At 45.9% G+C, this 256,745-nt stretch overlaps 2 protein-coding genes and 1 long non-coding RNA gene across 5 annotated transcripts; 2 read left to right on the top strand and 1 right to left on the bottom strand.

The window, feature by feature from the left end:
- Window positions 1–27,066: 27,066 nt before the first annotated feature.
- ZC3H12D (zinc finger CCCH-type containing 12D) lies at window positions 27,067–53,055 on the top strand. Its single transcript, XM_062187760.1, has 6 exons — window positions 27,067–27,371; window positions 38,391–38,530; window positions 47,730–47,964; window positions 50,067–50,173; window positions 52,253–52,589; window positions 52,644–53,055. Exons 1-6 carry the CDS (start codon window positions 27,067–27,069, stop codon window positions 53,053–53,055), a joined length of 1,536 nt encoding a protein of 511 aa, XP_062043744.1.
- Window positions 53,056–78,756: 25,701 nt separating this feature from the next.
- On the bottom strand, window positions 78,757–179,481 carry TAB2 (TGF-beta activated kinase 1 (MAP3K7) binding protein 2). 3 transcript variants are annotated; one of them, XM_062186901.1, is made up of 8 exons: window positions 179,403–179,435; window positions 146,128–146,276; window positions 120,830–121,020; window positions 112,790–114,290; window positions 90,532–90,692; window positions 90,228–90,321; window positions 88,864–88,944; window positions 78,757–80,492 (listed from the first exon to the last, which is right to left on the bottom strand). In XM_062186901.1, exons 3-8 carry the CDS (start codon window positions 120,929–120,931, stop codon window positions 80,350–80,352), a joined length of 2,082 nt encoding a protein of 693 aa, XP_062042885.1. In that variant the 5' UTR covers window positions 120,932–121,020; window positions 146,128–146,276; window positions 179,403–179,435; the 3' UTR covers window positions 78,757–80,349. The 3 variants fall into 3 exon arrangements, with proteins under 3 accessions (XP_062042885.1, XP_062042886.1, XP_062042887.1); XM_062186902.1 differs by lacking the exon at window positions 146,128–146,276 and having other exon boundaries at window positions 179,403–179,481; XM_062186903.1 differs by lacking the exon at window positions 90,228–90,321 and having other exon boundaries at window positions 80,404–80,492; window positions 179,403–179,438.
- Window positions 179,482–220,023: 40,542 nt separating this feature from the next.
- LOC133757150 (uncharacterized) lies at window positions 220,024–250,324 on the top strand. Its single transcript, XR_009865571.1, has 4 exons — window positions 220,024–220,255; window positions 239,005–239,182; window positions 246,270–246,319; window positions 249,705–250,324. It is a non-coding gene; the product is annotated as an uncharacterized LOC133757150 (long non-coding RNA).
- The last annotated feature ends 6,421 nt before the right edge of the window (window positions 250,325–256,745 follow it).

Here is a 256,745-nt window from a genome sequence, read left to right as displayed (position 1 = left end):
GGATTAGCCTAGTGAGCCGCGGCGCCGGCCATCCGATTAATTAATTTTTAAAAAGTCATTGTCATATACTGGCTATTGTCCGGTGTCTGAAAATTTTGTTGTATACATATTGTACAGGTTTTTACTTGCTTAAGATGGCAAAGTTAATTATTTGATGGCGTCTTCATCATATTCGCTAGTTTATTTCCTGCCAATTGGAAGTTAGTTCTGCTTGTTTGATTAGAATTAGGTTTTACATTTTAGGCAGAAAATTAAGTTTAATCATAAACTTACTAGCCTTTCTCACTGTATTTTATGCTTTTTGTATTTTAAGAAATCCTTACCTATCCTGAGCTAATAAAAATATTCTATATCCTAAAAGTTATAAAGCTTTTTTTACATTTAAGTCTTTAATTGTGTATGTTTGTGTGTATTATATATATATATATATATATATATATATATAGTCTCTCTGTGTGTAGATAGGTAGGTAGATAGGTAGGTAGGTAGATAGATAGGTAGATCCAAAATCATTTTTTAGCTTTTGTGTTTTTTTTTTTTTTAACATATGGATATAACCAGTAGTCCAAAATGTATTATTGAATGGTTCATAAATTCTCCATTGGTCAAAGTTCTACCTCTGTCATGTTTTTCTCTTTTTCCCTGAGCACCCCTTCATGGGCTCTCTATCCTGTTGGTTTTTATCTATCCCAGAACCAATACCAATTATACATACTACTTTTGGCCTTATGGAAAGTCTCAGTATTTTCTTTCTTAAAGATTTATTTTTTTTTATTTGAAAGAGTTAAAGAGAGAGGTAGAGACAGAGAGGTCTTCCATCTGCTGGTTCACTCCCCAGATGGGTGAAAGGCCGGACCTGAGCCAATCCAAAGTCAGGAGCCAGGAGCTTCTTCCAGGTCTCCCACGTGAGTGCAGGGGCCCAAGGACTTGGATCATCTTCTGCTTTCCCAGGCCATAGCAGGGAGCTGGATGGGAAGAAGAGCAGCTGGGACTAGAACTGGCGCTTCAGGCCAGAGCGTTAACACACTGTGCCACAGCACCAGCCCCAAAAGTCTCAGTATTTAAACACATCTTTCCACTTGTTTCTTCATCATAAATTCCTTGGCTCTTTGTTCTTTGCAACTTTGGAACCCATTTGTTAGGTTTCCCAAAGAATTCTGTTGATATTTTAATTGCATTTTCATTGAAATAGTAGATCATTTTCAGAAAAAGAAAACACTTCATACTATTGAATCTTCTATTTATAAAGATAAAATATATATTCCATCTGTGTATGTATATATATGTATACCTTCATCTTTTTTTCTCCACATCCTTATGTATCAGTATGTTTTTTTCTAGCCATTTGGAGAGGTACTTAGTGGCATCTTATTTTGCTTCTAATTCCTATTTCCATAATTGCTAGTGATGTTGAACATCTTTTTATGGATTCATGTTGCTGTCTTCATATCCAGTGAAATTTCACTTCATGTCCAAAGGGATTTTTTTCCTTTTTTTACATTTTAAAATTATTTACTTGAAAGGTGTGCGCGTGTGCACACACACACACACGGATCCTCCATCTGCTGGTTCACTCCCCAAATGCCTGCAGCAGCCGGGGCTGGGCCAGGTTAAAGCCAGTAGCCCTGACCTCAGTCTGGATGCACATGTTGGTGGCAGGGGCCCAAGTACTTGAGTCACCATCTGCTGCCTCCCAAGGTGCACATTTGCAGAAACTTGACTCAGAAGTAGAGCTGAGACTTGAACTCAGGCCTCCAGTATGGGATGGAGGCATCTCACATGGCATGGTAACTGCTGTGCCAAACACTTGCTCCTTCTTTTACTTTTGAGTTTTAAGAGTTTTTAATGTATTCTAGATACTTGTTCAATGTCAGAAATGTTTGCAAAAATGTTCACTCTGTGTAGCTTGACTTTTCATCTTTTGCAAAGCAATATTTAAATATTCTGAAATTCTATTGGTTTTCCTTTCATGGAGAGTGATTTTTATGTCAGAGCTGGGTTTTTTTTCCAAAAATAAATTTTATAGTTTTTACATTTAAGTCTGTGGTCCATTTTGAGTTAAATTTTTTTTTTTATCTTTATAGACATCTACTTAACACCATTTGTTGATATGGCTCTGACGCTTCTAAGTTTTTTCTTTGGTATTTTAGCATTTTGTTGTAATATGTCTATAGATATGGATTTCCTTAACTTTGTTTTTATATCAAAGATTTATTTATTTGAAAAGTAGAGTGACAGAGTGGAAGGGAGAAGGTAGAGAGAGAGAAAATCTTTTTCTGGTTCACTCCCTAAATGGCCCCGACAGCCAGGTCTGGCCAGGCCCAGCAAAGCAAAATCCTGGAATTCCATGCTGGTTTCTCACATGGTTGGCAGGAGCTCAAGTACTTAGGCCATTTTCTGCTGCCTTCCCAGGCTCATTAGCAGGACGCTGGATTAAGCGGGGCAGCACTCAGCACATGGGATGTTGAGGTTAGAACAGGCAGCTTGGCCCTGCGCACCACAGCGCTGGCCCCTACCCCAGTCAGTTTTACGTTAGACTTCCTCAGTCTGTTCTTTGTGTCCTGTCCTGTTTTCCTGTGGAGCATTCTGACTAATTTCTTCAGGTCTATATTCCAGATACCCATTCTTTCTTCATATAAACCCAGTCTGCTATTTTAAACCATTCACTGAAGTTTTAATTTTAGTAATTCATTTTTAGAAGTTCTCTTTGATTCTTTTTTTCTTTCAATCTGCCTAGTTCCTTACTCATTTATTTCCACTCTATTTATGTGGCTAGTGTAAATTGTTTTTGTTCATTCCAATACCTTAATTTCTTGAGAATTAAGTCCCTTTTGCCCTTGATGACTCTTGTCATAATGGTTTCTTTTTACTTTTTTTCCCCTTCAATTGGGAGTGTACACTCGGGGACTTTTAAGTTCCCTCAGTTGAGGATGTTCTGCTTCAGGAAGATTCACCTTTGCCTTGTAGGCCTGCCTGGGGCGATCTTCCATGTGATTCCATAGCCCAGAGCAGTACCCTCCCGGTCTGCCATCCACACCCCATGACTGCTGGGCAGGGGAAGAGGTGTGCCCGTGTTTTCTTCCTCATCTAGCCTTTGATAGTGAGTAATGAGCTCTATGTAAAGACACCAGATCTAGCCTTGCCTTTTTTTTTTTTTTTTTTTCACCCTAGGCTTGGTTTATGCTTTGTAATTTTATTTCTTTTACAGATCTGTTTGTTTATAAGAGTTACAGAGAGAGGGCCAGAGAGACAGATCTTCCATCTGCTGGTTGACTCTCCTGATGGGGGCAACAGCCAGGACTGGGCCAGGCTGAAGCCATGAGCCCGGAGTTCTGTCCATATCTCCCACATGGATGACAGGGGTCCAGACATTGGGCCATCCTCTGCTGCTTTTCCAAGCACATCAGCAGAGAGCTGGATTAGAAGAGGACCAGCCAGCACTTGAACCAGCGCTCGTATGGGATGCCAGTACTGCAGGCAGTGGTTTTACCCATTGCACCACGGCACCGGCCCCAGAGTCTTGTACTGAGCAAGTCTTATCACTGCGACTGGAGCCCTTGGTGCCAGCTCTCCATGCACGGCTGCCTGGCTGCTGGTCTGCTGGCCATTCTGTGAAAACAGTTCTGGGTACTGAGGAATTTCCGTCTTGCCATCTTACCATCACTTTTAAGAGGACACTTGCTGTCATTAATTTGGCCCACATATATTTTATAGGGGAGAAGGTAGATGTGCTCACAATAAGAGCAGGTGTCTTTCCACTGTTGTGCATAATTTCTAGCTATCAATCATTTGGGGGCTGCCATCGTGGTGTAGTAGGTGAAGCTACCACCTGCAATGCAGGTGTGCTGTATGGCCGCTGGTTTGTGTCCCGGCTGCTCTCTGCTAATGGCCTACAAAAAGCAGTGGAGATGGGCCCTAGTGTTTGGGCCCCTGCTACCCGTGTGGGAGACCCAGATAAAGCTCCTCCTCCTCCTTTTTTTTTTTTTTGCCAGGCAGAGTGGATAGAGAGAGAGAGAGACAGAGAGAAAGGTCTTCCTTTTTGCTGTTGGTTCACCCTCCAGTGGCCGCTGCGGCCGGCGCACTGCGCTGATCCGAAGCCAGGAGCCAGGTGCTTCTCCTGGTCTCCCATGGGGTGCAGGGCCCAAGCACTTGGGCCATCCTCCACTGCCTTCCCGGGCCATAGCAGAGAGCTGGACTGGAAGAGGGGCCACTGGGATAGAATCCAGCACCCCAACCGGGACTAGAACCTGGTGTGCCGGCGCCGCTAGGCGGAGGATTAGCCTGTTAAGCCACGGCACCGGCTGCTCCTCCTTCTTAGCTTTAGCCTGGCCCAGCCCCAGCTGTTGGCTCCTTGTCTCATCCCCTTCCCCCTCTAACTCTGCCTTTCAAATAAATCTTTTTAAAAAATAGAAAAACACTTTAATTACATAATGAAGTATCACCTTGACTATAGGGAACTGTTATCCAAACAGAAGATGCTAAAATGTGGTCTGAAAGAAGAATGAATGAGCAACAGAGAAATGTTGGCTGAACGTAGGAGGCAGTGAGGAATAGCCTGACAACAGAAACCTGGGCAGGTTCAGTGGGGACGAAGGAAGTAGTAAACATTTCTGGAGATAGTATTTCAAGGAAACACTGTCCATAACTGTAAATGCTGAGATACGAGGAACTGGTTTTAACATGCATAGAAACAGTGACTTCCGTCAGAATATGGTTCTGCTGGTGACAGCCTCTGATGTCCATCAAGTATCCTTGGCGAGGTACCCGACAGGCCTGACTCCCTTACGCCTGCTGATGTCTCGGGTAAAGTGACCGCTTTCCCCTTCATTTTTGCTTCTCTAGATTTTAAATAAACCTTTTTAAAAAAGATTTTATTATTTGAAAGGCAGAGGGGCCAGCGCTGTGGCACCGCGGTTTGACGCTGTGGCGCAGCGGGTTAACGCCCTGGCCTGAAGCGCCGGCATCCCATGTGGGTGCTGGTTCGAGACCCAGCTGCTCCACTTCTGATCTAGCTCTCTGCTGTGGCCTGGGAATGCAGCAGAAGATGGCCCAAATCCTTGGGCCCCTGCACACATGTGGGACACCCAGAAGAAGCTCCTGGCTTCGGATTGGCGCAGCTCCAGCCGTTGCGGCCAGTTGGGGAGTGAACCATCGGATGGAAGATCTCTCTCTCTCTGCCTCTCCTCTGTGTAACTCTGACTTTCAAATAAATAAATCTTTAAAAAAAAAAAAAAAAAAGAGTTAGTGATTTAGGAAGAGACAGATCTTCCATCAGCTGATTCACTCCCCGAATGACTGCAGTGAATGGGGCTAGGCCAGGCTGAAGCCAGGAGCCTGGAGCTCCATGCAGATCTCCCATGTGGGTGCAGTGGCCCAAGAACTTAGGCTGTCTTCTGCTGCTTTTCCAGGCACATTGGCAGGGAGCTGGATTGGAAGCGGAACAACCAGGACTTGAACCTATGCTCATGTGGGATACTGAAGTTGCAAGCATTAACATTGCTGGCCTTTACATAAACTCATAAAAGCAAGCTCCAGGGGCTGGTGCTGCGGCGAAGCGGGTGAAGCCACCACGTGCAGTGCTGGCATCCCATGTGGGTACCAGTTCAAGTCCTGGCTGCTCCACTTCCAATCCAGCTCTCTGCTATGGCCTGGGAAAGCAGTAGAGGAAGGCCAAGACCTTGGTCCCTTGCACCTGCGTGGGAGACCCGGAAGAAGCTGGCAGAGAGAGAGGTCTTCCATCCTCTGGTTCACTCCCCGACTGGCTGCAACGGCTGGAGCTGCACCAATCTGAAGCCAGGAGCCAGGAGCTTCCTCCAGGTCTCCCATGCGGGTGCAGGGGCCCAAGGACTTGGGTCATCTTCTATTGCTTTCCCAGGCCATAGCAGAAAGCTGTATTGGAAGTAGAGCAGCTGGGATTTGAATCAATGACCATATGGGATGCTGGCAATGCAGGTGGTAGCTTTACCCACTACGGCACAGCACTGGCCCCAGAAAAACCTTTCTCTCTCTCCTCCTCTCTATATAACTCTACCTCTCAGGTAAATAAATAAAAATATTTATTAAAAAATCATTGTTTTGAGTTAAAATTGCCCATTAATTATAACTTATATAATTATATAATTATAACATAATTATAACAAAAAGTTTGGCTTAATTTTCTTACTATTTCAATTTTCATGGATTTTGATCAGAACTATTAAAGGCTAAATGAGAAAATGTAAATGAGCTCAGCAATCATACTCTCATTAGCTCATTTAATAAATTGGTTGCTTTTGGTTACTAAAGATGTATCTCATCTTTATTTTCCACTCATAAGAAAATTCAACTCAAATTTGTCACCTATCTAGACTGAGTCACAAAGAAAGCATAATAGATAGTAAAATCGAAATCACAGAAGCCTTACCTTTCGGTGCCTGTTGCTAGGAAACCATGTTTTGATGGGAAATTTTAGAGCAGCTGTGTTTCCTGTTGTTCAATGAGAGAATGTGGAGATCCCCTTAATTTTCAAAATTGTCTCTCTTAAGCAAGAAATCTCAATTATTCTTGCTAGTGGAACTGTCTTTGTTTACACACCATTTTCCTCATCCAGGACTATTGCTTGGTTTAATTAATTGTGTTAAGAACACTGCCAAGAATTAGCAATTTTATGTTTTGCCTCCTCTCCTATTCCTTGTTTATTGAATAAGTAGATGGGCAGGTGTTTTGAGTGATGTTTGAAGTGCAATTAGAACGCTGAATTGCTGCTATTTACTTAGCCTCAACATTAGGAAACAACACATAAAAGGATTGCAAAGATGGTAACACGCCAGCAAGAGAGTTTGTATAAAAAAAAGAAGTTAGCAAAAGGCTGCCCTGTTGCCGTGATTCTAGAACAAGACCATAGTCTCTTAGATTCATAGACTCACAGATCTCATAGATCTTTGGTTCCTGAAAACAGGGAGCAATTTTGTTTTGTTTCTGTGGTGTGGTGGAGAGAGCTTGGGATTCCAAGTCAGAAAATTTGAATCAAGAGCAAAGACCATGAAGGTGACAGCGAGCCAGGTGCAGAGGGGGCAGCTTGACCACACTGTGAAGAATGTTGAGGAGTGGGCCACGCATTGTGGAGCAGTGGTTTAGCTGCTGCTTAGGACCCCCACATCCCATATCGGAGTGACTGGATTTGGGTCCCAGATCCTCTGCTTACGACGCACGTCCTGGGAGGCAGCAGGTGACGGCTCAGGTACTTGGGCCCTTGCCAACCATATGGGAGACCTGGATGGAGTTCTAGGCTTCTTGCCGCCGCCTGGCCCAGCCTGGCTGTTGAGGGCATTTGGGGAGTGAGCCAGCGGATGGGCGATCTCTCTCAAATAAAAGGAAAATAAATACTAAATTAAAAAAAAAAAAAGTTAAGAGGGTCAAAAAGGGGAGCCACTTAATGAAAAATCAAAAAGCTTGGATTTGATTCGTGACAGGAGAAGATGCGTGTGTGTACCTAGGGCAAGGAGTGGCACAGAGGCTGTTGAGCAAAGTTCCTCGGGGGCTGAATGTGAGGTCTCCCAGGACTCCCGGGACCAGGACTCCCACCAGACCCAGGTCGCAGTGCACATGATGAAGTCCGTGTCTATTCCACCCGTAACCCCAATCCAGATTTACATCAATGGCTCCAAGCTGGTGCAGTGCTAGCACTTAGACTGTGCATCCCGACAGGACAAACCCTAAACAGTCATACACACAGTCATTACCATAGCATTATAGAAAATAATTCGAATGTCTTTGGAATGGGCAGGCTTTCAATAAAAGTTTTTTAAAGATTTTTTAAAAAGATTTATTTATTTGAAAGAGTTACACAGAGAAAGAAAGGCAGAGAGAGAGAGAGAGGTCCTCCATCTGCTGGTTCACTCCTCAGTTGGCTGCAATGGCCGGAGCTGTGCTGATCCGAAGCCAGGACCCAGGGGCCTCCCACGGGTCTCCCATGCGGGTGCAGGGGCCCAAGGCCCTGGGCCATCTTCTGCTGCTCTCCCAGGATGTGGTGGAATGAGAAGGCCATGCCAAGATGGCCTCTGGCAACAGAAACTGCCTGGCAACAGGCTGTGATTGGATGGCTTCGGAAACTGCCTGGCAACAAGCTGTGATTGGTTAGGGCATAGACCATCCCTTGACTGGATTGGCTGCCTTGGCTATATAAGCTGCTGAGCAACTGAAATAAATGAGTCTGCAGGCTGCTTGCTTCAGGCCTGCTTTCACCTGACTCCTGGGGCATGTGTAGTGACTCTGCCTCTTGCCCCCACCACGCTCTTCCTCTCAGAACAAATCCACAGCAACACCAGGACACAACAGAGAGCTGGATTGAAAGTGGAGCAGCCAGGACTCAAACTGGCGACCACACGGGATGCCGGCATCACAAGCGGCGGCTTTACCTGCCACGCCACAACGCCGGCCCCTGAAGATTTATTTTTATTTATATGAAAGAGTTACAGAGGGAGAGAGCGGGAGAGACAGAGGGAGAAATCTTCCATCCACTGATTCACTCCTCAATAGCTGTAGCTGGGCCAGGCCGAAACCAGGAGCCAGGAGCTTCCTCTGGGTCTCCCATGTGGGTGCGTGAGCCCAGGCACTGGGGCCATCTTCTGCTGCTTTTCCCAGGTGTATTAGCAGGGAGTTCCATCGGAAGTGGAGCAGCTGAGACTGGTGCCCATATGCAATGCTGGCACTGTAGGGGGTGGCTTACCCTGCTACACCACTGCGCCAGCCCCAGTAAAACTTCTTCGATATGGTAGAAGCAGGGCCAGTGGGGTAGACCTGGATGACAGTGGTCTATGCTGCCGTGGTGGGATGAGCGGCAGGGGGCCAGGCTGGAAGTGTCTGGAGGACGGCCACTCGGTGGGAGTCACTGCTGCACAGCTGCTGCTGATCATGTGCCACAGCAAACTGGCCTCAGGAATACTTGGCTCTCTGCGGGGGATGGCATGCGTTTTCTTTAAAAAATTTATTTATTTGAAAGTGAGAGTTACACAGAGCGAGAAGGAGAGGCGGGGGGTAGGGGGTGGGGGTGGGGAGGAGAAGTCTTCCATCTGCTGGTTCACTCCAATTGGCCAAAACGGCCAGAGCTGTGCCAGTGTGAATCCAGAAGCCAGGAGTTTCTACTGGGTCTCCCAAGTGGGTGCAGGGGCCCAAGGACTTGGGCCATCTTCTACTGCTTTCCCAGGCCATAGCAGAGAGCTGGATTGGTAATGGAGCAGCCGGGACTAGAACCAGCACCCATATGGGATGCTGGCACCGAAGGTGGCAGCTTTACCCACTGCGCCATAGCACAGGCCCCGGCACGCATTCTTAACTTCATCATAGCTGGGGTTTTGTACACTGATCATTCCTTCTCTGAGAACACGGCCAAAACACACAGCCGGGCCTTACCCCCTAGCATGTGCTTATGGGAAATAAGATGACAGGCTTCCTCACAAAACTGGCTTCATTTTTAGGTCTTTGATGTCCCTCTGAGTGCACAGCCACTGGCAGGTGCAGGCGGCCCTGCCTCCGTGCAGACAGCGGCTCCCGGGCGTGCTCAGCAGCCGTTCAGGCTCGCTGGTTCTCTCCACAGCTCTTCCCCTGGTCTTCTCACTGTACAGAGTGGGCGTGCTGAGCTGTGAGTGAATGCGGCCCGAGAGAAAGTGCTCTGGGGGTGGAGGGTGGTTTCCTGGGGCTGTCATGACCAATGACCACTCATGGGGGAGACTGAGAAACAGGAGAACCGTGCTGTCTCTGCACTCTGCAGCTGGAGGGCTGCAGCCAGTCATCCCGGGGCCACGCTTCCTCCGAAGGTTCTGGGAGGCTCCTCCCTGGCTCTCCCTGCTCCTGCTGCTGCTGCTGCTTGGCTTCTGCCTGCTGCACGCCAGTTTTGGCCTCTGCCAGCCACTGCACGGCTTCCTCGAGTCTCCCCTGCGTTTCTGTACCGAAACTTCTCTTTCCTTCCTCCCAGGAAAGCACTAGTCATCGCTTTCGGGCCCACCCGAATTCAGCGTAACCGTAACTAAACTTCATTGCCTCTGCAAAGGTTTTTGTTTCTCAAGAAAGCCACACGCACAGACATCGGGGGTTAGAACCTGAGCATGTCTTTGGGGGAGCACAGGTCACCCACGCCAGGGGCAACGTGTTTGCAGAACTCAAGAAAAGCCTCTGCGGCCTTTGGCCAGAGCCCAGAGAGATGCTGAGTAGAAAACCACATGGGGCCTCGAAGCCCTGGTTGCTAAGCACAGGCACACTGCCCTAGTGCACACGGGACCATGGACAAGCCTAGGCCATTAGCTAGGAGCAGGGGCTTCGTCACCACTCTTTTAAACTTTTTTTTTTTTTTTTTAATTTATTTGACAGGTAGAGTTATAGACAGAGAGAGAGACAGAAAGGTCTTCCTTCCGTTGGTTCACCCCCCAAATGGCTGCTACGGCCAGAGCCACGCTGATCCGAAGCCAGGAGCCAGGTGCTTCTTCCTGGTCTCCCATGCGGGTGCAGGGACCCAAGCACTTGGGCCATCCTCCACTGCCCTCCCAGGCCACAGCAGAGAGTTGGTCTGGAAGAGGAGCAACCGGGACTAGAACCTGGCGTCCATATGGGATGCCGGCACCGCAGGTGGAGGATTAACCAAGTGAGCCACGGCACCAGCTCAATCACCACTCTTTATTTCCTGTCGGAGCCCTGGACTCCTCTCTCCATTTCCCGTGCTCCTCTCGTCCTTTCAGCCAGAGGCTGTCTTCCAAGCTATGGGGGGAGTCAGCTGCAGACCTTCCCACATCTCCCTTGCGGCTGTCTGGGGAATTTTAGGGTCCAGCAAAGGCACGTCCTCAGAGTCAAGTGCAAACCCCAGGAGCTGTGCACTGAGCAGCTCGTGGGAGGTCCTGCAGATGCGGCCACTGAGGTTATGGACACAATTTCATCATCTAAGTAGCGAATGCCTCCAGGAGCCCTGGGGAACCCAGACACAAAACAGTGGGGCCATGAATTCTGCTGCTGAGGCTGGAGAGAGAACAGAGGAAGACGAGAGTGTCTGGGAAAACCATTCCTTTCTTCCTGCTGGTCCACAGGCCTGGGTCCTCCCCAGGGTGGACAATCATTAGAGGCCCAGGCCCTGCCCTTGAGCCGGGCTGTGAGTGTGAGGAGACTCAGTGTTCCCAACCACGGCACCATGCAGAAGGAAACTTTCTGTTGGGAAACCTTGAGCACACAACCGCATGTGAAGGAACATGGTAATTAATGATTTGATCATTTTACTTTTAAGACAAAATCCTTTTTTAAAAAAAAGATTTATATATCTTACTGAAAGTCCAAGTCACACAGAGAGAGAGAGAGGGAGAGAGAGGATCTTCCATCTGCTGGCTCAGCCCCCAAATAGCTGCAGTGGCTGGGGCTGGGCCAGGCTGAAGCCAGGATCCAGGAGCTTCCTTCAAGTTTCCCACGTGGGTAGCAGGGACCCAAGCACTTAGGCCATCTTGTGCTGTTTGCCAGGCACATTAGGGAGCTGCATTGGAAGTGGAGCCGCTGGGACATGAACCAGCATCTGCACCCACACAGGATGCTGGTGCCACAGGCAGGGGTTTCACCAGCTATGCCACAACTCTGGCCCTGAAAGTGCTTTTTAAGAAACACATTTTTAGGGGCTGGTGCTGTGGCATAGCAGGTAAAAGCTGCTGCCTGCAGTGCCAGGATCCCATATAGGCGCTGGTTCGAGTCCCGGTTGCTCCACTTCCAATCCAGCTCTCTGCTATGGCCTGGGAAAGTAGTAGAAAATGGCCCAAGTCCTTGGGCCCCTGCACTCACGTGGGAGTCCTGGAAGAAGCTCCTGGCTCCTGACTTCAGATCAGCACAGCTCCGGCTGTTGCAGCCAACTGGGGAGTGAACCAGAGGATGGAAGACCTCTCTCTCTCTCTCTCTCTCTCTCTCTCCCCCCCCCCGCCTCTCCTTCTCTCTCTGTGTAACTCTGACTTTCAAATAAATAACTAAATAATTTTTTTAAAAAAAAACGGATTTTACATTTTTTCTCAGCCAAGTTCCTTTATCACAAGCTTTAGCCCCAGCTACCTGAACCCTGTCCTACTTCCTTGTGCTCTGGGAATGTCCACAGCCCCAGGTGAAGATCTGGACCATTCCAACTCATCCTTTAAAGGCAACTGGGCTTTCGCTTCCTCCACAAGGCCTCCCCTGTCTCTTCACATGGATTCAGAGACTTCCTCTTCAATAGTACTTTTAAATTTTTTTAAATTTACAGAGAAAGCACCCAAACACTGGTTCACCCCCTAAATGCCTACAACAGCCAGGGCCGAGCCAGTCCGGGAGCCAAGAACCCAATCCCAGTCTCCCACATGGACAGCAGGAGCCCAGTCACTTGCAACAACACCACTGCCTGCCAGGGTCCACATTCGCAAGAAGCTGGAGTCAGGCGCCGGAGCCAGTGATCAAGCCCAGGCACTGTGATGGGGATGTAGGCGTCTTAACTGCTAGGCTCCGTGCCCACCCCTAGGTGGGGCTTTTGCACCTGACAGGCCTCCAGTCCAGCGGTTCTCAACTGGGCTGGTGTCCCCCGTGGCACACTTGACAATATGGGGGCCACTTTCAGCTGTGACAGTGGAGAAGGCAGTCAGTGATCGACCAGGGATGCCACCGAACACCCAGCGAAGTCCAGGAAGTTATCCAGCTCCAAACGTCAGGCGGGCTGAAGCTGAGGACCCTTGCTTTGGCCTAACATTTACCACATCACTACTTGGGTACAGTCGTGTCTGTATCCCATCTCCACTCACTCAAGGGCAGAGGCTCTGTTCAGCTGGTGATTATATCCTATCTATCTGTCTGCCTCTCTCTCAAACAGTAAAATGAATAAAAAGAGTTTATAACCTAGAGAAAATACTGGAGAGCAAGGAGTGTCCCTAGTGCTGCCAACCTGCCCCTCGCCATGCCGTCACTGCAAGGAGCTGTACTGTTTCAGCTCATTGAGAAAACGGATCAGGCGGCCACAGCCTGATCATGTATCCACTAATGCTGCACAGAGAGGAGGCAGCCATGCTGGGGGGTTCTCGGCCTGGCCCATCATGGGCTTCCTGGGCATCATGGCCGAGGCATCTTTTGGCATCTCTGTGCCTTGCTGGGAGCGAGGCTCTGGGTCCATGCACTCCCATTCACCATCTGGGCACCCCTGGAGCTTCCTAAAGCACAGAACTCAGTCTCCCTGCACGGGCCAGAGTGGGCAGAAGTAGCCTGAGGCAGATCGAGCGCCACATGCAAGCAGGGCAGAAGTGGGGAGTGGTCTGAGCTGCTACCTGCTCTCTTCTCAGGACTCCAATACCCTTAGGAGATGTGTGGACAGCTGTCCGACCACCCACATGAGGCTGCCACCTCCTCATCTCTCCGAGGCAGAACCTAGTTGTCAGTCAGTGACATCCTAACTAAAATCCTTACTTCTGGCTTTGTTTCTTGTTCAGGTGAGCAGTAGCTATCTGAACATTGACTGATGTCTTGGCTTCTTAAGAGTCACGGCAGCTGAGTCTCCACATCAGATTCTGTAAGGGGACCGCATGGTGGTTCTTTACTTAATGGTGACAACTAATTTTGTTTTTGGTCCAAATAATGTCTAAATGTTTTAAGACACAGAATTTTTGGGGCCTCCACTAGATACTTATCTGATAGTTGAGAAGATTCTTTATGTTTTGTGTTATGTGCTCTTTCTAAAAACATTTTATTTACTTTTTATTATTTATTTGAAAGAGAGAGAGGGAAGGAGAGAGAGAGAGAGGAAGAGAGAGAGAATTGATCTTCCATTCACTGGTTTACTTGCCAAATGCCTACAACAGCCAGGACTGGGCCAGGCCAAAGCTAGGAAGGAGCCTGGAACTCAGTGCTGGTCTCCTTCATGGGAAGCAGGGATCCAAGCACTTGAACCACCACCTGCTGCCTCCCGGGGCATGCATTAGCAGGAGGCTGGAATCTGGAGCAGAGCTGAACTTGACCCCAGGCGCTCTGACATGGGAGGCAGGTGACCCAAGTGGCATCCTAACTGCTGCACCAAATGCCTGCCCTCCCTACCCTCTGTGTCTTTTTGGGGAATAGGTTGGTACTGCCCGCTGTGGCCCTGGCCTCTGTGAATGTGCTAGTCACCTGAGGCTGAGTGGCAGCTAGAACTCTCAAATTTCATGGCTCGGGCCCTCTTCTGTTAGGTGTACGGCGCAGTGGCGGTTGGCAGGCTCCTCAGAGTTTCTACTTTGATTGGTTGCTGTCTCATGCTTTAACAAATGTGCCTGAGTCATCTGGTGCTTGAAAAGGACCAATCAAGGGGTCCATTGCAATACGCGTCTTTAAGTTCTGTGGCCTTGTTGGGTTAGCCAATCAGAGAACGTGAGCTCATTTTCCTGCAGGCGTGCCTTCCCTGAGCTGAGGTTTAAGGGTATACCCTCGGCTATTTTTTAAAAAATATTTATTTATTTGAAAGTCAGAGTTACACAGAGATAAGGAGAGGAAGAGAGAAAGAGAGAGAGAGGTCTTCCATCTGATGGTTCACTCCCCAAAAGGCTGCAACTGCATAACTGCACTCCCCAAAAGGCCAGAGTTGTGCTGATCTGAAGCCAGGAGCCAGGAGCTTCTTCTGGGTCTCCCATGCGGAAGCAGGGGCCCAAAGACTTGAGCCATTTTCTACTGCCTTCCCAGGCCACAGCAGAGAGCTGGACTGAAAGTGGAGCAGCAGGGACTTGAACCGGTGCCCATATGGGATGCCTGCACTGCAGGCAGTGGCTTTACCTACTGTGCCACAGTGCTGGCCCCTACCCTTGGCTTTTGCTGGGGCTTCTATCAACAACGGGCACTTGAACATCAACTTGGTGTCTTCGGGAAGACCTTTTCTGATGTGTTATCAACATCAGGATTTAAGTTTCTCCAAAATTGAATACCAGGAGAATATTTAATACTCTTGAAAAACTTTGCATTTTTGGTTAGGAATTTGAGAAGCAACACATGGTTGCATTAAAAGCATGTTTTGCGGCTCAATAGGCTAATCCTCTGCCTTGCGGCGCCGGCACACCAGGTTCTAGTCCCGGTTGGGGCGCTGGATTCTGTCCCGGTTGCCCCTCTTCCAGGCCAGCTCTCTGCTGTGGCCTGGGAGTGCAGTGGAGGATGGCCCAAGTGCTTGGGCCCTGCACCCCATGGGAGACCAGGAGAAGCACCTGGCTCCTGCCATCGGATCAGCACGGTGCACCGGCTGCAGCGGCCATTGGAGGGTGAACCAACGGCAAAGGAAGACCTTTCTCTCTGTCTCTCTCTCTCACTGTCCACTCTGCCTGTCAAAAAAATAAAAATAAAAAAAAAAGCATGTTTTATGGGGCTGGTGTTGCAACCAAGGAGGTTAAACCGCCACTTGTGACATCAGCAACCCATATCAGAGTGCTGGTTTGCGTCCTGGCTACTCCACTTCCAATCCAGCTCCCTGCTAATGTGCCTGCAAAAGCAATAGGTAAAGGCCCAAGTACATAGGCACCTGCCACCCACGTGGGAAACCAGTGCTTGGCTCCTGGTTTTGGCTTGGCCCAACCTGGCTGTCATGGCCATTTGGGAAGTGAACCAGCAGATCAAAGATGTCTTTCTCTGTAATTCTGCCTTTCAAATAGATCAATCAATTTTTTAAAGCATATTTGGGGACCTAATACCTGGGTTTCAATCCTGATTCAACCTTATTGAACAAAGTTAGGCTGTGTAATTACCATTTTTTTCAACCACAGTGACCTCATCCAAAGGGGGAATAATTATTCCCATCTTATAGAGCTGTGGTGGGGAATATGAGAATTTGATGTAAAGTACCAGATATTTTGTAGATGCTAAATAAAGGTAGTTTTTATTAGAAAATGTTTTGGGCCAGAAAATTCAAGCTGGAATTAGGGTTCCAATGCAGCGGCTATTGCAATCTAGCTTTCTATTAGAATGTTATTTTTTCTTCTAATGATTTCATTTTGCACTTTTTTTTTTAAAAATTCTATTTTATTTATTGGAAAGGGAGAGAGTCCAAGAGCAAGAGAAAAACTCCCATCTCCTGGTTCACTACCCAAATGCCTACAATAGCTGGGGCTGGGCCAAGCCAAAGCTTGGAGCTGGAAACTCACTCCAGGCCTCCTACATTGGTGGCACACACCCAACCCTCACCTGTCTCTTGAGCCATCACCTGTCGCTTCCCAGGTCCTCATTAGCAGGAAGCCAGACTGGGAGCAGAGCCGGGTTAACCTAGACACTCTGATACCGGATATGGGCATCTCAAGCGACATCTTAACTGTAGTGCCAAATGCCTTTCCCTGCATTTTTATTTCAATTATTCCATTCTACATGTGTTTTTAGAAAGATTTGTTTATTTACGAGACAGAGCAAGAGAGAAATCTTCCATCATTGGTTTACTCCCCAAATGGCTGCAACAGCCAAGGCTGGGCCAGGCTGAAGTCAGGAGCCAGGAACTCCACTGAGATAGGCGGGCACGAACCCACCGTGTGCGATCATCTGCTCCCTCCCGTGTGCATTAGCAGGAAGCCGGATCAGAAGTGGAGGATGAGGACTTGAACAGGCTGGGAGGTGGGCCGCTGATCCTGATGGTTGCTGATGAGCATCTCCAAGTTCAGGAAATAAACATAGAGTTCTGGGTCTATTGCCTGTCTCAGCTGAATCTGTCAGTGAGACGGGCTGTCCAATGCTGTGGTCTGATGGGGCCGTGGCTCCACCCCCCTGCACTTGGCCCAGTGAGGGAGAAGCAGCTGTCCATGCCCTGCAGGCCAGCCACAGGGTCACAGAATTCCTGAGCCTGAGCCCCCTGTCCAAAGGACTCCATGGCTCACTTGGACTCCTGCTTTTTGTGAAGGAAGAGATAGAGCCTTCCTTGCACACAGCCCCTTACCCGGAGCCCTCTGTGTTCCTCTCTTGCCCGTCGCTCTTCCCTCCTGCGCGGTGTCTTTGTTGGGTAGTGCGTGGTGCTTTTCTCCTCTAGCGGCACCTGGGATCCCGTGTTCTTCCAGCTGGAGGCAGGAGCTGGAATGAGAAACAAAAGTTCTCCCTTCAGACTCTTAGGCCTTTTTTTCTCTTGGACTCTCCCGTGGCTAGCACACTGCCCTGCGAGTTCATTTTGCATGTGGTTGTTGAACTTGGAGTCGGTGACTCATGCTGGGGCGCACACTTCAAGTCCCCCTCCCTCACCGACTGCTTTCTTCCTTTCCTTTTTATTTAAAACCCCAAGCACAACCACCTTTGCAGATGAAGGTTCCTCTGGCGTGCAGGAAGTGGCGCACTGGCATGAAGAGGCTCCCAGTGGTGGCGTGGTCCCTGATTCCAGGGACATCACGCTAGCCCAGGCCTCTTGCTGGCAGGAGGGTCAGTGTGAAGGCTGCAGGCAGCGGGGCCAGTGTCCACTGTGAAGACAGCGGGACTCATCCTGCTGGTGAGTGCCAGTCCTGGGCAGGCTTCTGTCTGGGTTGGGAGGTGGGGAGGAGGGGCAGGAGGCGGGAGACTGGCCGGGGGTGCGGGAGGGAGAGCAGCCATGGGAGCAAGACCGAGTGAGCAGCATCCTGAAATATCCGATTGCTCAAACCTGCAACTGTTTTAAATGCTCAAGATTAAAAAAAAAAAAAATCAGGTGAGCATCTTCAGTTTCCTTTAGGTGAAATCCTTGCTCATTTGAGCAAAATAGTATTTAATTTTCGGGCGGTTAATGTGAGATTAAGCAGAGGAAGTGCTTCGGTGTAAGTGAAACCTCCTGCTGCGGTCTCTGCACATGGTTACTCTTAGGAAATGAGAAGGAGTGGAACTGACTCTCCTGGTCTCCGAGCCCAGATGTGGTTGGTTTGCGCGTGTCCGGCTGGAGGCTGAATGCGGGTCAGGGGCTTTGGGCGTTATCTCTTGCAGACGAGAGCTCTGTGGGCTTCCAGAAGGCTGAAGAGGAAACTGGGCTAAATCTTAATCTGATGGCCGTGAAACCCATTTTGGTGAATTCCCTGACCCATTAGAAACTTCAGCTTTGCCCTGTCCCCCAGCCCCCACCCAAGATCCTGACGTCTTTTCCCAGTTGAGCCCAGAGTGCCAACGGCTCACATGGCTAGGTCGGGAGGTAGGGTAGAGCTGCTCTGGAGTAGGGGGCAGGCCTGCAAATACTAATGTGTGCCCACTGACTCCCCCCACCCCCGGCCAACCTCCCAGGATAACCTACAGCCATAGGAAAAGCCAGAGACAGGTTCGAGGAGAAAACCATGGCCAGTGTGCCTTAGCAGCTTTGCTGTCAGTCCGAGGGGGACGCCCCCAAACTGGGGGTTTGCTCATGCACGCAGGTGTTGGACCTCTCAGTTGTAGAGATGCCCACTTGCTCGAGAGGACGCCCAAAAATCCAGACTCCAGACCAGTTGATGCAAAAAGCATGAGGTATTTATTGTACGTTTGCGCAAACGGGCCCCCACCTAAGGCGGTGAGGAGCCCTGAGCGGCAGTTTCACACAGGTTATATAGTCAACAAATTAGCATATGGGATTGGCCGGTTCGGAGGGACAATTAGCATACCGGAAAGTGCTGAGGAGAGTGCTGAGGGAATCAGCTGAGGAGAATACTGAGGAGAGTGCTGAGGGAACCAGCTGAAGAGAATGCTGAGGAGAGTGCTGAGGGAACCAGCTGAGGAGAATGCTGAGGAGAGTACTGAGACTCTCCGAAGGGGAGTGGCAGCTCTGCTCTGGGCATGCCTAGAGGTTCTCTAAAGGGGATAGACTTTTTCTTCCCAGAGAACGTGCCCGCTGGACCCTGGGGAACATCTAACCTCTTAAGAAGCCCCTGATATCTGCCCAGGCCTAGTTTCTTGTCCCTCTCCCCCATAAGGGTCCTTCACAGGAAAGGACCAGCACAAGGTGGGATCCACACAGCACGGGTGCTACGCAGCCTCCAAAGGAAGCCATGAACCTGAAGGCCATCGTGCTGAGAGAAGTTACTCACACAGGTGACTGATTTCACTCCCAGGAGGCCCCTGGCGCGGTGGCACAGGAATGAGACTTCGGAAAGTAGAATGGTGCTTGCCAGGGGCCTGGGGATAGATGGGAAGGGCAGTTACTGTTGAATGGGCAGCGAGTTTCAGTTTTGCAGAGTGAAGAGAGATCCGGAGGTGGATGGTGATGAGGGTTGTGTAGCAGTGTGACTGTACTTCACGCTACTGAACTGTACATGTCAAGGGGCTAAAATTGTAACTTCTATGTGACGTCTATTTTTCCACAAACATTTTTTAAAAATTACGAAGTCCCTTAAATAAAAAAGACGCCAGACCAAACAAATGCGAGTCCTGTGGGCTGAAGTCTGTCTGTGACTTCCTCAAAACGGAACTGACAGCTCCCACTGGGCACCTCAAGCTCCCAGCCGCACCAGAAACTTCTGCTTGGGCGCCATCGGGAAGCTGGGGCAGGCCAGCCTTGTCCTCCTCAGGGTGCCCTGTGGAGCCGGGAATGACATGTGGGAAGGGACTTGGGAGCAGGGGTCAGGGTTCAGTGTGTGTGTGGGGGGGGGGGGGGGGGAGCAGCGGGCGGCCGCTAGGGGGCGCCCTCAGGCCCGGGCACCGGGAGTGGCCGCCGTGGGAGCCTGGTCTTCCCAGGTAGGAGCTGTGGGGTCCTCGGAGCCCCTCTTTCCGGCAGTGTCCTCAGCTGCAGCTTTCCCTTTCCTGTGTCTCCCTTCTTCTCCTCCTCGGGCTTCTCCTGGCAGCGGTCACAGGCCTTTGGCCGGGGGCCCTCAGTCGGGATGGTCTAATTCCAGGGCAAAGGGGTCTGATCGCCCCTCCCTGGCCTTGGACCCCACCCTGGTGGCCTTGATGCCGAGGGCCCGTCCCAGAGCTCGCCTCTAGTTTGGGAGCCAACATCTTCGCAACCGACGGGTCATCAAAACGTTGGCGGGAAAGGCCAGTGCGGAACAGCCTCTGGCCACGTGACCGCGGTCGCCGCAAGCGCTCACGGGACGGCCCGAAGGTTTTCACAGATTACGAACGGGACGCGCTGTGGGTGACTTCCAGTCAGGGGCCGAGGAGGAAAACCGAGATGAAGCTGTTCATGCTTTCAGGTCTTAAAAATAGAAAGGAAAAAGCAGCAGCTGGCAGGGTGGCCGCGCGGAGAGCTGACGTGACCCCGCGGCCCCCGGGGAGGCGGCTGAGCGCCCGTGCCCGCCCCCGGCTTCGCCCCTTTGAAAACGTGTTTAAAGGAAACGAAGTTAATTTTAAAGTCTCAAGGGGGTAAAGATGCCCGTGCACAGCGCCCCCGCCTCACACGGTGGCGCTTTCCTGGCTGGCGACCTGCTGGGCTCTGCGGAAAGCGACACCGTGGCCAAGGGACCCCTGGGGGCCACGTGCCCTGCCCCCACCCAGGTGGGAGCCCCGAGTCTTTTCATCCTGGAGATGTTCGTGTGTCTGTCACACCACAGTGCCAGGTGACAAAAGGAACCCGGACTCTCCTCCTAGCTGCCGCTTTGTGACCAAAGAGAAGGCACCTGACCCATTTTTCCACTTCCTCAATTAGCAAGACGACATCTCCTTCCTGAACACAGCTTGAATGGCGAGTTACTGATGGCGCCGTAGGACCGGTACTGGGTGCCCCCCTGCGCCTTCGTGTCCTCACCTGTGAAGAGGTGTATCTGCCCTGTCTTCCCTCCAGGGACAGTGGGAAGTTCAAATAGGGATCTAAGGTGAAGGCAGCGTGAAGAGCATGAAGGCCCACACAACCGCCAACTTTGGTCTTCCCATCTTTTCTCTCCCCCCTTCCCAATTAAAATGAACACGGCACACACATAAAGAGCAAGGGTGGAGTAGGAGTGAGGAGGAAGCCATTAGGACTGGGAAGGCTTCATGGAGGGTGTGCCGGGGGCTAGCCTGGGTGCGCGATGGGGCTAGCCTGCTGGAGGGAGCAGGTGTTCTAGGGCAGAGGAAAGAGCCTGAATGGGGTGAGGCCATCTTCCAGGCAGGGTGAGTGTCCTCTTCCTCGATGGATTTCGGACCACAGCTGGACCCCAGGCCCCAGGGACAGTGACCCTGAGAGAGGACTGCTCACTGATCACAGAGAAGGGGAAGCTGGACCAACGTTATGTGGCCAAGAGGCTGGTGGGTAGCTCGGCCCAAGGGTGGGGGCCTTCCCGCTCTTGCTGGGGACCTTTGCCATTTTCCCCCATGCAGGACAGAGGCACATGGGCGGTTTGGGGGAGACGTGGGAGTCTTCAACCAGTGGACTGACATGATTAGAGCTGTTGGGGGTGTGTGTGGCAAGAGTATTGGAGATGGGACATCATGGTGCGGAAAGGAGTCCATGGGGAGTGAGGCCACCCTTTTATGGCCTGCGGCAGTCTGTGCTCTTCCTTCATTGTCCAGTTCTGTGAGGGTCTTTCCGGCCTTTCCTCGCCCTCAGAAGAAGACAAGTCATTCCTCTCCTGGATTGTGAAAGTGCAGTTTTCTAATAGAAGTTTTGTACTTTTGTTTATGGTTCATAGCTTCTTGCTTCCATTTGCCATCTGTTTTCCTGGACAGATGGTGCACGAGTTGAAACTGGATTGGGTATCATTTTGCTTTTACAGAGCTGGGACCCAGACCAGTAGGTGATTCTCAAGGGTTTGTCCCATGAAGGATCGGATGGACCAGGGCAGTGGGGTGCGAGTGCCCTGTGGACCGTGGTTATGGAAAATGGCACAGGAAACAGGACTCATGATCATTGTATGTAGAAGTGAGGGGAAGAGAGGAGTGAAGGTGACTTTGAGATGTCTTCCTTGGACCTCAGGGGGCTGCCATTCAAGGTGATTGGAAGCATAAGGAAAAAAAAATATTCGAGGCAAGAAGTTAACCCCGTCTTTGGACACTTATTAAACAGGAGTATATCCGAACTCCTGAGATACATTGCTGGTGATTCTGAGCGATTCACAGCGTTTCTTGAGGAATTGACAGATGACAATCCAGCATGTGCTAACAGAGGGTGTGTGTGTGCCCAACCTGTGCATTCCGCTGAGTGACGTGTGGCCTGAATCTTCAAGTTGACTGAGCCAAAAAGAGCCTTCCCACAGGGGCAGCAGCACAGCAGTGAGAAGGTGCTGGAATGCTTAGGGAGCAGGGAGAGGATGGTTCCAGAGAAGGGGTCAGTGGGCCAGTGGTGAGGTGGCTGGGTGCGGGTGGAGCTGCATCATCAGGCAGCCGTCAGCCTGCTCGGGACCTGCTGTCCTTCTTGTAGTCCACCGGGGAGCAGAAGGTATTTCTGAGCAGGGGGTGATGTGGGCCGACGTGAAGTAGGATGCTGGCTGCACGCCTAGGGGCCTGAGGTGAGAGAGGCCACTCTGCCCCTGTGGGGTGAAGAGGCAGGACTGTGGCTCTGTGGGCAGCTGAGCAGTAGGGTGTGGGTCTGAGGGGGGCACACTGAGTCGGGGAAAGACACTGGGTAAGAAAAAAAGGCACTGAGAAAGACAGAGGGAATGTGATGTGTCTATAGGACCAGGTACATAAAAATAACTGTTGGGACAGTTGTGGATTCAAGGAGAAGCTTTTTGGTTTTAGAACCTTATACTCTTAAAAATTATTAAGAGCCTCAAAGAGATTTTATTTATATAGCTTATATCTATTGATATGTGCTTTGTTATAAACTAAAAAATACATTTATTTTTAAATAACAAACCAATTACATGAACATAAATGACATCTTTATAAAAACGACTTTACTTTCCAAAACAAAACAATTTACTAAGAAGACTAGCACTGAATTAGAGTTTTGCAAATTAGTGTTAATAGAGGATAGCTGGATTTTTCTTTAAAATATTTATTTATTTGAAAGGCAGAGTTACAGAGAGGCAGAGGGAGAGAGAGAGAGAGAGAGAGAGAGAGAGGTCTTTCAGCTGCTGGTTCACTCCCCTGATGGCCACAACAGCTGTTCTGAAGCCAGGAGCCAAGAGCTTCTTCCAGGTCTCCTACGCAGGTGCAGGAGCCCAGGACTTGGGCCGTCTTCTGCTTTCCCAGGACATAGCAGAGAGCTGGATCGGAAGTGGAGCAGCCAGGACTTGAACCAGTGCCCGTATGGGATGCCGGAACTGCAGGCGCCGGCCTTACCTGCTATGCCACAGTGCTGGCCCCTGATATCTGGATTCTTACATCTGTTTCTGAGTTCAAACTATTGAAATGTCCTGACATGAAGTTTCTAGAATAATTCTCTTATGTGCTTGTGAGAGGATGAGAAGTGGCATAATCAAATTAAATCTATTATTATTATTTTATTTTTTTGACAGGCAAAGTTAGACAGTGAGAGAGAGACACAGAGAGAAAGGTCTTCCTTCCGTTGGTTCACCCTCCAAATGACTGCTATAGCCGGAGCTGTGCCGATCCGAAGCCAGGAGCCAGGAGCTTCCTCCTGGTTTCCCATGTGGGTGTAGGGCCCAAGCACTTGGGCCATGCTTCACTGCCTTCCCGGGCCACAGCAGAGAGCTGGACTGGAAGAGGAGCAACTGGGACAGAATCCGGTGCCACAACCGGGACTAGAACCTGGGGTGCTGGCGCCGCAGGTGGAGGGTTAGCCAAGTGAGCTGCGGTGCCGGCCCAAATCTTACTATTATTAAGAACCATTGGAAATAGAGATTTAGAAAATGTTGAATGACAATGTTCTGAGTACGTGTAGCACTTTATTTTAGTAGCTTGCCTGGTATTTATCTCATGGATTTGTAACTTGTGTGCCTAGTACTGCAGACATGCAGCTTGGGCCCCTTGGAATATAGTGGCTGATCCTAACATTGAAGAAGTGAGCAGAGAGGAGAGAGCTGTAAAGATGTAGGAAGAGAATCAGGCCAAGTGACGTAACCTGAGAGAGTCCCATAAAGGGTTATCCTTAGAGCAGGTGTTTAGCCTTGGAGTACTTTGGTTCTATTCCCAGTGCTGGCCCTTGACTCTGGGAGGCAGAAGGCAAAGCAATTAGGTCCTTGCCACCAATATGGGAGACCTGCATGGAGTTCCCAGCTTCTGGTTTTATTCTGGCCCAACCTTTGTTATTGTGGGCATTTGTGGAGTGAACCAGAGGATGGGAGTTTTCTCTGTGTTCTCTCTCTCAAATGAATTTTATAAAAGAACCCAGTATTAAAGGAAATGTTTCATTCTCATAAAAAAAAAAAAAAAGGAAAGAAAGTGGTCGGGAAGTTGTATAAGGCAAAGATGTGCAGACGCTGTCGGACGTGGAACGTGCAAGGTGCAGGTGACTTGGGGGCAGTGGGCAGTGTCAGTGGTCAGTGGTGGCTCCTGCTGTCAGTGGGCCAAGGTGGAGTGGGAGGTGAGCCAGAGGGGCTGCAGCATATGCCTCTCTCTGTGTGGGATGCTGGCCAGCTCCTGCACTCTCGGGGGACACTGTGAGAGAAAGCGAAGCCAGGGAAGGAACCTGGTGGAGAGGTGTGAGTGCAGCGAAGTGCTCAGATAGGGGTGAGAGTGGAAGGTGATGGACTGTGACCCTGAGAAAAGGAGGGGGGAAGACAGATGTGCAAGAATGTTCACAGAGCAGGATTTGTAACAGCAGACAGTGGAACACTACCTAAAGTCCACTGTTTGGCACGTGGTTTAACACCAGAGAGCTCCATCCGTCCACCCACAAATAGGATTGAGATTCAACTGTGCCAGGCTCTGTACTAAATTCTGAGGATATAGAGGGTAAATTGACATGTAAAATTCCCAAGATGTACTTTTTATTTATTTATTTGAGTGAGAGAGAGGTGTCTCTCCTGTTTCACTCCCCGAAAGCCCACAATGGCTAGGGCTGGCCAGGCTGAAGTCAGGAACTGGAACTCAGCCAAAGTCTCCCACATGCCTGGCAGAAACCCACCTGCATCTGTTGTCTCCCAGGGTGCACACTGGTAGAAAGCTGGAATTGGGACTGGGGCTGGGACTCCAACCCAGGTACTCTGATATGGGATGCAGCCCTCCCAAACAGTGCCTCAACCATCAGGCCAAGTACCTCCCCCGTCCCAAAAGCATTTTCTGAGTAAGAAAATCAAGTAATATGGGCCGGCACCGTGGCTCAACAGGCTAATCTTCCGCCTAGCGGTGCCAGCACACTGGGTTCTAGTCCCGGTTGGGGCGCCGGATTCTGTCCCGGTTGCCCCTCTTCCAGGCCAGGTCTCTGCTGTGGCCAGGGAGTGCAGTGGAGGATGGCCCAAGTGGTTGGGTCCTGTACCCCATGGAAGACCAGGATAAGCAACTGGCTCCTGCCTTCAGAACAGCGCGGTGCGCCGGCCCTAGCGCGCCAGCTGCGGCGGCCATTGGAGGGTGAACCAATGGAAAAGGAAGACCTTTCTCTCTGTCTCTCTCTCTCTCTGCTGCTGTCCCATATGGGCTCCAGTTCTAGTCCCAGCTGCTCTCTCTCTCTCTCTCTCTCTCTCTCACTGTCCACTCTGCCTGTCAAAAAGTTAAAAAAAATCAAGTAATATGGGTAGTATGACACTACTGATGTAAAGCAAAACAACCCTGAAACAATATTTGTGTATATCTATGAGATATGCAAGCAAGTCATAGCTAAAAGGCTGAGAACAGCAGGGGAGGCAAGTGGAGCTGGGGATGCATGCAAGACTTCTTTTTACTCTTTATCCTTCTGCCTTGTTCGAATTTTTCATGATTATGTCTATATTTTAAAATGTTTTTGAAAGATCTTTGAGGGTAGAAAAGAGAGAGGCGGGGCCTGTGCTGTGGAGTAGCTGGAAAAACCGCCTCCTGCAGTGCTGCTGTCCCATATGGGCTCCAGTTCTAGTCCCAGCTGCTCCACTTCTGATCCAGCTCTCTGCTGTGGCCTGAGAAAGCAGTAGAAGATGGCCCAAGTCCTTGGGCCCCTGCACCCACGTGGGAGACCTGGAAGAAGCTCCTGACTCCTGGCTTTGCATCAACCCAACTCCAGCCATTGTGGCCATTTGAGGAATGAACTAGCACATGGAAGACTCTCTCTCTCTCTCTCTCTCTGCCTCTGCCTCTCTGTAACTTGACTTTTAAATAAATAAATACAATATTTTCTTTCTTTCCTTTTTTTCCCTCCCTCCCTTCCTCCCTCCCTTCCTTCCTTCCTTCCTTCCTTCCTGCCGTCTGTCTGTCTGTCTGTCTGTCTGACTTTTTTAAAAAAAGGCCTGGTCTTTCCTGAGAGTTCCTGTTGGCTTGGTCATCGCCTTTCTTTTGGGACTGTCTGGAAGGCTGCAGCCCCCTTCGCTGCCACCCCACAGTTGTACACCAAGCAATGATGCCTGGATGGAAAGGGTCACATTTGCATTAGGAACTTCTATTTTCCAGGGTCAGTGTGGTTTGAACTAACTGGCAGGGCCATCTGTGCCAGTGCACAGAGTTGAATTTGGAAACCCTGCCTTCCTGGGAGTAGAATTGGCCAGGGGGCATTCCCCTGTATGACTCAAGGGGCCAGTGTTAGTATGCCTGGGCTGCCATAAGGAAGCAGCACATGGATGGCTGCACACTTCTGGAGGCTGGAGGTCAAGGTGTTGGCATGGTTGATTGCATCTGAGGCCTCTCTCCTGGGCTTGTCTCTGGTTGCCCGTCTCTGCTTATTGATGTTATCATCCTCTGTGTGTCTGTGTCCAAATTTCCTCTTCCTACAAGGACACTGGTCCTATCAGATTGAGACTACTCTACTGACCTCATTTGAAAGGCCTCATCTCCAAATTAGTCACACTGTTAGGTACTGGGGCTTAGGGCATCAGGTAAACACCATTCAGCCCTTTACAGAGCCTCGGAAGCATTTCTTGGGCCTGTCCGGGTTGCTGAGTGCCCTGCTCAGACCCTGCCACCCTGGTATCTGGCGGGTGTTCCCTGTGGGGATGTGGTGTGGGGTGAAAGCCCCAGTGAGTGCAAAAGCAGTGTGATTGCACCTGCAGCTCCCCACCCACACTGAGACTGAAAATCCCCAAGGGGCCCAGACTGACATGATTTCCTGATAGATACGACTGGGAGGGCGGGAGGACACATGGCACCGCCCTCAGGAACCCGTGCCCAGAAGATACCTGATGGATGCTTTTTCTCTTTAGTGCATGCCTGCGGGGCTCCACGAGGAAGAAGCTGGGGGCAGGACCCCCTCCAGGTGCCGGCTGGCTTAGCATGGAGCACCCGAGCAAGATGGAGTTCTTCCAGAAGCTGGGCTACAGCCAGGAGGACGTGGCCAGGGTGCTGGGCAAGCTGGGTGATGGCGCTCTGGTCAACGACGTGCTGCAGGAGCTGATCCGGACGGGCAGCCGCCCTGGGGCCCAGGAGAGCCAGTCTGTGCCCCTGCTTGTCCCCCGGGGCTCCTGTGGGGCCCCAGACTCTGCTCAGTGGGGCCTAGGGCCAGCTCCGGAAGAGAACTGTGGAGACCCCGCCAGTTCCCTGCGTCCCATCGTGATTGATGGCAGCAACGTGGCGATGAGGTAGCTTTCCTTCAACCCGTGGTTGGGAGTGGTGGGGAGGGAGTGTTTGTTCTCAGGAAGCCAGAGAACTGTCCCTCTTCTCTGTGTTTGGCCCAAAGAGCTTTGGGACCGATGGATGGGGTTTGGAGTCTCTGTTCTGGCTCTTAGTAGCTGAATGGTCATAAGCCAGCCCCTTAACCTCTTTGAGCCTCATTTTCTCTGTGGGTGATGTTGGGCTAGAACTTCCCTAGAGGGTGGATGTGAGAACTGGAGCAGCATGGGACCTGCCACAGAGTAAGTGTCCAGCACGTGGGTGCTGTTTTTACATTAATCCAGTCTTCTTCTGGGAGAGCAGGGGTTGGTAGATGTGGCTGCTCGTCTGGAACATGGCCCTACCAGCTGTGTGACTGACAAAGCCGTGTAATACTTGTTTCTTGAGGCCAACAGAGTCTCTTCTACTCTCCTCTGGGTCATGAGAATCCGATGGGAAGATGTACTTGGTTGCATTGGTTGCCGGGGAGGTGGGGTTGCGGTTTTCTTGCTCGGTTTGAGATGTGTTTGTGGTCTCCTAAGCTGCCGATACAACTGTGTGAATACTCGTGTCTTGGGATCTTCATGTGTCCTGGGACTGTGAGCATTGTGCCTGCATGGTTATCCTTCCTGGCTTGGCTAAACTCTGCTGTGACAGCCTCTGCAGCTGCCCCACGCTCCCTGCTGGGTCAGGAGGGGTGTGGCTCAGACAAGTGCATCGTTCTCCCTCTTGGCTTAGTTACAGCTGGGCAAAGGGCAGAGCCATAGGAAATTGTTCACTCACAGCTTTAACTGTATGTGCTTCCTTTTTCTAAAGCTGAATTGGGAATCCAGTCAAGCAGTTCTTGGCAGCGTTGAAGGTGTCAACAGTGCATCCGGGAGTTTTCCCTGGGGTTTGGGCTCACTCTGAATTTGGCATTGTGTAGGCACAAGTTTGAAGTGGTTCACCCAAGATGACCCAACCTTGGGGGCTGTCCCTACATGCTCTGTGTGCTGTGTACTCAGAGTGTTTGTTCAATTTTTAGTTTATTATTTATTTGCAAGGCAGATACACACACACACACACAGATCTGCCATGTGTTGGTTCACTCCTCAAATGCCTACAAGAGTTAGAGTTGGGCCAGGACAAAAATAGGAACCAGGAACTCTATCTGGGTCTCCCACATGGGTGGCAAGGGCCCAAGGACTTGAGCCATCATCTGCTGCCTCCCGAGGTGTGCAGTAGCAGGGAGCTGGATTGGAAGTGCAGCTGGGACCCCAACTCAGGCACTAGGATATGATATGCTTTGCCACAACATCAGCACATTCGATTTAATTTGAAAGGCAGAGAGAGGCAGAAAGAGACAGGGAGATACACAGAGAGGTTACAGAGATGATAGAAATCTTCCATCTACTGGTTAGCTCCCTAAATGCCCACAATAGAAAGGACTGGGCCAGGCTGAAGCTAGGGGCCTGAAACTCAATCCAGTGTCCCACATGGGCAGGCAGTATCCAATTACTTGAGCCCACACCTGCTGCCTCCCACTATGTATATTAGCAAGAAGCTGGAGTTGGGAGTAGAGCAGGGACTTGAATGGAGGCACTCCAGTAGAATCGGGCAGTCTGAGAGTGGTGTCTTAATCACTGCGCCAAATGCCTGGCCCTGCTTGCTCAATTTTTAACCATCAATGGATCCTCCTCTTCTCTTGGGACTTAGGAGCTTGGCTCACAAGATCATCGTTACAGGCTTGCCTGTGTTCCCTGAAGGCACTAGATGGGTGAGTTCATAATCTCTTGCTTGAGCAAGAGCTTTGGAAACTTCAAGGGACTTTCGAGAAGCTATTAGGTTCTCAGAGTCCTGGAAAGTCTGACAGAGGTGTGGAAGGGAACCTAGCTTTGCTGTGCTCTGGATAAAGCACCTCTCTCTAGGCTTTAATAGAAAGTGGGATTTGAGTGTGAGACGATTATCACCTAAACCAATGAACTCCCCAGCCCTGACATTACGTGAGTCTGAGGTTACAAATTGAAACAGAAGAATGGGTGCGGGGTAAAAAGCCTTCTTTAGGGCCTCCAGGAAAGTGTCAGGGCTCTCTTTGGGGTCCAGAGAGTTTAGGAATTATTAGGACAGAGTGGCCTGCAAAAGTTTTCTTTTGATGACAGCCTCTGTTACTAGTTGGAATTCAAGCATAAACCACATCCTCTGTTTTCACATGACTGTCATATGTTCTGAGTAAGCCCATTTAGCCTCACCTCCTACACCCTTACCTCCCCCCCATTGTAATCATTTTAATCCATTCATGCTCAATCTGGGGGGTTCCAAGTAGAAGTCACCACTGAGACTTACTATGAAGAAGGAATGTGTCAGTGCATAAACACGTTCATCCACTTGTACCAACATAACACAGCTCACCAGAACATGTCTATCTGTGTGTTATTTGCATGCACTGACATACACAAATGTACATATGTCTGGACACACACACACACACACACACTTTCCCCCTGTTCCTCGTGTCCCAGTAGGAAAAATGGACAGATTGCACAGCGGCCACCTGATCATGGGACTTAATTTGTTCCTTTCCAAGACAGGTTCTGGGAGAGAGTAGGATTCAAGGTTGGGCTCCATCTGCTGCCCCTTCTCCTACAGTGCCCTCTGCTGTGTCCTCCCATGGGTGCTTGAACAGCCACTGGTCCCTCCAGGTTTGTGTGATCCTCAGTGAGGAAGAGAGACCCCAGTGGAGCTCACCCTTTACAGGGAATGTGTGGTTTAAACTCACAATTATTATCCATAACCTCAACATCCATTAGCCTCAGAAACATGGTTCCTGGACGCTCTCCTCACCGAGGGTTTGCAGTGTTGCAGGCGCTGTTCTTGGTTTTGAAGGGGGTAACTGCAGGGCCCTGGAGGGCTGGGGAGGAGCTTGAAGAGTGGTTGGGACACGCCTCCTTCCTAGCCTCATTGGATGAGGTGGGCGTCTCCTGTTGTTGGCAGCGTATCCTCCAGGGAGTGTGGTGCCCTGTGCCTCTGTTCCCTGGGGCCCGTGGTAGCCTGTGCCTTTGCTCACAAGGGACAGCTTTTCTTCTCGTTGTCTTTGGGAAGTCCTGTTTTAGTGAACCCTTGCAGACCAGCAAGGCCAATTGCCACTCGGGGACTAAAAACACAGGTGTATTCTCTTCTAGGTCTGGCAGCCAGAAGTCTGACCCAGGTCTCCTGGGTTCAAATCAGGGCGTCAGCAGAACTCACTCATTTCTGGAATCTGGAGGGGAGATCTGTTTTCTCATCTTCAGATTCTAGAAGCCTTCCCCTTTCTTTCTCTCATAGCTCCGCCCATCTTCCAAGCCAGTAATGGCCCAAACTGACAGACACAGTGTGGTCTGTGTGCAGCCATGTATGTGTTTTCTGGGGGAAGAAGAGCTGTAGCTTTCAACGGACATTTAAGGGGTCCGTGACCCCCAGATTGTTAGGAACCTCTGTTGGAGAATGAGAAATTATAGATAATGTCATCTTCGCAGCCAGGAATTTCTTTTTCCTCTCCCTCTTGGGAGGCAGCCAGCCACTGTCCAGTTGGCACAGGGAATGTTAGAGTGGCCTATCAAGTCTTATATCTGACCCTCTCAGTTGCACAATAAAGGCCTTGATGGACTTGGCCAAGGTCCACACTGCCTTGAGTCAGACCTTGACCTCTGTAGATGGTTTCCCTGATCATGCCACCACCTATAGATGTTTCTGTGGCCTTCTCTCCCCTGTGCTGCACGATTTTTTTTTTTAAAGATTTATTTGTTTGAAAGAGTTACACAGGGAGAGGAGAGGCAGAGGCAGAGAGAGAGATCCTTCATCCAATGGTTCACTCCCCAGTTGGCTACAATGGCTGGAGCTGCACCGATCTGAAGCCAGGAGCCAGGAGCTTCTTCTGGGTCTCCCACGTGAGTGCAGGGGCCCAAGGACTTGGGCCCTCTTCCACTGCTTTTCCAGGCCATAGCAGAGAGCTGGATCAGAAGTGGAGCAGCCAGGACTAGAACCGGTGCCCAGATGGAATGCTGGCACTATAGGTGGCAGCTTTACCCTCTATGCCATGGCGTGCACAATGTTTAGCCTAGGGCTGTTCATCCTGGCAGAACCAAGAAGGCCTGGGCTGACTTTCCTGGAGGTTGACAGAATGAGTCATGTTGTATCAGTGAACTGTTTGTCAACACAATGAAATACCCGACAGGCTACCTAGGAAGGAAAGGGCTGGTGGGGCGATCAGGTGGCACCATTGGCTCTGCCACTGCCTAAGGCCTTCCTGCTGGCAGTCCCGAGGTGGCGCAGAGCACGTCTGTCCGTGTCTGTGTGGTCTCTTTTGAAACCATGAGGATTTAATCGGTGGCTCCATGCTAATGATGCAATTCAACCCCATCCCTTCTCAAAGGTCCTGGCTTCAGACACCATTAACATAAGACTTTGGGGACCAAACCTTTAAGAGCTGGGCCTCTGGGGGACATTGAGCAGTCAGTCTAATATCCAAGCCATTGCACAGGTCAAGCACGTTGTACAAGAAATGGGAGGGTACTTGCTCAGAGCACACGCGAGTTGTCTGCTTCATGAAACACATCCTGTCCTTGAATCATTTAAATAAAAGAGAACTGTGTATATAGAACTAACACTCAAATGACCTAAAAAAACCTTCTATTTCCTCACTACAAAACAGAAAGTCCATTGGGCTCGTCTTAGCAGAAGTGCTGGCTTCATTAATCATTTCAGAAGTAGTGGGTCAACTTTCATGAGAATTCTAAGGGCAATGTGGGAGGAGCATCAAACCAGGGCCTGGGAAGCCGGGCCTTGCACTTGCCACACAGTCTTGCAGAATCTCTGTGTCCCATACGGGAAACCAGGGAGGTCAGAGGCAGAGGAGGGACATGGGCTAGTGCCTGTACGTCTGAGCTCTGACATCCAGCCCTGGACTGCCCAAGACAACTCCATGAGATGATGGAAAGTTCCAGACCTGCACTGTCTTTTATAGTAACCACTTGCCCAGTGTGATGGTCGAGCACTTGAAATGTGGCTAGTGCAACTGAGGAACTGAATTTAAAATTTTATTTCCTTTGAGTGAGTTTGAGTTTAAACTGAAGTAGCCACATGCAGCCACATGGGTTTTTCAGCCCACCAGCTGTGTGGCCTCTTTAGAGTCTTGTTTACACAATTCAGAAGCTGAATTAAACAACTTTAAATGACGTTCTCATCTCTGACATGCTAAGATGCAAGGTGATTATTTTATGAATGCTTGAAGGAAACACATGCATTTTCAGGGCCAGCACTGTGGCATGGCAGGTAAAGCCGCTGCCTGCAGTGCCGGCATCCCATATGGGCACCGGTTCTACTCCTGGCTGCTCCTCTTCCAAACCAGCTCTCTGCCATGGCCTGGAAAAGCAGCAGAAGATGGTTCAAGTCCTTGGGTCCCTGCACCCATGTGGGAGACCTGGAAGAAGCTCCTGGCTCCTGGCTTCAGATCAGCCCAGCTCCGGCCATTGTGGCCATTTGTGGGAATGAACCAGCGGTTGGATACTCTCTCTCTCTCTTTCTCTCTCTCTCGGCCTGTGCCTCTCTGGAACTCTGCCTTTCAAATAAATAAATACATCTTAAAAAAAAAAAAGAAAAAACATGCATTTTCCTCCTGAAGGAATTTCTCGTGTTCTTTGGAGTTTGGAGCAAGGGGGAGCCAACCAGGGGTCATAGAGCAGTTTGTGGTGCTCTGCACTCTGGCTTTTCCTAATGCCTTCTGATTTCCACACCTGCAGCTCTTCTTCTCTGGCCTGGACAGGGCTGCACAGTGGGGTCAGAGCCAATCTGTGCTGACTGGAGTCCTCCCCAGGCAGGGTGAGCCCTGGACCTACTTGCTATAGCCCCTCTGCAGGGCTGGAACCCTCCTGCTGTCCCCCCAACCGCGGGGGGGCGGGGAGTGGGGTATGGGGCCCCCAAGCATTGATTGTGCATTGAATGATAGCTCTGATAAACTAGCAAGATAGAGATCCATTTCCAAGTACATCCTCATGCCTCCACGGTGTGTGTGTGTGTGTGTGTGTGTGTGACTGTGAGTGTTTGCATGGAGAGATCTCAGCTTGGATCTCTCAGTTGAATACATAGTCCTTAGACCCTTGGCCTGAAGACAAGTCCCTCAACTTTTTAAAAAGATGGTGGCTTGCGTTGTAGGCCTGCTATTAGCTGCGTCACGGTATTGGAGAGCTTGAATTCTCCCAAGCCAAATGTTGCAGCATTTGCTTGCCGGGGCCCGCGACCTCCCCAGGGCCCAGTCGGCTTTACCATCTGCAGGCAAATCTAGAAAAGTGGGAGGGAGGCAAAGAGCCTCAGCGTGGGAGGAAACCACCTGACAATTTCACATCCTCTTGCTGCTGGGTGGAGGCTTGCATCTGACATGTCCTCATCTGGGGAGGCAGAGGACTCTTTGTTTTGGTCGTTGTGTAAGTTTTTAAACTCTTAGGAAAGGCCTCTGGCTGCCCCTGGAGGAAGGTGTCATTCAATGAGGGAGTTCAGGCTTGAAATCATGCTCCTCTCTTTTCATCATATCCCTCTCGGGGCTACAGTAGTGAGTATGAGATGGGGGAGGGCCCCTCAGTGCTGGCCCCTCAGCCTGGGGTTCTGAGCCTGCCCTGGCTGTCTAGTCTGCTCCCGTTGGTCTCTGTACAAGGTGAAGGCACTCTCAGAGCCGCTGCTCACTCCCTCTCTTCCTGGCCTTGAGCTGGGGAGAGGCTCCTGGGGAGTAGGTTCGGTGTTCGCAGTTCAACCCCAAGTAAGACACAGGCGTGAACCTGCGCTGGGACTCTGGTGTCTCAGCCCCTGAGGAATCGGCTCTGCCTTTCCTCCCAGGCCACAGCCACTGCGTTGTCCCACACAGGGCTGTTTTGTGGGTCTCTAACTCCTGCAGGGACTTCCTGGGCAGTAGTCAGGTCACAGCGGTGTGCGGTGTGCCCTGGGCTGTTTGCTGACTAATCGGTCTGCCAGTTGTGGCTGCCCCAGGCGCAATTGCCAGGTAGGCAGACTTTGCCCCAGGTACCAATCCATCTCTTTCCAGCCTTCAGCCCTTCACAGTTCTGCTCTTGCTTCCTTTCCCAGTTTCCTTTCGCAGGGCCTGGGCCCTGCTCGCTGGTTCCTAGGGCCCCTTCATGACCACATGAGGGTTTTTCCCCAAGCAGGGATATTTTAACCACAGGTGACTCATTGCTCCAAAGGAGCTGCCATCCCAGTCATCGCAGGGACCCATGGGGACGGGGGAGAGTATGAGTCTGTAGCCCAATAGATGTCCGTACATGGCTGTGAGTCCAGGAAGGGAAGCACAGGTGTGCGTGTCCCTCTGTGTGCTGGGCAGTGGACTGCAGGGTGACCGTGCGTGTCAGGGATCAGTTTCCCTCACTGTCCCTTACCACTCACTGCTCCCCGCCCTCAACTGTGCACCTGTCCAAGGTGTCGGGATGGAAAAGTTGGCTTTTGCATGATTGAAGACATACAGGACAAGCCCTAGAAAAGGACAGTTAAGAAGCACTTTAAAAAAAATTTTTTTTTAATTTGTTTGACAGGTAGAGTTATAGACAGTGAGAGAGAGACAGAAAGGTCTTCCTCCCATTGGTTCACTCCCCAAATGGCCGCTATAGCCGGCGCTGCGCCAATCCGAAGCCAGGAGCCAGGTGCTTCTCCTGGTCTCCCATGCGGGTGCAGGGCCCAAGCACTTGGGCCATCCTCCACTGCCCTCCCAGGCCACAGCAGAGAGCTGGCCTGGAGGAGGAGCTACTGGGACTAGAACTGGCACCCATATGGGATGCTGGTGCCGCAGGTGGAGGATTAACCAAGTGAGCCCCAAGAAGCACTTTTTGAAAGGGTCGTGAGGCGACTTGGCTGCAGCGTGGAGTGACCGTGCATGGTGTGGACAAGGGGTCTCTGGGTTCGCTTGCCTGCTTCGAGGTGCAGAGAAAGCACAATGCATAAGCTGTGCCAGATGCTCTGCTATAAAGGTGACTGGGCAGGCCTGGCCTCTGGCACAGTGACTGTAGGGTGTCACCAGTTGCATTTGGCCTCTGGAAGCCGTACCCTTCCCACGCACCTGTTTGTCCACCCCGGGGTCTCGGATGGTCTCCCAGGCCCGACACACCCAAGGGAGCCTTGTGTTGTTCCAGGCCCTCCTCAGTCCTGGCAGAAGCCAGGCTGTCCCAGGGGGCTGGCAGCCTGTCTGTACAAGGCTGGGGGTTCCTACATCTCCCCTCCTCAGGGCTCTGTTGGGGGAGCTCAGCTGGGAACAGCTGGTGTGGGGCATTGGGGGAGGCCCTGGTGAGGGACCGCCTCACTCTGCCTCTCCTCTCCTCTCCTTTCTTTCCTTCCACTGGGATGAAGGATAGGCGTCTGCCTCCTCTTCTCTTTGACCGCAGACATTGTGGCCAAGGACCTATTTCCTTTATCTTGAAGAAACCCAGATCCAGGCATCCAGGCCTGGCTCCCCTCTGGCTACTGATCTAAAGGACTACGAGAACAGTTTCTGCATGCCCACGAAGCCTGGCTTCTTCATACTGTGGATGAGGGAGGAGGGGAGGGAACTGGGCCTAGAGGGAAGGAAACAGCTGGTGCAAAGGCCCTAGGGTAGGAGTGGAGGAAGGAGCATGGCCAAGACAAAGGACTGAAAGAGGAGAGAGGGAAGGGTGATCTAATATTGAGACCAGCCTCGCTCTCGTCCATGGCGAAATCCAGTTGATTTTGCCTTCTCGGTATCTCAAATATGTCTGCTTGTGTACCTCGCCAGCCAAACACCACTGACCCCCCACTTATAAGTCTGAGCGAGTCTTCCGGCTCCCCAGTCCCAGTCACTTGCAGCAGCCTTCAGCAGCCTCTACCGTGGCTTCCCGGATGCAGCACCCGGACTTCTCCAGTAGATCCTTTATATTTTGTGAGGTTGCCCCCTCTACCCACCGCCAGCCATGACTTGCCAGTGTTCCCCCAGGCCCAGCCCTAGGCCTCTCACTTTCTCTCCAGGCAATCAGGCAACTAGTGGCTCCTGCTGTGGCTGAAACGGGGACATCCAACAGCTTATATCTGAGCCCTGGATACTTGCTTAACATTTCCACTTAGGGACCACAAAGTCTCCTGCAACTCAATGTGTGTCCAAAACCACATTCATGATCTTTCCATCTAAACCCTGACCCCTTCCAGAATCCCCAATGTCAATGAATACCCCAGCATCCAGTTACACAGGCAGAGAGATCTGGAAGCTCCCTTGAGGCCTTCTTCTCTATCACCCACATATCCAACCCATCGCTGAGTCCTGGAGACTTCACATTCCACATCTCTCTCAAGTTCACCTGCACCAGCTCAGTCCAAGTCACCATTAGTTTTTCCTTGGATGACTGCAATGGCTTCTGAGTTGGTACCCACAAGTGCCCTTGCTCCTTTCCAACTTCGTATCCTCCATGCTGCAGATTACAATTTTTGAAGTATGCATTGGATCATGGCATATCACATCATGTCGCAGAAACCTCCCATCTTTTTTTTTTTTTTTTTTTTTTTGACAGGCAGAGTGGATAGTGAGAGAGAGAGACAGAGACAAAGGTCTTCCTTTTTGCCATTGGTTCACCCTCCAATGGCCGCTGTGGCCGGCGCATCACGCTGATCCAAAGCCAGGAGCCAGGTGCTTCTCCTGGTCTCCCATGCGGGTGCAGGGCCCAAGGACATGGGCCATCCTCCACTGCACTCCCGGGCCATAGCAGAGAGCTGGCCTGGAAGAGGGGCAACCGGGATAGAATCCGGCACCCCGACCGGGACTAGAACCCGCTGTGCCGGCGCCGCAAGGCAGAAACCTCCCATCTTAAAACCCTTCCACGGCTTTTCCTCCCTCTCAGGTAAAAGGACAGACATCTTCAGTGTGGCCCACAAGGCCCTGCCTGTTCACACACCACTCTGTCCTTGCCGCCTCCAGTGATGTCTCCAGTGGAGTTGGGGCATTGGCCTCCTTGCTTGGTCTTGGGAAACCCAGTAATGTGCTTACAGCCTTCTCTCAGGGTGACAGTAATTCTACAGATGGCCAATCTCATCAGTGTTTTAAAATTTATTTTTTATTGATTTAAGAGGCAGAGAAATAGACACACACAGGCACACACACACACAGAACAAACTCTCCTGTTGGTCTGCTCCACAAACGCCCACAATAGCCACAACTGGGCCAGGCTGAAGCCAAGAGCTAGGACCCGAATCTGGATCTCCCATGTGGATGGCAGGAATCCAACTGCTTGGGCCATTACCTGCTGCTTCCCAGCTTGGACTCTGGTGGGAAGCTGGACTCACGAGCGGAGCCAGGACTGGAAACCAGGTACTCTGATATGAGACGCAGACATCCCAAGCAGCGTCTTTTTTTTTTTTTTTTTTTTTACAGGCAGAGTGGACAGTGAGAGAGAGAGAGACAGAGAGAAAGGTCTTCCTTTTCCGTTGGTTCACCTCCCAATGGCTGCTGCAGCCGGCACACCACGCTGATCCAAAGCCAGAAGCCAGGTGCTTCTCTTGGTCTCCCATCTGGGTGCAGGGCCCAAGCACTTGGGCCATCCTCCACTGCCTTCCCGGGCCACAGCAGAGAGCTGGCCTGGAAGAGGAGCAACCGGGACAGAATCCGGCACCCTGACAGGGACTAGAACCCTGTGTGCCGGCGCCTCAGGCGGAGGATTAGCCTATTGAGCCGTGGCGCCGGCCCCAAGCAGCGTCTTAACTGCTGAGCCAGACCAGTTCCTTGTACTCGTCCACTTTATGTCAGCCTCATTAGCTTCAGTTAAGGAGACGATCTTGTCTAAAATCCTTGGAATGTTTCCCCATTAGAGATTGAGAGCCTCTGTATTTCTTTCACAAGCTGTGTGTCTCTTATTAAGGGATATTCTCCTAGTTCAAAGTATCTTTCAAATGCAGGTTTCCTGGTTTCCTCTTGCTTGTGTGACATCTAAGCATTCTTAGAGGACATCACTCTTAGGAAGCCTTTCTGTGTCTCTACAGATTTCTTTGTTTTCCCGTTGTAGCCACGGAAATAAAGAAGTCTTCTCTTGCCGGGGAATCCAGCTGGCTGTGGACTGGTTCAGGGACAGAGGACACACCTTCATCAAGGTTTTTGTCCCCTCCTGGAGGAAAGAGCCATCAAGATCAGATACCCCCATCAGAGGTACGCTGCACAGATGCTTGCTTAAGGGCCCTGTGTGCACTTTTCCTTGGTAGTTCTCACAATAATAGTGGGTCGTCTGTTATTTGGTTAAGCATATGCGCTTCACCGCACGGTAAGCCCCGCGAAGGCACTGCTTGTGAATGTGCGCTGCTCTAGCCTACCCCCCAGCACCTAGCATAGCACTCAGCAGGCAATAGGAGCTCAATACATCCTTGTTGGCTAGCTGAATGACCGAATCACTGTCTTTTAGTGTGAGTAAGTTCCAGAAGTAACTGCATCTTACAGATTTTAACACTCTGAAGGAAGGCTGCATCGGCGTTCACTCCTAATAGTACACTGGACCTGAAAAAGACTTCCAGTTATTTACTGAGTGCCTGGTCCGTTCTCTTCATTAAAACAAACAAACAAACAAAGCAGCAGAAGGAAATCGAGACCCAGGGGATTCTTTATTTTTTTTAAAAAAATTACTTATTTGTTTATTTAAAAGGCAGAGAGAGAGAGAAAGAATATATGTTCCTTCCACTGGTTCACTCCCCAACTCCTCAACAGCTGGAGCAGGACCAGGCTTAAGCCAAGATTCTGGAACTCAATCCAAATTTCGCACATGGTAGCAGGAACCCAACTACTTGAGCCATCACCTGCTGCATACCAGGTGTGCATTAGCAGGAAGCTGGAGTTGGAAGTGGGGCTGGGACTGGAACCCAGTGCTCTGATGTGGGATGCACACGTCCAGAGCAATGGCTTAGCCTCTGTGCCAGAGGCCCACCCTGAAGTCTTTGTTTTTGATTCTGAGAGCAGCTAAGAATATTTAAACTATTTATATCTATAATATTAGAACAGTGTGGTTTAAATAGAGTTTTTGTTTGCTTGGCTTTCCTATAACAAGACATCAGATGCTAAGGCATTACTGGCATTATTTCAGTCATGGCAGTAGCCGTAGGGCCAACCTCCTGGTGATTCTGGGAGGTCTCCATAACTTTAATTCCAGCCTTTTTGCCCAAGCTTTTGCTTTGGGTTTATTTTTAATTCTATCAATGGTTGCCAGTTGCTGCTGCTTCTCTCACCATTACCCTTAAAAAAAAAAAACAGCTTTTAATGATTTATTTAATTTTTACCTGTTTGAGAGGCAGAGAGACAAACAGAGGAAGGAGAGATAGACACAGTGAAAGAATTCCCATCTACCAGTTCATTCCTCAGGTACCCACAACAGCCAGAATTGAGCTGGGGCTGAAACTGGGAGCTGGGAACCCGATCCAGGTCTCCCATGTGGGTGGCAGGGAGCCCATTACTTGAGCCATCACCACTGCCTCCCAGGGTCTTCATTAGCAGGACGCTGGAGTCAGGAGCTGGAGCCAGGCATCAGATCCAGGCCCTCTAATGTGGGATGTGGACATCTTAACTGCTGGGCCAAACATCTGCCCCACTTTATTGTTTTTCTTGTCTTGTAGATGCAGTATCTTCTGGAATATGAGGGCACTTCAAACGTTTGTGGAAAACAGAATTAAAATTAAGTTTCTTTAGGTGCAAATATTATTTTGAAATTCATGTGTAGTTTTTTTATGAGATATAAAAGCAAGATTTATTTTTTTTTGACAGGCAGAGTGGATAGTGAGAGAGAGAGACAGAGACAAAGGTCTTCCTTTGCCGTTGGTTCACCCCCCAATGGCCGCTACGGCCGGCGCATCTCGCTGATCCAAAGCCAGGAGCCAGGTGCTTCTCCTGGTCTCCCATGCGGGTACAGGGCCCAAGCACTTGGGCCATCGTCCACTGCCTTCCCGGGCCATAGCAGAGAGCTGGCCTGGAAGAGGGGCAACTGGGATAGAATCCGGCGCCCCAACCGGGACTAGAACCCGGTGTGCTGGCGCCGCAAGGCGGAGGATTAGCCTGTTAAGCCACGGCGCCGGCCATAAAAGCAAGATTTATTGGAGTCAGTGACCTCCAGGCAGAGTGGCATGGGGGTGGGGGGCTCTACCAAGAGAGGCAAAACCCAAAGGGGCCTTGTGGTAGTGGGGTTTTTAAGCACAATTTGGGAGAAGAAAACAAACTTATCAGCTTGACATTCAGTTACAAGATGGGGATGAAACCCATCAAAAGACCTGATTTGCAGTCTTTGACCTTATCTGGCTTGCTCATGATAAAACAAAAAGAGGGGCTGGCACTGTGGCATAGTGGACCACCTGCAGTGCCGGCATCCCATATGGGTTGGAGTCCCAGCTGCTCCACTTCCGATTTAACTCTCTGCTGTGGCCTAGGAAAGCAGCAGAGCATGGCCCAAGTCCTTGGGCCCCTGTACCTGCATGGGGGACCCGGAGGAAGCTCCTGGCTCCTGCCTTCAGATCAGCACAGTTCCAGTCATTGCGGCCATCTAAGGAGTGAACCAGCTGATGGAGGACCTCTCTCTCTGTCTCTCTCTCTCTGCCTCTCTGTAAATATGCCTTTCAAATAAATAAATAAATCTTAAAAAAAAAAAAAACAACAAAAGAGCCATCAGAAGGGTGGGATACCTAATTTGCTTTACAGGAAACTGGGAGCTCAGAGGAATCACCACTGCTTTGTTATTCTCATAATATTGGAGATTCCTAACGAGGTAGGGCAGGTACTTCTGATATTGCTAAAGATAACTTTTGGGGGAAGCAAGCATTTAGCACCCTGAATTTCCACTGGGACCAACCTGACTGCCTATTAACCCGTCTGACTCCTCACATACCCTCCCCCAGAGGAATGGACCCTAACTTCTGTTAGGGGAACTGGGCGATGACTGCTCTGGCTGCTTCATGCTGAAAAGGGGCAGCATTAGGAATGGCAGTTGAGACAGGGTTCCAGCAGGAGGTGGCTTCTTGAGCCAGTGACAATGCCAGCTTGCAGAAGCTGCTTCCATCCATATGCTTGGCCATCTAGAATTTCACTGTTTCAAGTCTGGAGAAAATGAATCTAACAAGCAGATTAAACTCACAGGGTCTCAAACCAAGGACAGAGTCATTATTAGAAGACCTAAGAAAGGTGCTGTTTAAACCACAAGCAAGTTTTCCCATTGAGAGGCAAATAGGAAGTGCCAGAAGGGGCTTGGTAATAATCTGGTGGGCTTTAAGGCCAGGCCAGGTCTGAGGCTCAGACCTATCTATCTCTTCACATGGGGTGCTGGAAGAGGCATCACAAGGGAGGCGTGACCCTCCTTAGGGAAGGCCCCCTGTTGACTTCCATTACCCAGCTTGCCTGGGAGGAGAGCTGGCCTGAATAGAAGGCAGATGGCATCTCTAAAAGAGAATTTACAGTTCTGCCTACAAATGTTACTGACCCTATTTAATCGTCCCCTCAATGGTGGTGATTACTTTGGAAGCTGGGCTGAGTGAAGGGCTTTTCAGCTCAGAGCCAACAGGGTCTGTGTCTCTCCTGGGAGTCCTTCCAGGGCAGTTCCATTTCCAGTGGCCCAGTTTTTGGCTGGCAGAGCTGCTAGGGCTCTTCAAGAGCTGACTTCTGTATCCATCCAAAGCCCTGGCTTTCCACATCACAAACCAATGCTATTTGGCGGTGGACTGGCCTATTGGGTCTCCTTGATGGCAGATTACCATGTAAAGCAGCCGTTAATTAGCCTGCCATCTGCCTTTTTTTTTTTTTTTAAGATTTATTTATTTATTTGAAAGGCAGAGCTACAGAGAGGCAAGGGGAGAGAGAGAGGGAGAGGGAGAGAGAGAGAGAGAGAGAAGTCTTCCATCTGCTGGTTCGCTCCCCAGATGGCTGCAATGGCTGCAGCTGAGCTGATCCAGGAGCTAGGAGCTTCCTCCAGGTCTCCCATGCAGGTGCAGGGGCCCAAGGACTTGGGCCATCTTTTATTGCCTTCCCAGGCCACAGCAGAGAGCTGGATCCAAAGTGGAGCAGCTGGGACTTGAACCGGCACCCATATGGGATGCTGGCACTGCAGGCAGAAGCTTTGCCCACTATGCTACAATGCTGGCTCCAACCTGCCACCTATCTTTACATTGCTTCTGCTGCCTAGCTTGCTCCTCTTTCTCTTGGTTTCTGGTAAAGTAGACTGGATGAAACCTTTAAGAGGATGCAAGTCAAGGGGGTGCTCAGTCCCATTCCTAATCTTTGGTGGCCTAAGCTAGAAGTCTGGCATCACAGGCATGTTCTGATTGTCGTTTTTCTGTGAGGTGGGGTTGACAGTGCCCATGAGGAAAGCTGTGTCCTCGCTTTAACATCAAACACGATGACCACCTTATCTATAAAATTTGAAGTCATTAGTAAAACTTTCTCTCACTGTGTTTGGTTTGAAAAGGGAGGTTTAGCTTGTTTACTGTGCCTATGGCAAAGTAAATCTAGCTGTGGAATCATAATTTAAGCTCTCATTTTGGCTATCTTATTATTATGGAAAAATGTTAGCCATCCCTTTTATAATGTCTAAAGATCAAACTGTACATCCTGGAGAGTCCTTCAGAATAGAATCAGTTTCCTATCTTGAAGAGAATAGAGAAATGAGGGAACAAGTCAGCCTTCCCAGATCACTTACTGTCAATAACTTAATATCAAATGAAAACTTAGCAAGCAATTTTAACTGTAAATAACAACTTATGAAAACATTTACCGGAAGGTCCAATGCCTTCTATAAATTTCAAGACAAGAGTAAATGTATTTGGAAACATCACTTAGTTATCTAACACTATTATAAAAATCTGGGGTGGGAAAACTCCCTCCATTCAACAGGCACCAGAGACAGTGGAGGATCCAGCAGTTTATTACACCAGCAGGCTCAGTTGGTATCATTTCCCGAGAACTGAGCAACAATCCCAAGTTTCTTACAATATTTATAGATCCATCAGTGTCATACCTTAGCTGTTACAGCATTGGTGGGTTCAAATTGCAGCCTACGTGACTTAGGACCACACTTGCAATGGTTGGTGGACCTGGTATGTTTGTAAGAGAGATACCGGGATAGATTTATTAGGACAGATTTATGGCTAGGGTTTATAGAAGCAGAACTTAGGACATCTCCTCTCCTCAGACAAGGTAACAGTGGGCAGCTGCTTCACTAGTTAATTGCAAGCAGCCACTTTTCAAGGTGTGTGCTAGAAGGAGGGGTCCGCTTTTCTTCCTTTGTCTCTAGTTGTGGCCATATTTCCTGTACAACACAGCATAGTTTTTTCATAATATGCATTTCCACAAGCTTTAGAAGACTCTTCATGTGCATGGATTTCCAAACTTTTTGAAAGAGTTACAGAGAGAGAGGGAGAGGCAGAGATCTTCCATCTGCTGGTTCACTCCCTAGATAGCCACAACAGCCAGGGCTGGGCCAACTCAAAGCCAGGAGCCAGGAGCTCTTTCCAGGTCTCTCAGGTGGGTTCAGAGGCCCAAGCACTTGGGCCATCTTTCTGCTGCTTTCCCAGGCCATTGCAGAGAGATGGATGGGAAGTGGAGCGGCTGGGACTGGAACCAGTGCCCATAAGGGATGCCAGCACTGCAGGAGGCAGCTTTACCCACTACACAACAGTGCTGGCCAGCTAATACAATTTTTTTTAACGTTCTCTTTATTTTTTCTGGGGTCAGTTTTCTTTCTTTCTTTCTTTGTTTTAGTCTTTCTCCTTCATTCTTTTTAGGTTTACTTCTCAAAAAGTCTGGGGAATCTTTGTCAGTTTTTTTTTTAAAGATTTTATGTATGTATGTATGTATTTGAGAGGTAGTATTATAGACAGAGAGAGGGAGAGACAGAAAGAAAGGTCTTCCATCCACTGGTTCACTCCCCCAAATGGCTGTAATAGCCAGAGCTGGGCTGATCCGAAGGCAGGAGCCAGGAGCTTCTTCCAGGTCTCCCATGTGGGTGCAGGAGCCCAAGCACTTGGGCCATCTTCTACTGCTTTCCCAGGCCACAGCAGAGAGCTGGATGGAAGAGGAGCAGCCAGGACTAGAACTGGCATCCGTATTGGATGTCAGCTCCGCAGGCGGAGACTTAGCCTACTACACCACAGCACTGGCCCCTCTTTGTCAGTTTTTATTGTGACTAAAGAATGCCATTGGTTAAGTATCTATCTGTGCAATTAATTGCTCTGGGTTTTCCCTCTCAGGATGCAGACCTTCCCCTGACTGGCAGAGCCCACCTCTGTGTTGTCTGACAGTTTTCCCTTCAGCACATGCTGGTGGGGCAGGCAGGCTGCCAGTACCTCGGCCCACTGGGTAATCCAGGGCCAAAATGCTGATTGCTTTACTCTGGAAGGCCAACAGCCACGTGGGAGGCTCCCTCCCTCCTGCTGTGGCTTCACTTTCCTGACTGCACCAGGGAGAAGAAGCAAGTGGAGGCCCATACCCTTAGGTGCAGCAGCCCTGGGAGCAGCCGGTCCAGCCTGGCTCTGCCTGGCTTCCACTCCCTCTCCGCTGCCTGGACTGCCTTGGGGCTTTGCAGGTTTGAAAATGGCTCCCACCTCTGATTTGGCTCCTGTACACATTCTGGGCAGCGGCTCCCTCCACACTATAGGACCTATGTGTTCCTCTTCTCCCCTCCCCTCCCCTGCCCTCTTTTCCCCTCCCCTCCTTCCTCTGCCCTCTTTCCCCCTCCCCTCCCCTCTCCTTCCCTTCCCTCATCCTTTTTCTTTCGTTGTCTTTTGATTGACTGACTTATTTGAAAGGCAGAATGAGACAGATGGAGAGACAAAGAGAAAGAGATCTTCCATCCGCTTGTTCACTCAACAACCAGGGATGGGCCAGGCTGAAGGCAGGAGCCAGGGACCCCATCCTGTCTCCCATGTGGGTGGCAGGCCCAAGTACTTGGGCCATCTTCTGCTGCTTCCCGTGCATTAGCAGGGGGCTGTGGTCCTGTTTTCTGCCTTCCTAAAATTCCTCAAAATCCTGGCTTAGCTGCTGCCCCCAAGCTCCCCTTTAACCTTTAAGGATCCCTCTTTTGTCATCTCATCTTAGTGAGAGTGTGAGAAGGCAGACAGATAAATGCTTGTGTTAAGTCTCCATCATAAACCAGTTACCCCAAATAGCACCTTTATGTTTTGGGCACGGAGATGGGTGGCTTTCCACCGTTCAGTTGTGTAACTTTAAATATAATATGAGCAAAGCATAGGAAAATTGGGGGGGGGAGGTGAAGGAAGGAAGGGAGTAGGGTAGAAAATTTTAAACAAGTGCAAACCTGTGAGAGAAAGATGATAAATCTGAGCACATTAGAATAAAAGCTTCTGTTCATTAACAAATACCACAAAACTTAGAAAAATGTAAAAATAAGTCTCCAACTGGCACAGGCTAAGCATCAAGAATTACTGAAAAAGGATTGCTGTCCAAAATATGGAGGACGTCTCCAGGTTAATGAGACCAGGGCAATGTGCCAATAGAAAGATGAGCTCAAGATTGAGCAGGCCTTTCACAGAGAGAAAGTGTAAACGCCAGTAAACAGAGATGCTCAATCTCATTAGTAACCGGCAAGATGCAAAATCGACCCACCATCAGAGGCCATTTTATACCTGCCAGACTGGCAACAATCCAAAGGCCAGAAAATGTCTTCTGGGAGGGTGCCATGGTGGGTATGCAGCTTGGTCGGACCGCCTTGGCAAATGGGTCTGCACTACCTTATAAAGTGCCTTTCCCCACGATGCAGCCACATTCCCCGTTAGAGATACGCGCTTAGACTCCGAGCCCGGGACTTACGCGCAGAACTAACAGCAATGGACACAGCAGCACAGCCACGCCTCACAGACAGCGGTAAACACATGCAGCGGTTGCATAAGGATGCGCATCAAGGGATTTCAATTGTGTTGAGTCCAATGCGAAGCCACAGTGAAAGTGGTCCTCCTATCTCTGTATCCTTAAAAAGGAGAGCAACACAGTTATAAGCACAAGGTTCTAAAATGCAGGCCATCTTTTTTTTTTTTTTTAAAGATTTATTTATTTTATTTGAAAGAATTACACAGAGAGAGGAGAGGCGGGGGTGGGGGTGGGTCTTCCATCCATTGGTTCACTCCCCAAATGGCCACAACAGCCAGAGCTTCACTGATCCGAAGCCAGGAGCCAGGAGCTAGGAGCTTCTCCTGGGTCTCCCACATGGGTGCAGGGGCCCAAGGACCTGGGCCATCTTCCACTGCTTCCCTAGGCCATAGCAGAGAGCTGGATTGGAAGTAGAGCATCTGGGTCTCGAACCGGCATCCATATGGGATGCTGGCACCTCAGGACAGGGCCACGCAGGCCATCTTAAGGGGAACAGAGAGGCCTGGGAACTGGGAGAGGAAGAGGGACTTCCAAAGCCTGGGCTACCTTCTGTTCTCAAAGTGGCTGCTGCGTACAGAGCTTTTGTTTGTGTGTTTTGCTTTACTACGCTTTATTCTTAGATGCATTAGGCACCTTTTAAAAGCCTGGGAGCCATATCATGTGCGAAAGGAGTTGAACTTGAGGGAAGAAGCAATGTATGAAGAGTGTGCTAATCTTCCAAGTTTTGTGTAACTAAAATGTGCAGAAGGGATTTGCTCCTGCTCATCTCCCAATGATCAGACATTGGGTCTTCCTGGGATACAGGCTTTAGAAAGGCCTCATAATGTTTGTACCGCCTGCTACATGTTCACCTCCTTGCTGGTTTTTGCCGAAGCTCTCACAGGCCTGGGCTTGTTCAATCTATGCACAAAGACTGAGGAAGGGAAAGGAGGTGTCGCTGTATTTATTTTAGAAATTCAAAACAGGGTGAAGTCCCCCAGAACTGGGGCTTAGCTCCTTAGTCCTGGTTTCTCCCTGCTGCAATCTTGCATCCCTGGAGGAGTCGTTAGGGGCTGCTCCAGCCTACAGGGGTCCCAAGCAGGTTCCTGAACGTGGAGGGGCGGCGGACTCCTGGTTCCCAGCTGAGGGCCCAGCAGGCGCCTTCCTAGGTAGAAGAGGAAGGTCTTCCTCCAGAGGAAGGCCCCTGTGTCTGCTATGGTCGGGGCACTGTGGCAGGTAACCCTCCACAGGATGGGCTGAAATCTCCCTTCCCAAGTGACTTCCTTGTTGGGTACCAGCCTCTGGGTGCCTGGGACTGCAGGCTGCAGGCAAGTTCAGGAAAATTTAGCGACAGAAGTGACATTATGGTGGGAGAAGTGGGTGATTTGCCTCCCCTGTCACAACCTCCCTGCTCCTCGTCCACATGGCTAGGGAGTGGGGTGGGGAGGCAGCCATGGCTTGGAGGACCCCTGGGCCTTGCTTGGGGGATGGTCCTCAGGCCCTGACTGTGGCTCACTCCGCGGCCCAGAGCAGCACGTGCTGGAGCAGCTGGAGCGGCAGGCCGTGCTGGTCTACACCCCGTCACGCAAGGTGCACGGCAAGCGGGTGGTCTGCTACGATGACCGCTACATCGTGAAGGTGGCCTACGAGCAGGACGGTGTCATCGTCTCCAACGACAACTACCGCGACCTGCAGAGTGAGAACCCGGAGTGGAAGTGGTTCATTGAGCAACGGCTGCTCATGTTCTCCTTCGTCAATGACCGGTACGGGGCCCTGGGGTCTACGGGGGGTGGAGGGGCAGTGAGGCAGGAAGCCGCTCCCACGCCTAGGCAGCTGGGATTAGGGTCACAGGCACACCCAGACCTGTGGCCGACTCGGCTCCCCTGGCTGCCCGGTCATCACTGTCCTGGGTCTCTTCTGTGCCTGACCAGCTTTCCCCAAAATGTTCTCATGGCCACAACCAACAGGCGGGCCAAGCCTGTGCTCAGGGCACCATTGACTTTTTATTTATTTATTTTTTTAAAGAATGCAATACTTCAACTAAGAGCCCGGAAATAGTCACCCTGGGACAGATCCAAACTTTGTATATTTCCTTTCACTTATTTCAGGTTTTTTTTTTTTTTCCAAATAATTTTCAATTACATATGGGAGTGGGCAACAGAATCTTTTCTTTGGGTTGAATCTGCCCGGAAATGACTGTCTGTATGGCTCTTGGTTGAAACACTCGAGGGAACCTGGCTGGTTCATCTAGTCTTGGGGTGGGGAACCTGGACATTGATACCATCACTCACTGGCCACACACAGTCATCAGCTGAAACATTAGCCTGCTATAGCTTTACTGGATTGAGTCTCAGACCAAGTGATGCCACAGGCCTTGTATGGCCTGCAGAATGGATGTTGGCCTGCTGGGGAAAGTCTACCCCTGATGAAGCAGGAGCAGCTGGTGGAGGGAAGACATCAAACTGGCCAGCAGGGGCTGAGAGCCTGCGGCCCAAGCTAAGGCAGGGAGGAAAGGGCACTTAGGCACTACGCACTGGTTAGACCCCTGAGGGCTGACACAGGAGGTCTGGCATAGTAGGTAGGGGTCTTCAGACTGGAATAGTGTGAGACAGGTGGGGATGGCACAGCAAGCTGCGATGTTACTCTCAATTCAGTTTCTGTTCCAGGCTACGATAGCTTGGGCCTCGTTCTGGGCCCTCTGGAACAAGGTCTGTGACAAGTTTCCCCTCTGGGAGGGCAGAGACTGTGTCTGTCTTGAGTGCCATGTCCCCAGCATGCCTGGCACCTACTAGGCATGCAGTGACGAGTGGTGGGGGGACGAAGGCCCTGGGAGGGGGAGGATGCCTGCCTGCCTGTGAGCAGGGGCACCACTGGGACACCCCAGGCACAGCCACAGGGCCCTCTTGGCACAGCTCTGTTCCCAAGAGAGCATGAAGCGAAGTCTTGGGGAACTTTTAATAACCGCAGTAGACGGCTCCCTGGATTCTTGGTCAGGGCCCAACCCTGAGAGGCCGGCTGTGTAGCTGGGAGCCGAGCCAGGAAGCTCAGCCGGGGATGGCTCATTGCTCTGCGGGGTGGGACCTCAGTGTGGCTCTTTGAGAGAACAGCAGCCATAAAGCAAGGAGGGAGCTTTGTGGGACCCGTGAGTGTCCCTGGGGACAGCTGTCCTTCCCCTGGGGAGTTCTGGCACAGAATCCACTTTTCCTTGGGATTCTGGAGCACCAGAGCATACAGGGAGCAGGGCCAGAGAAGCTGAGCCCTTGAGGCGGAGCCGGGCTGGGAGCTCCCGGGTTTGCAGGAAAGGCCGTCACGTCTACTTGGGGACTCTGTGTGCACTCAGCACCTGCGACCACGTCACAGATTCAGCCCCTGGATTCGCTCGGAGCTGTGTTTGGCACAGGGCGAGACGCAGGAGAAAAGGGGCCTGTGCCTCAGGACCTCATGCAGCTCCAGCACCTGCTAGCAGTTGGAAGATTTGACCTCTTCTGGAGGACCAGAGGGAAGCCAGGAAGCCTGAGCAATTATGCTTCAGTTCTCCTGGACAAAAATCACCCGGGAAGCTGTTAAAAATGCAGATTCCTGAGCAACACCGGATTCTGATTAAGCGGGTCTGGTGCGCAGCCCGGTGTATTTTTAACAAGCTGCGGGCTGATCCGGACGTGGCTGGCTGGCTGGAAGCTCCGCAGAAGCACCTGGAAGAGGCCGGGCTGGGCTGTGCTCTGCGTGGTTCTTTGTGCAGGGAGGGTTCTGGTGCTTGCTGGGGGCTTGGATCTGCTCTCCCCGCAGCCGCGCGCACAGGTGTCCGGGACAAGTCCCAGCTGGCCTTGTAGTCACCCCTCCCCAACCCCCATGCTTGTTTTTGCAGGTTCATGCCTCCTGATGACCCTCTGGGCCGCCACGGACCCACCCTGAGCAATTTCCTGAGCAGGAAGCCCAGGCCCCCAGAACCATCCTGGCAGCACTGCCCCTACGGTGGGTCGCACACAGGGCCTCATGGGCCCTATTTGGGGCAGCACTGGGTACAGTCAAACATGCTGGCAGCCAGCAGTCGGGGTTCCAATGCAAGTTCTGCCCTTCACCAGCTGTGTGACCCTGGAGGGGTGTCTTAACCTCTCTGGACAGCTGTGGTGAGGAAGAACTGGCACCCCGGGCAGCTGGCATATGTGGCTGTCGGTGAAGGTGCTATGCAGGGGTCACACAGGACACAGAGTGTCTGAGAACAGGGAGGCTGTGTGCCTCCCCCCACCTCCTAGTTCCTGTTCTTAGCCCCTTCACCTGGCCCCTGGCACCTCCTGTCCTCATCCTGGCTCCCTCCCCAGCTCCTAGGGACTTTGGTCAGTGCTGGCCATTAGGAATTAAGGGTTTACCCAGAGGGTCCCCTCCACCCCCCATGCCGGCCTGCCCACAAGCTCTTTGTTTTTCTTTTTCTTTTTTAGAAAGCTTTTATTTAATGAATACAAATTTCATAGGTACAGCTTTAGGAATACAGTGGTTCTTTCCCCTGTACCTGCCCTCCCACCCCCCCTCCCGTCCTACCACCTACTCCCTTTCCTATCCCATTCATTAAGATTCATTTTTAATTATTTTTACATACAGAAGACCAACTCTATACTAAGTAAAGATTTCAACAGTTTGCACCCACACAGGCATACAAAGTATAAAGTACTGTTTGAAGACAAGTTTTTACTGTTAATTCTCATAGTACAACTCATTAGGGACAGAGGGCCTACATTGGGAGTAAGTACACAGTGACTGTTTTGATTTAACAACTGGCCGGCGCCGTGGTTTAACAGGCTAATCCTCCACCTTGCGGCACCGGCACACCGGGTTCTAGTCCCGGTTGGGGCGCCGGACTCTATCCTGGTTGCCCCTCTTCCAGGCCAGCTCTCTGCTATGGCCCGGGAAGGCAGTGGAGGATGGCCCAAGTCCTTGGGCCCTGCACCCGCATGGGAGACCAGGAGAAGCACCTGGCTCCTGGCTTCGGATCGTGATGCGCCGTCCGCAGTGGCCATTGGAGGGTGAACCAACGGCAAAAAGGAAGACCTTTCTCTCTGTCTCTCCCTCTCACTATCCACTCTGCCTGTCCAAAAAAAAAAAAAAAAAAAAGAGTTTGATTTAACAATTGACTCTTATGTATGACATCAGTAATCACCTGAGGCTATTGTCATCAGCTGCCAAGGCTATGGAAACCTCTTGAGTTCACAAACTCTGTACTTAGGGCCATAAGCAAAGTGGAAGTTCTCTCCTCCCTTCAGAGAAAAGTACCTCCTTCTTTGATGGCCCCTTCTTTCCACTGGGGTCTCACTCATGGAGATCCTTTGTGTAGATCATTTTTTGCCACAGTGTCTTGGCTTTCCATGCCTGAAATGCCCTCAAGGGCTTTTTAGCCAGATCCGAATGCCTTAAGGGCTGATTCTGAGGTCAGAGTGCTGTTGCTGCCCACAAGCTCTTTCAGTGACTTGCTTTGGCAACTTAGCTAACTCCTCCAAGTCTTGGTTTTGGTTTATAGAAGTTCAATCCATCCTCGAGTGACACTCAGAAGTCACTTACTGTTACAGTGAAGGAGTCCCCACACACATTTAGGCAGGCCTATTCTGCCTGCTTTCACTCTCAAAAGTGCCCAGGTTTGGACGATCACTTACTTCTTTGACCGTTTGTTTGGTCACTTCTGTCAGAACAGTGTGTAGGAAGATGGCAATGGTTCGTCCAAGAGATGTGGACAGCGGGGAAAGCGAGGCACGAGCACTACTCCCCACTGCTCCATCCCCTAGGTGGTCCTCATCCACCAGGTGGGGAAGGTGGAGGCTGGAGGTCATTGAATCCTTGGGATTTGGTCTCAGTCCCTGGTCACAGGGAGTCTGGGAGCCAACACTCTGCCGGCTTGGGATGTGGCCCATCCAGCCCGCGCCCAGATCCTGTGCCTTTTAGGGGCGCCAAGGCTGCAGGAGTCCCCACGGAGAGAGGCCGGCTGAGGGCCCTGCCCATTCCTCACGGGGACCGCACAGTCCTGCGCTACAGGTCTCACCCCGCGCCCTCTCTGCTCTCTTCCAGGCAAGAAATGCACCTACGGCATCAAGTGCAAGTTCTACCATCCCGAAAGGTCGCACCACGCGCAGCTGGCGGTGGCTGACGAGCTCCGGTCCAAGACCAGGGCCTGGCCGGGCGGGGGCGCGCCGGAGCGGCGGCCGTCGAGCGCCCGGGGTGGCCCCGCAGCGGCCGCACTGGCTCTGCGCGAGCCCGGCGCGCACAGCCTCCAGCCTGCGCGGCTGCCCGCGGACCTGGCCGCCCTGCAAGGGAGCTTCTCGCTCCTGACCATCGGCGATGGCCAGGGGCCCCTGGGGCCGCGCCCCCCGGGATCCGCGCCTCGGCTGCGCAGGCCCGACTGGGTGCCCATGGGCAGCCGGGCACCTTCTGGGGCTTCGCCAACCCCGCGCGCGGGCAGCACTGCCGTCCCACGGCCGCCCTGCCTCGGGGCGCGGGTACCGGCCCTGCCCGGCCTTCCGAGCCCGCAGGGCGCGTTCGCGCTGGGAGACCTCCCGCCCCGGCCCGGGCCGCAGCTCCAGCCGCGGGGCGGGCTCTGCGCCAGGGACCTGCCCGGCGACCCGTGGACTCGCCAGCCCAGCTCCGACCGCTTCCCGGGCCTTTCGGCCTGGGCGGAGCCGGCCTGGGGCGACCGCACCTGTGACTGCGAGGAGCACACGCGCGCTCGGGCGCGCCCCGCGCTCTGCTCCGTCTTCCCACCAGACCAGGTGGACAGCGCCATGGCTGCGTTCCCCGCCCTCTCCGACCCCGCCGGCCTCTTCCTGCTCCTGCAGAGATCTCAGAGGGCGGGCGCGCAGCCGGGAACGCCCTGAGCGGCCGGTGCAGCCACCGCAAGCAAGGCCCGGGCGTTGCTTTGCAGCTGGGGCGGTGGGCCCCTGGTTGCCTGCCTGAATCCGGGTCAGCGGCAGCCGCGAGGCCTCCCGTCTAAGGACGGGTCACCTCCGCGTTGGCTGCGGGTGCCCCGTGGCGGGATGGGCGACCTCACTGAGACCAGGGCCTGCTGCGCGGAGGGAGAGATTTCAGACGTTTGCAGGTTGCAAGTCCCAGTCCACCCCAAGGGTGTGTCCAGCGTCAAGCGGCATCCGCAGGGGGGGTGGGGGGGTGTCACAGAATCCACTAGGGGGTCCCCAGCACAAACCCAACGGAATAGGAAGTGTCAGAGCCCACGCCACTCGGCCTAATCCCGTGGACTCCGCTGGTGGCTTTGACACTGTGTGCCTGTGCTGGGCTGTGAGGTCGGGCAGGGCACTTGGTCCAGAGAGTCTGCTCCCCTACCCCGCCACCTTGGCACACACAAACCAAACAACACAAATATATCCTAGCACATACCTACCTACACGCACCAGACATCTCGCGGCTCCTGGCTCAGCCTGTGCGTTTTTTTCCCAACCATCCCTCACGGGAGTTTCTAGAATAGGCCTTCCATTGACCACACCTTCTAAGCCTCCGTGGTAGCCAACCTGGGCCCAGTGAGTGCAGACTGGGGAGATCCCCCCACCCCATTTGCAAGGGACAGGAAATGAGCCAGCGTGGCCACAGCTGTCCTGCCCCATGGGGGGTGGGCAGCATCCACCCAGTCCAGTGACAATGGTAGTCGTCCAGGGATGGCTCATTTCTTCCTCTGGGGATGCAGTAAGGGATGTGAGACACCTCCCAGGGGGAAACCCATTCCCAGTGCCCACAAGCTTCCTGAGGTGCCGCCAGTGCCTGTGGCTGCTGGGCTGCCCGAGTTGACTGCACAGTCGCGGTGCATCTCAGGAAGCAGGTGCGCCTCTCTGTCACTTGCGGCAGGTGCCGCCCCTGGAGACGCGGGGACGCTAGGGCTTGCAGGGACTCCTTTCCTGCTTTGAAACCAGATGCTCCTGGTGACTGGAGGCCAATCTGGTGCTCGCCCCCTCCCCCCCCACCCCCAGGACACTGCAGCCAGTTTCGCCTTCTCCCCTGGGGGCCTTGGTCCCCATGAGGGCCCTTGCTTCCTAGAGAGATTGGGTGTGTGCATGTGTGGGGTTTCTCCTTTCGACAGGGCAAGCTTTCTGTTAGAGTGGCTTTTTGTGTCTCTGGTTCTGTCTCCTGATGTGGAATCATTGCGTTGCTGACTGATGGCTGGAAATGTTTAAACTGCTTCCTCTGAGGTCAAGTTTGAGCTTGAGTAAGCTGTAAAGCTGTTTTATTTGGTTTGCTGTGATTAAGACACACACACACACACACACCAAGTGGGACTGGTGTAGTGAGTAAAACTGGGATGCCGGCATCCCATATAGAGGCTGGATTGTCTCCTGGCTGCTCCACTTCCTATCCAGCTCCCTGCTAATGGCCTGGGAAAGCAGTGGAAGATGGCCCAAGTGTCTGGGCCCCATCACACACAGGGGAGTCCTGGATGAAACTCCGGGCTCCTGCCTTTGGCCTGGCCAAGTTATGGCCACCGCGGCCAAGTGAACCAGCAGGTGGAAGATCTTTTTCTCAGTCTCTCCTTCTTTCTCTCTCTGTAACTCTGACTTTTGGATAAATAAATCTTTTTAAAATATGAAGAAACAGCACCTGTCAAGTGTAATCCCCTTTGGAATTTTTCCAAAGTCTTAGTATGTCTTTGTGACACAAAACCATGCATGGGGTGGGTAAGTGAAATGCTCCTAGTTGCGTAGCTGTTGCTTGCTCCAAAAATAAAGCCCTTTGACCATGCCTGGACTCTTTTTTGGTCAAATTGTGCATCAATGTCCCCCACTGGCTTTTGTTCCCTAGACTGGTTTTTTGCATTGTCTCTTGCAGGTGAACTGCTGGCTCGTTTCAGCTGCTGCATTCAGTGTGATCCCACTGTTGGTGGGGGGTGGGCGTGAGCGGCTGGAACCTAGCTTTTCCAGGAGAAGCAGCGAGGCCCACAGCACGGGGGCACCCGCCCTTGCCACTTAGCAGGCTGCTTGCTTCCCAGGCGTTTCAGCACTCAGCTCAGGCTGTCTTGTTCAGACCTGTGGCAGATTCCCCACGCTCAAGCCAGAGGAGCCAGTGCCGCCCTGTGCGTGCCCCCACGCAGCTCTCCCAGGGGCCTCTCTCTGGAAGGTGGCCTGCGGCTGGATTGCAGAATGTTGAGGGCCAAGGGGAGCAGCAGGGGTAGCTGCTCATGCTGGCATTGTGCCAAGGAAATCACTCCCAGCTCTGGCTGTACGTGGAATTCAGATAGGAAGCCATGAGCCAGCCGCTTGGATGAGGCCGCTGGAGAGAAGTCCATCTGGGGAGGGGCGTGAGGAATAAGGAAGATCCAGGATGAGGCCAACGGGAGAGGGGTTCTGGGAATGGGAGCCTGGCGTTGGAACTGCAAACCCTACCATGAGGGGAGGCATGGAGCCAGGAGCAGCTACATCCTTTGTGGGGCCCTGTGCAGGAAGAAACAGGGCCTCCGTCCGAAAGGATGAAGAATTTCCGGAGGGTGACAGCAGGGCGTTAAACGAAGCACAAGGACCTCTCGGTGCAGGGCCCTGAACAACCACACAGGTCCCACTTGTCCCACATGTCCGTACACCTGAGGTCGCAGGGGGATTCCCGTGGCTGTGCCTGGCTGCCCAGGAAGAGCCACCGGCTGCGTTGTCCATTTCCATGCGGGTAAAGATATCCACAATGGGCAGCGATTAAGCAGTGCTCTTTGGCTCTAAGCATGGCTCACAAAAACCGAGCGGCAGAAGGCCCCAGGCATGTGGGATGAGAAAGTCTCCATTTCTTTCTCCTTCCAAGGTTTTTCCTGAGCCGTGAGAGGTATTCGGCTGGTAGACTTATGTACATCTCCTTCCAATGGATCGTGACTGTCAGCCCCTGCCTAAGCCTCCGTGGTACGTGGAGATGGGGTGGAGGCAGGGGTGTGTTGGGGCTGAGGGGCGGGGAGAAGCAGTCCCCTCAACAGGCAGTACATTGGTAAGGCAGTCAGACCTGGGCACTGGGCCAAGCTCGGGATGGCCCCATGCTCCTCCACCCTCAGCTCTGGCTCTGTTTGAGCAAGGAGTGACTGACGCACTAGGAAAACCCCCGTGTGTGCCCCTGAATGGCCACCACAGCCTGGTGGAGGAGGAAGGCCGGGGCACGCCTCCGTGGAGGGGAGGGATTCCGCCCTAACTTCATCTCTCCAGCAGCCCTGAGTTTGCTCAGTCGGCACAAGCAAGGTTACGCCACAGAAGCACGGTGCCAAGTCCCAGCCGGTCAGACCACAGGGTGCATGTCCTGTTCGTGTTTCACGTCCATTGCCAGGTGCCTGGGGCTGGACAAGTGGAGACTCCAGAAATTTACTAAAAGGTCACCAGCATATGTGTGGGAGCTGGGATTGCGACAATACGTGACCCTCTCCCCATTTCCAACTCCATATTTTTCCACATCTTCTATAGTTAGTAAATTTGGTAATGTGAAAAAGTCTTCCTAAACAAAAGTGCATTAAAAAAAGATTTATTAATTTATTCAAAAGAATTACAGAAAGAGAGAGAGATTCCATTTTCTGGTTCACTTCCCCAAATGGCTGCAATGGCCGGGGCTGGAGCAGGTTGGCTGACACCAGGAGCCAAGAGCATCTTCTGGGTGTCCCACATGGGTGCAGGGGCCCAAGCACTTGAGCCATCCTCTGCTTTCCCAGGTGCATCAGTAGGGCGCTGAATTGGAAGTGGAGCAGCCGGGACATGAACCAGTGCCCAAATGGGATGCTGGCATTGCAGGCATTTAACCCTTTATGCCACAATGCCAGCCCCACAAAACTGCCTTTCTTAAAGAAAAAATAATAAAATGCATCTACATTATTCAGAAAACTCAGGCATTTTCCATTGATATGTGACGACAGGAAAGTGTAGCTCCTTCTACACTTCTTTCCATACATTTACACATGCATGCTTATTTGAAAGAAAATCCTCATGGGCCCAGTTACTGGTTGCTGTAGGGCTGGTTGGAGCTCAAACCTGTCTGTGTGCACCGGCCATGTTCCACCACTGGTGAACCCAGGGTAGATCCTGGTTGCTGGGAGGGTTGAAGGGTCTTGGGAGGCCCCCTTTGGGGGTTATGTTCTCAGTGGCTGTGGTGGGGTTTCCTGGGAAGAGTATTGGCCCTGTGACCTCCAAGGTCACAAACATTGCCCTGGGCTGTGCATTTGGGCTTAACACACTGGCAAGTGCAAACAGGCAGCCCTCGCTGTGGATGCTTGGCCCCCGGGCCTCACAGCCTGGCCTCTAGGGAGAGTACAAGGAAGAAGACGGGCTTTTCCCACCCCTCTGTTTGCGCTGTTGGAGTGGATCCCTCTCCAGGGAATCTTTTCTGGCCATGTCGTTTGCAAAATAACTCTTCCTGATGTGTTTGGTCCGAATGCGGCTGATTTATGGCCCGGCTGACCTTTGAGTCGCTGGTAAGGGCTGCCCAGGGCCCCGCGGAGCTTTTCCGTCGCCTGTTTACCCAGACTGATTTAGGAGCCGCAGTGGCCAGAGTTCGGAGTTCTCTATTTTTTCTGCCCCGTGACCTGACCGCGTAGTCCCTTCCCTCGGGGCTCACATCCTGGTTGGGGTTGCTCAGCCTCGGGGTTTTATGGAAGCTGGCCTGGACCCTGACACTTCAGCCTCAACCCTTTCAAGAGTCTGCCAGGGAGGCTGCCCAGAGCTCTGTGCCCCGCGGCCCGGCTTCTTCCCACTCCGCCCCTGTTGCTATTGTGATGGGGCCTGGGGCGCTGTGGACAGGAGGTGGAAGAGTGAGTTGGAGGAACCCCAGACCTCCTTCTGTGGGACAGTGGGGAGGGCTGTGTGCTTCAGTGAGCGACTTTGTCCCTTCATGTGAAACGTAGATGACCCGAGGGTGTGCTTGTCTACGCAGGCCCGGCCACTTGCTCCAGGCACAGGAAATAACAGAAAAGTGCACAGCCTGCATTTCTTCACCTCTCCAGCGCACGTCTCACGGCCCTGCTGTGTGCGGGAGGTTGTGCCAGGCTGGGGAAAATCCTGCCCTCATCAAAGTTACTTCTCCAAAACAGAGCTGATGTGCTTGGTGCGCGTTCCTCCTCCTCCTCCTTCCTTTCCCCCTCCTCCCCCCAACCCCCGCCCTGCCAGGCCGAAGCCTGTAGCCAGGAGCTTCTTCTGGGTCTCCCACGTGGGTACAGGGGCCTCTGCTGCTTTCCCAGGCCATTAGCAGGGAGCTGGATTGGAAACAGAACAGCTGGGACCCCAGCAGGCGCTCCGATGTGGGACTTGGGGGACAGCTTAACTCGCTATTCCACAATGCCAGCCACTTGTTAATTATCTTAAGCATGCAAAATGACTGTGTATTTTTAAAATTATTTATTGGTTTAAGAGGCAGAGAGAGAGGGAGCTCCCATCTGCTGATTAACTTTCCAGTGGCCTGCAGCACTGGGGGCTGGGCTGGGGCGGGAGCTGGTAGCCAGGAATGCAATCCAGGTCTCCCATGTGGTTGCAGGAACCCAGTTACTTGAGCCACACCTGCTGCTGCCCAGGGTCTCATTAGTAAGAGCCGGAATCAGGAGCTAGGGTCAGGTATCAAACTCAGGTACCCTGATATGGGATACAGGCATCATAACAACCAGCCTAAATGCTCGCTAAGGCAACCACTCTTATTCAAAAGAGGACTAGACGGAGCAAGCCTCAGGCCTGCGGCCCGATCTGTAAGTCATTCTTTGGTTCCTTCTTCTGCTGCGGGCACCTAGAGCAGGCCGGGAAATGAGAGGAGCTGGAGGTTTCTGGGCTGGCTCTGAGCTTCTGCTGTGGCCTCTCCCAGACCTCCCCACCAACCTCAGCAACCCAACCCAACCCAATCAAATCCCAGTTTTGCCTCTTTCTCAACTCCCTCTCCCCACGGCAACACATACGAGGTCCCCACTGCTCACGGAAGCGACTTGAAAAGCAGCCTGGGACAAACTGCAGAGTGCGCACACAGGGGGCGGTGTCGTGAGCACGCCACTCTGCCACGGTGCCCACACTGCCTCTGTCTGTCTGTTACTGAGAATGGGTGGAAGGTTTGACCCCCTTGCCCATTGCTCTCCAGCCACTCTGTCAGCCTCTGTTGGAGCTGGTGAGGGGACGCAAAAAGTCAAAAAACTCAAAGAAGGATAAATGTGGATTACCCTGTTTTGATTAATGCACACTGTATACATGTATTGAAATATCACACTGTAGCCAACAAATGCATATAATTACTATAAATAAAAAATAAAATAGATTGCAAAACAATATTAACATAAAATTATACATGTTTATGGAGTACCACGTGATGTTTTGATACCTGTATACATCGTATGGCCAATTGGTAAAAATACATCTATCTCCTTGAACATTTAACATTTCTTTACGGTATTCTCTCTTTTTTAACATTTCCTATCATCACCTCACTGTGCAATTCCAGAACTTCTTATTCCTATAGAGCTACTACTTAACATTTGTTAATAAATTTTTCCTCATTCCTAACCCTTCTTCTCTCCCCAGCCTCTGGTAACCACCATTTTATTTATTTGAGAGATAAAGTGAGAGAGAGAGAGAGAATATCTTCCATCATTGGTTCACTCTCCAAATGACTGCAATGGCCAGAGCGGGCCGAAGCCAGGAGCCAGGATCTTCTTCTAGGTCTCCCATGTAGGTGCAGGGGCTCAAGCACTTGGGCCATCCTTGAATGTTTTCCCAGGACATTAGCAGGGAGCTGGAACAGAAGTGGAGCAGCTGGGACTTGAACCAGCATCCGTATGGGATGCTGGCATAGCAGGCAGTGGCTTTACCTGCAATGTCACAGCACTGGCCCCAGCATTTACTTTTAATTTCTAGGAGATCATCTTTTTTTTTTTAATTTTTTCTTTTCTTTTTTTTTAATACTCCACATATGAGTGAGATCATGTGACACTTATTTTTCTGTGCTTGGCTTATTTAATTTAATATAGTAATTTTCAATTCCATTCATTTTGTTGCACATGACAAATTTCATTTATGGCTGAATAGTATTCCATTGTGTATATGTACCACATTTTTTTTTTCCATTCATTAGTAGATGGTCACTAGGTTGTTTCCATTTCTTGGCTATTTTGAATAGTGTTGAAAAAATTTCTTAGATACAACACCAAGAGCATGATCCATAAAAGAACAAATTAACAAATTAGAGGGCTCTTTGAAAGACATTGTAGGGGCTGGCGCTGTGGTGTAGTGGGTAAAGGTGCTGACTGCAGTGTCGGCATCCCATATGGGCACCGGTTCAAGTCCGGGCTGCTTCACTTCCGATCAAGCTCTCTGCTATGGGAAAGCAGTAGAAGATGACCCAAGTGCTTGGGCCCCTATACTGCTGTGGAGGACCTGGAAGAAGCTCTTGGCTCCTGGCTCCGGATCAGTACAGCTCCAGCCGTTTCGGACAATTGGGGAGTGAACCAGCAGATGGAAGACCTCTCTCTCTGCCTCTCCTTCTCTCTGTGTAACTCTGACTTTCAAATAAATAAACAAATACATATGTTTTTTAAAAAAAGACATTGCAAACAGAATGAAAAGACAAGCCACAGACTAGGAGAAAATATTTGCAAAGCATGTATTTGCTAAAAGACACATACAAACATGTTGACATCGGAATTGAAGGTCCACGTCTAGAACTACAGATAAAACCACAACAACAGGACTTACGTGGACTCACGTGTGCATATCTTGATAAGATTGGAAAACAACATACAACCTGAGAAAAACAACCTAAGAAAAGTATAAACAAAGAGGACCAGCCTTGGACAACAATGTGAAGGTCTCTGCCTTCCGTCTTAAGAAGCCATGTGTGGTTCAACGGCCTGGATACTGCAGCGAAAGCACCTTGATTTTCTGCATTGGAGGCCAAACCACAGTGCTGTGAACCCTGGAAGAAGACAAGAAAGCAAGGCTGTCTGGGGCTGAAGGGAACCCAGAGCCACCTCCCTGGCCCAGCCCTCTGCTTTGAACTGGTTTGTTAACTTCTCACTATGCTGTGACTCCTCAATCCGCCAGCTGTCCTGGATACCATTACAATAGATGGTTAACTCAGAATGTTTCACCTGCTGCCCAAGACAACTTGTGAATTGAGTTATTGCTCGGCTGCTCGGGTTAGCTGGTCAACCTAGCCTACTGGATTAACAGTGGAGCAGGACTTTGGCATTTTCCTGGCATAAATCTGCCCTGTTTGCTTACCAGGAGGCACAGTCACCACCGGGTCCCTGAGGTCCTGCAGGTCTCTGATTCCTGTTGCTATTTGATTGCAGTGATCAATAAAGCACAAAACGAATGCGAGTTGGGTAATCAATTAAGGTCTCTGTAGCTCACAGTACCCATGGGAAAAGTGCATGGGCTCACGAGTGGCAGTGGACTCAGCCACTGGGTCACATCTTGTGGGCCCACGGCTGCTGCTGTTCCTAAGTGGAGGGAGACACAGAACCAGAGGCACCGAAGCCACTCAAGCAAGGGAAAGATCCCCCCAAAGTCCCACCCCGATTCCTCAAAAGCCAGGGACCCCTGAAGATCAAGGCCAAGGCCAAGGCCAGGCTGAAACTTCTGGGTTGCGACAGGAACCTGGTGGAGAAATACCATCTATGTATTCAGCAATGGGCAGTGGGTCTGCTTATTTATTTTTTTAAAGTTTGAGAAAACGATTGACTCAATGGAAAACACAGGAAGTAAACACCCAAGTCTTACCGGTTAGTCCCAAGCCCAGCGTCACTCCAAGTGGCTCAGAAAATAAAAACCAGAGTGAAAACTGTTTTTAACGTTATAGTTGATAGAAATGAGTCAAGATGACCTGACTTTTTACATGATCACAGCGTGCCCACAAGCATTTCATAAGACCATATGCCTGCATGCAAACCTTCAGAAGTTTTCTGAGTAAAGGTAATCATTGCTAAGAAGCAGCTTCCCAAAGCGGTTAACTAAAAGCAGAAGGAAAATACACAAGACAGACACCTTGCATCTGTGTAGCACGTTGACATTCAGCACCCGAGTTGTTGTCTTTTTTTTTTTAAGATTTCTTTATTTAGGGGCTGGTGTTGTGGTGTAGCAGGTAAAGCCACCGCCTATGATGCTGGCATCCTGTATGAGTGCTGGTTTGAGTCCCTGCTGCTCCACTTCTAATCCAGCTCTCTGCTATGGCCTGGGAAAGCAGTAGAAGATGGCCCAAGTCCTTGAGCCCCTGTACCCATGTGGGAGACCTGGAAGAAGCTCCTAGCTGCTGGCTTTGGACGGCCCAACTCCAGCTGTTGCGGCCATCTGGGGAGTGAACCAGTGGAAGGAAGACTTCTCTCTCTCTCTGCCTCTCTGTAACTCTGCCTTCCAAATACATAAATAAATCTTAAAAAGATTATCTGTTTGAAATGTGGAGTTACAGAGAGAGGGGGGGAGGATCCTCCATCCACTGGTTCACTCCCCAAATGGCCATGATGGCTGGGGCTGGGCTGGGCCAGGAGCAGGAGCCAGAAGCTTCATCTCTATCTCCCACGTGGGTGCAGGCAGGGGCCAAGCACTTGGGCCACCTTCCCCTGCTTTCCCAGGCCATTAGCAGGGAGCTGGATCAGAAGCGGAGCAGCTGGGACTCAAACTGGCACTCATATGGGATGCCAACTCTGTGGACAGTGGCTTAACCTGCTATACCACAGCACCGGACCCCAGGAACCAAGTCTTCATGTACCTTTTAACATAGTCTTGTATCAGTTCATGACATTGTGAGACAGGAGCCCCATTTTACAGTGTCAGAGGCGCAGCTGGTAAAAGTGTTGAGCTCCAGCTGGGTAGGACAGGACCAATCTGCTGCTTTTTCCATTAACTAGCGAGGGACTTCTTTGCTGCCTGCTGCTTTTTGATTCAATGACCTTGGCCTCAGGTAGCGAAGGTCCAAGTCTCAGTTCTATCTCCTGTGTGTCCTGAGGATGTTAGCTTCTCTGACCCTCAATGCTCGCAGTAAAATGGGCACAAAGAGTATCTGACATACTGGACCATTAAGATTAAATGGGATGCTCTTAACAGAGCCCCGGGGTAGTACTTGACTACTACTGGGCAGAATGTGGGCAATTATCACATTGCTAAACAACTAACTCATTAAAGGCACTCACTGGTGAACACTCTGTGGCCAAGCTTTGCGCACAACTGGTGCTCCCCAAAGATGTTGATTTCCATGATTTTGATAGCAAACTACTCAAGTTGTTGAACATTTTTAAAAAAATACTTTTATTTTCCTATTTCACTTGAGACAGATGTGGAGAGCTCTCTCATCTGCTGGTTCACTCTCCAAGTGCCTGCAACAGCCAGGACTTAGGCCAGGCTGAAGCCAGGAGCCTGGAGCTCCATCCAGGTCTCCCATGCGGGTGGCAGGGACCCAAGCCCTCGAGCCATCTTCTGCCTTCTCCTAGAGAACACCCCAGCACGAAGTGGAGGAGCTGAGATTCAGACTAAGCATTTGGATGTGGAACGTGAACTTCTAATTTGGTTCAGGCCTTCTTGGGCCAACCGAGAGAGGAGGTGATCAACCGTAATTCTTCTGTCTCTCCTGCTCTCTGCAGCAGCCTCCACAGGAGCAGGCTGCCCAACACAGCTGGGAACCTGAGTGGGGAAGGGGGGGTTGCTCCCAGTCCTTCAGAACCGAGAGCTCACTGTGAGTCCCTATGATGACCACTAGGTGTCACTGTTGCAGCACAGCACGTATTGACCTGGCTCTGGATAATTTCGACAAAGCTCGTTTAACTACCATTAAAGTCGTTTAACTACCAAAAGTCGTTTAACTATCATTGGCTTTCTACATCATCGTTCGGTTCCCACAAGTCAATAAGGGCTGAGCCTGAGGCCAGTAACTAACTAGGAACCCATTGATGGTGATTATAAAGTACAAGGGAACCACATAACACCTGCACTGTGGCAGCCACAGCTGTTTGTGATGGGAGAGTAAGAGTTGTGGGTGGCCCTGGTTACGAAAGGCAAATCACAGCTGGTTTACTCCTACCAGTCTTCAATAGCTGGGGCTGGGCCAGGCTGAAGCCAGGAGCCCAGAGCTCCATCCAGGTCTCCCATGTGGGTGACAGGGACCCAAGTCCAGCAGGCTCTGTATTGGGAAGAATCTGGAATGGGCAGCTGAGCCAGGACTCATCCCAGGCACTCTGATACGAGACTCAGGCATTTTAACTGACAGGCCACGTGCCCGCCCCGTGGTGTAGTTCCTTCTGATATGCGTTTCATGTGTAAGTTTTGTTACTTTCAATGTATGCTTGAGATCATTTGGCTAAGTACCTGCCCCAGGGTGTATTTTCTTCTAATATGATTTTCATATGTTCGGTTTTGTGTTATTTTCAAAAACATGGCTGCAATAATTCTGCAGATAAAATAAAAAATCCTGTTTTCTTATAATACTAGAACACGATCCTGTCCTCATTATGAACGCTGTAAACATGATCTATTCGAACTATAGTTTTCCCAGTGGAAAGACTTTACTTCATTTATTGGATGTTATTTCTCTCTTCTCGCTATCAAAAATATAAATTATATAACTTTGTCCTAAGTCTTTTTCACCTTTCTAGAATTCACCCAAAGTGGAATTATCAGATGCAAAGTAAGTGATATGTTAAAGACTGTGATGCTTACTACAAATTGGTTTCCAAAAAGGTGTGCGAATCCATACCGTCAGCAGTAATGCAATTCCTCACCCCCTCCCAGCCAGAAGTCCTTGGGAACAAAATCCCAAACCACTACCATTAGCATTATCCCAGCACTTTGATGGGTGAGAAGTCTAAATTCCCCGTCTTTGGTTAACTACCCACCCCCAAGTGTCAGCACATTTGTGTCCTTTTTGGTGAACTGCCTGTTAAAAAAAAGCATTTTACCTACCCGGTTACCATAATCTGAGTGCTTTTCATGTATTGATTGTTGGAACACTACACCCATTAAAAATAGTGCTCTTTTGTCTGTTTTATTTGTTGTATCCAATTTGCTGTGTTTGCTTTTTCAAATTTGACTGAATGTTCCGATATATCGCATTTCCAACTGCTCCGCGGCGGCTGTCCCGGGCTCTGCGGCTCGGAGGGCTGGGAGGGCTGTCCCTTGCTCTCCTGCCCCTTCCCTGGGCCAGCTTACCCTGCCTCTGCCCCCAGATTCCAAGGCCCCTGGCGCCCTGGACTCCCAGAGTTCAGCCTGAAGCTACGCCCCGCGCCCACCACGCCTTCTGGGTTCTCTGTCTCCCTAAACAGCCTAGCTCCTGCCCGCCTGCCCGCCCCCATCCCCTGTCCACTCACTCCAGTCTCCTGCCCCCTTCGCCATCCCAGGCCGTGACTCCCCTGGAGTACCTGATTCGTCCCTTTGCCTTTCTCAATAAACTTATAAAAACATAGAAAAGTACAGAAAATATCCTAACCTAAGCCTGTGCATCTCCTCCTCAGACTTTATACATGCTCACATTAGCCATTGAAACAGCGATTTTTTTAAAGCATTTTAGGTACCATAAAACTCTTTCCAGCGGTCGGAATATTGCTGCCTGTTCTCTCTCAGAGCAAGATAAAGCTGGCGGGTATCTTCCGATCTATTTTTTTTTTTCATGTTCTTCTGCATACGTACAGGTCTGAAAATACACAGTATTCTGCATGAAGTGGTACTAAATGCCATACCAGGGTACTTCAAAAAGCTTATGGGAAATACAATTAAATAAGTTTATTTGGGTGAAAAAAATTCTAAAACCCACGCATCATTTTTTCATAATACTCATTTTCCATGAACTCGCTGAAGCCTCGAAAGTCTGGATTTCAAAATTTTTTTGTATCAAAAATAAATGAATCTTTTTATTCCACTCACCGTGAACTTTCTGAAGTCTCCATGTATATTGAGGGCTAGCTCTATTGGTACAGGTGGCTCCAGTTTATTTTAATTGCTGTGTAGATTCCACGGTATTAACTTACCCAAGTCACACACCTGCCTCCCTCTTGGTGGACATTTAGGTTATTCCTTTTTTTTTTCTTTTTTTTGCATTCCCGCTACGCTTTCACAAGTATTGCTGTACCCATCTCCTTCGGCCGTGGGGCTCATGCTCACACTTTCCTCCCTGAAATTGCAGAGTGGACGCGCCTTCGGCGCCACCGGACTCAGCTACATTGTCTTCCTCCGCCGTCTGAGAGCTCGCGTTCCCACTTCCTCACCAAAAAGGCATCGATAGCTTTTCCACTGTTGCTAACACCGTGGGTGTGGGTCGTGTGTCCCCGTGGGTTTTCTCGCACGCCTTCCAGCTGATACGGGGAGCTGGCATCTTTTCCTTGGTGCGTTGGCTGTCTTCCCACTCCCCACCCCCACACCTGGGAGTTGCGGCCTCACCTTCGCCCTGCAGTAGCCTCTTGTCCCCCAGCTCGTCCTCCATGTTGGCGGCCAGAGCCAGCTGCTGGAGAAGGCAGCGCTGACCCGGCACCACCGAACCCTCCGCAGCCTTCCACAGGCGGCCCAGACCCGCGTGATCTGGCCGTGCGGTCCGCGTGCTCTCTGTTGGAGCCTTGCTCCATTTGCCTCTCCGAACTCCAGGCAGTCAGACTTGTGTTAGCCTCTCAGATGCTCCAGGCTCTTTCCTGCCACGGGGCCTGTGAGTGGCGAGGTGGGGAGGGGGTGTGGTTCTGAGCCCTGTAACTTTCAAAGTCCAGCTGATAGTATAGAAACCTCAGGGTCCCTGGACCAGGGAGACCTTGGGCTCCTGGCCAGTGACGTCCTCTGAGTCCTGTGGTCCTGGGGCCCTGTTTCTGGCTGTGTCTACAGTGGCTGGCACAGGCTGATGCTGGAAAGTCAGCTGGGAAACAAACTGGGGCTCAGAGCATGGGGGTGCCCCGCGTCAGTCCACGGGCTGTGGGGCCCTCAGCCTTCCCCATGGGCAGCCGGCTTAGGTGGGGGTGAGGCGGGGCTGTGCAGCAGGGTGTCAGGTTCCCCACACCTGACCGCAGCAAGTCCACCGCGTGTCTGGTATGTAAATCTGGGGGTAGGTATTCCGCACTGCAGTTAGACTCCACGTGGAATGTCCGTATCCCATACAGGGAGCCTGGATTTGGGTACCAGCTGGGTTCCTAATCCAGCTTCCCGCTGACGGACACGCTGGGAGGTAGCAGATGATGGCTTAGGGAGCGGGGTCCCTGCCACCTACGTGGGAGACCTGGATCGAGTTCATGATTCCTCGCTTTGGCCTGGCTCAGCCCCAGCTGTTGTGGACACCTGGGGAGCGAACCAGTGATTGGGAGATCTCTCTCTGTCTTTGTCTCTGCCTTTCAAACAAAGGAAACATTAATTCAGTGGGAGGTTTTGGTAGACTTTGTTTGGGAAAAGAGTTCAGGTGCTCATTTTGTTTGTGTTTATTTGCGAGTCACTGTTTTGGGCCAAGACCATCCTCTCCCTTTGCAATTTGCAGAAGGGCGGGTACCCCAGGGGGAGCCTGCACTTTCGCACCCTGCCGGTGCCACGGAGGAGTGCTCCCTACGCCACAGACAGTGCTCCGGGTGCTGTCCTGTGCTGTCATTCCAGCCTTGTAGCCAGTCATAAAGTGGATCCCGAGGCAGACAAGGGTCCGAGTTCTTGCTCACAACCCTCGCCCTCTGCACACCTGACAACCAGCTCTGGATCGGGAATAGTCCACGAACACCCATCAAGCCTCTTACTAAGCCCATCTGCCCTCCTGCCCAGGTGGGATGTAATTTATAATCAGGCTGCAGTGGAATCCATGGCAGGACCTTCCAGGCTAGAGCACAGGGTGGATACCTAGGAGAAGGAAGGAGTATGCCTTAAGTTTTGTTTTTATTTTCATCTTATTTGAAAGGCAGAGAGACGGAGGTCTTCCACCTGCTGGCTCCCTCCCCAAGTGCCTGCAACAGTCAAGGCTGGGCCAGGCTGAAGCCAGGGGCCCGGAACTGCATTCAAACCTCCCATGGAGGTGGCAGGGACCCAAGGACTTGAGCCATCACCTGCTGCCTCCCGGGGTGCGCATCAGCAGGAATGTGGATGTGAAGAGGGGAAGCTGGGACTCAAACCAGGCACTTTGATACAGGATGCAGGCGCCCCAATGCCTGCCTTGTTCTCTGATGCTTTTTCACCCTTGGCGTCCATGGCCCGAGAGCAGCCAGTGTTATCCCACTGACCGCCGGTGCCCAGGTCTCCCCAATGTCGCCTGGATACAGGATCCTCAGGGCTGGAGCTCTGCACTCCCACTCCCCCTTATTAAACTTCTTTGCTGGATAAAGATGGGTAGGAACTGGGAGGAAAAGACAAAATATCTAAATATACCAACGCTGTAAGCCGCCACGAGACAACAGTGAGGCGTGCACCAAGGCGGTAGGAGGATCACGAAGCCATTTTTGCACGCTTGTGGGTCAGCAAGTCCTTTCTCCTGGATGTGCCGGGGCTTCTGAGCGCTGAAAACCAAGCCATGATGCTGCGTTATTGACCTTGGGCTAGGAGGAGCTGAGTGGGTGAGGCTCGGCGCACCTGCTCGGTTCTGCACGCCTCGGCCCCTGGGCAGGAGCGCGTCGTCGTCGGCTGTCCTGGGGGAGCTGCTTCCGTCTGCTGGCCATCCTTGGAGCTCTGGGCAGGGGCCCGAGGGGATTTGGCCCGCTGAGACCTCCCACTGCGGGAAGCACGGTTGACTGACAGCCCCAGCTGCGCTCCTGCTAACCAATGGACTTGCGCGAGGCCTTGCCGCCCCCCTCCCTCCCCGCCCCGGCTAAGGGCAGCAGGGCCCGAGCGGGGCTCACCCGGCAGCTCCCCTGGTGGCTGGCTTTGTTCCGGGGTGGGGGGCCCCAAGGCACGGCCGGAACGTTCTTAGCAGGTGTGCGGTGCCCTTGCTGCTCGCCCTGCCTTCCCCGGCGCCTTCCTCATCTCACAACCCAGGACTTTCCCCAACACCTAATCCGTCTCACTGCCTACTTCTTAGAGGACTTGAACCCACACAAACGGTGCAGGGGTCCAGGGAAACAAGATGGGGACAGGGCTGTGCGCCCCACTCACTCCCGGCCTGGGGTTGGTCTACCCGCGGCAGCCGGCACCAGCAGGTTCCCAGTGCCTCCCGCAGCCCGGGCTCCCACAGAAGGCGAGACCCCCCCACTCCCCCCCACCCCCACCGCAGGGAAAGGGCTTTGACCCTGAGAGCTGTACCTTCCGGCTGCGGTGGGCTTTGCAGAGCGCCGCGGTGGCCCTGAGTGACCCGCGTGCCCTCTTTTGGGACCCGGCTCAGGTGCTGAGTCAGGGGCCTCCCTGTGGTGCTGTGGTCGTGGGTCTGACGACACCGGGTGGCACAGAGGTGGCTCCATCTCCAGGGACCGACGACCCGCTGGGGACTGTGCCTGGCTGGGCCGCTTCCGCTCCACCCAGTACCTTAAGCTCTGCAGGTGCTCTGTGGTGCTTTCCACAGAAGGGGTGCTAGTAGCCCCCGGCCAGGGTCCACAGCCAGACTCCCAGGGAGCTGGAGAGGCCTTGTCTCCAGGTGCCAGCGGGTGAGGGACCCCGCATGGTCAGTGGGGGGAGACAGAGCTGCTCTATAAAAACGGGACAGAGAGGAATGGGGGTGCTCTCTGCCTCATGGCAGCCACCCTGGGCTGTGCAGGCCGAGTGCCAAGGCTTCATCACCCCCCCACCCACCCCCCAAGACTTGATCTGGAGGTGACAGTTGAGGGTTGGGAATTGAGATTGGGTACTGGGGGAGGGGAGGCACCGGTCAGGCCCGGGACCCACGGGAAGCGTGGAGGAGCTGCTCCCCTCACCTCTGTGGACAGAGAGAGAGGTGGACAACAGGCTGGGTTGTGATGAGGCAGCGCGGGTAGCCCTGCCCCAGGCCTCTGTGGAGGCTTCCGGCAGGTGCTGGTTTGGGGGGGTGGGCTCACGGTGGGCCATGAACTCGGACCCCCATGACGGAGACCTGGGACTACCACGGCCAGCCGAGGCTGCCTGCCGGGTTCTTCCTCCCAGGGTGGCCGCCAGCGCCCAGGCTGTCCTGCTGTCTCCCCCATGCCTCTCTCCAATCTCCCATCAGGCCCAGTGGTGGTCAACTCAGTTACTCTTCAGATGTGAAAGATCTACCGTGGGGTGGTTTCTCCAGGGGGAGAGGGTTTAAAAAACGCAATAAAATAAAATACTGGAATGAAAGGCAGCGTTTCAAAAGAAATCAGTTTAGCTTTATGGGGACACAGTAAGCTGTTCTCCACTTTTAAAAAAAATTTTATTTAACAGATAGAGTTAGATAGTGAGAGAGAGAGGGACAGAGAGAAAAGTCTTCCTTCCGTTGGTTCACCCCCCAAATGGCCGCTACAGTCGGTGCGCTGTGCCGATCCGAAGCCAGGAGCCAGGTGCTTCTTCCTGGTCTCCCATGCGGGTGCAGGGACCCAAGCACTTGGGCCATCCTCCACTGTACTCCCGGGACACAGCAGAGAGCTGGACTGGAAGAGGAGCAGCCGGGACTATGGGATGCCGGCGCTGCAGGCGGAGGATTAGCCAAGCGAGCCCTGGCGCCGGCTCCCTGCTTTGTTTTTGTGACAGATCACTGCATCAAACCAGGGAGGGGCTGGGAGGAGTCTGCAGCCTGGCCTCCGGGAGTCCTGGGGATACAGTCTGCTTCCCTGGCCCGGCTGCTCCCCAGGGACAACCGTGGATGTGACTGTCATTTTCTGTCGCTGCCTGGTGCACATGATCCCCAAAGTTTCAGCGGCCCATCACTGCTAAGGTGGGGGTCGGCCAGTGTGTGGGGGAGGGGCTTTATTCTCAGGCCCTGAAGGCCATGGGTTCACGGTGATCTTCAGAAAGCCCCTCTGACACGGGGCCCACGCAGCAGAGGCGGGGGACCTGGGTGCTCAGGCCCAGAACCCTGTGCCTCCCACAGTGGCTGCTCCCTGCCCACGGCACTCCTTTCTTTCTTTGTTAAAAATTCAGTGATTTGTTTGAAAGACAGAGTTACACAGAGAGAGCGGAGAAGGAGAGAGAGAGAGAGAGAGAGAGAGAAAGGACTTCCGTCTGCTGGTTCACTCCCCAGATGGCCACAGAAGCTGGAGCTGTGCCGATTCAAATCCAGGAGCCAGGAGCCTCTTCCGGGTCTCCCACGTGGGTGCAGGGACCCAAACACTTGGGCCATCCTCCACTGCTTTCCCAGGTGCATTAGCAGGGAGCTGGATTGGAAGTGGAGCAGCCGAGAAGGGAATGCCCATATGGGATGCCGGCCGTTGGCTTTACCCGCTTCGCCACTGCGCCAGCGCCGTGGTGCTCACCTCCAGCCCTCACTAATCAGGTGCTGTGAGGCTGTCCCTTGGGACCAATCAGACCCTCATCCCCTGCTGAGACTGTGCCAGGAAATATTTCCGCAGGGAAAACCTAGCGCAGCTGAAACTTCTCGGTCAAGCTTTCCTGGTGAGCAGTGTTTTCTGCGCCATGCGTTCCCCTGTAATTATGTCTCTGTACTGCATCTCTCTGCTCGCCTCTGCTCTGGTCAGCCAGCAGTTTAGGGCCGTGCCACATGGCAATCAGCTGACAGTCGCCCTCACCGTGTGCCTGGAGAGCAACAGGGAGCCCTCCCCTGTGCATTTTGCGTGGGGAGGAATTGTCTCTGTGAGATGCTACTAAAGAGGACAGTTAGAAAGCAAGAGAGGGAGAAAGGCAGAGTTGGAGAGAAAGCGACGCTAGATTTAGGGATGCATCCGATTTACAGAGACCGCAGAAGAAGGAGAGCACCAGACACTAAGCTCACGGCAGCTCTCAGAGGCAGCAAGTGCGGGATGGAGGGGGAAGAGGAGCAGTCGTGGGGAGCTGGGACACACAGCTGTGGACCTGTCCGTCTCCTGTCCCAGGCCACTGCAGCAGCAGCAGCGCAACCAAAACCAGGACTGAGACGATTCAAAGCCAGCTTACACAGCACTTGGCAACACCCCTCGGCCACCAAAAGCAGGGGCCAGAGAAGGAGGGGAAGCCATGAGCCTGAAAATGGCCCCAGCTGGCACTGCATCGCCTGGTGCCTTCATCTGAGATTCCAGCCTCCAGCACCGTGGGAAAAACATTTCTGTTCGCCATAGGCCAGTCCGTCTGTGGGATTTCGCTATAGCTGTCTGGACAGAGGAGGCAGTATCCAACCCAGCACGCCCATTTTAAAATGCGTCTGGACAAATGGACGTGGCTACACGGCCTCGCCACTATCACCATCAAGGTGTACGCTATTTCTGTTGGCTCTGAAACTCCCCTGGGCCCTTCTCACGGCTGTTGCCCGCTGTCTTTAGGGTTCAGTTTTGCCTTTCCTCTAATTTCATGTGAGTGAAATCATACAAGGCGGACTCTTCTGTGTCTGGCTCCCTCCACTCAGCTCACTGTGGGTGGCGATAGCAGTGTCTGTTCCTTTTCCATGCCAAGTAGCACTGCGGCGTATCCACATCTCATCCCTCTACCTGGTGATGGACGTTTGGGTTGTTCTGGTTTTCTGCTGCTATGAATGAAGTTGCCATCAACACGCGTGTTCCAGTCTCTACACAGAGCGAGGTTTTCATTTCTCTGGGGCAAATTACCCCCACACTTTTCAGGGCTCACTCTTGCCTATGAAATCAAATCAAACGCTCACTTGTCTTCCACAGGACAGTTCAGAATGGTCTTCCCCTTCTCATCTTCCCTTTCAGCCAAGCTCCTGGAATTTCTGAACGCCGCCATGGCCCCGTTTCCTCCCCCTGGAATGTTTCCCACCTGCGTCGGCACCTCGCCCACCACTTAGGTCCCACTTCAAATGCTTACCCTGGGAAGTCACTCTCTCTCCTCTGAACTGCACCTGCCCCGTGCAGTAACTGCACTCATGAGCGTTGCTTACTTTCCAAAAAGTCTCTGCAGACGCCGAATGCGTGAATACAGAACACGGACTCGCTCCCGGGGCAGCTGCAGGCTTAGGTTCGCCCAAAACTCTGGTCACATTTTCATCAACCCCAATATACAACCTTGCTAAGTTTCCGCTTGTAGACACTTTCATCTCTTGCTGATTATGAACATGGAGGTGAAGAGTCAACTAGAGCTCATGCCTGGACGAATCGCCTCTGACACACTCCTTTCCTCTTCCCACGCAGCCTTCGTGGGCTTGGGAACCATAGCCAGCGCCTCGGCTCTGTACTTGGGTACATTTTATACCGCAAAATCACCAATACGAGTGCAAAACACTCGACCCCCTTGGACCATAAGGATACCAGTTTCCAGTTCAAGTGGCCTCGGCTGGCAACATGAGCATCAGGTGACTCGAACTGGCCACTGCTCTGTGCGTGTCCACGAATGACTATGAAAAAGCACCGTGGGCATTTTTCAGCCAGCAGGCAAACCCACCAATTGTATGGAATTTACCAATAACGATGGTGGATGTGTGTCACACACTTATTTCCCTTTGGTGAGCTCCACAGTGCTGATGTTGTCTCCCTTGTTATCAAACACATCCCCTGGCACCTGCGAGGAACGTGAGGTTGAGAAGTGTCTGGGGAAAAAAAAATCACAGAAAAGCAGAGTTAGGTTGTCACCAAATTTGTAGTTAGCTTAACATTCATTGTCTAGCTCCCCACCATGCGCCAGGCCCAAGGCCGGAGCAGGGCATCCAGGAGTGGACAAAGTCAGAGGGCCTGTTCCTGGGTACCAGCCCACGAGGAAAGCAGCGAAGTGCCAACGTGACATTTCTCCTGAAATGGAAAGGTGACGCTGAAGTCGACAGCTCGGTCACTAACTACAGGTGTCTCAGAAGATGCAGGAAGAAACCCAGCCACCGTGAGAGCCAGGCTGCTCGGCTTTGACTTCTGCTGCTGACCCTGTTGGCCTGTGTGGCCTCGGCGAGTCGCCTCGCAATGTCATCTCCGAGGCTTTGTAAAGCATTTAGAACGGGGCCTTATGCAGGAGGCATGTGTTAGGAGAAATCTTATGGAAAAAACGACACGGCACTCGGTTCACCGGCTGCAGAAGCGAAGCTTGTTAGGGCAGTCGGATTGGGAGAGTACAGGTAAGTGGAACTTTCGGTTGCTACTTGTACTTGACATTTGCGCAGTCAAGCCTGGAAAGCCCGGACCCACTGCACCTGAAGTACAAAGGCATACTTGGAGGTAGAGCTGCTCTGACACCCAGGACTGAACCACCGCTCATCCCTGGGCCACGCATCGCCCTCTTGTGAGTAACCTAGGAGCCTGGTGAGAAAGTGCTCAGACAGCTAGACAAGGATTAAGTTAGGATGGACTGTGGACATTGAGGTTAATCTGAAACATTAGAAAAAACCCTAATTCTTACAAACACTGTAAAGTCAATAACCACAAAGCACCAGTGGATTAAAAATAAAAATACAGCCAAAGCCAACCCTGAAGGAGTGACTGGATGGCACAGCTCGGAGGGAACCCTGTGAAAGCAGAGGTAGGATGCAGTACTCGCGGACCAGCACCGGGGCAGCACAGCTCCAACACGCCCCCAACAGGATCCAGAGCACATGACACGCGAATGAATCTGACGCCAAAAGACCTATGCCCCATCACAGAGGTAGAGGAAGCTGGACCCTAAGCAAAGAAATGCACAATAGATCGTGCGAGGAAAGAATGGAGGTAGCCAGCCGATTGCCTAGCAAAAGCTAAAATGTTATAAGCAGCCTTGAGGAGGAAGGTGAGTCTCTCCTCTTAGATTCCCGGTGTCATCCTACTCAAAGTAGTCCACGAGACTCAGCAGCAAATCCTTGTGCTCATGCACTAGAATGCTGTAAAGGCAAAGGCCTTGCACCAGCAGCAGGTGTGCTAAGGCCAAACACGCCATGCTCGGGGGAAAAATGCCAGGGTTTCAGGGACCACTGTTTCTTATCTTGTTTTAGGACTTGGGGAGTCATCATTTCTTATAACCTGAAGCCAATACATTTACCTGGAGCGTATTAATGATAGTGAATGGTAGAAAAGAAAAGGTTGAGGTTGTTAAAGACAGTGATACTGTGGCCAGCTAATTAAAAAATGTTGCTGGGTGTTTTTGCCATTTGATAGATGTCATTACATTTTCAGATCCTTCGTAATCATAGCAAAATAAAAAAACCCACCTGCCATCGCTCACTGGCACAAGACCGTGCGCATTGCTTATTTGTTAGCTTAGCAGAGCTCGGCTGGCTGGATTAGCAAATTAGTGTTTAAGGTGCACATGCTGTTCTGTTACGGAAAGAATCTGGCCCTCCAGCAAAAGGACGTGAAAGGCTTCTATTAAAAACTGCAAAGGCAGGAATTAAGACTTCAGCCAACGCAGGTCATAAACCACAGGCTTGTTTCATGTCACTCATTACACAGGCAGTGTCCTGGTTCTATGCACCCAATTTCCAGACACACACAGTCCCTGCTCGCCACAGGCAAATCTTTAGCCCAAAACCCGTCTTTCCACCTTTCCTGGGAAAGGGGGGTGGGTGGGTTGCTGCCCACTTTGCATTCTATTTTCTTCTTTCTTAGTTTTCTTCAGAAAAATACACGCCCCCCCCCCCCCCATCCCTCTCTGCTTTGTCTAAGGACAAGAAGTCACCCAAACACCTGTATGCAAGAAAAGCCCATTTGTAAACTTTGATGGGAAATCTGAAATAATAGGAACCAGGAGCTGGAATTTCAAGGGCCAGTTTCTGAGTGTCCAGATATCCACGAAGATCCCCCCTCCCCCTCCTCCTCGAGCACCACACAGAAGACAATGAGAGCATTCTCTCGCAGCTAACTTGACTGTGTCTATGTATCCCAGTAGGGCCAGGCCTTATTTCACTATTGCTAACAGCACTGCAGCTAATTAGTGCTCTGGCCTGGAAAGCTGTCATTTGTAATATCAATCCTATGGAAAAATTCATACGAAGTTCAAAACGGCAGCAACCCACTGGTTAACCTGAATAAATGTTAGAAATGAACTTGAACTTCAGAATCATTATCAGTGTCAACAATTACTGATGCATGCATTCAGGGTGCTTTCTGTGGGCACATGGCACTCACCTTCTCAGGGTACGTTTAACTGGAGGGTTCAGAGTAGCGAGGAGTGACAGGCACACAACCCAAGTTCCAGGAGAAGGTGCAGTCTGCAAAGCCTTCGTGATCTTCACCTTGACCTGATCCTTTTTAACAAAAGCTAAGCACATACATAGGGAAAATGAGACGAACCAGAGTACACTGGTGGGGAGGTGCACTGGCTAGGAAGGGAAGAATGCAGACTGAGTTGTTAGAGGATTCTGCTGCAGTAGAGGAGGCTCCTGAAGCAGCAGGTAAGGTTCAGACAGCAGGCTGCCTTACCAAGTCAGCCCAGAGCGCCCAGCCCAGAAGATCCCAGGACAGGACTGGCTGTGCGTAACCCAGCCGCAGTGTGCGAGGGAGGCTTAAGAACCTGGAGGTAGGGCCACCAGTGAGACCGCAGTGAGAACGGGCCCACAGCCTGCCCAGCAGCTCCAAGTGGGAGTGGGAGTGGGGGTTTTCCTTCTCCTTCTCTCGAAAGCTTTGCATGGTGAGGTTATTTGTTGACCGTGCTGCGAGGATCACTACCAACACTTTGGGAACGAAGAGCATCAAGTTGTAAGGAGTTTTTGTTATGTAGCTGGGGGGATGCCGTCCTCAGAAAAGAAGAAAAGAGGACTGGCGGGCCTGCGATGAGGCACTCGTGTGATGTGGACCTCAGGTCAGCTCCAGGCTTGGGACGAATCTGCAGGTTCGTATTTGCGGGAATACGTCCGTCGCATCATGTTTATTTCCCTGGAGATCATTTGCTATTACCCATCATAAAATGCAGTCTTTAGATAGCTGGACACGCAACAGAAACACTTGATCTTCATGTCAGCCTTTGATAGTTTTATAAGCTTTGCAAAGCGACCAATCTTTGACATTGAAAGAGGGAACAATTAATCTGATTCAAACACCAAATTCTGAACCACTGAGGTGTCCCTAGCCCAATTCAGACAAATAGCAAACTTACCTGTGAATTGATACTGATGAGGGAAACATGTCTTAAGTTCAGCTCCCATTGAGGGAAGGGGTGGGCTCAGTTTCACATGAACCCTCACGACACCTGAGGGTTTAACCTACTCAATGCAAAACCACACCAACCTGCGGCACACCATGGGTTAGGGGGCCACTCTCATTAACGAATACGAAGCTGGGTGTCAAACTGAAGCTTTGGCAATCTGTTCACTCAGCAGGGTAGGACTGTGTGATCCTGCAGGGGAAACAGGGCGAACCCCAGCATGCAGATCACCAGCCTGGAGTGGTCTTTGCTCCCGGCGGGGCTAACGGTGTTTTCCAGAGCAATACAGCCAACTTGAATTCCTGAAGGTCCTGATAGTGCATCTCATGCCAGTCACCTCCTAGACCTACCATTGCTTACCCGCCTTTTCTCATCAGCATTAAATCAAGATGAAGGAAGCTGACAAACTGATTTTGCTACCCATAGGTGCTTTGATTAGAACCCAAGTTTATAGTTCGTAGCTAATACAGTTTTGGACTATCTGTGGCTGCGATTTGCTGCCCAAGTTTGATTCTCCAACATAAAATTAATTAATATTAGTAGACTGGTTCAGGTTGGTCATTTAAAAAAGTAAAAAGAGACTCTAAAAGAAAAATAAATTTTCACAAAAACTTAGCATACAGCATGTGTTTCTGTAGAATGTACTGGATGCAAGACAAACAAGCCAACATTTTTAACGTAAAAGTTTTCCCGAGAACTGCAGTTTGTATCAACTACCAATTCCTGCCTTCCACTCCTCTCAATACGTTAGTACCTGAGGATAACTGGTGGTGAGAACCGCTCAGAAGTCTGTCCATCTTTTCACATGTTGTTCTTAGACCTATAATCATGCCTTAAAGCACTCATTCCCAAAGGTGGTCTCCAGCCCACCACCACGTCCAGGCTGCAAATTCCTTGGCACAAAATATTTCCTTCCCTTAAAAAGGCAACTCAGTGAGGCCTCCCTCCAGTCACATCACAGTGAGGTCGGCCGTGCTATGATGCTCTTTCCAAGCTCAGGAAACCCGAGTTGTCACTTTTTGAAATCTGTGAATATAGAACAAGAGAAGTACCCCCACCCCTAGCAGGTGCACATCACAGGCACAGAGAACATGAACTAAATAGTGCCTGAGGCTGCAGGACCCAAGACGCCACGTTTTCAACCATGGGGTGCATTTTCAGTCATCCACAGGACGGAAAGGGAAGCAGCACAGCCCATTTCTCCGGCTCTGGGGAAGCCCAGCTGCCCTTCCCCTATTCAACAGGACTCAGGGGAGCCGACAGATGCGGCTGGACACCACGCAGGGCGCGAGGAGGCTCCAGAGAACGCGTTTTCTCAGATTTCAACTCATGAGCGAATGTTCACCTGGAGCACAAATCATCTTCCAGCCCAAATTTTAAAAACCAGTCACAAAATCCACATTAGAATATAAGTTTTTTAATTTTTATAAATAACTTATCTGTTACAAAGATAGTTTACCCAGCTAAATCACAAAACCATCAACTCAAGATATCCAAATTACGTTTTATTAATAAAACAAGTAAAAACTGATTTATCAATCTTCACATAGAACTGCAGATGAAGCTGAGAAACAAGGCCTATTTGTAAAACAAAATGCATCAAACGGTAAGGCTCTGGGTCTATGGTCTAATGAACTAGGATTGTCACGTCTCTTCCCACCTACAAAATGCGAAGCCTCAAGGCCAAGGCTCTGACGTTCACAGAGGTCTCCTGAAATACTCCTGTGGACTTAACACGTAGCCGTTTGCAAACATTTACAGTGGGTGGCAGTCCACATCATCTTCTAACTTTTGCTATATCTCAGCACTTCCGTTAGCCCCATTCTAAGCACTGATGGCTAATTTTTGAATTCTGTCTTTTTAAATGCATACTGTTATTTGTCTTGATTTCCTTTAGTTATATACATTCCTGGTCATCTGAATATTTACTTTCCTTACAAAAATATATCATCAAAATAAAGAGATGCTTGAGGTTGCTTCAGTGTTCAAGTTTGCTTGTTTTTCTTTTTTTTTTTTCCAGCTTTTCTTCAGTTGTCCTAAATATGACTTAGCCTTGTTTCACAAATACACATGATCCTACCACCAAGTCAGGTTTAGAGACACACTGCCCCGGACAGTAAAGCATTTCAACTTCTCTCCAAAAAGCACGGGCTGTTGGCACTGCTGCTGTTGCTGCTTGGGAAACCTGTGCTTTCCCGGGAACATGCTCCTGCGAAGGTTCTGTGGGGCACCGGGCAGACGAGACAAGCTGTCAGTGGGTTAAAAATACCTTTTTGTTTTCCGCTTCCCCATGGAAGACCAAACAGGTTGTGTCACCCGCTGTGCCAGTCAGCGTGCGCTGTGCCAGACACAGACGCGATTCACCGGGCAGCACCTGCGCGTCCTCACAGAGCAGCACCACCACTCCCGAGGGCCAGGGCGAGGGCGAGGGCCAAGCACAGAGGAAGCGAAGTTACTGTGTGCATCATTTCATTAATGCTCTTTTATTTTACGGCATTGCTTCTCTGAGGGAAGGCTTAAAAAGGGACATGAGCGTGCTTAATCACTAAAAGGAAAAAAGGTTAGTTAACAAAAGGCTATTACACTATACATATAGAAATATAAGAAAATAATAAGGAAGTCCCTTAGCGCAGACTTGAGAGATGTGCACAGCAGGACAAGCTGGGGGTTCACTGCCGTTGCTAGACAACGCATGCTTTCCTTCCCCTCTGAGACCTGGACGCTGGCTTCACAGAGATGGTTTCGGGGAAGACAGAGACGAGGCGAGAGTACCACAGATGCGCGAAGGTCCTCCCCTCCCGTGGGCACTGTGCGGCAGCCTTGCTCCTTCTCTCCGCGCGCGTAGTGTTTCACCGAGAGCTTCCAGGGGACGCGAGGCGCAAGCGGCGGCTGCGCGCCCTCCTCTTGCCAGCACTCAGTAGTGACAGGAGGGGAACCGGGTGCGAGGCCCGCTGGCCATCCACGGGGAGAACCGTCCGCGCGGCCCGGGCAGCCGAGTCCTCCGCGGGCCGCTGTCCCGCGCCCCCGCGCCCCCGCGCCGGCTCCCACCTGCCCGGGCGCCGCGCTGAGGTATCGGAACTCTGCGGCCGCCCCGCCACACCTTCGCTCTGCAAAATCCTAGGTAGCAGGGAAACTGGGCCCCGGGACACCCGCGGTGCTAGACCTTCAGAGGCGGTGTGCGAGAGGAGACGGCCTTCTGGCTCAGAAATGCCTCGGCATCTCACACTGTTCACAGCGGATTAAGGCAGGGTGGTTCAGAAAGGTACAGGCAGTACAATTCCACTGAGCCCCCTCGTCGTCGTCGGTGTCTTGAGTCTTTGGTGTTTTGATGGTGGACCTCTGATCTGTAAGAAAAAAACATATTGTAGAGGTCAAAGATCACCAAGCCCGAAGACTCCTGGCAACAGCGCGCGGCGGGGGTCAGTGGAGGGGGCTTCGGCTGCAGCGGGCCCTCCTGGCCGGGGAGACGGCCCGCACCTCCTCCAGGCGAGGCATGCACCTGTGGGCAAGGACTCCCAGGGCCACTCAGGGCCGCTCAGGGGCTGGGTCCTGGAGGGCGACGCCGCCGGCGCCCAGGGGTGGAAAGGACGCCTGTGCTCACATTCTGTACTTCTGGAAACCTAAGCTCTGAACGAGGAAGGCAGCAGGCCCAGCGCCTCCTGTCTACTATCAAGACTCTGGGAACGTCAGTCAGTGAACACAGTTTACCTCACTTCACTTCCTGCTTATTGCCCCTCTCCCCCCATTTCATCTGGCAGAAGACAAGGCAGCCTGGGGATGGGGGCGGCGAGGACGGGTCTGCCCGGCTCCCTCCTACCTCCTGATGGTGGACAGACCACAGCCCTCGGGCCCAGCGTCCTTCCCCGTGAGGGGCCGGTGTCGGAGTGTTTCAAAGGACAGAGGCACCCTGCCGAAGAACTACCTTCCTCAGCTCTCTCTGGTGTATGGAATGATGCTTGCGAAACCTCAAATTCGAACCTCATAATGAATTTGAAACTGTACTCCCATAGATTTTTAGGAGGTGCAAAGAAAAAGGAGCACACATTGTTGGGTGTCTCTATGATCTGAAGACTCAAAACTCTTTGAAAACAATGTAAATTAATAATGCACAAACTCTACCGACTCCACTGAGTTGGTAATTACGTGATATTTTTTCTATTTCAAGAGAAATGATTGTATATAATAGTTGAAAATACAGAAAGTGAAGTTTTGTTGTACCAAATTAAAAATAATTGCTATTTTAGTACTCTGTACCCATTAAGACAGCACCTCATTTACTGATGGTCCTTACAGATATTTTACCACAAAGCTTCAACTTTAGGAATTGGTTTTCCATTGTCCCAATTTTTGTCACGTGCATGAACAACACGACAGTATTAATTTTATGTTTTTTTCTCAAACTGAATGCTAAACCAGTAAGTCTTACCCTAAGTAAAAACATTTGAATATCAAGAGTCTGACAATATTAGTATGTCCTGACACACATTAAAAGAAATAGTGTCCACAAAGTATGACTTTACCACCTAAAATTATTTCACCTCAGGGAAATATTGAATAGAGTGACTTTTAATCTGGGGCTACATCTTACTAGATTTTTGTCCTTAGGCTATGTTTTTAGTAAAAATTTTTCTCTGTTTGACTGCAAAGGTTAAATTTTAGGGAGACCATGAAGTACTTCCTACCTTTTTATGTATACTACTAAATGCCAGCATCTTATTATGATTTCCTTTTATCTGTCTATGCAGAGAGATGGGGGAAATCTCCCATCCACTGGTTCACTCCTCAAATACCCACTAACAGGCTGGGCATGCTGGAGCTAGAAGCCAGGAGCTCAATGTGAGCCTCCCACATGGGTGGCAGGAACCCAACTGCTTGAGCCCCCGCTGGTGCTCGCTGCCTCCCAGGGCACACATTAGGAGAAATCGGAGTGGGGGTACAGCACTCCAATATGGGATGGATGAGTCCCAAGTGGTATCTCTGCCACTCTGCCGAAAGCCTGCCACTTCTTCATGATTTAAGTAATACAATGCCTAAGCAGTCAACAAGGGCTCTACAAAATGTTTTCTGTATGAACAATCTCCAATTCTTACATCTGCATAATCTCATTTGGTACTTAGCATTATGGACATTTTTTATTAGAGGCTATTTGGGAACTAAATAACAATAAGAGCTGGAAAACAGAAGTCAGACTGCAAAAGAGGACATGTGATTTCCACATTTAATTTTAGCTGCTAAAAAATCTCTGTATTGTAGAGCAGAACTGACTTCAAGAACTAAATAAACCTCCACACAACATGAATTAATGTCTCCTTATTTCAGCATTATGGAAAAAAAAAATTCCTTACTTTTCTCCAAACAGCCAACACACGAACTTCTGTTTTGTTGAAAAAGCTTTTGAGTAATGGATTTTTTTTCTTTTTTCTGACTTTTTATCTCGGAAAGTTTCAAATACACAAAAGCAGACAGAACAGTAAAATGAGCTCTCATGGACACGTCCTGCCTGAGTGACTGTCCAGAACACTCTGATTCTAGCTATGCTCCACCTCCCACACTCCTCCAAGGCCTAAGTAATGGATTATGTTGAAACAAAGCAGGCCTCTTCTTAAGAAAAATTCGTTTCTCCAAGATAGCAAAAAGGAGTCTATGAAGGAAACTCATTCAGTCTGAAATACCCACTTGCTTACTTTAAGGAGTCACTGCTTATTGCAGTTTCCTCTATTCCTTTATCAGATTAGATGGAAATGGGATCCAGTGTTGGAGTACTCACTGTGCCAAATGCCTTCATCTCACTTCTGTTCCTCTGTAAATACTGTTCTTTATATGACAGCTAACTATGAGGGAACCGCAAACGTTTGTAGAAAAATGGAATGGAAGGTAACTTTAGGACAGGCATCTGCTGTAGCAGTTCAGATGCTACTTGGGATGCTTACATCCACCCCGTATTGGAAAATTGGGATTCAAGTCCCAGTTCTGCTCCCACCTCGGCTTCCTGCCAACTGTACACCCTGAGAAGCAGCAGGTGGGTCCCCGCCACCCACGTGGACGACCTGGATTGAGTTTCTGGCTCTCAGGTGCAGCCCTGGCTGTTGGGGGCATGTAGGAATTTTACCAGCACACGGGATCTCTAGCAGTCTCCTTCTCTCTGCCTTTCAAATAACATTCAGAAGTTTAAAAAAATTTATTTTGGCAAACAAAAATGGAAATCCACTTTTCATAAAACCTATTTCTGTGAACTTTCTGAAAACCTCCCTATGCATGGATTTCAAATTTTTCTGCACCAAAATAAACTTATCTTTTAATTTCCTTTTCCATGAAATTTTGGAAGTACTCTTGTAGGTTTAATATTGTTTTTTTTTTTTTGATAGTGCTTTTAAAAGATTTATTTTTTATTTATTTGAAAAGCAGTTAGGGAGAGAGGAGAGCGGGAAAGAGAAAGATCTTCTATCTGCTGGTTTACTCCCCAAATGGCTGCAAGGGCCAGGGCTGGGCCAGGAGCTTCTTCTGGGTCTCCTATGTGGGTGCAAGGGCCCAAGCACTTGGGCCATCCTCTACTGCTTTCCTAGGCCATTAGCAGAGAGCTGGATTGGAAGTGGAGCAGCTGGGTCTCGAACTGGCACCCATATGGATGCTGGCATCACAGGTGGCAGTGTAAACTGCTACACCACACCACCAGCCCTTGTTCTTTCTTGTTGCCATCTCTTGCTCCAAAAAAAATGTTCCTGATAAAAACAGATGGTGGGCTAGATTCGGCCCACACACGTTCGCTGCCTCCTGGTGGAAAGCCCCATTCAACACGGTCTCCTGGCATTATGTGAGCATATGAGGTACAGACTGCTTGATTCACCAAATGCTTCAATTTTGTGTTCTGCAGCCTCTCCAATTCCTCCTCTGTGTTATGTAGTTTCTTAGTGACAGTAACTATACATCTTCGAGGGTGTCTGAGAAGTCCAGTCTCAATAAAGACATATACTTTTCTACCGATAATTCCTAGTTGTCCTACTTCTTAAGCCTCAATGTTTACTGTGAAGGAAGAATATAAATAAGAAATGTTTTTCTTTCTAAAGTCCTTTGAAAATACGAACATACATATAAGAAACGTGAGCATGTAAGAACTGAGCATGTGTGGCGTCATGTTAGTGGGCTGACAGAGCTCCACTGGCGCCCACTGGGGTCATTCTCTCTTGGGTAACTTAGCGTACTGGGATTTGTGTTGTAGCATTTTTTGTTTGTCCACGCTCCTCATCTGCTGGTTTTACTGAGATATTGCTGACAGTGAGGTATGTACGGATTTAAGTTGTACAACTCGATTTGATACACATATGCACTGTATTTACCACAATGAAGACAACACCTTCAGCACCTCATGAGGCCCCATATCTTTTATATGTAAGGTGAGAACACTTAAGATCTATCATTAGCAAATTTTAAGCAGTGTATATAATAAAATATTAACTACAGTCACCAGAACTTATTTCTTCTTTTTTAAAAAAATTTTATTTATTTACTTGAGAGGTAAAATTGCAGACAGTGAGAAGGAGGGATAAAGGGAGAGGTCTTCCATCCGCTGGTTCACTCCCCAAATGGCCACAATGGCCAGAGCAGAGGCGATCTGAAGGCAGGAGCCAGGAGCTTATTCTGGGTCTCCCACGCGGGTGCAGGGGCCCAAGGACTTGGGCCATCCTCCACTGCTCTCCCAGGCCACAGCAGAGAGCTGGATCAGAAAAGGAGCAGCTGGGACCAAAACCAGCGTGCACATGGCATGCCAGCACTGCAGGTGGAGGATTAACCTACTGCGCCATGGGCTGGCCCAGACTTACTTCTTCTGCATGACTCAACTCTGGGTCCCTGGACAAACATCTCCCATGCCCTTGCACTCTCAGGCTCTGGTAATCACCATTCTACTGTGTCTAGGTTTGACATTTTTAGATTCTACCTATAGACAAGATTGTACAGCATTTGTCTTCCTGTGGCTTATTTCACTTAGCATAATGTCTTCCAAGTTTATCTACGTTATCACGATTTCCTTTTTTTTTTGGACAGGCAGAGTGGACAGTCAGAGAGAGACAGAGAGAAAGGTCTTCCTTTGCCATTGGTTCACCCTCCAATGACCGCCGCGGCCGGCACGCTGCTGCCGGTGCACCACGCTGATCCAAAGCCAGGAGCCAGGTGCTTCTCCTGGTCTCCCATGGGGTGTACTTGGGCCATCCTCCACTGTACTCCCGGGCCACAGCAGAGAGTTGGCCTGGAAGAGGGGCAACCGGGACAGAATCTGGTGCCCTGACCGGGACTAGAACCTGGTGTGCCGGCGCCGCAGGCGGAGGATTAGCTTGTTGAGCCACGGCGCCGGCCCGATTTCCTTCTTTTTAAAAGCTGAATATTCTTTTACTGTGTATTGTGTGTATCTCTCTCACATATTCACATTTTCTTTATCCTGTCACCTGTCAACAAATCTTTAGGATGCTTCCATAATTTGTCAGTTGTGAATAATGCTGAAATGAACAAGAGTGCAGGTATCTTCTCCATACTGATTTTATTTCCTTTCGATATGCACCCTGAAGCAGATAGAACTGCTGTATCATCAGCTTTTTAATTCTGGGGGGAACCTCCACACAGTTTTCCATAATGGCTCTAACCAGTGTACATTCCTACCAACGGTATACAAGGTTCCCACTTCCTTGTTTCATCACCAACACTTGTTTATCCTGTTTCTGATACCAGCCATTCTAATAGGGTTGTAAGGTGATATTTCATTGAGGTTTTGATTTGCATTTCCCTGAAGACTGGTGAAGCTGAGCACCTTTTCATACCCACTGACCATCTGTACGTCTTCTTATGAAATAGATGGTTTGCAAATATCTTGTTCATCAGGGTCTCCTGTGGGTGGTAGGGACTCAACCACCTGCTTGCTCCCTGGTGCACCAGCGGAGAGGGATCAGAAGCACAGAGTACCTGGACTTGAACTGGCACTCCTGATCCGGAGTGCAGCCACCCCCCGCAGCTGCTTAAGCCTGCTGAGCCGCAATGCCCACCTTGCTTCTTTTTTCTTAATTTATCTAAGGCTTTGTCTATTTTGCTTATACTTTCAAAAGACCAACTCTTAACTTTTCTATTGTTTTTTAAATTTATTTTGCTCTAATCTTTATTATTTCCTTTGTTCTGCTAACTTGGGCTTAGTCTGTTTGACTAAGTTTATCTCTACAAACTTAACCTCTTAGTATTGCTTATTCTAAAGATTTCTGGCATGTTGTTTTTATTTTTCTGGAGATATTTTTAAAATTCCCCTTTGACTTCCTGCAAGATCAATGGTTGTTCGAGAGTGTGTTTAGTTGCCATGTTTTGGTTTTCTTGCCATTAATGATTTCTAGTTTCAATCCACTGTGGTGGGAAAAGATCATCTTTTTAGACTTGCTAAGGCTTTTTCCCTAACCATTGCGATCCATCCTAGAGAACATTCTGTGAGCGCTGGAGAAGCGTGTGCACTCTGCTGTGTGCGCTAGGTCTACGGGCCGCTCCGGCCCACTGTTTCTTTACTGGTTTTCTGCCTGGACCTTTTCTCTGTCATTGTAACTGGGGCACTGAAGCTTCCTACAATCACCGCAGTGCTACCAACTTCTGCCTTCAGATCTGTCAACATCTGCTTCACATATTCCGGTGCTGATGCTGGGGGGATTTATAATTGTTGTCTTGCTGGTATTGTCTTTAGAGAGAGCTTTAGGCTTTAAAAAAAAACCTCTTTTGCTGATACAGAGTCCCTCATGACTTCTTTTCATTCGCATTTGCAAGAAATATCTTTTTGGGGCCAGTGATGTGGTGTAAGCAGGTAAAGCCACTGCCTGTGATGCCCGCATCCCAACTGGGTGTCGGTTCATGTTCCGGCTGCTCCACTTCTGCTCCAGCTCCCTGCTAATGCACCTGGGAAAGCAGCGGAGGATGGCCCAAGTCCCAACCATGTGGAAGACCTCATTGGTGCTCCTGGCTCTGGCCTGGCCCAGCCCTGGCCATTGTGGACATCTGGGGAGTGAACCAGCAGATGGAAGATCCATCTCTCTGCACCCTCCCACCCCTCTCCATAACTCTATCAAATAAAGAAAGAAATGTTTAAACACACACACACACACACAAAATCTTTTCCATCTCTTCACTTTCAGTCTATGTGTGTCTTCAAATTGAAAAAGAATCATTTGTACATAATGTATTGATGGATCCTGCCTTTTTTTTTTAAATAAAATATTTATTTATCTGGAAGGCAGAGTTACAGAGAGGCAGAGGCAGAGGCAGAGAGAGAGAGAGAGAGAGAGAGAGAGAGATAGAGAGATCTTCCATCCGCAATAGCTGGGGCTGGGCCAATCCAAAGTCAGGAGCCAGGATCTTCTTCTGGGTCTCCCATGTGGATGCAGGGGCCCAAGAACCTGGGCCATCTTCTACTGCTTTCCCAGGATATAGCAGAGAGCTATGGTTCCTGTTTTTTTAATCCACTCATCCAGTCTATGTTTTTTCATCAGTGAGTTTGATCCATTTTCATTTCTGGTAATAACCGATAAATGAAGACTACTGCCATTTTGTTGTTTTCTGCCTATTGGGAAGTTTTTTCATATTTTGCTTATTGTAGTTTTCTGTTACTTGACAGTTTTTTTTTTTTAAATGATTTTATTTATTTATTTGAGAGGTAGAGTTACAGACAGTGAAAGAAAACTTCCATCTGCTGGTTCACTCCCCAAATGGTTGTAATGGCTGGAGCTGGGCCCACCCGAGGCCAGGAACCAGGAGCTTCTTCCGGGTCTCCCACGTGGGTGCAAGGTTCCAAGCACTTGGGCCATCTTCCATTGCTTTCCCAGGCCATAGCAGAGAGCTGGATCAGAAGAGGAGCAGCAGACTAGAACGGCACCCATATGGGATGCCAGTGCTGCAGGCTGAGGATTAACCTACTGTGCCACAGTGCTGGCCCCGAGACTTTTTTTAAAAAAGTGATTTATTTTGTCTTTTTTCTTCGTGGTTAGCTTGAGGTTTGCATGTCTTTTAGTTATACTCTTCTACATTGATAAAAACTTCAATTTGCTTATTTTTATATTGTATATCCATTAACAAATTATTCTTATATTAGGGTTAAAAGTAAATTATGTTCCATAATTACAGTGTTATTTTAATCTACATACATCTATGTCTATATGTTACTATACATTATACACTGGTGAGATTTATTTGTTTCCATTTCTATGCCTATTTTAATGCCTGGATCAAAATACACAGACATATTCTGACATGTTGTAAGTTTGGTGTGTATATATTCTTTGACTATCAATGATGTAAAATGACAGCAGGTAATAATTTTTGAAACCATTCTTTTGGAATTCAGGATATTTTGATTAGTTAGAATTATGCATAAGTTTAAAAAAACAACACGTGACACATTCATAAGAAATAAACTTCCCTAAGGTGTCTTCCTTATCATTTGTTTAAAATTTTAAAGATAGTTTACCTGTATGATTTTTTTCTTCTTTTTTTAAACCAAGAATGCTATTTTGGGAGCATGTAGTGATTACAAAGATCATACTCTAAAAAAAAAACACCTAAATACACCACATTTTTGTATCCTCCCCAATTCCCAGCATCTAATGAAAATAAACACTTTCTTAATGAAGTAATCCAAAAATGTCCAAGTCTGAAGATCTTGTTTTTCAAAATGTAAACATTTTCACACTTAATGGATACACTAACCTTTGGGTTTTGGCGGCACAGGACCTACAAATCCAATATTGTCATAAAAGTTATGAATAGCGCTGGGGTTAAAATGTGGTCCTGAAATATATAAAAAGTAAATAATGTTTACAGCTCAAAGAGACTTAATTTTTATTTTTTAAAGCAAGCATTTTCTTTAAAAAAAAAAAAAAAAGCCACAAGTATAAACTGAAGAAATGTTTTCCATTTATTTTGCACCTCTAATCTCAAATTAATGCAAGATTTTTAAACAGATTTCAAAACACATTAAATTTCATAAACAAGAGGTAAGTGGTAAATTGGGGAAGAAGTTGAATTAATGCTAGTAGGACATTAAAAGACTAAGAGGTAGATTCCTGTTTGAGGTGACAAGTTAAACTCATTTACAATTTTAACAATTACATATTTTCAATTGTCAAACATGGAGGTGAGCAATTCAATGGCTTGGCCCAAACCAAGTATAAAACCTTGCACTGACAGAACACAGTGGTTTTGATTTTACACGCACACAGAATTAAATGCAAAGATTGTTGTTTCTACACCAGTACTTTTTCTCTCCAAAGTTAAACAACAGCATTTTTCTATGGACTGTTTCAAGATAGCACCTTACCGATATTCACAAAAATAATAAAACTATTCATCTCCCAGTTTAGTGGAGTCTGGAAAACTCTAAAGCATGATTAAGGATTTTTATCCTTTTTGTTGACTTACTTCCCTTTCCTGTCTTCTCCATTTTATATATTTCTATTATTTCCTCAACTTCAGAATTTAAAAGATCAAATTTCTTCGTAGTTCTACACAAGGGCTGAATCAAATGTAAACACTTTTATTACAAGAAGAAATTAAAAAAGATACCATTGTCCTAAGAATGTATAAACCATGTTTTAATTTTCTTTTCTACCCATTAAGATAGTGCCATTGAGTGGTGGTGCTTTTTAATTAGGTTCTAAAATTATAGTTCTTGAATGGTAAAGGAAGAAAGGGGAACAGGACAAAGGTCTATGAATATTTTACTTTGTATTTGTATTTTACTTTGAATGAATATAACAGAGTCTACATACATAAAAGCAAGACTTCTGACACTGCAGCCACACATATGAAGCAGTGTCTTCCTTTAACACAGGAGTGAAGAGGACTGGAAGGACAGAAATGTATTAAGGTATTCCTCAATGAAGTGTACCACTGTGGTGGGGGGGGGGGTGATAAAGAGCAATACAAATCCAGTGGTTGCTCAGTGCTATCTGGCTCCAAAGCCAGATGTTCTGAGACAGTCAGCTTACGCCTGACCAGTCTGTTTTCAGCCATGGGAGGAGAGGGGGTAGATTAAGTCAATGAATTGCAGCTGAGTAGGCACTGAACTTTACCTCGGGCTTGAAAAAGATCAATTTCTTTGGTTAAGCAGTCAATGTCAATCTGGAGCTGTCTATTACAACTTCTCAACTGCTGCATTTCTTCGAGCTGAAAAATAATTCCATGGAAGAAAGATATGCATTGAGTTTTCACGTTATTAGTTAACAGAGAGTGGAGTCTGGCAGGGCAAAGTGAGGACAGAAAAACAAGTGTGAATTAAGGGCATTTGCAGAAAACCAGACCAAGCCTTTATGCTGTGGCCGACGGCCTGCTCTCAGGTTCAAGCACGGAGATCACAAGAGTTGTATAAAGACTTACGGAAGGTATTTGGGATACGGAATTTGATCGTTTCAGGCGCCTTCGAGTTAGATTATTTTCCATTTCATTGACCTCCGATTTTAGTTTATCCAGCTTTTTCTTTTGAATCTCAAGTTCTCTTTGAAGCCGTTCCATTCTGGCCTTCTGGTGTACCAAAAGAGCTGTAATACAGATTAGTAAACATGAGGGCACATCCACTTTAGTCAGTTCACCTCTAAGCAGACTTGGGAAAACAAAAGAATATTTTTGTGACAAACAACACTTTGCCACGAAACCCAAGGCTACACTAAAATAAGTCATCTGAATTTAGGCATTTAAAATTTTTAAAATTTAACTTGAAAACTGAGTTATTTAAGAAAATGTTGCTTTGTTTGAGGGGGTGTGGATAAACCTACTTACGGATGAAGACAGCACGTTTGGCTTATTACTTGCCAAGGTTCTGGTGTAGTCAATTAACCTGTTTGCTGCTCTCTAATTCATGCTCTTTTATTCCAGATTTCGGTATGTTTGCTCTATGCCTGAGGTATTCTAACACGAACAGTTTAAAGACATTTTTTTTAGATGTGAATGTGAACCAAGTTGAATCCATTTTGATGTATACAACAAATCAAACCAGTGGACTGATTTCAATCCACATGAATGTTAATATTAAATTAAAATAAAAATGGTACCATTTAGAGAAATCACATATGTTTTCTTATAACCAGATTACATTTTTTTTTGTAAATATACTTCCCTAAGGTTTTTAAAGAAACAAAATAAGCAATTAATCTTGAAGCAGTGATCTGCCCGGGAAATTTTATTAAGCTATAAGATTCACTGTATGTTCTTGTGAGACTCATCTTTTAGGTTACTGGACTGGAAGTGAAGCTACTTGCATCCGCTTGCTGTGAAGACAGCTTGAGTCAGCTTTGAAAAAACAGATTCAGAAAGGTACCTTACCCTTTAGAACAAAAGAAAAGCCATTGAGAATCAAAAACAGATTAAACACAGCCAGACACTGTGGATGGCCTGTAAGATAGAGCTAAGATTACCCAGAATGCAGGGAGACAATGACAATGACCGACTGTGATATACATGCAGCAGTGGGCCTATAATCCTGTAACAGACCTGAAAATTCTTACTGTCTGTTATTTTTACGGTACCTTTACTACGTTTAGTTACACAAATACTTACCACCGTGCTATAATCGCCTGCAATTACAATAATGTACACTTGCTTTTTTATTGTTCCTTGGCATTCAATAAAAAATTCTGAGATACAGAAAAAAGCAAGTATAATAAAGTACAACAATGCAGGGCAGGTTTGTAGCCAAGGAACAACAGGCTGTGCTATGCAGCCTAGGCGTGTAGCAGGCTGACTATCACGTAGGTTTGTGTAATTACGTCTGTTGTGCCCACACAACAAAATCACCTAATGATTCTCTCAGAGCACGTCCCTGTTGTAGAGTGACCCATGATTTTGCATGTAGAAAGCAATCATAGAAGGAGAAAACAGAGAACACAAAGAGGGAAGATTTGAAGAGATACTAGCTGACAACATTCCAATGTCGAAGAAAAGAAGTAACAAATTCTAGAGGCTATGGATAATTTGTTCACCCAACTAAGTTATCAGAGTATAGATGAATACATGTGTTTACCCACAAAGCATGCGAGAATTCAACTCCAGATATCTGCTGAAATAATCACTAACGGTGTCTTTTGATAAGAAGGAAATTAAGTACAAAAGATGAGTAAATCTGAAAAATGAAAACTCTGACTATACAACAAGGGCGACAGAGGAGCAGAGAGACTGTCTAAATAAAGTGAAACTAAAGTATCAGAGAGGAATAAGGAACTGCAGTGTGAAGACAAGAGGTGAAGTATATTCTGAGGTTTTGGAAAGTGCGAAACATTTAGGCATCACTACCAAAAAAGCTAAATAGAAATATATTGGTGATCATAATAAATGTAACCTAATTAAACACACCCGCTGTAGACTAGGTTTTAAAACTTCAGCTATGTGCTATTTATAAGAAAAACACTCAAAACACAATTTACTCATGCGTTCTTTTAATAAGCTGATGGCCCCCTGTGTGTCAGGTGCTCTTGTAGGCCCCTGGGAAATCCATGGACAGATCAGGCAGAAGTGCCTGCCCTTGTGAGCTTACACTGCAGTGGTAGGAGAGAAGGGGTGAGGGAGGATGGCGAGAACAAGATTCTAAATAAGGGATCAGCAAACCACGCCCACCAGCCAGATCCGGCCTGCTGCCATTTTTGTGAACCAAGTTACCAGAATGCAGCCCGCTATTTGTTTCCTTGCTGTCTATGGCTGTTTTCGTGTTACAATAGCAGAAGTTGAACAGTTCCAAGAGAAACTAAGTGTTCTGCAAAATCGAGGGAAGAAACCCCGAACCCAGTCCCGCCCCTAACTAAACTGACCAGAATGGAACCCTTACACTAACACTTGACAGAAAAAGATGATCTCCCATTTTTGGGCGAAAAGGCTACTTACTTCAGTCCCTTGAGTTTCTTCACACACAATGTTTGGCATTCAATAAAAAATTCTGACAAACAGAAAAAAGCAAGAGAAAAACTCAACCCAATCCCATCACCAAGAGCTAAAGCAACCAACAGAACCAGACTCAAAGATGACTCTGATACTGGACCTACCTGACAGGGAATTTAAAAATAATTATGACTGGGGCCAGCGCTGTGGTGCAGCAGGTTAAAGCTCCAGCCTGCAGTGCCAGCATCCCACACGGGTGCCGGTTCAAGTCCTGGCTGCTCCAATTCTGATCCACCTTCCTGCTAGTGAGCCTGGGAAAGCAGAGGAGGACAGGCCAAATTCTTGGGCCCCCGCACCCACATGGGAGACCAAGAAGAAGCTCCTGGCTTCAGATTGGCTAAGCTCCCTGCCACAGCAGGCATTTGGGGAGTGACCCTGTAGATGGAAGAACTCTCTGTCTTTACCTCTCTCTGTAACTCTGTTTTCCTGGTAAATAAATCTTATTTTAAAAATAACTATGACCAATATGTTAAAGGATCTAGTTTATGGATCCAGTGTTGTGGTATAGCAGGTTAAGCTACTGCCTGGGTTGCTGGCATCCCATATAGGTGCTGGTTCAAGTCCTGGCTGCTCCACTTCCAATCCAGCTCCCTCCTAATGTGCCTGGGAAAGCAGCAGAAAATGACCCAAGTGCTTGGGGCCCTGCACACTGACATAGCAGACCCGGAAACAGCTCTTGGCTCCTGGCTTCGGCCTGGTCCAGCCCTGGCAGCTATTTGGGGAGTGAACCAGCAAATCTAACATATCTTTCTCTCACTTTCCCCCTTTTCCCTCTCTCTGTGTAACTTTCAAATAAATAAATAAATAAACAAGCCTTAAATAATAAAATAAAAAAATTAAAAAAAAAAAATGAAAGGCAGTTACTCAAACTAAACTTGAAGGAAAAGTGGTGGAAAACCCAACAAACTTAAGATTTGTGGGACAATTATCAAATGGCATTTATGTCATTGGCAAAGGAGGAGAGACAAAACAAGGCAGAACAACAAGTGGAGGAGATGATGGCCAAAAGTTTTCCAGAATTAATGAAAGAGAAAATTACAAAGATCCCCAAATACATGGGGAAAAAAACCCCACCTACATATGTCATGGTCAAATGGCTGAAAATCAAAAGAAAACAAGGTTGGAGACAGCTACGTAAGTCTTAATGTTGCTGTTTTAGGCAAATATAAAACCAATATGCTCATTTCAGAAAAAAAGACTTCACTTAACGGCAAAACATGTGAGATAAAGACGTTCTTTACTTCACGATAAAAGGGGAAAAATACTAGAACATTTTTCTTATTCTGCATGGAAAATCATAAAGGAACATTCCAATCTGCTTTCCAGTGAATGTATCACACACATTGCAAGACACAGGTGGATCATTCTCCCAGTTACACGTGGCTCTAGCAATAACTCCCAATTCAATGTCTTTTTTTTTTTTTTTTTTTGACAGGCAGAGTGGACAGTGAGAGAGAGAGACAGAGAGAAAGGTCTTCCTTTGCCGTTGGTTCACTCTCCAATGGCCGCTGCGGCTGGCACGCTGCGGCCGGCACACCGCGCTGATCCGAAGGCAGGAGCCAGGCGCTTCTCCTGGTCTCCCATGGGGTGCAGGGTCCAAGCACTTGGGCCATCCTCCACTGCCTTCCCGGGCCATAGCAGAGAGCTGGCCTGGAAGAGGGGCAACCGGGACAGAATCCAGCGCCCCAACAGGGACTAGAACCCCAATTCAATGTCTTGATACTTCTATTAAACTAGGAAAGCAAACCATAGAGTTGAGAGCGGTGGAGAAGGCCCATACTGTAGGAGTCAGCCTTTCACATCAGGTAGAAAGCTGATCCAAAGATTTAGGGGAACAGAAGGAACCACAGATGCTGAAGACATGGTTGTGGACATGGTTGTGGAGTGCTTATGAAGTTAAAGAATTATTCTTCAGCATGTTTCTGAAATAGATAAAATACTACATTGCTGGTAATTCACAAAGGAGCTACTGCAATGGCTGAAGACGTGGCTTGCTCTTGGGAATAAAGGCAAGATATTGCCTATGACAGGACTCCAGCTCTCAAGTAAAATACTGCAAATCTACTATCTTACTACTTATTTAACAGGTATTTCTTTCCAGTTTAAACAAAAATTTAGAGCAGAATTATATGACTATATTACTTTTTTTTTTGACAGGCAGAGTGGACAGTGAGGGAGAGACAGAGAGAAAGGTCTTCCTTTTGCCGTTGGTTCACCCTCCAATAGCGGCCGCGGTAGGCGCGCTGCGGCCGACGCACCGTGCTGATCCGATGGCAGGAGCCAGGTGCTTCTCCTGGTCTCCCATGGGGTGCAGGGCCCAAGGACTTGGGCCATCCTCCACTGCACTCCCTGGCCACAGCAGAGAGCTGGCCTGGAAGAGGAGCAACCGGGACAGGATCGGTGCCCTGACCGGGACTAGAACCCGGTGTGCCGGCGCCGCAAGGTGGAGGATTAGCCTAGTGAGCCGTGGCGCCGGCGTATATGACTATATTACTTAGAAATGACAGAGCCAGTCGGTACAGTCCTCAGGATTACCTAGGTATCCCTGTTCATTATAAAAAAGCTCTGAAAATAGTAGGAAAGAGAAATCTATGGCTACTTCTTACTAATTCTTTCTTCTAAGTGATGGGAATTTTAATATCTGGGCCACTCTTCACCTGTGGCTTGGCGTTTTTAGATAGGAATCTGGGAAAGATGAGCGAAAGAGGAAAACGGAGTCAGGGTGCATCTCAAAGTCACTCGGAAAACAGCGTCGGCTGAGCTTTCTGCCCCACCTGCGGCCTCTCTCAGTGGCTCTAACCTTTGCACGGCGCACACTGTTACCCAATACCTGTCCATTACGAAACCGCGCTATCAGCACCTGCTGCAGGAAGTCATGGCAGTGAAGACAGTCTTGCTGGAATTAGCCTCCAGGAACTGACAAAGGGTCAGGTACTGGCCAGAGGGAAACGCGGTAATTAGACTCCCAGGCTTCAAAGAAAGGGGGGAGACTGAAAGGCTTTTTATCTGATGAGGGCCCAGCAAAGCTAGACACTTTCACCTCTATTATGGAAAATGTGAATAGAGATTTGAGAAAGTCACCCATGTTGGTGGTTTTTTTTTTCTGGGGGGGTGGGGGGGTTTGGTTTTGACTTGTAAGGAAATTGTTATAAACAAAATCATACCAACCACAAATACTACTGTAAAAGTTCATGGAAAGTTTATATTATGCACGGACGTTGGAAATTTTTTTGCATCAAAATAAACCTACCTTTTAATTCCATTTTCCCAGAAACTCTTTGCAGTGCTCTGTGTAGATGGGCGAGGTTCATGTACAACAGTAAGAGCCACTTACACAGAGGGAGGAGTGATCTGTTAGACTCAGTGGAGGCACAGTTTCCCATCCCTACCCTTTATTTACACACAGTTAATACAGACTTAAAAAGCCTAGCTATTACTGCATTCTGTTTAAAGATGGGTAACCAAGCAGTGCACTTAGAGATTCAGCTGTCTCCTGAAATCTCAAGAAAATGACAGAGGAATGAAACTAATACAACCCAATAATTAAACTCTGGAAGAAGACAACACATGATCTGTCTGAGGTTCCCCTTCTCCCCAACACAGTTCCCACCGCTGCTCCCAGAACACCTGGTGGTGAGTGTGCTCTTCTGGGAGCTGCTGGCCACCTCACCTACTTAGCACAAAGCTAAGTTTCACTCTCCCACACAGAGCTCCCAGCCAGACTCACTGCATTCCATTCTTACACGTGAAACATCACATATGCAAGGAACAACTGAAATGTGAAAGAAGTAGTTAGAGAAAAACCAAATCCCGATTAAGCTGAGATCCTCAGGAGACAGATGAGAACTTCAGTCCTAACTAATATCATCAAAGAGATTCAAGACGGGGCCCGTGCTGTGGTGTGGTGGGTAAAGCCGCCATCTGCAATGCTGGCATCTGTGTGGGTGCCAGTTTGGGTCCCACAGGCACCACTTCTGACCCATCCCTGCTGATGTGCTGGGACACGTGGTGGAGGATGACCCAGGTGCTTGGAAGAGACTCCGGGCTCCTGGTTTCTGCCTGGCCCAGTGCTAGCTGTTGCAACCATGTGGGGACTGAACCAGTGAATGGATGCTTTCTGGCTCTGTCTCTTCCTCTCTTGTTAACTCTTTCAAATAAATAAATAAATAAATAAATAAATAAATGTTTAAAAAAGAGAACTGACACAATGCTACACCCATAGAATAATGCAATGAAAAAGAATCAGAGAACAAGCTCTAGAAAATTAAAGACATCAATGACAAAAGGAAAATTTTATACATGGGTTGGAAAAATATTAAGGAAATCTGATAAAACGTAGGCTGTGGAACACACTAAAAGTATGGCAATGAAAAATAAATACACATTTGATTGAGGATGTTAAATTGCTGAACAAGAATATTTTTTTTTTTTGAAGATATTTATTTATTTGAAAGGCAGAGTTGCAGACAGGGGAGATGAGGAGAGAGAAAGATAGAGTGTTTCCATCCACTGGTTCACTCCTCAAATGGCTGCAATGGCTGGAGTCAGGAGCCAGGAGCTTCTTCTGGGTCTCCCACACGGGCGCAGGGTGATCCTCTGCTGCTTTCCCAGGAGCCATTAACAGAGAGCTGGATTGCAAGTGGAGCAGGCTAGGAACAAACTGGCGCCCATATGGGATGCCGGCATCGCCAAGTAGAGGTTTAACTCTCTGGCACAATGCTGGCCCCAAGAATGTTTCTAGAAAGAGAAAATGGAGAGTTCCCTGGGGCTGAAGGGAGATGCTAGCCTTTAAAAAAGAAAAAAAGTATTTATTTGTTTATTTATTGGAAAAGCAGAGTGACAGAGAAGTAGATATCTTCCATCTACTGGTTCATTCCCCAAATGCCTACAACAGGTGGGACTGGGCCAGGCTGAATTTAGAAATGGGAAACTGACATGGGTTCCAGGGACCCAAGTGTCTGCGCAGTCACCTGCTGCCTCCCAGAGAGGGCATCGGCAGGAAGCTGGATTGGAAATGGAGGCGGGCCCCAAGCCCAGGCACTCTGATATGGGAAGTGGGTCTCTACCAGCCCTGGCCCACCTACTGTGCCACACTACTGCCCCACACTGCCCTTGAGACTGAGGGGTTCCACCGAACGAAGGGCAAGGATGATCAGACAGGAAGGAAAGAAAGGAAGAAAAAACCAGCATTCGTGTTTGGTTTTCTATCTCTCTGCCTTTCAAATGAAATGCATATTTTTATTTAATTATAAAAAATCAAAAGAAAGACACATACCTAGACACACCACTATACAATTTCAGACTATTAAAGATAAAATATTTCTGTAAAGAAAATATGTCCCATATAAAATCACATTGGCATCAGATTTCTTCAGTGACAGGGACTTTCAGTGATATGTTCTGTGGAAAAATGATTTTCAACTTAGGATTCTATATCCAGCTAAAACCATGAGGGTTCCTCCCTCCCCCAGACATTTATTAAGTACATAAGGAGATGTTCCAGAAAACTGAAGGCATAAACCAAGAAGGAAGATATGCTAAGATTAAGAAACGGGGGGCCAGCGCTGTGGCACAGCGGGTTAAAGCCCTGGCCTGAAGCACCAGCATCACATACGGGTGCCAGTTCTAGTCCTGGCTGCTCCTCTTCCAGTCCAGCTCTCTGCTGTGGCCTGGGATAGCAGTGGAGGATGGCCCAAGTGCTTGGGCCCCTGCACCTGCATGGGAGACTCAGAGGAGGCTCCTGGCTCCTGATCAGTGCAGCTCTGGCTGTTGTGACCACCTGGGGAGTGAACCAACAGATGGAAGACCTCTCTGTCTCTACCTCTCTGTAACTCTGTCTTAAAAAAAAAAAAAATCAAGAAATGGTCATTTTAATCTATAAGAAATTATAGCATTAAAGAAATCCTAGATGATGGCTGTGCAGTAAGCAAGCCTGGCAAACAGCCTGACCGTGTGGAAAGACGGAAAACAAATCTAATAGATGGAGATGTGCAAAGGATATGACAAACGCAGAGAATGGAAAAAGATTTAAAATTCCAAGGCTAACAGACCGCACACAAAAGAACAGATACACCACTGGTTCTCTAGTTTACTTACAAGTCTGACACTTAGATATGCCACTTATTAAGTTTCAGCTTTTACAGTCAACCAACAGTCCAAGCACAGCACATAAGTGCTATGGTCTGAATGTTTGTGCAGCCCTCAAAATTCATATACTGAAACAAAATCCACATTGTGGTGGCATCAGGAAGTGGGGCCTTGGGGCCAGTTATGGCACAGTGGGTGAAGCTGCCACCTGCAACACTGCCATCCCATACGGGTGATGGTTTGAGACGTGGCTGCTCCACCTAACATTCAACTCCCTGCATTTGTGCCTGGGAAAGCAGTGGAGAATGGCTCAAGTGCTTAGGCCCCTGAACCCAGTGGTGGGACACCCAGAGGAAACTCCAGGCTTCTGGCTTCACCCAGTCCTAGCTGTTGAGGCCATCTGGGGAGTGAACCAGCAGATGGAATAGCTCTCTCTCTCTCTCTGTCTCTCCCGCTATCTTTCAGATAAATAAAAAATGATCTTTAAAAAAAAAAAAGTGGGGCTTTTGGGACATGATAATGTGATGAATAGAAATGTTAGCATTTATAAATCTATATAAGTAAAAATAAAGATGAAACAAATTGGGAAGAAAGGTGAAGAGAAAGAAAGAGGGGCTGGTAGTATATGTGTTATCAATGAAAGCCTTACGGATCATAGCAAATTAAAAAAAAGTTTAAAGCTGATCAATAGTATAATGTATGTTAAAAGTAATATTGAAGCTCTGTTTTATAAATACATAATTATACAGAAACTATGTATTTACCCACTGAACATATATAATGTATGTATGAAAGTATATATATACTTTGAAGTCATAACAAGAAAGCATGGGTAAAGACTGCTACAGTTTCGTTTGATTTTTTTTCATCGCAGTGATAATTTAATTCTTAGTTAAAAATACACTGAGTGGATAGTTATGAAGGTTAAATTAATTTTTGTACTGCCTGTTCAACAGGCATTAAATGAACACCATGAGTGAAGTGTGAGGGACAGAAACCAAACAAACGATTGCAAGAGCTTTTATGTTATTACTCATTTGTAAATCATGATCTCACCAACAGAGGGTCTTCTTGTTAGACTAGCTCATTTCATTTGGCAATGGGGAAAAGTCAGCATTTTAGATTTTTCATTATCAAGCACATCTCGCAATTAAACCTAAAGCTCCTTGATGGTACAAACTGAACTAAACTTAGTATCTAGTCTTAGGTCTTGAAAATTGTAGGCACTAAATGTATACTAAACATAAAATAATGACAACATTTGATTTTTAATGAGTAGCTTAGTAAAATACTAACCATAAGTCTAAGAAATAGAAACACTGATAAAAACAAACACCTTGAGATTTATTTAAAAATCTTTACTTACCAAGATTCTTCACTTAGTAAGATTTCATACATTATAAAATACAGTAAGACTTTAGATTGCTGATGTAGATAGCTGGCGTTTTTATGTTAGTTCTACCAAGGAAATAAGTGGTACATTTAACAGCTCAATCATATATTTATTTGCTTAGTTTTCTAAACTAACCTATCTTGTCCTCCTAAATAGATGAAGAAACAGGAATTATGGCCGAGACAAATTATTCAGCACCTTTAAGATATTCTTTCAGTCAAAATTAAGTGTCAATGGATACAGGTAATTTAGGCATACAACTCCCTCTTGTGGTTGTTAAAATAACTGAGCACCAGTGAAATCAAGTGTTAGGGCTCTTACAGCACTGCTACTGACATTCTAGATAATTTACACAGACAGCCTAGTCTTTATCCAACTTTTGTTAGCTTCCATTGAACAATGGAGAAAATTTCGCAGTTACCAATTTTTTAATTCGAAATTTTTTTTTTTTTTTTTTTTTTTTTTTTTTATTTTGACAGGCAGAGTGGACAGTGAGAGAGAGACAGAGAGAAAGGTCTTCCTTTTGCCGTTGGTTCACCCTCCAATGGCCGCCGCGGTTGGCGCGCTGCGGCCGGCGCACCGCGCTGATCCGATGGCAGGAGCCAGGTGCTTCTCCTGGTCTCCCATGGGGTGCAGGACCCAAGCACTTGGGCCATCCTCCACTGCACTCCCTAGCCACAGCAGAGAGCTGGCCTGGAAGAGGGGCAACCGGGACAGGATCGGTGCCCCGACCGGGACTAGAACCCGGTGTGCCGGCGCCGCAAGGCGGAGGATTAGCCTAGTGAGCCGCGGCGCCGGCCTTAATTCGAAATTTTTAAAAACAGATTTGAACTTCCACATGGGGTCAGCATTAATAAGTTTAGGCACTCTATAGTATAAATAATGACTAATTTCTCCAGAAGTTTAAAAACAAAAATGGGAGAATGGAATGTGCCTATTAAAAAAATGCTTATGCCACTGGGTGTGTGCCATGTATTTATGGACACAAAGATTTTAAGCTTAACAGAAAAAAAGGAAGAGACACTTTGCCACTGAAAAACATAATAGTACTTTTTCTAATGCGTTTTTGCCTGTCATTATGTGTATCAGGTGAATATTATGTTTAAGTTGTGACAAAGTCATTGTGCACAGAAAATACAATAATGAGATACAAGAATAAATCCAGATTTTCCTAGCCTGTTAAACTCTGCTGACAGCAGGAACCACAACTATTTTATACACCAGTATATTACCAGTCACTTGTTTAGTGACTGAATCACACAAGAATCAAAGATGGCATAAAGCCTCTTGCGTTCATACATTTAGCCATTAAAAAAATTCTTTAACAATTTTTTAAAAGTCACTTTTATTTCAATGAAAGGCAGAGAGACAGAGAGAGGGACAGACTGACTACAGATGGAGAAAGATCTTCCATCTGCCCGTTCGCTCCTCAAATGCCCCAACGGCTGGCTGAGCCAGACGGAAGCCAGGAGGCTGGAACTCTTCTGGGTCTCCCACATGGGTGTTAGGGACCCACATATTTGAGCTGCCTTACAGAGTGTATATTAGTAGGAAGACAGATCAGAAATAGAGTACTGGGATTTGAACATGGGCACTGCAATATGGGATACGGGCTTCCCAGAGCCGTCACCACTGTACTGCACACCCACCCTGGTTTTGCCACTGTTGAAGTAAAGTTGAAATTAGATCTTTCAGGCCGGCGCCGCGGCTCAATAGGCTAATCCTCCGCCTTGCGGCGCCGGCACACCGGGTTCTAGTCCTGGTCGGGGCACCGATCCTGTCCCGGTTGCCCCTCTTCCAGGCCAGCTCTCTGCTGTGGCCAGGGAGTGCAGTGGAGGATGGCCCAAGTGTTTGGGCCCTGTACCCCATTGGAGACCAGGATAAGCACCTGGCTCCTGCCTTCGGATCAGCGCGGTGCGCTGGCCGCAGCGCGCCTACTGCAGCGGCCATTGGAGGGTGAACCAGCGGCAAAAAGGAAGACCTTCCTCTCTATCTCTCTCTCTCACTGTCCACTCTGCCTGTCAAAAACTAAAAAAAAAAAAAAAGAAATTAGATCTTTCAGCAGTGCTACAACTGGGCCCATAATAACACTGTGAGGAATGCTGCTTAGTCATATAATCATTTTTGTGAAGTTTATAGTACTTACATATATATAAGTATTAATGAGCGATAAATGTTAGTATTTTAACAGAAGTGGTGAAACTTCTTTAGATAATAACTTGTTGGCATTCATTTGCAGCTTCATTATATTTAGATACTAAGACTTTCATTTCAGAGATAAGGAAACTGGGGCCTAGAGACACCAAGAGAGCCTCAGTGAAATACATGGATGAGGGGCCCGGCGTGGCGTAGCGGGTAAAACCACCGCCTGCAGTGCTGGCATCCCGTGTAGGTGCCAGTTCGAGTCCCGGCTGCTCCACCTCCGATCCAGCTCTCTGCTATGCCCTGGGAAGGCAGTGGAGGATGACCCAAGTTCTTGCACCCCTGCATCTACGTAGGAGACTCAGAAGAAGCTCCTGGCTCCAGATCAGCACAGCTCCAGCCGTCGTGGCCAATTGGGGATTGAATCGGTGGATGGAAGACCTCTCTCTCTGCCTCTCCTCTCTCTGTAACTCTTTCAAATAAATAAATTAAATCTTAAAAAAAAAATAAACAAATACATGGATGAACCATGATAGGAACTGTGGATGTTTATACAACTTAGAAAGGTTAATATTTGAAAAATGGTAACCATTCATTATCAAGCATTTGAGGGCACACATGAGACCAGTTCAATATAATTCCTTTTTTTTTTTTTTTTTTGACAGGCCGGCGCATCTCGCCGATCTGAAGCCAGGAGCCAGGCACTTCTCCTGGCTCCCATGCGGGTGCAGGGCCCAAGGACTTGGGCCATCCTCCACTGCACTCCCGGGCCATAGCAGAGAGCTGGCCTGGAAGAGGGCAACCGGGATAGAATCCGGCGCCCTAGCCGGGACTAGAACCCGGTGTGCTGGCGCCACAAGGCGGAGGATTAGCCTGTTAAGCCACGGCGCTGGCCTCATATAATTCCAAGGCATGCCACTATAACCAAGAGGAAAGAGAACACAAGATTTCTGTTCCTCTTTTATTTCAAAATCTTGGAATAGCGAAAGGCTTACTAAGTAAGATACAAACAAAACCCAGAAGCTTTAAGAAAAAAATCTAAAGTCTGAATACATAAAAGTAAAAAATTTATTATAAGAGAAAAATTTCTGTTGACTTGAGTCAAAGCGATACATGATAACGAACCAAAAAAAAAAAAAAAAAAAAAAACCAAAAAACAAAAAACCCAGACCAGGCGGTCTACAAAGACAAGGTAAATTCCCAAAATAAGAAATATGACTGGCTCTAAAAAGAACACACAGAAAGATGCTCAACCTCATTCATATCTAAAGATGCAAATTTCATTTATGCTCCTAAAAATATAAAGATGTATATTTTTAAAAATCCCAAACCAAAGCTGGTTTTTTATATAGCAGACTGACAAAGACGACTTTTTGTCAACCACCCACTTGGTGATGGGTAGGAGAAGGAAGGAAGGAAGAACATTCATATAAACGTTGCCAGAAATGTTCATTGATGAGTACAGAAGTATAAACTGGTACAATTTCTTTAGGGAGAGCCTCAAAATTGAAACTGGCAACAGGCCTGTGGCAGTCACTAGTGTCCTTCACCAACTATTTCTGTCTCAACTGTGCCTCGTTTTAGTCAAAGATTAACAGGGGTTGAGGCAGAAGCTTCAGAAGCCACTGTGGATCTGCTGCATTTCCTCTGTCACAGAGCACAGACGGAACTTCCCGTCCCCTGGCAACCTGGGTGACAACAATGAAGACCAGAGTCCACCAGCTAATCTCTAAGAGATGACAAGTGTGAACTAGAAAGAAACCTTTGCTGATTTGAAGACACAGTTTGTTACTGCAGCGTAACCAAGTCTAAATGATGTCTATCAAAATTAAAAATATGTATATTCTTGGATACAACGGTTTCACTCCTAGTACCTCTTGTGTCAACATATGTGGACAAGGGCACAAATATGGATAAACAAGGATTTCTCTGGAGCACCGTTTGTAAAAGCAAGATTAGCAATTAATGTCCATCAAGAAATGACTGGTAAGATATTATGGTAGAAAATACTAGATGTAGCCATTTCTTTCTTTCTTTCTTTCTTTTTTGGACAGGCAGAGTGGACAGTGAGAGAGAGACAGAGAGAAAGGTCTTCCTTTTGCCGTTGGTTCACCCTCCAATGGCCGCCGTGGTAGGTGCGCTGCGGCCGGTGCACCACGCTGATCCGAAGGCAGGAGCCAGGTGCTTCTCCTGGTCTCCCATGGGGTGCAGGGCCCAAGCACTTGGGCCATCCTCCACTGCACTCCCTGGCCACAGCAGAGAGCTGGCCTGGAAGAGGGGCAACCGGGACAGAATCTGGCGCCCAACCGGGACTAGAACCCGGTGTGCCAGTGCCGCAAGGCGGAGGATTAGCCTAGTAAGCCGCGGCGCCGGCCGCCATTTCTAAAATTAAAAAACAATTTTAAAATTTTATTTTCATTAATTTAAAAAATTTATTTTCACTTACTTGAAAGGCAGACAGAGAGAGAGAGAGAGAGAGAGAGAGAGAGAGAGAGAGAGAAAGAGAGAGAGAGAAAGAGAATCAATCTTCCATCTGTTGGTTCACTGCCCAAATGGCCACAACGGCCACCACTGGGCCAGGCTGGAGTAGGGAACTCAATCTGGGTGTCCCATGCAAACTGCAAGGGACACAAGTACTTGAGCCGCCACCTGCTGCCTCGCAGGGTGTGCATCAGCAGAACACTGGACTCAAACCCAGGCAAGCAGATGTGTCAAATGCCTGTCCTTAGGTGGAACTCTCAGAGATAAAGACAAAAAAGTAAAGTTAAAAAGCAAAACATTACTTTAAAAATTTGTATCATAAGAATACAAAATGATCTATTTGTAAATAGCCAAGGGGTATCTCTGGTGAGGGAACTTTTCATAATGCACCCTCTGGTTCTCTCTCTCTTTTTTAAAGATCTATTTGAAAGGCAGACTTACAGAGTGAGAGAGAGAGAGAGAGATGCTCCATCTGCTGATTCACTCCCCAAATGGCTACACTGGCTGGGACTGGGACAGGCTGAAGCCAGGAGTCTGGACCTCTATCCAGGTCTCCCACATGGGTGCAGGGGCCCAAGGACTTGAGACATCTTCTGCTGCTTTCCCAGGTGTAACAGCAGGGAGCTGGATTGGAACTGGAGCAATCAGGAGTTGAGCTGGTGCTTCATATGGGATGCTGGCATTACAGGTGGCAGCTTACTAGCCCCATTTGCTTTTTAAATTTTTCTATAAAGTCAATTACATGTAAAATATTTTGATGCAATCCTTAGCAGAATTCCACTGACTTGGTAGAAGTTTACAAGATGATTCTAAAATTTACATGAAGTGCAAGAGATTCCAAAGAGCCATAATCATCTTGCAAAACAACAAAGCAAGAGAACTCACATGCTCCAATTTAAAAACCTTACCACAAAGCAATGGCAATTAAGACAGTGTGACCCTGAACTAAAGAACACACAGATCAATGGAAAAGAACCAAGGGTCCAGAAATAAACCCATGTATTGCTGTCAACTGACATTCTACAGTGCCAAGTTCAGTCAATGGGGAAAGAAAAGTCTTTTCAACAAACGCTGTGGACGACTGGGAACTGCATGCAGAAGAATCAAGTGGGGTCCTTGCCTATGCTACTGTACAAAAATATGCTCAAAATGGATGAAAGATCAAAATATAAGAGCTACAACTACCTGACTTGTAAGAGAGGGGGTGATGGGCTGGCGTCGCGGCTCACTAGGTTAATCCTCCGCCTAGTGGCGCCGGCACACCAGGTTCTAATCCCGGTCGGGGCGCCGGATTCTGTCCCGGTTGCCCCTCTTCCAGGCCAGCTCTCTGCTATGGCCCGGGAGTGCAGTGAAGGATGGCCCAAGTGCTTGGGCCCTGCACCCCATGGGAGACCAGGAGAAGCACCTGGCTCCTGCCTTCGGATCAGCGCGGTGTGCTGGCTGCAACACGCCGGCCGTGGTGGCCATTGGAGGGTGAACCAACGGCAAAGGAAGACCTTTCTCTCTCTCTCACTGTCCACTCTGCCTGTAAAAAAAAAAAAAAAAAAAAAAAAAGAGAGAGAGGACATGGAGTTAATCTTCACAGCTCTGAGTTTGACGATTTATTGTAGGATAGGATACTAAAAGCATGAACAACAAAAGAAAACGTAGGAAAACTGGACTTTAGCAAAATCAAAACTTCTGTGCTTAGAGGACCCAATTAAGAGAGTGAAAAAAACAACAACAACTCAGAGTGGAAGAAAATAACTGCAGGCCAGCGCCACCGCTCAATAGGCTAATCCTCTGCCTTGTGGCGCCGGCACACCGGGTTCTAGTCCCAGTTGGGGCACCAGATTCTGTCCCGGTTGCCCCTCTTCCAGGCCAGCTCTCTGCTGTGGCCCGGGAGTGCAGTGGAGGATGGCCCAAGTGCTTGGGCCCTGCACCCACATTGGAGACCAGGAGAAGCACCTGGCTCCTGCCTTCGGATCAGCGTGGTGTGCCGGCTGCAGCGCGCCGGCCGTGGCGGCCATTGGAGGGTGAACCAATGGCAAAAGGAAGACCTTTCTCTCTGTCTCTCTCTCTCTCTCACTGTCCACTCCGCCTGTCAAAAAAAAAAAAAAAAGAAAGAAAGAAAGAAAGAAAGAGAAAAAGAAAATAACTGTAAACCACATAAGGGACATATTGTTAGAATGCACAGAAAACTCACACAACTCAATAATAAAAACACAACTCCAGTAAGACAGAAGCAAAGGATCTGAACAGGCATTTCTCCAACAAGATAAACAAACAGCCAATAAACACATGAAACAATGCCCAAGATTATTAGCCATTAGAGAAATGCAGACCCAAACCACAATGAAATACTGTACAGCCACTGGCATGAGAAGACTCTCACAGACAGTAGGAAGTGTTGGTGAGGATGAGGAAAAAACAAAGGCCTCCTATGCTGCTTGTGGGAATGTAAAATGTTGGCTGAGGAGTTCCTCAGTGGTTAAGTGTATAATTTACCCTAGGAGCCAGCAATGCCAGTTCTAGGTATATTCTGCAGAGACATAAATACACACTATCACACAAAAACTTGCACGTGGATATTGATAGCAGCATTATTCTTAATGATCAAAAGGTGGAAAAAAGACAAAATGTCCATCAACTGATGAATGAATAAAATACAGTCTATCTGTAGAACGGTATATTGCTTGTCTGTGAAAAGGAATGAAATACTAATAGTTGCTGCATCATGGATGAATTTTTAAGTGAAAAAACTGAGAAACTGTGCTAAATGAAAAAAAGTCACAGAAGACCACACAGAATAGGATTTCATTTATATGACTTGTACGGAATATGGACATCTACGCAGACAGAAAATAGGGTACCAGACCGACAATGGGAGTCATGGAGTAGGGATGTGAGGGCTTATGGAGCATGAGGTTTCTTACTGAGGCAATGGAAGTGTTCTACTTCTAGCTGTGGTGGGGCTGCAATATATTAAAATTCATAGACAAGACTGCAAATGAGTGAACTGTAGGTATGTTAACTATATTTCAATAAAGTGGTTAAAATGACTAGCAATTAAAAAATAAACTCAGGGGCTGGTCATGTGGGGTGGCAAGTAAAGCCAGTGCTTGCAATGCTGACATCCCATATGAGCACCAGTTCATGTCCTGGCTGCTCTACTTCTGATCTAGCTCCCTGCTAATGGCCTGGGAAAAGCAGTGGAAGATGGCCCAAGTGTTTGGGTCCTTGCTACCCACGTAGGGGACCTGGATGAAGCTCCTGGCTTTGGCTGTTGTGGTCATGTAGGGAGTGACCCAAAGGATGGAAGACCTCTTTCTGTCTCTCCTTCTCTCTGTAACCCTTTCAAAAAAAATCTTAAAAAAATAGAAAATATAAATTTAAAGAATAGATGCATGCACAATGAAATGCAAAGATCTTCGGTTATTAAGCAAAAAGCTGTGTACTGTATATTCTAATATTTGGAGCAGATCTAAGACATATTGAAGAATATGGATATACAGTCATCCCTCAGGATCCATGGGAGACTGGTTCCAGGATTCTCCAAGGATACCAAAACCCAAAGATGCGCAAGTCCCTTCTGTAAAAGGGCACAGTATCTGCAAAGTAACATATCTGTATCTTCCTGTCACTTTACATAATCTCTAGATTACTTTCAGTATCTAATTATGTAAATGTTATATAAATAGCTTCCTTATTGTATTAGTTAGGGAACAAGGATAAGAAGAAACTGTCTACGTGTTCAGTACAGACCCAAGTTTTAAAACATATTTTCGACTGGTTGACTAAAGTTAAATGTGCGGATGAGATAGGAAGGCTCACCAATATTATATAATCTCACGTATATGAGGAAATGAAGAATCAAACAATAAAGTAGGCATTTTTTTTCCCATCCTGGTGAAAAACTGGGTTGCCCGAGGAAGGCATTTTGTTCTCTATATCTACAAAAGTTGCCAATGTTAACAAAAGACATATAGCATTAAGATGAGAACAGGGGCTGATGCTGTGGTGCAGCCAGTAAAGCCATCACCTGCAGCGCTGGCATCTCATATAGGCATCGGTTTGAGTCCTGGCTGCTCCATTTCCATCCAGTTCTCTGCTATGGCCTGGGAAAGCAGTTAGAAGATGGCCCAGGTCCTTGGACCCCTGCACCCATATTTGAGATCTGGAAGAAGCTCCTGGCTCCTGGCTTTGGATTGGCCCAGCTATGGCTATTGCAGCCATTTGGGGAGTGAACCAGTGGATGGAAGATTTTCTCTCTCTCTCTGCCTCTCTCTAAACTGCCTTTCAAATAAATTAATAAATCTTCAACAACAACAACAAAAAGATGAGCGCACACTAGAAAGTCTCAGAATACACAAATATCTGATAAATGACTTTCCTATACTTTTCACAAGTTGGGTAGAGTTGGGTGATGGGACTCAGGAACAACGCAGCTCCCTGACCAGAGCCATCAAGCAATCTTCACATCTGTGTTTGTTCCTCCTAACAGGTCTAAGAGTCTTCCTCATCCCTGTATGCTTGAAGCTGACATCTTTCCTCAGCTCTGATTTTTATCTGTCTCAGATTCCTGTTGTATTAAGAACTCCAGTTTACCACTTCTAGGGAAGGTAGTGGCGTCAGACTCAGTGTCAGCACAAGCAGGACCCTACAGAAGTTCATTAAGTGACTTCTTTTTCTTCAGATTACCCTGTGGCAGACGGCATACCTAACAATGTGTCTCTTAAAAATATGTGTTTTCATTTTTGATAATTATTTTACTATAGTATTTTTAGATGTCAAATGTCAGACAAAAACAGGAATAACACATTTTAGTTATCAATTTATGTCTGTTCCCACCTAAATTTGAGAAAATATTTTCTTATGATCTAGTCTCTGGCTCTACTTATCTTTCTACTCTGAAGTGGATGTTCCAGGAGTTTTAGAGAGGTCAGTTACACTGCAGAGGGCAGAGGTATTTCTTGTCTCTTACCTACACTACTCAAATTAGAGTTTAGAAATAATCTTTGCTTAAAGATCAGTCTTGGAGCTGGGGCTGGAGCTTAGTAGGCTAAGCCTCTGCATGTGGCGCCGGCATCCCATATGGGTGCTGGTTGGAGACCTGGCTGCTCCACTTCAGATCCAGCTCTCTACGATGGCCTGGGAAACCAGTGTAAGATGGCCCAAGTGCTTGGGCTCCTCTATCTGTGTGGGAAACCCATGGAAGAAGCTCCTGGCTCCTGGTTTTGGATCAGCCCAGCACCCGCAGTTGCAGCCATTTGGGGAGTGAAACAGAGGATGGAAGTCTCTCTCTATCTCTCTGTCCCTCTGTAACACTGCCTCTCAAATAAATAAATCAATAAATCTTTAAAATAAAAAAGATCACTCTTACTATAGTACTGCAGACTGTGCTATAGAAACTATAAAGCATCACACACATGCAGAGGAAAGACAGAGACAGCGTCTCAGCAAAGAGCCATCGCGATTTGTCTTCAACCTAGTTGATGAAACACTAGATCCATATGCTGTCAGCGGATGACACAGAAACCTGGTTGGGGTTGGGGTTGTGGCAAAGCAGGTTAAGCTCCTGGTTCAAGTCTTGGCTGCTTCACTTCTGAGCTAGCTCCCTACTAATGCATCTGGGAAAGCAGCGGAGGATGGCCAAGTACCTGGGCCCCTGTACCCACATGGAAGACCCAGATAAAGAATCCCAGGTTTTTGGTTTTGGCTTGGCCCAGCCCTAGCCATTGTAGCCATCTGGGGAAGGAACAACAGATGGAAGACCTCTTTCTCTGTACTGCCTTCAAGTCAATAAATAAATCTTAAAATCTTAAAAAAAAAAAAAAAAAGAAAGAAAGAAAGAAGAAAAAACAAAAAACCTGATCAATACCAGTTCCATAGTAAACCGAAAGGAATGATGAATGGACAGCGGGCACACACGGCAAGCACACGGGCACACAGCCAGATGGACATTAACAGAGCAGCCACACAGACACAGACACGTGTGTTCTCTGTCTCTTGCCGTGTGATGCTCGGAGCTGCCTGGGATTCTGCCAGTGAGAAGGCCATTGCCAGATGAGGCCCTTAGATGTTAAACCTCTAGAAAAAAGAGCCCAAGTAAATCTCTTTTCTTTATAGCTCGCCTGCCTCAGGTATTTTGTCTTAGTAATGCAAAGCTGATTAATACAACTTTATTTTCATATTCCAGTTAATTGTGAATGGTTTTGTTAATTTATAACATCCAGTTAAATGGGAATGTTTATTTTACTTGCAAATTTCCCTTATCAAATTATCTTCATAAAAATTGCTCTCCATTTAAGAAACAGTAACTCTTCAAACAGGAGTTCTGCTGTTTTGACAGGAGAAAAGAACAAAGATGACTTTGGGGGAAGAAGAGAAATTAAATAGCAGTAGAAGAAACCATAGTACATTACAACTCAGACATGGCTGTAACTAGGCTAAAATGGTGCTGGAAGTCAGAGTTCAACACCATCTACCCTGCAGTCAGACTCACCCATGGACTTCAAACACACGCACACACACACATGCACCTGGGCTTCACCACTCAGAGACTAGAAATGACCAAGTTTGGCTGAGCCCTGGGCACTTCGGTGTTTGAAAGCTCGAAAGGTGATTAAAGAATCTGAAAGCACCACAGCTCATCCTGGATGGAGAATCATTAGTGTGCAACTGTTTAAACATAAAATAATCCGAATCAATCAAGCCCTTCTAGAAACTAAGCGGCCAAGTCAGTGTACAAAAATTTTATAAAGGATAAGTGGTAATAGGGGGCTGTATAGTATTTTTCAACCTATCACCCTATGGTAAACACATGGAAAAACTTACTGCAGGTAGAAAGATGGCAAAGATACGCCTTTACTCTAAAAGACTCATAGTTAATTTGTACACTTTCATGCACCAATACTCAAGAAAAAACCCTCATCTCCACCTTTCTTGTCTGAATGAATTTACAGTGTACTACTGAAGATTAAATACATGGCAGAAATTCTTTACCTGAACACAGATATCATTTACATGCTATTCCAGAAAAAGATAATCAATTGAAATAGATTTAAAACTAATATTCTTATTCACAATTCCAAATAAAAAGAAATGTTACAGTAACTGACACTTAAGGCAGGCCAAAAGACACAACTATTAGGAATAAGATTTAATTTTCTCTTTGAGTTAGACTAGTATAGCTCAAGAAGCAATTAAAGACTTTGATGTAGCTTAAGATTAACAAAATCATATCAGAGAAATGAAGATAATTCTTTATTCTTCAAGTATCTGATCACAGAAGGCAGATTTTATCACATTAGTCATGAGTCAAATAATCTCTAAAATGTGTTTTTATTTGCAGAAATCTTAAACAGAAAGCCAATAGCAGTATAAGAACCTATTACAGACATTAAGAAAGTACTATAGACACTAAAATACAACCAAAGTAGGTTATTTTGAAAAGTTGGTAGCTGTATTAAAACTTCAAGTTACAATGATAGCTCAAATACTAAGATAATATTATTTGGGGCAACATTTAATGAAATAATAACACTGACACCCATTTCTGCTGTGAAGTCCAAGGTATCCCCAAAAGCCCAGCATGCAACAGTAGCCCCACTTCAGTATGAGTATTACCTTGTGTGTAGGCAGCATCATCAGATCCCATACTCAACTTCCGTGCTTCACTGACTCTATCCACATGTGCTAACGCAGGCTCCGTGAGGTGCTGAATATTCTCTGTTTCTACATAATGATCAGGATGGTTTAGAAGATTGGTAAGTTCAAAGGTAGGGGAGACCACTCCTGGCGAAACCGCAGGGGGTTTATTGGGAGAAACTGTGATTTTGAAAGTGTATTTTGTGTTGGGCTGAGTGACCACCACTCGAGGAGAAGTTGCAGAGTTACTGCCTATGGCTCGACTTTTGGGAGGGTGGTGATGGATAAAGGCAGGCCCCATGCTCACTTGCCCAGACACATTCCTGGAGGCGGCAGAGGCCCCAGAGTTTGTGGATATGAAGAGGGTAGGCTGATTCCGCAGGACCTGCTCATCTCCTGTGGTGGCATTCGCTGAAATATAGACCTTAGGTTGACTACGGGATATGACCTCATCAGTATTCGGAGGACTGGCAGCTATGTAAACAGTGGGCTGGTTTCTATTTAAAGTCTGGCTATTGACCGAAGAGGAACTGCTGGAGGTTCGAGGCCCAGAAGAACGCAATTTTGAAGAACTGTTTCTTTGTGGTGGTTCAAGTTTGATTTCAATCTGGTTTTTTCGAGGTCCTGTTGAAATATTCTGAATGTTATATTGGCTATGGGCAGAAGACTGGGAGCTACCAGATGAGTGAATCGTTGGCGGCTGTGGGGTAGTGGGTGAACTGATGGGCATATAGACGTGAGAGGTCTGGTGGCCTTGCTGGTTCGATTGCTGGGTTGAGGTATGTGGCAGAGGATTAGATGCAGGGTAAGTAGTCCAGGGACCAGGCTGTGAAGGCTGATAGACTTGTTGAGGGTTCATGGGATTAAACTGAGACACCCAGCCAGAATGCTGTTGTGTCTGTCGAGTTGTACCACTAGGAGTTGTAATGTAAGGCCTTATGTAGATAGAATTTCCCTGTGGACTGTTAAGTACAGGTGGAGGTACACCATGTATGTGCAAAGATGTAGGAGTATTACGACCAGTCTGGATATTTGGGGCTAACGTCACCATGATGGGGTTAAATCTGGGAGTTTGTTGAGAAAGGTTAGATGCTCCTTTGCTGCCTAAGTGAAATCCAAGATGTGGTGTTGAATTTGAAGCCCCAGAGGTACTGGACATTCCAAAAACATTAAAGCCTTGAGGAACCTGAGCTGGTGCTGTCTGTGGCTCCTGCTGAAACAGTTCATTATTGGACTGACCACCTTGAAGCTGTCCATCACTAATGCTGTGCGTTAGAGTCCTGCTTCCATTCATTCTATTTCCTTCTCTTCCATGGTGGTAAATGTTCTGGGACTGCAAGTCCAAGTTGAGGGAAGTCATGTGATTGCGTAGACCAGAAATTCCAGAATCATCTGAAAAATTCAAGTCTCCTTCACCATAAAGATACCTTGTACTCTCCTGAGAGAGAACGGCACAGCAGGCATCCAGGTTATTATTATTCTATAAAACAAAATAAAAATAGCTCAGTGTTAACAATCAGAAGCTAAGACTTCACTCTCAGCACTAAAAACATATTGTGTGATTAACGAGTGATTGAATACAATTGTAACAGATATTTTGAAGCTTCATAGTCGAGAACTATTTTAATGCAAATGGTTGAATTAAAAATCCTCACTCCTAATGTATGAAAAAGGTGTGACTAATAGCGAAAAGTAAATCAAATGACTGCTCTGGTTTACGAGTTATGTAGTAAAATAGATTCATGCAAATACAGTAAACCCGTAACTCAATTAAAAGTACAATTTTAATGTTGAACAAAATAATTCAAAGTATATAATTAAATGTTCTTTTAAAATTTAAATGACATAATTTAACATTTCTCAAACTATTTGGAATAAAATATTCTATCAATGCTTAAACTTCTTTTAATGGAGTGACTCTTTTAAAACCTAATTTGTAACATTTAACTTAAGAAAGTTCTAAAATTCACACCAAAGTCATCTCAATTCCTCAAGTGTGTCCTCTTGTGCAAAATTTGTTTCTATCTGTGAACAGACCCTCAAGAGAGCCTCCACAGGAGCTGAGTTCATACTCTGGCCTTTAGATAGCACTGTGAAAATCCATTACCGAGAAATGGGGACCAAAAAATAAGGCTGTTTTTAAACAACCTTCAAAAGAAACCACTTAATCACTAGTCAGTTCATCCTTAAAAATATTTACTGAACACTTACCATATCCACAGCACATGGTTTCAGTATGTGGAAGGCTCAGTGACATAGAAAATGGAACCTTCCCCTGAGGAGAGCTTAAACTCCATTAGGGAGACACACCTTAGGACGTTCAACAGTGTTGGTATGTAGGTTACCGCGGAAGGAACTGGGTGAGTGAGGGGGTACGGCCTGACAGTTCATAAGACACTACGGGATTTGGCGGGGGAAAGACTGAATTCTTGGTGAAGGCACTGGCAAGAGTAAAGAACATAAATGTGACAGTAAGTAAGAGCATGTTCTAAACAGGTGATCGGAGATCTGGCCAACTTCAGGATCTGTACTGGGAACTGTGAAACAAATTGTTGCAAGAGTAGACTGAGATGAAGTAATGAAGGATATGTGAAAAACAAGTCACACTAGAGTCTGGACTTTACTATAAACAACGGAGAGAGCTACTGAATGTAGAAACACAAAAATGAAGGCAAAAGGGCATTTTGGGAAGATAAGTCTGTTGATACTTAAGATGGAAGACAGAAAACCTTTTGATAAGACAATCAGAAGACATGAAATAAAGACTGCCTGATAATGGGAATACTTCACACAAGGCTACAATGCAATCTGGAGACAAAAGAAAGAGTTCAGAGAGAACAGGAATATTAGGAGAGTGACAGAAAGGGAATAGTTATAGATATGGGTAATCAAGTGAAAACATCTATAGGCAGCTTGATATCAGATAAAATCATAAAGAACTGCATAAAAAGGTACTTGAGGGGGTCAATGCTGTGGGATGGCGGGTTAAAGCCCTGGCCTGTGGTGCCGGTATTGCATATGGGCACCGGTTCAAGTCCTAGCTGCTCCACTTTCAATCCAGCTCCCTACTAATGCACGTGAGAAAGCAGAAGATGGCCCAAGTGCTTGGGCCCCTGCAGCCACATGGGAGACCTGGAAGAAGTTCCTGGCTCCTGGCTTTGGATCGGCTCAGCTTCAGCCACTGGGGCCACTTGGGGAGTAAACCAGCAGATTGAAGACCTCTTTCTCTCTCTCTCTCTCTCTCTCTCTCTCTCTCTCTCTCTCTCTCTCTACCTCTCTCTGTAATTCTGTCATTCAAATAAAATAAAACTTTTTTTTTTTAAAAGGTACTTGAGGTTTTGTTAAGAAATGATAGTCAGTTAGGGGCAGCAAGCGCTGTGGCATAGCAGGTAAAGCTGCTGCCTACAGTGCCGGCATCCCACATGGGTGCCTGTCCCAGCTGCGCCACTTAGAATTCAGCTCTCTGTTATGGTCTGGGAAAGCAGTAGAAGATGGCCAAAGTCCTTGGGCCCCTGCACCCACGTGCGAGACAAGGAAGAGGCTCCTAGCTCCTGGCGTCGGATCAATGTTGCTCTGGCCAGCCATTGTGGCCAATTGGGGAGTGAACAAGAGGATGGAAGACCTCTCTCTCTCTCTGCCTCTCCTTCTTTCTCTGTGTAACTCTTTCAAATAAATAAATAAATCTTTTTTTTTTTTTTTTTAAAAAGAGAAATGATAGTCAGGGCTGGTGCTATGGCACGGTGGGTTAAAGCCCTAGCCTGCAGTGCCAGCATCCCATATGGGCGCCAGTTCAAGTCTCGGCTGCTCCTCTTTCAATCTAGCTCTCTGCTATGGCCTGAAAAAGCAGTAGAAGATGGCCCAACTCCTTGGGCCCCTGCACCTGAGTGGGAGACCCGGAAGAAACTCCTGGCTCCTGGCTTCGGATCAGCTCAGCTCTGGTCATTGCGGTCATTTGGGGGAGTGAACCAGTGGAATGGGAGACCTCTCTCTCTCTGGCTTTATATCTGTCTCTAACTCTGTCCTCCAAATAAATAAAATAATTCTTTTTTTTAAAAAAAGAAATGATAATATACACTATTTCAACAGTAATCCAAAAGAAAAGGTTAGCAAAGTTTGGCTCCCCTTGCCTTGTAAGCAGCAATTCAAATTTTTCTTGCTGTAAAAATCCTTTTTTTCTACTCACAACTCTGAAATGATAATACAACTCTCTCAAATAAAATAAACTGACTACAGTCTTTATCTACTCATTATGCCTTAACCATTTGATCTTAACATTTGCCAAATCTAATAGGTGATTTTGTTACCTTTATTGCCATTCCTAGTAGATTCCTCTTGCTTCTCAGCCAAAACTTAGTGACCCCATCTTTCTCTCACTCTCTGCTGTCATCCCCAAATTAAAACGCATATTCCTACCACATCTAGCTCCACACTTCATTTGTAAAAACTTGGCACTCATATTTAAAAGCTGTCCTCTTTAAATCTCTTGAGCTCACAAAAGTCCTTTAAGCCTTTATAATCTCTCAATATTTAATATATCCCCATTAAATAGCAATATTTTGATCCCAGCTATGCCATAACTCATATAACCTGACATTATTTAACCTGCACATATATCATTTTCAGTGGATTCTGACACTGTCAGCTTGATCCAACTAATGATTTTTAGCAGCTGTTGATGGTCACTATTTAGAAACATTATTTCATTAGAGGCTGAAAAATGCTGAAATTGGAGACTTCTCAAATTGAAGATGTCTTCATATTTATTAGCAGCAATTGTTCCTTAAAGACTTGCTTTCTTCAGCTAGACTCTTTGTCCAGAAAAGCAGGATAATGAAATTCCTTCTCTTTACCAGTTTTAAAGCTGGTGCCCTACCAAGCTCCAACAAGGACTAAGATTTATTTTTAGTATTATAATACTAAAATTAAAGATACTCCTGTATCTTTACAGATACAAGATGACAAGAACCCAGTAGTCTTTCCCAAATTCCTTCCTAATGTCTAATGCCTAAGCTCACCTTGTATATTTTCTACTCCAGACCTGGAATCAGCCATTTCTCAAAAAAGCCCTGATTATTTTTGCTGGAAAGCTGTAAAGGATTCCCTTCAAGAATATCAAAAAGAGTAAGATACAAGTTTTTAAAAGAATGAGAACCAATGCTTTCTTTCCTTCCAAAATATTATTACTGTTATATTGTTTGACACGCACACTAACTGTGCATACACACACACACACACACACATGGGGTATAGTGTGGCATTTTAATATATGTGCACAGTGTGTAATGATCGGATCAAAGTAATTGGCATATCTATCATCTCAGGTATATATCATTTCTCCGTGTTGGGAAAATCTCTGCTAGCTATTTTAAAATAGAATTATTGTGTGTGTGTGTGTGTGTGTGTACGTATAGCCCCAAATCTGTACTCTCTTCAAAGCTACAAAAAAAATCTGAATCATTATTTCCAGCTCCTCTTTAATTTTTCCCCAAAGCCCAGCAAACACAGAAATTACAGCTAGCATCAGCATCTAACCTACAAGCACTCTTCTGAAATTGATTCATTCAGTCACTCCTTTAGCCTACATTTTCTGAACCTCTATTAGGCAAGTAGAAAGGAGTATGTGGCTGATCTCAAAGTCTAGTGAAGAGGCAGGCGCTGTGGCATAGTGGGTAAAGCTACCGCCTGAGTGTCAGCATCCCATAGGGTGCCGGTTCAAGTCCCAGCTGCTCCTCTTCTGATCCAGTTCTCTGCTATGGCCTGGGAAAGCAGTAGAAGATGGCCCAAGTCCTTGGGCCCCTGCACCTGCATATAAGACCCTGAAGAAACTCCTGGCTTTGGATTGGCGAGCTCTGGCTGTTGTGGCCATCTGAGGAGTAAACCAGCGGATGGAAGACCTTTCTCTTTCTCTTCCTCTCCTTCTCTCTCTGTGTAACTCTGACTTTGAAGTAAATAAATAAACCTTAAAAAAAAAAAAAAAAAGTGTAGCCTGTCTCACAGGTAATTTTCAAGCAAAACAGATTTCACTTTTGTAATCACTAGGTGTTGGGAAGCATGTCAAGAAGTTTTTTTTTTTTTTAAATAAAAGCAGATTAACATAGTGAAGGCAATACAAATGGGTATGCAAAGGAAGTCTAAAACCTATTTTCTATTTTTGAGAAAGGTGAAAAACATGCTTTATTATTTTATTTTTAGATTGGCAATTTACACAGATCAAAACAATAGAAAAAGGCATTGTGCTGAGAAACTGCCATCTTAAATCCTTTTCCCATCTGAGCGGTTCTTTCCTGCCCACTATTGGTAACCATCTTTTACTAATTTTGTTTTTAATCCCTCCGGTATTTCTTGATGCAAATAGGGAAAATACACATATATGTGTATATATATCCCCTCTGCCCTGTCTATAAACACTGTTCTGCTATTTTCTTTTTTTTTTTAAAGTACATCCTTTTTATTATTATTGTTATTATTATTTGACAGATAGAGTTAGACAGTGAGAGAGAGAGGGACAGAGAGAAAGGTCTTCCTTCCGTTGGTTCACCTTCCAAATGGCTGCTATGGTCGGAGCTGCGCCGATCCGAAGCCAGGAGCCAGGTGCTTCCTCCTGGTCTCCCATGCGGGTGCAGGGACCCAAGCACTTGGGCCATCCTCCACTGCCTTCCTGGGCCACTCTGCTATTTTCTTAATGCACCCTGAAGATCATATTACAAGAGTACATTACAGCTCTTCCTTTTTGATGATATACTAATTCTATAAAAGGCTCTATATTTTACTTGGAGCTAAGGTACATTAAAATGTCTATCACTGCTACTGGGAAGTGTTTTGGCCAGTTCTTTCAATATGAAGTTTTTGCAGAAAAGTCTATACAGGATTTCCCTGTTAGTTTTTCAATGACCTGCCAAACATTTGCAGGATAGCTTTATTTTACCATAAAACTCATTTATTTGAAAAGCTAGGAAGGGACACTTGGCTAATAAGGGGAGACTATCTTCCCCCCACTGTCTCTGTTCTTTCCTCTTTAATTTTCTTTAAATTCTGATTCTACCTTTACTATCTTTTTTTCCTTTTTCGGCTACAACTTTCACATTCTATACCAACAAGTGTGAAGTTTTTAAAATTAAAATTTTTTTTACAAAAAGACTTCTATTTATTTATTTGAGAGGTAGAGTTATAGACAGAGAGAGGCAGAAGACAGAGAGAGAAGTCTTCCCTCCGCTGGTTCATTCCCCATATGGCTGCAACGACTGGAACTGAGCCCATCTGAAGCTAGGAGCCAGGAGCTTCTTCTGGGTCTCCAACATGGGTGCAGGGGCCCAAGCACTTGGGCCATTTTCCACTGCATTCCCAGGCCATAGGCAGAGAGCTGGATTGGAAGAGGAACAGCTGGGACACAAACCAGCACCCTTATGGGATGCTGGTGCCACAAGCAGAGACTTTACCAACTAAGCTACAGCACTGGTCCCTGAAATACTGATTTGTACATCAAATATTTATTATGGGCCTTCTATTATTATGACTCCTATTAGTACTGGCTGCTAACATTTATTGAGCACTCACTGTGAATCAGGTACCCTGTTAGTTGCTGTACTTGCATTATCAAATTTAGTCCTCTGTAGAGCTTTTATTCCCATTGTATAGCTGAGTAAATGAAGGCCAGAAAGCAAAGGCCAAAGCAGCTAATTAAATTTCTACTAGTAACTGTCAAAGCATGAATCCAAGTCTTTTTATCACCAAAATATACGTTTGTAGTAAAGGAAGGGGGAAAGCGAAGCAAGCTCGCAGTAAGTACGGATCCTTCATCAATGCTCTCCATTCAGAGCTGATCCTGACATCTGCTCTATAAAGCAGGTGTCATCCACAGATGGGGTACAGGGAGCCCCATCCTGTCAAAGGCCACCCCAACTGTCAACACCACAGCTCATCTCTCTCTCTCAGAGCACACTAATGCCAACAAGAAGTTAACTTCAGAGTTTCCTTCCACGGTTTGTAAGCAGATCAGGTGAGAAAGCCTGGAGCACTGACCTGCAGCATGCACCTGGACACAACGACCTCAGGCACTTCAGGGAACTTCTGTCGCAGGTCATGTAAAACCTGAAAATCAATTTGGTGGCTTCCTTGGGCCATTCGTATGTTGCCTGATCAGGACTATCTGTACAGCAGGCAATTCTAGGCCTTAGTGGAAACAGTACTCATCTCTTCTGTCCAAGCATTTTCTGTGAAAGAAAGAAAAAAAAAATTAATGAGAACTAATTATAGAATGAATACTGCTATGGATTTAAAATTTCAGTACAAAGGATTATATACTTCAGCACCCAGCAATTAATATAAACTACAAAATATCACTTAGGCCTATAATGCTCCCCATGTAGTCTTTTCAATATAACTTTTCTTGGCAAACTTTTATACTAAGTCCCACATATTTGTATGCTCTGTAAGCGTTGGGCCAAAAGGCCTTCAAATAAGATATTTTGGTCAAGGTTGTCTTCCCTCATTCGTTTAAAAGGGGAGATTAAATAATTTTACTGATTTTTTTTTTTTTTTCCTTAATGATCACGGGACAGCCTGGTGTATGTGATCTTATTTGCTGTACTTAAAATTCTTAAAGTTGGATCCTGAAAAAACTTCATTCTCTAAATAACTTTGTATACTCTGTCTAAAATTTAATGATCTAGAACCCAATACAGGTGGTATTTTGCTTTATTTTCCAGATATACATAGTCCTTTAACTGGTGAGGAGTGTTCTGGGAGTATTTTTTTAAAGTTCCTCAGGTGATTCTAACATGTGGCCAAAGTTGAGAACTACCACCTTATTTTTATTCTTAATGTTCCAAATGTGAACATGCTTAATCCTGAATCTTTGATGTAAATACATGAAATCTAAATAAAATATTTAAAATTAAGTTTAATTTAGGATAAATTTGACAAGAAGACAATCTTTTTAAAACTATTTTGTTATTTGTAATTACAAAAATTCTTATTTGTTACGTTTTAACCTCATTTACACATGCTTATCAAATGACAAGTCTGTAAATTCTACGAATGTAGGAATTAGTCTCTTGTACTGTTTAGCATTTTATAAAATGGTCTTAAGCATAATAGATATTAAAATATTTTTGTGTAATTTATTATAACTCCTGAGTCGTCAACAGAATAAACGCTCATTTAGACATCATCCATAATAAGCCTTTTAGCTTTTTATTATTACTTGATTAACTTTTACTCAGTTCTTTTGTCTGTGACTTCAGCTATTACATGTCACAGAAGGAATCAATGCCAAACCAAACCATCTGCATTGTAGTTTCCCCTAAATTATTTCTATCTAAAACTCAACACACAATTTCCGCACTCAAAGCAGTGATTCTACAAATGGGCTGCTGCGGAAACAGAAATACTGGAAATTAGTAAATGACATTTAAAAATAATTTACGAGGTGATAAATATGCTACAGAATTGCTCATCTGAAGACAATTTCCCTTGAGTCCTCTCCAACCACCAACCCAATTCCTCAATTTGGGCAAGAACTCCTCAAAAGAGTTATTTACCCTTAAGCATCTTTGTGTCCACCCTCCTGATCTCCTTTAACACACTTCTCTGCTTAAGTTTCCTTGTGGTTTCCCCACCGAAATTACATGCTGGAGCTTCAGGCCGTGGAAGCCGTTGTGAGTGCCAGTTCTCATGTTACCAGACATTGCTGCAGGTTCTGACCCATTCAACCACTCCTCCATTCTTGAAACAATTTCTTCCCTCGCTTTCTGGTATTTACACTCTTCTGGTTTTCTTTCTACCCACTGGTGGCAGCTTCTCCGTTTTCTCTGCTGGATTCACTTCCTTTTCTGGACATTTAAATACTGGTGGACTAATCGAGTTCAGCTCCAGGGTTTCTTTTCAACTATACTAACATTTCTCTTGGTAACTTCACACACTGCTTCAAATAGCAGCTTTATTCTGAGGCCTGGCAAAATCATCTCCAACCCCAATATTTTCTTGAGTTCCAGACTAGTTGTCTGATATCTTTTTGACATCTAAAACCCACTTCTCAAACTTACAAAATTGTACTCTTGATTCCCCTCAACTCAAGCCAACACTTTCTTAGTTTTGCATTTCGCTATATGGTATCATCATTTCTGCATTTGATGTCCCACCAAGCCTTACTGACTAGATCTACAAAACGTCTTTTCGATCTAACTACTCGTTCACACCTGCTACTGCTCTTGCTCACACCCCCATAGTGCTTCATCCAGAGGACAACCACAAGGGTCTCTAACTGGTCTTTTCCCCACCTCCATTCTTGGTTCCAGCAATACCCCCCGGCCCCAGCCCCAGTCATTCCTCCACTGGCTGATCCTTATGAGAAGTAAATCAGAGCCAATCATTCCCCTGCTCAGGACCTGTCCTCACCAGGTCCCTGGCCAACTGCCATACCCTCAACTTCATCTGCACCACTCTCCTTGTCCTTCAACTCCTAACGATCTTCTGCCAATCTCAGTCTTACTTATTAAAGCTTTCAGACTTCCTTCTGCCTGAAACTTTCTTCTCAGGCTCCTGCATGGTTTTCTCTCCTACTTCATTAACATCTCGGATCAAATATCACGTCCTCAAAGACAGCTGCCAATCAATCTACCTAAAAGAATGCCATACCTCTGTGGCTCTCCCACCAGCATATCCTCATACTGCTTTTTCTTCATAGCATTTGTCATTATCTGACATTTATTTTATTCATTACCTATCCCCAAAACTTAGTTTCACAGGATCAAGGACTTTAAAACAGTTTTTACTTACTTAGTTATTTGACAGGTAGAGAAAAACAGACAGACTCAGGGGGCTCCCATGAGCCAATTCACACCCACACGCCCGCAATGATCCCAGGCTGGGCTGAAGCTGCAGCTAGGGGGTTGGAACTCAATCCAGGTCTCTCAAGTAGGTGGGCAAGAATCCAATTACTTGAGCTGTCACAGCTGCCACCCAGGATATGCATTAGCAGGAAGCTGGAGTCCAGAGCCAGAACCAGTTATGGAAGCCAGGCGCTCTGATATGGGATGCAGGCATCTCACCTGCTAGGTCAAATGCCCGTAGCAGTTCAGGGACGTTGAGGCACACTGCTGTATCTCCAGGATACAGATTCTTGTTGACTCACAAAAGATATGATATTTGTTGGGTGAAATCAAAGATTTACACCATGCATCTTTCATATTACTTTGTTTGCAAAACATTTCAAATAATCTAGATTTGGAAAGCATACTAATTTACACACAATTTGAAGGAGAGATAAATCTTCAGTCTGATGAATATCTTTATTATTAGAAAAGTACAAATCATGAGAACAAATTGCAACTTACTGCATCATTAAAACATACACAGAAATCTATTACCACACTTGCTTGCTTTTCTTTGGTTCTTTTCCTACATTTGTTTATTTCACAGGCAGTTACAGAGAGAAAGAGACAGAGATCCTCCATCCACTGGTTCATGTCCCGAATAGCTTCAACAGCCAGGGCTGGACCAGGCCAAAGCCAGGAGCCAGGAATCCCATCCTGGTCGCCCGTGAGGACGGCAGGGGCCCAAGTGCTTGGGCCAGCATCTGCTGCTCTCAGAGGCACATCAGCAGAGAGCTGGACTGAAAACGAAGCTGCTGGGACGGGAGCCAGCACTGCGTACTGCAAGCAGCAGCTTAACCCACTACGCCACAACGTCAGCCTTGCTTGCTTGTTTTTCTAATAAACACTATCGAGTAAAAAACAGAAAATTTTTCAAATGTACAATTTTATTTCAAGTGTTTCACTTCTTGTAAAGACAAAGTTGTTCTTATTACACTAACTGTTTCATGAATAACAACTTTAAACACAAAACAAAGTACAAAAAACAACTACTTGATGCAGAAACAGAAATGGAAGGGAGAAGACAGGAGTCCAGCACTTTCAGGCACAGCAAGTGTGACTTTCCATTTGTACATGGTTTTTGGCTGCAGAGCAGGTAGCAGTTAGCTTGGGTAGCTAAAACACAGAGAAAACCTGCAGTCTGACCTGCTTGATGAACTTGGCATGGAATGATAAGTAAAGACCTAGCTAGCAAATTACAGAAAGGAGAGAGCCAGACAGGAAGTATTTACATATTTCGTGTACACATCTCTCTGATCTCTGAACTATATATATACGTAGACAAATTCCAAGCAACCAGGTCAGGGTTAAAATAATTCATCTGACATTTCTGAGTTTGTAGTTTGAGTTCAGTCAAACTAAATGTCCACTAAAAACAAACATCAGTACTCACTGGAGGGAAAAAAAAAAAAAAACTCATTGAAGGAACATAATAGAACCCAGAGTCTCTACATGTCACTCAGTGTCCTAAATGCAATCCAAAATTACTACATATAAGAAAAAGGAAAAACTGACCCACTCAAGAAAAAAGGCAACCAATGGCAACCAAGCCCAAGATGACTCAGATGCTAGAATTAGCACATAAGGATATTAAAGCAGCGACTTAAACTATGCTCAAGGATGTAAGGGCAAATATGTGTGGACTTCTCAGCAAAGAAACAGAAACTATATAAAGAAGCAAATGGAAATTCAGAAACTAAAAAATAAAGTATCTGAAATGAAAAAAAGAAAAATCCGGGGGCTGGTGTTGTAGCACAGTGGGTAAAGCCACTGCTTGAGATACGACATCCTGTATGGGCTCCCAGCTCCACTTCTGATCCAGCTCCCTGCTAATGCACATGGGAGGGCAAATAGCAGAAGATGGCCCCAGGACTTGGTCCCTATGCCCATGTGGGAGACCTGGATAAAGCTCCTGGCTTTGGCCTGGCCCAGCTCTGGCAGTTGCAGCCATTTAGGAAGTGAACCAGTGGACTGAAGTCTCTCTTGTTGCTCCTCCTCTCTCTGTAACTCTTTCAAATAAATAAATATGTTTTAAAAACCTGGAGGTTTACTTAAGAGTAATGGGAATCACCCACCATGATAAAAGGATTCGTGTATGCATGAAGAATGGCTCTAGTATGGAGAAAAGAACACTGCGGCAGTCTAGCCAGGAAATGGTAATAGCCTAGTACTGCAGAGATGGCATAGACTGTGCACAGAGATGTGAAAAGACTTAACGGATAATAGGAAGTAAAAAGTTACAGAACTTGGTGATGGATTAGATATTGGGAAGATGGAGAGGTAAGTGTCAAGGTTGATTTCTGACTTGCTCAAATAGGTAGTGGGCCCATCTATGAACTAGGGAACAATGGGAAAAGACTACGAGTACAAAGAAGAGGATTGTAGGTTGTTTTTTTGTTTTAAGATTTATTTATTTATTTGACAGGATCGAGTTACAGAGAGAGGCAGAGAGAGAGAGAGAGAGAGAGAGAGGTCTTCCATTCACTGGTTCACTCTCTAGATGGCTACAACGGCCCGAGCTGCACCAATCTGAAGCCAGGAGCCAGGAGCTTCTTCTGGGTCTCCCACAAGGGTGGCAGGGGCCGAAGGATTTGGGCCATCTTTTACTGCTTTCCCAGGCCACAGCAGAGAGCTGGACTGGAAGTGGAGCAGCCAGGACTCAAACTGGCACACATATGGGATGCCGGCATTGCAGGCTAGGGCTTTAACCCGCTACACCACAGAGCCGGCCCCAACAGGTCTGGTTTTGACATGCTGAGTCTAGGATGCCTTTAAAACATCCCAAAGCAGGTATCACACAGGGAGTTGAGACATATGGATCTGTAGCTCAAAAAGGGGAGGTTTGAGCTGTAGACAGAAATCTGAAAGCCATCTCCAGAGCTGGCATTAATGTTAACATAGATGAGATAACCCTACTATGTTGTATAATTTCAGAACATGTACAACATTCTTGGTTACATTATGGCTAATACATTATATATCCACTTTTTTCCTTAAGGGTCAACACTCCTTCCACCCACAAAATGTAAGCAGAATGTTTAAATACTGATTTTTTTAACATCTTAATAATTAACTTTTTGTTTGGGAAACATGAAACTATTCTACACTGAAAACTTATTTCTAAAGAAGAAAACACGTAAACATGTAAAGGTGCTACAAAGCTCTATCAAGGAAACCAGCAGTTTCCTTACCTCTTGCCTTTACCCCTAATTCCTGCTTGGCAGAGGCAATCCTTGTCAACGCTGAGCGAGTTCTCTGTATTCTTGCAGACTATAGGGAGCAGGTGCTTGGCTGTGGATACTGGCATCTCATGTGAGTGCCTGGGTTCGAGACTTGGCTCTGCTCCCAACTTGTTTTCTACTGGTGTGTATCCCAGGAGGCAGCAAGTGCTGGCTTCCGGGGCAGGCTCTCTGGCCTGCAGGCAGGGGTCTAGGTGGAGCTCCTCACTCCAGGCATCTACTTGGCCCACGCCTGGCAGGTGTAGACAGCAGGGGAGCGAACCAGGGGATGGGAGATTCTCTCTCTCTCTCTCTCAAATAAACAAAAGAATGAAAATGCTTTAAATCCATCTTCAAAAGAAAAAACAAGAGAGATAGAGTTGTTGCTTGAATTTTCAATTTTAAACATTATGGATTTTTTTACTATAGAAAATACAGTTTTGCAATTCAGTCTCAACACACACACACACCCCTCAACCTCTGTTTCTCTGCCTAGTTACTTCCTAATTTTTGCTTAAACAATATTCTATATTTATATTAGATCCCCCTATCCCCTGGAAGTGTTGTTAACCTAGTTACTCCATTTCTAATGAGGCAGGGACTGTCTCTTCAATGTTCTTTTCCATACTAGCGATTCAAGAAGAAAACTATGTTTTTTATGAACTGTACAATATTAATCAAAGGTGATTCAAGGTGGCCTCCCATCAAGTCCAACAAAACAGAAAAGCTCTCAAAATTGTAACTCTGGGAGAACAAGGAAAGAAAGGAAAGCAGCAGGTGGGGGAGAGCCACCACTACTCCAGTTACACAGTTAGGTGAGATGTATTACTTCACAGTAAGTAAACTGCCTGAGAAGACATTAAAGCAAAGAAGCATCCAAAGCAACAACTTAAAAGATAGGAAAAAATCTGTCAAGGACTAAAGGTGAACACGCCTGACAATTCACCCCTTACCAAAGCCCACAAATAAGACGGACAGTTTGATAAAATTTTTTGAAGAGAGGCAATTACTGCATTATTTAAATTGTGCCAAACTCCAGTTATTAAATTTCTTTAAAAGGTCCTCATCTTCTGATGTAAAAATCTGATATGCACAAAAAAGCAAACAAAATATCTATATACCAGTAGCACTGATTTATAAAAACTGGTATAAAAGTTTAGGAAATGAAATACAACAGGTTACAGAGTTGAATTTATTTATTTATTTATTTTTAAAGATTTATGGAAAGTCAGAGTCACACAGAAAGAGGAGAGGCAGAAAGAGAGACAGAGAGGTCTTCCATCTGATAGTCCACTCCCCAACTGGCTGCAATGGCCAGAGCTGTGCCAATCCGAAGCCAGGAGCCTCTTCCGGGTCTCCCACGTGGGTGCAGGGGCCCAAGGACTTGGGCTGTCTTCTACTGCTCTCTCAGGCCATAGCAGAAAGCTGGATGGGAAGTGGAGCAGCCGGGACTCAAACCAGCGCCCATATGGGATGCTGGTGCATCAGGCCAGGGTGTTAATGCGCTGCACCACAGCGCCGGCCCCCAGAGTTGAATTTATTAAAGGTGTCTAGGGTTATTTAAAAATTTATACCTGTACTTCCATCATATTAATATAATTATAGCAGAATACTTACACACACTATTATCTCAATAGATACTCCAAAATATCATTTAGGAATATTTATTCTTGCTTTGGTGAAAAAACATAAGGTTTCAGCTCCGGCATGATGGTGTACTGAGATACTTCAGACTCTCTTATTACAAACAACTAGAACTACTGAAAAATTTCTTATATTTGCTTCAATACACAGCAGAGCTTGTAAAAAAAAAAAAAATGGTCTGGTGCCAGGAACAAAGCCAGAATTGAAAGCCATCGTAACCAAAGCAAAGTCAAAATGCTGTGGTGATACCCAGAACAGGAGGCGGAGTTAGGAGAGAGCAGAGTACTAGTTACTGGAACTGGACACACTGGTACTGGGCTTTAAATGATATATGGAGGGTAGACAGACTCTATGTCCACGAGACATCTTTATCTAAATGAGGTCATTTTATAAAGCCTAGATTCTGGAAAGTTTTCCTTATTGCTGTCAAGGCAGCCCAGCCTCTACCCACTGCCACACAGAAGCCACAAGGATGGATGAAGTTCACAAGAACCATGGATTCAAGAAGGAAAAGTCTCCCTTAAAAATTAAAGTCACATGCCTGCACCATACACATGTGTGGAATGAAAATTTATACTACAGGTGTACAGAAGACACTTCAAAAAGAAAGTCTGCGGGGCCAGCACTGTGGTGCAGTGGGTAAAGCCACTGTCTGCAGTGCTGGCATCCCACATGGGCGCTGGTTTGAGACTTGTCTGTCCACTTCCAATCCAGCTCTCTGCCATGGCCTGGGAAAGTAGTAGAAGATGGCCCAAGTCCTTGGGACCCTGCACCCACGGGGGAGACCCGGAAGAAGCTCCTGGCTCCTGGCTTCGGATCAGCCAAGCTCCAGCTGTTGAGGCTATCTGGGGAGTGAACCAGCAGATGGAAGGCCTCTCTCTCTCTCTCTTTCTCTCTCTCTCACTCTCTAACTGTGACTTTCAAGTAAAATAAATCTTAAAAAAAATAAAATAAAAAATAAAAGTAAGTCTGTGGCTGGTGATACCATGAGGGTTCCTGGCAAAAACAAATGCAAAATCATTATGGAAGAATACTTTAATCTGGCAGCAAATGATTCCTAGAAGTTAAAAACAAAATCATGTTGAAGGTTAACTCATGATAAATAAAATACAAAACCACAAAGAAATAATCCACCATGAGTAAGAATCAGAGGTACCAACTGCCTGATTAGAATCTAAAAATGCAAGACAGCAGAACAACCTGCAGGAAGCTATAAAACATAAGTATTTAAAATGATTGCAAAGATAAAAGAAGGAAAAGAAACCACAAAGATAAAATATAAAGTAAAAATGCAGATCAAAAGGATCAAGGAGGACTTCTGGAAACTAGAATACCATCACCAAATTGCAAAATCCAACAGCAGAAGAGACTTGAGAACAGAAAGACTGGAGAACTGGGAGACAGTTACCACAAAAGCAACCAGAGAGCACACATATAAGGCAAATGAATGTATGAAAAGAAATAAACATATTAGAGCAAAAACATGTATCTAATGAAGGACTTCCAGCAGGAAAGCTATGAAACAATGAAGGAAAGGCAAGGTTCAGAGACAGCGGTTGAAGACACATGTCCTCAAACACATATGTGTGTTGGGGGTGGGGGGAGACACACTAAATTCAGTAAGGGAAAAATAAAAACAAATGTGCACACACACTGCAGTGAGACAGAAGACTACCAATGACATAGAGTCTATCTTTAAAACAACCCAAGAGGCTGGTGCTGTGGCGGAGCGGGTTAAAGCCCTGGCCTGAAGCGCCAGTGTCCCATATGGGCGCCAGTTTGAGACCCGGCTGCTCCACTTCCCATCCAGCTCTCTGCTATGGCCTGGGAAAGCAGTGGAAGATGGCCAGAGTCCTTGAGCCCCTGCATCCGTGTAAGAGACCCAGAGGAGGCTCCTGGCTTCGGACTGGCGCAGCTCCAGCTGTTGTGGCCAATTTGGCAGTGAGCCATCAATGGAAGATCTCTCTCTCTGCCTCTCCTTCTCTTTCTGTGTAACTCTTTTAAATAAATAAATAAATAAATTTTTTTTTTAAAAAGTAAAAATAATTAAACAATATTTAAATTTTTACCACTAGTCTGCTACAAATGTAATAAACACCGATGGATGAAATACTCAAGGTATCAGATACACTAAAAAATACTATATGGTCTTTTGAAATGTCAGGTAAATATTGATAAATTACTGTAAAAAACTCTATGAAAAAAAATGAAAGTCTATTTGTAACAAATCAGCTATACAGATTTTAATACTGAATCCAGGGGCCGGCACTGTGGTGCAGCAGGTTAAAGCCCTGGCCTGAAGTGCCAGCATCTCATATGGGCGCCGGTTCTAGTCCCGGCTGCTCCTCTTCCTATCCAGCTCTCTGCTATGGCCTGGGAAAGCAGTATAAGATGGCCCAGGTTCTTGGGCCCCTGCACCCACGTGGGAGACCTGGAAGAAGCTCCTGGATCCTGGCTTCGGATCAGCATAGCTCCGGCCGTTGCAGCCATTTGGGGAGTGAACCAGCAGATGGAAGACCTCTCTCTCTCTGTCTCTACCTTTCTCTGTAACTCTTTCAAATAAAAAAAAGACAAAAACAAAAACAAAACAAAACAAAACTGAATCCATTTGACTCAAAACAAACTGAATCGATTTCAGACTCAAAATAACTCCAAAAGCCTAAACCTCCTAATTCCACATTCCAATAGTGAATACTCAATTCAGGGTTTGATGTCAACATTTTCTTATTGAATTTACTTATGATCTGACTTTTTTTGCTTTTGATCTGCCCTTGCCTGCTATAGTCTGAAGGTTTCTGTCTCCCAGACATACTTGAGATTCCATCCAGCAATGGGATGGTATGGGAGGTGATGTGTGAGGGTGGAAGCCTCATGAATGGGGTTAGGGCCCTTACAATAGAGGCCTAAGAGAGCTCATCTGCCAGTTCCATCACCTAAAGACACAGCTAGAAGACAACAACTATGGACCAGAAGGCAGGTCCTCAGATACTGAAAGGAATGGCACTCTGATCCTGAACTTCTTAAACCTACAGAACTGTGAGAAATAAAATGGTTGTTAACAAGTTACCCAGTTGAGGTTGTTAACAAGTTACCCAGTTGATGGTATTCTCTCAGAGCAGCCTGAAACGGGCCTATGACATCATCTTATTTCTGCAGCCTTGTTTAACTGTTGCTTATTTCCATAATCTATACAAGTTGGGTCTTGACTTCATCAACCCTCAATTTTGGTTACAGTGTCATTTGATTTTAATTTTTAAAAGATTTATTTGAAAGTCAGAGCTACAGAGACAGAGAAGAATCTTCCATCTGCTGGTTCATTTCCCAAATGGCTGCAATGGCCAGGGCTGAGCGAGGCGGAAGCTTCAGCTGGGTGTCCCACATGTGTGCAAGGGCCCAAAAACTTGGGCCATCTTCCATTGGTTATCCTAGGCACATAAGCAGGGAGCTGGATGAGAAGTGGAACAAATGGCATTTGAACCTGCATCCATATGGGATGCTGATGACACGGGAGGTGGCTTTACCTGCCAAGGCAGTGGCATCTGATATCCTATTTCAATGAGGCCACACTAAGTTTTCCATGAGTACCTGCTGATGACGGTCTCCAATATTTTTATGTAGTGAAGTGGAACTACTGTGACAGCTATCATAGAAGTAAATTGTCTGGAATTTATCACAGACATGAGAGAACATATCATGATTAAATCAAGAAGTATGAGTGGTGTCGCTAATTAAATTAAGAAGTATGTGAACAGGTTCTGAGACTTAAAACTGAAAGCTAAACATCGCACTGTGTCACCAATCATTTCTCTAAATGCATTTTCAAGGGCTGCTATCAGAAGTTATCAAAACAAGTTTTTAGTGGCAGTATGCTTCAGAAACGCTGTGGCTCAGTGTCAAGGAGGTGTCTTCACTGCTGGACTTTAATATGCACTATGAATGGGGAGTGGCAGTGGCAAGTGCACTATTTCCCACTTAACCATAATTATTTTGAGGTAGAAAAATCCATGGAGAAATGCTGTCATGTAAATAAGGTAATCAAAAGGTAGCGATAGGGCCGGGCAACTGGTTCTAGTCTAGTCCCGGTTGCTCCTCTTCCAGTCCAGCTCTCTGCTGTGGCCCCAGAAGGCAGTGGAGGATGGCCCAAGTGCTTGGGCCCCTGCACCCGCATGGGAGACCAGGAAGAAGCACCTGGCTCCTGGCTTTGGATTGGCGCAGCACCGGCCGTGGCAGCTATTTGGGGAGTGAACCAACGGAGGAAAGACCTTTCTCTGTCTCTCTCTGTCTACAACTCTACCCGTCAAACAAATTAAAAAATTTTTTTTAAAAAAAGGGCAATGATTAAGGAAAAAAGGCAGTGAAATCTTTCTGTCTTATCAATTTATCCTTAGGAAATAATTCCACATAAATTTAATAATATATACACAAGAAAGTTCACTGTATAGTATCCTAAAACAAAAACCTTAGAAAAAATTAAAAAGCATAAGTTTTGGAGAACTTATATAAGCATTAAAATTTTAAAACCTCAGAAAATACAAGGAAAAAGGCATACAATTTTTGGCAAAACCAGAGAACATATTATCAAGTAGATCATTATTTTCATTGGGGAAAATTAAAATTAGATGCAAAACAAACCAAAAAATATTGTTATAAGGGCAGTGAAATGGCAGAAACTTTTGGTTTATTACAAGCAACCATTGCCATAAAAATGTTAATATATTATTTAAAGGTGAGTGCGAAAGGAAGCAGGCAGTGACAGACACGGACAGTGCAGTCTGTGCCAACCGAGCAATCTCATCAATTTTAAGATGACACATACACTTTGACTTCATGATTCTCCTTTACTGAATCTGTTTGTAGATACAGTCACATGGCCAATTAAATATATTTATCACAGCACTGTTTGCAATATGACTCACCAAAAACAAACGAAATATCTGTTAACAGTGCTATATATAAACTGTGTTCATTCATATAATAGGTTACTATATAGCTATTAAAAAAATGAGGGGGTATGCATTGTGGCACAGGGGGTTAAGCCACTGCTTGGGATGCCTGCACCCACGGTTTCAGAGTGGCTGGGATGAAGTCTCACCTCAGCATTCCAATCCCGCTTTCTGCTAATGCAGCTGGGAGGCAGCAGAGGATGGCGTAACTACGTGGGTCCCTGCCACCCATGTGGAAGACTGGGACAGAGTTCCTGGCTCCTGGCTTTGGCCTGGTTCAGCCCTGGCTATCGCAGGTATTTGGGGAGTAAACTACTAGATGGAAGATCGATCAATCTCTCTCTCTCTCTCTCAAATAAAATTTTTAAAAAACTTCTTGTAAAGAACAAGGTGTTAATATGGATTAGTTCCCAAGATACACTATTCACTTAAGAAACAATCGCTTTTATGTGCAGAGCAGAGCTCTGTACTGTTGAGGCACATATATTAAACACACCCAGGTTTTTACATGCACAAAGTATCTCGGGGAGGATATCGAAGAACTGGTAATACTGGCTGCCTCTGGGAAGGCAATTAAGAGAGATTTACTTTTCATTATACACCTTCTTGGTTTACTAAAAACATACACAATTTAAATTTAAAAAGCAACTGATGATAATTCAACAACATTATATTTTATATTTAAAAACATTTAATGAAAAGGGGGAAATGATGTGTTTTACATCCAGTCTTTTGCAGTTTAGATTGGGGGAGGGAGAAAGGTGGCTTAAAGATGTTATATAGCCCAAGATTATCTGAAGTTCTGAACTTTAAATTAAATTTTACGACATAATTTTACACGATCTAGCTACCTAAAATACTAAGTACTTATTTGATCAATAAAGGTTTTTGTTTTTAAAAATTTTATTTATTTTAAATACAGAGTTACTGAGAGACAGAGAAAGAGAGAGAGAGAGAGAGGTCTCCCATCCGCTGGTTCACTCCCCAGATGGCAGCAATGGCCAGAGCTGAGCCGATCCGAAACCAGAAGCAGGAGCCAGGGGCCTTTTCCAGGTCTCCCTTGTGGGTGCAGGGTCCCAAGGACTTGGGCCACCTTCCACTGCTTTCCCAGGTGCATTAGCAGAGAGCTGGGTTGGAAGTGAAGCAGCTGGGACTCAAACAGGCTCCCCTATGGGATGCTGGTGCTGAACCACAGGGCCGGCCCTTAATCAATAAGTTTTGAGAACTGCAAAATGCAAAATTAGGCCCTGCAAAATGCTCACTTACCTACTTCTTTTTATAGGATAAACAAACTGGTGTGGTAACAGGAAGGAATACAGATAAAATAAATTCGGTAAGATGTGCTCAAAAGAAATAACTGGCCGGCGCCGTGGCTTAACAGGCTAAACCTCCGCCTTGCGGCACCGGCACACTGGGTTCTAGTCCCGGTCGGGGCGCTGGATTCTATCCTGGTTGCCCCTCTTCCAGGCCAGCTCTCTGCTATGGCCCAGGGAGGCAGTGGAGGATGGCCCAAGTGCTTGGGCCCTGCACCCTCATGGGAGACCAGGAGAAGCACCTGGCTCCTGGCTTCGGATCAGCGCGATGCACTGGCCGCAGCGGCCATTGGAGGGTGAACCAACGGCAAAAAGGAAGACCTTTCTCTCTGTCTCTCTCTCTCACTATCCACTCTGCCTGTCAAAAAAAAAAAAAAAAAAAAAAAAAAGAAATAACTATACACAGTAGGGACATGACGTCATTTTGGATAGCAGAAGCTGGGATCAGTTACTGGTGTATAACTGCATTTTTAATGTTAAAAAGAATGTTAAAAAGAAACTGATGTCCACTGAAGAACAGTGTGGAGAAAACTGAGTTTTATCTAGACATTTACTAACATCAAGAGAAGGCGAGGGCCAGCGTGGTGGTGCAGTGGGTTAACGCCCTGGCCTAAAGCGCCGGCATCCCATATGGGCGCTGGTTCGAGACCCGGCTGCTCTACTTCTTGTCCAGCTCTCTGCTATGGCCTGGGAAAGCAGTATAAGATGGCCCAGGTTCTTGAGCCCCTGCACCCACGTGGGAGATCTGGAAGAAGCTCCTGGTTCCTGATCGGCACAGCTCCAGCTGTTGCGGCCATCTGGGGAGTGAACCCATGGATGGAAGACTTCTCTCTCTCTCTCTCTCTCTGCCTCCCTCTCTCTGTATAACTCTGACTTGCAAATAAATAAATAAATCTTAAAAAAAAAAAAGAGAGAGAGAGAGAAGGTGAATGGCAGAGAAGCAGAATTGAACTTTTATGTATCAATATAGTTTGAAAAAGTTTTTGCAGTGATCCATCTTCATTAAAAATATATGTATATATCTCTCTACAGAGTACACATAAAAGTACAAATTATACTCTATAAATACACAAAAAGGTTATTTTGTCTCCCTAGACTCTCCCACACAACATGCACACAGCCTTTGAAAAGTTCATGAAAAATGAATTTTAAAACAATACACAGATTTCAAAAGAATTATTGCAACCAAATAAGCCTCTCTTTTAATTTCATTTTCCACAAACTTTTTGAAGTATTCTCATACGGAGACACAGAAAGGAGAGAAATAAAACATACCCTTAAAATAATTAGAAAATAGAAACTGTTTAAAATGACTGCATAACAGTTCACCAAGTACATATACTATTCTTTATTCCTTCTTATAAACCAGTAATTAGGTTGTATCTAATATTTTTCTAAAAGCTACATTAGGCCCTTTTTTGTACATGGAATATTTCCATATTTAGTTACTTCTTTAGCACATGAACTTAACAGTAAATATTCACCATGTTCCAGGTGAAAATACAAGTTTTTTGATTTCATTTTTATTTTAAGAATGAAAGGTATCTGTAACCCTCCCCCGTCACTCCCCAGCCCCAGTAGAGCATCTTGCTTGCTAGCACCCACTAGTGATCTTCCATCCTGGATGCACATCAAAGCTAACTGTGGAAGACAGAGGCAAAATGATGATGTCTGAGGAAGGAGAACAGGAGAGGTTTGAACAGGGAGAGACCCGAGACTTCCTCCTTCTCCTTGTACATTTTTTGGTGCTTGCATGAATTTGCACAAACTACAAAGGAACAAAGCACTAGCAAACAGGGCTACATGCTACCCTGGCTGCACGCTATGGAAGGAGCTCTCTGAGCATCGGAGCCTGCCTTCTCCACTGCTGTGGGACTACTTGTCTCACTGGGAAACTGAAAAAGCATCCTGAAACCTCCAACAGTACCAGGTGCCGAAGTGCTAGCTTAGTGGTATTAACACTGAAGTCTAATATTATTACAAAACTATATAGATATCATTGTATTTTTATCAGATTCTTATGTGACTGTGAGTTTTACTGCAACAAATTTATTTTAACAAGGAATAAAATACAGTTCATGTTGAATATCCAAAGAGTAGGAAGAAATAAATAAAATTCACTTCTCAACTGCAGATTCTCCTCAGCTTATGGACAAAACGGTAATGAGATGACCTTTCCATTTCCATATAACCTAAAATTACATTTCAGTTTCCACAATGACTAGCAGCAATGATATTTTTTTTCTGTAAACCATGAAATCCTGAGTTGACAGGATCTGGGAAGTTATCTTATGAAAATGTGTCACTGAAGAGGTTAAAGAAGAATTCTCCTGCCAGACTGCCTCTTCTACTCATCAGTCCAACTCTACCCCTTAAACCAAGCCCTACTCACAAATCAAATTCTCTACGTAGTAATGTTGGTTCCAAACTGGACAGACTAATCTTTATCCTCTTCACTGTTGTATCTCAAATCCTCAGTGAACGGCAAGCAGCCGCTCTGCGAATGTCTGTTGCAGTACATCTTTAAACACACATCAGAGTGTGTCTAGGCCCACTAGAAAAAGGGGCTGTCTAGCACCCAAACTCAAGCATTCTCTTGGCTAAAAGTCAGTTCTGACAGGAGCAGGGAACCTTTATTTATTTATTTTTTTTTTGCCAAGGGCCATTTGGATATTTATGACATCATCTGCAGGTCATACAAAATTACCAACTTCCAAATTAGCCTGCTATAGATTTACTGCACTTTGAGTCCTGCCTGCGGTCGCCTTGGCAGGATCAGATCAGATGATTTCACAGGCCTTATATGGCCCAAGGGCCAGATGTTCTCTACCCCTATATAGTACCTGTTTTGAAACTGTAAATATTTTCCAGCACATTGATACATTAGAGTACAATTTGAGCATTAAATGAGATTTTGCCATAATATCACTTGCAAGAAACATGAAAGCCACAGCCAGCTACAACAAGCTTCGTACAACTCCCAGTCAACCGGAACACACCTTGCCCGTCTGCCTGTCATGAAGTACACTGGATCATGTCCGGTGTCATGACTTTTCTGATTTCAGAATCCCTGTCAACTGCTCCACAGTAACTCAAAAGCTCTAAGCCTTCCCAGGCTCACTTCCCTAAGCAATTTCAGGTCTTGCTCCAGGCAAAGCACAATATTTCTGTATTAATACGTATTTCTTAACTATAAAGTGATATTTATTTATTTATTTATTTTGAAAGAAAAGAGTTACAGGAAGAGGTAGAGAGAGAGAGAGAGAGAAGTTTTCCATCTGCTGGTTCACTCCCCAGATGGCTGCAACCGCTGGAGCTGAGCCGACCTGAAGCCAGGAGCCAGGAGCTTCTTCTGGGTCTCCCATGCAGGTGTAGGGGCCCAAGGACTCGGGCCATCTTCTACTGCTTTCCCAGGCCATAGCAGAGAGCTGGATCAGAAGTGGGCTGGATCAGAAGTGGAGCAGCTGGGTCAGGAACTGGTGCCCATATGCGATGCCGATGCTTCAGGCCAGGGCTTTAACCTGCTGCGCCACAGCGCCGGCCCCTCTTCACTATATCTTTTAAAACATTTTCACGGATTAAGTGTTTGAGTGTTTTTTCCATAAGCTCTGTGTTGTTTTTTCTTCATGATTTTGCACAGCCAGGTGGTTGTCAGGAACCCAGATGTCCCAATTTATCAGAACTGATCAAATGTCACAAGTCCCCTACCTCTTAACACCAATCTTCCCAGGATGCCCGACTGGAAGGCAGAATGTTTCAACTTATCTATTGGTTGTCAATATGATGCTGACAGCTCCTTGACACTAGTCATAATTTGTGTCTGTTCTGTGCATTGGCTGACAGTAACAGAATGCAATAAGTTATTCTTTTTTTTTTCTTTTTTGACAGGCAGAGTGGACAGTGAGAGAGAGAGACAGAGAAAAAGGTCTTCCTTTGCCATTGGTTCACCCCCAAATGGCCGCTGCGGCCAGTGCACCATGCTGATCCAAAGCCAGGAGCCAGTTGCTTCTGGTCTCCCATGCGGGTGCAGGGCCCAAAGACCTGGGCCATCCTCCACTGCACTCCTGGGCCATAGCAGAGAGCTGGCCTGGAAGAGGGGCAACTGGGACAGAATCCAGCGCCCCGACCGGGGCTAGAACCCGGGGTGCCGGTGCAGCAGGCGGAGGATTAGCCTATTGAGCCACGGTGCCAGCCAATAAGTTATTCTTAAATAATATCTTCAAGGGGCCAGCGCTGTGGAATAGCGGGTAAAGCTGCTGCCTACACTGCCGGTATCCCATATGCGCACCGGTTCGAGGCCCGGCTACTCCACTTCCAATTCATCTCTCTGCTATGCCTTGGGAAAGCAGTAGAAGATGGCCAAAGTCCTTGGGCCCCTGCACCCATGTGGGAGACCCAGAAGAAGCTCCTGGCTCCTGGCTTTGGATCAGTGCAGCTCCAGCCGTCACAGCCAATTGGGGAGTGAACCAGCAGATGGAACCCCCCCGACACACACACCTCTCCTCTCTGTATAACTCCAACTTTCAATTAAATAAATAAATCTTTAAAAAAAATTCTTCAAGATAGAAAAAAGCATTGCTATATAGTTTGAACAGCTGAGTCATGCTATAATTTTAAAATTAAGGAAGTTTTAAAACTGTTTTGGACTTCAATAAAAATTTCAAATTTCTAATATCTAAGTACATTCACTATTTATATATGTGTGTGTGTGTGTGTGTATTGCCTACATTACAGAGCTATTATGCAAGTATCACATCATATGCCAGTTAGGTAATATTCTGTGCATTGTACATTTAGTTAACTTCAAAAGAATTTATAAATGTCATTAATTCTTTTTAAAAGAATTCATGTGAAAGGCACAGATCAGAGAAGTAGAGGAGGGAAAAAGGGACAGAGAGAAAAAAAATTGATCATTCACCCACTGGTTCACTCCCCAAATGGCTACAACAGCCTGGGTTGGGCCAGGCTAAGCCAGAAGCCAGGAACTCCTTCCAGGTCTCCCACATTGGCAGCAGTGGAGTTTGGGTCATCCTTTGCTGCTTTCCCAGGTACATTAGCAGGACGCTGGATTGGAAGTAGAGCAGCTAGGACTTCAACCAGCACTCCAATATGGAATGCTGGTGTTCCAAGCAGTGATTTAAATCATTGTACCACAACGCCAGACCCCAAATGTCATTAATTTAACCTAAAAAAATCTCAATTTTTTGCAAATTATTGGAATTATATTTCTTGGGAGCATGACACTATAATTTTACCAAAGCAAAGCACTTTTCAAAAAAAATCTATGATATAAAATTATTTCTCTAGATAAAAACCCAAGAATTATAGCTATGCAATAACAAACTTAAAATTCAAATACTAACACCATTTAAGATAAAAATAAGATAATAAAATCAATCTTTAGCACAAAATTTATCATAAAAGTCGTAGGAGGCTGGTGTCGGGACGTAATAGGAGAAGCCACTGCCACCTGGTTAGTGACCAGCGGATGGAAGTTCTCTCTCTCTCCCCCTCCCACCCAACTCCAACTTTCAAAATCAATCGATCAATCTGTTGTTTTAAAAAGCTGTGTTATTTAATTACTTCATATAGGTGAACAGGTATTTGCAAGATAAAAAGAACAGAACATACCAAATCTGTCATTCAAACGTTACTGACTCGAAGTTTGCTATGGTTTTCAGATCGTTATTTAAATCCATAGGGAGCAAAAGACTGTGACCCTAAGCCTGACAACTCAACTTCATAAGCCTACAGTAATTTACTTTCTAATGAAAAGCAATAAGCATCAACAGTTGAAGAAACACCATGATCTACACTAACTCCTCTTAAAAAGAAAACTTCCCAGTATTCTCATTGAATGCGCTGCCTCAGGCCATGAATGTGACCAATTTCTTAGGGTTAAAGGGCTTACCAGTTCTAAGTCCTTCTAAAAGGAATGTGCAAGTCAGCCTCACTTGGCAATTTACGTGTTGTGGTTTTGTGGTGGGTGCTACCATTTTCTAAGGATCAAGGAGAGTGCAATAAATCTGAGACAGAATGGTTATACTTTACCAAAACACATTATATAATTGACTACCCTGTACACATTTTCTAATTCACATCTCATTTTTATTTTCCAATACATTAGGGCTTTAAGATGGAAACAAAGTTAGCTTTCTGTGCCCCTTTCCCTGTCCATTTTCAATAATCTATCCTGTGTATGAATACCTTTACAAGAAAATAGGAACTAAGTATATTAAGTGACTATTTACAGGTAAAAGGGAAAAGAGGAGAAAAGAAAATTAAAGTACTTAGGGCTGGTGCTGTGGCGTAGTGGGTAGTTACTATCCGCAGTGCCGGCATCCCCTATGGGCACCGGTTTGAGGCCCAGCTGCTCCATATCTGATCCAGCTCTCTGCTATGGCCTGGGAAAGCAGTGGAAGATGGCCCAAGTCCTTGGGACCCTTCACCCACGTGGGAGGCCCGGTGGAAGCTCCTGGCTCCAGATTGGTGCAGCTCCAGCCGTTGCGGAGCGAATCAGCAAGTGGAAGACCTCTCTCTCTTTCTCTTTCTGCCTCTCCTTCTCTGTGTAACTGTTTCAGATAAATAAATAAATCTTAAAAAAAAAAAAAAAGGAAAATTAAAGTACTTTAAAGGTCCAAGAAGATGGGCAGAGATGTACAAAATGTACAGGGAAAGTTGTGGTGTAGTAGGCTAAACCCCTGCCTGCAGTGCCGTTATCCCATATGGACACCGGTTTGAGTCCCGGCTGCTCCACTTCCCACCCAGCTCTCTGCTACAGCCTGGGAAAGCAGTAGAAGAAGGCAAAAGTGGTTGGGCCCCTGCATCCACATGGGAGACCCAGATGAAGCTCTTGCCTCCTTCCTGGTTTTGGATAGGCCCAGCTTCGGCTGTTGCAGCCATCTGGGGAGTCAACCAGCGGATGGAAGACCTCTCTCTCTTTAATTCTACCTTTCAAATAAATAAAATCTTAAAAAAAAAAAAAAAAAAAAGATGAACAGGGAAAAACATGGGGCCAAGTAAGCAACTGGAACTGCATGAAGCTTCTAGAGCATTCTGGGTTTCCATATAAAGGATGGTCACCCCAGTGTCCATTACTAAAACAACTTCAACGTCCACAGGGAATTATCGCACAGCTACATTAAGGAACGTCATACAGTTGTTTGTTTTTAGTAAAGTAGGATAGCTAAATAATTGTTATGCAAAGACCAATGAGGCATTACTCACTTGACAAATTAAAATGCAGAACCACATATGATACCCTTTGTGTTAAAAAAAAGCACATAAAAAGATACCTTAAGTATATTTTGATATGCATGCACAGGAGAGGCTCAGAAGACACATGCTATTTTGAAGATGGGCTAGCTAGGACACATGGATGGCCATCCAAGGAGATGCAGCCATCTTTTATGTTTAAATACGCATTTTTATGCATAAATATGTATCACTTATTTTTTTAAAGATTTATTTATTTATTTATTTGAGAAGTAGAGTTACAGACAGTGAGAGGGAGAGACAGAGAAAAAGGTCTTCCGTCCACTGGTTCACTCCCCAGATGGCTGCAGCAGCCCAGAGCTGTGCCGATCCAAAGCCAGGAGCCAGGAGCTTCTTTCAGGTCTCCCACATAGGTACAGGGGCCCAAGCACTTGGGCCATCTTGTACTGCTCTCCCAGGCCACAGTAGAGAGCTGGATGGGAAGAGGAGCAGCCGGGACTAGAACTGGTGCCCATAAGGGATGCCGGCGCTTCAGGCCAGGGCTTTAACCCGCTGTGCCACAGCGCTGGCCCCAAATATGTATCACTTATATAATTAAGCATAAGCTTATAATAATTAGAATAAAGATTTTCCCTCTATATTATATATATAGCATTGTTTATATTCTGGTATGTGGATAGGGGAGTGAGAGTGCAATTATCTGAAAGTACCTGACTTTGCCAACTACCAGTCCTTCCAAAGACTCAAAGCCTTTGCTGTCTATGCTGAAACTGTTACTACAGTATAGCTAACAGCTCCAGCAATGAGTGTTAGATTATCTGAAAGATATTTATAGTGATATTTTATTTTTAAATTTTTATTTATCAATTTGAGAGACAAAGACAGACATATGGGAAACTCCTATCTGCTGTTTCAGTCCATAATGTGCCTGCAGTGACCTAGCCTGGGCCATAGTGGGCAGCCAGGAACTCAATCCAGGTCTCTCCGGTGGGTGGCAGGACCTAATTATTTGAGCCATCACCACTGCTTTCCAGAGTTTGCACTGGCAGGAAGCAGGGGTTAGGAATCAAATTCAAGTATGCTGTTATGGGATGAGAGCCTCTTAACTTCTGGGCTAAATGCCTACTCCTTTACAGTTACTTTTTAATTTACATGTTGCTTATCGGTTCATATGTTTAGGTCCATGATTAATCAAAACTTAAGTCTCCTAATGTATAAACTAAGGTTAAAACAAAAAAGCCAGGTCCCTTTTTTCACCCAAAGCCCAATTCAAGGTGAACTATTATTACTTAAGTCCTCAAACTGAGTAAATACTACTCATCTACCAAGGAGAAAGTTTAACTGATTACAAGTATTATAGGATTATAGAGAAGAAGTAGGTTTACTGTTACCATTAAGCATCAGAAGCCCTCAATACCCTTTGGAAATTTATAATACACAAAGATGGCTAAGACACATTGTTCTCTCCTGAGTTTACAGCATAATCACCCTGGTTCAGCACTTACTTTGAGCCAAGGCTTGTGCTAAATAAATGCTTAACACTTATACTCACAATATTCCTATATTGAGGATTAATGAGGAATTACAAGTAAAACTCTTCATACAATGCCTGACAAATACCCATAGAAGAATAAATGTTATCCTTAGTGCTGACAGATCTTCAATGGATTCCCACTATCTATGAATTAAGTCCACAGTCCTTTATCTGACGTTTGAAAACATGCATGACATCGTTCAATCTCCCATTATATCCCCACTATTCTTTTCTTTTTTTAAGATTTATTTATTTATTCGATAGGTAGAGTTACAGGGAAGGAGAGGCAGAGGCAGAGAAAGAAAGAGATCTTCCATCTGCTGGTCCACTCCCCAAATAGCCAAAAGGGCCAGGGCTGGGCCAGGCCGAAGCCAGGAGTGAGGAGCCAGGAGCTTCTTCAGGATCTCCCATGTGGGTGCAGCACTTGGGCCATCTTCTGCTGCTCTCCCAGGAGCATTAACAGGGAGTTGGATCAGAAGTGGAGCATCTGGGACTTGAACCAACGCCCATAAGGAATGCTGGCTCTGCAGGTGGCAGCTCAATCCACTATCCCATAGCACAAGCCCCTCCCACCCCCCAATATTCTTTAAGCACCCTGAACTGCTCATAATTTCTGTAGGAGAGTATATATATTTTTGTACTCATAATTTAGAAATACCTTTGCTACTTTCTAAAGAATTCTTTCTAGCTCAAGAGAAATATTAACCTTATTCTCTCTGGTACTCCCAAGAATATTGTTTGCATCTGTATCAGGACGTTTTCTTTTTTTTCTTTTCTTTTCTTTTTTTTTTTTTTTTTTTTGACAGGCAGAGTGGACAGTGAGAGAGAGACAGAGAGAAAGGTCTTCCTTTGCCGTTGTTCACCCCCAAATGGCCACTGCGGCCAGTGCATCGCGCGGATCTGAAGCCAGGAGCCAGGTGCTTCTCCTGGTCTCCCATGCGGGTGCAGGGCCCAAGGACCTGGGCCATGGCGCCGGCCAGGACGTTTTCATACTACCTTTATTCCTCTGTATCCTCAGGGGTTTGGTTCCCAGGATCCCCCTCCCCTGAGGATACCAAAATCCATGGGTGTTCAGACCCCTTATACAATACAGTATTGTATTTGCACGAAACACAAACTCTTCCCATATGCTTTAGACTACTATAGATGACCTACAGTGCCTAATACAGTGTATACACTATGCAGGCAGTTGCCACACAGTATTGTGCAGGGAATAATGACAAGAACCAGTCTGTCCTCCTTGGCTCAGCCTGTGGATGTGGGACCTGACAGCACGGAGGGCTGACTGCCCTTGTCTGCAGGCTCACTGAAACAAGGCATTCACTTCTACATCCCTACCATCCCTACCAGTTGTTTACACACAATTCACATTCAATAATGTAGAAAATTTTTACAGTACTAGTAGCACCACTCAAAATACTAAAACTTGATATGGATATGCAAGTCTTTCTTCCATTTCCCTTCAATTCCCCTACCATTGGTAACAATCCTATTATAATTCTTTTAGAAGCTCTTTTTCCAGTCCCAATTCAACACTCAGTGAGACATAATTCTTTCAATACCAAGCAAATGATGGGGCACACTGTCAGTGCCCTAATGCTGCATACCCTGGCTGGCATGAAACGCAGTATGCATTACTAGCCCTGGGGAGGAGATGCCAGGAAGGGGCTGGCACAGGCAGGAACATCAGGATCATCCTATAAACTCGTAATTGGGATACAAATTCCTTCTTTCAATTTGGGTAATCTCTAACCTAGATGAATGGAAGTTTAAAATCAAAAGATATGTATAGTTAAACACTCATTTAGTAAATATAGTCATCTTTTATGGATTGTTTCTAAATCTATACAAATTCATAAAAGCAATACATGTCCTGAAAAGCTAACTGACCTTGGCCCTCTAATCATTCCCTCCAGGTCAGAATCTAGGGCATTAGGAAACTTCCATTTTTAGTTTTACTGTAACATTCCAGGACAATTCCAACTGGCTTCCTTTGAGCAATCCGGTGAAAAAAAATAGAAATGTTAGCTATACACTTACATTTAAAGCATAATTAACTTCTTAAAAAGTACTATAATACATTACTTGGATTTATCCAGAACATCACTCTGTTTCCAGTTACCAAAGAGTATACTACCTCTTCATGTAGAGGCGTTATCAGTGTGAAGCAGCTGGTGATCTCAGGAGAGAAAACCAGCTTCATTCATCTAACTCCCTAAACCACCTATACACATGTGATCTAAAAAACAATGCTGCCATTGTTAATGTTCACTTTTCAATAAAGATACGTGTTTCTGTACGTTTACAGGGCTCAACTCAACAGAATTTCAACTTTTTTTTTTTTTTTTTAATGTTTCTGCATTAGTTTGCTTCTACTAGCAAACAAGTTGAATTAGAGATGTTCAGGCAAAAAGTATGTTAAAGTCAATACTAGCTGCACGTTACCTAGATGTTAGGGATATTGCTACACTTTAAAGCCAGAAGATGAAAGTTTTGAGAGAAAGTTTTGGTTATTATAGATTTCATAGTAAGGCAGTTACATAGGCTAAGCTTGACTAGTGCCATGGACTTTAGCATACCTGGAAATAGAAAAATTCAAACTGTAGCTGTTCTTGGTTGGCCCATTGCCATTTGTGCAGCTTACAAATTTTTAATTAAGTAACTGCAGTGAGCTCATCTCTACTGGATCCTTCTTTTCCAGGGCAGGTCCAGGAACTGGGTCTGGAGCCTTGAAAGCAGAAGAGAAACTAGAGTAAACTAGAGGCAGGCAGAACAAGAGACGTGACCAGATAACATTATGCAACCTAACACCAGTGTGGCAGTCCCCAAGTCTCTAACATAAAATATTCCCAAGTGGAAAAAGGGCTTTTTCAATTATAAATTACCAGACAATGCTATTTAGTCGTCATTTTCTCAAAGTACCCAACTATCATGGACTCTCAATTCTAGAAATTAAAACAGTAATTGCTAATGGTTCTTAGCAACAAATTGTCCCACAGAGGACCACAGAGTAACTATAACAGAGAAAACGACATCCATTTTCACTTGTAAAATTAGAATTGCAAGTCTTCATTTCCAGGTCATTTTGCCCTTCCCTTAGCTATCATATTTCCAATCATTTTCTAACTGCACCCCTAATTTCCTATGATCAATTCTCAAGGGTTTCTTAAGAAATGCTTTAAATATATTCAAGCGATGAATTGAATTTCAAGTTTTTAAAATACTTGGTACTTCTTAAAGAGGGAAGCAAAGACCAGTTTATGAGATGTGGTTCTTAACCACACTGGAAATTCTTTTTTCCATTACCAAAATAGATTCATGATTAAAAAAAAAAAATCTGTTCGGCTCACATAAAAACAAAAACCCAAAACAAACTTGCAACTACAAAGGTTACAGAAATGGTAGGATGTTGAAAACGGTAGAAAGCTGTACTAATTACATTACAGGGGCATGGAAATTATGTCCTTTTGCTTGGTAGGCTGGCACCCTTAGGAGTTTTTCTAAGAAACTAATACCACAGCAGTCAAAATAAATTATAGTCTCTGCCCTTGTCAAATGGTGGCAGATACTGGAAGAACTGTAACACGACAAAAAATAACGAAGGCAGATTCAAAGAACTTAACTCCCTGCATTTCTTTCTTTATTTTTAAAAAATATTTATTTATTTACTTGAAAGAATTACACAGAAAGAGCAGAAGAGGCAGAGAGAGAGGTCTTCCATCCATTGGTTCACTCCCCAGATGGCCACAACAGCTGGAGCTGTGCCAATCCTTGGATGCAGGGGCCCAAGGATTTGGGCCATCTTCTACTGCTTTCCCAGGCCACAGCAGAGAGCTATATGGGAAGTGGAGCAGCCGGGATGGAACCAGCACCCATATGGGATGCTGGCACTGCAGGTGGCAGCTTTATCTGCCCTGCCACATCATGCCACAGCACTGCTCCCCCCGCCTCCCTTTTTAAAGATTTTATTTATTTGAGAGAGAGAGAGTTACAGATAATGAGAGGGGGAGACAGAGAGAAAGGTCTTCCATCCACTGGTTCACTCCCCAAATTGGAGCTGTACCGATCCAAAGTCAGGAGCCAGGAGCTTCCTCGTAGTCTCCCATGCGGATACAGGGGCACAAGTGTCTGAGCCACTTTCTACTACTTTCCCAGGCTGTACCAGAGAGCCGGATCGGAAGAGGAGCAGCTGGTACACGAACCAGTGCCCATATGGGATGCACGCGCTGCAAGGCGGAGGATTAACTTACTGTGCCACAGTGCTGGCCCCTCTCCCTGCATTTCTACTAACTAGCAACACAACAAAATAAAGATAGCTTTTGTGGAAAATAAAATTTCCTTTTATGATAACATATCGTAGGGAAAAATTCTGGGAGAAACCTAGGTTCAAAGCTATTTCAACACAGCCCTGAGGGAAACTCTCCACACAAGGGCCCTCCTGTTTCAGGGTTTACCACTCCCCACCTCAATGGACTGACAGAGATCAGGTAAGGCCATAAAGCAGCTAACAGTCTGCATATATTGGCTGTGCCGTTTCCTGCATTACTGAAGAATGAAATCCATTTCATTTTGCTTCTCTAAACATGTCAGTATATTCAAGTTTTTATTTTCATTAATGCTAAGCAACACCTGTATCACAAGCTTTAGGTTTAAATAATTCAATTGCATCCATTTAAGAGACATGACCAATTTATCAACAGAATAGTGACATAGTGAACACTTTAAAGATCTCAATTCTGAGAGGTGACAATAGAAACGTAACAATTTACACTTAAGATACAAAGAGAATTGGCAGTAAGCAAGAAGATAAGTAAGTCTTCTGCCTCCAATTAGAGTAGAAAACACTTCTATCAACACATCTCTTACTAAAAGGATATAGATCTGGATTCCAGTGCTTTTTTAAAGAAACAGTAACAATCAACACATGATATAACTTGGTCTTTAAGTCAGGAAATGCCTTCAGGGCACAGAAAAGCTATATATACGGGCAACAATTTTCCCCTTACTGATAGAACAGTAAGTTCCACACAAAATTATTATTTACCAAATATGGCTCAAAGATCATATTACACCTTCTCAGACATTACCAAGTAATAGAGCAAGTATCACAGCCACAAGGAATTTAAAAAAAAAAAAATTTCCTTATAACCATTCTAAATGTACTTGCTGCCACAACTTTATTTCAAACTAGTTTTAAAAAGCTGACATGGAAGTATCATATTCAAAATGAAAAGATAAGATTAACTTGGTGTATTACTTAGAGAGAAAAAAAAGTAAAAAAAAAAATTACGTATCAGTCTGTTTCTAACCCATACAGACAGTTCAAAGACCAAACAAAGAAAAAAAAAAAGGAAAAAAAATTACAGAGAAACTATTACTTTGTATTTTTATTTAATAACTAGCCCTCATGTAGAAATGTCATTGCTCATTGTAATCTTTCAGTTGATTCTCTTGACTTTTCCAGCTATGCAATGTCAGCTACAAATAATAATGAATTTGTCTCCTCCCTTTCAATAATTATGCCTCCTGTTTTGTTATTTGGCCTAATTACATTGGCCAGCAATCCGGTGACAATATTATGTAACAGTGAAGTGGGCCAGATCTTTTTTGATTCATGATTTTTTAATGGGAATTTAATGGGAAATACTAAAACAAGAATTGCAGTATTTTATCATTTCTCATAACAAAATGCTAGTGGCTCCTGGTCTGAGATTCATAAAATCTTAGATATTACCATTTATTCTCATGTTGCCAAGAGTTCTTGGTCCCTCCTGCTGCTTTTGTATTCCTCAACGTATTCAACACCCCTCTTCCTACTAATAGAATTAACCTGACCTATCAGTACATTCCAAGAATGAATCCCAGTCACAGCACAGTCTGTTAACGTAATGACACATTCCATTTGATGACTTTGTTGAGTATTTTTTGGACCAACTTTTGTGAGACTGGTCTATAGTCTTCTTGTACTCTATTTTGTCATTGTACCATGTTGGCTTTGTGAAGGAACTAGGAAGTAAATGTTTCCATGTTCAGAAATAGTTAACTGGGGCTCGAAGTTTTCAAGAATTCAACAGTAAAACCTCCTGAGTCTGGTGCAGAGAGAGCCATCTCTTAGTCATGAGCCACCACTTTCATCTGTGGCTGCCCTTTCTTCATGTGGATTTCTGCAAGCCACGTGAGGACATGTGCCTTACTAAACTTAAACCCACATCCATGTACGCTCTCATACTATACAGCTTTTCCTTACTGTTTAAGTCTCATAATCATCCAGAAAGGAATTATTTGCCAAGTTATTAAGATTGCTACTTACCTGGAGGTACTGAAAAAAGAGAGAATGAATTGCAATTCCTGCCCCCGACTTACTCCGAATCTAATTGGGAAACACCAACAAGCAAATTAAAAAAAAAAAATTATATATATGTCAGGCTGAGAGACAAAGAGAAAGAGAGAGAGAGGGCTCCTATGTGCTGGTTCACTTCAAATGCCTGTAACAGCTGATGTCAAGGCTGAAGCCAGGAACTCAATCCAGGTCTCCCACACCGGTGGCAGAAATCCAATTACTTGAGCTAACACCACTGCCTTCCAGGATCCACAACAGCAGGAAGCTGGAATCAGGAGTCAGAGGCAGGACTTGAACCCAGGAACTCAGACACAGGATGTGGTATTCCCAACAGGCATACAACAGTCAGACTAAATGTACACCTCAACCAGTAAGTTTTAAAAGTGATTATTTGGGCATCCTATACGGGTGCCGATTCATGTCCTGGCTGCTCCATTTCCATTCCAGCTCCATGCTAATGGCCTGGGCAAAGCAGCAGAAGATGGCCCAAGTGCTTGAGCCCCTGCACCCACATGGGAGACCTGGATAAAGCTCCTGGCTCTTGGCTTCCACCTAGCCCGTCCCCAGCTGTTGCGGCCACATAGGTAGTGAAACAGCAGATGGAAGACCTGTTTCTCTGTCTCTCATCTCTCTCTCTGTAACTCTGCCTTTCAAATCAAATAAATAAATCTTTTAAAAAGAAAAAGAGTGATTACTGGGCCTTGCTTTAGTTTTGTTGAAGACTTGTCCTATATCTTAGACATTTTACTTACAGAAGTTGAGCACGTCTAGTCTGAAAATTCAAACTGAATTTTTTTTTTTTTTTTTTTTTTTTTAGTGCTACCATGACACTTAAGATTCTGGAGCATTTTGGATTTTGGGTTTTCAGATTAGGGATGCTTACATGGTAGTCAATGAAACTACAGCAGAAAAATATAAGGTACAAATATGCTACATTGGCCATCTCTCTCTAATCATTCATGCCTTACCAAACTTCTCTACTGAGTAGTTATGACTCCAACTTTATTTTATTTTCATCTACCTTCAAGGTTTCTCCTTTGATAATACTTTTATTCAAATAACCAAATCTAGTAACCTCTTCAGGACCCTCATCTACCTTTCTGCAATCACTTAAGTCCACTTAATGCTTGTCAGTTTTACTAGGCACTTCCTAATTCATCAGATCAATGGATCCTCATGAACAGCTATTCAGAAAGGCTACACAGTTATCACCCTCATTTTACAAGGTTTAGATCATTAATTTTTGCTGAGTATCAGAATTCTAAAAAGCAGCAGAATGAAGGCTAGATGCATATTCATGGCTTTCTAACCCTTGTCTTCAGGTCAAGGGTTCCTTTCTCTTTACTGGACTAATGATATTATTGGTAGTATCTTTTTTGAAAACTTTTCTAACACTAGTATTCTCTAGATTCCTAGGACCCTTCTTTGCATGGTCTCTCTGTCTGTCAAAGGACAAAGGTGCAACGTTGAGACATCCAATTTCTCACTTGTTCCACAACATGTCCTCTACACTCACTAACGAGAAGCTCCTTTAAATTGCAATTTAAGCTTTCTATTCTATTTGATGAAATTTCAACATTCAGAATCACGGAATTTGATGCTGAAAGCAATATTATAGATCTTGTCCAATATCCTTATTTAATAGAAGAAAAATTCTGGGGGCTAGCGTTGAGGCACAGCAGGTTAAGCTGTGGCCTGCAGCGCTGGCATCCCATATAGACTTCAGTTTGTGTCCCGGCTGCTCTACTTCCAATCCCGCTCCCTGCTAATGCACCTGGGAAAGCAGCAGAAGATGGCCCAAGTGCTTGGGCCCTGCACCCATGTGAGAGACCTGTCAGAAATCCTGGCTCCTGGCTTTGGCCTGGTCCAGCCCTGGTCTTTGTGGCCATATGGGGAGTGAATCAGTGGATGTACAATCTCTCTTTCTTTTTGTCTCTCCTTCTCTTTCAAATAAATAAATAAATCTTTTAAAAAATTCTAGTCATGAGTTGTTAGAATCTGAATAGAAGTCTAATAATGACAAAATTTGCTTTTTATTATTTATGGATTATAAAATATATACATTAATATATAAGGAACATAACAAACAAATTTTAAGAATACTTGTTAGGCTTTGCTTTATATTTATAGCAGAAAGATTTATCTCTCAGAGAGTCTACTTATAAAATTTTAGCATCCCTAATCCAAAAATTCAAAATATGAACGCTCTGAATATCTGAAACTAATTGGGGTGTGTGTGTGTGTGTGTGCGCGCTGGGAAGGCACGTGACAGAGATAGAGGGAGAGACAGAGAGAGAGATCTCTCATTCACTGGTTCACTCCCCAATGCCCTCAACAGTCAGGGCTGGGACAGGCTAAGCTAGGAGTCACACACTCTATCTGGGTCTTCCATGTGGGTAGCAGGAATCCAAGGCTTTGAACCATCATATGCTGCTTCCAGCCACAGTAGCAGGAAGCTGGATTGGACATGGAGGTGGGACTCGAATACAGGATGGAGGTGTCCCACGTGGCAGCTTAACTAGCTGTGTCACATGACTGCCCCTGAAATCAAGAACTTTCTAGGCACCAACAAGACCCTAAACATGTTTTGGATTTTGGATTTTCAGATTAAGAATGTTCAAACAGTGAACCTGGGTTCTAGTCCCGGTTGGGGCACCGGATTCTGTCCCAGTTGCTCCTCTTCCAGTCCAGCTCTCTGCTGTGGCCCGGGAGGGCAGTGGAGGATGGCCCAGGTCCTTGGGCTCTGCACCCGCATGGGAGACCAGGAGGAAACACTTGGCTCCTGGCTTCAGATCGCTGCAGTATGCCAGCTGCAATGCGCCGGCCGTAGTGGCCACTTTGGGGGTGAACCAATGGAAAAAGGAAGACCTTTCTCTCTGTTTCTCTCCCTCTAACTCTGCCTGTCAAAAAAAAAAAAAAAAGTGAAGTCTGTGCAAATATTCCCAAACTCAAAAAAATTCCAAAATGTGGAACACTTCAAGTCCCAAGCATTTTAGTTTAGGTCAAGGGATACTCACTCTCTCTGACAGTATCAATGTATAAATCTATTTATTGGTAGATTAAGAAACTTGCAGAACAGCAATGAATTAAAACCTATTCTATACTCATGCATTAATTTTCTATGGGCCAAAGTTTTGGGAAAAACAATTGCACCACGACCCATGCTAACGCTTTCTACTGGAGTTGATGTCCTGACCCCGTCTGCAGTGCAGGAACAGCACAGACCGCTTGCCACAGCACCTAACCAGTCCCTGGCACATGTCAGTTAGCACTGCAGCTGAACCAGTACTACTTTTAAATACAATCACATTACTAGAACCATGGCCACACAGATGATCCAATCACATAGAACAGAAACCTCTGGGTGCGGACAAACACCTTGCTCCACTCCTCTGTTTTCCAGGTTTTGTTCCAGTAGGTACCCCTTTCCAACCATGCCCAACCCAGAAACACTTGAAGATTCAACACCAGAGTCTTACTGCTGAAAAGAAAGAGCTCCTTGCAATGGAAATTTTATACTATTAGCACTTCTAGTCTTTTCAGTTGATTTACTTAAGATAAAGAACATGTGAAAGATAAAAGGCAATTTAAAAAAAATCATTATTTTTAAAGGATAGATTTTATTTTGAAAGGCATTGTTGGTTCACTCCCCAACTGGCCATAGCAGCCAGGGTTAGGCCAGGGTGAAGCCAGGACCCACTCAGGTCTCCTACATGGGAGCCAGAGATTCAGACACTTGGGCCATGTGCTGCTGCCTTCCCAGGTGCATCAGCAAGAAGCTGCCCTGGAAGAGACATTTCAACAAGGGATGCCAGTGTTGTAGAAGACGGCTTAATCCACTGCGCCACAATGCCCACCCCAAAAGGGAATCTTAAGTGAAGGAAAATGTCTGTTTTCTCAATTGTGCTCATGTTTCAACTTGAACCCTTCTCAAAGCAGCTTCTCTCCTAATTTGCCATTTTTGTCAGAAATAGCAATTTTCTTTTCAATCTGAAAACTGAAGTTAACTCTTTTTTTGTTTTTCTTTACCTCTATCCAACTCCTTCAAGTCTCGTCCACTTTATAATTAATCTTTAAAAATATTTTTATTTACTTGAAATTCATACACAGAGAAGGAGAAGGAGAAGGAGAAGGAGAGAGAGAGAGAGAGAGAGAGAGAGAGAGAGAGAGCGAGCTTCTATCCATTGGTCTGGTTCACTCCTCAGGTGGCCTTAACGGCCAGAAGCCAGGAGCTTCCTCCAGGTCTCCCATGCAGGTGCAGGGGCCCAAGTACTTGGGCCATCTTCTACTGCTTTCCCAGCCCATAGCAGAGAGCTGAATCAGAAGTGGACCAGCTGGGTCTTGAACTGGCACCCAGATGGGATGCTGGCACTGCAGGCGGCAGCTTTACCTGCTATGCCACAGCACCGGCCCCCTATAATTAATTTTTTCTAAACACAACTCCTAAAACTCTGCAAGTGGGCATGATAGTCCGTACAGTCCATAAGTATTTTAGCAGTTCTAAAATCTAAAAAGTTCTAAGATTTTTTTTCATGAAGTTTCATGTTGAAATGCATCTGGTAATGGTAAAAATTTGACTTGAACCAGCTATTGACAGGCTTGATTTAGACCACTTACTTTGACTATTTCCATATTCCAGTGCAGAAATATTCGGGTTTAATTAGAGTAATGTCTCATGCCCTGCTGGGGAATTACATAATGTACAATACACACAACATGGTACCTTTCCAAAAATCTGGAAATTTTGTATTCCAAAATGTAGTTGGGTCCTGGCGTTTGAGCGATGGCATCCTGGACCCTGCATTATTCCCAGCATCCCAGTGTAGGCTCTCTATTCTTTACTTTCTTCCTGATACTCTCTACTTCAGGCATTTTCCCACTCCATGCATTTTAGTCCTCACACTACCAAGTTCTACAACTTTTTTTTCCCCGTATATCTTTTGGAATTCTACAATACTCCTGCTGCTACTATGCTATTCCAACATCTAAATGACCAGGTTCATGGTTTACCTCCCTGTCACCAAGGTCTTCCCACTTAACCTATTAGGTGTAGTACAACAATTAAGAAATGTTCCTACATAACCACTTTAAATATTTCACTCTGTTGCAAAAGAATTCAAACTGAAACAGACATATAAGGGCTAGTAATTATAGAATTACAGTTGAGCTTTTATTGCATTTTTAAAGCTAAGTTTATCTGGAATGGTAAGAGCTCCCATTCTTTTTGTTTATTTGAGAGGCAGAGAGAGGAGAAAAAGAGAGCTAGCTTCTACCTGCTGATTCGCTCCCCAACTCCCCACATTGCCTGAGACTGAGCCAGGGCTGGAACTAGGAGCTGAGCATGCTTCTCCTTAGGATCTGTAGTGATGGGAAGCAGAAAGCAGGAGTCGGAGCTGGGGATGGAACCTGGGCACCCCAATGTGGGACATAGGCATCTTTTTTTAAGACTTTATTTATTTATTTGAGAGGTAGAATTACAGACAGTCAGAGGGAGACAGAGAAAGATCTTCCATCTACTGGTTCACTCCCCAAATGGCCACAATGGCTGGAACTGGGCCTCTTCCAGGTCTCCCACTCAGATGCAGGGGCCCTAGGATTTGCGCCATTTTCCACTGCTTTCCCAGGCCATAGCAGAGAGCTAGATTAGAAGAGGAGCAGCTGGGACTAGAACCAGCGCCCATATGGATGACGGGGTCACAGGTGGAGGCTCAGTCCACTTTGCCACGGTGCTGGCCCCGGACACAGGTATCTTAACTACTAGGCCAAACACCTGCTCCTTAATTTCTTAAATCATATTTATTCTTAAGTGAACCAAAACAAATGAACACAACATACTAGTCTTGTTTTCTGTGTATCACTTCAACTACAACCTTTCAGTGTGGTTCTCAATGCTTTCTCTAGTTTGGTTTCATCAGGGGTCACAGACCCTCATTTGGCAGTGTTGAGAAAGGTACACATTCCCTCTCAAGGTGTTTTTAAATGCACAAAATATAATACCTAGGATAACAATGGAAGCCAATATTACTGAAATATTATTTTTGAAAATATAACTTTAAATACATAAAAGATTACCAAGGAAATCAATTATACTGAAACACAATGGCTAAGTAAACACAATATTCCAAGCGTGTATACCTAGATACCCACAGTTACAAAGTGACATGAAAATTACCTGTGATTTTCTACTAGTTATTAAGACACAGGCACAGGCACTATTAATACTACCACAGTCTGTTGTTTATAATCATAACAGAAGGAAATGGGAAATTTCGCTTAACAAGTTAATAAAAATATAAAGATACCCCCATCCGCATGCATGGACCCCTATAAATGCCATCTTCACATCTCATCAGGGTCACATACTCTACAGGTAAACCCCTGTACTAAACTCACCTACTTTCATTTCCCAGCAGTCCTAACATTTTTAAGAATCTAGTCAGGCGTGTTCCAACATGTTCAACCTCCCCTACTGCCTTTGCTTCCAATGTCATTTCTCTACCTTGATGCTTATCAAAATCATAGTTACTTCTTCAAAACCAGTGAGTTTCACCTCCTTCCTAAATCTTTTCTTCTGTGTTAGCTCATAGACCTCTATTCCTCTAACTACGAATGTACCTGTGGGTCAATGCTGTATAGGAGTCAACATTTATTTTCTTCTAGTCCCAGTCATTGTGTCTTCATTGAAGTTGTAAGATCCCTGAGGACATGGGCTATGTGCTTAAATACAGGGCAGCTCCTCTATATACAGAAGCGGAGGATGTACTCAATAAATAAATAAAGTGTTCTCCAATCAATCAAGTATTGGAAGATAATTTGGCAATTTCAAATACCAGCAAATATATCAAGAGAAAGGCAACAATTTCACTAAGCAGCTGAAACAGACATTCTACATCAAGCTTACAGTGCCCATCCATCAGAATCTCGACACTCCTATCATATCAGAAACCCAGAAGCTTCTCTCCCAGGCAGCCGGGAATTCCGAGGAATCCATCAGGGAAGGAGTACTAAAACAGGCATGGAGCAATGACTCATTCCAAAAATATATGCTAAGTACCTACTAAATGCCAGGCACTGTTCTAGAATCCATGGATTTGATCCTCACACAGCAACTTAGTCCCAGTTCTTGGGCTAGAACCTGGGGCTCCTGACTCACTGTAAAACAAAAACTATTTTCCCTTTTCTAGGAAAGGTTTAGTATGCAATATGCATGTGCCTGGGAAAGCAGACGATGGCCCAGGTCCTTGGGCCCCTGTACCTTCCTGGGAGATCCAGAAACAGCTTCTGGTTCCCGGCTCCTGGCTTTGGATCGCCTCACCTTTAGCTGTTGTGGCCATTTGGGGAGTGAACCAGAGGGTGCAAGATCTCTCTCTCTCTCTGTCACTCTTTCAAATAAATAAAATAAATCTTTAACAAAATTTGTTTCTCTTCTAAGAGCTCTGTCAAGTTGCAACATTTTCACATAAAAATAGAAAACCTTATCTACCAGTATACCAGAGGTGGGGTGGGGCAGAAGTAATCATGGTGCTAAACTATTCTCTCACTGTACGGAGGGCACCAAGAGAGAACAATGAGAAAGCTGATAGGAAACAAGGACTTGCTGCCCAAACAGCTCAATTGCTACTGCTTATTATAATTAGATAGAAATTACTTTTCCTAAGGGGACGTTCTTAAAATTAATAGCAATAGAATCAGTAAGTGAGTGAGTGGAAGATAAGGGGTAGGACAGAACAAGCAAGCTAATAGCCTGAAAATCCCATGCTAGCAACCCAAAGTCATCTTGTCCAAAATTCAACTCACTGCCTCCAATCCAATAGCGCATTGCTCTGTTAATGACAAATAGCATGACTCTGAAGCTAGAAACCTCACAGTTATCGCCAATTCTTTCCCTCTCTGCATAGAATCAGTGGTGAAGTCTCCATAATTACAGCCACAAAACTGTCCTGTTCCCACTACCATGTTCATGTTCAGCTATCTATCTGCTACCCAGTTAGTGACACAGTCACCTCTCACCTGAGAGCTTATTATACTCTTAAACTTTCCAAGATTAATATTTCCAAGATTTCACAGTATTAACAAACTCGCTAGCTTCCTAAGATACAGGCTAGATCACGCCATTTCCCTCCCTAAGAGATCTGTAGAGTATGCTGTACTGAGATTCCGGAGAAGGTCAGAAAAGAGGTCGGGAAGCGAAGGCACTTGAGAACCAAGAGTGCTAACAGTCAGAGGAGTCAGTTAAAGTGAAGGTAGGCACGGTGACAAGAAAGTCAAACAGTTATAACAGAAATTATGTACATTTTATTATTTTGTAACACTTTCATAAAAATGAACACTCTGTTAACAGCTTACATGTATTAAGTGTAGGCACTAAGCCAAATGATTTATAGCACACTCACTCACTCAATGCTCCCAATGATCATGCAAAGTAGGTATTCTGTATCAGACTCACTGACTACATCTCTCTCTCCCACTGAGGGAAGGATTGTTTTATATAGCCTCTCTCTTCTATTCCCCAAGTTGACTACAACATAGCACCAAACATTCTTACTATGTTAATATCAACAATACCAGAGGGGGCCAGCGCTGTGGCATAGCAGATAAAGCTGCCGCCTGCAGTGCCAAGTCCCAGCTGCTCCACTTCCAATCCAGCTCTCTGCTATGGCTTGGGAAAGAAGCAGAAGATAGCTCAAGTCCTTGGGCCCCTGCACCCGGCTAGGAGATCCGGAAGAAGCTCCTGGCTCCTGGCTTTGGATCAGCACAGTTCCGGCCATTGTGGTCATCTGGGGAGTGAACCAGCAGATGGAAGACCTCTCTCTCTGTCTCTTCCTCTGCCTCTCTGTAACTCTGCCTTTCAAAATAAATAAATAAATAAATAAATCTTAAAAAAAAAAAAAATACCAGAGGGCCGGCGCCGCGGCTCAGTAGGCTAATCCTCCACCTTGCGGCGCCGGCACACCGGGTTCTAGTCCCGGTCAGGGCACCAATCCTGTCCCGGTTGCCCCTCTTCCAGGCCAGCTCTCTGCTGTGGCCAGGGAGTGCAGTGGAGGATGGCCCAAGTTCTTGGGCCCTGTATCCCATGGGAGACCAGGATAAGCACCGCTGGCTCCTGCCATCGGAACAGCGCGGTGCGCTGGCCGCAGCACGCCTACCGCGGCGGCCATTGGAGGGTGAACCAACGGCAAAAAGGAAGACCTTTCTCTCTGTCTCCCTCTACTGTCCACTCTGCCTGTCCAAAAAAAAAAAAAAAAACAAAACAAAACAAAAAAAACACAACCAGAGAAAACCATTCTATGAGAAATTAATAAATTTCTCATAGGCTAACATGGTATATGTGCATATCTGTATACATTTATAAACAAGCATACTTACATACACAGATCTAAAAATAAAACAATATTACGACTTCAAAAAATCTCTATTTTCCTGGTATTTAAATCCACATTGGAATGGTAACTCTCAGGGTATTTTTGTCTTTGTAAAGCTCCAAAGTCAAAGAAAAAGTACACGAAAATGCTAGAGTAGGTGCCAGTATTGAGGAGGAACCTGTCCTACATCTCTACCAACTGCCTGGAAATGTGGACTACACAGAAAGCGTTCTTGTTTAAACACGTGAAATCTCCCATGAGACATGATGCTATGTTCCAACTCGAGGCCCAGTCTCCCTTTTTGAAATGTGTACGTTCTGACACAAGATATCTGGGCCAAAATTTAGATAAATTTGCTGAAATTATCAGTAGGGAAAAAAGAACCAATAGCAAGTAGCAAAATATGTACCTCACTAACCTTGGTAAGTCATGCTGCTATGCCTGAGCAGAATGCTTGTTGGAAAACATCAAGTTAGTATTTGGAAAAGACACTCAACCATAACCTGTACTATGCAAACTCAAAACTCATTTATTTAAAAAAACAAGCAAGTAGGGGCCTGTGCTGTGGCACAGCGGGTTAACACCCTGGCCTGAAGCGCTGGCATCACATATGGGTGCTGGTTCGATACTCGGATGCTCCTCTTCCCATCCAGCTCTCTGCTATGGCCTGGGAAAGCAGAAGAAGATGGCCCAAGTCCTTGGGCTCCTGCACTTGCGTGAGAGACCCGGAGGAAGCTTCTGGCTCCTGGCTTCAAATCAGTGTAGCTCCGGCCGCTGTGGCCAATTGGGGAGTAAACCATCAAATGGAAGACCTCTCTCTCTCTCTCTCTGCCTCTGCCTCTCTGTGTAACTCCGACCTTCAAATAAATAAATAAATCTTAAAAAAAAAAAAAAAAAGGCCAGCGCCGTGGCTTAACAGGCTAATCCTCTGCCTTGCGGCGCCGGCACACCGGGTTCTAGTCCCGGTCGGAGCGCCGGATTCTATCCCGGTTGCCCCTCTTCCAGGCCAGCTCTCTGCTATGGCCAGGGAAGGCAGTGGAGGATGGCCCAAGTCCTTGGGCCCTGCACCCCATGGGAGACCAGGAGAAGCACCTGGCTCCTGCCTTCGGATCAGCGCAATGAGCCAGCCGCAGCGGCCATTGGAGGCTGAACCAAAGGCAAAAAGGAAGACCTTTCTCTCTGTCTCCCTCTCTCTCACTATCCACTCTGTAAAAAAAAAAAAAAAAAAAAAAAAAACAACAAAACAACAAAACAAAACAAAAAAAACAGGCAAGGATACTAAGCTTCAAATTTGGTGGTTCAAATTTGGTGGTCTGTGTTTGATCATCATTCATCCACAAATAATTACTGAATTCAAGTCAAATATTGCACTAATGCTGTAAAAACTTACATTTAATGAGAGAAACTGAAAAGTAAATGGAAGTATAATACAACAGGGTAAACCCTCTAACAGGAGTAAATAAAACAAAGTGCTAGAAAGATACACATTATCAGTAAGAAGATATCATTAGAGCGAATGGTCAGTAACAACAGAAAATAACTGTGGTGTTCTAAAAATGTCAATGTGAAGTAAACATTTGAGCCGTATTCAGATGTAGCTTTTTACCAATTCTCTGTAACAGGCCCACTTTCTCCCTTCTCTGATTTCTAGGTCTAGCTATTTTGCAGTCCTGTTTTTAAGTTTTGCTTCTCATATATCTCTTTAGTTGCTTTCATCTACAAGAGAAATGTTTCCACAGAAAGCCATCTGCCTCTTAGAGTCAAAGCCTTTTCAACAATATTCAGAGCTACATCATTTTAAAAGATTTAGTATAAAGCTCTGTAAACTAGTAAGACAGAATTAGATGATGATTATTATAGCCATCTGCCTATCAAGCAAGTATGATTAACTATACATTACAGTGAATACTCATCCTTAAAATGATCATACAATCACATAATTTTGGTGCATTTTATGTCAGAAACAACATATAAATTTTCACAAAGTTCTTCATTCACAAGAGACTGGCTTTTTACAAATAATCTTTAAATAGCAATTTAAAAAAAGCAGTTACAGATAGTTTTTAACAAATAACCACTATACTTTCTCACATATCTCTCAATTCAAGACTTCCAAATTTATATTTCTAGCTTGAATCTCTTGCCTACATTCCATTTCAAATATTTAATGAATCACCTACTTGATATCACCAGTTATATGTCTAAAAGGCATTTCAAAGCTAACACATGTTCCTGATCACCCAGTCCAGTCAAAACTTGCTCCTTCATCAGCTTTCCCTAACTCAGTCAACAGCAACTCCATACTTCCAACTGTTTGGGCCAAAAATCTTGGGAGTCATCCTAGAAGTTTCTTTTATTCTTTAATACAATTCATCAGCAATTACTGCCCATACAGAGTTTGGAACATATCCAGAACCTGACCTCTTCTCACCTTTTCTTGTTAGCACCTTGGTCCCAGCCACTACCACTTCTCATCTGTATCACCGCAGAACTTTCCAATCTGGTCTTCCCTACATCTCTGCTCCATTTCCATATCCTAGTCCACACAATAGTCAGAAAGAATAATTAAAAAGGAAAGTTACCATAAGTTTCCTTTGTTTAAAAAATTTTTTATCTATTTAACTGAAAGAGAGAGAGAGAGAGAGGCTGGCGCCGCGGCTCACTAGGCTAATCCTACGCCTGCAGCGCCTGCAGTGCCTGCAGCGCAGGCACCCTGGGTTGTAGTCCCAGTTGGGGCGCCGGATTCTGTCCCGGTTGCTCCTCTTCCAGTCCAGCTCTCTGCTGTGGCCCAGGAAGGCAGTGGAGGATGGCCCAAGTGCTGGGGCCCTGCACCCGCATGGGAGACCAGGAGGAAGCACCTGGCTCCTGGCTTCGGATCAGCGCAGTGCACTGGCTGTGGCAGCCATTTGGGGGGTGAACCAATGGAAGGAAGACCTTTCTCTCTAACTCTGCCTGTCAAAAAAAAAAAAAAAAAAAAAAAGAAAGAGAGAGAGAGAGAGAAATCTTCCATCTGCTGGCTCACCACCCAAAATGGCTACAACAATCAGGGCTGAGCCAGGACAAAGCCAGGAGCCAGAAGTTTCATTTGGGTCTCCCATGTGGATAGCACGGGCCCCAGTTTTTCCCAGGCCATTAGCAGGAAGTTGGCTCTCAAGTAGAGCAGCCAGGACTAGAATCAGTGCCCATATGTGATACTGGCATTGCAAGCAGCAGTTTTACCTGCTACTCCACTAGGCAGGCCCCAAGTTACCAGTTTAAAGAAAGAAAGCCCTATGATTTTATCAGTCAATGTAGAAAAAGCATTTGACAATCAGATTCAATCATGATAAAAACTGTTTTAACAAACTAGGCATAGAAAGAGAACTTTCCCAATCTGAAAAACAATACCTATAAATGAACACATTTCATAATGAAAAACTAAACCCTTTCTCCCTAACAGCAGGAAATAAGACAAGCCTATTTGCTCTCACCATTCTTATTAAACACAGGACTGAATGTACAAGCCACAGCAGTAAGGCAAGAAAAGGGAAAAAAAAAGGCATACAGACTGGAAAGGAAGTAATAAAACTGTTTCTGGTCATAGTCACATTAGAAAACCTACAGAATGTACCAAAAATTCTCCCGTAACTGATAGAATAATTTAGCAAGGTCTAAGGACACAAGATTCACCCACAGATATCAACCATACTGCTATATGCTAAAAATGAATAACAGGAAACCCAAATCAAAAACTAAGAGCAAATGCTTCAAAAATATACCCAGGCAAAAACCTAACAAAATATGAACAGGATTTGTATACTGAAAACAACAAGCTTGGGCTGGTGCTGTGCCTCAGTGGTTTAACGCCCTGGCCTGAGGCACCAGCGTCCCATCTGGGCGCCGGTTCCAGACCTGGCTGCTCCACTTCCGATCCAGCTCTCTGCTATAGCCTGGGAAAGCAATGAAAGATGGCCCAAGTCTTTGGGCCCCTGCACCCATGTGCGAGACCTGGAAGTGGCTCCTGGCTTCTGGCTTCGGATGGGCACAGCTCCGGCTGTTGTGGCCAATTAGGGAGTGAACCAGCAGATGGAAGACCTCTCTCTTTCTCTGTAGCTCTGACTTTCCAATAAATAAACAAATCTTTTAAAAAAAAGAAAAGAAAACTACATGCTAATTTAAAAAAAAATTAAAGACTACATAAGTGGAAAGACATACCATGTTAAGGATGGAAAGACTCAATAAAAATATCAAAATTTCCCCCAAATTATCAAGATTTAATGCATTTTTTTAGGAAGATTTACTTTATTTATTTGAAAGACAGAGTTACAGAGAGAGGTCTTCCACCCGCTGGTTCACTCCCCAGATAGCCGCAACCGCCAGAGCTGTGCCCATCTGAGGCCAGGAGCCAGGAGCCAGGAGCCCCCCCCTTAGGGTCTCTCATGTGCATGCAGGGGCCCAAAGACTTGGGCCATCTTCTATTGCTTTCCCAGGCCATAGCAGGAGGAGCAGCGGGGACTAGAACTGGTGCCCATATGGGATGCCGGGGCTTCAGGCCAGGGCTTTAACCCCCTGTGCCACAGTGCCGGGCTCAGATTTAATGCATTTGTTAGCAAAATCCCTGCAGTATATTTTTAAAGGTTCTAAATTTTACATGGGAAGGAAATGGAAGAACTGAAACAATTTTGAAAAAGGAGAATAAAATTAATAAAGCATCACTATGATTTTAAAATTTATGACAGTTACCATAACTAAGGAATGTGGTATTGGTGGAAGGACAGACATAAAGATGAATAAAACAAGCTGTCCTTCTCCTCCTGGCCTGACACACACTTAGACTGTCACTTTTCCTAGGAAGATTTCCTTGTCATATCCTGGCATCCCTCAGGAAAAACAGACTTTTTTTTTTAAGATTTACTTATTTGAAAGGCAGAGTTACAGAGAGGCAGGGGCAGAAGCAGAGAGAGAGAGAGAGAGAGAGAGAGAGAGAGAGAGAGCCTTCCATCTACTGGTTCACTCCCCAAATGGCTACAATGGCCAGAGCTGGGCCTATCCAAAGACAGGAGCCTGGAGCTTCTTCCGGGTCTCCCACACGGGTGCAGGGGCCCAAAGACTTGGGCCATCTTCCACTGTTTTATCAGGCCATAGCAGAGAGCTGGATCAGAAGTGGAGCAGCTGGGACTCGAACTGGCAATATCTTTACTTGCTATGCCACAGCGCCAGACCCAGCAATACTCTTATAATTACAGGTCATCTGATTTTTGAGAAAGGTACAAAAGCAAGCCAATGAAGGCAAGATAGTTTTTAAACAAATGATGCTGGAACAACTATTCATTCTTAGGCAACAACAAAAAAAGAATCTCTACCTAAACTTCATAGTTTATATAAAAATTAAATCCAAATGGACCCTAGATCTATTTCTGTACTCATAAGATAGAAAGCTTTTAGGAAACTTCCAGAACAGGAAACAATCTGTAGCACATAAGGTTTACTGAAGAGTTCTGAGAATTGGCGAGACAGACATCACCTATAAAAGAAAAAATGCATAAACTGAGATTCATCAAAATTAAAATAGGGTGGGCATTTGGCACAGTGGCAAAGATACCACCTGGGATACCTGGGTGCCAGTCCTGGCTCTGCTTCTGACTCCAGCTTCCTGCTAATGCACACCCTGGCCGGCATTAGGCGATTGCTTAAGTACTTGTTCCCTGCTGACCACGTGGTAAGCCTGGATTGAGTTTTGGGCTCCTGGCTTCTGCCACACCCAGCCATGGCCATCTGGGGCTGTGAATCAGTTGTGGGCATTTGGGGAGTGAACCAGTAGATGGAAGATCTTGACCTGTCTCTGCCCCTCCGCCTTTCAAATAAATGCGAATTTTCAAAAATTAAAATATTTTGCTCTACCAAAGAACCTGTTAAGAGGATATAAAGATAAGCCACATACTAGGACAAAATATTTGCAAATCAAACACTTAAGAAAGGACTGGAGTCCAGAATGTGAACTCTCTAAACTCAATGAAAAGAAAACAAGCCAATTTGAATAAGGGGAAAAGACCTGAATGTACATACTTCACCACACAGGATAGACAAGCAGCAGAGAAGCACATGAAAATGTGCTGCACACCATTAGCCATCACAGAAATGAAAACTAATAAAAACTTCTATCACACTGGCCGAAATGAAAAAAAAAAAAAACAAAAAACACCAAAAATTAACAATACCAAGTGCTGGAGAAGATGCAGACAAACTAGGTGAAATGTAAAATGAGAGAGTCGCATGGGAAAATATGGCAGTTTCTACAAAGTAAAGCATACAGTTTTCACCAACCCAACGACTGAACACTTAGATTTACCATACATAGATGAAAACATATTTTCACATAAAAACCTGTATAAATCTATTCACAGATTTGTTCTCATAATCCCAAAGTGGAACCACTAAAGTCCCTCAAATCAGTGAACAGTTAAACAAAACTATGGCATATCCACACAACAGTGTATTTCTTAGCATTAAAAAGAAAAAGACTGCTGATATATGCAAAAGCTTGGATGGATCTCAAGGGCATTATGCCAAGTTAAAAAAAAAAGGCAATATCAAAAGGTACTATAATGTGATTTCATTTATGTAATTTTTTTTTTTTCCTTGACAGGCAGAGTTAGACAGTGAGAGAGAGATAGAGAGAAAGGTCTTTCTTCCGTTGGTTCGTCCCCCAAATGGCCGCCATGGCGAACGCGCTGCACCAATCCAAAGCCAGGAGCCAGGTGCTTCCTCCTGGTCTCCCATGTGGGTGCAGGGACCCAAGCACTTGGGCCATCCTCTAATGCCTTGCTGGGCCACAGCAGAGAGCTGGACTGGAAGAGGAGCAACCGGGACATAATCCGGCACCCCAACTGGGACTAGAACCCTGGGTGCCGGCGCTGCAGGCAGAGGGTTAGCCTAATGAGCCGCGGCACTGGCCTATATAACATTCTTGAAGTGACAAATCTACAGAGCTAGAGAGTAGTGCTTGCCAAAGGTCAAGGCTGGAGAAAGGCACAAAAGAATTTCTTGATGATGATGAAACAGCTCTATATCCCACAGTGATGGTTACCTGAATCTATACTCATAATAAATGCTACAGAATTATACACACACTAACACCATTCAGTTATATTCCAAGAAGCCAGGGGAGGAAGGCAAGTTACATTGTGTCTTTTTTTTTTTTTTTTTGGACAGGCAGAGTGGATAGTGAGAGAGAGACAGAGAGAAAGGTTTTCCTTTTTGCCGTTGGTTCACCCTCCAATGGCCGCTGCGGCCGGCGCATCATGCTGATCCGAAGCCGGGAGCCAGGTGCTTCTCTTGGTCTCCCATGGGGTGCAGGGCCCAAGGACTTGGGCCATCCTTCATTGCCTTTCCGGGCTACAGCAGAGAGCTGGCCTGGAAGAGGGGCAACCAGGATAGAATCCGGCTCCCCAACCGGGACTAGAACCCGGTGTGCCGGCGCTGCAAGGTGGAGGATTAGCTTGTTAAGCCACAGTGCCGGCCTACATTGTGTCTTAAAACCCTTCAGCGGCTTCCTATCTTTTCCTGAATAAAATCTGAAGTCCTTAGCAGAGGCTAAAAACTACATGAGAAGCACACATCCACTTGGATCTCATCTACCCATCTCCCCCTTCCCCCCGCTTAGCTCCATCAAAACTGGCCTTCCGGTCCTCAGAAGATGACAAGCGTGCTCCCACCTAGGGGAATCTGCATTTCCTATTGCCCCTATCTGGAAAACTCTTTCCCTTTACTTCATTCAGGCACCTGCTTGAATTCATCTGATTACAAAAGCATTTCCTGCTGCCCCTCAGATAAAGTAATGTCTCCTTCCTCTTTCTCCCTCGATGGGAACCTTATAACCAACAAACAGAAACCGCTCACCTGGTACTCCTCTGATGTCTTCTGCATTGGTGAATGCCACCATCTTGCACTCAGGAGCTCAGCCAGGACATGTGTGAGCCTTCCCTCGCTTTGCTCTACTCAGTACCCCCTTCTCACATCCACCACCCACTTTCCTCCTTAATGACCCTGTCACTCACTATCTTAACTCCGACCCTTATCAGCTCCCAGATGGATGGTTGCACTGTGGAACTACCACAGCTACCGGCCTTTCCTGTGGCTGTGCTTTTCACACACTGTTTCTCTGTCTGAAATGACCTACCTCCAAACAGTACCTCTCCATCTTGCCTGTCTCACAGGCACTCAGACTGTCACTGCTCTGGGCAGCCCTCAGGAATCACACGCCCTCTCGCGCAGGTCCCCGAGGTGTTTTGTGTGGCACTGCGTCACAGCATCTGTCAGGGTGTGATAGTTGTCTCTGGAGGACAGCGACTACAGTGTCTCACTCATCTCTCTGTGCACCCCCTTCCCTGGCACACAGCAGAACTCCTAACTCCCGGGTGAGGAAGCCCAGTGCAAGGGCATCAGACAGCGACTCTGCACAGCTGTGCCTCAGAAAGAAAAGCAAACAACTGCACGCGGTTTCTTCCCATTCTTTTGATCCCATGATGCTCCGAAAAGTCGAAGCACTGACAGGGCTCGGCTGGGCGAGGATCACCAGTTCAGTTTCCCACAAGCCAGTTACCCTCCCCCAACACATGCTTCTTGTTCCAATGACTCTGGAGAGTCAGCCTCTCAGGTTCACGAGGGGAGTGAGGATGTCTCACTTGGGCCACCCAGTCACCTCTCCAAGGGCAAGGCCATTCAGTCTGTGTCAGCGTGCCTTTATATGCAAAGGCAGAATCACCGCATGTGGAAGTCGGAATTTTCTATCGAAATCCACATTTCCACGTGTTTACTTTTCCATTTCCTAGAAAAAAAATCACCATAAAGTGGCAAATAGTACTTTAGTCAAATGAAGTTCAGGTACATGCAAGTCCTGGGGTAAACTCTGAGTTCCCCTCAATGCAAGTGTACCGCAACTGTATTTCCAGCAACTGTCTTGACCACTGATCCCTTAGAGGTTTCTTTCAATACTACCAACTATTTTACTGCAATATTTGTGCACATCTGCTTGAGTTCTGAAGAGTAGATGCCATGTTTGTCAGGTCAAAAATTGTCTTTTAAAAATTAACCAACTGGGGCCGACACTGTGGCACAGTAGGTTAATCCTCCAGCTGCAGTGCTGGCATCCCATACGGGCACTGGTTCGAGTCACAGCTGCTCCTCTTCCAATCCAGCTCTCTGCTATGGCCTGGGAAAGCAGCAGAAGATGGCTCAAGTCCTTGGGTCCCTGCACCCGCATGGGAGATCGAAAGAAGCTCCGGGCTCCTGGCTTCGAATCAGCGCAGCTCCAGCCATTGTGGCCATTTGGGGAGTGACCCAGCAGATGGAAGATCTTTCTCTCTCTTGCTCCCTCTTATTGTCTGTAACTCTACCTCTCAAATAAATCAATAAAATATTTAAAAAACATTAACCAACTATATCATAATTTGTTCTCAATGGATTAACACCGATTAAGTAATCTATTCAAAATTCTTTTTTAAAAAGCTACAATCTTCTTGCCTATGTTGCTATTTCTCTATAATTATTTTCCAACTGATGACTTGGCACCAAAAGAGGCCTACAATCAGAGATTATTAGCCCATAACAAGTCAAAGTACCCTGATTTGATCAGTACATATTATATACTGTATGTATGGAAATGTCCTACTATAGCCCACAAATATCTATGATCATTATTAAAAAAAGACAAATTAGTCCATAGGCTATGAACAATATGGAAAAAAAAGTGTCTGTATAATAGGCTTTATGCCACTGATATGAGTACTATTAACTTTTCAAGGAAAAAGTTTCTTCAATTAAAATTTTAATACAACTCATTAGCTTTGCTGCAGGTAAGATAAACTGCTGCAAACTGCAAAAAAAGCAAAATTAACCTGCTGACCTAACTATTACTGGTGTTGGGGCCTGTGCTGTGGCGTAGCAGTTGAAGCTGCTGCCTGCAGCGCTGACATCCCACTGGGCCGCCAGTTTGAGTCCCGGCTGCTCTGCTTCCAATCCAGCTCTCTGCTATGGCCTGGGAAAGCAGTAGAAGATGGCCCAAGTCCTTGGGTCCTGCACCCATGTGGGAGACCCGGAAGAAGTTCCTGGCTCCCGGCTTCAGATCGGCGCAGCTCCGGCTGTTGTGGCTATCTGAGGAGTGAACCAGCGGACAGAACTCTCACCCTCTCTGCCTCCCTGTAACTCTGCCTTTCAAATAAATAAATAAAGCTTTAAAAAAATTACTGGTATTATGTGATCCACCTAAAAGGATCTTAAAATGTATTATGTTTCAAAACAATGGAATTTGATAAACCAAAAATGAAACTTTTGTGAACATGCACACAAATAATTTTTCACTCTACAGGTTGACTTTTGCTAACAGCAAAAACTATCTGGCTGTAAAAACAAGACTAAAAAGACAAATATGTACCTCACAATTTTTTCTGCAAGAGCAACACGTTATTTACTCAATGATTAATGACTGGGTCCATCATCATTTTTGTTTCTGGCTTTATTTTACAAACTGCACAGACTTCATTTTATAAACTGCACAAAACTCACATGTGCTACAGCCCAAGGGTTAAACCATTACCTGCACGCCAGCATCCCTTATGGGTGCTGGTTCGATTCCCGGCTGCTCCACTTCCAATCCAGCTCCCCGCGAATGGCCTGGGAAAGCAGCCTGCCACCCACATGAGAGACCAGATGAAGCTCCTGGCGTCTGGCTTCAGCCTGGCTCAGTCTGGGACAATGCAGCCATTTGGGGAATGAACCAGGGGATGGAAGATCTTTCCCTCACTCCCTCTTCTATTTCTCCCTCTCCCTCTGTAACTTTGCCTTTCAAATAAATAAATAAATCTTAAAAAAAAAAAAAACTGTACATATGTTAGAGTATTTATTATTTCTAAGATAAAAGATTTCACTCATATACACTATGGAATGTTCTCAACATTCTTAAGTAGATGTATCAGATTTTTTAAACTATTTCAGCAGAAACTATAGCAACTAAATTTACATTTTTGCAATAAGTTCTGATTTACTACAGTATCAGGAAAAGTTGTAAAGTTTACTAAATGATCAACGAACAAATGCTATTATGCTAAAATTATTTATACGAGGCAGCACTGAATACTAACTAGCAGAGTAAACTACTCTAAAACAATCATACCAGTTCATGCAATGGATCAAGAAGAAAAAAATTCAGGAAAAAAAAAAATCAAATCAAAGCAAAAAGCAATCATAGTTAATCTAATAATAAACCTAGCAAAAGATAGCACATACCCTTCTGAATGTGAAATGCAGACTAGAAAGGATATTAATGATATATCTGAAAAAAGCTAGCTAGTAATTTAAGATGCTAAAGTACAAGGAACATTTTATAAAGATAAAGTGGCACAAATTTCACAGTAATATATTTAACCTCATTATCTGAGGTGTTTTCAAAATCTGATTCATGCCAATTTTCTAATGCTTTTCTTAAAAACAACTAAATTGTAGGTGTGCAGGCTGATTTCAAATGGAAAATGTGGGTTTTTCTCACATGAATAGATATGAAATACAAAGAATTAATAATCTGCATGTTTATTTTGTGATAAAAATGTGCTTTATTTTATCCTTGGTCTAAAGAGTTACAGTAAATTAAACAGTACAGAAATTATTTTTTATTCCATTTGCTGAGGAAAAATGAAGTAAGCAGATACCCTGAAGGAAAAACCTAACACGGCAAAGTTCCAAATGTGAAATTACTTCCCATATTTAAACTACAGGCCTAATGTAACTCCAACAAGAATTCATGTTGCTCTGTTTGAAAAATACTTGTTTATAATAATGAAACTTTGCTCAAGAGAAGGTGACCCAAACAAGAAACACAGATGATGCAGTGAAGGCTGTCACTACATCCGCATTTCCCTGAAGCAAAGGCCTTGGCTGAAAGCCCCTGCATGGTCCCTGGGAGCACATGGCCAGGGGCAGCAAGGGAACTCCCTCAAAGTGGGGCTCTCTTGTTTTTACACCTCAGCGGCTCAACACAGTAAAATTAATTTACCCAATGATTAATGACATCATTGGGTTTCTGGCTTTATTTTACAGACTATATAGACTTTATTTTACAATTTCACAAAGATCAAGGCCAAATCTCAAGTACCATTTCCCTCAGTTTCTAAGAGAATTAAAACTAGGTAAACTCTCCTACCTCCATCTCCCCAGTTCACATCAGAATGATTGCCTCTGCTGATTTCTCTACCTAAACAAAACTTGCCTGGCCCGAGAACAAGGCTCTGCGAGGCTGATCTGCCGAGTTCAAGTTTTCATTTGCATTACTAATTATTTTCTCTCATTGATGAGGAACGGAAAAATCATTTTGCCGAACTGCCACTGGCTCTACACCAGAGGAAATAAGCAGGATCTGTGGGCTACCTGGTGGACAAGCAAGAAGAGACAAACTTGTGACGTACCCAACTTGGCTGACACTGAAAAGTGAACGTTAAGAAACCAAAGATCCAAATAAATTTTCCTGAGTACAGGTAAGTGTCAGAGTAAAACTTTAAGCTAAAACTCAACAGCATTACTTATGAACCGGATGAAAGTACTGAACCAGGGAATAAAAATTTACTTATCAACAGGCTCCAGGGTCTTTCCAACCTCCACTCTTTCATCCGACTCATACTTAGAGTGCTGGTCCTAGGCCTGCTTTTGTTTCTTCTTAAAGTGAAATAAGAATGCCATTTTCCTTAACAAAGCAGTTAAAAAATTGGTAGTAACCAATTCTTATACAGCCCTGGTCTGCTGTACCTGTTTGTGGCTACATCAGACTTCCTTTTTGAAGCCAGCCAAGCTGACAGCTTGCAGTAGTGCTTCTTCCCAGTGGTAGAACTGATATTGTTCAAAGCCAGCAAACAAACAAAAAAAACCGCCAGCGTACAGTCAGTTGTATATATTTCCATTTCATTTCTAAAAGTATTGTGGCGGCCGGCACTGGGGCATAGTGGGCTACACATTCGCTTGCAGCTCTGGCATCCTATATGCACAAAGGTTCGAGTCCTGGCTGTTCGACTTCCAATCCAGCTCCCTGCTGATGGCCTAGAAAAGCAAGTGGAGGATGGCCCAAGTGCCTGGGCCCCTGCACCCTTGGGTGACCTGGAAGCAGCTCCTAGTTCCTGGCTTCGGATCAGCCCAGCTCCAGCTGTAGTAGACCATTTGGGGGATGAACCAGCAGATGGAAGATTTATCTCTTTCTCTCTGTTTCTCCCTCTCTGTCTGTAACTCTGCCTCTAAAGTAAATAAATAAAATCTTAAAAAAAAAAAAAAAGTACAAAAGTGTTCAGAGACTCCACAGTTCAAAAAAAGAGAGTATTGTGGCATACCAAATTTGAATATAAATTACCTTATACATGCTTCGTGTGAATTTTTTAAAAATGCAAGACATATTCTCTGTAATGACTAAAGGTATTAGGATTTCAACATTTTTTGAAAAATTTTTTATTTATATAAAGGGAAGAGATTTCATGTATATCATGGACACAGTTTTAGGAATATAACAATACTTCCCTTTCTCTCTCCTCCTTTTCTTTTTTTACCTTTTAATTTTTGGGATAACATACTTACTATTTACTTTATCATCACAAGAAACCAACATGTAGGAAGGCAGGAGTATAGACAAGGACTATAAACCTAAGTTTTAAGTTTTAGGAAAGCTAAAACTATGATTTGTTAGGTAGAGGATCAATTGCAAGAGAAGGGGAGAGGGGCTGGCGCCATGGCGCACTAGGTTAATCCTCCGCCTGCGGTGCCGGCATCCCATATGGGCCCCGGTTCCAGTCCAGCTCTCTGCTGTGGCCTGGGATAGCAATGGAAGATGGCCCAAGTCCTTGGGCCCCTGCACCCACGTGGGAGACCTGGAAGAAGCACCTGGCTCCTGGCTTCAGATCGGCACAGCTCAGGCCGTTGCGCCCAACTTGGGAGTGAACCAACGAAAGGAGGACCTTTCTCTCTCTGTCTCTGTCTCTCTCTCTCTGTAACTCTGTCAAATAAATAAATAAATAAATAAATAACTAAAATCTTTAAAAAAGAGAGAGAGAGAGAGAAGGGGAGAAAGCTGACCTGGGCTAAGATTTCAGCACCTGAGGAACGGTTACTGTGAATGGGGGTTGGGAGCAGTGGTGGCAGGCTGGCCTCTCCGAGAAAACACCAGTGCTAACCCACAGCACAGGGACAGAGAAACACCTGGGCCATTTAATTCACAAAGCCGGTGCAAACCTGCAGTTTCACTGAGCCTGCCTGAAGGAGATAAAACAAACTTGACCTTTAACAGTTAGCTAAGAGCGTATATAATGATGCATGAATTATATCTCCTACTCTGCTTTTAAAACCTTTTCACTGTAATGTCCACATTATAATAGGCTTATGAACATTAATCTAATTGCAAATAACTAATTTCTTCCTTACAATTTCTAGGATACTTTTCAAATTTTTGGCTAGATTTAAAAATGGCATTTAGAAGACTTTATCTGGTTGTCCTTAACCTTTCAAACTCAGAAGTTTACTACCAACCAGAGTTGTGACATACAGAAAACCCATACTTCCAACCCTTCAACAGTGAGCGCGCAGTATTTCTTGAGCTCCTACGGATGCCTCGGAATAAAACAGGATAAGGCATGGTCTCCCAGTTTTCCAGTCCAAAAATGAAAATAAGCATTGCAATTCAAATGACTACTCCACTCTTCCCTCAGAAAACACAATTTGCATCATTTTCTGGGTTTTGCTGAATCTGTTGTGAATTCTTTGAACCACCCACCTTCACAATGAAGAAGAAAATTAATGACAAGAAGGAGCCAAGCACTGAGCTAAAATTTTACAAGTATTTACGTGAACTGGAATTTTAAAGAACATTGTTGTTGACAGACCCAAATGCTGTGGTCCAGCCTACAGAGCTCTCGGACAGGATAAGGAAGGCACAACCGTCCTTTCTCAGGAAATGAGACTGTAGGTTTGGCTCCTCCACACTGAGTGCCTCCGGGACACGCACAAACTCTCCAGCAGGTACTAACCACCAGCGCTACAGTTACATCCTAACTAACCCTATGCCACCAGACTGCTGTAGCTGTGCAAACGAAATGCCTTAAACAAAGTCCCCACAGGGCTGGGAGAGCATCTGTCCTGTCTCATAGAACTCCAAGGAGACAGGAAACAAAAAGTTGCAATTCACTGAGCCCCCTACCATCCGTGTGTGTATAAGGTGACTTATATAAAATGTTTAATTCCACCTTCACACCTACCTTGCAGACACATTCATTTTACCCACAAGAAACAAGCTCAGAGAAGGAAAGAAACTGCAACTGGTCCCAAATTTAGTGGCAAAGCATTAAGTGGCCAAACCAGGATTCAAACCAAAAAGTAAATCCCAAAATGTTCTATCCAGCCACCAAGCAGCTCTGTGAAGTGTTAACAATAGGAAATTGCTATTAATTGAAATTCTTTAACTCTGAGGTACAAGCATAATGATGTTCCAGTTATGAACTGTATTCTTAATCAAAGAAAAAAATTCATGTATGACAGCTGATTTCTTTTAAATCAATGAAAAAATCCATTATGCAGTTTTTAAAGACAAAATAAACACCGTTTATTTCCTTGCTCTGTTTTCTGATTTTTCTTCACAGTACGTTTTCCCCCGGCCAAACAGAAGACGTTTTATTTATTGTCTCCTACTACCACCAGTCTAAATTACGCATGCTACATGTGAAGGGTAATTTTCCTCTACTGTTCATTACTGCATCTCGAGCACCTAGTAACTGCTCAATAAAATCTGGGAGATGAATGAAAGCTTCGCATACGGCAGGCATTCAAGAAATAACAGTTCCTGTCTCTTTACAGGATATCACTTCCTTGATAGAAATTCGCAACTGGAATTCATGATTCAAAATCTAACAGAATTTCTTAATGAAGTTCTGCATCAACAAATGAATGAGGGAGATGGTGTTACGGCGTAGCGCAGTCCATGCAAGCTCTGGTTCAAGATCCAGCTCCTTGCTAATGTGCCTAGCAAAGCAGCGGGAGATGGCCCAAGTGCTTGGGCCTCTGCACCCAAGTGGGAGACCTGGAAGACACTCCAGGCTCCTGGCTTCAGTTTGGCACAGTCCTGGCCATTGTGGCCATTTGGGGAGCGAACCAATGAATAGATTTCTCTCTCTGTAATTCTGCCTTTCAAATAAAAAAGAAAAAAAAAAAAAAAAAACTTTGGAAAAAAAAATGAATGAGGCAGGAGCCAGAGTGTGACCTAGCAGTTGGGAGGTCAGTTAAGACAATGGGGTTTCATACAAGCCCTGTCTCCCAGAGGAGAGCGCGGATTGCACAGCCAGCTTGGCTGCTGACTCCAGCTTCCCACAACTGCAGACGCTGGTAGACATCAATGGTTGCTGGGTTCCTGCCACTCACAGGGAGACTTAGATTGAGTCCCCTGCTGTCCACTGAGGCTTCAGCCCCGGTAAAGGGCCATTACCAGCATTTGGGGAGTGAACTGCTCACTCTCGCTCTGCCTCTCAAATAAATAGGGAATGAATACATAAGACTGTCATGAACCAGTTAGTAAATTACTTTTTAAAATGAATGAGGAAAATCCAAAAGTCATATTCAGCAGAGCCTCATTTATTAAGCTTATCAGATGAAGGATCTACATAAATTAAATTTTGAACATAGTTTAAAGGGCCAATCAATCAATTTTCAGAGATCTTCAACTGATATGAACTACAGCCATTTTACATTGTGACAATTGTGACTTGGCTCTCCTGAAACAGCAAGTTATCAGTTAATACTTCCCACTGTGCTCACTCCTTGTCTAAGGATTAGGAAATGAGAAACTAAGCATATTCTGTAAAATGAGTTAATAAAAACTCAAGTGAACCTCCAAGGGCAACGCAGGAGTTCTGTGATCATCTTTCTAGCATTTTTGTTTTTTTTTTAAACTAGAACGCAGAAGGTAGGTAAAGGATCACTAACTGCTAGCCAGGCTGTTCCAAGGGATAGGATATTTTTTAGAAAACAAAGAAAAGAGCTCCTGCCCTCCAATCTCTTCCCGCTTAGTTTTCAAGATCCCAGGCAAGGTTAGTGATTACAGAGGATGTAAAAGTGCCTGGTAACTCTGAAAGAGTATTTGCTCAGGTTCCTTAGTTTTCTAAGAAGGGTCCTTGACTATTCAGGATCAGAATCATAAGAAATAAAACGTTAAAGAACTTTTAAATATTTTCAAAATACAAGCTACAACTAATGTGCAGATAGTCACATATATTTAAATTCCATATCATCTCAATGTTTCCAAATCTTTAGCACCTTAATATAAAGGAATTTAAATAAAGTGACAGACAGTTGATTTCCAGAGCTTGCTTATCAAAAGATTCCAGGCCAATCTCCTTGCTCAGTTTGGCCAGATCCTTATGCAGTGCAGGGCAGCCACCACTACCCACATCTGCATATTCCAGCTGCCTGAAACTGCTCCTCTAATCCTCTGCCAGCATCCGAGCCCCAACTCCTCCTCCTGGGTACTGTTCTGTCCCCAGTCTTCACACTCTTCTGTGGTATTTTCTCATAATCTTTCCATTTCAGAGCATCCCAATGATCTTAGACCCCAATCAAGACGACAGAAATGAAACAACGGAAAAGTGCTACTCCCACTGTTGCAGCCAGGTAGAGATATAATGGAATTAAAACCTTCTTGTAGTATAATTTAATTTATGAACTATAGATATTTTACATATTATCAGCAATTTTTTTCAAAGCACTTATAAAAAGGTAAAAAATTGTCTTCTGAAGTATGTTGATAAAAAAGAAACCTTTGTTTTGATCTATTTATATCACAAAAACCATGTTGTTTTAGAAAATTCAGACATTCTTCAAGACCTTTTAGCATGTAACTCATAGAGCAAAACAGCATAAACTATTCCTATTTTTCAAAATGCAGTAAGTTGGTAGATACATATTTACATTTCCTTTTAAACTTTGTGAAAAGAATTTTCCTTACAGGGAAAATTACAGAAGTGTAATAAATTTTTATTTCTGCCAAGACACAAGATCACATTAAAACATTTACCCACGTGTAATGTGCTACCAAAACTGAAGCCACACTACTCAGTACTTACATAATTAGGATCTGGGTCGCGCCTACTCAACTACGCAGTGTTGGGAAATCTCTTCACTCCTTTGGATTTAATAATTGTATGCAAATCTTATAATATCCCTAGCTGAAGACAAGGGGACTGGGGGGAGGGGGTGAGGAGTGGAGGGCCAGAGAGAGGTTATTCTGCCAAATGTGATTGGTTTAAATTAAAATATATTTTTTGGGAACCGCGTAGCAGATGAGATCTTGATCATTTTACCCACTTTTGAAAATGTTGCAAAGGTACACATTCTTTGAGACAATTCACTAAAGAGGATTTGACTGTCAGAATTTCATCAGTGACATTTGGAGAAAAGCTATTCCATGCAACCAAGAGAAAAATTAAATAACAGAGTATATTCAGTAGATAACTTGCTCATCTAAAGAACATGTTCAGCATTCCATTTGATTCTTTAAAGATTTAAAACTTAAGCACCCCGTATTAGACTTAAGGGGGGGAAAAACCCAAACAGAAGTTCTGAATCACTGGAATTTTTGTTATATTTCCTGTTAACACATTGGTAGTATCACCATTCAACATGCTCATTCCACACACGCTTTTTAAGAAGCTATAGGACCCTTTTTCTCTGAACTGGGCCCTATTTTAGTCTAAGCTCACTCATTTATCTGAGAAGTCTTGCCTGTTCCTTTTAATTACAGTGCTCAGCCAAAGCACACAAGAAGATGAAAGGCAAGTTTTCTTTTATTAGAAACTAAGTGGTTTCACAATTTAAAGTTTCAAACTGTCAAGGTTTAAAATCAATCACGATTTCACTGTGAACAAAGAATGTACAGCAAAGGTGTCAACTCTACTACTGTGGTGAGCAGCAGTGGTGTAAAAACTGAAAGCAAAAATCCTACTCCGTGCCCACCAAAATTCCCAGCCCGACCTGAAATTGCATAATGAACAACATCTTCTTGTGAGCGTGCTTCAGCAGAGCCAATCCCTTTTACCAAAAGCGAATCAACCTGACCCCAACATCTGACAATTTACAAACTTACCTAAAACAGAGAAAATGGATGCAAAATTCTACTGCCTGAGCGTTGCCTCGAATACGACCTTAGTCTTCACGAACTTTCCAACGAGTAAAAGCACTGAACAGCCCTAGGTCTGGGGACCTGAATTTCCTGAACTACCGAGAATCCCGTTTGGCTGCAAATCCCCTCAACTCTCCTGGAAACCCCGCTTATCAGAAACATTTGAAGAATTTCTCCGCAACAATTAAGCGGACTTGAAGAATGGACACGTAACATCTCAAATAGACTATATATGGAATGAAACACGGCCAAACACATAAATACAAACTCCCAGAGTCGCTGACACTCTGGCAGACAGCTCTGCCTCCACAATCGCACAGCATCAGCAACAGGAAGATCCACCTGTCACCTGCTCCGCCGTGCCGGGGAGACCCCGTCGGCCTCCCCGCCTCCACCACCCTCGCAGGATCTGGGGTGGCAGGGACACGAGCCCACAGTCCTCCGGAGAACGCCAAGAAGCCACAGGCTGATAGCGGGGCTGGCTCCCCGCTTCCGAGGAGACGGCTCCCCCCCTCACCCCCACTCACCCTCCTGTCTTCCCCTCCTAACGCCCCCGCCCCTAAGTCACCCCTATCCACACATCGACTCCCCCAAAGGAGTTCTGCCTGCTCCCCCCCCCACAACTCACACATGCCCGGGGGCGGGCCGGGAGCGCGGCTGCAGGCAGGGGCCCTTCCCACCCCAGGTACCCCCCCAGGGGGGCGCTGCCCGCCCAGCGACGCCAGTGACCCTCCCCTCCCCCTGCCCACGGACGCCCCGCAGCCCCGGCTGGCCCGATGCTCCCCACCCCCACTCGGTCTGGAGGACTTGGGGGGCCTCCCTCTCCGCCTCGCCGCTGCAGGGAGGGAGGGCGAGGGCGAGGGAGACGCGGACGCCTCCGAGGGCCTCCCGAGTCGGGCAGAGCCCCTTCCAGACGCGGCGGGGTGCGGGGCAAGCAGGGCAGCGCCGAGCTGGGGACCCCGCCGAGGCCCGGCAGCGCTGTCCGCTTACCCTTCGTCGCCGCCGCCGCCGCCGCTTCCCCCTCCTCCTCCTCGGCCGCCGCCGCCGCCGCCGCCGCCTCTCCCACTAGGGCAGCCGTCTCCACCGTCGCCGCCGCCTTCTCCGCCACCCCGGCCGCCGCCAGCGCCGCCGCCGCCTCCGATTCCACCCGGCAGGGGGGACACCTCAGCCGTCCCTCCCTCCCCGCTCAGCCCCCTCCGATCGGCCGCCGCCGCCAACTCCCTCCGGCCGCCGCCGCCGCCGCCGCTCGTGGCTGAGGGGGAGGGGAGGGGAGGGGGTCGGGCTGGGTCGCCCCGCCGGCGGCTGCTGCCGATCAAAAAGCACGGCTGGGCGGCGGCGCCGCTCCCCGGTCCCGGGCTCCGGCTCGCTCGGCCTCCCTACCTCCCTCTGCCCCCACCCCCTCGCGCTCGCCGCCCTCCCCCCACCCCCCCAGCTCTCGCTCGCTCCGGCCGCGGCTCCGCCAGCCCAGTCCAAATCAAAATACTGTCACACAATATGGCGGCGCGGCGGCCGGCAAACACCGCGAGATCTGCGGCCCTGCCGAGGCGGCGGCTGTGACGAGGCTTCCCTCAGCCGGGCGGCGGCGGCGCGGGCGGCGCGGGGATGCTCTGCCTCCGCCCCGCACCCCTCTCCGACGCGCACACTCCGCCCGCGGGGCTTGCGGGAGCGGCCCTGGGAACGGCGGCCCCGCGGCCGTGTGAGGGGACGCCCAGGCGGCCCGCGCGGCCACTTCTTCAGGCCGGCCGCTCCTGCTGGGGGCGGGGAGCACGGGGGCTTCTACGTGCGGTTCCCCGCCAACCCCGGGGAGCCGGCGGCGCGCGGGGCTCAAGGAAGGGAGGAACCGGAGCCCGGGGCTCGGCCGCGCTGGGCGGCGGGCGGCGGGGAGCAGGTGGGCTCGGCGGCGCGGCCGGACACGCCCCCTCGGAGCCCGGCCGCGCGCAGGCCGCCCGCCGCCGCCGCCGCAGGGACCGCGCCGGGCCCGGGGGTGCGGGCGGCGCCGGGGGCCGCGGGCGCTGCCTCTCCTGGAGCGGGCGGCGGCGGGGGCGAGGCGAGCGACGTGCTGCGAGGCTTGGTCGTTTCGATCGGGTTGTAATTGCACGTTTCCTAGAAGTCCTGGAAGCGGAGCCAAAGACGATTCGGCTTTGAGGGGAGAGGATGAGGCTTCAGTTTCTATCTTCTTAAAGAAATATTTAAGTTTCCTCTGGGGCGGGGGCGGGGGGAGCGTGTGAACACTCAGTTATTTCTCACAATCTGAAACGACTTATTTAAAAATTCTAGTGCGTTCGTGCTGTCCAACTTCCTTCATTTTCCTGTCCCTGTCCAAAATGCTCGTATCGCTGCCAGTTGCTTCCTTACTCAGAAAAGTTCTCAAGGACCATTTTTATTCTCCTCCTTCCAGTATGAGCGCTGGAAGTTACAGGGAGGCGAGGTGTTTTGTTTTTTTAAATATCTTTTGAGAATTAAAATCTTTCCTACAGTGAAGGTACTTTCCCCACTTTTTCCTTACTTGTCCTTTGAAAATACCTGAAATCTTGAAATATTTCATCAATTCAAAACTTGTACCACTTTTAAGAGCCAGAAATGCTTATGATTTATTATTTTAGAATTTCAGTATTTCTCCCCATTGGCAATATCATGCACAGAAAAAGTAAATTAGCACTTTAAAAATAGAAAGATTCCCAAGGTTTCATGTATTCACAGAACCACAATGCGTTACAGCAGTTCTCTCTCAGGAGTTATTTCCATACTCAATGATAAAATAATCGATAACATGATATTTGGTAAATTAAATCTATTACTGTAAATTTCTCTCGTCTTTGAAACCACTAGAGCACAAGTTGCTTTTGAAATGGTACAATTCTTTTTTTTTTTTTAATTATTTATTTGAAAGGTAGTTGCACACAGAGAGAGACAAAGAAATCTTTCATCTGTTGTTTCACTCCCCAAATGGCTACAGTGGCCAGGACTGCACTAGGCCAAAGCCAGGAGTTTCAACTGGGTCTTTCATGAGTTCAGGGGTCCAAGTACCTGGCCATCTTCTGCTCTTTTCCCAGAGAGGTTAGCAGGGGCTGGAAGCCACACCCATGTGGAATGCTGCTGCTGCAGGCTGCACCTTACCCTGCCCTGCCGAAATCCAGGTCCCTGAAATGGTGGAATTCTGTATTTTGTGCAAAATCGTTGTCTCCTAGAAAACTATGAAATATGCTTATTTTAACAGAAATATGGTGCTTTATAAACCTGTGAATATGAGAGGTGTGGACAGGTTGAGTCTAAGAGCCAGCAGGGGACAGATGTGTTATCTTGCATTCTTGCACCCACATGGACCACCTAGCTCTAATCTTGAGAAAGTATCAGGCAAACCTGAGTACAGGGAAATTGTAGTCTGTATTCTTAACAGTCAATGTCACTAAGAAGACTGAAGATTGAAGGAAATTCAAGAGACATGACAACCAAATACAGTGTGTGAACTTCAACTGGATCCCTTACTGAAAGAGCAAAATGCTGCAAAGAACATTATTGAGATATTCGATCAAATTGAATATGCGCTACAGATTAGGTACAAATATTACATCAATGTCAGGTTACCAGAATATGTGATGTATGGGAATATCCTTGTTCTTAAGAAACACAGTATTATTAAGGGGTAAACAGACATCATGTGTGTGATTTTTCTCCCAAATAGTTAAGAAAAAAATATATTTTAAATGCATACTCATATACACATCTCTCACATCTGTCTAACACATATACAGAGAGCAGATTGGTAAAATTTAAAACCAGGTGAATCTGAGTTTGTTTTTTGTTTTTTTTTTTTACAAAATATGTTCTTAATTTGGTGAATCTTTACTTTCTCTAGAGTTCTTTTAATTTTTTTTGGTAAGTTTGAAGTTACTGCAAAATAAATATTTTTTATTTATTTATTTGAAAGAGTTACAGAGAGCAGGGGGGAAAGAGAGATCTTCCATCTGCAGCTTCACTCCCCAAATGGCCACAATGGCTGGGGCGGGACCAGGCCAAAGCCAGGAAGTCCATCTGTGTTTGCCACAGGGGTGTCAGGAGCCCATGTACTCGGGCCATCTTCTGCAGCTTTAGCAGGGAGCGGGATAGAAGTGGAGCAGTGGGGCTTGGCCTGTGCTCATATGGGATGTGGGAGCCCCAGGGGTGGTTTAATCAGCTGAACCACAAATTTGGCCCCATAAACGTTAAAAAAAAACAAACAGAGCTTTAAAATTTAGGGAGTTCCTTTATCTCACTAAGAGGAGGAATGTGATGGAATAGAGAGATAAATAGATAATTGACCCCTTTTACCGTGGAACCTGCCATCCATTCCTCAGTAACCGATTGGAGTTTTGGTCACTTAGCTATTTCTTCCTTATTTCATCTGTTTGAATTGGGAGCAGAAACAGCAGGATTCTTTACTTATGTATTTGGTAAATGATTTCTCTATTAAGTCAGTAAATCTTCAGGTGTCTGTTACCCACAAGACTGTGGAGAAAACAAGAATAAAACAAACTGGACCTTCCAGGTGGTTACAGGGGGAGGGGAGAAGATAAGATCTCTGAACTATATTCAAGAGCTTTTCCTCTACTACTGTGCTGATACAGTAGCCATAGCTACCCATGACTATTTAAAGTTAAAATTAAAATGCAGGCCTTAGATGCACTGAATGTGGCATTGACATTTCAGCTGCTCAGGAAACTCCAGAGAGTTCTGTGGAACTGTGCCAGTAGTAGAGAAGATGCTATGTAAATAACATCAATGCAAGGTAGACTGGTAAACACCATAGAAACTTAGGAGAGGAAAGGTTACTTTACCCAGGGTGGAAGCCAGGGAAATAGCAGGGAAAGTTTCAAGAAGATTGGATATAGGCAGGTGGTGATGAAGCAAGAGGATTCCAGGCGGAAAACAAAAGCAGGCAAGGGAGAGAGGCATTTGCAAGAGACAGCACTTAATTCTAATCTGTGTAGCTGTAACACAAGGCATGTAGAGAAGGGTGAGAATATATGAAGTCACAAAGGCTGAGCTGCTAAAGCTAGATTGGTCTCTAGGAATTAGGACAAAATCAAGTAGTTTTTTTTAAAAAAGATTTATTTTATTTATTTGAAAGTCAGAGTTACACAGAGAGAGGAGAGGCAGAGAGAGAGAGAGAGAGAGAGAGAGGTCTTCCATCTGTTAGTTCACCCCCAGATGGCCGCAACTGCCGGAGCTGCGCAGATCCGAAGCCGGGAGCCAGGAGCTTCCTCCGGGTCTCCCATGTGGGCACAGGGGCCCAAGGACCCAGGCCATCTTCTACTGCTTTCCCAGGCCATAGCAGAGAGCTGAATTGGAAGAGGAGCTGCCAGGACTAGAACCGGCATCCCATATGGGTGTTTTTAAAAAAGGATAATCTGGCAGAAAATTATGAAATGGATCAGATGTGTAGGTGTCACAACCAGAAAACGTAGCAATAGCCCAAATGAGAGAGAAGGAGTTGATGTAAGGTGGTCTGTCCATAAGGGTGTTTTCAATGTCATGAAGCAAACTCTAAATGGCTTTTATCTATCTACAAACTCAGAAATTGCAAAGCAGAATAAACTTCAGGTTTGAAAGATTCAGAAGCCCAATAATATCCTCCAGGACCAGGTTCTTGACATTTCTGTTCTACTACCATGGTTGTTGGCATCATTGAGTGGCTAACAGCAAGGTGGGGATGGCAGTTGTAGGGGTCCAGAGCTGTAATATCCAGAGGAAGAAGAGTGATTGTCTTAAGAGAGGGCTAATGTTTCCCAGAGCTGCTCCCTCTCAGCCTGGACCGGCTTCCCTTTTGGTCTCCTTGGCCACGGATGAATCCCATGTCTGTTCTTGGTCCACAGGGTGGAACAAGAGCTAGAGTCAAAGTTGACGCTGAGGGTTTGCGCCGGATGTCTGAGGAACGTATGAAGAGAACTCGTGAGCGGGCAGATGATTGTTGTAGTGGTCCTTCTTAGTTTGAGAAACGGAAGAGATGTCCAGCTGGAGATGACCAGCAAGAGAAAACAGGCTGGGGCTCAGAATGAAGATGGAAGTTGGGGATACACGTTGGAAGTCATCTGCGGAAGCATAATAAGTGAAACCCCGAGACTGGCAAAGGAGAGGAGAGGTGAGTGAGGGTCTACCTGGAAGAAGAGGTGGGTGAGAACAGGGAATGCATAATCAGACAGGAAGGTAAACCTGTGTGATGTACCATTGCAGAAATTAAGGGCAAGAGATGGAGTTTCAAGAAGGCTAACAGTGGGGCTGGCGTTGGGACACAGTGGGTTAAACTGCTGCTTGTGACCTTAAAGTGCTGGTTTGAGTCCTGGATACTACATTTCTGATTCATTCTCTCTCTCTCTCTCTCTCTCTCTCTCTCTCTCTCTCTCTTCCCCTCTTTCTGATTCTCCTTTCAAATAAACCTTTAAAAAAAATTAAGAAGGCTAAGAGTGTTTTGTTATGGAGAGATTCAGGATGATACAGAAACATTGGGTTAATAACTAGAAGGTCACTGTGACCTTGAAGAGAATTATTGCTTCAGCCAAGTCGGAACATACACATTTCATTAGTTAAGAAGTGAGTAGATAAGTAGGTAGAAATAAGAGAATACTTCAAAAAGTTCATGGAAACATGACATTAAAAGATAAGTTTATTTTGGTGTAAAAATTGTTTTAAATCTGTTCACAGTTTCTTTTACTAATATATAGCTTTTCATGAAGTTTTTGTAGCTCCTTTGTATGCATGGATTTCGCATTTATTTTTTGCATCAAAACACCACAAACTTTTTGAAGTCACCTCATATGAAATAGAGACTATTCTTTCAAAAAGTTCTATAGTCATGAAAGGAAAAGCTGAGGCCAGCGCTGTGGTATAGTGGGTAAAGCTGCTGCCTGTGGTGCTGGCATCCCATTTGGGCGCCAGTTTGAGTCCTGGATGCTCCTCTTCTGATCCAGCTCTCTGCTGTGGTCTGGGAAAGCAGTACAAGATGCCCCAAGTCCTTGGGCCCCTGCACCCACGTGGGAAACCAGGAAGAAGCTCCTGGCTCCTGGCTTCAGCTCGGCGCAGCTCCGGCCATTGTGGCCATCTGGGGAGTGAACCAATGGAAGGAAGACCTTTCTCCCTGTCTTTCCCTCTCACTGTCTGTAACTCTACCTCTCAAATAAAGTAAACAAAACATTTTAGAAAGGAAGTAAGGAAGGAAGAAACCAGATAGAGCTAAAGTCATCTGCTGGAGAATTCCTCCTGTTTGGGGAGGGTTGGTCTCTGTTCTTTTTAGGTCTTCAACTGACTGATGAGACCCATGCACATTATGGAGAGCCACCTGCTTGATTCCAGTTCCATCACTTCAAATGTTAATCTCATCTGAAAACACCCTCACAGAAGCTCTCAGAACCACGTTGGACCACCAGGCACTGTGAGCAGCCACGGAGAGTTGGGCCATAGAGTAGGTATTGCCAAAGAGTTTTCCAAGGTGATCCAACCATTGAGGCTGCCATCTGCACAGCTCTGGGAGTTCAGGTTGCTCTGCGTCTTTCTTTGTGGACTCTTAGCAATATCAGTCTTCTTAGCCATTTAGTTGTGTTTATATGATGTGTCATTTTGACTTTAATTTTCATTTTCTGGTGAAGAAGTTGTGCTGAACATGTTTTCCATGTATTTATTGGCCGTTTGGAAATTTTCTTTGCAGAGTACCTGTTCAAAATTATTTGCCATTTTAAAAATTAAATTGTTTGATTTTCTTATTGACTTATGGGAATTTTTTTACATGTTCTGGATATGAATCCATTACCAGGTATGTGTATTGAAATAAATTCTCTCTTCTCTATCCACTTTCCTGATAATATCTTTTAATTAGTATCAGCTCTTTAAAACTTTTTTCCCATTTAAGTCTATGATGCATATTGAATTAATTATTGTATATGGAATGAGGTAGGAGTCAAGTGTCTTTTTTCCATATGAGTAGCCAATTGCACCATTTGTTCAAAATATTATCCTTTCCTCACTGAACTGCAGCAGTGACTTTGTCATAAATCAAGTTCTATTTCTGAATTCTCTGTTATGTTTCTTTGGTGCCAATACCACACTGTCTTAATTACTGAGCTTTATAATACGTTTTGAAATTGGGTAGGGTAAGTCTTCCAACTTTGTTCTTCTTTATAGTTGTCTTGGTTAGTCCAGGCCCTTGCATTTCCGTCTTAGAAGCAGCTTTCAGTTTGTGTACACACACACACAGAGTTTGTCTTCATTTGTTATTTATTTTTGTCTCAGAAAATGTCACTTCTCCCAAAAAGTTGAACTCTTTTTGTGCCCCAATGTTATTCTCATACGCTTCTCTTGGATGTCCAAGAATCATCATCTCATTGTCTTTTTCTATTTATTAACTGTCAGGTAAAAATTACTTAGAGTTATCATGTATATGCTTTTGTAAAATATATACACATTGTGGAGTGGCTGACTGAGTTAATTAGCATACCCATCATCTCACCTACTTACCTTCTTTCTTGGTAGGGGAACACTTGAAATCTACTGTGTCATTTTCAAGAACGCAATATATTCTTGTTAACTACATTCACCATGTTGCTTATCAGGGCTCTCAAACTTTCTCCCCCCATCTAACACTAATTTTGTATCTGTAAATCTCATTCTTGTTTCTTCAATCTTTCACTCTTTGTTGAGTTACCCCTCGGCCTACACACGTGGCCAATTTTCTGCCTGAGCCAAACAAAAAAGAGTATTTTTCAAACTTAGATACCTTGGATAAACGATCCTCTATCTTTGCCACCTAATACAATCATATGTATGTTAATTATAAAATTTCTATCATACAAAATCCGAAAATTTAAAAAATGGCCCATTGCTCAACCACTCAAAGACAATTATAATTTTATATATTTCCTCATAATATCTTTATATGTACAGATTTCCCCATATTTCCACATCTTACTTATTTTTAATGACTATTACATTCAGTAGACTACATGTACCCTAGTACAATAATACATTCAGAAGTGGCACTTGCTTTTTCAGTCTTACAAATATTTTATAATTTTAGTCTTATAAATATCTTAGTCTTATAAATATTACTATTAACATCCTCTTTCATGTAGCTTTTCCTTTCTTTTTTTATATAAAAAGATTTATTTATTTATTTGAAAGTCAGAGTTACACAGAGAGAGGAGAGGCAGAGAGAGAGAAAAGTCTTCCATCCTCTGGTCCGTTCTTCCTTCCTTCCTTCCTTCCTTCCTTCCTTCCTTCCTTCCTTCCTTCCTTCCTTTCTCTCTCTCTCTCTCTCTCTCTTTCCCTTCCTTCATTCCTTCTTTCCTTTCCTCCCTTCTCTCTCTTTCTCTTTCTTTCTTTCCTTTTCTTTCCCTCCCTCCCTCCTTCCTTCCTTCCTTCCTTCCTTCCTTCCTTCCTTCCTTCCTTCCTTCCTTCCTTCCTTTTTCTTCCTTTTCTTTTTTCATTAGAATTTTAATTTATTAGTTTATTTTATGTTATTTGAAAAGTAGAGAAGAGAGAGCAGACACACACACACACACACACACACGGGGGATGGGGTGGGGAGGGGAGGGCAAACAGAGAGATTTCCCATCCCCTAGCTCTTGCAGCCAGGAGCCAGGAACCCAATCCATGTATCCCACATGGGGAACAGGGACCCAAGCACTTGAGCCATCACCTGGTGCCTCTGAGGGTGCATATTAGCAGGAAGGTGGAATCAGGAGCAGAGATGGGACTCAGACCCAAGCGCTCTGGTATGTGGTGTGGGCATCCTAAGCGGTGCCTTAACCCTGCACCACACCTCCACCACCTAACTGCTTCTCTAGCTCAATGGCTTTTGGGCTGGAACCCCATAGCATGGCTCTCTTGCTTCCCAGTCCACTGTGCAGACTTTGGATTTACCAGCTCCATAACTGTGTAAGCCACTTCTTCCTAATAAATCATACACATATAGCATGTTAATATGAATTTTATTTTAAACAGGAATTTTAGGGTATGTGAATGACATATTTATAAAGAATGAATTACTAACATAGTAAAAAAAAAAAAGATGAATGTTTTAGACATACTGAGGGAAGAAAAAAAAGTCCAGACACAAAAGCATATGTATGGTATGATTCTGTATGTATCAATTTCAATATAGAAATCAAAAAACTGACTACCTTCATAGGGGTACAGGATGAGGTGTATTGGCTGGAAGGGGTCATGAGGGTGCCAGCTGGGGTTCTAGAAATGTTCCACTTCTCTATCTGAATGATGGTTTGGATTTATACACACTTAAAATTTTATTGATCTGAACACTAAATTCAAGTGTGATTTACAGCATTTTACTGAATGTACTTTGTACTTTGACAAAAATATAAAAGCAAACCAAAGAAGGGGTAAGGATGGGTGGTCGCATACAGAAATTTAAGCTAAGGAAAAGAGGGATAGTAGAGAGATCATGGGGGCTGCTCACTTTTCAGAGATGTGGAAACCAGCATCGCAAACTACTGTTACTGGCAATAACAACATAACTGGGCAGTTGAAGAGACACAGAGTTCAGGAGAGGAGCTCGGGAGAGCTGGGGACTCAGGAGAGGAGGCGATCATGCAACAGGTGTCTTGGAGATGATGTTCAGGTGAACCTTGAGGAAGGGTGGGATTTCAAAAAACAGAGAAGAGCAGAGGGCATTCCAGCTGTACGTGACCTCGGGAGTAACAGCATAGAGTCAGAAAAGCAGAGTATGTTTGGGGCCCATTGAGTAGCTTGATTTTTCCTGAATTCTAGGAAAAACGTTGAATAGTGGCGGGAGGCAAAACAGAAAAAGGGAGCAACATGAAGTGATTTTAGTGGCTAGTGGAATAGCATTCAAGTTTTATGAGCAACAGGATGTAACTGGATCCCTACCTCATTTATCAAAGGGAGAGAGGTGGGGAGACCATAACAATTGTCACTGCGCAGAAGTATAGAGAACCTGAACAAACTCGTGCCGATGAAAAGGAAGAGTCGGAAGCATGAGTATTTTCTGTGATAGATTATTTTCCTTTCTGTCACCTCAAACCCATGAAAGAAATTAGAGGGAAGGTGAAGGAGAAAAAGCATCAAAGATGATGTGGCCTTGAGCCTAAATGTTGGCGAATTCTCATCCTGTTGACAGAAACCATGAAGTTACACAGAGAAACTGCTGTTGATGTAAATGAGGTCTTTGATTTTTCATTTGTTAAGCAATTATTTAGTTGTCCTGGGAAACTTCTCAAGACTTTTGCTATCATTCAGATGTATAAGGAGGAGAGGTCAAAACTAAGAGGGAACATAAACGGTCAAGGGATGTATAAAAATATTTCAGTCCCAGGGCCAGCGCTGTGGCATAGTGGGTAAAGCCACTGCCTGCAGTGCCAGGATCCCATATGGGTGCTGGTTTAAGCCCCGGATGTTCCGCTTCCAATCCAGCTCTCTGCTATGACCTGGGAAAGCAGTAGAAGATGGCTCAAGTCCTTGGACCCCTGCACCCGCATGAGAGACCTGTAAGAAGCTCCTGGCTCCTGGCTTCGGATCAGCACAGCTCCAGCCATTGTGGCCAACTGGGGAGTGAACCAGCAGATGGAAGACCTCTGTCTCTCTCTGCCTCTCCTTCTCTCTGTGTAACTCTACCTTTCAAATAAATAAATCTTTAAATAAATTTTCAGTTTCACTGGCAATAAAGTAAAAACAAATTTAACAACAACAAAAAAAGGAGATATCATTTTCCAGCCTATCATACAAGGATTGAAAAGAGATACTGTTTAGAAATAAACTTAAGAGGGCCGGCGCCGCAGCTCACTAGGCTAATCCTCCACCTTGCGGCGCCAGCACCCCGGGTTCTAGTCCCGGTCGGGGTGCCGGATTCTGTCCCGGTTGCCCCTCTTCCAGGCCAGCTCTCTGCTGTGGCCAGGGAGTGCAGTGGAGGATGGCCCAAGTGCTTGAGTCCTGCACCCGCATAGGAGACCAGGTGGAAGCACCTGGCTCCTGGCTTCAGATCAGCGCGATGCGCTGGCTGTGGCGGCCATTGGAGGGTGAACCAACAGCAAAGGAAGATCTTTCTCTCTGTCTCTCTCTCTCACTGTCCACTCTGCCTGTCAAATAAATAAATAAATAAAAATAAAAAAAAAAAAGAAATAAACTTAAGAAAAATATAGGATTTGGGGGCTTGCATTGTGGTGTAGCATGTAAAGCCACCACCTGTGATGCTGGCATCCTTGATGATGGTCTAGGAAAAACAGTGGAAGATGGCTCAAGTTTCTGGGACCCTTCTACCCACATAGGAGACCCAGATGAAGTTCCTGGCTCCTGGCTTTGGCCTGGCCCAGCCCTGGCCATTGCAGCTATCTGACAGATAGAAGATCTCTCTCTCTCTCTCTCTCTCTTTTGCTCTCTCTCTCTCTCTCTCCCTCTGTAACTCTGGCTTTTAAAAAATTACATCTTGGCCGGCACCGCGGCTAAATAGGCTAATCCTCCACCTGTGGCGCCAGCACACCTGGTTCTAGTCCCGGTCAGGGCACTGGATTCTGTCCCGGTTGCTCCTCTTCCAGTCTAGCTCTCTGCTATGGCCCGGGAGTGCAGTGGAGGATGGCCCGGGTCCTTGGGCCCTGCACCCGCATGGGAGACCAGGAGAAACACCTGGCTCCTGGCTTCAGATCAGCACAGTGCGCCGGCTGTATTGGCCATTTAGGGGGTGAACCAACTGAAGGAAGACCTTTCTCTCTGTCTCTCTCTCTCTCACTGTCCACTCTGCCTGTCAAAAAAAATTACATCTTAAAATAATACAGCATTTATAAGAAGAAACCTCAAAAACTCGACTGAAGGGCATAAAGAAAGCTGGAGAAAATAGAGAAATAATGAATACTTGGGTGGGAAGCTTCGATATTTTGAAGATGAAAACTGCCCTCAAGCTTATAAATTTAACTCTATCACAATCAAAAGTTGACAAAGTGATTTTAAAGTGTATCTGGATATTTTACTAAGTGAAACAAAATAAGCAGTTTAAGAAACAAGTGTGTATAAGATGTGAGGATTTGTGTAAAGAAAGGAGAAATCACACACACACACACCGACACACACACAGTAGGAAAAATGTGGCAACTGAGATAAAAGGAAGAAAAAGATATTGTTTTGCCCACTGTTCTCTTTCTGATTTTTAAAAACGTGGACACATTGTATATTAAAATTAATGAAATCAATTGAGAGGAATAAATAGAACAATTTTTTGAGGGAGGGATAATCAAAGGTTATTAATAATTGGGTGAGATAGCTATGACATATTCTACTAGAACAAATGCCTGTTACAAGGGTTAAATGAAAAAGTGTTCACAACAGTTCTTGGCACACAACTGTTACAAAATATTTGATAATTATTTTATAATCTCGATGTGAGTGCTGTGTGGCTAAAATGTAATCTATCATAAAGAATACACTTAGGGACCGGCACTGTGGCACAGCAGGTAAAGCTGCTGCCTGCAGTGCCGGCATCCCACATGGGTGCCTGTTCGAGTCCTGGCTACTCCACTTCTGATCCAACTCTCTGCTATGGCCTGGGAGAGTAGAAGATGGCCCAAGTCCTTTGGCCTCTGCACCCTTGTGGGGGACCCTGAGGAAGCTCCTGGCTCCTGGCTTTGGATTGGCTCAGCTCTGGCCATTGCGGCTATCTCGGGGAGTGAACCACCAGTGGGTGGAATACTTTCTCTCCCTCTCTCTCTCTCTCTCTCTCTGTAACTCTGCCTTTCTTTTCTTTCTTTCTTTTCTTCCTTCTTGCCTCCCTCCCTCTTTCTTTCTTTCTTTCTTTCAAGATTTATTCATTTATTTGAAAGAGTTACACAGAGAGAGGAGAGGCAGAGAGAAAGAGGAGTCTTTGATCTGCTTGTTCACTCCCCAGATGGCTGCATTGGCCGGAGCTGGGTTGATCTGAAGCCAGGAGCCAGGAGCTTCCTCTGGGTCTCCCATATGTGTGCAGGGGCCCAAGGAGTTGGGCTATCTTCTGCTGCTTTCCCAGGCCACAGCAGAGAGCTGGATCGGAAGTGGAGTAGTCGGGTCTCGAACCAGCGCCCATATGGGATGCCGGTGCTTCAGGCCAGGGTGTTAACCTGCTGTGCCACAGCGCCGGCCCCTGCCTTTCAAATAAATAAATAATTTTTTTTAAAAAAGAATATACTGATAGATTTTTTACAACATGAAGTTTAAAAACTTTTGGATGGGAAAAATTTTAAAAATATGAAAAGACTCATAATAAAGTGGGAAATGTTAGCTACAACAAATAGGATAAGGAACTCAGTTATTCCACAGATATCTTTTGAGTATCTGCCCTGAGGTGGTCATTGCATCATAGTCTGATTGCAGCAAAAGGAAGAAGTTGGTTCTGGCTCTTATGGAATCTGCAGTCTTGAGTGGTTAAGAGTTAACCCACTAACATAGGAAAATTTTTAAAAAATCAGAAGGAAGAAAATAACCCAACAGGCCAACAGGAGACGGGCAAAAGGGAAAAGAAAAAAAAATTGTTGTTATTGATCAAAAACATAGGAAAACAAATTCAGTCTCCATAATCAAATTTCACTTGAACAAAATCGAGATTCATTTATGTATCTGTTTATTTGGTAAAGACAAGCCCCACTGTTGGCATAGAAGCATTCTCATATCCTGGGAGTGGGAGTATAATTGGGATAAGCTTCCTGCGAGGCTGTTTAACAACTTGTGTTGGAATTTTAAATATGCAAACTGTTTGACCTAGTGAGTCCATCCCTAGGAACAAATAATTGGACATATATTTGAAGACGCAAAACCAAGGATGTTTACATCAACATTCCTTATAGTAGTTTAAAAGAGGAACAAACATAATTCATCTTGACAGATCATGAATTAAATTATACAGTCCACTTACAATAGAATATGTCGAATATGGCCTATGAGGCAATGCTTGAAAAGATAATGGAGCTCTCTATATGCTGTCATGAAAGGATGTCACAAAATTATACTAAGTGAAGAAGTTATATGGATTTCATGACAGTTTTAAAAAAAACCTCCGATCACATTTTTTAAAAAAAGATTTTATTTATCTAATTGAGAGTTAGAGTTACAGATAGAGAGAGGGAGAGACAGAGAGAAAGGTCTTCCATCTTCTGATTCACTTCCCAAATGGCCGCAACAGTCAGAGCTGTCCTGATCCGAAGCTAGGAGCCAGAAGCTTCTTCCTGGTCTCTCACGTGGGTGTGGGGGCCCAAGCACTTGGGCCATATTCCACTGCTTTCCTGGGCAATAGCAGAGAGCTGGATCAGAAGTGGAGCAGCTGGGACACGAACTGGTGCCCATATGGGATGCTGGGGGAAACTTAGCCTACTATGCTACAGCGACAGCCACTCTGATCCCATTTTAAAATGTAGATATAGAAAAAAACTTGGAGAGTGGGGTTAAAAATCATAACACAGATTATCTCTGGCTGGTGACATTAGGTATGATATTTATTTTCTGCTTTTTACCTTTTTTGGTGGTATTTTCTGAAAAAAAATTTTTTTTTGACAGGCAGAGTGGACAGTGAGAGAGAGAGAGACAGAAAGGTCTTCCTTTGCCGTTGGTTCACCCCACAATGGCTGTTGTGGCCAGCGCACTGCGTTGATCCGGAGCCAGGTGCTTCTCCTGGTCTCCCATGCGGGTGCAAGGTCCAAGGACCCGGGCCATCCTCCACTGCACTCCCGGTCCACAGCAGAGAGCTGGACTGGAAGAGGAGCAACCAGGACAGAATCTGGCACCCCGACTGGGACTAGAACCCGGTGTGCCGGCGCCGCAGGTGGAGGATTAGCCTATTGAGCTGCGGCGCGGCCTATTTTCTGAATTTTTAGCAATGAATATATTACTTATAGATCAAAAAATGAAATAAAGCTATTCAAAAGTTGGTTCATAAATACTTTTTTTTCCCCAAAAAAATCCTTTGGGAATAACCTTTGTTTAACCACAGCCATGGTAACTGAAATTTTTCTCATTAGGACTCTCAGGTTTTATGCATTCATATTTTTCCCCGTCCTAAGTCAGTAAGGAAACCTTTGTAAATAATAAAATATTTCAAGAATTTGGAACAAAATGACAGTCACAGAGTACTGACCTCATTTCCACGATGGTTCAAAGAATTGGAGAAAAAGAAGACACACAAAAAACACAGAGCCGGGTGTGCACTTTGAGGAAGGTTCCTTGCAGGGGTAGGAGTGTCGTAGAACAGAAGAGGAGGGCCATCTTCCTCCTCCTCTTCCCTGGGTTGCCATTGCCTTAACCATGTCTGGAACGTCCCTCATTTCCACACATGGCAGGCCAGAGAGCGGGTCCCTCGTCCCTGTCTTTCTCCTCCCATCCTGATTGAACCTCAGTCGATGTGGACACCAAGTTCTCTTGGCTCTGTGACCATTACTGTGCTGAGGTGGCTAACCTGCCCCCACTCAACCCCATCTTTGCACAGGGGCCTACTGCTTATCGTATTTGCAGCAGAATGGCTCCGTGACTCACAATGCTACCCATCCATGAACAGAAAATAACTGTGTCTCGGCCTCAGATCTTGGGGCCAGACGAGGGAGCAGACTCAGAGGACGACGGGGTTATTGTAAGGAATCTGTGATTTCATTCAGATCCCAAGGAGAGTCTGGAAACCAAACAGGCAAAAATATAATTACTGCTGTGCGGAGACCCACATTTTGAAACAGTTAGCTGAAGAAGGAGTTCGTAGTCTCAAAGAGCTTGCAAACCACAAAATGGGGGAATAAACTTTGTGTGAGCTTCTGTGCCTTCCTATCCCTGGGTCTGCAGTTTCTTCTCGCCACCCTCACCCCCACTTTCTTGCCCGGCTGAACCCAACAGAAGGCTGGCAGGAAGTTTCCAGTAAGATGGTTCAGTACAGATCTGTAGCGAAGCTCCTTCTTCCTTTGCCTCTTCCTTCTCTGAGAGCAAAATTTCCAAATATGAAAACAGACTTGCATTATTGTGTCGGAGGTGAGGGTAAGGGGAGGCGATGGACAAGCGTGACATTTCTCCACCTAATTATCAGTTTTCTTACTAGAAAAACTCAAGATTTTCTCAACATTTTTTTTTTTTCCAAAATACATGTTGAAGCGCTGGCTATTGTAAAACGGAAAACCGTATGGATTCTAAAGGACTTTATAATAATAAGCCTATCATCTGGATTGGAGGAAAAAATGACATGTTATGGAAACACTTGTGGACTCTAGTTTCAGCTACTATAGCATTTCTTTAAATAAAATTTAAAAGAATGTTACCTCGGATTTATGAATAACTGCTTTGTCTGCATTACACTCAAAGTCAGCATTTCACTGAAAAACTTCGTGTTCTATTATTTTTTTTTCCCTTTCTAGCTTCAGTTCTTTCCACATGATAATGTCCTGATTTTTAGTTCCTAACAACTCATCTATTAACAGCAAAGAGCGGGCAGCACATTGGAGATAAGGAAATGATTAGGAGGTACTTAATGGTTCTTGAATCTGACCAGTCCTGTGAGATTTAGACCCTGCCCAGCGAAAAAAGGAACTGTATTTGACATGACAAGCTATTGCAGCATTTGCATTTTAAGTGTGTAGCGAGCCAAGTAGCATTAGGGGTTCATGTAGCAGAAGTTGACACTGGGCTATGTTAGTCATGCACCCTCCCACCCCAGCTCAGCCCTACTTATGCTAATAATCAACCTTTCAGGAAGATCTTTGAACAGGAAGAAAGACAAAATGACAAAATCGTTCTCAACCTTTTTTTTTTTTTTTTAAGGGATGTTTCCAAACTTGCAAAGGCTGTAGTCTTTGAGTCCCTTTTCGAGTCTAGTCTTTTAGGCCAAATCATGGGAGCTGCTGTGCGCTCCGGATCATGGTGCACCCGAGCTGTCTCCCACAGAGCAGTCCGCTGTGGCTTACCTATTTCTAAGGTCAGTTGCTTTGTGAATGGAAGAGGAGTATCAGGGCCAAGCACTTTGCTCTCTTGCCTGCCATGTCTACTGGTGTTGCCCATCAGAATGTGACCTGCTGTCTTCCTCTGGTGACGGCTGAAGCTGCAGGAAGAGTTGATCACCCTGGAACGGACTCTTCCAGACCGAATTCGCGGAGATCTATTCCTGATAGCATAGGAAGAGCCAGAAGGAACTGGACCGGTCGGCAAGACTTTGCACCACCAGTGAAAAGGGAAGTTGGCTCACTATAAAAACAAGAAGCATCTCTAAAAATTACGAGAGTTCCTTTTGCCCGGAGGAGAATTTGTGGAAACCACACTAGGTAGCATCACCCCAAGTAAGGTAACCTTAGGTAACGACTCCCTGATTCAAGTTCAGGGCTGGTTTGGCTCAAGGGTCACTTGGAGACAGTCGGTGGATGGGAACATTGGCGTGGGAAGTGCCTTGAGCAGTGCTACCTGTGCTGGTCACGGGAGGGAAGGTCAACGCTCTGTCGCAAACCCCCCTGCACTTCCTATCAGGCGTCACGTGCTCTTGCCACAGTCCAGAGTCTCAGCCCTGACAGCCCATTATCCTTGACTGAACAGATTCAACTGGACCTTTGCACCTGCCTATGATAGGTGTAACAAATGTTTCCTTGAAGAAATGAATGAATGGTGATTCTTTGAACAATTCAGTAAAACGTAAAGTTAGGTACAAATAAATCTGTCATGGACTTAATTAATAATACGTAAAAATGCACTTTTTTTTTCTTATTACATAATAGTACACATGTATTATAAAAATTTAAGAAAATGCAGACAAGCCAAAGATCACTTATAATCACTCTATCCAGAGAGCCAATCTGTATTTTCTGTTACTTGTACAATATACATATATATACAGAATATGTATTTGTTTATGAATATTGTACAGTCCAACCTAAATCTAATAACTGAAATACTGCTTGGTAGCTGTGTTATTTTGGTTTCTGTGAGAAGCAGACATGAAAACAGTACTAACCATGCATGGATTTCACTGGGAAGACACCCGAGAGAGGAAATGGGAGAAGCTGGGAGAGGCATGATCCACGGAGCTGGAAGTCCTTGCACAGTCACGTGGCCTGCTTTCAGTGGTGGGGAGTGCTTGAGGTATTTATTTATTTTTTAAAAAGATTTATTTCTTTATTTGGAAGGCAGAGGAAGAGAGAGAGAGAGGGTCAGAAAGAGGTATCTTCCATCCTCTGGTTTATTCCCCAAATGGCTGAAATGGCCAGGACTGGGCCAGGCTGAAGCCAGGAACCAAAAGCTTCATCTGGGTCGCTCATGTGAGTGGCAGGGGGCAGGGACTTTGGGTCATTTTCCGTTACTTTCCCAGGTGCATTACCAGGGACCTGCATTGGAAGTGGAGCAGCTGGAAGTCCAACTGTGGCCCACAGGAGATGCCAGCACTGCAGGTAGCGGCTTAACCCTCTTGACCACAGAGTCAGAGCTTGTGTTAAAGTTCAGTGTTCACAGCTCCTAGGTAGGGGCCTGCTGTAGAACTCTATCAGACTCAACCATTAGCTGGGAATAGCCCTGAGAGAGCTGCATCTCTGCACACACACACTGATGGATTTTCAGAGACCTGCAATTGAAGCCCTTGGTCAGTTACATTCCACGGAGTTGCTCGTGTGCTACCAAGTAGCGATCTTTTATTTTGAAGGTCTTTGTAGGACATAGAAGGTTTCTGTGGGTCACATTGAAGCTTAATTCCTGTTGCAGTGACATTAACAGCTAGGGCCTTTGGAGAGTTGATTAATTCCTGAGAGCTGTGTCCATGGTTGGGATTAATGCCTGTGCAGAAGAAGCTTCAGGGAGCTGCCTCGCCCTTCCACTTGCTCTGCCATGTGAGGACTTGGTGTCTGTCCCTGGATGCCCTTCGCCAAGTGAGGGTGCAGTAAGAAGGCACCATCTTCAAAGTAGACCCCAAATCTGCTGGCACCTGGATCTATAAATGAATTGTCTAGTCTAAGATATTTCTGTTATAGCAGCAAGAATGGACCAAGGCAGAAATACATAGGGTTTTAGCAAATATTTCTGTTTCACAAGTATTGCATATCATTTTAGAAAAACTGGAATATAAACTAAATGAAGATAAAACTCACCAGTATTTCTAGGTCTAGGATTTCTCACTGTTAACATTTTAGTGTATACCTTTTCAGATTAAAATGTATATATATGTATATATATATTCCATGTGGTTATGTATTTGTGGGTATATGTACATCTACACACACCTATATAGGATCATAATTTTCTAACATTTGGAAAATGCTAGTTATTTGCTCTTTAGCCTATTTTAGACATATTTTTGGAACATAACAGTGTATAAGTTCATGAGAGATTTTTCAATATATATATATTGAAGTATATATATATATATCAAGTCTTTTATATGCTGAAATAAATTTCTTCTTGCATTTAGAGATCGATTTATTGATAGAGAATGATCCTAAAGAGTCAGTTCAGTCCTATACTGAATTTAAAAATAGCCCATAGAGCTGCAGAATTTTAAAAGTATAAGGGATTTTTAAAGACTATTTTGTCAGGGCTGGTCCTGTGGCATAGTGGGTAAAGCCACCATCTGCAGTGCCGGCGTCCCATTTGGGCACCAGTTTGTGTCCTGGCTGCTCCACTTCCGATCCAGCTCTCTGCTATTACCCGGGAAAGCAGTAGAAGATGGCCCAAGTGCTTGGGCCCCTGCACCTTTGTAGCAAATCCAGAAGCTGCTTCTGGCTCCTGGCTTCAGATCAGTACAGCTCTGGCTGTTGCGGACAGTTGGGGAGTGAACCAGCAGATGGAAGACACCTCTCTCTCTCTCTCTCTTGACCTCTCTCTCTCTGTGCCTCTCTTCTCTCTGTGTAACTCTGACTTTCAAATAAATAAATAAATCTCTAAAAAAAAGGACTATTTTGTCTTTGTTTCACCAGTGTAGAAAAGAATGCTCAAGGACAGAGTTGTGGACAGGGTGCATTCTTTAATCAAGATTGTGTGAGTCCAGTCAACCTTGCATCCCCAATTCAGAAAATATATCTGTTGATAAACAGCATTCTGTTTGATTCTTCTTTTTATGGGAGGGAAATAGGAACTTTTACACCTTTAGAATCAAACATACAAATAAAGGCTTTAAAATATTTCCCTTAGAGTAACCATTAGCACGGTACAGACATTTTAGAATGGATCCCCACTAGCTGGAGTCCCCAGGATTACAGTCTGTCCTCAGTTTACCATTTTCCTGGTCCCATACAAGATGCTGTTTATATGGTGGGAATGCCTGGTGCATCAGTCCATTTTCTGTTGCCAATAACACAGTACCAAAGACTGGATAAGTTATAAAGAAAAGACGTTTATTTTGGCTCACGGTTCTGGTCCAAGATCAAAGGCTCCAGGCTGGCAGAGTCTTAGAGTGATGCAGGGCATCACATAGCAGGGAGACCAGGAGGACATACGTGTGTGCACGTGTGTGTGTGGGTGGGTGTTCTGGTCTCTCCCGCTTCTTACAAAGGCCCTGGGATTTAATCACAGGGTCTCCACCCTGAAGACCTTATCTAATTCTACTCACTTCCCAAAGGCCTTTCTTCCAAAACTCATAATCCGATGAAGTTTCCACTTTTTTTTTTTTTCTTTTTGACAGGCAGAGTGGATAGTGAGAGAGACAGAGAGAAAGGTCTTCCTTTGCCGTTGGTTCACCCTCCAATGGCCGCTGTGGCCGACTCGCTGCTGCTAGTGCACCGCGCTGATCCAAAGGCAGGAGCCAGGTGCTTCTCCTGGTCTCCCATGGGGTGCAGGGCCCAAGCACTTGGGCCATCCTCCACTGCCTTCCCGGGCCACAGCAGAGAGCTGGCCTGGAAGAGGGGCATCCAGGACAGAATCCGGCGCCCCGACCGGGACTAGAACCCGGTGTGCCGGCGCCGCAAGGCGGAGGATTAGCCTGTTGAGCCACGGCTCTGGCCTCCACTTTCTTTCTTTTTTTTTTTTTTTTTTTGACAGGCAGAGTGGACAGTGAGAGAGAGAGAGAGACAGAGAGAAAGGTCTTCCTTTGCCGTTGGTTCACCCTCTAATGGCCACCGCGGTAGCGCGCTGCGGCCGGCGCACCACGCTGTTCCGATGGCAGGAGTCAGGTGCTTATCCTGGTCTCCCATGGGGTGCAGAGCCCAAACACTTGGGCCATCCTCCACTGCACTCCCTGGCCACAGCAGAGAGCTGGCCTGGAAGAGGGGCAACCGGGACAGGATCGGTGCCCCGACCGGGACTAGAACCCGGTGTGCCGGCGCCGCAAGGCGGAGGATTAGCCTGTTGAGCCACGGCGCCGGCCTCCACTTTCTTACCATGAACTCTTGGGGGATGGGGTACTGAAACCATATCTAGACTCTAGCACTCAGAGACAAAAATTCTTCAGAAATGGTAAGGAAAAGAAAAAAAAACCAAAACTTTGTGTCTTCATCCAGATGTCATCTGTTTCTAGCAGAAACTTAACCCAACCTAAGTAGCTTTATTCAGCTTCGTACTTATCTAACAAAAACCTGGGTATAAGATAGAGTTGCTTTAGTTTGTACCACACTATCAGGTTTATTAACTTTCTGTGGATTACAATGGAAGCTGATAAGACCAACTGTGCAATAGAAGGTAATGTAATTAGTATAGTGGAGTGTCTTAATCACAACTAAATATTTTAAAACAATGTATTACCCACAGTTGAAACATTTCCACTGAAATCAGACAGATTCTTAACATAGTTTTTCTCCTCCACTGTAATACTTGTTAGTATTCTGTTATATGCATGAAAAACATAAAAATGTTAATAGATAGCTTTATATTCAAGGAATAAAAATATATCCTAATTCATTTAGCTTGAAAAAGATCCTTCAAGCAACTCCCCAGTGAAAAGTGAAGGTGATAATAGAGATAGAAATTAAAAAAAAAAAAAGAATTCAAACATAACATGTGCAGAAGGAACGCTCTTAGTTATGGAACTAATCCCACCGTGGAGATCATCTTCAAAATTCTAAAGCAGGTTCTGGCAGGTAGGAGAATAAAATATCATTTTATGGAATTCACATCTGAAATAAGAAAAATTAGCATGTCTTTGTGTTTCTTGTATCATAGACTTTGTAAAATACCCTTCCTTAGATTAACCTTAAATAGCAAATGCTACAGTCCCCCAGAACTGAAAGCCGAAGCTCAAAGAGCTGAAGTGACTGCTCAGGGCTTCATGTGTAGAAAGTAGCGAAGTCGCCAGCGCCGTGGCTCACTAGGCTAATCCTCCACCTTGTGGCGCCGGCACACTGGGTTCTAGTCCCGGTCGGGGCACCGATCCTGTCCCGGTTGGCCCTCTTCCAGGCCAGCTCTCTGCTGTGGCCCGGGAGTGCAGTGGAGGATGGCCCAAGTCCTTGGGCCCTGCACCCCATGGGAGACCAGGATAAGTACCTGGCTCCTGCCATTGGATCAGCGCGTTGCGCTGGCCGCAGCGCGCCTACCGCGGCAGCCATTGGAGGGTGAACCAATGGCAAAAGGAAGACCTTTCTCTCTGTCTCTCTCTCTCACTATCCACTCTGCCTGCCAAAAAAAAAAAAAAAAAAAAAAAAGAAAGTAGTCTTGATTTGAGATGATGTCTCCTGATTTTAAAACTGCACGTCTTTCCCCACAGAAAACGCTTGTCCAAGGAATAGCATGCATATCTTCAGGTATACCTAGAACAGTAACCACTTCATCATAAAACATTAGAGTTGCTATCAATGTAATTCCTTAAAATTGCTGTATTTTTTTCTTTCAATTAATTGCGTTACTATCAATAGCTTCTTTGGGTGTTTTATGTTTGTGGCCCTGATTTTTGACAAAACAGAGTAAACTGATAATTATGAAAAATACAATAATTTTTTCAGAATTTTTATGTCCAGTGCATTGTCACATAAAACTATTTTTTTTAAAAATAGAGAACTTGAAGTATACTGAGAAAAACACAAAATAGAAATCACTGTTTCATGAACACAACAAATTATTTTAAAATGTGATCCTTTATTATTATTGGTTTAAAAATTATATAAATTGTACTTGCTCACTGAAGAAAATTAAAACAATTTAGCATGAATGAAAAAGTTTGTTTCTCTTTTCACTCAAATCCTTATTTGTCTGAATATATATTGTCAAATCTTTTTTCAATCATTTGTTCTTAAAATTTTTTATTAATATAAAAGGAACAGATTTCATATATTTCACAGATACATTTCTAAGAAGAAAGCCATACTTTCTTCCCTCCTACCTCCAATCCTCTCTCTTTCTCCCCCCCCCTTTTTTTTTTAAGATTTATTTATTTGAAAGTCAGAGTTACAGAGAGGCAGAGGCAGGGACAGAGAGAGAGAGAGAGAGAGAGAGAGATCTTCCATCTGCTGGTTCACTCTCCAGAGGGCTTTAGCAATGGTTGGAGCTATGCCAGTCCAAAGACAGGAGCCAGGAGCTTCTTCCACGTCTCCCATGAGGGTGCAAGGGACCAAGGACTTGGGCCGTCTTCTACTGCTTTCCCAGGCTATAGCAGAGAGTTGGATTGAAAGAGGAGTAGCTGGGACTCGAACTGGCACCCATATGGGATGCTGGCACTGCAGGTGGCGGCTTTATCGGCTATGCCACAGCACCAGCAGCTTTTTATTTATTTTTTGCAGAGATATATTTTCAATTTATTTTATAATCACAGGCTTAACGCACCACTAATCAAAAATGTTCAGCACGAATGAGGAAGCTTGTTTCTCTTTTCAACCAGATCCTTACTTGTAGGTATCTTTTCAAATTTTTTAACTGTTTGTTTTAAAATATAAGTTATAAATATAATAATTAAATAAATTGCAAAATCTATGATTGGATTCTGGATTAAAAAAACACAGCTATCAAGGTTGTTGTTGGGACAATTAGGAATTAAAAATTGATTCTAGAGTTGACAATGGGATGCTATCCATAGTTACTTTCTTCAGAGTGATAGTTGTATTGAGGATGAAGCAGAATGTCCTTATTTTTAGGAGGTATATGATGAAGTGAATAGGGGTGAACTGTCAGCATGTTTGCACCTAGTCTTCAAATGGTAGAGGAAAGGAGGACTCAAGAGAGGGAGAGATGGGAGGGAGAGGAGGAGGAGGAAGAGAGGGATTATGAATAACAGAGAAAGCAACAGTAGAAATTATACCAGTTGGTAAATCAAAGCGAATTCAGCTGGGTGTTTATCCTATTATTCTTGCAAATTTTTGGATAGTTTGCAATTTTTCAAGACAAAAAGAATAAAGAGGAAAAAATAGAATACTGCATAACAGCTAGCTATAGTGAAAATGGTCATTGGTGCATGACCTTTAACTTCTACCAATGACTTCATAGTCAGGTGACCATTGCCTAGTAACTTAACCTTACCAGACTCAGTTTTACCTCCTTAAAGCAAAGATACTGTCTATCTCAAAGCTTTTTCACAGGGGTTATATGAGAGAAGACTGGACTTACAATATTCTCAACACCACATGTTCAACACATACTGATTCTCTTTCCCACTAAACACACACCCATTTTCTAGACTAATAATGTGTGAGAATTTCCTGTTTACAGAACTGGTGAGCTCCAGCATTCAAATCAACCCCTCTCCCAGCTGAAAACAACTGCAAAGGCTATATGTCATATTCTGTAAGTCTCTTGAAATATTGAAGAGATGACAAGACAATAAAGAATTTTTCTGGCAAAACACAGAAGAAAAATGAGACTCCCGAGAGGAAAGCAAGACAAGAAAACACGCTAGCCTTGAGACCATTTTATGATCCTGGAAAGTTAGAACACTTCATCTGGACAGTTTGAGGACACAGAGGGCCAAAGGCAAATTTCAGTAGGTGGAGACTTCACAGGGGTTCAGCTTGGTGGTCAGCCATGAGCTAGACCCTTAGCTCTTTTCAGATCCCCTAGTCAACTTAAAGAACCATGGATTTTTAGGAACCTCAGGCCTTGAGTCTTGTGTACGGTCATCTTGGCTTGCCAGTGCTCCACATTTCAAGTAACTGAGAAGCAAACCAGCAGTTGAAAGATCTCTCTTTTTGTCTCTCGATTTCTCTCTGTAACAGACTTTCAAATAAATACATGAATTTTTTTTAAATAAGTAAATAATACATAAAAGAAATTTTTTTGTCTTAGTGGATAGTTCTTCTAAAAATTTATTTGAAGGGCAGAGTTATAGAGAGGCAGGCAGAGAGATAGAGAGAGAGAGATGAGAGAGAGAGAGAGAGAGTCAGTCTTCCATTGGCTGGTTCACTCCCCAGATGACTGCAATGGCCGGAGCTGGGTTGATGTGAAGCCAGGAGCCTGGCATTTTTTCCAGGTCTCCCATGTGGGTGCAGGGGCCCAAGGACTTGGACCATCTTCTGCTTTCCCAGGCCATAGCAGAGAGCTGGACTGGAAGTGGAGCAGCCAGGACACAAACTGGTGCCCATATAGGATGCTGGCGCTGCAGGCGGCCGCTTTACCCACTATGCCACAGCACGGGCCCCAGTGGATAGTTTTAATGCTGGATCAGAAACAACTAAAGATGGAATTGGTGAACTATAAAATAGATCAGAAGACATTATCTTATGAACAACATCAGAAACAGGAGAAAGAGGATTAGAAACACAGAGGGTACTTCAGGAAGACCCAACCCTTGTTTAACTGGCGTTCCAGGAGGAGAGAACAGAGAAAATGGGTAAAAATATTTGAAGACAGAATGATGGAAAATTTTCTAAACTGATGAAAGGCAACAATCCAGAACTTACAGATCTCCTTTCCTCAAATATCAAGACAGGCAAAGTTTTATTAAAATCCTCACTTAGACCCACTGTAGAACAGCAGAGGACCAATGACAAACACAGAGTGTTCAAAGAAAGTGCAGGGTGGTGGACATCCGGCACTAAGGTTCAGACGCTGCCTGGGCTGACCACATCCCGGATTGGAGGGCCTGGGTTCAAGTTCCGGCTCCATTCCCAGTTCCAGCTTCCTCCTAATGTAGTGGGAGGCAGCTGCTAATGGTCTCTGCCAACCATGTGAGAGACTCCTATTAAGTTGCAGGCTCCAAGTTTTGAACTGGCTCAGCTCTGGCTGTTGCAGGCATTTGGGGAGTGAACTAGTTGATGGAAGATCTCTCTTTCTCCTTTTCAGATAATAAATAAATAAGTATTTTTTAAAAGCATGTGGAGTAAAAAAAAAAAAAAAAGGATTATCTTCAAAGGAGCTAGCTAAAAGTCTACATAGCTTCACGGGTAACTCTTCCAAGCATTCATGCAAAAAGAATTCAGATCTTTCACAAATTTTTCCAGAGAATCTTGGGGCTATTTTAAGAGTCCTGATAACATCCACTCATGATGAAAATCAACTCCACTTTGTACTGGAGACTTTGACACTACAGTAAAATGACAGGGAAAACAGAAGTATCATGTGGAAAGGAAAAACAAAACTAATTTACATAATAAGATTATGTACTTCTCTGTAGCTGTGTTTTTTTTCAAATTATAAAGGTTTAAAAACCCTTATATTTGCATATGTCTTTTTTCCTATTTAACAATTCATTTGCTTATTTGAAAAGAAAGAGAAAGAGAGAGAAAGAGGGAGAGAGAGAGAGAGAGAGAAAGAGAGAGAGAGAGGTAGCTCTCCTATCTACTGGTTCACATCCCAGATGCCTGCAACACCTGGGCCAGGCCAAGTCAATCTAGGTCTCCCACATAGGTGACAGGCACCCCAGTACTTGAGTCACCACCTGCTCTCTTCCAGGGTGCTCACAGCAGGAAGCTGAAATCTGGAGCGGAGCTGAGAATGCAACCCGGGCACTCCAGTACGGGATGTGCAGCTCCCAGATTGGTGTCTTAACTGCTGGTCAAATGCTCACCACCACTTGATGGTTTTCATTGCACTCCTACCATGATGATCTCCTTTGATCCCCACAATTCTGGGAGGAAATTAAGATTCAGAGAAGTTGAGTCACAAAGCTGGTCACCAGCAAAACTTGCACCAGAACTCTTCAAGGGCCTTTCCAGTTTGGAGGTAGTTTTCTTTTTTAAAATTTGAGAGTGAGAAAGAGAGAAGAATCCTCCCATTCACTGGTTCATTCCCCAGATGTGTGCAACAGCTGGGACTGGACCGAGCTGAAGCTGGGAGCTGAGAACTTGGTCCAGGTGTCTCAAGTGGCTCGCAGGGTCCTAATCGCTTGAGTCACCAGTACTGTCTACAGGGGTGGGCACCAGCAGGAAGCCAGAGTCAGGAGCCATAACCAGGCACTGAATCCAGATGCTCCAGTGTAGGATACAGATGCCCCTATTGGCATCTCCGCAAGGAGGCGCCACGCCTGACCCCGTAGATACTTTTCTGTGGCATCCATTTTACTGATAATCACCCACAAAATAATCCATTTATTTGGGAACATAATGTAATGCCATGTGCTATTAGTTACAAAGTGATGCCAGTCAATACATAAACTAGGAATTAAGTAAGGTATAACTTCATCAACACAGCTGCTTTATCAAAAGCAAAGTTAGAAACCCTTGGTAGTGCTAGTGTTACATGCTGAATTGTGTCTCCCCAAAATTCACAATTGAAGTCTTTCTTAATTTTTAAAAAATATTTTATTTATCTGTTTAAGAGGTAGAGTTACAGATATAGGGAGGGAGAGACAGAAAGATCTCCCATCCACTGGTTCACTCCCCCACGTAGCTGCAATGGCTGTGCTGGGCCGATCCAAAACGAAGAACCAGGAGCTTCTTCCAGGTTTCCCACTCGGGTGCAGGGGGCCAAGGACTTGGACCAAATTCCACTGCTTTCCCAGGCCATAGCAGAGAGCTGGATCCAAAGTGGAGCAGCCAGGACTCGAACTGGTGCCCATATGGGATGTTGGTGCCACAGGCAGAGGCTTAGCCCACTAAGACACAGTGGCAGCCCCACAATTGAAGTCTTAATCTCCAGTACCTCAGAGTGTGAATTTATTTGGAGAAGGAATTTTAAAGAGAGGGACTCTCTAAGAATGGGCTCTAATACTCGTGTTCTTATCAGGAGGGGAAATTTGGACACAGGCAGGTGCACAGCAAAGACCATGTGGAGACATAGGGAGAAGGCAGCTATCTTCAAGCCCAGGAGAGAGACCTGGAACAGATCCCTCCCTCACAGCCCTCAGAACAAACAAATCCTACCTTGGCCTCAGACTTCCAGCCTCCAGGAATGTCAGAAAACATGGTTAAGTGACCCTAGTCTCTGGTAGGCTACGGAAGTCCTTGCAAATTAATACAACTAGAAGAGAAGAAGGAACGTTACTCTTGAATAAAAACCAGACATTGGATCGTATTGACACACTTGGGTTGGGGCCGGCGTTGTGGTGTAGTAGGTAAAGCCGCTGCCTGCAGTGCCCATGTGGGCATCCCATATGGGCGCTGGTTCAAGTCCCAGCTGCTCTACTTCCAATACAGCTCTATGCTATGGCCTGAGAAAGCAGTAGAAGATGGCCCAAGTCCTTGGGCCCCTGCACCCACATGGGAGACCCAGAAGAAGTTCCTGGTTCCTGGCTTTGGATCAGCGCAGCCCGGCCATTGCAGCCAATTGGGGACTGAACCAGCTGATGGAAGACTTTCTCTCTCTCTCTCTCTTTCTCTCTTCCTCTCCTTCTCTCTCTCTGTAACTTTGACCTTCAAATAAATAAATAAATTTTTTTTAAAAAAAGAGAGAAATGCTTGGGTTTTTTAATCCTTCATTTATAACTTTAAATTGTTTTACTAATTTTTTTCAGAAAAAATAACTTTACTATTCAGAATTTGAAACTCTCTAGTATCTATTTGCCCTGTTACCTCTGAAACAATTTTTTTTAAATACTGCATTGAACTCATTGAGATCTTATATAGTAAGGTTAAATAATTATATTACAGCAAAATAATCATATCTATCATCATTTTTATATGAGCAGACAATGGAATTAAGTCATAGGAGTCATCATATTGTCTATGAAGTGATCTAACAGCAATTTTTAAAAAATTATTAATATACTTTTTTAAAGATTTATTTATTTATTTGAAAGTCAGAGTTACACAGAGAGACGAGAGGCAGAGAGAGAGGTCTTCCATCCACTGGTTCACTCCCCAATTGGCTGCAACGGCCGGAGCTGTGCTGATCTGAAGCTAGGAACCAGAAGCTTCTTGCGTGTCTCCCACGGGGGTGCAGGGGCCCAAGGATTTGGGACATCTTCCACTGCTTTCCCAGGCCATAGCAGAAAGCTGGATCAGAAGTGGAGCAGCCATATGGGATGCCAGTGCTTCAGGCCAGGGCATGGACCTGCTGCGCCACAGCGCTGGCCTGCCCCAACAGCATTTTGAAAGTGATCACTCGCTTCTCTTTAATAGAACACGCTAAACTTATTGTTAGGCAGTGATAATGTTGAAGAGTTGAAATAAATACAAATTTATTTACTATTTGAAAAGGCACTGGGGGCCTGTCAGCTACACCCTTCTCTACCAAAGCTGAGTATACCTGGAACATCTGGTCTTTCATTCATTGAACTCAGTATTCCAGAGGAAAATGCTATTGGAATGTGCGAAGATTCAAGCAATAACCCAGGATGGCTGCATCTGAGCCCAGTTTTATTTTGAAATCAGAAAACCCATCTAAACAAGTAATAGTAACACACCAAAGAAGTGAATTAATGATAGCTTACTGGAGATGAATCCAAAACAAAAATTTCAATTGTAGCTTCCGGACTTTTCTCTAGGATTAAGGGAGGAGGATTACTAATTACCCTGAGTGAAGTGGTAGAGTAATATGTAACAAATCTATACTGTCTTACATATAACAAAAATTTCCAGACTATTTTATACTCAATGGCCTTTCTAAAGACAATTCCATTTACATTTCACCCCAACTCTTGCTCCTTCTCCCACTTTAATTCTGAACTAAGGGGAAGAAGCCAATGTTTTTAATGTTGTGTTGTCATTGTTGGGACCTTTAACCTAAGGCCTGCAGCCATGGGGCCTGGCCTGAGCAGGCAGTGCCTGGGGTTCACACACTTGTTTTCATGGGAAGCACAGCTGAGCTGGAAACCCAACTTGCCAACATGTCAACCAGGGAAAGTAGTGAAGAAACGTACCTGAAAAAGTAATTTATTCAACTGGCCAAAAGAGTTTAATTAACTCCTCATCTACTGAGCAACAATGAAAAGTTAAAACTTTGTAAGATTATATATTTTTATTTATTTGAAAGGCAGAGAGCCAGAGCCAGAGATGGACTGACAGAGAGAGATCGTGTACCTGCTGAGTCCCTCCCCAAATGCCCACAACTGCCAGGACCAACGTCAGGAGCCAGGAACTCAATCCAGCTCTTGCATGTGGATGGCAGAGACCCAACTGCTTGAGCCATCACCTGCTGCTTCCCAGGATGGGCACCAGCAGGAAGCTGGAATTGGGAGTAGAGCCAGGACTCAAACCCAGGCACTGAGATATGGGATGTGGGATTCCCAGCTGGCATCTTAACAGCTGTGCCAGATGCCTGCCCAACACCAAAAACTTTTATCATTAGCTTGGGTTATATATTTTCATTCAAGAAAAACAAAGGCATTTAATTAATATGAAGAATGTTAAGGAAATGGGCCAATAGTTGGCTATGAAAAGCTCTTTTGAATAAGCTCATTGTTGCTTAATTAAGGTATATGGATTTGTAGAAACTTTGGAAATGTTTTTGTTCCAAATAAAAAATACCCTGGATTTCTTCATGTATAACTTTTTAAATTAAATTAAATTAAATTAAATTTTATTTTTATTTTTTATTTTTGACAGGCAGAGTGGATAGTGAGAGAGAGAGAGACAGAGAGAAAGGTCTTCCTTTGCCGTTGGTTCACCCTCCAATGACCGCTGCAGCCAGCGCATCTCGCTGATCTGAAGCCAGGAGCCAGGTGCTTCTCCTGGTCTCCCATGGGGTGCAGGGCCCAAGCACTTGGGCCATCCTCCACTGCACTCCCGGGCCATAGCAGAGAGCTGGCCTGGAAGAGGGGCAACCGGGACAGAACTGGTACCCCAACCGGGAATAGAACCCAGTGTGTGGGCGCCGCTAGGCGGAGGATTAGCCTGTTGAGGCACGGCGCCGGCCCATGTATAACTTTTAATTTTATTAATTTACCCAGTGAAATACAGTCAACAATGCCATTTAGTATTATTTCATAAATAATTTAATGGCTTGTTCTTCATCTATTAAAATTTTTTTATTTATTTTATTTTATTCTCTCTTTCAAAGTAAGGAGAAACTCTAGAAATATTCCTGGCATAGGCTCAGTGGTTAAATTTGCCACTTTGTAGCCATTCCCTTTCTCACCTATAACTTTAATTGAATCGCGCATTCAATGACAACAAAATTGTGCTGTTAATCATGACGTGTTCAGGTCACGTGCACTCCTGGTTATGAGACAGTTTCCTGAGGCTAAAACTTGCAGAGTTGAAGCTATGGTATCCAAGGCACTGGAAAATTAGATCAATCAGGTGAAGCATCTACTGGAGTTTTCACCCCTCCCAGAGCGTTGTAGGAATCAGAAGGTCGTGTCTCTGTCTAGTGAGTTAATCTGCTTAACACTCCTACTTCTATATTCAGCAAGGTCCTGTCTCCAACCACTTCCTTCCAGAAGACGTCTACGATTACTCATTGGCATTCCTTACTTATGTCTGAGTGTGACTAATTTTAAAGACATCCATTGATACGTTGCTTCATCAAGTGTTTTTAAAATTATTTAGTTCTTGCAATTTGTCTTTGCAGTTAGACGCTCAACTCTCAACCCTCGAGGTAAGCACCAAGTCTTCTCTCGTTCATCCGACTCACTGAGAAAGCCAGACTAACACTCCTAATGATAAGATCTGGTCACAGTAAATTCTGGTGTTTTCTGAATAATCAGAGACAATTTGAATAAGTTACATGCTGTATTGTAATTTTGTGAAATTTGGCCATCCTTGAGTGGCGAAAGTGTGTTATCACTTTCAGACCCAGACTTTGGTACCCCTGATCATTCTGATGAACAGCAATGTACTATGTGGTCCTCTGCATCAAGCAGAAACCCCAGGGTCATGTTTGATGTTAACAAAATGGCATAAAATTCCCCCTCCCCCAAAAGAAACATTTTCAGTGTAGATTCCATTATTTTAGACTAGTGGCAAATGGTTGACAGATTACCTTTGTTTTAACCATAAAAATGGGGTTTCCCTAGTCAATTGTTAGTATAAATGAAGTGTGGACATTTAAATTCATTCATTCATTCATTCATTCATTCATCCAACTTTTAGTTATTTAACATTTACTAAGTATGACATACTCTTCTAAGCTCTTGGAATATATAAGAAAGCAAAACGGACAAGGATTCCTGCCCTTGCGGGTATTTAACCTGCTAGTTGAGCTATGCGGGCCTGGAAACACATTGGATGGTAATAGTTGTCATGGAAAAAATAAAGCAAGAAGGAAAATAGGGAATACGAGGGGTGAAGAATATGCAAGGTCGTTAGGTAGGGGTGCTGGAAAAGGTGACACTGAGCAAAGGCCGCAGGAGTCAGACTGAGCCAAGGTCTCATGAAGGCCACAGCAATGAGGTGGACACTTGGCACCAGCTCCTGCCAGCAAGTGCCACGGGGAAAGGGGGTTGGATGGAGAGAACCATGGAAAACAGGGTCAGATCAGTCAGGACGGTGTGCAGGTTCACGTATCTGCGTCTGCTGATTACTTGTGGGGCTGGTAAGGACACAAGCCCAATCCCCAGCCCAGAGACTCCAGTCTTTTTTTTTTTTTTTTTAAGATTTATTTATTTGAAAGTCAGAGTTACATAGAGAGAGAAGGAGAGGCAGAGAGAGAGAGAGAGAGAGAGAGAGAGTCTTCTATCCGCTGGTTCACTCCCCAGATGGCCGCAATGGTCGGAGCTGTGCTGATCTGAAGTCAGGAGCCAGGAGCTTCCTTTCAGTCTCCCACACAGGTGCAGGGGCCCAAGGACCTGGGCCATCTTGTACTGCTTTCCCAGGCCATAGCAGAGAGTTGGACTGGAAGTGGAACAGCCGGGATTTGAACCGGCGCCCATATGGGATTCTGGCACTGCAGGCAGAGGCTCTACCTGCTACACCACAGTGCTGGCCCCAGAGACTCCTGTCTTACATGGCCCTGAGACCATGAAAAAAACTTTGGCTTTTGTTTAGACAGAGATGGAGGCCGCTGGATGGTTATGAGCAGAGACATGAGCTGTCTTTTTAGAAAGAATCATTTTGTTTCCTGTGTTGAGGGTCAAGGGCAGTGACATGGAAACCATTGCCTTAAGAAAAGCTATTTGTGTTTGCCTTTCTGTGCTTGGTTTATTCCACTCAAAGTCTTACAGCTTTGCCCATGTTGTCATAAATGACGGGATGTTACCTTTTTTTTTTTTTTTTTTTTTTGACAGGCAGAGTGGTCAGTGAGAGAGAGACAGAGAGAAAGGTCTTCCTTTGCCATTGGTTCACCCTCCGATGGCTGCCGCGGCTGGCGCGCTGCAGCTGGCGCACCGCGCTGATCCGATGGCAGGAGCCAGGTGCTTCTCCTGGTCTCCCATGGGGTGCAGGGCCCAAGCACTTGGGCCATCCTCCACTGCACTCCCTGGCCACAGCAGAGAGCTGGCCTGGAAGAGGGGCAACCGGGACAGAATCCGGCGCCCCGACTGGGACTAGAACCCGGTGTGCCGGCTCCGCAAGGTGGAGGATTAGCCTAGTGAGCCACGGTGCCGGCCCAGGATATTACCCTTTATAAATGGTTACATAGCATCGCATTGCAGCTATTCACTGTATCTCCTTTATTCCTTCATCTGTTGATGGACTCGTAGGTAATTCTGTATCTTGGTGTTGTGGATTGTGCTGCAATAAACATGGGTGTGCAGCTACCTCTTGGACATGCTGATGTCACTTCCTCTGGATATATACCCAATAGCAGGATTGCTGAATGTGATCTCACTCATAGGTGGAGTCTAAAGAAGTTGATCCTTGAGAGTGGTTACGTGTGGCTTCGAAGGTGAGGGGTAGGATTGGGAAAAGTCGGTCGACAGATACCACGACATAATTAGACAGGAGGAGCAAACTCTGCTGTTCTGCATAGTAGGACCAACACAGATAACAACAAGTAGGCATACGTCAAAATAGCCAGAAAAGAGGATTTTAAATGTTCTCACCACAAAGAAATGATAAACGTTTGAGGGGATTTGTATGCTAATTACCTTGGTGATCTTTACACATGTAAGCAGGTACTAAACCTTACATTGTTCCCCATAAATATGCACAATTATTATCTGCTAAAAATAAAATAAAACTTAAAAGAGAAAAAGCTGTGTGCAGTTTTAGAAAGAGCTGTTAAAGTAGTTCTTATCAGAGCATTGTCATAAGACGTCCTGTCAGTTCGGCCATCAGCTGTGGCTTGGTACCCATACACAGAGTGTATTTCAAGTTCCTCCGTGCATAACACAGTGGCATTATTTTAATCTGGAGATCTTTTCATGGCCCTGATTGGCTTTTTCTGCAGTGGTTTGGGTTTGCGAGGCTTCAAGAACAAAGAGGAAAAGGTCCACTTCCTTCTCTGCCAGCAATGTCATTGTCCCTCCGGTGTCATTCGCATCTCAGACCTGGGAGCAAGGCATACCACAGAAAAACGAGGTGCTCCCAGGCCTGGGGCCCACAGAGAAGACCTGCATTTGCTTGTGGGCCTAGCCCTGCGGGGTGCAAACCCTTGGGAACAGCAGCGAGGCCTGGAGGAGTCTCTGTGCGTTCATAGCTCTGTCCTCTGCTATTTTGCGTTGAGGCGAATGGAAAGGAAGAGGCGATCCAAAGCATCTAAGGTACTAGGCTGATGGCCGCGTGGACGTGAATGCCACGTGAGCCAGGTTCCTCAGCTGGAGATCACTGCACCGTCTCATAAGGGACCAGAGGATTACGAGGGTAACCCGCACCTGGTATGCGTATGGTGCTAGCCACATAGTAAGGACTTACATAGCCACTGTGCCTACACTGTTTATTGCTGTGTGTTCGAAATTTAATCACAACTATAGTTTTATTCTTTGCTCAACAATGCTCAAATTGCTCAACAATTTATTTATTTGAAAGGCAGGGTTGGAGAGCGAGCCAGTTTCCACTCACTCCCCAAATGGCCATAATGACCCAGACTGAACCAGGCCAAAGCCAGGAGTCTAGCTCCTGGCTCCTGGCTTCGGATCGGCGAAGCACCAGCCGTAGCGGCCATTTGGGGAGTGAACCAACAGAAGGAAGACCTTTCTTTCTTTCTTTCTTTCTTTCTTTCTTTCTTTCTTTCTTTCTTTCTTTCTTTCTTTCTTTCTTTCTTTCTTTCTTTCTTTCTTTTTTGACAGACAGAGTTAGACAGTGAGAGAGAGAGAGACAGAAAGGTCCTCCTTTCCTTTGGTTCACTCCCTAAATGGCCGCCATGGCCAGCACACTGCGCCGATCCGAAGCCAGGAGCCAGGTGCTTCTCCTGGTCTCCCATGCAGGTGCAGGGCCCAAGCACTTGGGCCATCCTCCACTGCCTTCCCGGGCCACAGCAGAGAGCTGGACTGGAAGAGGAGCAACCGGGACAGAACCGGCGCCCCAACTGGGACTATAACCTGGGGTGCCGGCGCCGCAGGCAGAGGATTAGCCTAGTGAGCCACAGTGGCGGCCAAGGAAGACCTTTCTCTCTGTCTCTCTCTCTCACTGTCTGTAACTCTACCTGTCAAATAAATCAATTAAAATAAATTAAACAAAAAAAAAAGAAGTGGAGCACCCAGGACTTGAATCAGTGCTCTGACATCAGTGCTACACCACCACTCTGTACCTGATTAAAAAAAAAAAAAAAAACCCAAACAGTAGTATGCAGTTAAGGTTGAGAAACTTCACTGGAACTACTTGTTGTTTTTTTTTTTTTTTCAAAGATTTTTTTTTTATTTATTTCAAAGGCAGAGCTACAGAGAAGCAGAGGCAAAGAGAGAGAAAGGCCTTCCATCTGCTGGTTATAGAGTTATAGAGAGTCAGGCAGAGAGGAGAGAGAGAGAGGCCTTCTATCCATCTGCTGGTTCATTCCCCAGGTGGCTGCAACAGCCAGAGCTGCACTGATCCAAAGCCAGAAGCCAGGAGCTTCTTCTAGGTCTTCCACGTGTGTGCAGGGGCCCAAGGACTTGGGCCATCTTCTACTGCTTTCCCAGAGAGCTGGATGGGAAGTGGAGCAGCTGGGACTCAAACCGGCGCCCATATGGGATGCCGGTACTGCAGGTGGTGGCTTTACCCATTATGCCACAGCACCGGCACCATACTTGGTTATTAAAGAGATTTTTTTTTTGGTTTGCTTTTGGCTGGTATATATCTCATTTGTGAAAAAGAATTAATTATGTCAGGGAAATACTCAAAGATTGTATACAATGCATTTTCAAGGCCTCTCTTTCCCTGAAATCAAAACTGAGTTTGAGTTGCTTTAAGCTGCATCATGTAGTGTTTAGAACAGTGCTTCTCTCTCTTTTTTTTTTTTTTTTGGACAGGCAGAGTGGATAGTGAGAGAGAGAGAGACAGAGAGAAAGGTCTTCCTTTGCCGTTGGTTCACCCTCCAATGACCGCTGCAGCCGGCGCACTGCAGCTGGCACACCGCGCTGATCCGAAGGCAGGAGCCAGGTGTTTCTCCTGGCCTCCCATGGGGTGCAGGGCCCAAGCACCTGGGCCATCCTCCACTGCACTCCCGGGCCATAGCAGAGAGCTGGCCTGGAAGAGGGGCAACCGGGACAGAATCCGGCGCCCCGACCGGGACTAGAACCTGGGGTGCCGGTGCCGCAGGTGGGGGATTTGCCTAGTGAACCACAGGCAGAGGATTAGCCTATTGAGCCATGGCGCCGGCCTAGAACAGTGCTTCTCAAAGAAAGCGGCAGGCGTACCACCAGGGAACTTGGTAGAAATGCAAATTCTCAGACTCCATGAAATGAGCGAACCAGAAGCTCATGCTATGATGCCAGCAAGTTGTCCGGGAGGCTCTGTCACATGGACCGGTCTGAAAACCCCTGATACAGAATTGAAAAATAAATCATCAGTTTGCTTACCTCCTCTAACCACCACCACGTGAGCCGTATAGCAACTCACAGGGGTGGGGAATGGCTGGCCTGTGGCCCATATAAGGCTAAATCCTTTGGTCTGGCCCTTCCCCGGTAACTGCGGGTGGGACTCGAAATTCAATACATCTATAGCAGGCTCATTTTTAAGTTGAAAATTTTATATGGCCTACGAATGACGTTGTAAAGATCCAAATGGCCTTGGCAGAACATAGGTTCCCTAGCCCTGCTAGAGGTACAGAAGGGGTGTTTCCACCGTTCGAATTTTCTTTATTTGCAAGAGTTTGGAGAACCCATTCCATGTGCTAGGTATATGATCATATGTAACAAAGAGGGTATATAAATACGCTAAAGTAAAAGTGTGAGGGCCTTGTCCCTCTTTTTCACCTTTGTAGAAGGAACAATGTGATGGTGCTAGTTGGAGAGAAAGTTAAGCCAAGTTCAGAGAAGGAGGTCGGTCCCTTTGTGTAAGGTAGGCCTGGTGCTAGCCCTGGAGGAGATGGGAAACTGGTTGCCTGTGCGGAAATGCTGAGCCAGCGTCCCAGCATGCAGGCTCCAGGCACAGTTAGGAAAGAGGTGGGTTTCTGGCTTTCTGTTTTGCCCACAGCCATTCACGCTTTTGATCGGCCCCTGTTCCGGTCCAGTAGGTGATAGTGACTGTTTGCTGGCTACCTCCTACCCGCTTTGAGAGCTCAGTGGATATTGCATCATTTCTCCCCAGGCTATAATAGCAGAATGTGGTCTCTTGAAAACAAGACTTAAGTAAAATAACTGGTCCAGCGTCACAGAGATTAAAGGTCACAGAACTTAAAGCAGATGGGCCAATTCCACAGCATGCACATGGACCATACATAGCTTGCTTTCTTTTTAAAAAATTATTTTTATTTATTTTAAAGACAGAGTTACAGAGAGAGGTAGAGACAGAGAGAGAGGTCTTCTATCCAATGGTCCACTCCCCAGTTGGCTGCAACAGCTGGATCTGCGCCGATCCGAAGCCAGGAGCCAGGAACTTCTTCCAGGTCTCCCATGCGGGTGCAGGGGCCCAAGGACTTGGGCCATCTTCCACTGCACTCCCAGGCCACAGCAGAGAGCTGGATGGAAGAGGAGCAGCCGGGACTAGAACTGGCTCCCATATGGGATGCTGGCACTTCAGGCCAGGGCGTTAACCCACTGTGCCGCAGCGCTGGCCCCCATGCATAGCTTTTGTGTCTATGTGACCCTGCTCCATGCAAAACAGAGGCTTCCCACTCCTCCTTGCTGCCTCCCGTCCTCTCAGGTTGTGAGCCTCAGTGCTCCTGGCTCTCTGGGCATGGAAGGGGTTGGCAGGGGCATGCGGGATGTGGGGAAAGACAGGCCAAGGGGATCGTGATCTCATTCAGTCTCACCACGCCTAAGCTTAAAGAGGCCCCGTCCTTAGATGTGCACTTGGGGTGGTCTTTCTAGCAGTATGCAGCTGGATGGATAAGGGATCCTGGACGCAGAGGAATGACAGAGTAACTTTTCAAACACGGCCTTTAGGTGATTGCCTAGCCTGCTCAGGAATCAGGATAGATCGTTCTTATGCTTTGGTGTGTGTGTGTGTGTGTGTGTGAGAGAGAGAGAGAGAGAGAGTGTGTGTGTGTGTGTGTGCACATGTGTGTGAAGCGATCATTTTGTGGCAGATGTGGCCTGACCCAAAGAGCCAATTGCATCTAATATTTTGGTTAGATGCTACTCTGTTAGCCCTGGTGTCGTCTTGATGAGCCATCTCGGAACTAAGAAAAGCATCTACTGAGCTCTGAATTATACTCCTTGCCAGACACTGGGGATACAAAGACGGACTTCAGGAAAACTCACAATCTAGTGACCTATAAGAGTTAAAACACAATATAAGATAAAATGGAATCATAAGAATATTTGAGTTCAAAGTAAGCTGGGCAGAGCTCTCTGCTATGGCCCGGGAAGGCAGTGGAGGATGGCCCAAGTCCTTGGACCCTGCACCTGCATGGGAGACCAGGAGAAGCACCTGGCTCCTGGCTTCAGATCAGTGCAATGCGCCGGCCGCAGAGGCCATTGGAGGGTGAACCAACGGCACAAAGGAAGACCTTTCTCTCTGTCTCTCTCTCACTATCTACTCTGCCTGTCAAAAAATAAATAAATAAATAAATAAAAATGTCTTGAGTTGTATTCCATTGTGTATATGTACCAGTTTATCACACCTACATTAAAAAAAAAAAAAAGTAAGCTGGGCAGGCGTTTGGCTTATCAGTAAGGTGCCAGTTATGTCTGCATCACACTTTGGAGGGCCTGGGTTTGATGGCTGCTTCCGGCTCCTGACTCCGGCTTCCTGCTAATGTAGATCCTGGGCGTCAGTAGTGATGGCTCAGAAGTTAGGTCCCTGCCATCCACAGGGGACCCTGGGATGGAATTCTTTTTTAATTTATTTTTTATTTTTTTATTTTGACAGGCAGAGTGGACAGTGAGAGAGAGAGACAGGGAGAAAGGTCTTCCTTTTGCCGTTGGTTCACCCTCCAATGGCCGCCGTGGCTGGTGCCCTGCTGCTGGTGCACCGCGCTGATCCGAAGCCAGGAGCCAGGTGCTTCTCCTGGTCTCCCATGCAGGTGCAGGGCCCAAGGACTTGGGCCATCCTCCACTGCCTTCCCGGGCCACAGCAGAGAGCTGGCCTGGAAGAGGGCCAACCAGGACAGAATCTGGCACCCTGACCGGGACTAGAACCCGGTGTACCGGCGCCGCTAGACAGAGGATTAGCCTGCTGAGCCACGGTGCCTGCCACTGGGATGGAATTCTTGGCCTCTGCTCTGCCCAGTCCTCTCTGTTGCGGGCATTTAGGGAATGAACCGGCAGAGGGGACTTTTCTTTGTGTCTCTCTCTCTTTCTCTCTCTCAAATCAAAATAAATTTTAAAAATGAGAAGAAGGTAGAAAAATAAGCAGAGAAAAGCAGAGAGCAGGTGGGATAAGTAGAAAGCTAAGAGCAGAGGCAGCTGTGGTGGTGCAGCTCGGGTCCCCATTGGAACACATGGGACCAAGCCTGCTTCTGCTTCCAGTCCAGCTTCCCGCTAATGCCCATCCCGGGAGGCAGCAGGTCCGGCTCAGTCACCGGGGTCCCTGCCACCCACACAGGAGTTCCTGACTCCTAGCTTCAACCTGGCCCATTCCTGGCTGTTTGGGCATTTGGGGAGTGAACGGCAGATGGAAAATCTCTCTCCTCTCTTTTTCCCTCCCCTCTCCCCCTCTGTTTCTGTGCTGAAATAGTAGATAAAAGCAAAAATAAACATTTAAAAACTTTTTAAAAAAGTGTATACTCTGGCAGTGACTGCTATTGTGTTCACCAAAACACTTACAAAATAGCAAAATAATCAATTTAACCCAAATCTTATTAGTAATATTAATTATAAGTAGGCTTTTAAACATCTCAATTAATAAGCAAAATGTGTCACGCTGGACAGAAAAGCAAGACTCACATAACACTTGCTGGGACAGTGATGGAAACATTCACAGGGAACTATGGGAAACGTAGGCGAGGCACCTGCCCCAGGAGGGGGAATGTGAGACGGATTCCTGGCTGTGAGGGTGACTCGCTGACTTGTCTTGAGGAAGGGACACCTCAGAGTGGAGCGCAAGCCACAGGCTCTCAGGTGGGGTCGGTTTGGCGTTGCTATAGCTGGAAGCTGGCAGAGACACAGCAAGTGGTGAGCAACTTCACAGGAAATGCTGCTTAGGAGCCCCGGCTTCTGCTGTGGACCGTGGGAGGCTACCACATGCTCAAGACGACAAGCTGTGTAGGTCACGTTGCCTGTGAGGTGTGTGGGGATGATCATGATGGAGCAACTGAGTGTAAGTTGGAGGAAATTGCAGGAGCGTGTGTGTGTGTGTGTGTGGGGGGGGATGTTGCAAATAAGTCATTGGTGATCACAGCCTGGGGCCAGTACATCTCTGAGACTGTTGTAATTTGTGTCTTGAAATTTTTTTAAATGAAGATTTATTTTATTTATTTGAAAGGCAGAGTACCAAAGAGATCGATTGATCGATTGATCTACCTACCTACCTACCTACCTACCTATCTTCTGGTTCATTCCCCAAATGGCTGTAATGGCCAGGGCTGGGCAAGGCTGAATCCAGGAGCCTGGAATGTCACTCAGGTGTCTTATGTGGGTGGCAGGGCCCAAGGCCTGGAGCTATTATCTGCTGCCTTCCCAGATGCACCAGCAGGAAGTTGGCTAGGAGGCAGAGAAGCTGAGGCTGGAACCAGGGCTCTGATACGGGATGCCAGCATGGCAGTCTACTGCCCAACCCCTAACCCACTGCACCCAGCACCCATCTCTGTGTCCTGAAACCTTGAACTATTCACCTCTTTAGTTTTATTATGCTTAAACAATTCTTTTTAACTCAAAGTAATATATGCAGAGTTGTGGGCCAGGGTCCTCTGCCCAACCATATTCAACTCTAGTCCTATTCCCCAAGAATCGCCATTACTCTGACTTGTGTCTGTGTAGTTCCTTCCATGCCTCTGACTGCCACTCTTCTGTGCTTAGTCTAGTGACAGACATTACCAGTTCCTGTTGAGTGCCATGAAGACAGGACTCACCCTGCCCGTCCTCCTGTAGGCCCAATGGACTTAGGCCTCGTTTTAGCTCCTGTGTCCCTTTACACAGGTCATGGTCTGACGTCCAAGGCTTCTACGACTCTCTGACTTCACTTAGCAGTGAGCAAGTAGTGAGAACTGAGCCCAGCAGGAGGGCAGCTGGGAAAAGCTCCACTCCCCAACTGGAGAAATGTCTAATCCAGTAAGTCCACGCTGAAGTGATGGTCTACTTAGTCACTTGCCGATTTTCCTTTTTTAAAAAAATTATGGTAGGGAATAAAATCATCACGAAGATCTTTTTCCTTTCATTTTTTTCTTAAGTGACCCTCCCCCCACAAACTTTCCAAGCCAATGGCAACTTAGTATGAGCCAGCAGTTAAGAATGCTTTTCCGTGCTGCTTTATGGCCTTAGGTGGGTGGAGAGGTTTTTAGTTTTCTCTTTTGTCTGTCCGTAGCAAGAACTACGTCCCGTGACTCAGTTCATTTTAGAAAGAGTTCCTATTTGTTCTGATTAGTGCCCTAAAAATTCGGTGAACAGGGCCTTTAATCACACTGGTCTTTTTTTTTCTTTTTTAAAAGATTTATTTATTTATTTGAAAATCAGAGTTACAAGGAGAGGCAAAGAGAGGCAGAGAGAGAGAGAGAGAGAGAGGGAGGGAGAGAGAGAGAGAGAGAGAGAGAGAGAGGTCTTCCATCCACTGGCTCACTCCCTAATTGGCCACCATCTTCTACTGCTTTCCCAGGCCATAGCAGAGAGCTGGATTGGAGGTGGAGCAGCTGGGACTTGAACCGGTGCCCACATGGGATGCCGGCACTGCAGGTGGGGGCTTTACCCATAAGCCACAGCGCCGGGCCCCATACTGGTCTTCTTTTAATGACTTCTTACCTCATTCTCTTAATTTCTCATCTAATTCCATCATGATCAGAGAACATACTTGGTATACAGGTTGAGTCCTTTCAAATTTTTGCTGATTTGTACTATGGTTCAGATTATAGTCTAACCTGGTAAATGTTCCACATGCACTTTAAAAAAGCTTGTTTGTTGTCGTTGGGGGATAATGTCCTATAAATGTCAAGCAGCTCACACTCCATATATATATACTTGAGATAACACATTTTTAATTACATTATAGTCAGAGGCTTAATGGCTCTACTAGATAAAAAGCCCAACAAATGAAAAGGAAGAAGACCATAGTCCTGCAGAAAAATAGGCCAGGACTACAAACAATAATGAAATAGAAAAATGCTAAATTTCACTTGCATAATGTAAATTTAAAAATACCCACAAAATCATTAAAACCCTAGTAGAATGTAATTCCAATCAATTTGTTTGACAAAGATTTAGAACATAGTCTGAAAAAAATCCTGGATTTGTGACAGAAACGATAGACACGGGCTTTTATTATTATTATTATTATTATTATTATTATTATTTTTAGCTGCCACATATAAGGGAAAACATGCAGTGTTTGTCTTTCTGTATCTGGTTTATTTCACTCAATACAATGTCCTCCAGTTGCATCTATTTTGTTGCAAATGATGGAATTTCATTCTTTTTAAATAGCTGAATAATATTCCATTGTCTGTATATATATCTTCTTTATCCATTCATCTGATAACGGACACATTGGTTGATTCCACATTTTGTCTATTGTGAACAGTGCTGCTATAGACATGGTGGAGCAGGTATCTCATGTGGGATTGCTGGGTCACAGGGAAATTCTATTTCCAGGCTTTTAAAGAAATCTCCATGTTGTTTTCCACAGTGGCTGCATGAATCTATATTTCCATCTGCAGTGTATGAATGTTCCCTTTCTCCACATCCTCATCAGTGTTTGTCACTCTCTGTCCTTTGGATAATAGACGTTCCAACAGGAATGAAATAGTATCTCATTGTGGCTTTTTATTTTTTAAAGATTTATTTGATAGAGTTACACAGAGAGAAAAGGGAGAGAGAGAGAGAGAGAGGGAGAGAGAGAGAGAGAGAGTCTTTCAATCTGCTGGTTCACTCCCCAGTTGGCCACAAATGGCCAGAGCTGAGCCAATTGAAGCCAGGAGCCAGGAGCTTCTTCTGGGTCTCCCATGTGCGTGCAGAGGCCGAAGTACTTGGGCCATCCTCCACTGCTTTCCCAGGCCATAGCAGAGAGCTGGATTGGAAGTGGAGCAGCAGGGACTTCAACTGGCACGCACCCATATGGGATGCTAGCACTGCAGGTAGTGGCTTTACCTGCTACGCCACAGTGCTGGCCCCTCATTGTGGTTTTTATTTGCATTTTCCTAATGGCTAGTGATATTGAATATTTTATTGGTCATTTGTATTTCTTCTTTTGAGAATTGTCTATTCGGGTCCTTTGCCTATTTCTTAACTTTCCTTGGTAAGTAGCTTGCAAATATTTCCCCCCATTCTGTCAGATGTCTCTTTACTCTAATGAATGTTTCCTTTGCTGTGCAGAAGCTTCTGAGTGTGATGTAATGCCAATCCTGGAGTTTGGCTTTTGTTGCCTGAGCCTTGGCCATCTTATTCAAGAAGTCATCAACTATACCTATGTCTTGATGTATTTTCTTTACATTTTCATCTCATCATCTCATCATCTTGTGTCTTAAATTTAGACCTTTGATCAATCTTGGGTTGATTTTTGTATATGGTGAGAGATAGTGATCTAATTTCATTCTCCTACATATGCACATCCAGTTTTGCCAGTACAATTTATTGAAAAGACTATATTTTCTCCAGTGTATCTTCTGGGCACTTTTGTCAAAATCAGTTGGCTGTATATACATGGGTTAATGTCTGGGCTCTTTATTCTATTCCATTGATCTACTACCTAAAGCACTCTACAGATTCAGTGCACTCCCTATCAAAATATCAACAACGTTCTTTGCAGAATTAGCAAAAATAATCTTAAAATTCATACGGAATCATAGAAGACCCAGAATAGTTGAAGCAACATTGAGAAAAAAAAAACAAGCTAGTGGAATCATAATACATTATTTCCAAGCATACTACAAAGCTATAGTAATTCAAGTAGCAGCATGGTACTGGCATTAAAAAAAACTGTCATGTAGATCAATGAAACAGACTAGAGGGCCCAATATATTTGTGTATCATAAATATATGATTTTTGCACTTTCTACATGCTTACTAATTTTCTAATTTTTCTATCAATTACTGAGAGAGGTTATTGAATTATTCAACTATAATTATGGATTTGTATGTCACTCCTTAAAGTTGTATCAGGTTTTGCTTCCTATATTTGAGCTTCTGTTACAGGTTCCTAAACAATTAGAATTGTTATTTTCTTTTCTTGAGTTGACAAATTTTTCATATAAAAAGGCTTTCTTTGTTCTTGTAACTTTTTTTACTCTGAAATTTACTTCATGGCTTCTCCAACATTCTTTTAGTTAGTGTTAGCATGGTGTATTTTCCCCACATTTTTACTTTCATTTTTTTTTTGTGCCATTAAACTTAAAATGAATTTCTGGGGCTGGTGCTGTCACATAGCAGGTAAAGGCGCTGCTTGCAGGGCTGGCATCCCATATGGGCACCGGTTGAGTCCTGGCTGCTCCACTTCTGGTCCATCTCTCTGCTATAGCCTGGGAAAGCAGAGGAAGATGGCCTAAGTCCAGGCGTGGGAGACCTGATAGAAGCTCCTGGCTCCTGGCTTCAGATCGGCACAGCTCCAGCCACTGTGGCCACTTGGGGAGTGAACCAGTGGATGGAAGATCTCTCTCTCTGCCTCTGCCTCTGCCTCTCTATAACTCTGCTTTTCAAATAAGTAAATGAATTTTTTAAAAAAACTTATGGAAAAACAGAAATAAGATATATTCAAAGATTTAAAAGTGAATTATGGAAAACACGTAGTTGGGTCTTGCCTTTTGTTCTATCTGATAATCTTTGCCTTTTGTATTTTATACGTTGTATTTTATGTGAATATTGAAAATATGTTTTAAATTCACCACCTTGCTATTTGTTTTCTATTTGTCCCATTTGTTGTTTCCTTCCCCTCTTTTTCTGCCTTCTTTTGAATTATCAAAGGATTTTATGATTATCAAGGTTTTTATGATTTTATTTTAATCTTCCTCGTTGGCTTATTTATTATAACTCTTTGATGTGATATTTTAGGGGTTGTTTTGGTTTGTTGATGTGTTTTTCCTCATCACAGCCTGCATACTGGAGTGATATTTCAGACTTCATATTTAGAATAGGAATATTATACTAGTATGCTTTCATTTCTGCCACTTCCTGTCTTTGTGCTGATATTTTGTTGTTTTTTTTTTTCTCCTCTCAGGGTGTGTCTCTCCTTTCTCTTTCTCTGTGTGCCTCTCCTCTCTATGTGTGTATACCTCTCCTCCTTCTCCATGTGTTTGGCTGTCCTCTCTCTGTGTGTATACTTCTCCTCCTTCTCCATGTGTTTGTCTGTCCTCTCTCTCTGCTTGTCCCTGCTGTCTGCATTTGTGTCACTCCTCTGTGTGTCTGTGTGTCTTTCCCTTGTGTGTGTGTGTGTGTGTCTCCACGGTTTGTGTGTCTCTCTTCTCTGCGTCCTTCCTTTCTCTCCCAGTGTGCCTATCCTCTGTGTGTGTGTCTCTTCGTGGTTGTGTGTGTGTCTCCTCTCTGTGTGTGTATGTCTCTCTCTCCCTTTGAATGCACCTTTCCCTCTGTGTGTCTCCTAGTGTTTGTCTCTCCTCTGAGTGTAGGGGGTCTCCCTGTCTCTGTAGTTCTCTCTGTCTGTGACTGGATCTCTGTGTGCATGTCTCTCCTCTGTGTCTCACCACTGTGTGTGTGCATCTCCGCTCTCTCTGTGTGTGTCTTTCCTCTGTGTGCATGTCTCTCCTCTGTATTTGTGTGTCCTCTGTGTATGTGCGTGTCACACTTCTCTGGGTGTGCGGGTATCTCTCTCCTTTCTGTTTTCCCTCTGTATGTGTTTGTCTCTGCTCTATTGTGTTTGTCTCTCTCTCTCTCTCTGTGCCTCTCCTCTCTATGTATGTGTCTCACCTACCCCCTCTGTGTATCTATGTGTTCTTATTGCTGTATATGTTTTAAATGACTTTTCACATATTTTCATAACATCACTATCATTTTTATTAAATGGTTTTAAATAGATTTAAATGATGAGAATTGGGAAAATATTGTATATATTTACCCAAGCAGTAATTCCCAGTGATCTTTGCTCCTTTGTGTAGGTCTGTCTTCCCAGTGGGTGTCCTTTGCCTCTACCTAAGGGACTTACTGTAGCATTGTGTGACTCATCTGGTGATGACTGATAGCTTTATATGTCTGAGTTCTTTACTTTTATTTTTGAAAGGTAGTTTAACTGAGGATTGAATTATAGATTGGCAATTTTATACTTTCCATCAAAGACGGAATATTGTTGATGCATTTTCTCATTCCTGATATGTGGACAAGATGCTTTTTGTTGTATCCTATAACTCATATTTAAAATAGGAATATTATACTGGTATGCTTCCATTTCTGCCACTTCCTGTCTTTGCGCTGATATTTTATTGTTATTTTTTCTCCTCTGTGTGTGTCTCTCCTTTCTCTTTCTCTGTGTGCCTCTCCTCTCTCTGTGTGTATACCTCTCCTCCTTCTCCATGTGGAAGATGAGTAGTGAGGTTCCAAAGGTAGGTAAGCCTGGTGCAGAGGAGTTTGGACTTTATTCTGTAGCAATAGAGGGTTCTTAACCAGAGGAGTGGCTAACTGGGAAAGATCACTCTGACAATGATTGCATGGAGAGAAGGTAGTAATGAGTATAGTAAGCACTCATCCACACTACTGGGCTAGGCATGTGTCAAATAATTTAATATTCAAATCAACCCACAGAGTAGAGAACATCTAAGAAGAGAAACCGAAGTTTAGAGATTGCAGGTAACTTACCCAAGAAAGAAGCAAAAAGTTGTGCAAATCGAAGCTGGAATTTCAACTCAGATGATCTTGAATCCGGAGTCCACACCCCGACTACTCCAATGAGCTGGCAGATACCCTAAGGAGATGTCCACTTCTGAAATACAGTGACAGGTTAGGTCAGGCATACAAGAATTAAGAAAAAGAAGAGGGGCTGGCACTGTGGCATAGTGGATAAAGCTGCTGCCTGCAGTGTCTGCATCCCATATGGGCACCAGTTTAAGTCCTGGCTGCTCCACTTACAGTCCAGCTATGACCTGGGAAAACAGTAGAAGATGGCCCAAGTCCTTGGGCCCATGATCTGCCTGGGAGACCCAGAAGAAGCTCCTGGCTCCTGGCTCCTGTCTCCTGGCTTCGGATCGGCGCAGCTCCGGCTGTTGCAGCCATCTGGGGGAGTGAACCAGCGGGGGGAAGGCCTCTCTCTTTCTCTGCCTCTGCCTCTCTGTAACTCTGCCTTCCAAATAAATAAACGAATCCTTAAAAAAGAAAAGGAAGAAATAAATTTGAAAGGTCTTTAAGAAAAAAAAAATTGCCAATAAAAAGCAAGGCAAGCAGGAGGCCCAACTGATGTGCGCATCTCTAGCTTGGACCAGCCGATGGCTGATGGCACTATCAACTGAGAGCGGGAGCACAGCACGGGAAAGGGTTTCGAGGAGAAAGACAAGTTCAGTTTTCTACACACAGAGATTGGACTGCTCGTGGGACATACGGGTGGGACTGGGATCGGAAATGTCATTCTAGCTTTGCGGACTTTGATGGAAGCTAGGTATAAAAACTTGACATTCTTTAGCAAATGTCAAGGGGCTCTCAATATTGGGACAATTGATATTTTGGACCAGGTAATTCTTTGGGTGAGAGGCTGTCCTGAGCATTGCATGGTGTTTGGAAGACCCCCCCCCCCCCGCCCCGCCTCCGGTGTCCACCCACTAGATGCCAGTAGCACCTTCTGCTACTTGAATCCCATGGAGACAGCCACAGCAGTGTCAGATACTGCCTTGTGCCCTTCTGGAGGGTACCACTGTCTCCAGTCAGTTGACACACACCGGCTTAGGTTTCACTTAGAGTCATGGGAGAGAAAAGACCCCAAGCAAGCAAACGCAGGACCAAGAGCAAGCAAAGACACAGCTGTGGGTAATAGCAACATTGAAGGGAGAAGTTGAGCCAGAGAAAGGGAGTGTTTGGAGAAGTGGAGTGGCTAGAGGGAGCGCGGTGGAGTGGAAACCCAGGGGGAGAGTTTTAAAAGGAAGGTGTGGGGCACAAGGCAGATGACACGGAAAGATCAGGCAAGATAAAGGCTGCAGAGAGATTTGGCAGTTCTGCTCTTGATAAGAGGGTGTTAAGTGCACTGATGTGGACAGCGGCCAGGCTGCATTAGTTCAAGAAGTAAACTGAAAATGAGGAGTTGGAAATGAGGAGTGGACTTTGTTTTCCTAAGCTTGGCTCCGAATGGAGTGAATGAAGCTCACAGGAGACAGAAAAGGACTGGGCTCCAGGGTGGATTTGTTTCTCCTTTCCTCATTTGTTCCTTCTTTCATTCCTTTCTTCTTTCTTGCCATTCTTGTTTAATTCCATCTCTCCCTCTCTTCTTTCTTCTTTTTGTTAATATAGGAGTTTTAAGAGCTGGAGAAACAATATACATTACTACTACTTTCTTATTTATTTGAGAGATAGAAGGGGGTGGTGCTACCATCCGTTGCTTCACTCCCAAAGTGCTCACAACAGTTGGAGCTGGAGCCAGGGGCCGGGACTCTATCCAGGTCTCCCACGTGGGTGGCAGGAACCCAATTATTTGAGTCATCACTAATGCCTCCCAGGATCTGTATCAGCAGGAAGCTGGAGTCAAGAGCCTGAGCCTGGTGATGGAACCTAGGCACTCTGATGTGGGATGTTGGTATCTCAACCTCTAGGCTAAACCCCTACCCTGCTACTTACTACATGCAGCAACGTTTGGCTCATGAGTTCCCTTGACCTTGAATAGTACCATTCTCTAGCTTATCAGAATCTTAACCATTCTTCAAAGATAATCTCAAATGATATCCTCTTCATCAAAGTTTCCCCTGATCCCTCTCAACTGGAGCACATCTTTTTCCCCTCCGAAGATCTGTAGCAGTTTGTTCCACTTATACGATACTCTTCATATCATATATGTGCTAGAGTTCTATGTATAGTAGTTTTAATTCCCTAATCAGCTGTATGTTTGGGGGTACCAGGGCAGCCTACTATTCATTTTTCTGTATTTTCTGCCTAAAACTCTTAGCTTAGAGTGATGCTTCAACTATTTCTTTACAACTTTGAGTTGAATTTCAACAAAATGTTGCTGGAGTGCACTCCAATTCTTGGGGAGGCTTCATGGAAGAAGCATTTGTGCTTGGTCCCTGTAGTGCGTGGTGTCTATTTATCATTAACAGGTAGAAGTAGTAAGTTGGGTGGAATGAGGAGTGGAGTCACCTAGCCGTGGAACTATATATAAGGGATTTTCACACTACTGAGAGACAATATGGTGGTTAGACAAAGGCGCTCAGAGCTAGGACTCCATGTTTTCTTCTTGGAGTCTCAACTTTTAGGAGAAACAGTGGCTTTTAAGCTTCAAGCCCTTTTATTGCATTATATCAACTCATTTGATGAAGGCCGTTTTTGAAAAGTGTTGCCATTAAGATTACATCCATCACAAATCATGGCTCTAAAACTACCTGCACGTCATTTCCAAGAAAACCCATAGCAAATGGTGAAATCAGGAACTTCCTGCCTTTAATGCTGTTGCTTTCGTTCTGACTCACTAAGGGAGGAGGACGTCTAACAACCACCGGGGATTCTATATCAAGTGTACTTACACGCTCTGTTATCTGTTATGAATAATAATATGGATTCTGTGATGCCATCTGTGACCTTCGGTTTCTTACAAGGTGGAGTTTAACCCGTCACTTGATTTTTTGGAATAGATTTTATATTTATGTAGTTCTAACACCAGAATCTCTGAAAAAGTATTCAGTGAAAATCTCCTATTCCTGTTTCCTATTTGCTCAATTCCTACCCCACCTCCACCTCTCTTTGCTACTGATAAACACTGTCATTAATATTTGGTATATCTTTACAAGGACTTTAAAATACATTTATAAGCAAATTCCGATTGCCTTTAATATATATTATATGAAATTATAATTATGTAATTATAATTATTTTATATATAAAATATAAATATGTTAATTATATATTATATATAAATGATAAATCTATACCCTGCATCTTGTTTTCTTACTTTTTTAACAGTGCAAAACTACTTTGAAGTTTAATGAAAATGGAATTAAAGATAAGCTTATTTTTATGCAAAAATTCTTGAAATCTATGTATATGAGGCCTACAAAAAGTTCATAACAAACAAACATGTATATTATGAAAAACTGTACATGGATTTAAATTTTTTACACCAAAATAAATGTACCTTGCAATTTTATTTTCCACAAACCTTTTTTTTAAATTAAAAATATATTTTTTATTAGAAAGGTAGAGTGACAGAGAGGGGGAGAGACAGGAGAAAGAGAGAGGTCTTTTATTTGCTGGTTGACTCCCCGAACGCCTGCAATAGATGGGACTGAGCAGGCCGAAGCTGGGAGCCAGGAATGTCATCTGAGTCTCCCAAGAGGGCGGCAGGGGCCCAAGTACTTGAGCCATCATCTGCTGCTTTCCTGGGTGCATTAGCAGGGAGCTGGATCAGAAGTGGAGTAATTTGGTCTTGAACAGGCACTCTGCTATGGGATGCACGCTTTGCAGGTCTTAACCCATTGTTGTCACAGTGCTGGTTCCCAGAAACTTCTTCAAGTACATGTGTAGCATATTTTTGAATGTTTTCTTTATAAATATACATGTGCAAAGCACTTACCTACTCTTTTTTAAAAAACTGCTACACAGTGCAGAATTAGACACACACACAGAGAGAGAGAGAGAGAAAGAGGGAAAGAGAGAAAGAGAAAGAGAGAGAGAGAGATATCTTCCATTTGTTGGTTCACTCCCCAAATGGCCACAATGGCCAGGCTGAGGCCAGGAGCCAGACTACATCAGTGTCTCTCATGTGGGTGTTAGGGGCCCAAACACTTGGGCAATCTTTCGCTGCTTTTCCTAGGCCATTAGCAGGGGACTGGATCAGAAGTGGAGCAGCCGGGACATGAACTGGTGATCATCTGGGATGCTGGCACTACAGGTGGCAGCTTTATCTGCTATACCACAACTCCAGTTCTGACTTTTCCAATTTGTTACATACAACATGGAAGGGATAAAATCGGACTACTGTTACTTGCATGCTTATGAATTTATCTGTAGGATAAGTTCTTAGAAATGGAAAATTTTAATAAAAGCTATAATCATTTATAATGTTAATACTGTCAAATGCCCCCACGGAGGTTTTAATAATTGACATCTTCACTAGCACTGTATGACTGTATTGACAGCTTTGGCAACATTACTTTTGGCTTTTTATAAATGTGATGAAAATGTTATTTCAGTTTCAATTTATATATTTATTATGATGAGTGAATAGCTTTTCAAATGTTCAAATGCTGAGAGTAAGATTTAAAAACTATGTCATTGATTTATTGAACCTTAAGAAAATACTTTGGAGATTATAAGGAAGTCACAGAGGAAAATTTCAAATTATTTTAAGCATTTTTGCCAGCAAATTCCTGCTAAAGTGAGTAGATATTTCTTAGTCATGGAATACTAGGTCAAATAGTTACCACTGTCAATAGCCATGTTATAGGTCATTTTTTGGCTCCCAGTAGGATACAACCAAAGTACAGATGTTTACAACAGAAATTATTATTGCTAAACTGTGCCTCTCTATGTGATAAATATGCAAGAGTCATTCCATTCTATTCATTTTCCTGAGGTTTAAAATAAACCTGGAGGCTCTTCTATATATTATTTTTAGAACAGTTTTACATTTACATAGTAATTGTGAAATTTGTACAGAGTTCTTATATCCCCCACTCCCAGTTTTTCCTGTTATATATATATATTTAATATTATTTATTTGAAAGTCAGAGTTACACAGAGAGAGGAGAGGCAGAGAGAGAAAGGTCTTCCATCCGCTGGTTCACTCCCCAGTTGGCCACAACGGCCAGAGCTGTGCCCATCCGAAGCCAGAAGCCAGGAGCTTCTGGGTCTTCCACATGGGTGCAGGGGCCCAAGGACTTGGGCCATTTTCTACTGCTTTCCCAGGCCATAGCAGAGAGCTGGATTCCAAGTGGAGCAGCTGGGACTCGAACTGGTGCCCATATGGGATGCCAGCACTGCAGGTGGCTGCTTTACTGCTACACCACAGCACTGGCCCCTAGTGTGGCATATTTGTTTTAATTAATGAACCAATATTATGTATTATTATTAACTGAATTTCATACTTTATTCATATTTTTTCTTAGTTTTACTTAATGTCATTTTTGATCTTACATTATATTTAGTCATTTTCATTTTTCAAAAAGATTTTATTTATTTATTTTTTTGAGGGATAGAGTTACAGACAGAGAGAGAGGGAGAAACAGAGAGAGATCTTCCATCTGCTGGTTCACTCCCTAAATGGCCACAATGGCTGGCTAGGCCGAGCTGAAGCCAGGAGCCAGGAGCTCCTTCCCGGGTGTCTCCTGGATACAGGGGCCCAAGGACTTGGACCATCTTCCTCTGGCTTTCCCAGGCCATACCAGGGAGCTGGAATGGAAGAGGTACAACCAGGACACGAACCAGTGCCCATATAGGATGCTGGTGCCACAGGCGGGGCTTAGCCTACTATGCCGCTGGTCCCACATTTAGTCATTTTCTTCATCCCCTCTTGGCTATGACAGCTTCTCAGATTTTCCTTGTTTTTGATGACCTTAATGGTTTGAGGAGGACTGGTCAGGCAAGCTGCAATTGCCTGTTATTTTTCATTCTTAGGCTGGGGTGATGGCTTTGCAGAGGAAGACCCCAGAGATAATGTGGCATCTCCATCACATTCTATAAAGAGCACCTGCTGTCAACAAGACTTTTCACCACTGGTGTTGAATTTGAACTCCTGGCTGGGATGGTGCTTGTCAGGTTTCTCTATGGTAAACTTCTTCTCTCCCCTGCCCGCTTTTCAGATTGTACTCTTCATTCTTTGCTAGGAAGTGTCTGTGTGTAGCCCATGCATAAGGAATGGGGTCTTATGTTCCACTTCCTTGGGGGAATTATTTGGCATTCTGCATGGACTATTTGTCTTTTCTCCATTTATTTATTCAGTAATTTATTGTTAGTGCTATGGACTCATGGTTATCTTTTAAAAAAGATTTATTTATTTATTTGAAATTCAGAGTTATGGAGAGAGAAGGAGATACAGAGAGAGAGAGAGAGACCTTTCATCTGCTGGTTCACTTCCCAAATGGCTGCAACAGCTGAGGCTAGGCCAAGCCAAAGCCAAGAGCCAGGAGTTTCATCTGGGTCACCTCTGTGGGTGGCAGAGGCCCAAACACCCAGGCCATCTTCTGCTGCTTTTCCCAGGCACATTAGCAGGGAGTTGGATCGGAAGTGGAGCAGCCGGAACATGAGATGTCCGCGCTGCAGGCCGTGGCTTTACCTGCTGCACCACAACGCCAGCCCTGCATGGATGTTTATTTTATTCTTTGGATTGTCATCCCATATGACTTTATTTTACTGCAGAAGTTGTTCCAGCTTTGCCCACGGAGCTCTTTCCATTCGCTTCTGTGTGTCCCTTTGACATGCTCCTCCCTCCCTCCCTCCCTCCCTCCCTCTCTCTTTCTCTCTCTGTGTGTGTGTGTGTGTGTGTCAGTGTATTGTGGGAGTTTAAGCACTTCCTTGTCCCAGCCTGCCCCAACCTGCCCTGCACTACCTGCACTTCCAGCCAGTCCCCACAGCCTTATCAACTCCACTCTTTTTGTTGATATTTTCTGGCCCCCACTCCAGCTACCTTCGAGGGCTGCAGCGTTGTGAGCCTCAGACAGGTCATGTTCTGATAAAGTTGATTCTGCCTACAAACAACAACCCAAAGTAAACACTTCCTTACTTTCTGGAACTACAGGATGCTCTAGGTCATCTTGTACATTTCCAAAGGGGCCCTGGCTCCTTTTACTGGAGAGCAGTAGAAGAAACTTAGGTACAGATGTTGCTTGTAGGTCGTCTCAGCTGAGCCGATAAGGAAATAGATTTGGCTCTACTACTCCAAACTTAGGTATTTATCTTTAAATCTCCCTATAGGTAGCTAGGTTTTAGCCAAATATGAGTTCTACCACTCTAATTCATTACCACACGTATCATTCTAGCCTCCTGAAGGGTAGGATTCTAAGTAGAAAATTTATCATTTCAGTATACAACTTCAGAATATAGGTTTCTGTTGGAAATTGAGATATATGGGGATATAAATACTTGTCCACAACATGAGCTGTATTCTTTTGATGCAACTTAGAGCTAACTCAGACCTCACTGTGTGTGTGTGTGCATGCTTGTGATGTGGGGCACAACAGGAAATTCCTTTGAGAAAATACTTGGGGCTATGCCCTGGACAGAGTCTTTGGAGCCCTAAGGCTCTGAGCAGGTTCTCTTTCTGCCCTGGTTGCTGCTGAGATGCCAGGGGTCATCTCGCATGTGGTTCTCTCCAATCCTAAGGCTCCATTAACTGTGCCACACATGAGCACTCGGTGCCTACATGGCCGCCCCATGTGGCACCCAGCAGCGCGTAAGACCTTCCATCAGCATAGCCCGGGTCTTCACTTCCTCTGGAACCTCATCTCCCCCCATTCTCCTTTCCAATCAAGGTCAAAATCTCCATTCTGCTTTCGCTTCTTCCCCAATTCCCTTTCCCTCCAGGACAATGAGTCCAGCTTCTATAGAGGCCTTAGACTTCTTCAAAAGCAAGCCAGGGGTTTCTTCTTTCTTTCTTTCTTTCTTTCTTTCTTTCTTTCTTTCTTTCTTTCTTTCTTTCTTTCTTTCTTTCTTTCTTTCTTTCTTTCTTTTTTGACAGGCAGAGTGGACAGTGAGAGAGAGAGACAGAGAGAAAGGTCTTCCTTTGCCGTTGGTTCACCCTCCAATGGCCGCTGCGGCTGGTGTGCTGAGGCCGGCGCACCGCGCTGATCTGAAGCCAGGAGCCAGGTGCTTCTCCTGGTCTCCCATGCGGGTGCAGGGCCCAAGCACTTGGGCCATCCTCCACTGCACTCCTGGGCCACAGCAGAGAGCTGGCCTGGAAGAGGGGCAACCGGGACAGAATCCGGTGCCCCGACTGGGACTAGAACCCAGTGTGCTGGCGCCGCAAGGTGGAGGATTAGCCTAGTGAGCTGCGGCGCCAGCTTCAGAGATTTCTCTTACAGGAAACCTTTGCTCTTGGCCCAGTAGCTTCTTAGATCTCCCATAATCACACACAAGCCTAGCTACCTGCTTAAAATGGTGGTGGTGGTGGGGGGACCGGCACTGTGGCGCAGTGAGTTAACGCGCCGGCATCCCATATAGACTCAGGTTCAAGTCCCGGCGGCTACTTCTCTTCCGATCCAGCTCTCTGCTATGGCCTGTGAAAGCAGTAGAAGATGGCCCAAGTCCTTGGTCCCCTTTACCCACGTAGGAGACTGGGAAGAAGCTCCTGGCTTTGGATAGGTGCAGCTCTGGCCACTGAGGCCAATTGGGGAGTGAACCAGTGGATGGAAGACCTCTTTCTGTGCCTCGACCTCTCTCTGTAACTCTGTCTTCCAAATAAATAAAATAAATCTTTTAAAAAATGGTAGAAGGGGAAAAAAAATCACAGGAAGGAGAGAGTCAAGCTAATATTTTGATACTTCTCTTTCCAGAATTAAGTAAGTAACCATGGACATGAAAAGCCAGGGTAATGAATTGCTTACAGCTCAAGTTGGGGGACAATGGAAGCGTTTTCTGCTTTGAGGTTGCGAGGCAGCAGCCCCACTGCTGAGAGCAAGTTCTTGTGTCAAGTTGACCTGCTGAGGCAACAGGGTCCTTGAATTGTCTCACCTGCTCCCATGAGACCTTTGAGTGACTGAAGGCAAGACCACCTGGCCGCAGCAATTCTGGTGCCCCATGGAAAATGTTGGCTCTGGGCTCTGGGTACAAGTTCTATCACACTTTTGAGTTTTGGACTGAGGTCCTTCGGTGTTTCTGACAACACTTGTCACTGGAAATACTACACCTTGGAGAGTCAACTTGGGAGGTTTAAGAATAAGGTTTTACTTACAACAAAAGTGGTTTCCCATTACCATCTGTCTACTCTTGCTCTACTAGATAGCACTCATTTTAAAGACATCTTGGGTTGGTCCTCCTACTTCCTGTACTGTCACGTTAGTGAAATTAGTCTGATTTGTACTGCAGTCTCACATCTCATTCAAGTTGTCCCTCTCACACCTCACAGGCCCGACTTCTGCCTTCAAGGACACTGAACATGGCAGGTGTGTGTTCCACTTTTTTCTTTCTGTTCCTCATTTTGTTGTGAGTGATTAGAGACAATGAGAAGGGGAGGGCCATGGTGACGTCTGTGTGGTAGAGCTCAGCCAGAGCTGATTGTCCCGTGGAATCAGCAGAGACTTTCTCAGGGGGCCACGTGTAGCTTCCTCTCTGCCCATGTCCCCCTCTGGAAGGTCTGGTTCCAGCCTAACCCCTGCCCCCGGGTCTGCCTTGCTGCTGGCGGTCACTGACTTGGGAGGCAGGTCTTCTGTCGCCAGACTGCTCCCATCAGCACCCTTCCACAGGGCCTCCCCCCGCCCATGCTGGAGACTCAGGGGTCTGTTGCATGCCGGGAACAGAACCTCTTGCCTCTCACGGCTGCCTCTTCTCTAAAACCCCCAGCCTCTCCCCATTATCTTCCCCCTGCCCAAGTAGTCAGAGAGAAAACCACCAATTGCACCACCCGAGGTTGGTTGCCCTGCGTGGAAGGCACACTCACGGCTCCCTAAAGCTGTCCACGTGTAAATCCCCGACACCTGTGAATCTGCTACCTTCAGTGGCAAGATGTGCAGCTGTAATTAGGTATTTGAAGACGGGAAACTGACCTTGCAGGCTTTGGGTGGGCCCACGGCACTCACAAGGATCTTGTAGGGGGAGGCAGGAGTCTCCGAGCTAGAGAAGGAGACGTGACAACAGGAGCAGAGGTCAGAGTGATGCAATTGCTGGCTTTGGAGACGGGAGGCAGCCGGCGGCCTCCGGAGGTAGGAAAGGGCAAGAAGCAGATTCTCCCCTGGAGCTTCCAGAAGGAACACAATCCTGTCAGCACGCTGGGTTTTGTCCAATGAAGCTTCCGACTTCCGGGACTGGAATGTAGTAAATTTGCCTTGTTGCAGCCACTAGGTTTGTGCTAATGTGTGATAACAGAAATAGGACACAAAAGCATCCAGGAAATGCCTTCATCCCAACCCAGACTGGAGCTGCTGGCTGTCCCACATGGGGGCAGTGAGGCTCACTTAGCTCGGAGCGAATACGTGCTCTTTCCCCTTCTCCCAGGATGCGGGGGGTGGGGGTGGGGGTTCTGCACACATCTCCGGAGGGCGATGACTCAACAGCTTCCTCTAGCTTCTCCATGAACTCGATCTTGGACCAGAGGTGGTGTAGCGATGGTATCGTGGGCGCGTCGGACACAGCGGATACTCAGCTCCCTTCACAATGCAGACCACATAACTCCTTGATGTCCTCAGTGGTTGTCAGTTCCTTTTGCTAATCTCAAGGCAAAAGGAAAATCTCATTTTTTTTCTTTTGTTAACCACAGAAGTAACTTTGGAAACCTCTTCAGCTTAGGAATAGCAACTTCTGCTTCCTGGTTGACTACAAGTATGAGTAAGAAGATCCAATTAGTTATAGCATCCCTGTTTCCTATCTGTGGTGGAGCGCTACTTTCCCACCTGTGTGCTCTTCCCAATAATGAAGGCTTTTATTTTATTTTATATTTATTTTATTTTATAATTTTTAGTACTTATTTATTTGAAAGGCAGAGCGATAGAGAAAGAGGGGGAGAGACGTAACTCATCTGCTGGTCTGTTCCCCAAGGGGCTACAACAGCCAGGGCTGGTTGAAGCCATTATCCAGAAACTCTATCCGGGTCTCCCATGTGGGTAACAGTGACCCAAGTACTTGAGTCATCACCTGCTGCCTCGCAGGACCACTAGCAAGGAGTAGGATTGGAAGTGGAGTAGCCAGGACTTGAACTGGTGCTCTTCTGCGGGATTTAGCTGTCCCAAGTGACAGCTCACCCTACTCTGCCACCACACCCACCTCAGTACTAGCCTTAAATAGTTATTTAAATGGTTGTCCAGCTAAAGTACATTTTCAAGGTTTCCTAGTGGTTAGTTGTAAGAAGTGACTAAGATCTTGCCGAAAGGATGTAAAAAGAAAAAAAAATTTTTCAAAAAAGGAAAAAAAGGATGTGACATCTGGGTCATGTCCTCACAAAGGAAGTTGCATTTCCTCTACTTCCTCTTTTTCCTTGGGTAGGAATGAAGATAAAATGGTGGTGATGTGGTGGTCACTGTGGTTAAATCACCAAGCAGGGTGCCTACATCCTGTATTAGGGTGCCCAGGATGGAGTCCCACCTCTGCTTCTAATGCAGCATTCTGCTAATACTATCCTGGGCGGCACTAGGTGATGACTCAAGTACTTGGGTCCCTGCCACCCACATGGGAGACCTGGCTAGAGATCCTGGGTTCTGGTCTTGACCTGGTCCAACTCTGGCTGTTGTGTACATTTAAGGAAAACACCAGTAGAGGGAAGATCTCTCTCTATTTCTCTCTCTTAGTCTGTCCCTCCTTCCCACCCACCCATCACTCTGCCTTTCAAATAAAGAAAGGAAAAGAAAAATTATGTTAATCAAGCAGATGAGGTCAATCGGCCGGAAGCAGATAGTGGGAAGAACCTGGGTCCCTGGGTGACCTCATGGAGTGGAGCTGTCTCCTCCCCTTGAGTGATTAGCACAGGTATTGTTTCACACACTGATTGCTTTGTGTGTGTGTGTTAAGTACTCAAAATCTACTCCCTTAGTAGCTTTGATGCATGCAATTTTTAAAAAAAGATTTATTTATTTATTTGAAAGGCAGAGCAACAGAGATAGAAGGAGAGACAGGGAAAAAAATAGATCTTTCATCTTCTTGTTTGCTTCTCAGATGCAGGGCCAGGCTGAAACCAGGAACCCAGAACTCTACCCAGGTCTCTCACATGGGTGGCAGGGGCCTAAGCACTTGGGCTATCTTTGCTGCCTTCCCTGGAGCAATAGCAGGAAGTTGGATTGGAAGCGGAGCAGGCAAAACTCAGCTTAACCTACTGTGCCACAATGCTGGTCCTGTAAGTATACGATGTATTATTATTAACTACAGTCATCGTGCTGTACAATAGATTTCTTTTTTTAAAAAAAAATTTATTTATTTGAAAATCAGAGTTACAGAGAGAAAGAGAGAGAGGGAACTTCCGTCTGTGGGCTCACTCCCCTGATACCCCTGATAACCACAATGGCCAGGGCTGGGCCAGGCTGAAGCCAGGATCCAGGATCTTTATCTGGGTCTCCCACATGGGTGCAGGGGCCCAAGCACCTGGGCCATCTTCTGCTGCTTTTTTCAAGGCAATTACTAGGGAACTGGGATAGAAGTGGAGCAGCTGGGATTCGAATCGGCATCCGTATAAGATTCTGCCATTGCAGGCATCAGATTTTACCTGCTATGCCACTATGTTGGTCCTTGATCTAAAATAATAATGATAGTAATAATAATAATAATAATAAAGGAAAAATGCCCTGGTTAAAAGAATGGGAAAAAAAACCCACAGATAGGCACAAATATTATTTGCAAAGTATGTATTTGATAAAGGACTTGCAAATAGAATTTATAAAGAACACTCAAAACTCAATGATAGGAAAACCAAACAACCCAATTAAAAAATGGGCAAATAAGCATGAGAATGTATTCTTGGTAGAAAAAAAATGTTAAGATACAAAGAGAAACTGAAGGAATGCCATAAAATGTTTGGGAAAGTGAAACACAGTGTGAAATTAGGTTGAATCTTAGAATCTTACCTGATTCTCTACCTCTTTGTTTCATGATGCTGATATCACATGCCAATTAAAGTTATTCTGTGTTTTTGTGTAAAAAAAATGGGCAAAAGAATTCAACTGGTATTTCATCAAAGACAATCCATGGATGGCAAATAAGCAAAAGAAAAAATGTTTCATGTCACCAGTTGTTAAGAAAATGCAAATCCAAACCAGCAATACCATCAAATGCCTTTTCAAATAGATAAAATAAACAACAATGAATACTATCAAACATCAGCCAGGATATGGAACAATTGGAGCTCTCTTCTGCTGCTGATGTGATTGCAAAATGGCACAGCCCTTTGAAAAGCAGTCTGCTCATTTCTTGTTAAGTTAAACCTGCACTTACTGAACAACCAGAAATTCCTCTCCTAGATATTTACTGAAGTGAACCAAAAACCTGTGTTCACACAAAAGCTTGGAAGTGAATGTTTGTAGTGGTTTATGGGTAATCATTCCAAACTGGAAACAAACCCAATGTCCCTCACCTAGGGGGTGGATAAACAGAACGTGATACATTCACGGAGGGCAGTACTCCCCAGCAGTCAGAGGAATTACTAATATTTGCAACAATATGGCAGAATCTCCAATCCATTACACTAAGTGAGCGAAGACAGACTACGTACTGTCTAATTTCACTTTATGAAGCGAGTGATATCTGATAATCTTGCAAAGGCAGAACTACAAAGACAGAAAGTCAATTAGTGGTTGCCAGGGGCTGTGGGTAGGGAGAAATGTGGATTGCAGAGGGGTGAGTTTTTAGATGGAACTGTTTTGTTTAACTGTTCCTTTGTGGTAGTGGTTACACAACTCTATACATTCGTCAGAACTTGAAGAACTGTACCCTGCAAAGGGTAAAATCTCCTCTATATAAATTGTACCTTCATAACAAAATGGAAAAAAAAGAGTAATGTAGTGAACTTTTAAGTAAAACTATTCAATTTAAAAATGTGATATCCTTGTGTTACATATGCACTACAATTTATAGCACTGTCAGTGGTAGGTAGTATAGGGTACCTTCTTTCTCCACGTCAGCCAAGGTGGATCCTGAATTGTGAGATGTGGCCTATTGAAACTTTGACATTCACAATCAACTCAAAGGATGCCATCTTTGTTTACAACAGAGAGAGGAATGAAAATACTTTTGTTTATGTCGTATGCCTCTGACTCAATTTCAACCTACTTAAATCAAAATAGCATGCTATGTCTTTAAGCTGTAGTGAGCATTAACCAGTCCAACTTCTCAACCTTCCTGACTATCCTTATTTATTGTATGAATCTAAGAGTCAGAGAGGTTAAGGAATTTCAGAGGTATACAGCAAGCGCCTCCTGTGCTTGGGTACGAATGTGGAGGCTCCCAGTTCGTAGAGTCAGGCTCAGTCTAGGTCATTCTCTGAAAAACATTTGACATTAAAAAGATTGACTCTTGGGGCTGGCTCTGTGGCGCAGTGGGTTAACACTCTGGCCTGAAGCACTGGCATCCCATATGGGTGCCGGTTCCAGACCCGGCTGCTCCACTTCTGATACAGCTCTCTGCTATGGCCTGGGAAAGCAGTAGAAGACGGCCCAAGTGCTTGGGCCCTTGCACTCGTGTGGGAGACCCAGAAGAAGCTCCTGGCTCCTGGCTTCAGATCAGCACAGCTCCTGCTGTTGCGGCCATCTAGGGAGTGAACCATCGGATGGAAGACCTCTCTCTCTCTCTCTGCCTCTCCTTCTCTCTCTATGTAACTCTGACTTTCAAATAAATAAATAAATCTTTTAAAAAAAAAGATCGACTCATTCTGCAACCATAAGATTTGGAAACAACTACTATTCTCTGTGTATCTTTTTAAAGTTTTTATTATACAAGACTTGCATGTTCATTATGGAAAAATTAGAGCAGATGGATAATCAGACTTGCAGACATAGTATGTTTTATTTTATTTTATTTACCTATTTATTTTTAAAGTTTATCCATCCAGAAAGGCAGAGTCACAGAAAGGCAGAAGCAGAGAGAGAGAGAGAGAAAGAGAAAGTTCTTCATCCGCTGGTTCATTCCCCAGATGGCCACTGGCCAGAGCTGCGCCTATCTGAAGCCAGGAGCCAGAAGCTTCTTCCAGGTCTCCCACATGGGTGCAGGGGCCTAAGGACTTGGGCCATCTTCTACCGCTTTCCCAGGCCATAGCAGAGCGCTGGATTGGAAGTGGAGCAGCCGTGACTCGAACTGGCACCAAAGGCAGTGGCTCCACTCTACTATGCCACAGCGCTGGCCTGGTATGTTTTATTTTAAATGCAAGAAGCGAGAGTTTGCTTTTACTCTCACCACGGGGATTCTCTTCTCTACATTCAGAGCAGCACCAGGAAGCTCTGTTTTTCAGAGATAGAGAAGTGAGCAGTTTCCTCCTCAATCTGGAGCCTCCCCTTCCGCCGCCCAGACCTGGACACCCACTCCTCAGTGAGGGCAGCCCCGCTGGCTTCCGGTCTAGGAACTTTCCAGCATCCTCATGGAAATGAAGCAAACCAGGGTGAAGCCTCGAAGAGGCCCAGAGAAGGTACCAAGAGAAACGTGTTCTGCCATTGAGAACAACCAAGAACAGAAACCATCTAACACAGGCTCCAGCCAACACAGGCTCCAGCCAACACAGGCTCCAGCTAACACAGGCTCCAGCTAACACAGGCTCCATCTAACACAGGCTCCAGCTAACACAGGCTCCATCTAACACAGGCTCCAGCCAACACAGGCATGAGCAGGCCTCCAGAAAGAGCACAGGAGAACTTTGCATGGGTTGCAAAAACTTTTACACTTGAACTTCTCATTTCATTCCACTTTCCTTGAACTTTTGAAATACCAAGAGCTAGAAAATAATAGGAACCGCTTTACCCCACACCAGGAGCTTAGCTTGACAATACCAGGTGGAAGCACAAATCTGTTCCAGGTTGGAGGCCACCGAGGACTTTGAGAGGTGGAGTAATTGCCGAAGGAACCACAGCGAGTGCGCTGTGTGGACAGGGTTTGAACTCAGTCAGCCCTGACCCACAACCTTTAACTGGTGCTCTTCTGAAGAGACACAATTCTTGGACTCATAAAAGAAAAAAGAAAAAAAAAAAAAAAACCAGCTTGGGTGTGGGAGGCAGGAATTTAAAAACCACAAGAAGTGAAAGAGAGAGATGAACCATTGTCCACATTTCCACCACTTAGCATCCTGTTTCAAGATTTCCTGAAAAAGAAGGCTTGCCTATTTACAATGAACTCAATTCAGGAACACACAAACAAAGTAAGAGCGGATGACTCAGAGCTCGGCCGCATTTGACCAATATCACTGGACACATTTTCCTTTATTCAGATAGGGGGCAAGTCCTCTACTCAGGACCCCTAAGTCACTCCAAACCCCTGTCTTAGGACAAAGCATCAGTATACTCTGGGAGAATTTTTGCTGCCTCTTTCTCCATTGTTCTTCTGAAATTCATGTTGGGTTCGTTGAGAGTAAAGACATTTTCCAGGCTCCCACCCAACATCCATTCACCCATCCTTTCATGCCCCCACTCCTGTATCCATCATTAATGCAGCCAGTCAGTTGTCTCCAGGTATTGGACTCTTTTCCGCTACATGACTGAAGAAAGCTTCAAGAGAAAAACTAACACTTGAAGCGCACAGAATCTAACAGTATTCTAGTAGATGACAAGCCACTCTGCACACGCAGAAGTAAACTGACAACAATGAAAGCTAAAAGCTATTCATAGGTTACTGTGTTCTGTCTTATTCTAAGCTCCCTGTGCATATATATATATATATATATATATATATACTTTTTTTTTTTGACAGACAGTTAGACAGAGAGAGAGAGATGGAGAGAAAGGTCTTCCTTCCATTGGTTCAACCTCCAAATGGCCACTATGGCCGGCGCTGCACCAACCCAAAGCCAGGAGCCAGGTGCTTCCCCCAGTCTCCCATGCTGGTGCAGGGCCCAAGGACTTGGACCATCCTCCACTGCAGAGAGCTGGCCTGGAAGAGGGGCAACCGGGACAGAATCTGGCACCCCAACCAGGACTAGAACCCGGGGTGCCGGCGCCGCAGGTGGAGGATTAGCCTAGGAAGCGCTGGCCAGCTCCCTGTGCATATTAGCTTGTTTGTACCTGGGTAGGTCAAGGAAGGCACCTTGGAGACAGTGATATTTGAGTTGAATCATGAAAGAGGAGAAGTCACTCAACAGAGAATTGAGGAAGGAAAGTGTATTGCTGGCAGAGGGAACAACTCGTCCAAGGCTAGAAAAAGCAAGGCTGAGAACTCCACATTCTTTCTTTGGGAACTCCACATTCTTTCTTTGGGCTGCAGTGAGTTTTGTCAGGGGGAAGTGGTGATGGATGAAGGCCAAACAGCCAGGTGACGTGGGCGCACATGGAGACTTGAGGAAGTGCGTGGCACCGTTAGACGCATGTAAGGAAAGATCTCCCGGGCTGTAAATGGAGGGCAGATCACAAGAGAGCAAGGATCGAGGCAGGAGCAAGGGTACATGGGTGCCCACGGAGCTCAGAACCGGTAAGGGCCTGAAGGGGAGGTGTGCGTTAGGGGACAGGAAGGAAGCACAAGACCTGCAAGTCCTTGCGAGGGTAGACGTGGCACGGAGTAACAGGGCGAGTCGCAGGAAACTCTTCCTGAGCATTTAGCGTGTGCTCTCCGATGTCCGCCACAGCCCTGTGGTGGAGACATCAACATTAGCCCCATTTTGCACAGCAGGAAACAGAACTGGAAAGTAACTTACTCAGGGTTAGAGAGTTGGTGAGTGGTGGGGCCTGGATTTGAACCCTGGACCGAACTCTGACTCCACAGCCCATGCATTTGACCTTGGTGTTAATGCCCAGCATTTTCACCGATGACATTTATAGAGGGTGCTCAAGACAGAGACCCAAAGAACAAGTGCATCTAGGATGACCCTGCGTGGGAGCCGTGAGACTCAGGGTACCATCAGAGTAGCAGCGTAAAGCAATGCTACAAGCATGCCTGCACATTCGTGGAGAGCTGTGGCTTGGCAAATCCTATTTCCTTTCTTCCTTCAACACACATGACAGAGAAGGGAATGTCACAGTGCCCACAGTGACAGAGAATACCAATCAGCCCCAATATCCATTCTCCCTTTTTTTCTGTAGAGCATGGAAGCCATGAGGTTTAGGGGGGCTCATGGCCACCCGGAGTAAGTGTTACTTTCCCCAGCTCTCTGTGGGCTACGTGACTCAGAGGAACCAGGGTGAGCCAGGTCTGGGAAGTGCCTTTCCTCTTCTTCTTGGCTGGAATGCTATCTTGATCGCTGGAGCTGGAGCCATCGCCTTGAACTATGACATACAGCTGAAGATGGTAGAACAACAGCAGAGAACGAGGCGGAGTTCTTAATTCCATAGAGGGCTACCTCCATGCTGGATTCATGACCCTAGGGAGTCTTTATTGGGGGAGCAAGTGACTGCTTGTGGAGCCATTACGATTTTGATTTTTCTGCCGTTTGAAGCCAAACCTAATCCTAATCCTAACTAATGCATTGATTATGAAGTGTTTTGGAGAGTGTATTTTGTTGTTGCTTTTGCTTTTCACTCTTTGTTTTCAGTGATAATACTAATACTGTTTTTTATTGAGTTCTCACTATTTGCTGGAGACTGTATGACATTGGTGATATAATGGTGAAAAACAAAACCAAAATTCCTACCTTCTTGGAGATACTTTTCTTTCTTTCTTTTTAAAGATTTATTATTTATTTGAAAATCAGAGTTACAGAGAAAGAGGAATAGACAGGGAGAGAGATCTTCCATCCACTGGTTTACTCCCCAGATGGCCACAATAGACAGGGCTGGTCCAGGCTGAAGCCAGGAGCCAGGAGCTTCATCCGGGTCTCCCACATGGATGTGGAGCCCAAGCACTTGGGCCATCTTCTGCTGCTTTTCCCAGACACATCGGCAGGGAGCTGGATTGGAAGTGGAGCAACTGGGACTTGAGCCAGGGATGCCGGCGTCCCATGTGGTGACTTTACCGGCTTTACCTATGCCACAATACCAGCCCTGGAGGTGATTTTCAAATGGAGGAAAGAGACAATGCACACTTAGCTAGAAATTAAAGTAAAATGGCAGTCACTGAGCTGCAGGCTCAGCTCCAATCATTGCCTTTCCCCCTGCTTTCTGGTGCTGGGGTAGGAACTCTGCAGACTATTTTTGTACTTTGCTCCTGGATCCTTGATGGGTTTTGCATCTCTTGTGGGGTTAGCCTCATTGGAGTTCTTCAGAAACACCAGTGTCATTGCACAGCCTCCAACATTGTAGGAATCCCTTCCACCCTACTTCAGTCTTCTAAATTTTAATAATTTTCCATCTCCTTCCTTCTTGCAGCGGTCACAGCCATGAGTCCTCGGTGTGCCCTCTTTTTCACTTCCAGAAAGGTGAGCATGGGGTCTGAGTGAAGGGGCACAGCTGGGGTGGTCTCAGGAGCAAGGTGACCAGGTGCTGGCGCCGTGGCCTACTCACCCCTGCAAGGTGGTGTATGGCTCAGAACCCTGGTGTGCACTCGTGAGTATGCCCCTCCCCTGGTTCGTGGCACAGGCACACGGCCAGTCCAGACTCCCAGCGGCTCCCTTCGAACCCATTTCAGACAAGCTCATCCTTTCCACTCCATGTGCCTCTGAGCACTGCTCATTTAAAGTCAACGGACCCCAGATCCCATTGCCTTCTCAGGTGGTCCTTTTGACTTGTCTTCCAAGCTGAGTCCTTCCTGAAAGCTAGTGTCACGTAGTAGCAACTGAGTTTAACGGAGGGCATACCCTCACTTCCAAATCTGAGTGTGGCACTCAGGGCAAGGCCTGTGAGTGGAAGGACGCAGGCGGGCCCTGGAACCCAGCGGGACCCTGGGAGAAGCGGAGCAGGGACGGGGACGCCCAGCTTGGCGGCAACCTCCCCCTTGGCTGGAGAAGAGAATTTGTGTGGGACCTGTGGTGAGTGACGGATGCGGGTCAGTGTCAGGTTGTGGGAAGCACCACATTCCAGACTAGGGAGCCTGTACCTTATATAGACATGGGGAGCCACGGCAGGCTTTTGTGTGGGGCCTGGAGGAGGTAGCGCTGGATCGTGGCCTTGCGACTCGGAGTCCAGTGCTCTGCAGACAGCTGGTCTCCAGGATCAGCCCTCGTCACGTTCTTTTTTCACCCACGCTTCAGGCAGCTCTACTTCCGGGAAGATGCTGGGTGGGGCAGGGCTTAGAGCAAGCACGGAAGGGGCCGAGGAAGCTTGGGGAAGCAGGAGCGAAAACACAAACATTAACCACAGAAGAGGAAAGTGAGCTATTGGTTATTATTTCCATTCCTGTGGATATGAAATGCTATCCCAATTGTGGGAAGCTGAGAAAGACCACAGCAAAATACAAGAGAGGCAGTCGCATTACCAGCGATGTTCAGATGTTGGAAAATGGCTAAGGTGTAGACTTACGTTATGGAAACATCCTTAACCTCAACCAAATTCCAAGAACATTCTAAAAGGGAACACTGGCAAAGCCTGGTTTGCTTTGTAGGGGCTTCGCTGTTCGAGACCCACAAAACTGTAAACCTTGGAGACTGCTGTCTTTTAAAAAAAGGGCTTCCGAACCCTTGTCATTTAAAATGCATTTTTCCAACATCATTTTAAGTGAGTCAAAACTCTCCTTTATTTATTTTTTTTAAGGCTCCAACTCACCAATTTTGTCTAAATCAGATTTAGAAAGGTTGCAATTCTAAAGATGAGTATACCCTAAGTTCCCAAGCCACTGCAGCTTACAAGGCACAAAATGTTTGAACAGAAACAGGAGCTAACCAAACGGGCTTTCTGATATTTCCTCTCTTGGCAGTCAGTGTAGCGTGGCCGGGCTGTGTCTTTCCTGCAGTTGTTGAGGTTCCCTGAAGCCAAGGTGACTTATACCCGCTCCTCTCCTCTTGGCCTCTGCTCTTTGCCGCCGTGGCTCCCCTCACCGTGGCACAGGGACCGTGGCTGCTGTGCAAGCACTGGTCCCGGCGCCATCCCGGCAGGCACATCGCTGCTCTGTCGTCCCTCATCTTCCTACTTTATTGCAGCAGTAACTGCACTGGGATGGAATAAGGTCCCCTCCCCAGCCAGGACTATGGCTCTCTCTCCAGACCCCGCGAAGGAGGCCTCGCTCCTATTAGTCACAAGTCGTTGTCGCTAATGATCGGCCAGTAATGGGAGACTCTCATTTGACCTGGTCTGGGAGGTCTTCCCCACACCGGCTATGGGTGGGTGGGGGTGTGTCCCTGGTACAGTTCCCTTGGGGAATGGGAAAACACTGCCCCTTTGTAGCAGAGTCCCTCCACATCCAGGCTGCAGCCCTGGGGCCCAGCTTCACGGTGAGGCCAGACGATGGCCTGGTCTCCTTTTGTTTTTCTTCTTTATCAAGAGACTCAGAGCAGGTGTCACCTGCCCATCCTGCCAGTCCTTGGGCCGATGGCATCCGCCACGGGGCTGCCTGCCTCGGCCTTGCTGGACTCCCAGAGAGGGCGTGTGGACTCAGCTTTGCTTTCAGCATCAACGGCGAAGTATTCGCTTGATCCCCCTAGAAGCTGGCAGGAGGCAGGCTGGGAATTCGCTCTGGCAAGGAGACAGGGACCCTGCCAGACGGTCCAGCTTCCAAGGCGAGGAGGAGATCTGGTGCCCCAGAACCGCCTAGCAAACTGGCCGCAGGAGGGCTCTTTGTGGGAGGTACGTCCACCGCGGGACGCTTGGGAGAAGCCCTGGGTGCCAGCGCCGCTGGCCTGCCCAGTAACATCCTTCAGCAATTCCTTTTAGGGAAATTGTACGCCTGGGTTGCAGAAGGGAAGAAACCTATTAAGTTACTCAGTGTTTTCAGGGCAGGCGATGGGCTGCTTTTCATCACGTGGGGGAAGCTTTTTCCATATCACTCATTTGGAATATTCTGTCAGTGGCTGTATGTTGACATGCTTCTAACACTTTGCAGTCTGCTGAACAAGGCACTTCCTTCGTGCGGCTTTGGCCAACTTCCCCCCACTCACCTCCTATGCACATCTTGTTGTGAATTCCTGAAGGGTGGTGCCTGGTTCATCCTGGCTTCCACATCCTGGCTTCCACACCAACAGAACGCTTTGAGCACAGCGGGCTGCCAAATTAAATTGCGGTTTCTGTGTCTGGAGAGTAATAGGAATTAGTTACATTTAGGTTAAAAATTGTTTTGATATGGATAACTACCAATTTATTTCCAATTAAAAATATCTGTTTTTCTGTAACAACTCTAAAATGACTTATTTTTCCTAATAACTGACATGATTTCAACAGCTCTGAAAATCAGACATCAACAAAACTTCTCAGCACTTGTGCTTTGTCTAAATCTTAGAGAGAAAATACATCATTAAAGTGTGATCAGTTGGGGCTGGTGTCATGGTGTGCTGGGTTAGGTGGTCACCTGTGACGCCCGCATCCCATATGAATACCAGTTTGAGTCCTGGCTACTCCACTTCCAATCCAGCTCCCTGTTAATGCACCTGAGAAAGCAGAAGAAGATGGCCCAGGTGTTTGGGCCACTGCTCTCACATGGGAAATTTGGATGGAATTCCAGGCTGCTGGCCTCGGTCTGGCCCAGCCCTGGCCATTGTAGCCATCTGGGGAATGAATCAACGGTTGGAATGGTTGGAATATCTTTTTTTTTTTTCTCTTTCTCTTTCTGTAATTATGTCTTTCAAATAAATAAAATAGATTTTTAAAATAAAGAAATAAAATATGATCAGTTGAATAAAGAAGACTATTAACTCTTAAATTTTTTTTTTCTTTTAGATTTAACTTTTACGCAGGGGACAAGTTCATGGTGTGAGCTCCTGGTTGACATTGAAGATGGTGGAGAGTGGTGTGGATTCTTGATGTCCTTCCCCCACGCTCCGTAAATGGCAAAGATTTTTATTCAGCCAAGGACCTAGTCTTCTCAAGGGCCCCTCTGTTAGCTCCAGAATTCACTTGCCAGGACTTGCAATTTGTATGTAGAAAAGCAGATCTTGTCCTGATTAACTTTGACGCTTCCCGTACAATCATCGTCACTGTCTGGGGCCCAGTGACTGTCTTTGCTAATCCATTTATAAAGCTTCTCTGTCTAACGTGCAGACACCTTCCATGCACACATTTCCACCAGGCTTAGTTCCCTTAGCTCACAATTTCCTGGTAAACATGACATTTCTTCAAGAACAGAGATTTTGCTAGTTTCAACCAATACTATATGTTAATTACCTCTGACAAGTAAAATTCCACCTGCTTAGAGATGAGAGGGAGGCCTGACCTGAACTGGGGTCCTTGGAATTTGGATCCAGAGCTACCATTGGGTGCTGAATTCATTCCCCATGGACAGGCAAAGCAGCCTGGGTTGTGCATGCAAGGGAGGGCTGGGTTGGGTTCATGTAGTTGATTAGAAGTTATTTTACCCTGGAAGCTACTGTGTCTCAGCTGGATCAGTTTAACTTAGTTGTTCTCTGGAGGAGACATGATCCCTCATTTTTCTTTTTTCCTTTTTTCGTCAACAGTCAGACATCCATGGTTCTTGTACCCCAGACATTAGTTAGCTATCATTAACTATAATTTGGAGCTTTAACAATGCTGTCAATATGCCGTGGTATTTTGTCATCACTTTCCTATTGGTTAAAACCGTTTTCACTTATGGAGACTTCGCCCCCTTTCATCTTTGTGGTTGCCAGACTTGTAATTTGTTTTTCTGTTTAATAGAAACCTTAGAATCATTGGTATAAAGTAAAATATGCTATGAAAAACACATGCTTTTTAAAATAGCTCTTTTTGTCTTTAAGAATGAAAATACGGTGCTTTCATCTGTTCCAATACCAGCTTGTGCATATTTTACAGCCTCTCCCTCTAAACCCTTCGACGAGACCATTAAGGCATTTTTGTGCAGTGGGGTCGACTCTCTGGGACTACTTCTGTGTGTCCTTTCATTTCCCGCTACATGGCAAAGATGAAGCACACAAAACTTACACAGCCAAGATGGCACTAAAAAATTGCCAATTTTGATTTTCTGCAGGTAAAAACATAGAAGAACCAAAAGGGGTAACTTTTGAAATGTCCAATTCTGGCCTTACCTTGTCTCGCACTCAAAGGGCTCCATTTAAAAGGAGGATGACATAGGGTCAGCCTCTCCACTGAACTTCTTCTTAGATAATTTAGGGCTGGTGCTCTGATGTAGTTGGCTAAGCCTTTGCCTGTGGTGCCCGCATACCGTATAGGCCCTGGTTCTGGTCCTGGCTGCTCTTCCTCCAATCCACCTCTTTGCTTATGGCCTGGGAAAGCTGTGGAAGATGGCCCAAGTGCTTGGGCTCCTGTACCCACATGGGAGACCCAGAAGTTCCTGGCTCCTGGCTTCAGATAGAGCCCAGCTCAAACGTTGTGGCCATTTGAGGAGTGAACCAGTGGTTGGAAGACTTCCATCTCTCTGTCTGTAACTCTGCCTCTCAAATAAATAAATAAATAAATAAATCTGGAAAAAAAAAGATGATTTAAATTCAGACTGTAATTAAACATGACTTAAGTGAAATACTTTTCAACCTAATTATGAGTCAATTGAGGTATTTTTTGTTTTGTTTTTTCTGTTTTTTTTATTTTTTGACAGGCAGAGGGGACAGTGAGAGAGAGAGACAGAGAGAAAGGTCTTCCTTTTTGCCGTTGGTTCACCCTCCAATGGCTGCTGCAGCCGGTGTGCTGTGGCTGGCGCACTGTGCTGATCTGCAGGCAGGAGCCAGGTGCTTCTCCTGGTCTCCCATGGGGTGCAGGGCCCAAGGACCTGGGCCATCCTCCACTGCATTCCTGGGCCACAGCAGAGAGCTGGCCTGGAAGAGGGGCAACCGGGACAGAATCCGGTGCCCCGACCGGGACTAGAACCCAGTGTGCCGGTGCTGCAAGGTGGAGGATTAGCCTATTGAGCCGCGGCGCTGGCCAATTGAGCTTTTAAATTTCTAATTTTAAGAATTTCAAAGCCCTAAAAATAGAAACACATTCTCCTTTATAGAACCGTTGGAAATAATACATTTCCTTGAGGGAATAAAGATTTTTTTTTTTTTTTTTTGCCTTCAACGAGGAATACCATGTGACTCTTTATAATGGCATGAAATGCCTTTCAACTAGACACAATGGTGAGACCAGCACTCGGAACGAGAAGGAGCGCATTCTCAGCAGCTCACAAGGCTCTCATGTGCCTCTCCTGTGTCCAGTGCCCTCCCAGGTGGTCCCGGGCCTGGGGTCTGGTGCCATGGATCAGTTTTGCCTGTTCTCAATCTTCATAGACACAGACACACACTGCTCTCCTGGCCTCTTTCAGTCAACGAAATGTGGATGGGATGAGTTCTTCATGTTGTGTGTTGCAACTGTTCATTCCTTTTTTCTCTGCCGTCTCTTCAAAGATGGGTTTCTGCAACACTCTTTCCTCCTGAGAGATGCAGAGAGCAATACAGCCTCCCAAGAGGAGCAATGGCTAACAAAACTCAGCTTCCTTCATTGTCAGCTGAGCAAGAGCCCAGTAAGACATCACTCCTATGTGGACCTCTCTCCTCCCATCTCAAACCCGTCTCTTGGGTATCACCCTCACTGGGCCAGCTGCATGGCACCAGGATTGGGATGCTCAGGTGAGGGATAGTGAAAGGGGGCCTGGCCGGAGGAGGTGGGCTCTGAGCCAGTGACCTCTCCCTTCTTGAAGAAATGAAAGCACATAGAACACAACATCTGAAAACCCCATGCTCCCTCCCTAGAACACATGTGACCTAGCCAGTGTTGGTATTTAAAAGACACTTTAATGTTTCTCATTGGGAAAGAAAGTGATGAGATACAAGTTAAGGGGAAGGGGGCGGGAAATCCTTCTCTATCTTATGTAACTCTAACTTATATAACTATGTCTATATCCTACAGAACTCACATTTATTTTTTCAAAATAATGTGTACTCATTGAGTGTCGGAAGCAGAATAAAGTCTAAGCTATTCTTACTTTCCAGGACGTAAGTCATGCACTGTAGTGGAGAAGCCGAGAGCTGAGAGGTGGGGCCAGCTTTGAGTCTTGATTCTAAGGCCAATGAGCTGCAGGGGCACTTGGTTACTCACTTCACCTCTCTGTTTCCTCATCCATGAAATGCAGGAGTTTGACTAATGGCCTCTGCACACCATGCAGGAGGTTTGTTTTTTTTTGTTTTTTTTTTTTTTTGTTTTTTGTTTTTTTTTTTTACAGGCAGAGTGGACAGTGAGAGAGAGACAAAGAGAAAGGTCTTCCTTTGCCTCTGGTTCACCCTCCAATGGCCGCCGCTGCCAGCGTGCTATGGCTGGTGCACTGTGCTGATCCGAAGGCAGGAGCCAGGTGCTTCTCCTGGTCCCCCATGGGGTGCAGGGCCCAAGCACCTGGGCCATCCTCCACTGCCTTCCCGGGCCATAGCAGAGAGCTGGCCTGGAAGAGGGACAACTGGGACAGAATCCGGCGCCCCAACCGGGACTAGAACCTGGTGTACTGGTGCCGCAGGCAGAGGATTAGCCTATTGAGCCGCGGCGCCGGCTACCATGCAGGAGTTTTAATGCAGCAAATTACATATTGCACAAGGCAGTGTGTCGTACCCTAAAAGGCTCTTCCCACCCTGGCACGAGCAAGCATCTGGATGACAGGTGGTCAAACGCTTCCGGAGATCTCAGCAGATCCTGCCTCTGCCCAGGGTGGGCAAAGCTAAGTGCCAGTTGGGACAATTGGTGGCAGTGTCAAGTTCATGCTAAAGATCTTGTGTTCAGGTGTCCATGTGAGCTAAGTTTGAGATGAACGCATTCTAAGAAAAGAGTTGAAAGAACGGGAGGTGTAAGTCCCCTAACATTCTGTACATTCCTTAGACGGTGAGCTGTTTCAGTAGGTCTGGCAGTGTGTATGTGTGTGCCTGTGTGTGTTTTTCTGTACGTGTGTAGATGTGTATGTCTGTATGTGTGCCCATGTGTGTATATGTTTGTGTGTGAGTAGAGGAGTGTTTAGGACAGGCTGCCCCTATCTGAACTATGGACAAAAGATGGTCAGCACTTCTAGGACCATTTTTTGGTTTTCTATTTATATAGTTTTTCTTGTTTTGTTTTGCCCCTTTCCTGAAAAAAAGGCTCTATTAGTTTCCTATTGTTGTTGTCAAAAATGACCACAAAATTTGTGGCTTAAAACAACACACATTGCTTATCCTACATTTCTGGAGGTCAGAAGTCCAAAGTGGGTCTCACTGGCTGATAGCCAGGTGTGGGTAGAGCTGGCTTCATTCCAGGGGCTCAGGGGGAGGGGGTGGGGGGGCCCTCTCTCGTCCACCCCAGCTTCTAGAAGCTGCTCTCATTCCCTTCTCACAGCCAGCATTGGGCGGTGGACTCTTCCACACGTCACTGTGAAACTGACTCTGCCTCTTTCCTCCGCACTTTGGATTCAGTGTGACTGCATTGGTCCCACTCAGATAATCCAGGAAAATCTCCTGATTTTCAAGCCCGATGATCCTCAGCCCTACTTCCATCTGCATCCTTGACCCCCTTTGTCTCGTCCCACCATGGCTTGGGTGGGACGTGGACATCTTTTGGGCATGGTGTGGGGCATTCATCATCTGCCTACATCTCACACAGGTGTGTGGACACGTCTTTATCAGAATAAAAACAGGTTGACAGTGATGAACATTTTCTAGATACAAAACGTTTTATTTAATTAGGAAAAAAACACCTTTTGCATAAAATGGGACACCTCTAAACAAGTGTATGATCAGCAAAGCGGGAGTCATGCTCAAATATACAAAAGGAGGCGGGGACCACTTCTTCCCTTGGGTACAAGTGTAAGAAGGACACCATTAGGCAGAACTGCTGAGTGTGTTCCCCGAGATGTGTGTGCGTGTGTGTGTGTGCGCGCACACACAAGGATGGTCGTGCTGGAGTGGCTCACTTTGGCTTGTGAGAGCTGTTTTGGTTTCTGTGGAAGAAGTCCATGCTATCCTTCCATTCTACTTTCCATGCATCTTGGGAGCCTCCTCTTATTTTCCGAAGTCCCTATTCAGTGACATTGGGTTCCATGCTTGCAATTAGCCGTGGTGGTAGTATTCACACCTCAGGGATTGGCCAGTTCTACAAATCAGGGCTTTCTTGTCCTTGGAGAGCCTCTTGCTAGATGTCATGCAGCACGCCTGTGGTGTAGAGGCTGGCTGGCTTCAGCTAATGTTCTCAGCAGCACTGCACCTGTGGGGTCCCCAGGCACCGTCTCTGGAGAAGGGGCAGACCCAGGAGGCATAGGACCAGCTGTTGTAGTTCTCCCCACACTGCTGAGACCTCCTGGATTGCTGTGGCGGTGACGGCTGAATGGGAGCTAATTTTCTCTCCTGGGTGAAGGCTTGTTTCTTTGTTACTCTGCACCACTCAGACCCCTGTCTAGCATCCCCCCTGCCCAGGCCACTCACCTGTCTTCATGGCACCTGTCTGCACTCCCCGCTCCAGCCGGACCACAGCTCCTTTCTTAGAGTTACATGACTTTGCCCTTGCTTGTACTTGTTTGGCTCTTCCAGCAGCTATGAGGTCAGTGTGACCTGAACTTTATGGGAATCACAGAAGAGCTTGTAAAAATGCAGATCCCAAGGTTCCCCCAGAGAGTCTGATTGAGAGTCTGGGATGAGCCCCAAGGATATATCTGCATAATGACTTTTTTAAAAAAAAAAGATTTATTTTATTCATTTTAAAGGCAGACTTACATAGACAGAGGGAGAGGGAGAGGAAGGGGGGAGGGGGAGGGGGAGAGGGAGAGAGGGAAAGAGAGAGATTTTCCCACAACTGGTTGACTCTCCAAATAACCGTACTAGTTAGGTGTGAAGCCAAGAGTCGGGAACTCCATCCTGGTTCCCCACATGGGTGGCAGATTCATGCCATCTTCTAATGCCGTCCGGGAGCATTAGCAGGAAGCTGGATCAGAAGTGCAGCAACTAGGACTGGAACAGGCATTCTGATATGGGATGCAGGCATGGTACACAGCATCTTGACCCTCTTTGTCAGGATGCTGGGCCCCTATATCTGCCTTATTGACAATACAGCAATTATAACTCATAGCATAACTGTTGTCATCAGCGTTATTGACAAGATTCTGAGGCTGGACGTTCATGGACCACACTGACCAGCCCAGCCTGGATGCTTCTTGGAGGCTCGGCAGGCTGATCTGCTCGGCTGCATTGTGGCCACGTCCTGCAGGTGCTGAGAGGGGAAAGAGCAGAGGCGATCTCAAGAAACATGGGGGAGCAGGCATTTGGTGTAGTGGAATGAGAAGGCCATGCCAAGGTGGCCACTGGCAAGCGAGCGTCAGTTAGTCAGGAATGGTTTTGAAACTGCCTGGCGACAGGCTGTGATTGGATGGCTCTGGAAACTGCCTGGCAACAGGCTGTGATTGGATGGATTTGAAACTGCCTGGCGACAGGCTGTGATTGGTTGGGGTATGGACCGCCCCTTGACCAGATTGGCTGGTCTTGGCTATATAAGCTGTTGTACCAACTGTAATAAACGAGTCTGCAGGCTGCTCGCCTCAAGCCTGCTCTCACCGGACTCCCGGGGTCTGTGTGTTGACTCCGCGCCTCTTGCCCCCACCACGCTGCTCTTCTCAGAAACGAACCCACTGCAACATTGTGGAGAAATCAACAACAACAATTTGGCCTAGCCACTCAGACACCTGCATCTCTACGGGAGTGCTGGGGTTCACGTCTCAGCTCCGGCTCCTGGTTTCAGCTTCCTGCTCACGTAGACCCTGGGAGGCACTGGTGATGGCTCAAGTGGTTGTGTCCCCACCACCCACGTGGGAGACCTGGACTGAGTTCCTAG

This window comes from Lepus europaeus, chromosome 3 (genome assembly GCF_033115175.1).
Source record: "Lepus europaeus isolate LE1 chromosome 3, mLepTim1.pri, whole genome shotgun sequence".
In the NCBI taxonomy this organism is placed as follows: domain Eukaryota; kingdom Metazoa; phylum Chordata; class Mammalia; order Lagomorpha; family Leporidae; genus Lepus; species Lepus europaeus.
The sequence above is the reverse complement of the archived record's forward strand: the minus strand, read 5'-3'. Positions and strand labels throughout refer to the sequence as shown.

Bases quoted from the DNA above. Each gene is read 5' to 3' on its own strand.
- ZC3H12D (XM_062187760.1), top strand. From the start codon at position 27,067: ATGGAGCACCCGAGCAAGATGGAGTTCTTCCAGAAGCTGGGCTACAGC. The intron at 50,174-52,252 runs GTGGGTCGCACA...GCTCTCTTCCAG, and splicing joins CTGGCAGCACTGCCCCTACG to GCAAGAAATGCACCTACGGC. The intron at 52,590-52,643 runs GCCCATGGGCAG...GCGCGCGGGCAG, and splicing joins CTGCGCAGGCCCGACTGGGT to CACTGCCGTCCCACGGCCGC.
- TAB2 (XM_062186902.1), bottom strand. From the start codon at position 120,931: ATGGCCCAAGGAAGCCACCAAATTGATTTTCAGGTTTTACATGACCTG. The intron at 90,322-90,531 runs GTAAGTCTTTAT...ATTATTTTTCAG, and splicing joins CCGTATCCCAAATACCTTCC to CTCGAAGAAATGCAGCAGTT. The intron at 88,945-90,227 runs GTAAAGTTCAGT...TATATATTTCAG, and splicing joins TGATCTTTTTCAAGCCCGAG to GACCACATTTTAACCCCAGC.